Raw genomic sequence first — 288,358 nt, 5'->3', positions numbered from 1 at the left:
GCAGTGGAGACTATCTCCTGAATCAGACCCACCTGGGTTTCCGTCTCCATCCCACCACTCAGAAGCTGTGTGATCTTGGAGCAGTAATGCCACTGCACTGAACCCGAGTTTTTGTATCTGGAGAGTGGAAACGATAACGATGCCGCTTTGACAGCAGCCATGAAGCTTAAAAGGGCTTTATCTGGAAAGTTCTGGAACACAGAAGTGTTCAGTTACCTATCACTCCTGGGGACTTTGTCATCTTGTCTTCTGGGTGGGACGAACACTCAGTAGGAGCTTAGCAGACAGTTAAGAATTGCAAATGACTTGGGCATGGTGGCACAGGCCTGTAATCCCAGTGGCTTGGGAGGCTGAGGCAGGAGGATCACCAGTTCAAAGCCAGCCTCAGCAATTTAGCAAAGCCCTGAGCAACTTGGTGAGACCCTGTCTCTAAATAAAATACAAAAAAAGGAAAAAAGGGGCTGGGGATGTGGCTCAAGCGGTAGCGCACTCGCCTGGCATGCGTGCGGCCGGGGTTCGATCCTCAGCACCACATACCAACAAGGATGTTGTGTCCGCTGAGAACTAAAAATAAATACTAAAAATTCTCTCTCTCTCTCTCTCTCTCTCTCTCTCTCTCTCTCCTCTCTCACTCTCTCTTTAAAAAAAAAAAAAAAAAAAAGGAAAAAAGGATGTGGCTCAGTGGTCAAGTGCCCCTGGGTTCAATCCCCAGTACCAGAAAAAAAAAAAAAAAGCAAATGGAAGTTGTTCGCCTGCTGAATACTTGCAGGCAGACAGTGCAGGTGCTATAGCATCTGAGGAGCTGTGCCCTCCCCTGAAAGATTTCCCTAAGTGACCCAGAGCAGGATATGGCGAGGTGGGGGTGCGGGCTAGTGCCTTGAGCTGGGCAGGGCCTGGCATGTCTTTGGGATACATGGTCTCTGATGGGTGCCCCCACCCACAGATCTCCGCTCTAGCCTTTCCCCAGCGACTCTGAGGAGGAGAGAGGCAGGGCCGGTGTGTGCTCCCATTTCACAGAAGGGGAAGCAGAGGCAATGGGACTTGCTAAAGTTTCCCCTGGAGGTGGGATGGAGGCCTGGGTTCCTTTGTGGGGATGATAGAGGACCTTGAAGTCAGCTTGTGGTCCGCTGGTGGCACACAAACGGTGGCAGGTGGCAACGTGAGCATGTCTGCTGTCTACAGTTATCGATGCACTGCTTGGGTAAGGAGGGCCTTGCTCAAGGTGACTGTGAGCTCCCGAATTCTCAGTATGATGGTGAATGAATCCCATCCATCCTGGGGAGAGAGGGAGTCCAGACCCTCACCCTGCCCAGCCTGTCTGGTGGGCATGAGCTCTCCAGACACCCAGGGGAGTGTGAGGGCCATTTTACTCAGGACCCCAAAAGCTAAGGACAAGGCCTGGCCTTCAGCTGCCCAATGCCTGTTGGATGACCTTCAGGTTATACTTTCCTTGGTGGGGGTGGGGGGAGTGGGAGAAGAGGGCTTAATCGTAGGAAGGAGACACTGTGTGAGTGTGTGTGAATGTGTGTGTGTGTGTGTATGTGTGTATGACATCTCCCCAGCTTCTTTAGGCAGAGGAGGGCATCCAGCTGAGTCTCCTCCCACATCCTGTCAGCTAGGAGGAGAAACCTGGAAAAGAATGACGTGGGGATAGTTCACCTTGAGAACCTCCCTGAGATCTGAGCTGGGACCTGTTTCTGCCCAACCTATGGGACAGAACCCGTCTACCCATGATTACAATCAATACTAGTTAGCAGGTGTGTCAAGTACTACTTTAAGTGCTTAGATATATCAGCTCAGTTAATCCCCATGTTATAGACTATAAACTAAGATGTGGAAGGCTTAAACAGTGGAAGGTCACAGAGCTACCAAGTGACAGTCAGGATTCAGAATCTGCTCCTAACCCTCTGTCACTCCCTCCCACTGATTGCCACAGAGGGCCACGTGCATCAGGAAACACTTTCCTGAAGCAGCTCAGCATCTGTTAGGGGGTCAAGATAGACACAGGCCAGGTGCTCTGGGCTAATGAGAAGGAAACAAGACCACAGTGATATGTGTGGTGCAGGGTGTGTGTGCCAGCTGTGGGATGTGTCATGTGTGGGAGGGGTATCTGGTGTGGAGGGTGTGGAAGGTGTATTTCTGTGGTGTGTGCATCAGGGAAGAGTTAAGGAGAGTTAGCACAATGAGTGGGGAGGGAGCTCCAGACAAGGGGGCAGCATGAACAGAGGGACAGAGGCGGTAAAATGCTGTGAATATGCAGCTTGGTTGGCAAGTTGGAAGTGCAAAATATTGTCATGAAAAATGAGACGGGAGATGACTGGCTAGAGCAAGATTGTAGAGGGCACTGGTGACCAAGCTACAGATTGTGGGATTCACTCTGAGAGGTAGTGACTGCAGGTCTTTAAGAAGCCAAGTGACATGCTCTGAAGCATGTTTCTGAAAGTCAAATCTAGCAGTCATGGGTAAAGATGAATTAGAAGGGGAGAAAAGATGAGACGACAGGAAGAGAGGAATGAGATGAGCAAATAAAGACTTGAATGGAGCCAGAGATGGTGGTACATGCCTATAATCCCAGCTTCCAGGAGGCTGAGGTAGGAGGATTGCAAATTTGAAGTTAGCCTCAGAAACTTAGTGATACATTGTCTCAGATTATAAAGGAAAAAAATAATAATAAAAGGGAGTGGGGTGTTGCTCAGTTGTAGAGCTCTTGCCTAGTGTACACAAGGCCCTGGGTTCAATCCCCAACGCTGCAAAAACAAAACAAACAAAAACCTGAAATCTGAATGAGAGCAAAAGGAAGAGACTAGTGTTAAGAGGACATGGGGAGAGGGTGAACAGCTGAATGGGGACTAGATGGGGTCTCTGGACTTTCCAGTCAAGAAAAGAGGGGGGGAAGGGGGAGATGTCACTGATGGAGAGAGATGGAATGAGATGGGGGAGGTGATTCTTTCACCCAACTGGTCTACTCCAAAATCACCTCCTCAGAGGGGCTCAGCTTCCTTCCTTCACAATAGTCATGCCTATAAGGAAAATGATCATGTTCATAGGTTCGCTTTTTGTCTTTGCCTAACAAGCCTAGAAAAGAGCAGGGATTCACACCACTACCCCCCCCCCCCGTTCCTGCAGTAGTGTCTGGCATTATAGTAGGTGATCACTAAATATTTTTTAAATAAATAAATGAATGAATCATGTGCTGGAGGGGAACTGTGGGGCAAACATAGAGTTGGAGTGGAGATCAAGAATCTCTCACACTTGGAAATCAGTAGTACTAAGCCTAGAGTGTCTGAGATGGTCCAGAGAATGAACAGAAGGAACACTGGTTCATATTTTATGTCCCCGGACACCTCCTACAAAACCTGACACATAGCAGGTGTTGTGTGTTTGTTGACCAAATTAACAGATGAGCTTACTCTTCTGCTTGCAGTTAATCTTCCTCCTGTGCATAAGGGGCTAGTGCAAGAAGAGAACAGGAAGCAGGTTTGTGTGTGAACTGGGGTCCAGAAGGCTGCTCCAGCTCGTGTTTGATGAGCTGCGATTCCCATGGATTTCAGGCAAAGGAAGGAGCACAAAGAGGGATCATACAGTTATCTCTTCTACAGAGCTGGGAAGGTGGGACTTCCTTGGGCAGGTAGTGACCATGAGGAGGTTCACTGTGCAAAAGCCTGCCCTCCAGAACAGGACCAGGGGGCTGCCCTCAGCTGACTGGTCTGCACCACTTCCTGGCCCCATGCCCACCCAGGGGTGGGTTCTCAGGTTCCTGGGCTTCCTTCTCAGACTTCAGCTTTCCCTGGGCATTCATCAGATGGCTTCTTGTGCCACTGTGCCAGACCATGTCCTTCAGAGGGTCTCCATTGCCCTGTGTTGCTTTCCCTCCCTTCTTTCCTTCCTTCCTTCCTTCCTTCCTTCCTTCCTTCCTTCCTTCCTTCCTTCCTTCCTTCCTTCCTTCCTCTCTTTCTTCTTTTTTTTTTTTGGTTTGTTTTGTCTTTTTGGTACTGGGAATTGAACCCTGGGGCTTTTAACTACTGAGACACATCTCCAGCCCTTTTTTATATTTTATTTAGAGACAGGGGTCTTGCTGAGTTACTTAGGGCCTCGCTAAGTTCCTGAGGGTGGCTTTGACTTGCGATCCTCCTGCCTCAGCCTCCCCGAGCCGCTGGGATTACAGACTTGTGCCACTGCGCCTGGCCTTGTGTCCCCTTTTATTCAGGCTCAAGCCTTCAGGATTAGCTTAGTGAGTCTGGTTTAACAAATGTATTCAGCACTTCTTGTACTGGGAGGACACAGCTTCAGATCGGGTCCTCCTGAGCCTCACTGCCCCTGGGTGGAAGCAGAAAGCAAGCTCACCCCCCAGTCTACTGTGAAACTGCACATCATCGTGAGTGGGCCAGGAAACAAAATAATAGTGGCATCATTTAGGTAGATCTATTTGGGAAAGGGACATTGCAACTTGGCTTTAGGTAAGGACTCCATTCACCACAAGGGCAGTTGGAGGTGGTGGGATTTCTCCAAGAAGTCCCCAGGCAGAGGGAACAGAAAGGGTGAAGGTCCTGAAGCTGAAATGAGCTTGCTACATGCTGGGCTGAGCAGCCAGCCTGAAAGAAAGGCCAGAGATGAGAGAAGGGCAGGCAACGTGGTCCTCTGACTGCTTTCTGGAGTTGAGATTTATCCCCTTTAGGACATCAGGGAGCCACTGAAGATTTTTGCAGGGAAGCACCATGTGCTTTTAAAGCAATTACTCTGACTTTGTGTGGAGAACAGATTGGAGAAGAACATTTTTGTCTGGTGACCTAATTTTCCTCTTCATGGTAGCTAAAGTGAGTCTAAGATGAGCGACATCTAGAACGTTGAGTTGAAAGGTGATGCGACAGAGAAGGCACAGACTAGCAGTATCCTCTCTCGAAATGTATGAGTTTGCCATGTGGCCGCTGGCAAGTGACTGTCAGGACTCCTATCATAAGTGGAGGGAGGGAGAAAGGCATGGGGTGTCTCAGAAGCCACATATATCTACCCAGGTCCACCTACCACTGGTGTCCCAGTGCATTCCATATATTTTCCCAGGCTGGACTCTTCTCCTGTCCTGGGCAGCTGTAAGGCCAAACTTATATTTCCAGACTCTTCCATTTCCTTGTCAAAGTCTCCTTGCTTTGATGTTCTGGTTTCTAAGAGACATTGACCTGTAAAAATATGACCACCACGACCCATAGTTGAAAGAGGGTCCAAATAGCCCACAGCAAGTGAAAAATGATCTGTCCAGACAGTCCACAGTGGTTGGAGAGGAGGCTGATTGGGTGATCTTCCAGAATGTAGAGACCACGGGAGCAGGGATGGGTAAGATTATATTCCTTGTTGCACTCCCAGCCCTTGCCCCCATAGCAGGTCCTCCATAGATATTTCTTCTATGGATGGTGCTTTTATCATGTTTTCTCAAGCATGCCGTCAACTGTAAGAAACAGTGTCAAGCCATTTATAACTTTTCGGGAAACACAAAAGCCAGACATGACATTAAATATGCATAGCAATTAAAAGATGCATCTGGACACTAAAATGTGAAAAAGCAATATATGCATTTGAGAATTGAAAACATGGTGTGATAACAATCATCCCTCTGAGAACCAGTTTGGAAAGGACTCATGTGGCCAGTTTGGCTGTGAAGGACCCATCACTTTTTCTTTTTCCCACCAGTGCTGGCTTTATGCAGACACAGCCCTAGGCCTGTGGATTTCCTGAGCCCAGTTTTCCTCTTCTCCAGAAAGTAGTCAGAGCCCCCGCCATCAGCAGTTGTGCATGGATGAGCTCCCTGGGCCATCTTGCCACTGACTTTGTAAATGACCAGCTCCACAACATATTTTCTTTGGAGTTTATAGGAATAATGAAAGTGACATAGAACTGTGCAGCCAGATTCAAATGAAAGGACAAATGTAGTTGGCCAAAATGAACAATTATAGGAAACAAAGGGAAAATAACGATTAAAGATCTTTCATTACAGCCGGCTAATTATCATGAGTTCTGGACTTAACTGTTCAGGCATAGAATTAAAAACCTTAATTATATTGTCACCTTTGTCTCTCAGCTCCCATTGCCACAAATGAATCCATTTACTGTAAGTGCCGCTGATGAGCAGAAATTGATGGCAGTCCCAGCGAGGTGGGAGAGGGGGGCCCAGGAGTGTGAAGGGGAGGGGCACGCCAGGCAGCACTACCAGGCCCACACAGCTGGGCGGCATCTGCATTCCAGGACATTATAAATTAGAACCACTTTTAATGAGACAAATACAGGTTTGATGGATTTTATGATTTCTTCTCCCCTTCAAACCACTAACAATGCTCCTCCTCTTTCTTTCTATTAGAGCTGAGCTCTTGTTAAGCGATTGCATTAATGGTCTTTGGAGACAGGCTGAATGTGGGAGGACAAGGGGGACTTCCCTTGTGAGGGCACGGGAAGGCTCTTCTCTCTGAAGGAAGACAATTCCCAGCTGCTGTTCCAAATGGGAGCCTTTTAAAGCCCGGCTCAGTGAGTGGAAACGCAAGATCACTTTGAGAGTAGGGAAATTGCAAAAGAAGGCAGCTGGTGGTTAGGGAACTAACTCCCTTCTAGCTAGCCAGGACAGTGAGAGGTAGGCATGGCTATGGCAAAAGTGGTCAATTTCTTGACTTCAGAGCTGTGTGGGCTGTGGTGCAGTTAGAAGTGAGGAGCCCTAGAATTAGAATTGTAGTTCTGGTCAAAAACTCAGGAGCCAGATTGCCTGGCTGGAGTCCAGGCTCCATCTCTTGCTTGTAGCCCTGGGCAATTTACCTAACTTTCTTGTTTTAGTTAGGTTTTGCCTTGCTGTGACCAAAATACCTAATAAAAACCAACTTGGAAGAGGAAAAGTTTATTTGGGGCTCACAGTTTCAAAGGTCTGAATGTATAGGCTTCCTTACTCTGGGCTCAAGGTGAGGCAGGATATCATGGGGGTCTAGTGTGGAAAGTTGCTCAGCTCACGGTGGGATATCAGGAAGTGGGGTACAGGGAAGATGCACCCTTCCAGGGCAGACCCCAAGTGACCCACCTCCTCCAACTACCCAATCTGCCTAGAGTTACCACCCAGTCATTCAAACCAGGATGAGCTGATAAGGTTACAGCTCTCACAATTCAATTACTTTTTCTTTAAACATTCCTGCATTAACACTGGAGCTTTTGGGGGGACACTTCACATCCAAATCATCCAAACTGTGCCTCAGTTTCTTCGTCTCTGTAAGATGGGGCTATTGATAGTATCTACTTCAGGATTGTTAAAATGATTAAAAAAATGAATATGCATAAAGCACAAGCCAGTGCCTGGCATATTGTAAGAACTACATAAGTGTTAAATATACCAAGTTAAATACATTTCTAAATTCAAAAGTTAAGTCTCCTACTTAATGGCAATGTAAACTGGAGTGTATTGCCTAACATCTCTGTGTTTCAATTTCTTTTTTTTTTTTTTTTTGGTACTCGGATTGAGCCCAGGGCCACTTAACCACTGAGCCACATTCTCAGCCCTTTTAAAAATATTTTATTTAGAAGCAGCGTCTCTCTGAGTTGCTTAGGCCCTCGCTAAGTGGCTGAGGCTGGCTTTGAACTCATGATCCTCCTGCCTCACCCTCAGGCTCCTGGGATTTCAGGCATGCACCACTGTGCCTGGCTCTGGGCTTCAATTTCTTCTGAAAGATGGGGGGAGTCAATGTATATACTTTAGAGGTTTACAGTGCAGAGTCAATTAGAAAATGAGTGTTTAGCTACTTTGCACCATTACTATATAAGCTCCAGGTCTGTTGTGCACCAGTTTAGGTTTCGGTGCTTTGGAGAAAAAAGGGCAGGTGAGTAATCCTGGAGGAAGTTAGCCTGAAATAAGCTTCAAGCCTTGTCTATATGGCTGTTTGGGATGAGGGGCTGTTTCCAGAGGCACTCACTCTGGGAGCACTTTGTGTGGCTACCCCGACTGGAAATGAGCAGAGGTCTCTGCCCCTCCTTGCACATCTGGGGATGGAGTGCAGGCCACCCTGGGGTCGGTGGAACTCCTATCTCCTGTCTTTGGGAGAGTCAGGAGGCTGTGTTGCCATGGTGACATGGAGGAGTTAATGGGATGGAACTCCTCACAGGGTTGACGGTGGGGTGGCAGTGGCTGCATGGTGTTAAGACATGGAAAACAAAAGGGGAGTACCTGGGCCACTCAGGGTCACCACCAAACTTAGCTCACGGGGGTTTTGGGCTCTGCTGCCAGAGAGCAGGAAGGAGTCTGTGGCTGAGGATATTTCTTCCTGGCATCTGGCTGTCCCCCTCTGCCTCCCTCTTCCCCCATCAAATAAGGGTCCTGAGGAAGGACAAAGACGAGGACAGGAAGGAGATGTCAGGGAGATGCCAAACAGACTGGGCAGAGAGAGGGGCCCCAATCAGAGACAAGGGACAAGATAGAAAAATGCCCCACCTTGGGGTGTGTGGAAGAATTCCCCTATGCTGTCACTCATGCCACAGCCAAAGATCCTGGGCAGCTGTGAATGATGGGTAACCAGGCACTTTTATGTTCTTAAGCACCTTTGCTTCTTTAGAAACCTCAGGAGTAAGTAAAGCGCGGTTGATTATGTCCACTGTGCTGAAAAGCGAGCTGAGACTCAGTGAGGTGCTGAACCTTCCCCGGGGCTAGGTTCTTAAAACCAGGACACTGGCAGGACTTCAGGGGTACGGATGGGCAGAGCCCCATGCTACTCTCACTCTAGGTCTCTTGGCCTTTGTGGCCCTGCCTATCTGTGCAGAAGTCCAGGTCCCTTCCTCAACCCTGAAATCAGATCTCTGTGTAACTAAAGCCAATCTGGTGGAAGCAGCTTCTTGACTCGACCCCTCCCCCTGCACAGGGCCCTGTAGAGTTGACAGGGGGCCTGGGGAGAAGAGCTAGACTGGACACCAGGAGCCTGCATCCTTCTCCCCCATGGACTCTGTGTGTGACCTTGGGGCAGCTTCCTACCTCTGAGCTTCAGCTTTCTTTTCTATAAAATGGGGACACACGCGACTTGCCTTCCCATTTCAGGGTTGGCTGTGGATGTTGAACCACTTGGTAAATTGTACTTAGCACTAAGGTTGGGAAGAGGCTTGAGTTGGGGTGCTGGCAGGTGTGTCTGTTGACCCAGTGTCACTGTGGCTCCCCATATTCTCAGAATAAAGCCTGAGCTCCTCAGCCTGGCCCAGAGTATCTGCCCTGCCCTGGGGAGGACCCTGCCCCTGAGCCAACTCTCAAGATTCTTTGCTTTTGTTGGTTCTTCCATCTATGAATCCCCTCCTGATGCCCGGGAACTGTGTCCCTCTGTGCCCCACTGTACTGTAGGGTCATCTGTCACGACAATGTCTCTAAGTGTAACTCCCTCTTTGGCTAGACTAAGCACTGGAGGACCTGACCCATTGAGCCCAGTTTGCTGAAAGCCTGATGGACATGGGTGAGCTGTCCTCACTGCACAGATGTGGAGACTGAGGCTCACCTCAGGGAAGTGGCTTACCCAAGTTCCCTCTGTGGCTGGAGCAGAGGTCTCAGGTTCTGAATCCAGGTTCAGTGCAATGCTGTCTCCTCATTCTTTATTCAGGTCCCATTCTTGAAGCCGGGTAAGTCTGTGGGAGTATATACCTCTATGAAACAAGGTTCATTTTGTTGCAGATGATAGAAGTAACTTTAGTTATTTAAGAAAAAAAAGGGACTTAAGATGGAGAACTAGGTGCTTACAGAATCTCAGGTGGGCTACAGAAGCAGGGCCATGATGTGGTCAGGTCTCCAGACATGTCTCCTGGAACCACACTTCAGAATTGACCTGCCAGGGGAGTTCTCACCTCTGCCACAACCAGGGAAGAGGGGTATCAGGGAGCAGCCATCAGCTAGATCCACAGCAGTAAAATGGCATGGCCAAGGCTCTGCTTCTTGATGTGCTGAGACTCCTGCAAATACTTTGGCACAAACAAAAAGGGCATAAGCAGCAGAAACACAGCCCCTGCCACTCTTTAACCTGTCAAAGGCACTTTCTCAAGGACATGTGATTTGCTGAACTTAAATCATGTCTTAGCTGCAAGGGCATGTGGGAAATTTGAGTTTTGGTCTTTTTTTTTGGGGGGGGGGGTACCAGGGATTAAACTCGGGGGCACTTGACCACTGAGCCACATACTTAGCCCTATTTTGTATTTTATTTAGAGACAGGGTCTCACTGAGTTGCTCAGCACCTAGCTTTTGCTAAGGCTGGCTTTGAACTCTTGATCCTCCTGCCTCAGCTTCCTTAGCGGCTGGGATTACAGGCATGTGCCACTGCACGCCTTAACTCTATAGTACGGGAGAGCTGATTGGAAAGAGGGCAGAAAAGATATTGAGCACTGAGCCGCCAGAGTGGTATTGAGCAAAGGCCAAGAGACTAGGGAACAACTTGGACCAGAAGTGCGGTTTGCCCAGGGGAGGACCTGTCTTTGGCCAAGGCTTTTGCAGTACCCCATTTTAAGCAAAGGTGCATTGTATTTAGAATCCAGCATCCAGAGGTCCTGCTAACTAACTGGCAACCTTGGACAGCCCTTCACGAGTACACGGAGACAATTGCAAGCTACTGGAGGGACTGATGGGGAAGAACCTCCACGGCTCAATTTCTCCAGAGTCTGGGGGTGACAGTCTTTAAGATTTTGGTTTCTGGGGTCAGGCCACTTGCCATATAGGATTCCGTTCTGAGATCTTGCTTCATTCTGCCACCCTCTGCTGAAAGCCAATGCCCAGGAGTGATTAAGAGCAGAGGTGTGGATTCACAACTGTCAGCCAAGCACTCTCCCCGGCTGGGGATGGCTAACACCTTCTGAACTCTGACTTCCCCATGTCCCCTCCTTAATAAAGATGAGTCACTGACACTCAAAGAGGTGAGGTCAGGACTGTGTCCCAGCCAGGAGGCCAGAACTGAAATCCTGCCGGGTAGGATCCATGTGACCCTGGGTGACTATTGACCTTTTTAAGCCTGAGTGCTTTCATCAGTAAAATTGTCTTCCTCCCAGTGCCATCTCCAGGGTTAAGTTAGGATGAAAAGAGACATTGCTCACACCAAGTGCTCACCACAGTGTCCAGCACCCAGTGTGGGCTCAACGAACTTTTGCTTCGCTGTCATCATTGTTTTTGCTTCAAGTCAGGGTCCCTACTGCTGCGTCATAAGCAGGGTGTCATCATTCCTTTTCCTGTCCTTGGGAGTGTCATGGTAGGGCTGCCCCCAAGCCCACTGAACACAACCACATGTTAACCACTTAGTGCGTGACCAGAGCTGATCCTGGGCCCTGAGGAAAGGGAAGGGTAAGTGAGCAAACCAGGCAACAGCTTTTTAGCCCTGGCTGCACATTGAAAAATACTGAGGCCAGCTCCACTGGCAGAGATCAGGTGTGATTGGTCCAGGCTGGGCCCAGGGCATCATGTTTTATTCATTTATTTATTTTTACAGCTCCCTGGTGATGCTAACATGTAGCTCAGGCTGAGACACACTGAACTAGGTGTGCTGCTCTGGTCTGATTGGGTAGATCTTATTGGTCCGTATGTCTTACCAGTGTATAAACTTGGTTTTGCTGAATTCTTGAAGGTTAGAAATTAAGATTCTCTTTTTATGGATGAGAAAACTGGGGCATATAGGCTTTGGTGACCTGGTTCCATCCAACTGGAAGGGCAGGGAGGAAACGCAAGAGGGTAACTCTTTTCACAAAGCAAAACCCTCTGGAAAGAATTACAGGCAATGGAAAATCTTTCTCTAGGTCCATTTGGCTCTTGCAAGAGCTGAATGCTCAGACTGGTGAGGACCAGGCTGCCTGTCTTGCCTTCCTCTGATCCCATCCAGCCCTTATCCCCTGATGCAGGGGGATGGGGAAGGGGGTCCTGCAGTTCTTTGAAGCAGGCTTCAGCTTGTCCCAGGTAAAGAGGCCTGATGTGAAGAGGAGGGAATTCTTGTTTGGAATGAAATGTGGGGGAGTCAGGGGACTGTCAGTGTGGTGGATTCTTAAACCCTGGAGTCCAAGAGCCGGTTGTCACACTAGCTGGGCCCTGAGATTGGCAGCCTGATCCTCCCCATGAGGATTTCACCTCTTGCCTGGTGAACGGGGCACATTCATCACCCTGAATGTCACAAACATTGAAAGAGATGGGATTATGGATGGCACCAGGAGAAAAATGGAGTCCCAGCTCCTGCGTAAATGAATTTATCTATTCCCAGACCTGGGTCGAACCACACTGGCCAGAGGAACTCATTTATCTCTTTGAGAGATGATTTTAGAAATACAGTCAAAGATGTATCATTTCTGTGCTTCCAACTTAAGTGTGAGAGAGGAAGAACTGGTGTCCTCTGCCATTGGAAGACAGCAGGAGGCCCCACTGTGACCAACTGATCTGCCTGACAGCGGGGTCCAGGCACCGGGTGCTAATTACTACATCCTTTTCTGAATTGGAGTCTGGGTTGTTTCTCTTCACTTCCTTTTGATTATCTCAGGGCAATTTTGAGAGAGCTGGGGACGAATTAAGCAGAGCTGGTGTGCACATTATTATGGCCTCTCTCTGGGCTTAAATGACTCTCTTGAAAATAGGCCTTTTTATTTATCTTCTCTTCTCCTCTCTTTAAATTGTAGCCCAACCCTAAAGGCGTGGATTGATTGTGCATATCCTTTGCCTTGTAATGAGCCTGTTTATCACTTCTGTGGTTCTGGAAATAGGAGTGGATATGGGGCTGCTGGGGCCTCGGATCCTCCCACCAACCTCTCTTGTCCACTCAGACCAAAGGCAGCTCTGTTTCTAACCCTTCAATTTTTAAAGAAGCCACTTCAACTTTGCATCAGGGAGTAGCAGATGCAAAGGTGGATGTGGCAGGTGACTGGAGTTTTTGTTTATTTCCTTGTGATTGGATGAATCATGGCCCCAGGATGGGTGCTGTTAAAGGTCTGTTTAGACAAGGGAAACCACACCCGTTAACTTCCTGGCTACAGCCTGGTGGTAGATTCACAAAAAAAAAAAAAAAAAAAAAAAATGGGCCCCAGGCCCATGGGGAGGAGACCGTGCCCAAGTGCACTTCATCCGTCAGGGTCGGGAAAATCTGTCCCGGGACACTGATCTTCACCCTGACTCGGATTCCAGGAGTTAATGCAGAAGCTGGGTCACTGACTGTTTCTACAACCTTCTTCCAGTATTTTCTTCATCTTGGCTTTGTCAACATTTTAACTCTTTGACAACTTTTTTGTGGGAGGGTCAGAAAGACAGAGCCCATGCTGAATGCTTTGGATACAGGTGTTCTGCAGGTGAGATGTCCCTTGGGGCACCACAAATGGACTTCAGGTTGGAGGGGATAATGCTAGTTAACCCACACGGCTGCTCTGTACCAGGCCCTATGCCAAGGGCTGACACATATTAATCACGGGATCCTCTCACAATAGCTTTGGGACACAGTGTCATTATCTGCGCTACACAGATGAAATCACTGCAGCAGAGAGACTATACAACTTGCGAGTGGAGAAGTCAGGATTAAATCCAAACAGTCTGGCACCTCAGTTTGAGCTCCTAATCTCTGTCCCACAGAGCCTGTGCCCGGTCATGGGAGATGGACAGGATGGTTCACTGATGTTTCCCGGGTGATCCCATGCTGCTGCCCTCTTACCTGACCACATTTTAGCTCCTCTGCCTGTGCCATGCCTGTAGAGTGGCCTTCTAACCACTCTCTACTCCAACCTGCAAGGACCACCCTAATCCAGAGAGCTTCCTGACACACACCTTCCCTGGGTTCCTCCCTACCCCGCTCTTAAGGCTCCCAAAGGTCTGATTTCTGGGTGCTCCCAACCCTTCTGTTCTCATCATCTCCAAACACACCTTTCAGGGATCCTAACCAACCAAACAGAAGGACTGCCCACATTTTCATACCTGTTTTCCCATGTCCAAGCCTTATCCAAGCTGTTCCTCTGGCTAGGAATGCCTGTCGTTCCCCCAACCCAGCTCTGTGACAAGTGCCTACCAGCTAGATCTTGTGTATTCTTGGTGCCTTGTTTGCAAAGGAAAATTTATTGTTCCTTTTTTTAGACTCCCCCAAAGAATAGATGCTCATTTTTAGAGACTTTGGAAGAACTAGACAATCACTCTGAAGAAGAGATAACTTGAAATTCCACATCTACTGTCAATATTCTGGCATATATCATTTCAATCTATATTTGTTCATTACTTTTTATTGTGAAACATTTCAAGCACAGAGTCGAGAAGAGCCTAATATTCCTCTGTACACCCACCCTCTCTTTAATCAACTCCGTAGTTTTTCTACACATAATTGCAAATTTAGTTTAAACACTTTAGGGTGATGATGTGCAAATTGTCTATACTGTTTTGAAAGCCGTTTCCCTCCCCATCCTCCCTCCCCACTTGATTAATCACAGATACTTTCCATGGTTAAAGAGTATTCTTTAAAAAGCTACATGATACTTATTCAGTTAACCAATCTCCCTTTTTGGCACATTTATAATTATTGTAAGAAATGCTGCATGTCCATGACTATTTACCAAGAACAAATTCAGAGATGTAGAATTACAGGATCAGAGAATATGAGCATTTTGATGTATTCTGCTAAATTAGCTTCTCGTGTGATTATGCTCATTCTCCTTTACATTTCCATAAGCAGCATATGAGAATATCAATTTTGATTCATCTTGGCGAGCGTTGAGTATTATCATGTTCATAAAATATTGTTGGTTATGAATGAATGAAGGAATGAATGATAAGAGCCTTTTATGGGAGTGATAATGACTCTTTGTGATGTCGCTACCATACTGCCATTCTCCTGTGACCCGACTGTGTGAATGTGTGTGTGTCTAGGGGACCAGGGACCATGAGGGCTGGCTTCCAGATTATCTTACTGTGGCTTTTTGATGTTAGCCAAGTGTGGGAAGTGACCATGCAGCCAAAGTAATCACCCTTCCTTGGGCCGGGCTAATGTGCTCCTCCCTGGCTGCTAGGATCAATACCATACTTACTGCAGATTAGCTAAATGAGCCAGCGCAGCTGGGAATGAGCTTCCAGAGACAATTACTAGGGAAAATGCAGCCATATTTTAGTGGACACCACATGCGTGAGCCTCTTTGCAAATATCAATATATATTTGCTTGCTTGACAAAAATAGATCAGACCGAAGTCAGGAGATTAATCCAAATGATTGGACTGTAAATGATCCTTGTTGTGCAAAGTGTGGCGAAACCTTGACCTTTTCCGTGGTTGCTGTTGTTCAGATGATGCTGGAAATAACCCAAAACAGGCTGCTGGTTAGTGCAGGCTGGTGGTTTATTGTGAGTAGAACTTATAATGCTGCTGCTGAAGATAACCAATCATATTTGTGTAGCATTATCTCACTTGATCTTCATCACCACCTTGGAATGCTCAATAAATGCTTAGTTAATAAATAAATGCATTTAACAATTTTCGAATAGCCTTTATGGACTTGGCATTGTTCTAGGTGCTGGGGAAACCGTCTTTTCCAGGGGAACTTGCAGGCTGGCCTGGCAAGAATGAAACAGAACAAGGAAAGATACAAATGAATAAGCAACCACACATTGAGACAGGGGCGGGGGTGGGGGAGTAAAGATGATGCTGGAGGCTGGGAAACAAACCAAGTGGGGGTTGACGTCCTTATTGTCAGTGAGCGGCTGGGGAAGCCTTCTCTGAGGAGGTAGCTCTGAAGTGAGGATGAGCCAGGGCAAGAGAAGGAGAGAGAAGTTGTTCTGAGTCAAGGGACCAGCATGTGAAGAGGGCACAAAGTGGGGACAGACCTGGAACAGACAGCCCAACAGACAGGCTGCTGTGTAGGGCCAAAGTGTGGCGAGAAAGAGAAGAGCCTCCCACGAGGTGGGAGAGGCAGACAGCAGCCCGAGCTCTGTAGGACACAGTAAGGAATTTAGGTTTTATTCTAAGAGGCACAGGGAGCCATCAAAGGACTTTGTTCAGGGGAAGGACATGATCCAATTTGCATTTTAAAAAGATCACTCCAGGTCCTGGGTAGAGAATGAGAAATATTCTATATTCACTTTGATAGCTGGCTCCAGAAGAATAATGAGTCTAAGTAGACAGGCTGGCAAGGTGGGGGTCCTTGGGTAGATCCTTGAAAGGGCTTTCTGGGATGCCAGGGCCTGCCAAGGCTGCAGGCTCTGATTCTGCGTTTTGTCTGATTTCACATCTCATCTCGCAGTTGCGCTTTCCCTGGGGAAGGTTTGTTACTGGCGTGATTCTTGGTTCAGTAAAGTAGAAAGGCAAAGGATGGAGAGGAAAAGAAGGAGCTGAGAGTTTTCATTGTTGATTCCTCTACCCCAGCCCTGGATGTTTTCATCCCAGGGAACAGCCCAGAGCCCCTCCTTGCTGGGCTCAGTGGAGGGGTGCCCTCAAGGGGGGTACTCCAAACTCAGGCACCGGACTGGAGGTGGCTGGGGTTCTGAGGGCAGGGGGCCTCAAGTTCCACTGTCCTAAAGGTCGGGAGGCTGATTGGTAAGGTCTCTGGCTACCTGGGTACTGAGACTGTGCCTGGGTTCTTGAGATTTCTCACTGCTTTAGTTGAATCTTATTTTTTTCCTCCTGGTACCTAGGATTGAACCCCGGGGTGAGGGGTGCTCAATCACTGACCCACATCTCCAGCCCTCTTTTAAAAAAGCTATTTTATTTAGAGACAGGGTTTGCTAAGTTGCTTAGGGCCTCACTAAGTTGCTGAGGCTGGCTTTGAACTTGTGAAACTCCCGAGTCACTGAGATTATAGGCATGCACCACCATACCCAGCTATAGTTGGATCTTGAATGTCCCCCAGAGGCTCATATGCTAAGGGCTTGGTCTTCAAGTTGGTCCTATGGGAAAGTGGTGGAGCTTTTAGGAGATGGAGCTTAGTGAGAGGTCTTTATTGAGGTTATTGAGGCTGTGTCCTTGAAAGGGATTGTGGGAACTGAGCCCCTTCCTTTTCCTCTCTGCTGATGAGGTGAGTCTTTGCTTCAACATGCACTCTTTTCATGATGTGCTACCTTGCCACAGACCCGAAGCAAAGGGTCCAACCAGTCTGGACTGGAATCTACAAAACTATGAGCCCAAATAAACATTTTCTCTTTATAAGTTGATTATCTCAGGTATTTTTTTCTAGTAAGGAATGGAAAGCTGACTAATGTGTTTACCTTGAGCTACCCAGGCAAAAATCCACTGTTGGGTGGTATTCTGCAATGGGTCACAGTCTTCTGTCCTTGTTCTTTCCTCCACAATCTTCTAGTTCTCACCCATACCATCCTTGTCCCTTCACACAAGTATAAACTGAAGGAACAACCACAATGTCTTTTCTGCATGTAGCTTTTATGTAGACTTGTAGCTTATAAGTCTAGATAAAAAGGTTTGGTGTGAGTGAACTATGAAAGGAAGGGGATAAAACTGATCATTCCTTTTAGACCTAAGTCTAAAGTAAAGTATGTGTTAAATGTTTAATGGTTCAACACTAAACAATGAGGAATAAAATGTAGAACTTCCTGACTAGTTGAGGGAAAGGAATTAGAGGAAAAAATAACCCAATGAATGCTTTGATGGCTTCTAATATAGCAAAAGACAGAGAAAGAGGGAGAGAGAGAAGGAGAGAAAGAGCAGTTGAATTTTTTCATAAACAGGCTGAATATTCTCATTTGGCCCCAGAAAACCTGGGCTTGGTCTTTCAGGAGCTTGGGGAGTGGGGAGGCCAGAACAGGCAACCCTAGTACCTGGGTGTGCAGTCAGGGATTCACCTATCAACTTCAAGCCCCTAGGTGGCAGAACCAGACCCAGCCCCTTTCTATGTCTGCAGAACAGGGAGGTTCCTTTCCTGAAGAAGAACGGGGGAAACACTGTTATTGCTCCCCACGAGCTTTGCCCTTACTTTTGGCTACTGCTAACTTCTGAAAGGAGTAAATTCTTTTTGTAAAATATTTATTTAACATTAGAATGCATTTTGACATATTGTACACAAAGGGAGCACATCTTCTCATTCCTCTGGCTGTACGTGGCTCGGAGCCACTACAGTAGTGTAATCATACATGTATATAGGGTAATAATGTCTGTCTATTTCTGTCCCACAACCCCACCCCTCTGTCCTTCCCATTCCCACAACCCCACCCCTCCCCTCTACATAAACTAAAGTTCCTTCATTCTTCCTTATCCTCCCATCCCACTATGGATCAGCATCTGCTTATCAGAGAAAACATTTGGCTTTTTTTTTGGCGGGGGGATTGGCTTATGTCACTTAGCATCTATTTACATGCAAATGCCATAATTTCATTCTTCTCTAAGGCTGAGTAATATTCCATGTGTATATGTACCACATTTTCTTTATCCATTCATCTGTTGAAGGGCTTCTAGGTTGGTTCCATAGTTTAGCTATTGTGAATCAAGCTGCTATAAACATTGATGTGGCTGCGTCACTGTGGTATGCTGATTTTAAGTTCTTTGGTATAAACCAAGGAGTGGGATAGCTGGGTCAAATGGTGGATCCATTCCAAGTTTTCTGAGGAATCTCATGCTGCTTTCCATAGTGGTTGCACCAATTTGCAGTCCCACCAGCAATGTATGTGTGTACCTTTCCCCCACATCCTCACTAACATCTATTATTTCTTGTATTCTTGATAATTGCCATTCTGACTGGAGTGGGATGAAATCTAGGAGAGGTTTTGATTTGTATGAAAGAAGTAAATTCTGATCCTGCTCTGAGGATAAAAAAAATACCTCAAAGAAGACCCAGAGGCTAAGAGACCTACATGAATGTGAATCTCACCATTCACCAACAGAAAGAAAGCTCTCCGTACTGAAAGATATGAAGCTATCATACCACAATGACTTCCCTTGCCACTGTCCCTCCTCCTCATCTCCATCCTCTTCCTCCCTTTTTGACTTTAGCTGGAGGTTGGCTTAGAATAAAGCTGTCCTCTGAAAGGTACTGAATTTCTCCCGAGGAGTAAATGAAACTTGAGAACGTCTGGACTTTGGTTCAATTATCTCTGGCCCCCAGAGCACTGGGGAACCAGGTGAGAACCAAGCCATCCAGAACTGTAATGACAATGGTAGTTAACATCCATCTTATCTCAGAATGAGGTGTCTTCAGAGAGGACTCATGCCCACACCACCCACACTGGGAACCTCTGTCGGAATCACACCAGAGAAGGCAGGAATAGGGCCGTGCTGGAGGATCTTGCTCTGTCTAGAAAAGTGCATCTGTTCATTCCCCGACCTTTGCTAAGTACACCAACTAATGGAGCGAGAGACATGAAAGATCTTCACAGGCCATGTGGAAATGTAATTCAAACCCAGCCTGAGGAGGTCACAGTGAGTTAGATTAATTTTCATCCTGCTCTTCCTTGCGATGCTAACCTTTGCCTTACGAAAGAGTCCTTTAAAAAGAGATAAGTCCATGTTTATTTGGCATTTGAAGGAGTTTTAATCCTAGCAACCCTGTTGAAAGTGTCCCCGTTGCCTTGGGATTCAGCTCAGGAAACCCTGTATTGATCCTTTACATCAGAAATAATTGTTCTGGTTCAAAATCTTTCAGGTATTGGAAATTCAAATTAAGCCATTTGTGAAATTCAGTCTAATGAGGTTTATCAACTGGGAAAGTCATTTGTCAATAGCGTCTGTTGGCTTCCTCATCCCCTCTGCCATTTCTATAGGGGCCAACATCTCTGTGTGTCCCACGGTGCAGTTGAAGGGGCACCTTCTTTAGTCTGGGCATCTACACCCTGCAAATGGTGTTCTTCGGTCACTCTGTCAGCCTCCCTGCCCCCAGGTCTCTTTCCTTCCCAACCCTTCCACATCTTGTCTTCTTCCATTTCTGTTCTGGCTACAGTCTCCTTTCCAGTGCCCCGTCTCCTCTGTTTCCTCTTTCCTTCTAGCTTCCTGCCTCTGGCCTGCTTTGGTCCTGCATTCAACAAGTCTGTCACAAGACCAGTGAGTATCACCAGCCAACTCCATCAGAGGCCTCTGAAACTCCCCAGATCCTCTTCAATGTGTGGTAGTTTGACTGCTTGGGATCCTGAATAATGAAAATATATCACCAGGTTTTTATTCATAGCATTTTTCTTTTTTTTTTTTTTTTTTTTTTGCCTGAAACTCCATCTTTCACCTGCCGAGGGCTGCCTCCTAAGCACTGGGGTTGAGAATTGACAACACGTTCCCAGGGTCTCTTCTCTAGCCCTCTGGGTTCCACAGAATGTGATCTGGTGTCCTCTCAGCCTGGGGCACCCAGAATAAAAAGCTCTGACCTCAGAAGCCTCCCTCCTTTTTAGCATTTTAACTGTCTTTTGTAGGACTTTGTCAGTGCTGGGGTTTCTTAGGAGATAAAGGGCCAGACTGGAGAGATACTTGGAGAGAAATGATTGACAGGGCAGAGAGCCATGTGGGAAAGGGGGGTATGAAGATGTTTCTCCTTTTTTTTTTTTGCCTCCTCTTTTCCCTCTCCCTCCTCCTTCTTTCCCAAAATGTCTTCAAGGCCATGCCCAGGCCTTTGCTGATGTCCTGAAATCCCACATGAACTTCCTGTGTGTTTGTCCTTATTCCCCTTTCCTCTGATTCTCTCTGCTTCAAACACAGGAGAGAGAATTTCCTGTTGAATTCTTTAGAAACTCTCTCCCGTTACTTTATGAGGATGTTCTTAATTTCTTGCCTTATAACAAGCTGAGTGTCTTTAAAATGACACACTTTTTGGTGGTTTACCAGCAATCTGTGACATTCTTGGTATTACTTTAATCCTCTTCATGTGTCACTTTCCCTGTGGGTCTCCACACTATATTCTCTTTCTATATTTGTCTCTGTGTCCAGATTTCTCCTTTTTATAACAATGCTAGTCATCGTGGATTAAGGTCCCCTCTGATGACCTCATCTTAACTTGATTACCTCTGTGAAACACTATTTCTATGGGCTGGGGATGTAACTCAGTGGTACAGCGCATATCTAGCACATATGAAGCCCTAGGTTCAATACTCAGTTCTGCAAAACAAACAAACAAACAAAAAAAAACCCAGTCAAACAAAAACCTGTTTCCAGGTACTGAGAGTTGGGACTTCAATATATCTTTTTAAAAAAAATTTTATTGGGGGGGTGCACAATTTTGCCTATAACAACAGCTATTATTCTCTCTCCTTTCTCTTTTCTCTCCATCCCCCCCCCCTTTATTTTTACTTTGTGTTAACTTTGGCAAAGGTGACCACTGCAGTTCTGGGCTTACAGTCTTCCATCTTAGCCTCTGATCATCTTTTCTTTTCTCTCTCTTTTTTTTTTTAGATGTAAATGGACACAACACAATGCCTTTATTTTTATGTGGTGCTGAGGATCGAACCCCGGTCCGCCCGTGCTAGGCGAGCGCTCTACCGCTGAGCCACAATCCCAGCCCTCTGACCATCTTTCTAATAGTCTTAACAAAAGTCCCTGATTGCCTCTGATTGGCTGTGCTTGTCTCAGGTGTCCATCTGGAGCCAGTCCCTGTGGTGTTCAAGCTGGCCATCCCCGGAGCTGGGTCTAGGACTAGTCCCACTCAAACCACAGAGTGTGTGAGTTGGGCAGAGGTGGTGGTCCAGAAGGATGACTCTGGTCTTGCTTCTTGGCGGGGGTGGGGGTGGGGGTGGTGCCCAACAGGCAAGAGAAAACATGAACCTCAAAAGAACGTGGTGAAGAGGCCTGGAGTGCTGCCTTCAGCTCCCTTAAGTTTGTTGTCTGGGGTGAGGTTGGGCTTATTTGGAGACGATGGTCAAAGAGTGAGAGGAGACCAATGGGAAGGAGAGCAAGAGGCCACTTGGAGCTGCCTGTGAGGAAGCACTTCCTAGGCACACAGCAGTTGCAGGTGGAAAGGGCTTTAGCCATCCAACTCCCGTCCAGGAGGTGAGCAAGGGATGTTGTGCATCTTATTGAGGATGTTGTAAAGGCAGTTCACAACAAGGAAGGAAAGGGTTAAATCAGTGGCTTTCAAAATTCTTTACTGTGACCCACAGAGTCAGATTGATATTGTGAATCAGCGAGCTTGCGCCCTCTCTCTCTCTCTCTCTCTCTCACACACACACACCCACACACACACACACACACACACACACACACACACGAACTGAAACAAAAGTTTCACAAAGCAATTTTCCTTTACTATAAGTGATGCACTCTGACATTGTCCCTTCTCTTTTATTTTATTTGAAAAACACTCTGAGCTCAGTAAATTGATTTCCCAGCCTGGAGCTTGAAACCCGGACTAGATGACCCCCGAGGTCCCTGCAGCTCAGTGATTCTGGAATTCTGACAGGTACCATTGGGCCAGGAGGGAGGAAAGGTGGTTTGGTAGCACCAAACATCACCTGCATAACTAGAGGTGACACTTGACTGAGCGCAGCTCTCTGGACCCTAAATTGCTGCACCCTGATTTCTGATGTTCCTCTGGGCTCTCTCCTCCGTCTTTGATGACTGCCCTGTTGGCCAGGGAGTATTTGTGACCACCCAATATTTTGCCCAGAGGCCTTCAGAGGCTCTCCATTGTCTATTTTTTTCCTCTTCTGCCTTGACCAATTTTCTATGAATCTCACTCAGTATTCTCCAAAACTCTACCCACTTCAAGCTGCCCCTCCTCCACTCTACAATCCTCATGTTGGATCCTACCCTTCCCTCAGCTTGGACGTCCTCCCTCCATTTCCCCTTCTCTTAAATTCTCTCATCCTCCTGGGTAGCAACAACGCCCCTCTTCTAGCCTGCCCATGTCCACCCCACCCCCACCCCGTAGTCATGTATTGTCCTCTCAGCCTGGTATTGTTGAATGCATGTAATGAAAGCTAAGGAGAAAAATAAAACAGAGAAGAGATAAGGAACGCCGGGCAATTGCAGCTGTAGATGGCAGGGCCAGGAAAAGCCTCTCTAAGAAGGTAACATTTGAGTAAAGACATGAAAGATATGAGGGGTAGGCCATGTGGACGCCTGGGGAAGTGCCTCCCAGGCAGAGGGGAGAGTAGGGCAAAGGCCCTAAGCCAGGAGCACACCTACCACAAGGAGAGGAGAGGGTGGAGCTGAGAGGGAAAGGAGAGGCAGGACTCCCTGGAGTCTTTGTTGGAAGCAGACCCTGGGAGGACGGTGGGCAGAAGATTAGTAGGAAGTGCTCTTGGGATCAACACCTAGGAAAGGGAAAGAAAGGGAAGGGAAGGGGAGGAGAAGTGTAGGGGAGGGCAGGAAGTTGGACAAGGCAGAGGAAGGTGCGGAGCAGTGACTCAGTCTCAATGGAGGCTTGTGCTGGCTCCATGGGGGGCTCTGGAGATGGGCTGAGCTCTCACAGGTGTCCTGAGTCCGGGTGAGACAACCAAGCCTTACACTCATAATCAGGCATTGGGTGCAGGAGGGCCCCAAGAGGGGGGTGTGACCTTAGTAAGGGGACTTTCTTTGGTTGATGCAGTCCCTGATGAGACGATGGCTGTGGGCTGGTTCTCCCAAAGGGGAGCCTCCCGGGGTAATGTCTGGTATCCACTATAGACTTAGAGACCAATGTGAGGAGCCTGTTGTTACTCAGGGAGACACTGGAGTGTTCTGAGAGGAAAAGAGAGACAGCTGGCCTTCTACAGGATCCCCAGGCTGCTGCGTGGAGAAGAAACTGCAGGTCTAAGCGAGGAAGCAGGGACACGTGTAGGGAACCGTCGGCTCACAATCCAGGTGAGAGGGTGGCAGCCGTGGAGGTGTGAGAAGGGGTTGGATTTTGGATGTATCTTGAAAGCAGAGCTGGTAGAATTTGCTGATAAATTTGATGTGAGGTTTGAGAGAAATGGAGGAAGCAAGGATGTTTCTCAGAATTTTAGCAAGAGCACCTCAAAGGCGGTTGTGACTACCCCAGATGAGGAAGCCTAGGTTTAGAGGAGGCTGGGGAGGAGTGGGCAGTGTTACGCATGCTCAGTTTGGGGTGCCCATTAGCCATCCAAGGAGGCATGGCCTGTAGTCTGGAGTGCAGGTCACAAGTACAGGTGGGGTGTATCATTTGGGGGGGGGGGTTATGAACATCTGGAGTCTTTGGTGGATTGTATGTGTGAATGATATGGGGAAATGGTGGCGATAACCTCTGGACAGACACTGGGATGCTTCTTCATGAGCTCTTCTAGGTTTGGACTGAGTGCTGGTGGCAGAGGTCTCTCTAGGGAGTGTCTTAGGCCAGACTCTGAGGAACATTCTAGGGCTTCCCCCACCTCCAGATGGTCTGAGCTCTGACAGATCTCTGTGCCTGAACTGGGGATGTTGAGAGTGAAGTCTTGATATTGGGGCAAGGGTTGAATGAGTGGTCCCTAAGGTCCCTTCCCACGGTGAGTCTGGGATTTTGTGTGGCTCCGGAGCCTCCTCTCCCTTCACTCCTGGCCTTGTCCCTTCTTGTGCCCAGTTTGTTCCACTCTGGAGTCACTTCCTCTGAAGATGTTCCTGGTGTTTCCTTTACCTTATTCTCAGTCTACTCAAACTTCCCAAAGATCTCAGTAGCAGGCAACCTGAAGAGCAGAGGGGCGTTGACAAAATGAATTCTGACAAAGATAATTGCGTGGATCCTTTATAGCTCAGCCCTAAACATGGCTCCACACTGTCAGTTTTTATTTGATTCAAGTCATGGAGGTGAATGTTCCCCTGTAGATGGGAGTGGTGGGAGGCAGGTGGGAATGGTGCTGTGGGTCAGAGGTGAGATGTAACCCCCTGCTAGGGAGCCTTCTGGGGCTTGGGCCTCAGTGCCACATCCCTGAGCTTCCTTTGGTCTGGGGACCTAGATGGATGCGTGAAGGGCTTCCGGGACCACCATGTTGGCACCGCCTGCCAGGCTGGGGATTGTAGCCTTAATGAACATTGAGTTTCTTGATGAAGCAGACACAGGGTTGTTCCCCTGGGTAAGAAGAGGGAGCCACTGGCAGGAGGGGTCACAGTGACCTTGCAGAACTGAACTGCAGCTGGCTCTCCTCAGGGGTCCCTGCCATCATTGCTGACAGGGGCCTCTGGGCCACCATAGCTCTCCAAGCGTGCTCTCACGTCCAAATGCTCTCACTCCAAACTTCCCGGCTGTTGTTCATTGGACTGCATACCAACACCCAGGCTCCAGGGCTTTTTTGGATCAGGATCCAGGAGCTTTCGGGATGCTTGGTGTGGATGCTCCCATGAATAGACTGTGTGGCCAAGCTTTGCCTATCCTGGCCCCTTTGACTGGAGTGACCTAACTCAATGTCCTGATCTTGTGAAATCCAAGTCATCCTTTGGCAGGTTACTTTGGTCCTTGAAATCCTTCTGAACATAGGCTGTAGCAGCTGCCATTGGAAAGTGAGATGAAACCTATTTACCATCCCGGATCTGGAAGAGGCAACCAAAATTTAACCAGCATTGTTGTCTAGTGATGTCGGAGATTAGTTTATGTGCCATAGGATTAAGAAGTTAGTCCTCTGCTGGGGCTGGGCTCAGCGGTAGAGTGCTTACCTAGCACCTGCGAGGCCCTGGGTTCGATCCTCAGTACCACATTAAAAAATAAATAAATAAAATAAAGGTATTATCTCTGACTACAACCAAAAATAAATATTAAAAAAAAGAGAAGTTAGTCCGGCTCCTGTCATAATGTTCCCTGGTGAACATTTGATCATTGTGTACAACGTTTAATTAGTATGGCATGAACTTAAAGAGCTGGCCAATGACCTACCCTCCTGGAGGTTATGTTGAATGGTCCCTTGGCTTTTTAATGCCATGAGAAAAATGTAAATAGACATATGTTTGAATTCTCCACATTAAAGACCTGAATGTTGGGTAATTTTATTTCATCAATCATGTCAGTGTGTAAAGCAGTCAAATCAGTGAACTTGGCCCAAACCCACGCTCAGGCATTGTCCAAAGAGACCAGCAAGGCAGAGCTATTTGGGACTTCTCCTTGCTTCTTTATTTGGGGTATTCCCCTTAACCATCACTGAACAGAATAACACCTTAAAAACTAGGTGTGGGATGGGATGGGAGATGTTATTTCAATCAAGAGTATCTGAGATAGTTGCCTAAAGAACTGAAAGTAGTTACACTAGGAAGGCAGAGAGTTCACATACCTCTACCAGTTACTTATCTCAGCCTAGTGTCCTTATTTGTAAAATGAGGGCGTTGAGCCCAATTAAACTCTGGAACATTCCAGAGACCTGGTTTTTGAGGCCATGGTTTTGAATGAGCAACCATGAGCAGGCTGGGCATATTGAAGACCAAATGTATGTATTTACCAGACAAACCAAACAAAACTAGCTGGCACTGCTCAGTGCAAGCGAGGTAGGTGCATGTTTTTGTCTCCAAAGGGCATCATCATTAGCAAGAGTTGGGGCCAGGATGCCTATTACAAGGCATAAAGTAGGAATGACCAAAGAGAGGTGCAGACACTGTCCTCAGGAGTGGGGACAGAGCAAGTCTCCCTCTTACTAAGGAGTATGTGTGGATCCAGGAAGTCTTTAAGGAAGCAGTGACTTTGAGCATAGCCCTGCAGTTGGCTAGGATTTGGAAAAGAAAGGGGAAAGACCCTTTTCTGTCCTTTACTGGGGGCCTGGCACATCAGAGGTACATGGGACATGCTGCCTAACTAGCTGCTAAGCCCCTGCCTGCACATGTAATTCCTCCTTAGGGGTTCTTCGGGCCTCATGGGGTGTTGCAGAATGGGAGCAGAATGGCAAAGATGAGCACAGTCTGTCACTTGTCATAGCTGTTCTGAGACGCTGACGGTATGGTCAGGAATCATTTTGAGGAAAGGCATAGAAACCCACGGAGAGCTCCAGTTAAAGAAAACAGGAGTTACAAAGGTACTGGGAACTCTCAGGCACCCAGTTACAAAAATCACAGATGGGCCTCACGGGACCTGGGAAGACCTCAGGCACCTTCTCTGAGTTTCTACTTCTCTCTTTGTGTTCTCAGACTGACTTTTCTGCTTGTTCACACATGGCCCCTCAAGGCCTCTACAGAAGGGTAATTTCTGCCTTCATCTTGACAGGTCTCCCTGCTCCATTCCCTTTGGCCAATTGACCAGCATCCCAATGTCCACATTCCACATTCTCAGGAGAGAATCTGGTGGGGTGAGCCTGGGTAAGATGTCTGCCTTGGGTCCAATCAGCTGAGAGTGGCAGAGGGCTCAGGCCCTCACACGCTGTAGATTGTTTCTTTCCATGATATTTTTTTTTCAAGAAAAGATAGAGAAGAAAAGATGGGCTTCCCCCAGGAAGAGCTTCCATTTCCTGGACTGTGACATGTAGTATGGGTCTCCACACCTGCCGTTTAAGAACTTGAGCTCCCCTGGGGAAGGGTATATCAGCCTAGGCCTGTTTCCACCATTGTTGGCGTGATAAATATCAACAGACCACAGACAGCGTAACCAGTGCAGGAGCAATTGTCTTTGTCTACCTGGTATCTTTTCTCTAGAGCAAACCAGGCACTTTTAAAGGAATGTTTTCTATGTTGAAAGTAGGAATGATGAGGGGCATTGCTTCGCTCCCTTCCAGGCTAAGCGTTTCAGTGGCCTTATTGGTACTCCCAAGTTCCTGGGGTCATCATAGGGGTCTCTAAATACTGATAACCCCAACTGAGACATAGTCAATGCTTGGACCTCAGAGGGTATCTTCCTGTAGAAATAGATATTAAATGGTCATTTGGTTCCCAGACCAGCACATAAAGGTTAGGTAATAAATCCTTTGTGATCCCTCATGGCCATTTAATGCAGGCTTCTCTACATTCATGTGATGAAAAAATAAACTTAGAAGCAAAATTTTTCTTAGGGCTAAAAGAGAACTCTGCAATCATCTTCTTACTGAGATCTGGGAGAGTATGGACTATATTCAAAATTGCATGCTATTCAGGGGTTGAATTACAACGGAACTCACAGAAGCAGTAAGCATGCAAAATACCCAGTCTATACAGCTGCATAAGAGTTAGATTGTTGAAACTGGGCATGGGGGTGCATGCCTGTAATCCCAGCTACTCTGGAGGCTGAGGCAGGAAGATCACAAATTCAAGGCCAGCCTCAATAACATAGCAAGAACTTGTCTCAAAATAAAGAATAAAAAGGGCTGTGGATGGGCTGTAACTCAGTGGTAGGGTGTACCTAGGTTCAATCTCCAGTATCACAAAAACAAAAGAAAACAACTATAAGACATTGTTATGTTGTTGTTTATTTTGAATACTGATTGCAGGTTGAATTACGTGAGAAATGATAGTGAGATACATTTAGGGAGTTTGAAAGGGCTTCCAAATATCTTTAAAGAGACTCAAGGTTATAATATGTAAAAAATCTCTCTTTTATATAACATATATATATTGTATGTCTGTATCATACTATACTATACACACACACAAATACAGGTAAGGAAAGAATCTTTTTTTTTTTTTTTTTGCTTTTAGAAATTGAAATCTGCATTCCTCTGTGTTTCTCTGTTGTTAGAGGACTGTAGAGCAGTATTGTCAAGTAGAGCCTTTCGCAGAGAGAGAAATATTCCCTACTGCACTGTCCAATTCGATAACCACATGTGGCTCTTGAGCCCTCAAAATATGGATAGTACAACAGAGGAAACTGAATTTTTAACTGTCTTTGATTTTAAAGAATTTATCAAAACATTATTGAATTTAAATTTAAGTGTAAATAGCTACTGTGGCAAGTGACTACCATGGTGGGCAGTGCACCCACTACTCAAGGTTCTCAGCCACAGACTTGGGGTCAGTTAGGGGGAGATAGAGTCAGACAGAAGTAGTTTTAGGGAAGATGCCTGTTTAGAGAGGATGCTGTGAGAGGCAAAGGGAAAGAGTGCTTGATACTCTCAGTATCCTATGGGGTTAAATAAGGAGGGTGAACAGTGGTCTGACACATTCGTGGTTTGGCCACCGGGGGACGCCACTGACCTAGTGCAGCTTTGTTTCTGAGGAAGGAGTGGCCAGTGTTTGTGACGGGGAGGCAGAGGATGTGACACAGAGAAGCAGCAGCCAGTGAGTCAGAAAAAAGGGTCAAAGAAGAGGAGGATAGTGGCTGTTTCAAAATAACCCTATGGTTATTTTTTAATCACTCCCATTTTTTAATCACTCCCATTTTATAGATGGGGCAACTAAGGTGTGGATATTGGATAGATAACTTGGACAAAGACATGGATCTGCTAAGTTTAGATTTGGACTCCTGAGTCTGGGATGAATACTCTGCTCTGCTCCTCTCATGGGGATCCTATCCCTACCTGGTGCCAGAGTCCTGCCTAGAATGTGTCAGTATGTCACTGCCCAACTGGGTTGTCAGCACTCAAGTCCCCCTTAATGTGAAGATGTTGGGGAATTTTATGTGAAATATTTAATATTTAATCTTTTAATATTTTCCCCCTCTAGTCACTCTTTTCATTCATTTATTCATTCAGGTGTTCAACAAGCAAACATGGAAGATGTTCTGTGCTGAGGCTGGGAATACCAAGCCCCCAAAGAGCCTGGCCTTGGGAACAGATAGCTCAGCAGGGAGCTGTGAAATGGATGGAAATACCCTCCATATAGTGTAAAAGGCATAGGACTTTGGGACAGGGACAGAAACAGAAGACTGGAGGGATCTTGGCCAGCTGGGGTGTCCTGGAGCTTCCTGGAGGAGAGGGCACCCTGGAGCTGGAGTTTGAAGTAACCACAGGTCTCCCTGTTGGCTTTCAGTACCCTCCTGCCTTGGGCTGACAATCTGTGTCACTAGTAGGAGGATGACCTTTGACAGGAAATAGGGAACTCAGAGTCATCCAGTGTTCAGCAGCCCTGTGCGCTGGTGAGAAGCAGCCCGTTCAGGCTCCTCCTGCCTCCTCCACACACTGACCTCCTTCACACATGCAAGATCAGCCAGAGGGGCCCTCTGAGGCCTGGCCTTCCACACAGGTCTTGCACATACTCTGGGTGCCTGGATTCCTCAGAAGCTGGCTCCTGAGGCTTGTCCAGCAAGGCTTGGAAGCCCAGGTCCCTGAAGACCTGCTAGTTAATGAGTTCTGCAAAAACTAGGTCTGTCTGTAATCGAAATGGGAGTACAAGGCTCACATGGTCCCTGAATTAATTCAGTCCTGTTAGGAAAGAGCATGGCAGAGTTTCCGCTGTTGCTGGCAGCATCCACGGAGAGGCTCTGTCTGCATTACTTCCATACTGGGACCCATTGTTTTTCATCACTTCAGCACAATCTGGAAAACATTCTCCAAGTCTATTATTCCTGTCTCCTGCTGCCACACTGAGGCAGTTGTTAACAATGCCCTTTGCCCACCTTGGACCCCTCTTCCATTTAAGTACCAGTCTGATGGGCAAAGACAGCATTTAATGATTGCTCCCGACTAAAAATTCTTATTATTTTATTCCCTTCTTACTCCTGCCCACTTTCTCTCCAGATGGGGATAAAATAAATGAAGCTGGAATTATACCTGCCAGAAGGTCTGGATGCAGTGGGGAAATGGAATGTAGTTGGGAAATTTTTCCAGGTATGTTCCTGAGATCTCACAGGTCACCACCATCCCCACCCGCAGCCTGGCCATCCTCCACATGCTCTGGGAATAGGAAATCAGAGTGTCTAAAACTTCCCTTAGCATGGGACTGTTCTGAATATCCAGAGTGAAGGAAAGATGAAATTCAGCAAAAGGGTTTTTCAAAATGGCAACCTTTAAGAGACATAATGCCCACTTGATCCCCCAAAGTTGGGCCCCAGGGCGATAGCACATAGCCTTTGTACCTTCTGGGATTCTCTCTTCTCCTCTCTACTCAAATGCCATCTTCACTGGAAAACCTTCCTTGAATACCCCAGAATTAGTTACTCACTCCTGTATGCTCCCCAAAGACTGTTTGTCTAGTAAGTGTTACTGGCTTATGATGCTTTTCTGCATTACAAGACTGTCTCCACTTGTGATGGTTGGTGAATTCCTATAGAGGAGGCTTTAACAACATGCACATTCAAGAATGGCTCCTTTTCCTCCTCTTACTTGCTGTATGATTTTGTGCCAATTCCTCCATCTGCAGCATGAGAATAATAACAAGCCTATTGTAAGGAATAAATTAGAGGCCAGCTTCCTTCTCTCCACCTTGCAACTCTTTAGGTCTACTACTGTGAGAAGGCTGGAGTTCTGGAGTCAGACCAATCTGGGTTTGAATTCTGACTCCACCATTTTCTGACCATACTTGGCTCTGTTACAACCTCTCTGTGCCTCTCTTTCTTCATCTACAAAATGATGATAATAATGACTGATCTGTATCTCCTACACTTATTGGGAGGATGAAATAAGGTAATACCTGTAGAATGCTTAGCATAAGTCTGGCACAGACTAAACTTTCAAAAGGTTAGCCATTATTACTCCTTTGGTTGTCACTAAAGCTGTAAGTTTGTGGGGGCAGAAATCTCAGCCTAGTACAGTGCCCAGTGCGAGTGGAGCATATGAAGAAAAGGAAAATGATTCATTGTAAACTTGGGAGCATGATCCAACTATAATGCTCCATCATGTCACCCTTTTCCAGTCAAGGTTAATGTACATGATCAGAGTCTGCACTAGAGAATATGGGCCTGGAAAGTTGACCGGGACCACCTGAATCTGGGGCTGTCACTGTCCCCCTTTGCCTCCCAGCTCCTAAAGCCTCTGCCAGGTGAGTTGGAGGTAATAGACACCCACTGATAGCCAGAAACTTAACCCAAAAGGAAAGAAAATCCATGGCTGCCAGCTCACATGTAGCCGGGAGCAATTGCTAGTGAGTCAAGGTCGATGGCCAGACAGATGGGAAGAACCAAACAAGGGGCTGGCATTTGCTAAAGTTTGCTGATTCTCCAGCAGGAAATGTGCAAAACTGAACCACTGCGGTCTGTGGAACACTTGGCTCTCCTTTTAGGCAGTGAGGGCCTGGGGCTGCCCTGAGCATGACTTTCTGGCCCAGATTCATATCCAGGTATCTATGCCTACATCTGTAGCTCTCTAGGATATGGGTATCTGCATAGCCAACATTTATCAAGGGCTAATCATGTTCTGGTTTATGTGGACCAACCTGTATAACATTCAGTCACATTTATGCAATGGACACTACAGTTTCCTCACTATGAAAGAGGGATGGTAACAGGCCCTGCAGGCATTAGTCAGGGTCAGCTATGTTGTGCTGTGATAATGAGCACCTCCCAGGTCTCAGTGGCCTGAAGTGGCCTCAACCACATTGCATGTTTCTTCTGAGTTAGCCAAGGGCATTTGTCCCTGTTATTGTCAATAACAATGAGGCCCAGGCTGACAGGATAACCACTATGTGGAACAATGTTGGTTACTATGATAAAGTGAGCAAGAAAGAGTGGCAGCTTATGCATGGACTCCGAAGGCTTCCTCCTGGAAGTGACAGCACTAATGCTCACATGTCATCGGCCAGGGAAAGTTACATGACCACACTTAGCTCCAAAGGGAGTAGCAAATGTAGCCCAGGTTCCAGAAAAAACTGGAAATGTTAGTTGGATGGGAAGGTAACCGTGTCACCTGGATCGATGAGTTCACACTCCATGCACTTAAGCAGTTGGCACCAGAGAGCCCTGCGTGGGCATTAGCTAGAACCATGACTGTTCCTATTGTTTGCTTTGAAGATGAGGAAACAGCACAAGAAGCCAAGTAACTTGCCCAAGGTGATACAGGTGGAGCAGGAACTGGCAAAGATTGTGGCCTATGCCACCCCAGCTCCTGGGAGCCAAGCATGGCCAGGATGGACAAGGGGAGCCCTCCGTGCCATGTACAGGATGTCACCACAGCAGCCTCAGGTAGGGGTTAGTATTCCTATGGGTAAGTTGGGGAAGCAGCTCAGAAAAGATGGAGCGGCTTGTCAAACCCAAAGGCTGACTGGGATTGGGGCCAGGGCTCATATTCTACAGTCAGTGGGGCTCCTCCATTGCCCCCCACTTGCCCACACCTGTAGAGGAGGCATAGACAGGGACACAGGATGGCAAACAGCTTCCTGGGCTCTTTCCTTAGGGACTGAGTCTTGGCTGTTTGCGGGGACTCAAGGGTGAATTCAGTAAAGAACAAGTACCGGTTTCTATTCCCAAGAGGGGTGTGTGTGTGTGTGTGTGTGTGTGTGTGTGTGTGTGTGTGAATGTCAGAGAGAGAGAGAGGGAGAGAGAGTCAGAGAGAGAGAGAGAGAGAGAGAGAGAGAGAGAGAGAGAGAGAGTCAGAGACAGAGACAGAAAGAGCAGAGAGGGCCCTCAAGGGGAGGTCTGGGGTGACCCCCAAGGAGGCAGACATGGCTTCTAGTCAGTGGAATCCAGTGGGCTTCAAGGAAGATGTGGCATTGGTCCTGGAATGAATGTTCTAAATTGTCTATACATGGAGATGTGGGAGGAAACTGTGGAACTCTGTTTAGAGTGTTTGAAGGAGTCAGAGTGTGGCCTGTGTGGCTGGGGTCAGTTCTGTGTGGCAGTGTTGCAATCTGCAGTTGTAGGATCAACACTGACCTGCCATCCCTACCAGAAATGGCACAGAATGGAATGTTTATCATGACACTCCGGCAGATGGCAGCAAATGTCTGGAGGAAGGGGTGCTGGCTGGCCATCCCTGTCTGCCCCCAGATCTGCTCTCCACCCTTCTCCCCACTACTTGGTGCCTGGGAAAGACTGACCTCTATGCCCAGCATTGATGAGTTTCCTGCCTCTGGCTTCCTGTTCAGCCAATGGGAGGCACCAGCTGGAAGCCGGAGGGTGGTTAGAGAAGCCAGGGTACTTACTCCCCAGGCTAATAGTGGCTGTGCCCTCTGTCACCCTCCAGATGTGGCTGTGGTGGGACTTCATAACCGCTTTTCTCCTGATTTCCCCTCAGACCTAAGTGTGGTGATAACTCCCTGTTTCGAGGGCGTTCCACTGTCTTGTGCTGGTTTTCCTTAAACATGCTTACCGTTTCATAAATAATGTCTCCATTAAACTCCCTCCAGTCACCCCTTTTGGGTGAGCCATCTGTCCTTGCCCAAGTCCTGACAATACGGGGCTCTTTCATAATCCATGCAAAGATGCTATTTGGACTTGCAGCACTTTTGAAAGCCTGCTGGCCTTATTCTGTGGGTCTTGGGGGAGTTATTCTAAACAGAGGGAGTCAGGGAACAACTCAGACTCTACCACACATGGGATGAAGGAAAAAAGAGGCTGAAGACGGGTAGGGGCAGCAAGATGAGATCTTGTGCTTTATTTAGATATTCCAGGCACCGACTAAGGGTCTCTGTGAATGTTTGGTGTGCTGAGATGAGTTGAATTCTGAAAGCCAGGACAAGTCAGGCAGGGGCTCAGGGTGCAAGTGATAGTGACTAGCAGGTGCTTGCCTCTCTTGCTCTCACCTTCAAGATGTAGGTGCTGTCTCAGTTTCCCCATTAGATTGTGAGCTTTCTAGGGCAAGCTCGACCTCTCACATCTCTGTCTCTGCCAGCACCACTCAGTGGGAGGACACAAGAAGTCGTCCCTGGTGAGGTTACCTGAGCTGGGCTCAGCTGGTTTGAAATGACCTGGAAATCTCTTATTGGGTGGACCCTGGTTTCCCCTGGAAGATATACCTGTCCATATCAAAGAAAAGTCTGACTTGCAAGGATTTTAGAAAACACCATTTTATTCTTTTTCCAAACGTACAGCAAGCAATCAAGAACATTCCTCCTGAGTCCGGTGCTATTTCCTCTCCAGTTCACTGCCCCTCAAGCCAAATCCCAAGTCTGCTTTAATGAATATAGAAAACTCACTTGTCATTAGTTGGACAAAAGCTAATGGACTGGAGTCCTTGAGGACAGTGGGTCTCTTGAGCAAATTAAACACTCCCCTTGCAATCTTGAAGTCAATGTTAAATTGTTTATCAAACCCTTCCTTCTCAGGTAGCATTAAGGTGAAATTCCCCACCTTCTGGCCGTTAGGTCAGAAAATTTTATTGAGCTGGAGACAGGAAGGAGGTGGTAATTTCAAAACTGTTTTGTTTTGAAGAGGAAAAAAAAAGCATATTGCTTAGGGTTTGGAGAAGGGTCCATAAATATACTTCACCTCTGGTGTCACTCTGGCCTTCGCTCATGGCAGACATTACTAATCAATCATATAATCCTTCCTGTTAACTCAGAACAAAAGTCATGTGCAATCCAGGGCCTAGGGTAAGTGGATTTCTGCAGTTTTGGTACTCAGAAAAGAAGATGCCTCATGGGGTAGACACATGCGCACTGGGCTGGATATCAGAAAGCCAGGTCCCAGCTCTGTGGCCTGACCTTCCTTTTAGAGGCCAGTTGCCCCATTTGCCCACATGGGAAACCTTTCCTAGCTGCTGCCTGTAGCTGTTGTGAAGGACTGTCAGGGTTTGGCTGGAGGAGTTTGCTAGGGCTGCTGAGTGCTGCCATACCAGCTGCAATATATATATATATATATATATATATATATATATAAATATAAAATAACAACCAAGACTTGCTATTTATAAATGAAAGAAGTTTATTTAGGATCATGGTGCTGAAGGGTGGGAAGTCCAAGAGCCTGATGTCACATCTAGTGAGATGCCCTAGCATGGTGGCCTACGCAAGGGCTAGTAGCAGCCTGTGCATAAGGCAAAGCAGGAGGGGCAGTCCCACTTTGTGACAGCCTGCTCTTGCAATAACTAATCCAGATCTGTGAGGGCAAGAATGGATTCCCTTGAGAAAGATATCAATTCTTTCCTCTTGAAGGCTCTACCTCCCAACATGGCCACAATGGCAATTGGATTTCATCATGAGTTTAAAGGGACGAACCATATTCAGATCGTGGTACCTGGACCTGGCATTCAGCCAGCAGCAACAAGCTCTCCAGGAATGAAGATAGCTCTTCATAGCTTTCTGCTCACAGAGTTGTTGGCACTTGGGTCCTGTGTGCTGCATAACTACATGGTGGCCTGTGGGGTGAGGAGTGTGACCTGGGAGGATGTCTTGGGTCGACAGCTCTCAGTGCAGTATTTAAGAATCAGAATGCTGGAATATGGAGGGAAGGAGATAGAGGCCTTGTCCTTTGTGGCAGAGATTCATTCACTTATTTACTCATTCATTTACTTACTCATTGATTCATTCACAAATGTTTTCTGCAGGGCCAGATCCAGGCTCTGATGATTCACTATTGACTTCACTTCCTTCTATGGACCTTCACAGTCTCATGGGTAAGGGGCCCTATAAGTGGCTATGACTTTGGAGATAAGCTTCCATTGACTGGCTGTGTGTTCTTGGGCAAGTCATTTTGTCTCTCCAAATCAGTTCCCTCATTGTGAAACAGAAGCAATGTCCTCCCAGGGGAATTAAATGAGATCACACATATAAGAATGCCTGGTATCTGGAACTCAAGCAATGCCAATCAACTGTTGGATATATGGACCAATAATACCTCAGCAACTGCTTACAGAAATGGAATTCAGGGAAATTACTCAAAAGAGGGGCTTTCAAATGCCGGAAATATTTTGATATTTGTGCAGGGTCAAAACAAATATTATTTGCCTTAAGACTGTGAGGAGCATGTGAAAGGCTCAGAATGAGGCCGTTGAAAATTGAATAACTTCACTTGCAGACACTGCATCAATTTCATTCAATTTGTAAGCGTTTGTCTCTGTATTCAGGAGGAAAAATGAATTCAGCTCCATCAATCAGCCTGTTCCTGGGTGATTTAGGGAAAGCCACCCTCTTTCAAAGGCCCGGGCTCAGCATTGTCTGGAGCAGGGCCACTGGTACTTGACTATTTCTGTGGTAAGTTGGGGACAGTACATGCGTCCTCAATTGCCTTGTTCTTTCTCTGTTTTCCCATGTCAGGCTCCTGGAAAAAAGCGGCTTTAAGAAGAGGTCTCAGCCTCATGTTTGGGGGCATTTAGAGAGGATTGGGGAGGGTATGTTATGGCTACCTCTGTGTCCACTGCTCAATGCCATGGGAGTGACACATGAATGGGGCACTGCTACCAGGAAAGGCCAAGAGCAGGTGGACGGGAATCCCGGAAGGCTATTTACTGTCTCTCATCACCTTTCCTCCTTATCTCTACTTCATGATACTTAACCTGAGTTTCTCCTGAGCATTCTCCTGGCCATGGTCAAGTATGGAAAAAATATTTTTCTGGACATGAATATTGCTGAGGAGGAACTGTGTCTCCAGCACCCAACTGGCCATTCTTCCTGGACCTGCAAGTATAGGTGTTGACATCAGAAACCAGAGATTGAAGAGAGTGGATTCTAAACACATACACCATTTACAAGGCCTTTATCCATCCCATTTTGCTCCCCTGTCTCCTTTCTCTCACCTGCTGGCCCATCTGAAGTTCTACTGGATTCTTTAGGCTAGGACTTTGCACTAGGAGCAGCATTTCTATGAACGGAGGGTCCAGGTACAACAGTTGCGACTGAAGGCATGAAGAAGTGTGGATGACTATACTCCCCACCCCTGGCCATGAACTGCCAGGCCGAGGTGGGTAGGTGAATGGGGCCGAGACATGTCAGAATCAGGAGGTACCGCCTTAGTGGGACAGGGGAGCACTGGAAAACAGCCAGTTTTGCATTTGTTCTGCTAAACCTCTCCAATAAAAGGAAAATAGAAAAGGAGGAAGGAGGAAGATGGTCTCATGAGAGAATCCAGCTGTAGGCATTTGCGCTCCTCTGAGAAGACAAGCCGCGCTCAGCTCCCCCCAGCCCCGTCACCCCCCATGATAGAACAAGCTTTGATTGTGTTAAATGTTGACTATTCTCATGCCACAGCCCCTCAGGGACAGATTCTGGTGAAGATGATAGATAGACCTTCGAGTGGGAGAGCAGATGATGTTTGAAAGCACAGCGCTGGGGGAGAACCAGTCTGGGGCTCAGAGAAAAAAACACATTTTGTTTGTTTTTGTTTGTTTCAGCCGGATCTTGTTCAAGGGAGTCAGAGGGGAGGTTGCAAATTGTCCTTTTTGTCTGCTGTGGAAGCTCAGGTTTGGGGCAGCTGGTGTTCAGCATCCTATGCTCAACGTCAGAAGCCCCCACTCTGGATCAGGCCTTGTGAGGTCTCTGGGAACACAGAAAGAAATCATATGTGCTCCCTGGCCTGAAGGGTTGCCTCAATCTGGGGGGAGATGGATTGTGTACAGACAAGGATGATGTGGAGTGACTCATGCTGTGATAGAGCTGGCACTGGGTGTGTGGGGGGGCATGTAGATGGAGGGAGCAACTGATGAGCTTGTGTGTGTGTGTGTGTGTGTGTGTGTGTGTGTGTGTGTGTGTGTGGTATATGTGCTAGGGAGCGGCAATTTCTACACTTGTGCCTGGCAAGTCTAGGTAATGTGAGTTTTGCTATGTGTGATGGCCATTGCAAGGGGCTCACGCAGAGGTAAGTCAGAAGTAATAATTGGAGAGAAAGCAGAAACCTGCTTTTGATGGGCCTTGAGGGTACTGGGAGACCAGGAATAGTTTAATAGAGTAAGGGACCCAGTAAGATGGGAGTTTTAGGGGGAAGGGTACCTCAGGATAGGAGGGAGAGGAACAGGCATAAGAAATAGAAACAGTGTAAGAGGTGATTCTATTTCCTTCCTCCCCTGCCCTGGGGTTCTGGGTTGCATTTTGTAAAAATCACAGTTGCTCAGGAGCATTTCCAGGGGGCTGGGAAGTACTTGCTACTAGGCAGAGTAGGGTGCAATCATTTTACCCTTGGAGTATAATTACCCATGGCAGGCTCTAGGGGAGAGGGTTGTGGGGTAGTGAACTGGGGAATCAGGAAGAAGGGAGGCAGTGTGGTAAGTAGTGGTTGGAACACAAGCTTTGAAACCAGACAAACCTGCTTGAAATTCCAACTCCACAACCTTACACCTACCATTGAACACTTCTGTACCAATCAGGGTAGTCTAGGTTATGTACCAGTAACCAAAAGCTCCTGCATTCTAAGTAACTTTAAATGACAGGTGTTGATCTCTTGGCTCATTTTTAAAAATTTGCTGTTTTTAGTTATACATGACAATAGAGTGTATTTTGACATATTTACAAACATGGAGTATATAACTTCCCATTCTTGTGGTTGTACATGATGTGGAGTTACACTTGTTGTGTATTCATATATGAACATGGAGAAGATATGTCTGATTCATTCTCTCTACCTGCTCTTTAAGGGTTTGCTGGAGGTTCCTTTCATGAGTAACTCCATAACCCAAGTTTGTGGAAGCTTTTTTGTTGTTGTTGTTGTTGTTACTGCTTCTGCAATGACCAAAGCAATGTGGATTGAGTAGGTGACTCACTCTTTCTACTCAAATCTTATTGGCCCAAACTAGCCTGTGCCTGTTTTCTCAGGGTATAGGAAAGTGAGAATTGAAATAGCTGTGAACAATCCAAATGAGATTCAAGTCTCAATTGCTTTATCTGTAAAATGGAAATAAACCTACCCTCCCCAACTGGGCACTGTGAGTCTAATGAGATAAGGCATGTAACAGTTTAGATGAAATATGGTCACACTTGAACAATGACAGCCCCAAATAAGAAAGGTATGGGCAGCCAGGGGAACAGGAAAAGGCAGGCACTGGTTGCATTCGGGGGTTTCCTAGACAGCATGGTTGATTGGTCCAGAAAAACCCGCCGTGCCTGCAACAGCTGTAGTGGGAGCTGTTGCTTTGTGTATGACCCAGGATCAGTCCCCAGTGTCCCTGAAACTCCTGCCAGTGAAAGGCTTTCCTATCCCTCTAAGAGGCTCAGGGCTGAGCTGGGGGTGCTCAGAAGCAGCTCCAGGCCTCCTCTCCAAGGCTGCACATTTCAAATACCAACTAATGCCTTTCCTGCTGCTGCCACAGCCCCATGGAAATAGCATTTCTATTCCAGGAATCAGTTCCCATTCATCACCGTGAAGCACAATACCTGGGGGGACATGGTGACTGAGACTTCGTGAGTCTCCAAAGATGGGACTGTGTCTGCACAGTACAGCTGAGTAATTAGAGCAGTTTTCTGCACACATGCCTAATCTTTATTTAAGACATTTCACTTAGGTACACATCCAAGTTATTCAAAAGTCAGTTTGATTGGAGACATGTATATCATCAAACTGTTTCTCATCTCTATTTTAGAACAGTCAAGTCAGCACCAGTAACCATAATGCCAAGTATTTACTGAGGCTCACTATGGATCAAGTAACTGTGCTCAGCACTTCGCTTGAAATAGCTTATTTAATTTTCATAACAACACTTCGTTTCTTGTACCTGAGAAGCTTGCAGGACTCCCAGATTGTTTCTGTATGAAGGAGTCTATTAATTTTTAAGGGTAAATACATGAAGAATGTCTAGTGTGAGAGACTGAGAAAATAATGGTAGCTAACATGCATAGAGCTATAATGTTCTAGGCACTTGGGTGTACTGGATCATTAATCCCCTTGAGAACCCTGAATGATTTTACAGTTAAGGTAACCATTTTACAGTTAAGGTAACTAAAGCATAGAGAGATGATATACTTCTTTCAACATCACAATAGCTAATATGTGGTAGAACCTGGATTTGAACCAAAGTAGTTGGAATTTCTTTTTTTTTTTTTGTACCAGGGATTGAACCCAGGGGTCCTAACCACTGAGCCACATTCCTATCCTGTTTTATTTTTTATTTTGAGACAGGATCTCTCTAAGTTGCTCAGGGCCTCACTAAGTTGTTGAGGCTGGCTTTGAACTCCTAATCCTCCTGCCTCAGCCTGGTGAGATGCGGGGGTTACAGGCATGCACCACCATGCTCAGCTAGTTGGGTTCTTATCACTCTACCACCCTGCATCTTGCAGTCAGCAATCTCAGTGTCTTAAAATACTGGAGGGATCATTATGGGAAGGCAATAAATAGGGAGACTTTTTACTAACTTCTATATCAACAGAACGAGGCTCCATGTGTAAGCAAAGAGGCAATTTTGACTCCACCTAAAACGAACTACCCTTCAATTGGTATTGGGGCTGCTGTAAGATCAAACATATGAGCTCCCTGTCACCAGAAATCCTCAAGGATGGTCTGGGTTGGCTAGAATGAATGACGCCCTGGGTTCAATCCCAGCACCAGAAAAAATAATAAATACATAAAGGGTTGGGTAGCCACTCCCAGGGAGGTGAGAGTATGATTCTTTCTTTGGGCTTGAGTTGACTTAAGTGGCCTTTGCTATCTTTTTTTAAATATATGTTTTAAATGTTGATGGACCTTTATTTTATTCATTTATTTATACGTGGTGCTGAGAATTGAACTCAGTTCCTCACACATGCTAGGCAAGTGCTCTACCTCTGAGCCACAACTCCAGCCTCTGCTATCTTTTAACGTAACAATTCTATGAACACAACTGCCATGACATCTGATTGTGCAGAATGGTTTTACACTAATATATCCTCTTCCTATTGAAAATAGTGAGCAGACGATGAAACCACATGGCAACATCTGAAGGCCCAGGGTACTTCACCAGAGCTCAGTGGCATCATCAAATTAAACTCATAGCAAAGCTATTCTGACACATGATAATGATGCAAATAATTGCTGTTACCTGGACGATCAATTAACCTTAGTTCACTTCATTGATTCTAAGTAGTATCATTTTCATTAGTCAAACTCACAACTTTGTTTTTCTTTTCTAGCTTTATTAATTTACCTGACTTTTAAAGCAGTGCTCACTGGGTCGTTTTTCTTGATGCTATGTGGAGTTTTATGCTTCTCTGTGTAACCTCAGGAGGGTGGAAGCCGGGGCATCACTTGCAGGGCTAGTACAGCCAGGCAAGAGCTAAGGACCTGCAGGATGGGGAGGAACCCTGGGTAAGGGAGACCCAGCAGGAGCACAAGTCAGATAAGCCTGGGTCTGGAGGGAGCAGCCATGGCAGTGGGTCAAAACAGAAACATAGCACTCCTGCCAAGTGTCCCAGACCCTTAGGGGCTAAAGCCCATGGCAGGGAGTGAGGAATTGGTGACAGGTGACTGGAAGAGACTTGGTCTCTGCCTCAGCTTCTGGGCTATTGTATGGCTTCCCTGGGGCAGAAGACAGTTCTTGGTGGGTGGGTTTTGGTTCTGGATGCTGGAACAAGAAATCAATAGTAACACAGAAGAGAAAAAGGCCCAGAACAGGGGTCCCAGAACTCCTGATAGCAAGTCCAGACGAGCGTTCACAGGCAAATGTCCCGCCTCCCCAGCTCTTTCCCACAGGGCCAGGATTCCAGTTCTAGGACTGCTCTTGGCTCCTGATATAAAGCCTCAGTAGCATCCCTCCCTCCTCTGGCTCATCTTTCCAGTGGGGGAATTGGGATTGATATTTCCTAAGGAACTCCTGGTTCTAAAACACAGTGGAGGCAGTTCTCAAATAGCTCCTTTCCCTTACAAAGAAAGGACTGGCAGGAAAGTTAAACCAACTTGGAGTCTCTCTCGCCTCTGCTCAAGAATGGAGGATTTCTATGAACTGGATTTTTTGATTTACAGTCCCAGGAGCAATGTGGTACAAGAGGGAATAATAAGCTCTTTAGACTTGGAAGCTCCTGCAAGAAATGATAGATGTCCCCAAGGGAAGGTCTATCCAGGCAGGTATCCCCAGGCCCCCAGCAGGAATCGATCTCCTGAATGCCCGATGTCTCCCTCATTGCATTTTCTACCTTGTCTTTTAAGCAGCTGCTTCTGTGTCTTATATCCCCCAACAGTTCACAACCCCCCTGAGGTCAGCCACTGTGCACCTGGTAGGCTCTTGGGCAAGATTCGTGGTGTGGCTGCTGACTGGCCAGCTGCCTGGGACTTCTCTGATTTTTAACCAAGTCTTCTTGCTGAAGATGAAAGTGTCCCACGTCATCTGGTTGGGATGATGTACCAGAATTTGTGCTGCACACAAATGTACAAAAGTTCTGGTACTTTGGGGTTCTTGGCAAATAGGAAAAAAAAATCATGGGTGGGGTGGGTAATGGAAGTGGCTGAGCCATCCCCTGGAATGATTCACTGGAAGCTTCATTGCTCCTGATGAGGGCCCTGACTCCATGAGCACCACAGTGCAGACCCCTGGTGGCCTGGGCCTCAGGCTGTTATGGGGTGTCCTCAAAAGCTTTCTTGCCACTGTCTTAGTATTGGGGACTTAAGACAGGGGACATAGTGGTATTATGCTTTAAATGATCAGAATAATTATTAATGGAGAGCTTGCCTTTTAGCAAAATATAATTATGTCATTTATTTATTTGCTTAATTGATTATTGCCACTTCCACTAGACTATGAGTTTCAGGAGGAAAAGGACAAATCTGTTTTGTTCAGATCTCAATCACCAACTCCCAACCCAGTTCCAGGCACATAATAGGTGTTCAATAGTATTTCTTGAATGAACAAGGAAGGTAGTAGAACTGAGACTAAACCTCAGCCTGCCCGACTTTGGAATCTGTGTTCTAAATATTACTCGGCACAATGTCCCTCTGATTTTATGCCCTTCAGCTTGGCTGGCCCATTGTTGCTAGGGAAAGAGACAGCCAATCTCCAATTGTGTTCCAAGTAGTTGTCCCCTCAGTCCAGGCGTGTATATCCTGGGAGTTACTCAGAACCTAGAGAGACCAGGCAAGCAGTGTGTGAGGTACCGTAAGGGTACGGCTTCTAACTTCTGACCATGCTCAGGTGTGGCAGGCCAGCCAGGAGCCAGGATGAGCTGACCTACCAAGTGTAGGCCCATCTGGTTTTGCTGGAGCTGTGGAGACTTGACCCAGGTGGCCCCAATTACCCAGGTCTGGCTGTGGAGGGCAGCTGATGGCCTCAGGGTTTTGGGCTGCATATTGGGGACACAGTCTTAAAGCTATTTCCGTCTGAAGAGGAAGAAGAAAAAGGAGAAGGACAAAAAGAAGATAATAAAAGCAAATTGCTCATGGTACCTCTTTTTGGCAAACTAAATGCTTATTGAAATTAAGATAAGCTTGACAGACTTTTGTGAGCAGTTTTTGGGACCTATCTGAGAATAACTTGCCTTGGGAGACTTCTATTAGAACTGACTCCACAACTAATAATGTGGTCTCTGTCACTTAACTCAGAAGTCCCTCCTGGACCCGCACAGTGAAGCGTTAAGGAAATGAAATCTTTTTTTTTTTTTAAACATATACAGCAAAGTTTGATTTGTTGGAACATTTCTTCAACTGACAAGTTACAAGCCATGTCTGAGAGGCCCACTGGGAACTTTCAAAATTTGAGCAGCAGTTTCTAATCACTGACGATCATTAGCATTTCAGTGAATAGATTTTTGATAAGAAAAATCTTTGCTCTGTGGGAAGAAAAAAAAATCCTGACATTTGATAATGCAAACAGAGTAGCAATATTAATTAGACCTCTAGCCCTCCTTGGCATGGCAAACATTGCACAAGATCCAGATATCTTCCATCTTGTAGAAGGTGAATGTTAGGCTGTGTCAAGGTCATTGGTACTGGTACCATGCCACCCAACTGGATCTCTAGAGCAAACAACAACAAGTATTTCCTGAGCACTTATTACGTGCCAAATGCTGTTGTTTAACATACATTATTTCAATTAGTCCTCATATCAATCTTGAAAGAGAGCTACCATTATTATTATCATTCCCATTTTTTGGATGGGAAAACTAAATCTCAAGAAGGACGTTATCCCAAACTCCCCCAGCTTGTTAGTGGTGGAGACAAAACCCAGGTCTGTGTGACTCCAGTCTCCATACTTACCTACTGAGCCATACAACCTCCCACATGACATTCAAATGGGGACAAGTTGAGTGAGCAGGAAGGAGCAATAGGCTCTCATCCTGGCTCCATCATGAGCGTGTGGCAAGTCATGTGACCTCCGCTGGCTTCAGTCTCCTTGTCTGTGAAATGGGGATCCGATCTGTCCTATCTTCTTCACTGGGATCTTGGGGCCTCTGAGAAGGGGGTGGAACTAGACCCTGAAACCACATATCTTCTTTCCATTGACCTTAGCTCCACCATTTCCACCCAGAGGAAATTTGATGTGAGTTTCAGGAATTTTTAATCAACTCTTGTGTCTTCTCATGTTTATCGTCTTTGGACTAAATACCTCTTGTCACTTCAACCAGTCTGCCACAGCACTGCATTTAATACTCTGTATAGCATCCATTATCTACAAAATGGAGTAATATTGGTCACTATGGAGATTAAATGAGCTAATGTATGATGCTCCAAGAACAAGATCTGGCATTACTGAGTATGTGTGTAGCTGCCTGCCCATTATCCATTCTTCCCTTTTACTTAGTGATTTTTATTTGGTGCATCTGGAGGACATTATTGCCCAGTATTCCTTGCAGATTCGGGTTGACCCATGGGGTATAACTGCACACAGAGAAGTGTCAGATCTTAAGTGTAAATTCTAACAACTTTATGAATACAGATTAAGATAGAACTTTTACAGGCAGTTTTCCTCTGACCTCAAAGCAATCACTAATCTGTATTCTTTTACTGTAGGTCAGTTTTGCCCACTCTAGAATAAGTGCAATCATTCACTATACACTTTGTGCCTGGCTTCTTGCATTTGTCATAATATTTTTGGGATTCATCCATGGTGTCACATATCTGTAGTCTGTTCCTTGGTGTTTCTGAGCCATGTTCTATTGGATGACTATATCCAGCCTGCTCATTCATTCTTCTGTTGATAGAAGAATGAATTATTTTCAGGTTTTTTAAACAATTGTGGATAAAATTTCTGTGACAATTGTTATACCAGCCTTTTTATGGACACATGCTTTAATTTTTCTTGGATGAATACCTACAGGTGAAGATGCTGGCTCATGGTAGATATATGTTTAGCTTTTCAAGAAATTGTTATACAATTTTCAAAAGTGGTTGTACTGTATTACATTGCAAACTGCAACGCATGTGAGTTACATCATTTTCAACAGCTGGTATTGTCAGCTTTTATCATTTTAGCCATTCCAGTTTCTATGTAGTGATCTCATTGTGGTTTTGATTTCCATTTTCCACTCTGATAAATGTTCATTTTCTTAATTTTTTCCTTCTATGATTTATGCTTTCTATGTCTTTTCTAAGAGATGTTAAGCTTACTTCAAGATCACAAAGGTATTCTACATTTTCTTTTATTAACATTATTGTTTTCACTTTTACTTTAAGATCTGCAATGCATCCTGAATTGGACTTTGTGTATGGTGTGAGTCGAGGTCCAGGTTCTGTTTTTCATATGAATATTCACCATGCCAACCCCTTGGTCGGACATTTTCCTTTCTTCATTTAAGAGCTTAGACTTCCTTGTCAAAAATGAAGTGAGAATGTATATGTGAGCCTATGGCTAGATTCTTTATTCTGTTCCATTGATTTATTCATCCATCCTATCACTGAAATCACATTGTTTTGATTGTTATAGCTTTATTGTGAGTTTTTAAATTGGTTGGGGTAAGTCTCCTCATTTTTATAATTCCTTTTTCAAGATTCTTTTATCTAATATTAGTCTTCAACCTTTCCAACTAAGTTTCCAAAACTTTTTGATTGGAATTGCATTTTTTTTTTTTTTTGGTACCAGAAGTTTAACCCAGGGGTGCTTAACCACTGAGCCACATCCCAAGCTCTTTTAATATTTTATTATGAGACAGGATTTACTAAATCACTTAGGGCCTCCCTAAGTTGCTGAGGCTGGCTATGAACTTGCCATCCTCCTGCCTTAGCCTCCTGAGCCACTGGGATTACAGTGCACCACTGTACCTGGCTACATTGGATCTTTTGGTAATTCAAGGGAAATTGACATTATAATAGTATTTGGTCTTCTAACCACATGACCTTTTAATTCAGTTTTTTTAAATTTACTTAATTTAGTTAGGTCTTTTAAATTCCTTTCAACATTAGTTTATGATTTCAGTGTAGAAGACTTATACATCTTTTATTAAGTTTATACTTAAGCATTTGATATTTTTAAGTACTATTATAAATGGTGTTTACTTTTAATATCAATTTTCTAATTATTTGCTCTGAATTATAAAAATTCAATTGATTTTTATATTTTTTGTATATTGTGATATTCTAAATTCATTTATTAGTTCTGGTAGGTTTGTTTTATTACATTTTTGTAGATTCTTTATGTTCTCCTTTGTGCATAGCCATCTTAATTACAAATAGAGATAATTCTACTTGTTCCTTTGCAATCTGTATGCTTTTTATTTATTTTTCTTGTCATATTGCATTAGCTTGTCTTTTCCCCTTTAATGTATCACAATTTTTGTAAAAGTCAGTCTTTACAAAGGCCTCATGTCATCTTTCTTTTCTTTTCTCCTTTTGTCTTCCTAAAAAATTACAACTAATAGGTTGCCAAAATCCCTCTACTCACAGAATTGGTGTCTTCAAGACTTAAAGAAAAGCTAAAAACATTTGGATTTAAGTTTTCTTGGATAGAATGAGATTTAACTTATGTAGTAGTTATTAGTGCTATTTGTCAAGTATATCCAGGTTTCTCTGATTTCTGGGCAGAAGCATTGTATTTATTCTGTCTGGGTGAGGCTTTGAGATTGGCTTTGGATAAGAAGTGAGCTCTGAAATAATATGTGTTGCTTCTATTCCAGGGCATTGAACTACTAAAAAGTTTCCAGAATTTTATTTTCCTATAGTACATTGATCAACAATACTTGAAGTGAAAGCAACTCCATCTATTTGGATCTCTGAGTATCTACAATTAGCAAAGCCTGCATTGCCAACCCAAAATGGATGCATGCTTGAGGTAGAAATAAAATTTTATTGTTTAAAGGCACTGAAACTTGGAGATTATTTGTTATATCAGCATCACCTCACCTGTCCTGAAAACTTGCATGAAGTTTCAAAGGAGAGGTGTCCAAGCAAAATGATAATGTAAAAGAATATACTGTTTTCTTCTCTGAGTGAGGCAAAAGAAATATACCCTTAGAGAAACCAACAGTGAGCCAAAGCTTATAATATTATGCATGTCTTGTGTATAAACAGCTCCCCAGTGCCCAACACAGAGTAGACATTTAAAAAAAATGTCTGGCATTCAATTAAGCCAGAGTTCTCCTTTCAGCTTATACTCTTCATAATTAAAAGCACAGCACTTCCCTTTTCCCTACTACCTTCTTCTTGCCTGCAAATGGAAATGACAAAAACAACTTGCCCTCAAGAATTGTTGGGAGAAATTCTACTGATTGCAAAATGCTTTGCAAAATGTAAAATCCTATCTAAGTGGCAATTTTCTCCATTGCTCTGCCAATTGTAATAAATAAATATTGTTTTTTAAAGCTGGTTCCTGGCTTGCTTTCCTGCGGTCATTCCATCAAACACTCCAACATGCCTGGGGTTATTGTCCACCCTGGATTTGCATGTGTGTGCATGGTGCTTGTGTAATGCTGTTTGTTTACCGAGGACTTGAGTAAGCCCATCTTGTAGCAATACAACTGGAGAACGATGTCATAGCCCATTGGAGAGGTGATGGGTCAGAACAACTCACTCAGGAAAAGAACACTATGTGCTCCCCAAGGGCAGGGGGCTTGTTGCATTCATTTCTGCAGTCCTAGTGTGCCTGGGTTAGGAAATATTTTGATCCTTGGCTTAGCTTGGATTGAAGCTGTAAATTCCTGGCTCCTGTTTCAGCCGTGGGTGGAGGCCAGGAACTCCCAGAAACTATGCACCTTCTGATGGTTAAACTCATGTTCACCAGCCACTTACTGTGACTATATTCTAGGTACAATGAGGAGTATAAAAATCACTTACATAGCCCTTTGCCCCAGCAAGCTCCCAGTTAGTAAGGAGCTGGGGGAGACATTTAATCATTCACTCACTCATTCTCATTCATATACCTATTTGGTAATTGATTCTCCCAATACCAATTCCACTAATATTGACTGATATTCCAGGTACTATTCTAGCTACAAAAAGTCTCAGCCCTCAGGGAGCCTGTGTTCTGTTAGAAGGAAACAAGCATTAATCAAATATTTATGGTAATAAATATTTTATCATAAAATGTGATAAGCACTGTTGAAGAGGAATTTAGAGTGCAGTGAGCATAAGAAATTGAGGGAAACAAACTGTGTTACAGCAGGGAAGTCAAGGAAGGCTTCTTGAAGTTGAGTTGAGACCTAAAGAATGGATTCAGAACTGGCCATGTTGGGTGGGAAGGGGTTCGGAGAGAATAAAGTCAGAGAGAAGAAACTGTATATTAATACAAGACAGACTATATGAAGGGGCAATCAAAGAGGGGCAGATAACATGCAGGGGGTAGTCCTAGCAAACTGCATTATTACTAGAGGGACGGGGAGGGCTGCCTATGAGAGGTGGTGTTGGGCTGGGCCTAGAAGGACAGGAAGGACTTTCACAGGTGGGTATTCTACGGGGGAGAGAAGGAATAGCACAAATGAGGACTCAGAGGCAGGAGAGGAAGGCTGGGGATCTAGCTCAGGCAGACTGTGGAGGGGCTTGAATACCAGGCTAAGGACAGTGCACTTTGTCCCATTGGCTGCAGGGAGTCACTGAGGGTTATGAAACAGGAGCAAGGTGTGATCAGAGTGCTTGGGTGAGAGACTCTCCTTATCCCCTCTGAGACAGCCTGGCACATAACCCAAAAGATCTCAGAGTCTCTGGCCACCCTTGAGCTCAGAGAGAGGTTCTAGTGGTCAGCTTTCTTCTGTCCCAAAGCCTCAAGGAAATAGTGAAAAAGAAGCAGGAGGGGACACGGGGTCCTAAATTTGGGGACTTCTTCCCTATTGATGAGAGAATATATGCATGAACACTGTACCCCAAAAGGCTCAGAGCAGAGGGCTATGTGAATACCAACAATTGGATGAAACAAGCTGACCCAAGAAAGGACTTTGTATTGGTTTTGGTACTCTTTCAGGTGCAAGGGAAAGAATGCCAATGCAATCTATAGTAAAAACAAAGAGAATTAATTGACCTATGGGATCAGGTACATCCAGGGTAAGGCACTGGCTTTAGGCATGACTGAATCCAGGGCTTAAATCTATCCTCAGGATCCTCCCTTTATCTATTTCTTGGGTTTGCTTCTGTTTGTGTATTGGCCTCATTATTTCCCACTGCTATGGAGCATCCTAGATTCACGTAAAGAAAAGAGATGTTAAAAGCTGTATTACAGAAAAAGGACTTTCTGTATATTCAAGTCCCAAGGAAGTGCTCTAATTGGTCCTAGTGGGTCACATGTCCACTTCTTGGACCAATCACTATTGCCAGAGAGAAGAGGTACTATTGTTGGCCAGGCTCATCCTGAGACTGACTGGCAGCCTCAGCAGATCACACACAGTGAAGGAGAACAGAGCCCCAGTGGAAGCTGACAAAAATAATCCAAGGGCTAATATGGTCCTTTGCTCAGGATGTCCACTGTAGAGGAAATGATCCATGGGACAGTGCTTACAAATTGTTCATCCTAGAAGCCTGGGAGACCAGGTTATTTAAGGAGAGACTAACAATATAAACAAACATAACATTATATATATATGAATGGGTTATATATATATATTATATGTATAATTTATATGTATTATATATATATATATATGTATATATATATATATATGTGTGTATACTTTATATGCTTTTGAAGATAGGCATGATCAAGAATTTCAGAATGGCAAGATGATTTCTGCACTCAGTAGGGATCTAGTTGCTCTTCTGTGGGGTTTTGATGCCACAAAGGAAGCAATTCTCTTCTGTTGGAGGAGGAGCCCTGTAGGCAGGAGACCTGCCTCACCCTGTGACCTTGGGTAAGTCCTTTCCTCTTTGTAGCCTTCAGTTTGTCCACTTTACAGTGAGGGGGTGTTTTAAGTCTGCTGTAGATCTCACAAACTATGGCCCATTTCCACAGAACCAGCTCTTTGAGTTAAATCACTTTACAGGAGAGACCTATGGTCCCCTCAAGCACTGGCTGTCCTTACAGGAAACAGTTGCGTTCTATCCCACCAGCTCCCCTCCAGGACTGAAGAGTGATGAGGTTAGGAATGAACTACTATTTTGTGTTCTCCAAGCTCCTGGCCCCTGGTTCCACTGACCACAAAGAGGGAACCAACAAAGAGGGCCTTTACTGGCTATGATTTCTAAGAAGCAGATGTACAGGATCACAGAGATGCTGGGCTAGAGGTCCTGAGAGTTCCTGAGGAAGATGACCATCCTATGCTGGAGGCTCTTCCCTATCCCCAAAAGAGTGCTGCTGGTCAACACAACCCATCCATTCTTGGACTCCTCAGGCATCCAATTTGCTATGACATCACCCCACAGGTCAGAGAAGAATATCCTACCAAGAGGGATATCCTGTGAAAAGGCCCTTAGGTAGGAGGGAAGGAAGGTGGGGGTGAGGAGAGGGGGAAAGGGAGGGAGAAAGAAAGAGGGGTGGGGTGGTCAGAGATACTCCTCTCTTTTAGGGAACTGAAAGCTCAGTGAGACTGGAGTATTGACCAAATGACAGGAGCCGGAAAAAATAGGGAGGACCTTAAAGACTAAAGAGTCTGAATTCTGTCTTTCTGAAGAAAGCCAGGCAAGGGAGAAACTTTGCCCTTTGCAAGGACCCTTGGCTGCGTTGTGGAGGAAGACTGTGGCACTGAGCTGGTGCCTGGGAGCCTGCTAGGAGAGCAACGTGCAAACCTGAGAGAGATGACAGATGTCTACACTGGGGAGTCAATGGGGTTAGATAGATGAGAGGACTGAAAGTTTGCTGGCAGCCTGTGGTGACCCACTAAATGTAGGATACGACCCAAGTCTGAGCCAGGTGCCGTTGACTGGGATGGGGAATCTAGGGAGGCTTTGGAGAAGAAGTAGTTCACCTGGGCACGTGGGCATGTGCAATGCATGTGGAGCCATCTGGAGATTTGGGGGATGGCAGTAGAGGTGGGAGGTTCAGACCCTCCCCCAGATTCATGTCTACCCCACAGAGGCCTCAGAACATCTTACCTCCCTTGGGCCTCTAGGAGCATCAGCTCAACTCACCTGATGCCCGGTGTTTCTGAGTGGCATTTTGTTTATTGTTTTTATTCTTGTGGTGTTGGGGATGGAACCTGGGGTCTCGAGCATGCTAGGCAAGAGCTCTACCACTGAACTACATCTCCAGCCCAGACATCTGTTTAAAACAGGGATTTCACTTCCTTTCTGGGACTTTCTCTGGGAGAGCTCTTACTTACAAGGTCTTGAAGATCCAGAAGGGCCTGTGGAGGGGGTCAACTGGGGTCCAGGATAATCACTCTCTGGGGACAGAGAGATGCCCTTGCAGTTTTCCTTCATCAGTGACAGCTCCAGGACAACTGGAAAGTAAGTGGAGATTGAGAGGGAAAGAGGTGGCCATGTAGGTGCCATTTCCTTCCTGTGGACTGCCCAGTGGGTGGGGCTCATCATAGCCACATCTGTGAGCATGTGTTCTTGTTTTATTAAACATTCCATTGAAGTATTTCTCATGGGCACCTGAGATGGTATTAATCTTATTTCTGCTTAAAAATGGAGACTAGCTCTCTGAATCTAAAAGAAAAGAAATTAGAGTCCAGGCCCTTTTAAAGGCTTGGGAACTACTGAGGTGGTGGCAGGGATGGATCAGAACCTTGTAGAATTGAGTTTACATAAGAGCAAAAGGCACAAAATTGTTTCACAAGCATTACATGATTATATTCTGGATTTAGAAAGTGTGAGGTGTATTGAAGAAAAGGAGAGAGGGTTGCCCAAACCTTCTCCTTCCCTTAGTCTTGGGTGGAGGAGGGACTGGGATCCCCACCCCTTGTCCTGGAGGTCCATTGTCAGCCAGGGTAGGGCAGGGAGGGAGGCTGGCTCACTGGCAGGTGAATGATCAGGCAGGGGTCTGCCCCTCTCTCGCTGTGGCCTTGGGCCACCTTCTCCGGAAAATGGGACGAGGTCCCTGATGGTGGGGGGCCTCCAGCCAGGGGCTGAGCTGATGATGAGCATGAGGCCAGAAGGAGGGAGCTGGCTGGAAGCTGGTAATTAATAAATGAAATGCCCTGGGACTGCTGCAGAGCTGCCTCTCATGACATATCTGTCGCAGGCTCGGCAAACCATTAAATGACCATTTTCTGACAGAACGACTTCCCCGCCGCTGCCGAGCTGCCACGACTTGCCAGGGGACGCATTTTCTCTTCTCACCCCCACTTCTCCATCCTCCACCCCACTCCCACCCGCTTCTACTCCCTCCCTTCATCTGATCTGCCCTCCCTGCTGGGCTGTAGTTCCCTGGTGTCTCTCTTTTGCTGTCTCTCTGCACTCTCTGTGTGCTCTGTCTCTTTGTCTCTGAGAGTGTCTCTGATTGTCTTTCCATCTCTCTGTGTGTCTGCACAGCTATGTGGCTGCCTGTTTCTGTCCCCTTGTACTCCCAGTCTCTCTGTCTCAGTCTCTCTCTGTGCGAGTCTCTCTCCTCCCCTTCTTGCCCTGACATCTCTTCTCTCAGATCTCTTCTCCCTGGCTGCTCTGGCTCTCCCACCCCTTAGTGCCTGGCCCACTCCACCCCTCTCTCCCTGCTTTTCCTGTCTGTATCTGGTTTGACTCCCCCTTCCCCCCACCAGCCTTTCTCTGTGTCTGGCTCAGCCTCCCCCCACTGCTGCTTCCCCCCTCCCTGGCTGCCTGACGGCTCCAGTTCATTTCTGCCTGTTTAATTGGGCCCCGGATGAGTTTGGTCGACAGGGCCATTCATCATGTGGCCGCGGCTGGCGGCGGAGCCCGGGGGAGCCTGGCTGACAGCTCCGCCAGGCTGGGATGCGGCCTGCGTCGGGAAGTTCACATATTTGGGCATTAGTGCAGCTATTAGTTTAACAAGCTTCGTTTATCCTTGTCACTACCACTTCAGCTTCCCATGTAATCATTTGAAATGTAGATTACAGCCAGACAAATGGGACAGCACAAGACGCGTGGGGTGGAGGGAGTGACACGCAGCTCGTTAGGGCCGCCTTCCCAGCCCCATCCCTTCCCAAGCAAGGCTTTGATTAGCTTAATATTCACATGATTTCAGTGGGAAGCGCCAGTCACCTGTGCTGAGCCCAGGCGATAGGCGGAGGTGCCCAGGGTGCACCCAGGTGAGGATCCAGGCTCTGCCAGGGTGCATCCCTCCATCAGAGATCACCCAGCCCTGCAAAGACACATACCAGTAGCCAAGGCCTCAGAGTCTGCCCCTGAAGCACCTTTCAAAGAGTCCTCATCTGCAGATGAGGTAGCTTCTAGATAGACCCTGGCTGTTCCCTCCCACCCTGATTCTGGTAGCCTGGACCCTAGGCTACTCATCTCCCTGTGTGACCTGAGTGAGCCTCTCTGGGTTTTGTATCCCCATCTGGAATATGAAGTTTAGATTAGATCAGTGAGCCCACTTGTCCCCATTCCCCTGCCAGAACCATCTCACCCTGTTCCCTGACGGAGCCATCCGCTTCCCGCTTCTTTCTATTCTGTACGCTGAAGACCAAGGGCTCTCCTACAAATGTAAACCTGGCTGTGTCCAGTGATCCTCCTGGCCCTTGATAAAAGCAGAACCCTTAGCAGGGCTTGGGGCAGGGGTAGAGGAGGGCTGGAGGCCTGGCACTGCCCCCCTCCCAGTATTCTCTCTGGCCGCCCCTCATTGTTTCCACACTTCAGTTCCCTGCACCCTTGGCAGCTGTCAAACGCCCAGTTCTCTGGGGTTTTGTACATGCTGTTTCCTCTTCAGGAACATCGCTGTCCCTGTGCCCCTCCCCCAACTCCTCTTATCAGACGTCTCTTTCTCATCCTTCAGTTCTCAGTTTGGATGTTTCTTCCCCAGGAAAACTGTTCCTCTCCTACCCCATACCCAGTGCCTCTTCTCCTACATGCTCCTCAGAGCCCCAGCCTCCAGACCATAGCTCGAACACACAGGATCTAACTTGCTATTGGTTTCCATCCCTTACTAGACTGTGAACTCTATGAGGGCAGGGGCTGCATAAGTGGAACTTGGCCCCAGGATGCTCCCCTATAAAAGTCTGTTCAAAGAATTGAGTACAACCAGTGATGTGCCTGAGAAATCTCAATGGGGAGGCAGCCATGCACCAGGGTTCTCCAGGTAACAAAAGCATTGTGTCAAGACCCCTTCCTCCTGGTTCCCCTCTTTCTCATCCTGCTGGCTGTGCCTGACTTCCACTTATACATGCAGCTCCAGAAGGATTAGGGTCTGGTTTCCACTGGAAAGGCTCCATTGAGTCAGTGAGAGTTCCTAGAGAAAATGCCAGCCCCCTCACAGAGTGTAGCTGAGAAGAGTTTAATGTTGAGTCTATGTGCAGAGGTACAAGAATGGGTCAGGAGACAATGTGGGATGGGGTGGCATCTGTAGGGATGAGAGCAAAGGGCAGGGAATGTTGTAGACAGAATCTGGAAATCTTGGAGCCTTGGAAGGGAGACTGAAGGAAGATGTGACTCTAGAAAGCAGCCACTACCAGAATTGGGGGTGAGGGAAGAGGGAGTAGGGGACAAGCCATCTGACCTCTACTCTTCTCTCCCTTCAGTCTCCTGCCAGTCAGTGTCAACCCTTGGCTAGATCCATCCTATAAGAAGCTAGAGGATAGGCATTCTGTATGATGTAGTCCCTGGGGATCAACCTGGAATACAGGGCAAGGCACAGCAAGGAGATAGAGCTGGGATGGGGGGTGGTAGGGAGCAAGTGGAGAGTACTTAGCATACTGTGGCCCCACAAGACACCTCTTTTCTTCAGGGAAGCCTTGCTCACCCCAGAAGAGCCACAGAAAAACAAATTTCAGGACCAAATGAAGATGCCCGATGGAGGGTTCCACATGGAGTGGACACCATCATCCACCGCCTTCTACATTCATCCCTCTACTGTTACACCTCCCTGCTCAACCCAGCCGCCCAGAGTGGTCCTCAACTGAGTTTCTTTTTTCCCCTCTCTCCCTGCTGAAAGCTTGTTTCTATTTCTTCCTGACACCTTCTGAATAATGACACCAGACCTTGAAACCAACGAGTCGTGAATCAAAGTGGCTTCTTGCTATCATAAAAGAGATGTTCTAAACCCCAAACATAAAGATCGTTTTATCTTTATTAATAGTTTAATGCATCTGAGAAAGCTATTTGACATTTTTTACACCTCCAACTCTTTCCTTCATGCATTGCTGGTCAGATTACACCAGGGTTCAGCCACTTAAATCCACTTAATAACTGACTAAATTCTACACTGAATTTACATTGAGCTACAAGCTGATTCTGGGATACAGAATGAATTTTCTAGTGGGAAAAAAAAAGTCAACACCCTGACTCCAAAGTTGTAAATCTGCTCTTATAATGAAAAAGGAATTATTCAAACTATTGGGATTGATGTCATGTTTAATGGCACTTCCTGATGGAGACTTTGCAGCAGAGAGTGAAGGAATGTACCTCAATTAATAATTGGGAGTGAGACATTTTCTTCACCTATATAATTAAAGCATCACACTTGCAAACACAGATGTGAAATTAATTGAAAACACATGGAGTTTGCATGGAGAACAATTTGACCCTTCCCAACTGCTGGCAGACCCAACACATATCAGTTCACGACATTGTGAGGAGAAAGATTTGGTTATTAATGACATCTGAATTGGAAAATCATCTAATTGGCTCATTTTTATTATAGGTACACACACACACACACGCACGCATGCACACACGCACATATATATACCACTACCACGATTGCATCACAAACACATATCCAAGTACAAAGGACTGCATTTAAAATAGACAGGAACACAGAGCATACCACACACAAACACACGACACTACATGTAGACACATATGCAAATGTTCTCTTGACAAGAGATCCACATACATGGTCACATATTGTACATGAATACTCCCAAGAAAGACTTAGTGAAGAAAAGGAAAAAACATGTTCTCTGCCTCTTCCCAACTTCCCAGAAAGGAAAAAAAAAATTATAACTGTCAGAAATGCGATAGGACTGTCAAAGACATATGGAAAAACCCCAAACCAACCATGTAAGTTGTGAAACATAAATCCCAATTCTATTTGTTCTCTGACAGTGTATAAACCACACATTTTTCATCAAGATAGAAAATTAAAATCCTTACCAGGTTCAGAATTGTCGGAGAAGTTGGATAGAAACCCTAGTTGTCCTGGCAAAAGGAGAAATATCAGTTGGGACCAAGGTCTCTTTCAGGACCACGGATAGCGGCAGGCCTCGACCTTGTCCAATACTCAGGTCTGTGATTGGCCAATCATTACACAAGCATATTCCTCATTTAAAAAATACTTTGGTTAAACATAGGTTCAGCTTCTGGGCAGTCTTGAGCAGCCTTAATTTCCACATGGCTTGTGAGCTGTGTCTTCCATGCCTCCAAATCCATGGCTATTTTTTTTCCCCTCCACTGAAGCTCATGTCATTTCAAACCTCCAAGTAGCCTGCTTTAACTGCAATTGGCTTAACTTGTTCCTCACAAGGAACTGTCCCCCAATAACTGTCAAATATCCACTAAAATCAGTTAATCCCAGCCCCAAGAGAATTAGATAATGCTACTATGTTCCATTCAGAGAAATGTCTATTTAACTCTGCATCTGGTTTTCCTTTCCTTAAGTCAGTTAGTCATAAGGAAATGTTCCAGTAACTTCTAGCAAACCTTAGTGTTTTCATGTATTTCCTGACAAATGTTCTCAAAGCTGAACAAGAATATTCTTTGGTTTTGCTAGACATTATTCTTCCTCAAAAGAGCCTCATGGACTGGACAGGCATCTCTTTGTGGAAGCCACACTCCCCTGTCCCCAAAGATTGCTCCTCGTGAACTCTCAAGTATCATTTTTATTTAATAATTGCCCTTAAAAACTACTGTTGATAAGTATTCTGCCTCCACTGGCAGCCTGACACTTCTTTGGCTTGGAGGTTATTTCCAATGACAGATGCCTTATTGTGGTCAGTTCTGCAATTTCATTATCCTACCTCCTAAACTTTTGGTGCTAATGTTCATGTGCTCTAGCTCACTGCCCCAGAAGGATAGTTTCTGAAGCTTCATAGGGCCTTTGAGGGACAAGGGTCACTATAAGGAAGTCCAGACCCAAGAAATGATCAGTTCTCTTTGATCACTCAGATCTGACTCTAAGCCCTCCTGGTGAATGTGTGGTCCCTTGAGTATGATTCATTTATAACCAGGCTCATTGGGCTTTTGAGATGGAAAAACTAGAGATCACATGGGTCAATCTTATTTCCCATACCCCATTGCACAGATGGATAAACTGAGTCCTAGTGTGGACCTTCTCATATGGGTGTGATAAATCTGGCATGAAGATACAGTTCATTGGAGGAAGTATTCTCAGCTGGCCTCTTTTGAATTTCTGAAGCAGGTCTGGGTTCCATGGCACCCCCACATGAGTCTACCCTATCTCCCATGGGAACTTCAATTCAACTCCACAAATATATCTGGTAACAATTGGCTGAATAAATAAAGAAATGTGTCTCTAGTCTGAACCAACTAGGCAGTGTGGATATAGCAGGACTGATAGTCATGTTCCAACATCTCCTTGCTCCTTTTCCCAGAGTAATAGAACTTGTAGCTGGACAAACAAGACCACCCAGGACACAGATCACATTATTAGTATCCCTTACAGTTAGATATCACCATGTGATTCAATTCTGGTCAATGGGACACATGCAAAAGTGTCAGGTATCAGTTTCCTGGAACCTTACTCAAGGAACAGCTGAGTGTGTGTGTGTGTGTGTGTGTGTGTGTGTGTGTGTGTGTCCTCTGCCTGCTTCTAGAATCCTGACATCCTGACATTCCATTTTGGGCTCTGGGGCTGAGGGACACAGTCTCAAGAGGACCAAAGATGCCTGAGTTTGTGTCCTGTAGGCCTCCCCATGCAAGTTGCCATATCAGCCATGGATCACCAATCTCTGGACTCCATATGTGAAAGAAGATAATCTGTCTTGTTTAAGCCACTATTATTCTGAATTTGTCAGTCATTCACAGATATCTGATTCTAACTATTACAGGCAGTAAAATAAATATTTAACAAGGATTTGGGGAAAAGAAAGTCCTATTCTTTCTAGCTTTGCCAAGAACAAAACTGGACTTTTTCAAAAGGAACTTTTACTAAGAAACCAGACTCTATGTTTGAAAATATTTAAACTAAAATGATTTGTGTACATGTGCACTGACCCCTTTATACATATGCTTTACATAAGCATAGATTATCTCTGGGAGAGTTCACAGAGATTATCATCATGGGAAAGAAATGGGAGTCATGAGTGTCTGGGGATTGGGAAGGGAGGCAGTGAGACCCACCTTCCTAAATTTTTATTGTTTGAAATTTTTAGTCACATGTGTATGTGTTACCATTTTTATAAGCACAAATGTAAAAACAAATAAAAGCTCATTTTACATCTTAGAGGCCCCCAGTCCAGGTACTATCCGATGAGCCTTTTCAATGCTGCTAAATGGATATCCAGCTCCTACTTGGACACCTCAGTGACAGGGTACTCACCTTCTCCCTAGACACCTTTATTTGGAAAACAAGAAAAAAAATGAGGCCAACCACTCCTGAACCTCCCTGGGGAAAATATAGGGCCTCCTCATGGAGCAGCAGCAAGTGTGCCTGGCAGGTGTGGTACATCCCAGATGCTCTGTCAAGGCACTGGCTATAGGAGCACACCCTTTTTGCAGGGTTCTCCTCCCTTCCCACAGCACCTGAGGTACTCTGCTTGTGAACCACCATCCTCCTACAACTTGCCTCCCCAATCCCCAGAATAGATGCTCCCTGTAGGCAGAGACCAGGTCCCTGTGCCTAGCTGAGACCCTGGCATGGAGTAGCCACCAAGGAGTATCTGCTGGTCATGCTTTAAAAATGCATATCCTGGCAGCTCTTCCAAGCCACCTCAGTGGATTAATGATTTTTGCTGTAATTTTAGTTTTTCCTAGATTCAAGCTGCATCAGGGACTTCCATTGTGAGGCTGGGTGCTGGAGGAACAGGGCCCTGGGGGCTCTGCCTGGGCCTCCACCTTCTTAAGGAGGGTAAGAGAATCTCCTAGTCATCTCACCAGTCTTCTGCTGCCTGTTGCTTGGCCAACCAGGCTTCTGAGAGCATTTAAGATGACTGCCCAGCCAGCCTGGGATAGTGTCTCTCAGGAACCTCTGTTCTGGGGTCACACTACCTGGCTTCAAGTCTTGGCCATACTCCCTACCAGTTATTTGATGGGGGTACAGTCATTCTCCAGGTTTTATGTCTGCATCTATAAAAGTGAGGATGATAATATTTGTCTTTAGTGTTAGAGTAAGGTTTAAATGAGATGACATGTGAAACCAACATATCAAGGAGACATAACTCTTGGAGTATAAACATGATGAGTTAATCCCTCAGCTCCCCTAGGTGTACTATGTAAAAATATCCCCTCCTTCTTCCTGGAAAGGTTGCAGGAGCTTTGATGTAGCGGTTAGATCCCAGAACTTTCTAGGAATTTCCAGTTACTAGAACTGTTTGATTTTGGTATTTAACATGAAATCCTGTTTTTGTTTTTCTTGGGGTGGTAGGTGTTGGGGATTGAACTCAGGGCCTCAAACATGCTAAGCATGCTCCCTTACCACTGAGTTACAGCATAATTCCACAGTCATGTTCTTTTTGAAACTTCAATCCCAAACATTCAAAGCTGGTATTTTCTCTTCCTCCCTCAGAGAAGACTGGACTTTTCTGTGGCTCCAGTAGCCCACAGAGAAGCTATAGCAATCTTCTACTGCTACGCAAGTCGCCACAAACTCACTGTCTAAAGACAACATGAACTGTCTCATGGCTTCTGTGGGACAGGAGTTTCTGTGGCTATGACTTAGCTGGGTCCTCTCCAGGCTGAAATCAAGGTGCTGGCTGGGGCTGTTACTGTCAATGCCTGGGAGATAGTTAGTGCTCTGGTGCTCTTCCATGTTCCTGGGTTGCCAATAGAATGTTGATTCACTGCTTGAGGACTGTATTTGATTCCTACAGGTATAGACTTGTCCTTGGCTCCTGGAGGCTGCTCACTGTTCCCTGCCACATAGCCCTCTCCACAGTATTACACTCTGCGTCTTCAAAGCCAAAAGGAGGGCAACTATTTCTCTGACCTCTAGAGTCTCTTTGAAAGAAATGGCCTGATTAGATCATTCCACCCACATAATATCCATTTTGATTAACTTGAAGCCAATTGGTTAGGGACTTTAATTAGCTCTGCAAAATCTCCTCACCTTCCCATCACATGGTGATCCCATATGCCTCCCATTCTCACTCCTGCACCCAGTTCTTGGGGGGTGGGCCATTGGGCTCTGTTTCCTTTGCTCCTTTCCCCAACCCTCCACCAGACTGTCCATCCCACTGCCTCCAGCTTGCCAGGGGGTGGTTCTTTGTGGGGGGAAAGTTCCACAAGACAGTGCAAAGGTGGCTATTATCAATGGTGTCCCTACTGCCCACGAGGCACATGCATATCTTTGTCCATTCTCCTTTCTCAGTGGCAAGTCCCCAAATCTGCTGGTGAAGAAGATGTCCATACCAGGAGGGGGTGTGAATTCAAGTCTCCCCTTCTTGAAGATACCTCTAGACTTTCAAGGGATTCTCTTAAAGCCATCATCCCTCAGCTTTAGAGAGAAGCAGTAGCAGTCCTGCTCACAGAAAGGGAGGGTCTAGCCTGTGTCCTGGACCTGCATATTCCCTGGACATGCATGTTCCCAGAGCTGACTGCCTCTCCCCACCCAATCTTGTATTTGTGGTGATAACTGTGGTTGGGTGTGTTATTGGGTCATCAGATCCATTTTCTGAATTGTCACTTCTCAGCACTGTAGGAGATGACTGCACCCAACTTTTGGAGGTTTTATGAACTGTTGGCTTCAATTTTGGATCTTGGTGTTTAATTCTGGGACAACAGGAGACATTCCACTAAAGATCATTGCCTGGGAGACAGTTAGTGCTCAATAAATGCTAATAGGCATTCTTACAACTCATCCAGAGGTATATATTTAGAAGCAGGGCACAAGGTCAGATGGACCAGGAACTGAAGACAAACCACAAAACTCTTTTAACTCTTCCAGGACAGGAATACAATTGCTCTCTGACACTGGCCTGAGTTCAGCCAAAGGATAGGGCAGAGGTGAGGCGCAGCAAGCTGGGCTTTGCATCTTCATGCAGTTCTTTTGCTTCAGTTATTCTGCTTTTCACTGCCCCTAGAGTTGGTAGAAAAGACCTGTGTTCAGCTGAGGTTGGAGGTGTCTAGAATTCGCAAGTGTCTGAAGACATAGCTTTGGCCAGCTGTCTCTAGACCATTTCGCTTCTCTATCACGACACTGCCAGACTGCTTCTCAGTCTCCCTTCCTGTCGGATGTGGCCTGAGGACCAGGTTCTGGGCAACAGAATGTGAGCTAGAATGTGTAGCCCTTCCAGCCTTGCCCACGATAACTTCCCGAGGTACGATCTCCAGGCTTTCTTTTTTTATAGGCCTGATGCAGACAAACAAGGAGAACCCTGAGGCTACATGTAAAATGGATGAGCCAAAAATAGAAAGGAGTGACAGAGGAGCAGTGCATTGTAGGACGCTCTGTGTCCTCTCCAAAAGTCCAGCAAGCCGGCATAGCACTTGCTCCCCAAAGACTGGCACCTCAGCCTGCCAGGAGGGACCACACCTCGACCCACGAGACTGTACTTCAGCCCACAAGATCCCCACTTCCGCCCGCGGGACCGCACCTTGATTCCCGAGTACCCGCGAGACCACACCTCTTCACGCGAGACCTGCACCTCTTCACGCGAGACCCTACTTCAGCCCATGAGACAGGCATTTTCACCCATGAGACTGCCCTTCAGCCTGAAGACCAGCACCAAGGCAAAGAAAGGCGTAACCCTCCTGGAAGGTGAGCAAAGGCCTCACGACCACAGGTGGAACTGTTAACGGGAGGAACATGTCCTATTTGACCAATTGGAAATGACCACCACCCTTTTTTGCTGGTCGTTTGTAGAAGGCCTGTGTACAGAATATGAAAAAGCTGCTCTCAACTTGCCCCCCCCCCCACCAACCTTTTATAATTTTTTACTACATCTGGACATCCCAAATGTAAAGAGTTTGCCGACGTATGATAGAAGATAACGTCTTATAAATGCCCATTTGTTTTAAAAAAAATCAGAAGTATCTTTTGGAAGTGACTTTCAAATGGATGTTAGACCACCTGTAGGAGTAGCACTTGTCCCCGTTTATTAAGCGGGTTAGAATAGAGGACGTGGGGAAGACTTTGACCGTCAGAAGAGGGAGGGCCTGTGCTAGATAGGTTTTATGTAAAAGACATTTTCCTATTATAATCATTATTTTGTGTGTGCATTTTATTCCTCATTACTGTATATACAGTTGAAAATGCTAGTACATTTAAAAAATATCTAGACTTTCTAGATGTTCTAAAGTGCTGGAAACAGGTAAAAAGTAGAAGTGGTAAAATATAACACATTTTGTAAATTTCTTTTAAAATCCTTATGAAATTTTTTTTTTTTGGTGGGGGCAACAGCCAACCCCCTGTTGAGTAGTACATAATGACATGCTCATTATGGCAGTTGGCATCCTTTTAAAAGTTGTGTGCTGGTTTTTGGGAGCCCATGCCAGTGTGCTTACATTGAGGCAAGAGTTGTTCCTTAGGTCTATGGATTTTGTTTTACTTTGCTGTGTATATAGTGTATATAAAGGACAAATGAGTCCTGATTTACATCTAGTCTTTCTAGGTGTTAAAGAGGTTGCCAGTGTATGACAAAAGTAGAATTAGTAAACAAATTTTGTATGTTTTGTGTTAAAATTCCTAGGAAGGATTGTCATCTGAAAATTTGAGCATTTCACTGCCTTGGTGAAGGGCCAGAATGCTTATGTTATTTAGACATTTTCAAATTAGAACTATTGTTACATGTGTGCAGTTTATTCAAAACTGTCATGTACATAGTGGACAAATTGAGTCTTTACTTGAAACATCTAGTCTGTCTAGATGTTTAGAAGTGCCCAGATATATGTTAAATGTAGAGGTAGTAAAATATTACTTTGTAAATATCTTTTTGATAAATTTCATGTGAAATGTTGTCTTTTGGGATTAGAAATGTTAAACCACCTCTGTGAGCAGTGTAGTACTATCTGTACATGTTCAGTGATGTGGAGGAGGTGAGAAAGAAGCAATTTCAAAAGGTAAGATGTTAGTGTGTTCATATTTGTACATTTTCACATATCAGTTTTCTGTATGTTTTGTGCATTTTGTTCTGCTGTGTATATAGTGTCTATAATGGACAAATGAGTCCTAAATTTGCAACATGTAGTCTCTAGAAATTAAAGAGGTTGCCAGTGTATGACCAAGTAGTTAGTAAAATTAGCACATTTTGTATTTAAAAAAAAAAGAAAAGAAAAGAAGAAGAGAAGAAAGGAGCCTGAGTCCCCTTGTGGAAGGCTGTCACCCTCCAGGAATGTATTATATACGGGAAAATCAGATTTCTGCTGTGTCAACTTTGAAGTTACAGGACATGCTCATTACGTCAGTTGGCATCCTTTTAAACTAACACACAAGTTCACACAGTGGGGGAGGAAATGATTGCACAGACACATAGGGCATGCTTTAAGAATTTCTGAGAGTTTTAAAAGTTTATCTTCCATGCTCTGTAAAGTATGCACAATGTTTTAATTCCTCTTTGCAGAAAGGTTTTCATTCTAAACCCTCTTCAGGGGCCTTCCCTATTAAAAAAAAATGCCCATTTATAGAAACTACCACTTAGCATTTTTGGAACTTGTTATCCTGTTCAGCAGAGTCTAAGTCAGGAGGCTTTGAACTCGTACAATTACCGCTCTTGATTAACAACAAGAACTGATGAGTTGGCCTTTCCAGTGTGCTAAGCAAACTCAGCCAAGCAGAAAATATCATTGAAGGGGAAACATCAGGAAGTGATTTTCTTGGTTACATTACAGCCATCGTGATATTTACACATGTTTGTGGATAATGTGGGCACCTCTGCTGCTTGCATGGCCTATCAGTTGACACCGTTGGGTTTGACGTGTCATGTTTCCCACTTGACCTGGGCTGTAAACGTCATCTTGTAACTGCAGGCAGACAGCCTTGTGGAAAAACCACAGACCAGCAATGGTCAGACCTGAATGTGAGATCCTCACCCTGCCCCTTTCGAATCCCACTCCTCCAAGTGGGGCTCATGCCAGGCCCAGAGGTTAACAGGCAGCTTTGGTCTCATTGTCAGACAACTCAGTGGCAGCAGGAAGAAGTACCCATTCTCTGCACACTTACCAGCAATGGGTGTTTTTTTTTTTTTTTTAATGAAGTCAAACCATGTTTTAAATTCTGTAGTAAACATGCTGTGATATTAGTATGTGTTCCTTTATGAATAATCTTCACGTCTTTTATCCATTTCTCTATTGAGGATGGTAGTACTTTTTCAAATAATTGCATACAAAATTTTCACATTTGAAGGACATTGCCTCTTTTCACATTTCTTAGGTTTATTTTCCCAAGTTATTTACCTTTGAATTTTGTTAATTTTTCTTAGAGAAATAAAAGTTCAAAAAAATAAGTAGTCATTCACTCTTTTCCGTTGAGACTTTACATCTTTTTTAAAATTATGAAATCATTTTTATATGGAGTTTTGAAATATGTATCTATAATTCTTATCAGTTTTGTAAAAATTTTCTTTTTCTGAACAGTACTGGAGATTCAGCCCAGGGTCTTGCACATACTAGGCAAGTGCTCTACCACTGAGCTAAATCCCTAGACCATTTTATTTTATTTTTAAAAAATTTTGTGATAGGGTGTTGCTGAAGCAGGCCTTGAACTTTCAATCCTTCTGAATGATCCTCTTGAGTAACTGGGATTATTAATTTTTTTAAATTTTAAAGCAACTTCTCAATCTACAAGGAATTTATTTGAATTTAAGGAAGGAGAATCTTTCTGGGGCTACACTGAAGAGTTGAACTGAGGGGGCAGAGTCTCTGGTGTGGACAGAGAGGGACAGATGTTCCTGGGTAGAGACAGTGTTAGACTGGCCAAGGCAGGGTTGGCTTATCCAAGAGAGTCTCTTTATTTTCACGTGTGTTGTGGACTGAATGGTGTCATACCCAATCCATAAACTGAAGTCCTGACCTTCAGTACTTCAGAAAATGACCATGTTTGAAGATATGGTCTATAACAGGTCTATAAGGTAAAATGTGAGTTCATTAGGGTGGGCCCTAATTCAAAACAACTGGTGTCCTCTTAAAAAGAGACCAGGACACAGACATGTAGATGGGAAGACTATTTGAAGACATAGAGCTAAGACATCCATTGGCAAGTTAAAGAGGGAGGCCTGCTAACACCTTGCTCTTGGATTCTTCGCCCCTACAACTGTGAGAAAACAAGGCTCTGTTTAAATCACCCAGTTGTGGTACTGTATTGTGCAGTACTCAAAACGAATACAGGATAAATACTCTCAGGGCTGATCTCAAATGGGGTCACCAAGACTCTTGTCACCATCTGCCAATAAAATCAAGCCAAGATAGCTATGCTAATTTTTAAAAATGATTTAAAAGTTGTGTAAAAATCATATTCATTGAAAAATCAGGACATATGAATAAGCAAAAAGTCAAGATCACCTGGGAGTTAATGCTCCCAGTTGTCCAAGATCACAGTGGCTGGGTCTCCTGTAGACAAAACCTCTTGCTGATGGCCACCACCTTCCCCCTGGGCTTTGAAGACTATGTGTCTCTCCTAGAGACAGCTCAGGAGGCAGTGTTCAAGGGGACCCCAGCAGCACTAAGTCAGTCAGAAGAGTCCCCTCCCCATATCACCACACAGCTGACTAGAGATTCCAAAGCGGTTAAGTCTATGGAGCTAGAAATGCATCCTCAGCAGCCTCCTAAGGAGGTCTTAAGTATCTGCCTGCACCTACCACTTCCCTACCCTCCTTGAACAACTCTACCTGCTAGGAAATGACATGACCCAGGATGGCCCTTCCCTTCCATCTAGGACCCAGGTTAGCCCTCATTTGACACAGGGCCACCACAGGACCTCACAGGGTGGGCTTGAGGAAAGGGCCATAATATCTGGTAAGCTCAGAGGTCAAGAGTCTAGTGTATCCTCACAACACACGCATATCCCTATCCTTGGGGCTTTGTGCCTGCTGTTACCTCCCTCCTACTTTCTCTGAAATTTCCTGGTGACATCCTGCTCACCCTTAACAGCTCAGTTCAAAACCATCTCTTCCAGGAAGCTTTCTCTGACTACCTCTTGTCCAGCTGAATGGAATCCTTCCTCAGCCCACACTTCCCTGCCTGCCCCATGAGTAGGTGGCACTAGTCACATGATGCCTAGGATTAAAATATGCCCATCTCCATCCCCAGACAGCAAACTTCTGGTTGGTTCATTTTTGCATTCCACTTTCCTCCTGCACTTAGCACTGAGGAAGTTCTGATAGACTTTTGCCTTTGGGTATAAGGTTTTTATTTCTTTTCACTATAGAAGACATTTTGATGAAACTCACATTTGTCATTTGGAAAAACTTTCCCACAGTACATAGCACTTTTCCTCATAATACTGAGGGAGATGTTATGAAGTTTGTGCCCATTATATAGGTGAAGAAATCAAGGCTTCTAGAAGTCAAGCCATTGCTTATATCAGCAAACTGACCATTAAAAGCTGGATCTGAGGCTCCCAGTCAAGGCCCTTAGGAGGCTCTGCCCTCTGCCATATGGGGATATCCTGGTGCTGGATATCCCTGTATTCAGCATCTGAGGGCTTGGTTCCAGAGGGAGTATGAAGAATGAATGGGTCTGAGGCCTCCCACTCAGGCCTCAGGCCTGGCCTTCTTGCCCTTTGTGACTGTCCCTGGAGGCTGCCTGAGCATGCTCAGGGTTGGCATTTCCATCCTTCTTCCCTGGAGGTCTCATCTGTTACTTCTATGCAGCTATCATGTGGGGGCTGCACTTGCACTGATTACTAGGGATACTGGTGCCCCATTTCTGAGGGCAGGTATGAGGTTTCTGCCCTCAGAAAACTAGGAACCAGAGCCATGGAACCAGGGCCTGAAGTGCCTGCCCCACTTCACCAGTTCCCACAGGTTTGGGGTCCAATTTCAGCTTCCAAACACAGCTGCTTCTGTTTGAAGTTTGTGCTGTAAATGCCTTGGGAAGTAGGAAGGGGCAGAGCTCTGCCAGCGCTCTCTCACTGTCTCTCCCCCAGGAATCATCTTCGTCACCATCCATTGCAGAAATGAATGGAGGCTGTGCAGCCTGCTTTATTAAATATGAATGAGTCGCAGTCCACGGCCCCCACGTGGTCACTCGCCCACTCCATCTCTGGCAATTACTGAGTTGCACACACTGTGCCAAGGGGCACAGCGGTCCCTGCCTGCCCTTGCAGACTGACATCGCCTGGCAGGGGCAGGGCTGAGGTCTGCAGCTGCCCTACCCTCTGATGAAAAACCACTTCTGGGCTCCCATGTGGCCAAAATGCTCACTTCTGAAGGCTGCTGGAACAGGCACCTCCCTCAGAAGGAATGTGGATCTTGGGCTCTGAGTTCTGGCCAGGTACAGCTTGTGCTTTAGCGCCTAAAAACCAGGTCGCCTGGCACAGGTGATTTCTGAGCTTTGTCTGTTCCCAGACATTTTAGGTTCCTGGAGATTCAGGCTGGATCAAGGTTAAAAGCACGGATGCACGCAATTTACCTGTTAACTTATTCTCACAATAACCCACTGGATTATATGTCTGATATAAGCAGAGTTTCTCTTTTGCTTCATTCGCTGCTCTTATCCCCAGTGCCTGGGACAGAGTAGATGTTGAATGAATGAATGAAGTATGTATCACTGACCATTCTAGAGCTAAAGACGTTGAGTTTAAAGACTTTGGCTAAGGTTCTACAGCTAGTGAACAGCAAAGACAAGTCTGGGAGGGCAGGGGACAGTGCTCATCCATTGCAGCGCCCTGCCAAACTGGCTGGCACTTGCCAAGGGCAGGCCCTACCTCTCTGCCCACTGCACATAGAAGAGTTGAGTGATATGGCACATCATTCTGGACCCATGAATTTGTTTTGACTGGGATTTAATCAGGAGCCATCAAATTCCTCACAATCCCACGTGCTTTGGTTGAAGTTGTCAAAGAGCATCTGCAAATTTTCTAAAAATGAATGAGATAAAATTCTTTTTCTGAACTTAAAAAATTACTTTTATTTTAGGAACCAATAAAATTATGGCAAATATTTACAAATAATTATTTCACATAAAGGTTACATAAAATCAATTCTTCACAAGTAACAGTCACTCATGAAAAGACACACAGATATTGAAACTACGCCAATCTTATTGCATGTTTTTCCAACTAATCTAAAATAAAGGTGTTGCAGTCAACCATTTAACTTAAAATAAAAGCACAAATTCCAGGTTTGACAAGAAAAAAAAAGTTAAAAAATTAAAACAATACCCACCCCAGTTGCCTCCCAAGTCCCACCCCAACCCCTGCCCTCCTCCCAACGAAAGAAAAATATGTCCAACATCTTTGGCAAATTGGCACTGCTGTAATTACATTCAAATATCATTACACACAAAAGCAACACACGTCACTAAGAAAGAAAAAACCACCAATATTTCAAGTCAGTTATTTTCTACTAGAAAAAAAGAATACAAAACATAACACATTTTAGGAAGCATTTTTTTTTTCAATCTGTTGGAGAAAGATCATCTCCGACTTTCAAAGGCAATTCAATTTTTTTGTTGGGTTTTTTTTTGTACTTTTTTTTTTTTTTTAATAAGTAAGCGTCTATGCAGGCATCACATACTTTGGCGGATACAGTAGATATGTATTTCTTTGATGCTGGAAGGTTGGTCCCTAAGACAAAGTCATCTGTCTCAAAGAATGAAAAGCAAAATCCATGTGTCTTCCTGGCAGAGAGTTCCATTTGCAATGTAATCTGCATTTCTACAAATACTCAAATGTCCAAAGGCCACTAGAGGGTGGAATAACCAGGGCAGCATCTTCCAGCAGGAATCGGGGCCAAACCAGAGTCGGAATTCCATCCTTACCCTATGTGGGAGGCCCAGCAGTTAGGAATGAGAAGTGTGGCCCTGGCAATGCCAGGCCTTCACTGCCTGCTCCCCCATACTGTGCTGGTAACTTGGGGCCAGGGAAAAGGTTTGTCTCTTCCTGAGCCCCAGGACTGGCTGCTGCCAGGTCTGCTCACCTTCTGTGACCAAAGGCAAGGAGAGCAGGCAAGAATTGGCACGAGGAGACTCAGCGCTTTTTCTGAGTTTCAAGTACATGTGAGGTCTCGGGGTATGTGCATGTTTGTGTCCGTGTATGTGCTCTGGTGTGCACACCATGGATGGAAGGCCAGATTCCGAGGCTCTGAACTTGGCAGGGTGTTTAAAATAGACTTGGGATTTATTTATTTTCTTTTTAGCTTGATAGCAATTAATTGGCTATTGATTGGTTGGAATTTTCAACTCTCCATTTCCTCAAATACAATAAAATAGTTTCATTAAAATGTATTCATGCTTGAAAATAAGGGAGCCATTAAATGGTTTCCTTTCTGTTCCACTCCAAGGAAAATGCACCGTTTATAAATCAAAAATCCATCATCCAAAATCACTTGTTCTTAATGGTGCTATTGGAGATGAGAAATGTGGCCATAAGCATGGTAATTTGGGGGACAAGAGTGGCCCAACAGCCATAGCCACAGGGTTGGTGGACCTCAGCAGGGAGTCTCCAAAATGGCTGAGTCACAGAGGGGGACATAGAACTGCCAATTCCCCCCCCCCCATTCTGCTGTTTTATCTGCTTCCCTCCCTGGGTTCTGCTCAGAGCTGCAAAAAGCTAAAGGGCAGTGCTGGCCCTCTGTCTCTCCTGCCATAGACCAAGTGCCCATCCCGAGCCAACTGCATTTGAGAAACCATTGAGATACTCCTGGTAAAGAGTATAGCTATGTTTTCTTCTTGTGCTGTTCAGGTGTCTATAAGATGTGGGCAAAAGAATATATAGACATACACCCAACTTGGGGATGAATTAAACTGGATCCCCCGGACTGAATGTCTCAAATGGCAGTGACATGATCCTGAGATCCCCTTCAGTACTCAGGGAGTCCAGTAATGGGCCCTCCCTTGGTGCTGAGGAGCTACCAAAGAATGAAAGGAAAACCAGAATCTGCTGCTTCCAGTGAGCAGCAGTTTCATGGCCTCATCAGGTGCATGCACATAAGGGACTCACTGCCCTCCTCTGCAGCCAACCTCTAGGGACCTGGCTGCCTGAGCTGACAGTGGGGAAGGGCATATCAACACTGTGGCTCCCCCCATGAATATGCAAGAGGAAATCCTGAGGCCCGGGGACAACAGGGAACAAGGGGCTGAAGGGGCCCCAGAGGTGGGGCAGACTGCAGGCTAGGAGTCACGGCCTGACTGTCTAACTTTCCAATCATGTATTTTGTTACCTTTTAAGAAATACACTTGCCTCAGACCTCTCCAAGGCCAAGAGAACTAAATATATTCACCAGAAACACCAGTGTGCGTGCCTGGAAATCATCAGAGGAAGGCTCCAGATGGGTGACAAGGCCAGGGCTGCAGAGTCAGCCTCTCCACAGGGCTGCTGTGGAGCTGGTCTAGCCCAGGGTCCGCAGGATCAGCCCTCTCTACCTGGGCCTGGCCTGTCCAAGGGCCTGGATTTTTCTCTACATTCTTGGGATGATATATCTGAAACATAGCTCATTTCTAGCTATCTGTAGGGAGTGCTTGCTTTGTTTTTCAGATTTGCTCCCCATGGCTTAGAGCTATCCTCCAGCAGAAATGTCGTCCACAAGGGGGTGGCTAGAGCCAAGGCTGCCAGAGGCAGGGCAGTATTCTGGGGTATGACTCCTCATGAAGGTATTTCATCCATCAGTGCTCTGTGGCCACAGCTGGGGTTCTTTGTTGTATTGTGAAAGGCTTCAGCAGCATTTAGCTCTCTTTAAGAGCTAAACCACCACCACTCCCATTCACCTCACCCTGCCTTCAAAGCCAGAGCCAAGGATGTGACCAGAAGGGTGAGTTTGCCTATTTCTGCCACCAACTTGCTAGATGACCTGAAGCACATTTCTCACTTCTCTGGGCTCCCACCTTCTCCAAATGTACGATGAAGGTCAGGGAGGTGAGGAAGAAAGGGGGCATTTGACAAAGATTGGGAGGCAAGTTGAGGGCCAATGGATCAGATTTGGACCACAGATATATTTTTCTCTTGGTTGACGGTGATTTACAAGTTTCCACACTCCTGGGCATCATGGCCCCACCATGCCATGCTGCCTCTTGCCTTGCCTGGGGAATGGGATGACATTGCCTGCCTGGCTGGGAAAGCAGTTGAGGACCCTTGAGATTGCCATCTGTGTTTTGGGAGCCTGTGGGAACCCTAAATCCTAGCTCAGGCACTCCTGCATATCGTCACAGTCTGCTCCAAATCAGAAAGAGCAGAGAAAAGTGAAGTAAGGGGACAGCTTATAATACTGGTACCCTGCACCTTGAGAATGGGATCTGGGCCTGCCAGGCATCACGGTGTATCCTTGGCTCAAGGTGCAGTAGGGAAGGAGCCTGGATGAAATCTCAGAAGCATTGGTGTGAATTTGAGGAAAGACTACAAGTTTCAGTGTTAATGGGAATCAGTGAGACTGACAAGTCCACTAACCCCAGGGCCCTTCTGGAGGCCAGCCTCCAGGTTCTGCTCTTCCCTCATTGTGGGTCTGGGGGTGTTTCTGGAGGATTGAGAGACAGATGTTTTGGAATCCTATAGTCCCACAACAGAAGCACAACTCTGTAGGGAGAGAATGGGGCCCAGATATCAAAGTTCATTTCATCTCTGTCTTACCTGATGAGCCCCAAATGTCAATATCCCCATCTGTGAAATGGGCATTAGTCAAGGATTGCAAAGCACCATACAACATCAGATATGAAAGCACTAACCCTAACCAGCACACTTTGGGAAAGAGATGATGAATTTGATATGTTTTCAGATTTCTCTAGGTTGGAATTAAATGAATGGTATGAAAATGTCCTTTTTCAAAAAGTCAGAGCTGGAACACACAGCTGAAGGCCCATGGAGGAATGCCCCAGGCCTCCTACCGGGATGCTGGTGAAGCCCCAGTCTCAGGATTTCCATTCAGAATTCTCTGGCATCTACTCAACAACTTGTGTCCTTTGAAACTATCCTCTCCAAGCCCCCAGGCAGTTCTGCTGGGCAGCCTGGGAGCTCTGAATCCATGAGAGCAGGTGTGTATGTGAACTTCCGTGTGCATCTGTGTGCTCTTGTGCTTCTGCCTGGCAGCCCAGGAATCATGTGGTTGTCTAATTAATACAAATCCATCTGAGGACTATCAAGGCCTCAGGTGAGAGAGGAAAAGCTTGGAGGGAGCCCCTTACAAGGGCAAGATCAGGAATGGGACAGGGGCAGGGGCTGCTGTGGTGCCACATGGGCTCTGCAGAGGAATGATGGTACGTGTCTTTAGCAGCTAGTTCAGTGGGGGCTGACTTCTTCCTAAAGACTGAAACCACAAGAAAGGACCAGGACCCAAAGATATGGGTGCATATCATTCCAAGAGAGGAGTGGCTAGGGGCAGAGGCCCAAAAGGCCTATGCCAAGGACCCCAACACCACTTCCTGTGAGGGAGTAGGAGGGAGAAAGGGAGGAGCCAAGTAACATCCTGCTCCACCCTTACCTGGCAGGTGGAGGTTGGGGCCAGTTTGCCTCAGCTCCTGGAGGGGGCTGTGGCCCCAGCCACCTTCCTTCTCTGCCAAACACTTTCCACAGGGGTGGGTACACCTGCTGTGACTCTCTGGTCTCCACCTCTGGCCAGGTACTGGGTTTCCTTGGTAGTTCTAACAGCCCCAGACACCAGTCTAGAGCAGAAACCTCTCATGCCATCCTCACTGTCAACTCCTCTCCCAGGAATATGAGATGACAGAAGGTGGTAACAGATCACCACGTGTTAGGGGTCCAGGGTCCAAGTCCCAGCCCTACTTCCACCAGTCACTGCTAGGGAATCCACTTTACTGAATCTGGGTCTCTTGTATTCTACAAGCCTGTTGGAGTATGGGGGAACAAAACACTTGGGGATGGCCAGAGGAAGTCTTCTCTAACTCTCTGCATGGTCCTGGGTTTCCCCAAGCTGGGCTTCAGTTTCCCCTAGGGTAGCCAGACTAGGTCTTTTTTAGGGCCCTTATAATTCCCACCCCTCAGAATGTTCTTGTTTCCCATTGGATCCAAACATTAGCAGGACTCAGGTATCCATCCCCATATGCTTGCTCAAAAATGGAGGTTGTGCCCCCAGATGACCCTGTCACAGCCCCAGCTCCCCAGGAGGGAGGATGAGAAGAAGAAAGCAATCAGGCGACCCTCTTGTAACAAGTTAGCCAAGGCTCGGGAAGGAAAAGGCAGCTGGGGCCAGAGGACTCATGGTAAAGCAGAGGTGTAGCCAGGATAAGACCTTCTAGGCCTGATGATCCCAAGTCCAGGCTCTTTCTACCCCAGCTCTCTGCTAACCTGGTGACATACAGACATGAGAGACTGTCATATAAGATGACTAAGCCTGCCATCATGGCTATAATTCAGCCTGGTTTTAGATGGAGGCTCTACCTGGCCATTCTGAGTTGGCAAGAGAGACTGTACAAGGAATTGAGGTTCCAGGTGAAGAGATGGTGGCACCTGGCACCCTCATCTCAAAACCACTCCCAAGTCACACACAAGTTCATCACTGCTTGTTCTGTCCCTCACCCAGGAGGCCTTTCTCTGTCTCCCAAGTTTTCCCAGCTGACTTCCTCTTACCAGCCTGGCCCACAGTAAGTTCTTCAAGCTCCCTCTCTGAGCTCTCATGGCCTTGGCCACAGCTCTGACCATCCCAGCCCTTATATCAACAGGTAGGCCTATAACTTTATGAAGTTAGGCATCTGTTGCCAACCCCATGCCTTTGGGCCCAGCTATATGCTCAGCTCCATGAGGATGGGGAGGTGCTACCCAGAGAGGTGGATCAGAAGTTCTGGCTGACTGCTGTAGATTCTGTGGTCCATGGTTCTGGGAAAGTCCTTGTTGCTAACTATTGTCTGTCACTGGCAGGCTTGCCCAGAATCCACTTGCTAGGTTCCTGGAGGATGGGTGGGTGAAGTCGCCACAGCAGGTGTCCCAAGTGATTCAAGCCTGGGTATGCCTCAGAAAACATTCCAATTCCATTCAGCAGTTCCAGTGTCTGAGGGGTCAGGAAAGCCTCAGGCCCCTCCCTGGGGGTCTCCAGACCCACCCAGCCCTGACATTCAAAGTCCATGACATGATCAATACTCAGATGAACTCTTACTTTAGAACAACAGCTGAAGGCTCTCCCAGTCAGTTTCTCTTGGAGTCCTTAGATCTGGAAAAGAGTTGCTCATGGCCCCAGGGAAATGGAGGCGGGAAACCAGGGCATCTCCCCAAAGTGTATTCCTCTCGGGAGACTTCAGGTAGGAGCTTGCAGCCCAACCAGCCCAGTAAGACTCCTAGTCAAGACACCAGAGAAGTAGGAATGAGCAGGGGACTGGGGCCCTGTGGTGGACATCCTCAGTCCTAAGGACAGCTTCAAGCCCATCTGATGGGAGCACTCAAGGCAGAGGGGATACTCTGTGCAGAGTCAGACTGAAGATATCCTATGACACTGTGAGCTCATCATGGGATGGGAAGTCTGCTCATGTGGACCTTTAGGTCCACAGAAAAGCAAAAAGGTGTATATACACGGGTGCTGTTGAAGCAACAAGCTATCTTCCCTTCCCAGACCTATGGTGGATAAGATTCACAGAGGTCAGACAGCTGGGGGACTGGCAGGTTGGGCTGGGCTGCAGTTGTCTGGCAAACAGTCTATTGGTTGTCAGAGATCTGGTCACCACTGGGAGAAGCTCACTGATTGACACTTGAAACAGACAAAGGTTCAGAAGTCCAACAGGCCTACCATAGAACTTGGCAGGAAAAGGGGAGGGAGGGAGTTTCAGATGAGTAGGGGCTGGTTGGGGGATGGTCTTGTTGGGGCCCCTCTGGTTGTCTTGGTAGGGAGGCTGGGAGGCTCTCTCTCTCAATGATATGTGTCATAAGTGCTTGGCGCCTGCCTGGCTCCGAGGGTCAGTGACGGTCATAGGCAGTGGCAGCGGCAGGCGGAGCAGCTCCTCGGGCAGCAGCGCTGTAATAGTAGGGGGAGCCTGGAAGAGATGAGAGAGAGCACTGAAGTTGGACCTGGGGTCCCCTGTTTATAGTCTGCCCATCTCTCTCCCTTCTATCCCATCACCCAGCTGAAGTCACTGTCCCCTCCCACAAGGACTGCCCCTGCCACTCACATTCACATACCACACTCCAGCAGAAAAGAACTGTCTGCAGTGGTCTCAAGTATACCATAATGTGAATGGCAACTGTAGCTGGCTGAGCATTTCCTCTGTTCTTTGCATGTATTATCTCATTTAAATTCAGGGGTAGGTAGTTAACCCACTGATCAGACTCTTAAGCCTCTGTTCCTTTTCCCATGGTGGCCTCCTGCTTGGAATACCCAGCCTGTGCCCTTTCCTCCTTTCCTATCTGTTAAACTTCTATGCCTCCTTCAAATCCCAGTATCCCACTCTCTCTTCTGGGAAGCCCCCTGCCTTGCACTAACACTCCCCAAAAGCTTGGGCCACACACTACAACCACTTTTTTCTGTACTTCCCCCATCCCAGGGCGGAGAGTTCCATAAAGGCAGGAGCTGGGTTCTGATCTTTCGGGCGTCTGTCCCCAGTTCCCAGCCTGGAGCCTGGCCAGTTTAGCTGGGGTTTTGGTATAATTGAACAATAGCACTGAGTGAGCAAACAGTAGTGAAGAACCCCCTCAGCTTCCTTGCCATCCATTCATCCATTCAGGAACTCACCAACTTATTTACTGCTCCTTTCCTGACCTTGTTGGGTGCAGGGCTGGGAAAAAAAATGTTAATCATCAGCCTGACCCAGTCTGATGTTGAGTCAGGAAGACGATTTGAGCTCTAAGAAAAAAGCTCTAGGGAAACACAACCTGTTCTGGCAAGTCAGCCTCCTGGAGGAAGTGGAGTTGGGCTGGGCTTGGAAGACAGAGGTGACTGGGAATGTGTGTATGTAAAAGGGCAGGTGCAGGCCCTTCCTGTGACATCAGGACAGAGCCATGGGGGCCTTCACATCATGCTAGGTTCTTCCCACTGCCTCTGGTCTGCTTTCTTCAGTTCTGCAGTCTGTGTATGGCTTCCAGAAGATCTGCTCTGGTCTAAAACTCCTCCCCAGGGGTGAGAGGAGCTGGGGGAAATAGGGCATCAGCTGGTCTCATAACCACAAAGTTAGAGCAACTAGGCCAATCTCCTCTTTTTATAGGTGAGGAAATTGACAGTCACTAAACAAAATCACATGCCCAAAGCCACAGAGCGTCATAAGTGCCAGTTCATGGCCTGGGATTCAGGCTGTCTTCCCCTATCCCAGGATTCTTTACATAATTCAATAACCCTAATCCTAACCCTACCTTTATTTTAAATATTTTTATGTGGTGCAGAGGACCAAACCCAGTGCCTCACATGTGCTAGGCAAGCACTTTACCACTGAGCCACAACCCCAGCCCTAGCAAGCCTCTTAATTCCCCAGATGAGACAACTCTTATTTATTCTGAAACTCACCCACTCCAATCCAAACCAATCTGGTGATTCTCCTAGATACCATAACTGGGGGCTGAGACCTGGGGTTTGCCAGTGAGGCTCTACCGTATCTTGGCTATAAAACCTTGAGCATGTGACTTTGTTCTTCATCTGTAATAGGGGGTCACAGTGGAGCTATTGTGACCATAAAATAAGGATATAAGAGTACTATGGATTGTCACTTTTCTAAGCCCTTCATGTCTATTACCTTTTTTGTGTGTGTGTGTACCAGGGATTGAACTCGGGTACTTAACCACTGAGCTACATCCCCAGCCCTTTTTATATTTTATTTAGAGACAGGGTCACACTAAATTGTTTAGGGCCTACTAAATTGCTGAGGCTGGCTTTGAACTCATGATGCTCCTGCCTCAGCCTTCTGAGCTCCTGGGATTACAGGTGTGCCACTGTGCCCGGCCATGTCTGTTAACTCTTAATTTCCACAGCAATCCTATCAAGTAAGAATTATTATCATACTCATTTTATAGATGAGAAAAAGAAGGTTCGGAGAGATTTTAAGAAAGTCATAGAGCTAGTGTGTAACCAAAGGAGATGGCTTGAGAGGGCACTTTAGCATGCATCCCCTCCACTTTAAACTCAGCTCCCCCTAGCAGATACACTTTTCTCTCCTCCTGCCATTCAAGGAGGCAGTATGGCCTTTAGGGGCAGGACAACAGTGGAAGCAGCCTGGGAGGCATGCACACCAGTCCCATGCCTAAGAATTCCCAGAGACATATTTCTCTTGCCTGCCCAGCCACCTGGAGACCTGACTCAGATATCTATCTGCCTTCCTCTGCTACTCCTTCTGTGGGATAGAGACAGTATCAGGACAGCCTCTTACAGAGTAGCTGCAGTGCCAGCCCTGCATCTCTGCTTGAGGACAAGCCTAGGGGACAGGGGTATGTGTGTGAACAGAGTCTCCCCTGTAGGCCTGGCATGGTACAAGGGCAGAAAAACCACAGAGGGGCTAGGGTTGTGGCTCAGTGGTGGAGCGCTTGCCTAGCATGTGTGAGGTTCAATTCTCAGCACCACATATAAATAAATAAATGCACATCAACAACTAATAATGTATCAAAAGGAACAACAACAGCAACACAGAGGCTGCCTCACGAAGGGGGTGGCAAGGGATAGGAAGTGGGTGGTAAGGTTCCCAGCAGCTTCCTGGCCTGTATTCCAGCTCCCCAGCCAGCTACCTCTGGCCCCCTGCACTGGCTTACCCCCTCCCAGAGCCCAGTATTGGCCAGACCAACCGTCTAGAGCACCTTGTGTGAGAGTTTGCATTTATGGTGAAAAATGAAAACATCACCTCACAAAGCGCTCTGTCTTCCTGGTGCCCATTAGACCTCCATCTAGAATAAACTTGTCCTTTCTTCTGTCATTTTTCCTCTCTAATTCACATTATCATCAATTTACTTCCTGACACAGTCATTCCGGGCTGGCTCCCTCTCTAATCCCTTTACAGCAGCCAAGGCGCTCCTATTCTAATCCTAATTGACCGCAGCCGCCCTTTCTCTCTGCCAGCCCTGGCTGCCCCCTGGCCCTCATCAGCCTGGGGGGACCCACAGGATGGGATGCTGAGTCACAGCTTCCCCCACTGGGCATGCACACAGGGAGGAAAGTTCTCCCAAGAAGGTGGTGCAATGTGTCTTCTGCCTTCATTTGATGATGTTGAGGGTCCTCACTCGGTGAAGAGGCCTCACTCAACCAGGCTAGCCAAAGTGTAGGCAGCATGTGCCAGGTCGTGTGCAATCTGAGAGCAAGTGATGGATGGTTGTGAGCATACTTGTATGTGCCCGCACACGCATGCATGCAGGGGCTCACCTATGCCCACAACTCCTGCTGATTCTGCAGGAGCACCATGGACCACAGGACAGGTTTCCATACCCTTGGCCCCTGGCACATCCCCCACCCTCCTGTCAAAGAAACCATCAGTCTAGATTCAGGGCACATGCCAGAAGAGCATCATGTTCAGTGCCTTCCTGAAAAGGTCACCACGATGACTCTCCTCATTTTACACCTGAGCCAACCAACTCCCAGACAGGTTGATGGCCTGACTTAGGCCAATCCTGGGGCCATTGCTTATGCCTGGAGCTTCCCCACAAGCTTTGAACTCCTCCTATGCTTGCAGTTTCCTTTGCAGAAGACCTGCCTCATTGAGTGCATCCTCCCAGCTTCCCTTGCTGCCTGGGCACAGCATTGCAAACTGGAAAGAGGCCTTTCCAGGCTGTGCGTTATGTGGGCTCTGCCCATGAGCTTCTTGAATGTGACTTTTAATGGAAAGGGAGCAACTTGAGGAAGTGGACTAGGGAACTCCATTGGTTGGGAGTGGATGGCAAAGAGCCCCAGCTTTGGGTGTGAGCAGGGCAGGGCTTGTGATGCTTAAGATGGGGCACCCTGGGAAAGCTACAGCAGAGAGCAAGTGGCTGTGGGGGTACCAACCAGCAGCATGGGAATGTTTGCAATAGAAAAGCCCTGGTAGGGTGGCTGGGTGTGTTCCTGGTTGTGAGTCCCATGCCTACCCCCCATGATTCTTGGAGCCCCTAATGTTCCTTAATCTGTTTTTTCCCCTTAAACCAGAATTTGTAACACAAGTATGACAGATACAGATACTAAAATAGACCAGTTCCCCTCATCACACACAATCCTTGAGTGCTGAAAACTCTCAGGCCTGTTTCTACATAGGAATGAGGTCTATTTCCAAGCTGTAATATTCTGACTGATTAGGGACAATCAGAAAACTGCATCATATATTGCCTCTGAATACAGTCTCTGGAGTCAGTGGAGTCCTCATTCTGCCACTTGCATGCTGTGACCTCATGTGAATTAACTCTTCTGAGCCTCACTCTCTTCATCTGATGATAATATGTTTTCCATAGCATTGTTGAAAGAACCAAATGAGATAACCCAAATAACGGGTTTTGCCCAGTGCTAGATACAATTAGCAAGTTCTCATTTAGATGAATGGAGGGTTTTTAAAAAATATTTTTGTAGTTGTAGATGGATACAATACCTTCATTTTATTTATTTTTATGTGGTACTGAGGATTGAACCCAGTGCCTCATACATGATAGGCAAATGCTCTGCCACTGAGCTACAAGCCCAGCGCAATAAATGGAGTTTTGATTCCTCTTCCTCACGCTATCTCCAGCCCACCGAATGGCCCTGAGCACCTCCCAGCACAGACATGCCTGCCAAAGGCTCCCTCATTCCTCCAGTGAACTCTCTGGGACAGAGCCTTCATCTTCCCCAAATCAGGGACTAACAACTAGGGCTGTGACCTCGATTTCTCCCCAGTTGGAAGAGCAAAAGCCTCAGAAGTGGTGCAGCCACCTGCTTTGGTTCCTTGGACATCTAGCCAGCAGCCCATGTAGTCAGTTGCCAGCTTCTCAGCCTGGCATTCAAGGTCCCCCATTTGTGCACACTCCACAGACCACCCCACCTGTAACCCCATCCTTTTGTCACACCTGCCTCAGCAGTTTTGTCCTCACTTCTCTACCTCTTGAATTTCCAGGCAAAAAAAATAAAGTCCACTGCTTAACCTACAGGATGCAAAATCAGAAAAAGGTGCCCCTTCTGGGCAGGACTTTGTGCCCTATGTGGGTTGGATCTCAGCCTCCATGTGTCCCCCTTGGCAGTCATAAATGGAAGCCCTGGGTCAATGTGACCTCCTTGGAGTCAAAGCCTCATCAGAAGGAGCCACTGCCCCATACTGTTGCCCAGGCCTCCTTTGAGCCATTCCCTGTGGTCTCTTAGAGCTGGGACCAGGGCTCTGTCTGAGGGAGATTTCTAGGGAGGGACTTCTTGGCACAGGACTCACCCACTTGCCTCCACCCTTGCTAGAAAACACTGGGTCAGGGAGACCAGAGCTGGCCCATACCTTCCGGTCCTTGAGATGGACAACTGGTCAGCTCAGAGAAAACCATCAGGTAAGTGAGACCCTTTTTCAATACTTAGAAATGATTTTGACCAAATCAAAAAAAGAAGTCTGAGATCAATCTGCAGATTCAGGTCCTCAGGGAAACTATAGTTAGTAAGAAGCTCACAGGCTTCTCTGAGATTGGGATTCTCCCCTGCACAGAGACCCACAGCACTAATTGGCAATGTGCCTCATTTCATCCACAGTTATGCATGACATGCCAAAATGCTTTGGGCAGCCCAAGGCCCCAAGGACATGGAATGCTGGTAGCAAGAGTGAGGTAGTGTCTGTGCTGTGTGTCTGTCCTAATCACTAAACCAGGTTTGGGAGGGGGTCAAGGCTAAGACTTCAGGACTTCCTTCACATACCTATGCTTTGTCAACTTGAGTTTGAAGACCTTAGGTTATTGCTTTTCTGATGAAGTCTATGTTTCTCAGTCCTGAAATAATTAAGGATCCAGGGAATTAACAGGCTCTCACTTAAAAAGGCCTTGTTAAGCTGGACAGACAGACCAGAGTGGTCTCAGAGGCCCATGTCTGACCTTTTGCTCCTCCAAGTGGAAAATTCTCAGCTGACCTTGGGGAGGGATCAGTGTTGCTGCCTGCAGGCTCCACCCACAGGTGGAAAGTTGCTGAGGGCCATTGCCAAGTAGGAATGACGCATCGAAATTTCCTTGCCAGCGTACCCCATGTTAAATGGACTTGCCTTGGAATTTCGCTGTTGACATTGCATGTGTGTTTGAGAAAGGTGACCCTGCTCAAGGATGAGGGTGGATCCAGGATTAGGGTGTATCCTGCAGGTTTGAGGAAGTATCCCGCTCCTTGGGTTTAGGGCGTTCCCGGTTTAAGACAAGTTTAAGGCGTTCCCGGTTTAAGACAATATGGGTTTTAGGGAAGTCCCAGGTTGAAGATTATTGCTGCTGGGAATAGGGCGTTCCTGCTGCCTGAGTTCCCGTTGAGTTCTCTGGAGATTCAGAAAGTATTTTGGGAAAAAAGCCTTGTGGAGTAGGTGAATTGGGCGGCAGCAGAACTGGGATTTCCCCAGAACGTGTGTAGAGGCCGGTGTGAGTTCGGGAATAAAGAATTGCTGTTTGAATCTACAAGGTGTGTGGTGGCTCGTGATCTTGTGCCCAGCCAAGACTGCGGCAGAAAGCGACATCTATAACCCAGGGTCTCCGCTTTAGAGTTCCTCAAGTTCCAGTTGGCACTCACCAGCTGGTTTTATGTAAGTTTATGTCAGCAAAACAAAAGACTCTTAGACTTTTAAGGGCTGAGTTAGTCCTGCTTGATCTTAGGGGAACCCTAAAACGTTGGTGATGTTCACAATCAGACTGGCACCAGTCTTGGACAATCTGCCAATTTGAAGTTTGGGCAGGAGTTGAGTACCAGCTGAGCTCTGCCTGGCAGGCCTTCAGCCATAAAGCAGCAAGCTTCCAAAGGAACTGGCACTGTTGCCATCCATGGCAGACATCACTGTTCCATCAGTGGGCCTTAGCAAGACAGTTCTCCAGGAAGCCACCACTGATCTATTCAAGTTTATGTCTTTACTACCTCTTATTTAGAGAGTTCTCACCATATTTTAATGGCTCTTAAGAAATACAAGTTCCTCATAGGCAGGGAATTTTCCTACCTTCTTTCTCCCTCAGTGTCTTTTTATTCTCTTCACCTTATGACATTTTCCCTCAACCCCCCAAGAATCCTGGGGAGGAATGGGAGCATGAGAAGAGTGATGTTACTGCCCTAAGGGCCCCATGCAACCCCTGTATTCCATTGTGTGGGGCAAGCTACCCACCCTACCTTGGTGACTAAAGCTCAAGATGTCAAGGGACCCTGGCCCAATGAGAAGGTTCAGATGCAGCAGCCCAGGGCCCAGGGCCCTGGCAGACCTCTGCCAGTACTCACCAAGCAGCCCCGGGTTGGGGAACCTCCAGGAGTCGTTGTACGAGGAATACTGAGGATGGCTATAGGGACTCCCGGAAAACTCACTCCCTGTAGGTGGAGGAGGAGAGAGAAACAGGAACTAAATATCAAATCTAGTTTGGAAAAAGCCCTGAGTCCCAGCCAGCCTGAGTGCTGGTGCCATTTGCCTTCGATATAAGCTTCAGGTACTTTTCATAACCAATGAAGGCAGGTTAGGGCCACATCCTTATTAAGTGAGCAGCCAACCTTGTCAGTGTTTATTTCCCCCTAAAGCCCTTTGTATCCTGGGAGTGAAAAGCATTCTCATGTTGGCACCATGGAGCCACCAAGTTCCAGGTGTTCTGGGGGGTCACTGGCCCATTTTATAAGTCTGAGGGACTCACAAAATGACCTTGATACACCTGCCCAAGCACAAAGCCCTAGATCACCATGTTCTCAGTCCTGGCTGAGGCCACTCCAGAACCTGGAGTGCTTCAGCTTCACGGCCCATAACCTCAGCTCCAGTCTGGCCTGTGAGTGCTGGGGTGGCTGCCTATAGAGCCTCCTGTAGTCAGGGATGAGACATAAACCCAGACCCTCTGATTGTAGATGCAGATGGAGTCTTCTAGGCACTCTGGGGCAGCTGTCGGTGGCTCTTGGTGTGCTCAGGTAGGTACTATGAGGTGTGCCAGAATGGGAGGTCGCATGGGATACCCCAAGGATTGGCCCACCAGCTTAAAGAACAGTGTACTGCATCTGGCTCTTTCCTGGGTGCACAACAGCCCCAGGAAGGTATCCTACCAGCAGCCAGGTCAGAGGCAGGAGCCTGAATCCTGTCCTCCACACTCTTGCTGTCGCAGCCACCATGGCCTGCCTGTCTCACTCTGTGGCCAGGGTCCCCAGGGGTCAGGCTTGGGTCCTGACCCTTCATTGGGTGCCCCTGTGCCTGGCAGAGGGTGTGTCCAGTAAAGGCCCTGGGGCAGGGCATGGAAAGTCAGTTGTTGAGTGGTTTTCTTCAGCTACTGGGTGCAGAGCACAGGGTTCTCCTCTGTTGGAGATGACAGGCTTTACACAGCTCCATGAGCATGACTCCACAACACCCCCACAGAGATCTATAGAGGCCAAAGGGCAAGAGTCTCCAGAAGGGGCCAACCAGAACTCAGAACCAAGAGCAATTTTTTGCTCTCTCCTGTGGCCTAAGCCCAAATGTGTGGCCCATGGGGCTTGGTCAGGTAGGGGCCCAACAGTGAGGCTAAGTCGAGGGGCTAGCCCTCCCTGCTACTGGGACCAGTCAGCCTCTTCCCACCTCCAAGGCACACAGGCAGAGTGTGTGCATACACATACACACACACACACACACACACACACACACACACACACACACACACGTGCGCTCCTCCTCAGGCCTCTCTGGGGGCCACTCCCAGCCTGACAGGCTGAGCCTTCCAATTCTCTGTTTTTTATGCCTCAGTGGTCAGGGTGTCAGGTTCTGGCATACGGAGGGAGAGCATGGTGACAGTGCTGGGCCACAGCAGCCCAGCCTCAGCATATCCATCACACCACAGAGCCGCCTCCTCCTCCTCCTCAGGGGCAGGGTGGGGGAGCAGAGACACAGAGAAGGGACACCGCTCTCCCCTCTGGCTCTGGGTGCCTGTGGAGCTGCTCTTTCAGAGGCACTTCCTGACAGCACCATGCCTGGACCTGGGGCATCAGGCTACCGTGGCAAAGGCCATCTATATTTAGCAACATCTTTCCTACTGCCAGGCCCAGTCCACTGCTGCTTCTTCCAGGAAGCCTCCTTGATCTCCAGCCTCCAAAAGTGCAAGTCTCAGGTCCACTGGGGTGAGCGGGGACTGTGTTTGTTTTGTACATGTTGTCCATCCCCAAATTGGCACTGGCTCCTTGAGGCCTACAGGGGGCCACAAACAGCTCCCAACTCCTCTAGAGGATGTACCTAACTCAGGATCACTACCCTCCAGCCCATTCCCACTTGCCTGGCCTTATAGTATTAGTGACAAGGCTCTAGGATACCTCTTCCCATGGAAGTCCCTCTCCTGCCTCTCCCTAGGCAGACCCAGTTTGCTGTATCAGCCCCAGGCACCAGATTTTCCCTGCCCTGGATGAACAATCTGGGGCATGGGTATCTGGCCTCTGTGACTCCTCTATCTGTGTGCCAGCCCCCACAGACAGAGGGTACTCAATGGACCTCTCATAGCTTCCTGGCTTCTTCTGTTATAGATGTCACCGTGGTTCCCTCCTCTACTCCTTCTAGTTTTCTTTCAGGCAAGACCCTACTATAAGGCCTTCCCTGACCACCCCATTCCTCTCTCTTGCTCTATTTTTCTCTATAGAGAGCATCCCACTCCAATCTTTCCTGTTTATCATGCTTACCTTGTTAATTACCTGCCCCTTCCACTAGGCTGTAGGCTCCTTGGGGAGCAGAGAGACTTGTCCATGTCTCTATCCCACCCGTCAGCACAAGGCCTGGCATCAAGCAGGCATGGAAAACTATTTGTTGAATGAATGCATGGATAAAAATTGGAAGCTTCTAGGTCAACCAGAGATATACTACCAGAGCAGACTTCTCTAACTCAGGTGATGGCTAGTATTACTTCCATTATTTGCCCCCATAGTCAGGGGTATATCCTGCTGTGTGCCAGGATTCAAACCAATTTCTCTGACTTCATTGCCTACCATACCATCCTGCCCCTCAGTGAAGCAAATGAACCTACTGCCCCCACCATGGTGTGCTAAGAGTTGTGATGTGATAGGCAACCTCAGCCTGGGGCCCCTGCTCTATGAGATGGCCTAGAAGACTGGTGCACTCTAGATAAGGGGAGCTTGACCATCTCCAGGGCATGAGGCTGACCCAGGGGCTGGTCCAACCTCCTGTTGAGGACCTGATATGTATGGTGCCTGAGTATCTGAAGCGCTAGATAGGAAGCTGGCTAAGTATAGGGAGCCCTCACCCCATGAGATATGGGGAGGCCAGGTCTTCAATCACCAAGGAAGCTATCTACATTTCTATTCTATCCAAGCCACAAAGCTTACTGGGAAGCAGTAGATCACAGGAGGTTCAAGCCCACAAGCTACCACTGGATCCCATGGGCCTCAGTCAGTTTGGCACAGAAGCTGGAAACAAGGGTCCTGGAGCCAGTGTGGATTCAAATCCTGGGTCTGTCTCTTCCCAGCTTTGTGACCCCCAACAGGCCACTCAATCTTCCTGTGCTACAGTTTCCTCCTCTGTTAAGTAGGGCAATTGAAAGCTTGTTGTAAAGACCATGTGGTTTTTGTAGAGGCCACATGAACAGAGTACCTGGCACACAGTGAAGGCTCAGCAAATGCCACCCCACGATGACAATGACCCTGTATCAGTCCCCAAGACCTCCTTGCATCCAGAATCTCGTGTAATGCTCCTGACTATTCTGAGAAGCTCACAAGATGGGTTCAACTGACTGCACTTCATATGTGAGAAAATGGAGCCTGCAGAGGGTGGGGAGACTTGCCCAGGTTGGGGGATCCAGGCTCCTGTCTCCCAGCACAGGGCTCTCTTGCCTCAGTGACACTACTTTCCCACCTGGGCCTCTGTTTCCCCATTTGTGAAAGGACAGAATAGTCTAAGTCCTGTCTAAAGGTCCTTCTTGTCTGCTGAGCCTGATTCTACTCTGCTGCCACAGGGTTGTTCCTCCTGGGCCCTCACAGCTGCTCTGGGACCCACCTGATCCTGGGTCCCTGAGCTCTAGGGGGGTCTAGTCCTTTGCTTCATTTTCCCTGTCTGAACTCACTGCCATCCTCTGAGGGGCACTCACCTTCTTTGCTGAAACCTCATAAAAGCTGTTTGGAAAAGTGAGGTTTGTCTAGCCAGAGGCCTGGGAATACCTCTGGGGAGAGGAGGAGCTATGAGCCTAGCCTTAAAGGATGGGTAGGACTTTGAGAGCACAGGGAGCTAGGCACCCCAGGCCAAACAGAGGTCTGGGGCTAGGTGGTCAGGGTGTGACCCGAGTAGCCAGACCTCCTGTGTGGCTGCTGTAGAGCAGAGCCAGGATGGGACAGGATGTTAGCATTTCCTCCTGTTGTGGCTGGGCCAGCCAACGCTACAGGCCAGGGAGTGATAGCAGCTGGTGGACAGGCTGGAAGAGTAAGCTTGGGGTCCCGGAGATCCACCTGTGGTCCTGCTGCCACAGCACAGGTGAGAGGGGACACGGCTTGGGAGGTGACATAGCCATACAATCAATAGGCACAAAATCTTCCTCAAGAGCAGGAATGATATTCACAGGGCAAAAAAATGCAAATCCCTGGTTCTGGCTTTTGCTGGGGCCTCCAGAGGTGCAGCCAGAAGGCCCAAGACAAAGATCATACAATAAATGCCTTTTCTAAAGATTTTTCCCAGCTCAAAGGACAAAGATATTGCCCAGCATTCGTCACCTCTTTCCACCAACTGATCCATGCTTTGGACATTTCTCAAAAATGCCTACCTCGTAAATTGGAAACATATTCTGATTTCATTTATAGAAAAGCTTCTATGAGGCCTGCTTGGGGTGCCAGCTTGTGCCTAGGTGGCCGTCATTCAGTGGGCAGTGGGAGGTACACAGCACATGGGCCCTCCTCAGAAAGAAAGTGGGTACACACAGGACAGACACTGACTGACACAGAAGTCCCTCTACTCACTGGCTGTGTGGGCCTGTGCAAATGATTGAACCTCTCTGGGCTGAGTGTCCTCATCTTGAACACGAGCCTCTGATCTGAATGTCCCCACTAAACTCAAGTTGAAACTTGAGTCTTCATTATGAGGTATTAAGAGGGTACAAATTTAATAAAAATATGGTATTTGTAGGTATTTCAGAATTTTTGGGATATAAGGAAGATTAAAGGAGGTCATGAGGATGGGACCATAAGGGTGAAACCCTAATTCAATGGGTCTATATCTTTATAAGAACTGAGGTTCTATCTTGTTATATGATATTCTTTGTCATCTTGGGACTTGGTAGAGTCCCCATTTGTAAGAAGGACTTCACCAGATGCCACCACCCAACCTCAAAATTCCTAACCTTGAGAAATATGAGCTAAATCAGACTTTATTGTTTATAAGTATTCAGTCATAACAGCAGGAAATGAACTAAGACAAGCACCTACATCACAGGATGGTGAGAGACAAATGATATAATGTTCCTGGAAGAACAAACCTATCTTCTCCCCATGCCAAAGAGACTGGAGAAGGTGGGAAAAAGAAATACCCTCCTCTAACAACTGGATCAAGCTCTAAAAGGAATTTTTGAGCTTTCGCTGCATTCTTGGATATGCAAAGGGAAGTCAAGCTCTGGGTACAGGAGTAAAGTTGGAAAGAGTTAAGTGCTGTACTAAGAAAATGGAAGGAACTGAACTGTGGGAACTAAAGATGCACACAACCCATGGTGGGCAGGGGGGATGTTTAAGAAGAGAAAGTTCCCATCTTAAATTGTCTGTTGGGAGTTTAACCTAGCCCCTGCCCACCTCACATAGATTCACAAAGCCTGCTACACACTTGCTATGGTTTGAATAGTTTGTCCCCTCCAAAACTCATGTCAAAATGTGATTTCCATTGTAGCTCTGTGAAAGACGGAGGTCTTTAAGAGGTGATCAGGTCATTAAGAGGGGTTAACACCTTTCTTAGGAGAATGGGCTATTATAAAGTGCCCATTCGCCTTCTGCCACATTATGATGTCCTAGCTAAACATCACTGCTATGGCCTAGGACTTTCCAACCTCCAGACTGTGGGCCAAAATACACTTATCTTCTTCACAAACTATTCATTCTTAGGTATTTTGTTATGGCAACAGAAAACAGACTAACACAACACTCCAAGGCTGGCATTGCTGTTTTCTCCCCACATGAAAATCAGAGGAAGTGGTTGGGTGAGATGAAAGAATTTAATTAGAGAACAGTATAGATCATGGAGCCCAAGAAGCCTGAGCCAGAAGTGAGCATGGGAAAATGAGTCTCCACCTGGAGATGTTGCAAAATTCTCGGGGAAGACATCAGACTTTTCCATGAGATGGCAAACGAGGGTTTGAATCAATCTTATCTTGAGTTCAAGACACAGGGGGTGGCACCAGCTCTTGGTATTGTTTGAAGAAGGGAAAGGTGTGGTGAGGCCAGAAGAGGCCACTGCATGTGCAAAGGCAGGGAGGAGGGACCAGCAAATGGTTCATAATGGGAGTCCTTGGCTACTGTCATCAGGACTGAGAATAAAGGGCTGTTCAGGGTCACATTCAGGATGTGCTCCAGCCCCCACTCTTGTTCAGAGCTGCTCATCCTGGAGGAGAAGACAGAAAATGGCCTTTGGAGTCACACAGACTCAGGCTATAGACCAGGCTCTGCTGCTTATAGGTTGTGTGGCTTTGGGATTGTGGATTTACCTCTTAAGCCTCAGTTTCCTCATCTGTAAAATGGAGGAAAGGGAAGTCCCTATTTTTTAAGCTTGTGGAGAAGACCAAGTGACTTTGTGGTTACAGATGATCTTTGCAAACCTGTGTGAGGAGCAATATGAACCTTCTCTTCACTGATGGTGGAGATATCAAGCTCAGCAGAGGGAGTGCTCCCCATACTCCTTCTCATGACAGAAAAGCTGAAGGAATGTTAGAGGGACATCTGTAAGGCTACCACCTGGTTCTGCCATAAAGTTTTGTTTGTGCTTGTCATATGTCTCCATTTTTTTGCATTTCCAAGTAAATTGCAAGTATCAGTACATTTTCCCTTAAGTACTTCAGGATGCATATTATTATCTGAAGTTCATTATTTGTTTAATGAACAAATTTTTCTCTTTGGATGTAAAATTTACACATAATGAAATGCACAAATCTTCAGGGTACTATGGTGTTTTGAAAAATGCATGATACCCAGGTAAAGCAAACCCCTACCAAGTTACAGAACATTAGCATCACTCCCAAGAGAGAAAGTTGTCTTGTGATGAAGAAGAGGGACATCTGACCAAATGAGAACCCGACTCTGGGGATCTGAGTCATCTTCCCATGCATGCAGAGCTCTGAGGTCAGCACTTCTGCGCAGACCCTGACTTGCTGAGACTCCTGACCGGCCAACTGAGTCCCACCTCAGACCCCTGCCACAGAGCCACTAAACAAAGAAGTTGGAGGAATGTATGTTCTTTTCTCAAAGACTAAGAAGGAAAGCAGAGGCTTAAGAGACCAAGAATAAACATGGGGTTCTCCCAAAAAGCACTGTCTTCCCAATACAGAAGAGCTGACTATAAAAACCAATGTGATAACAAGAAAATACTGATGAAAATAAAAAGTTTCGGGGGGCTGTGATAAGCTGTGCTGAATGCAACTGCCCTGAGATTCCAGGAACAGGAGCTTCACCGGAATCAGAGGTGTTTTCAGCTTCCCCTTCGCTCAAAGCTCTGAGATGGCAAGAAAGTCAAAGTTTTCTAAAATTCTCAGAAGTGACAGGTAAACGGGCTCAGTGTAGCTCTTAATTAACCCAAAACGACACCTGCCAGATGATGGGGATTTGCAGAGCGCGCTGGGGGCCGACCCCATCTGCAGATGGTGGGCTCCCACCTCTGCTCGAGACCTTGGCTGGCTGTAATTAACATACAGAAAGTCTTTCAAAGTGACTTCGCAGCCAAGTTCTATTTCTGAAGGAGTCAAACTGGGCTTGGAGAGAAAATCTTTGTGGAGGAGGAGGAGGAGGATGTAAAGAGTTCAACAGGGCCATGAAATTTCTTCAGCTTCTCTCTGAGGCTTTGTAGAAGTGTCACCTGCAGCAGATTGGAGGTCAGTGGGTACCGGGCATTGCTGCACAAAACTGTCTATGACTTGGGTGATCAAAACCATGGCCTTTCACAACATGTATATTTAACAAATAGATCTATACATTCACACAGCACTATATTTAATAGTTTAAACTATTATCTATAATGTACATATAGGCAGGATACCTGCATATATGGGTATACATAATATGCATAATGTATATATACATACACTCTGGATTCTGGGGCCCTCTGAATGAGCTTGAGCAAGCCAATTCTCACCAAGCCTCAGTTTTCTCATCTGTGAAAATGGTGTGCATGGAAAAGATTCACATAAACGACCTGCAGGAGGCTTCCCCTCCTGTCTTCACTACAGACAGGAAGGCCCACAGCCTGGGCCCATGAAGGCCGAGGCTGTTCGCCCTCCCTCTCTACACAGCAAGACCTTCCTGAGCTCCCAACAGGGAGACGAAAACCTGAGCTCAGTAAAGGTCAGCCCTGTCAACCCCGACAGCCCAGCACACCGCACATCGATCCATCGCTGGGAAAAACCTCTTCTCCCACCAGCTCAGGCCAGCCATGAAGGCCTTCAGAAAAACAGGGAAGAGAAAAACCAAGAGAGAGGGCGAGCGTGAGGAGGAGAATACACAATGCTTCTCGTTTCTGTTTCTCGGGGAGAGCCACAGACTTTGTGGCTGAAGAGTAGCACTGGGTAGGTCACAGGGACACTGGGTGGAGACCAGGGCCAACCCACCTGAGACTCTGTCACTGGCCAGCTGTGAGGCAGCTTAGTGACCTTGCTGGGCCTCAGTTTTGTCCTCTGTAAAGAAGAAGCTGCTATGCCCATTTCCTTTTGTCTCCACCTGTGAAAACTCCAACGTAGGGAACCTCTGGTGATTCCCTGCTGCCTGACAGTGCTCCTGCCCTAGGCCACAGGCACCCCCACATCTACCAGCTGACAGTCCATCAGAGGCAAGAACTGGAGCTTTGGGCCACATGATGCCCATCGACACAGATTGATGGCCGTCCAGTGTTTTGAAGGAACAGTGTGTCGTTAGTCACAGACCAGGCAATTTCTATCTTGTCCTGGTCACAAGGCTGACTTCTTTTATCCTGTGGCCTGCCTGGCCATTGTAGGCATCTCCACTGGAGACTGTGGCTATCTGGGGCATATTTTAGTTAGCTCTGGTCCACTGTTCATACACTGTTTTGCTGTGGTCTTATTCCAAAATTTTGTCCCTTCCTGTCAGCATCTAAGCAAACAGTGGGCAGGACAATAGGCAAATGATCCCTGCAGACTCACAGGGTGCAGGGTAACACCTGATTTTTGTGTGGGGGGCAGATAAGAGAGACCTCAGCATCTGGCATGCCAGCTCCTAGAGCATTGGTACACCTAGGCTGGAGTGCCCATAGGTGGCACACTCATTAGGACCAACACCCAAGAAGGCTCACGAGTGAAGGCCCTTCAGGTCTGCTACCATGGACCTTCCCAGTCACTATCTCCTGCCTTGTGCCAGGTCCCAGGGCTCCACACCACCTGTGTTCCCCATGCCTGTGCCACATGGTCCTCTTCACCTGTTGTTCCTTTCATCTGAAATGCCACCTTCTTTCCCTCCTCATGTTCAGTTTCCAATTTGTCAATACTACCTCCTCCAGGAAGCCTTTCTGGATCAACTGTCCTGCTGAGGGCATTCCTCATTTTCCCCTGATTGCCCAACCCTGGGCTAGCACTACATTCTCTAGCCAGGCTCTGGGTCATTTGTGACCCCATCTAGCCTCCCCTGCTGTTGAGTCTGTGTCCTCCTCAAGGGCAGGAAGCAAGGCTGACCGTCTGTGACAGATGGACCTTGATAGCCCCTTCCAGCCCCAACATAGGGCCCTGCCTCCAATACACATGCTGACCGAGTAAGCACTAGGAGTGCCCAATAGTCCCTTGAGCCAGCCCCAGTCAGAATCAGAATAGAAACAGGTCATGAATTTCATGCTGGAAGAATTGTGCTGGAATCTGTGCGAGGAGTCCTTGATCCCTGCAGAGGAAGCCAGTACCATACAGAGAGGCAAGGGGGCTAGGTCTGCTGCAGGAACCACAGTGTAGGTGCCATTTGTGAAGAGGGGCTCAGGATGGATGGTCTCCAGAGGGCTCGGTACACCACCTACCCCAGACCTTGACAGACCTCCCCTGACACATAATAAAGCACTAATTTTGGATCACTTCAAAAGAGCACAGGAGTAAAAACTTTAAAAAGGAAGGAGCAAAAACATTACTGGTAGTTATAGCCCAGACCAGGCTAAAGCCGGCTTGGAAAGATAAGAAAGTTCTAGGTTTTTCTTAGAGCCTTTTCTCTGCACCCATTTTACCACTGGAAGATGCTCATCCTGGAAACCTGAAGAGTTTCTTTGAGGTACCAGAAGCCCCCGTCTCATAGCCTCACCCTCTAGACTCCAGGTTCCACATTCAGGTGGAATAACATTGAATTGTATTCCCAAGAAAATCCAGCTCACGTATCTGTGATGGATGCTTAATAAACTCACGAGGTTCTTGTGCATCCGGCCTAAGCTGGATTCATTCCAACCAACTGTCAGAACACACTTTTCTTGGAGCTACTCAGAGCAGCCTTGGAGTTGGAATGCATGATTAAAAAGTTGGTTGTGGTAGAAAGTAACACTGTCCCCCCACTCTGCAGAGTTCTAAGATTCCTCATGGACCACACACATTGCACTTGAGAAAACTTATATTACATTTCTGATTGGGGATCTTTTTACTTTTATTGGTGATGGGCTTTTTTTTAATGCCTTTTTTTTTTTTTAGTTGTTGATGGATCTTTATTTCACTTATTTATATGTGGTGCTGAGGATCAAACCCAGTGCCTCACACATGCTAGGCAAGCGCTCTACCACGGAGCCACAACCCCAGCCCCAATGGGCTTGATTTTGATCAGTCCATTCCATTTGGCATTCAGGGTGGCTTGATTCCATTCAGAGCTCTGTGCTGGACTCCAGGGGGATACACAGTAGACAAACCCAGGCCTCCATGCTCTGGGGACTCCCTGTATTGAAAGTGATTCTTAGATGCAGACAAGACATAGGGGTGGCAGTAAAGGGCAAGTGGATTCAGAAACAGAGTGAAAGTTGTGATACATTCATTCATTCAGCTAAGGTATCCAGGAAGGCTTCCTGTAGGAAGTGATTGCAATCTGGGCCTCAAAGGATATTCAAACTTCAACATTTAGAGGGTCACTAGAAACATTTAGAGGGTCACTACACACCAGCCCAGGCTATTTTCTGAAGTGTTGAAGTGCATGGAAGGGAGTCCCCAGCTCATCCCAAGCAAAAAGCCAGTCCAGCAGGCTGCAGTGTGTCCTGGTGCTAGAGCTGGATATCAAAGGCTCCTCTGAAGGCCCCTGTTCAAGGCTTGGTCCCTGAAATGGAGCTGCTGGAGTTGCTCTGGACTTTCAGGAGGTGGGGTTTACGGGGAGGTCCTCAAGTCATTGAGGATTGTGGGACCCCCCCTCCTGTCCTCTGTGCTCCCTGGCTTCCCATGTGAGGGCCTGGTACCTAAAAGGCAGTGGAAGACTCCTGGACACGGAGCCAGTCGGTCCTGGTCAAAGCCCACCAGCACTTCGTGGTAGGGTGAAGTCACTTTAACTCTCTGAACATAAGCTCCTCATCTGCAGTGGCTATTAGGACACTCACAGGGATAAGAAAGATTGATGCATTTCAAAGCCCTTTGTGAATTAAAAAGTGTCATACAAATGTGAAGGGGATATTCCATATTTACCTCCATCCTTTGTGTGACTGTTGGAAAAAATGGGTAACACTGGAGCTTTTCTTTTTAAACAAAAATTATAGTTCTAGATGTATTTCTTATATTTCAACAAGTATCTAATGTTTTTTTTTCTGGTACCAGGGATTGAACCCAGGGGTGCTTAACCACTGAGCCACATCTCCAGCCCTTTAATTTTTTTTTTTTTAATTTTGATACAGGGTCTCACTAAGTTGCTTAGGGCCTCACTGAATTGCTGATGCTGTCCTGGAACTTGCAATCCTCCTGCCTCAGCCTCCCAAGCTGGGAAGTGTCTAAAATTCTTGACTGAGGAAAGAAAGCCTCACACTAGGAGGGAGTCAGGGCCCTTGATCTCACTGTGTCTCAATCACAGTGTGGCTTTGGGCACGTCCCTTCCAGGTTCACTTAGCTTCAGTTTCCCCAAGTGGACAATGGTGACATGGGAGGAAGACAAGATTGGTTGGTGTCTGGTCTTTCTGTGCTGAGGAACACTGTCCTCTGCAGCCCCTGCCACTCCTATGCAGATGACCCTCTGTTTAAATCATGAGTCCAACCACCCACCTTTTCAAACTGTTCTGTGAGGTCTTTTGTGTGGGCAAATAGACAATTTCCACCAGGTTGACTACAAAAATGAAACAAGTCCCCAGCCCTGTCACCAGACCAGGACTCTCCAGTACAGAGACCCAGTAATGTCCCCACATAGCCCCAAAGCCTATAGGGACTCCTTCCCCCAGCTCAATGCTGGCCTGGAGCTGACTTACTTTTCTGCGGCCTTGACCTTGGCCTGTTCCTCAGAGCAGCCAGGGGTCCTCTTCTGAAGAAACTGCCTCCCCCAGCTCTGCTGGCCTGAATGCCCGTGGCTGACTAATGAGACGGAGGTGAAGGTGTCATACCTTGCTGGGAAGTCACAGTGCTAGTCCCGACCTGCACCGCCTGCCATCAAATTTTAATGCTGCTGCTGACATATTTATGGAATGCTTCACCAAGTGTTTGCGAGGAGACCAGACAAGATTTACCTCCACAATTACTCCCACATTGTGCCGGCTTCATGGTGCGCTGGCAACTTGGCCGCACCGAGGCTCCAAGCCCCACTGTGCCCCAGGAACGCACTTCATTCTGTACACCTTTCCTGTCCCCAGCAAGCAGGGCCCGGGACTCGGGAGGGGGAGATGAATCAGACACGGTCCCTGCCCACGGAGAACCCTCGGTCTGCAGGAGGGAGCCACACACACATAAATTACCTGCGCCCTGGGTGGCTGGGGACCGGCACTGAGACAAGTACTAGAGGCAGGACGGAGGGGAGTTATTTCTCCCATCAGAGTCCAGATCAAGAGGGAGGTCAAAGATCGGGGACTCTCAGGGTGGCCACTTGCTTTGGTTTTCTTGGTCACTCCTGTCTTAGGCTCCTGGGGCTCTCCATCCCTCCCTGATGCTGGCCTCGGCTTCAGCAGCCTCTTTCAGTGTCTTTACACCTGTGCCGTCCTTTGGGGCTCTCCTTCCCAAAGCTGACTGGGAGTGCCATCCCTCCTTACCCTTCCTCCCCTGCCAACACATCTCTTCCTCTTTAAGTTTTACTGTCCCCCACTGCAGAGCTGCCCAGGGGCAGGAGCCATGTGCAGTGTTCCCAGCCAGTGGTTCTCAAACCTTGGAACCATCTGGGGGCCAGGAAAACTCCAGAATACCAGGCCACACCCCAGATGGTTCACGGGGACTGGAGTTCACAGGTATTATTGGTCTAGACTTGGAGGTGATTCCAGTGCACAGTGAGTTTGAGAGCCAGTGGACAGGGACTGGTCCTCAGGCTGTGTGGCATCACCCTCACCTGAGGATGCTTAAAAACACAGCATCCTGGGCTGGTCTAGACTTATTGAGCCACAATCTGCTCTGTGAGATGATCCCCAGTGACATGAGTGACAAAGTTTGAGGAGCACTGATCCATGTTGAAGAGTTTCCCAGCATCCTCAGGGGCACACTGGTGTCAATCCCCTGAAATAGAGCCCCTAGGAAAGCAAAGCTCCAAGAGTGCTGGCCACTGCAGGCTAACCACCAAGAAAGGCTGGCTCATGTGGGTGGACTCCAGTCAGGACACTGGGGCAGGTGCCACCATTGCCAGAGAGCTTGACCAGGCATGGTTCTGTGGAGGGAGCTGAACTAGGACCACCCCTCAGCACGGTCCACACAACTCCCAAGGCTGGAGTCCTGATGCAGTCCTCTCTCTACCACCAACTTACTGGAGCAAGGCCTTCCCTGACCAAGCCTCAGTTTCCCCAGGAGCACAGGGAGGAGGTTACCCTCAAGTTGGCTGTGCTGAAGGAAATCTGTTCAACCGACACTTTCCTCTGGGTCAGCCAGTCCACAGACCTGGGAAAGGGAGATGTCTCTGGGAGGACAAGGAAAGAGGAGTGGAGACACCACCCACGGGAACATGTGCAGAGCAGTGGGAGAGCCCCACAGGTGTGCTGGGGAGACCCACCATGTGTCCACTTTACCTGTCCATTCCCCAGATACTGTCTGAGTGCCTACCACTCAACACTGAGGACACAGTCCCCAATAAAAACGGACAACAGGCCCACCCTCTGTCAGCTTATGTTCTAGTGCTACAGACAATGAACAAGACAATTAAGTTAAAACAAAGCATACAGTATGCTAGATGGTTTGTTAAGGAGAAGACATAAAGCAGGAGACAGAATAAGAAACATTGGGGAGGAGGTAAAATTTTAGAGTGGGTACGGATGACTTTTCTGAGAAGGTGACTTTTGAATAAAAAGCAAAAGGAAGTGAGAGTTAGCAATGTGAATATCTGTGGGAAGAGCACTCCAAGCAGAGAGAACAGCAAGTGCAAAGGCCCTGAGGCAAGTGTGTGGGTGGTATGTTGGTAGAACAGCAAGGAGGCCTGTGTGGCTGGAGAAGAGAAGTGGGAGAGAGGTGAGGTTAGGGAGGGAAGTGGTCAGGTGATCATGGAAGGATAGTGGCTTCTACTCTAAGTGAGCAAAGGACATGGCCGGACTCAGCCTACCTAGGCTGTCATGTTGGGAAGGATTGAAGGGGGCAGGGGTGGGAGAAAGGCCACTGTGTAAATAGAGATTCAAAGATCAACCTGTCCACAGAGTGAAGGGGATGTGGCCATGCAAGCAGAGATCAACTGACCAAAGTCAAGGATGCTCACAGGGCGGGGCTGTTGAGTAGAAGGAAAAGTACCTTGGATTCTATTCCTGGCTCTGCATGACCTTGGGCCAGCCCCTTCCTCTCACTGAGCCTATCACAAAAGCCGTACCAGGGTCGCCTTGATGTGGTAGGACTCTGAGAGCCCGGATGGGGAAGCCGGGTAACCGGGCACCTGTCCTGCCGCACTCAGGAAGGCAGGGCGAGCCATCCTGCTTGTCCACTAGGGGGAGCTGTGGCGATGCTTCCTCCAGCAGAAATGGAGTCTGCCGGCTTGGTGGGGCCTCATCAGGGGAATTTCAGAAGTCCCCAGCAGGGCGCCCTGGGGTGGGAACAGATGTGCCTCTGAGAAGTTCCCATAGTGCCAGGGATCCTGGGATTGGCAGAACTTTTCCTCTTCAAAAGACATTCTGGACAGCCCAACAGCAGCTATTTAAGAAGTTGGTTCCCTGGAACCCTGAGGTTCTGTCTGTCTCTTCCCATGACCCTAAAGACACAAACCAAAGGGTAGCTGGGGGAAAGGTCGAGTGGGAAAGAAAAGCCAGCCTGGCTCAAGGTGTCTGGTGTCCAGCAGGCTGAATGGCTGCGGGTTCACACCTGCACATTCGTGGGCCGCAGGTTACGCAGAGTAGCTCCTCATACAGTCCCAGCATCTGCCCCGAGCCAGGCTCCATGCTGCATGGTGAGGGATTCTGCCACACAGCAGAAACTCAGGCTGTGAGGCCTCCCCTTTTCCCCTAGGGAGCCAGAAGCAGCTGAGGTTCTGAATTTCTCAGGGTTTCTCTTACCTCTCCATTTAGCTGAAAGTTTAAAAGACCCAATAAGATGCCCTAAAAACAGATGGGGGTCGGGCAGGACAGCCATGTAGGGATGGCTGGGTAGTTCACTGCACAATTGCAGCAAGCCAATTGGGCAAATGAAGATTGAGATCTAGCCCGCTCTTTACTCACCAAACTCTGAATCTTAGCAGGAGGCTGTATCCTCTTATGAGAAGGAAGGAACAAGGTCCTGAGAAGTGGCCTGGGAACAGCCTCAGGCAAGGTTCAAGATAAGCTCTACTGTATCAACTCTCACTCCCACAGTAGCTGCTGCTTTCTGCTGGCCCAGAGGAGGAGAGCACACAGACAGACACAGCAGACCTTCAAAGACAGCCACACCTGCTCCCACCTGAGTTCTGTCCTTTCAACCTGCATGTATTTGGTACCAAGGATGTGTCAGGCACAGCAGGAGGCATAAATCAACACAAGGTGGGACAGTCACGCCCTTTGCAGGAACTGAGGGAGGCCTGCTCAGTTCAGGAGTGAGGCCTGGGTTGCGCTCCAGGCAGAGGCCTGATCTGGCTCTCCAGCCCTGCACTGCCTCCTGTTCGCAGGGCTCTGAGGCCTGGGGTGTGGCTCAGTGGCAGAGCACTTGCCTAGAATATGCGGGGGTGAGGGTGTGTGCTTGGGTCCCATCCCCAGCACCGCCTCCCCCACCCCCAAACACACACACACACACACACTCACGGGAGTTCAGGGTCAGCCTGAGCAACATAGAGACTCCAACTCAACAAACAAAAGGCTCATCAAGAATAGGGGCCTTTATCCTGATGCTGCCGCTCAGGTAAGTTACAAAGAGGAAGCCAGCACTCCTCAGCTCCCTCCTCGGTGGCTTGGGACAACACCAACCCAACCTGACTTGGTGGGGCAGCAGTGGAAGTCACAGGTGGGAGAATGGAGAGTTAGCAGGGAAGTTCCAAGTAAATGTCATCACAGTTGCGAAGCAGAGCCCCCTCACTGCCCCTCTCCACATCCCTGGAAGAAGTCACAATGCACCCTCCCCCACAAAGGTACAGACCGAGGGCCAGGGATGTTTAGGAAATCGCCTTCCCTCATAGCCTGGCAAACCCAGGGACAGTTCCACTGCCCAAGAGTACTGAGTGCTGGGCTGCGGTGTCCTGCACATGCCACCCCGCCACCCAGTCTCCCACCCTCCACCCTGAGGAATTCCGTGCACAGAGGTTCTGGGTGCAGGGCAGGGTATGCTAAGTCAAGCCTGGGAGACAAAGAAGGGGGAGAGCTTAGCAGGACTTGAACCTGGTTCTTGCGGATGTGCAGGTGGGAGAAGGTGCCCCCAAGTCCCCCGGGCCACCCAGAACCCACCAGCTGGGAGGGTCCCTGAGCCAGGGGGCTACCACGCCATCCTCACGCTGGCCCCCTGCCCCAGGCCAGCCAAGGCTGGTGGCCCCAAGCGTGGGCCAGCCTCCCCCACAGCCCACTGCCTGCCCACCTCCTCCACCGGCATGGTGGCAGGCCCTGCCTGCTCCCCTGGGAGCCCGCCGCCAGGCCTGATGGCGCTGACGGAGGGAGGGAGGCCGCCAAGCTGTCAGTCTGGAGGTGCCCCTCGGAGCCCCTCCTGGCTGGAGCAAGGAGGGTGGGCCGGCGCCGGAGCCGGGCTGTCAGGGCCTTCACAGAGACGAGGCCAGAGAGGCGCTGCCTGACAGCTCGCCCACCGAATTAGGACCATTTGCATGCTAATTTCTAGCGCTCTAACGGGCTGGCAGGCTGGCTGGGGTGTGTGGAGTGTGCAGAGAGAGGCGCTAGGCCTCCCCGCCCGCCCGAGATGGAACAATGCTTGACTGATCTAGCTGCGTTAACGAGCAAATTATGGTAATTTTGTTATTACAAATGCATAGAAATTTCCAAAGCAGGCAGCCATTCAGGGCAGCTCCCTGCTCCTCCCCGCTCCTAAATACCGAGCCCCCTGTTTGTACACAAGAGTCTGGCCCCAGCTTCTGGGATAGAGATTCTCAGGGGCCAGGCTTCCCTCAGAGGCCTCCCAGGGAGGCCCTGGGTGAGCTGGTGGAGCTGGCTCTGGGTTAGGCCACAGATCCCTGCCCGCAGCTGCGGCTGCCCCAAAACCTCTCCCTGTTTATGTCCTCAGAAGTCTCTGTCAGTCCCTGGGCCTGGGGTCTAGCAAAACTGCCACAATCAAGCTGTTCTCTCTCCATTCGGAGCAGGTAACACAGATGGTTCTCCTCATCGCTGTGCCTGGGTTTTGAGAAATCCATTCCATCATGTCTGTGCCTGGACTATGGACTGGGCTGGGCACTGAGGAGAAGCTGAGGGATGGTCTGGTGAATGAATGAATGAATGACAGAATGAGTGGAGGAAGAGAAGAGAGGAGGGAAGAAGAAAGGGAAGAGGGAGGGAGAAGGAGACCAGAAGGGATCCACAAATGAGGACAATCGAGAGAGATCTGGGCCAGTCGGCTCACTGGTGGTGCGATTAGTCCAAGACTCCACCAGAGGAGTTTATTTGCCAATTGGCAACCCATCCCGGTATTTATAATTATCCACTGTAGAAATCACAATTTGCCCCAGTTTTCCTGGTGATCTTCCTTTTGATTGAAGGTAATTTGGGAAGCATGCTCTTGGAGTGCATCCAGAGGGAAACTGCTTCCAAGTCACTCCCAGTTCCCAGCAGGGACGAGTGGCCGCTCCAGGGCAGGGCTGGGCAGGACAGCTCCGTGGTGCCACGCCGTCAAAGGCCAGTCAGTCCACCTGTGGAGCTGGGGGTGGGCAAGTGTCCACTCCTGGGCCTCCGCATGGAACACCGGCAGCCCTCCTATTTTATGATGGGGATTTCAGGTCGGGCCCATGTTATGGAAAGGTCAAGAAGCTGCCTCAAATCCATTTTGGAAGTCAGTGGGGAATAAATCATCAATTACAGAGTGAAGAAGGTCCGCTCCTGGTGTCTGAGGGAGCCGGGACTCACCCAGGGGCTGTGAGGCAAAGGCCTAGATAGAAGCCGAAGCTCCGTGACCTTAGCTGGGGTCCTGGTCAGATTTTTCTATTTGTTTGATTTTCTGATTGGGTCACAACTTCCAGAGGGAAGCTGAACCCAGGAAAAGAAAACAATCATTCCTTTTTGTCCAACTACCTGACTCCGGGGGAAGAGCGGGGAGGGAGCTAGCACCTGGGCATGATGTGGGGCTCAGGCTGACCCTCTGCCAGGCCTGGGCCCGGGAGGCCATGTCTGCATCCCCTGGAGCAGGGTAGCTGAAGTCCCTGAGGAGGCCAGGTCCCAGGCCTGGGGAAGGGATCTGGACTCAGGGACACAGAGCAGGGTGGGATGAGGAGTCCTGACTTGCTGAGACCATCCCATTATTACCAAGTCTGTAGGGGGAAGAAAGACAAAAATGCTTCTTTTCCTTGCTTCAGGAAGGAACTGGGGGTGAGCGGGGACAAGAGAGCAGGCTACTGCCCAGAAAGAGAGCCAGCCTGGCTCCTGCTTTGACTTGTCCCGTGACGCTGCACTAGCCTTTGCCATGTCCTCAGTGGCAAAGTCCCTGCCCATCCACCGTGGAGGGCGAGGTAGCTGTGGCATGTACAGGGGCCATCTCCAGACCTCTGTGAGGTGTGGCCCTGCCTCACCCTGCACAATCACCCCCAATCTTGGCCTCTGCTGACTGCCTGCCATGTGTCTCCTACAGGGTGGACTCACCCAAAGCCAAGGGCAGGGCCACGAAAGGCAAATGCCAATTTCTTTGCATCCATTTTTCCACTGGTTCATTCCCGGGAGTCCCCCCTGCAGGAATCTCCCACCCAAAGCACTTTTGCAAAGGCTGCCTACTCACAGAGCCCAGTGCCTAATTCTAGGTGACATGGTGTTTGCTTCAACCCAAGAACCCTCTCCTTTTCTCAGATCTGCTCAAACCACACCCTTCTCTAGTGCCCCACGGAGAAAGCAATTTCTAAACTTTAACCCGTGTCCAACTCCAAATTGGCAAAGTCATCCAGCCTCAACTACTCACTAGTTGTGTGACCTGGAGCAAGCCCCTCTTCCTAACCCCTGTCCTGCCTCAGGCTACAGCAAGGATCCGCTGAGGTGACGCATGCAGCAACACAGCGATGGCACAGCTCTGGCCACGTGGTGCTCATATTCTCACTATTATCGTGAACGAGACCTCAGAATGGCCACTGTCATCCTGTATCCTGCTCTGGCAGGATAATGCCTGAGGAATTTTTGACCTGGGATTGCTCTTGAGACAAAAGGATATAATAAGCTGGGCGCGGTGGCACACGCCTGTAATCCCAGCAGCTCAGGAGGCTGAGACAGGAAGATCGTGAGTTCAAAGCCAGCCTCAGCAATGGTGAGGCACTAAGCAACTCAGTGAGACTCTGCCTCTACTAAAACACAAAATAGGGCTGGGGATGTGGCTCAGGGGTTGAGTGCCCCTGAGTTCAATCTCTCACAACCCCCCCAAAAGGACATAATAACACAGTTGTCCATTTAAAAATTTTTCTTCCCATCCTCTTTTCTCTCTCTTGCTCTTTTCCACTCCTTCCCTCTTTCTTCCTCTCTTTCTTTCAACCCTCTATTTAAGCCTCTGCGTTTCGGGTCCTTTATTCGGAGCCTCTGCACATAGACTCCTTATAAAGAAAATTCATTTGTTCAGGGTCACCGCGTGGTTTTTCATTAAAAACAAATTACCCGCATTCAGGGAGGACATCTGGGCTTCGCGGGTCCCATTAATGACTATATTTCCAGCCTCCCTGGCCCGGTTGGGCTCCCCTTGCCTGTCACCCCGCGTTCCCGGCCCCAGGAGGACAATGAGAGTGACAGTCAAGTGAAAGGGAAAACATGAGGGATGAGGGCGAGAGGCGAGTCCCCTGAGAGGGGAAGGAGGGAAAAGTGAAAAAAAAAAAAAAATAACTCAAACAGAGGGTAACAAGGGCCATTGTCTCAGCATCTTCCAGCAAGAAACCAGAGCAAATATGGGGGGGGGGGTGCATTTAAATGGAGCTCAAGCCCTGTTTAATTACAGACTGGACCCTAAACTCTTGACTCTGGACCAGACAAGAGGAGGGGGTGAGCGCTGTATTCAAATAAGTCCACCCACATCCATTGAACACCTACTGTATGCAGGGACTGGTCAATGGAAGATTCTGAGAGGAGTTCCAGGTAGACTCAGAAGCAACCAGGAGACAGGCACACTTGGCCACCACAGCCCTGCCATTGCAGAGCATGGGGGTGCCATGGGGGTGCACTTGAGGGGAGGTGAGGACCCTGGTGGGGGAGCAGGTTCCCTGCAATAGTGTTTAATTTGGGCCTAGGAGGATGAGGCGGAGGGAGAAAGGAATAGACTGGAACCCAAAGTGTGAGTTCCCTGGTGCCCCTGCAGGAAGGGCTTCTCCTGAGCCATGAGGGACTCTGGGTCAGGACAGCCATCCTTAGCCCTGAAGGAGCCTAGGGAAGCCAAGCGATTTCCCTGAGCCCAGAGTCCTTCCAGTCAGATCCAATCCCAGGCACCAGGGCTAGGTGAACTTGAGACATAAGTTCCAGGGTCCTGGCCCAGCTGCTGCAGGCAGGCCATGTGTCCTGAAAAGGCACAGCGCCTCTCCAGAAAACATAAAGAAGACTGAAAAGCCCTTCACAAACTAAAGACGACAAAAAGCAGAAGACCCAGTCAACAAAATTAGAGATAAAACAGAAGCCATTGCTACTGAAATCAAGAAGATTAGAAACTGTTTTTAAAAATATCCTCCAGTCAACTAGGAAAACGTAAAGAGACTGAGCTCTCTGGGCTCAGTTAGCCTCTGAAGGAGACAGAAATGCTCCAGCCTGACAAGGGACTGTCAGATGGCAGCGGGGATAACAGGCCTGTGCTCCCTCTTCAGATAGGACAGCTCCATGCAGGTGGGGGCTGTGGGGGCTGCTTGTTGTAGAATTAGGTCATAAGCACGGGCGGCCAGGCCTCATTTCAGGACACTCCCTTGGCTCTCACTGCCCCTGAGGGCTTTAGGCACTGGAGAGAAGTATTCCAGATGGGGTGACCTTCAGGGTAGAGGTGGTGGCTGGTCCAGCTGAGGGCCTGCAGCTCATGAAGTCTTAGACACGGGGGCTACAGATCCCACCAAGCCAAAGGGAGTGAAGCAGCCCCAGCAGACTGCAGCTGGGGTCTGGAAGGAGCAATAGTCTTAGCGACCCTGGCCCTCCTCACCCAACCTCCCACCTCCCTCCCCTCACTCCACCTCCCAGTGGACAACAAACCTCCCAGGCTGACAACAAACCTGAGGATTATCTCCTCCCAGATCTCTCCCCTGCTCAGGAAGCATCACAGATGACTCAGAAGCTTTGAGGGGCTGCAGGCCTCCCCATTCTCTGATGTGGACAATGGCACTTTCTCACTTTCACTATTAGCAAACCTCTCTGAAAAAGCTCCTCAAACATGCCAGAACCCAGCCCTCTACAGAAATTCTGACATCCCCTTTCTAGGCCCAATTCTCCTCTCTGTGTTCCCAGAGTCCCTGGGCTTACTTATTACTACACCGTTCCCCTGTAGGCCCTCACCCACGAGCCTGTCAAGGTATCCTTAGGCTATGCCTGGCACATGTAAATGCTCAGTTAAAAGGGAGGGAGGGAGGGGAGGGAAGGGGAGGGAGGGGAGGGGAGGGGAGGAAAGGGGAGGGAGGGGAGGGGAGGGGAGGGAGGGAGGAAGGGAGGGGAGATAGCTACCAACCTCATCAGCTCAAGGCCCTGGCTTTAATTATTATGGTCAACAGGTGTCTCCCAAGCCCCTCCTTCCCAGCCACCCAGGAACCATTTTATAGGAGGTGCCACCCCAACTTACAGCACATTAAATGTGCCACAATAATAATTTCTGTTCTAAAAATGAAAAAAAATATATTTTTTATAATCTTGCTTTTGAAATTATTTGGCCATAAGTCATTTAATCAATGACTAATTATGATTTCTCTGCAATCAAGGCACAGACTTAGAACTCTTGCAGAGGGAGAAAAATCTAACCTAAAAGTTGTTTTAAAACATAATGAAAGTTTGATGAGCCTTAAATTTAGTAGTTAATGAAGTTAATGTTACAATGTGTAGACATTTCATATAACATTAATTAATGCCAGCGTTCCAGATTCCTTTTTGAATTGTACAGGCAAAAGGCAAAAAATAAAATTTCAGGCTTCAAAGTGTAAATTCCCGAAAAGCTCCTAGACCTTTAGCTGGGGACTTCTCTGGGCCCCTGCGTCCTGGTTCCAGGCTCCATGTGGAACACCAACCTCATCCTCTGAGAGCTCCAGTCTGCCAGGGACTAAGACACACTCACAAATAATGTGAGAAAAAGTAGAAGGAAAGAAGAGCAGGACAAGGGAGCTGGGCAGGACGCCTTAAGCGGGCAGACCGCCTGCTGCTGTCCAAGGTCAAAGGGCTTTTCGGAGCCCTGGACACTCCTGCCCCGAGAGCACGAGAGCACGGCCAGGCCTGGCTCCTCCCAGAGAGGGTAGCCATGAGGCCCTCTTGGCAGGTCTTTCAGCAAGAAGTGGCACTGGAAGCATTTACAGCAGAGTGGTTTAACTCTTAACTCTCAGCACTTAACTCTCAGTCATGTGTCTCTTCCACTTGTGGTGGGGGGTGGCCAGGAGCTGAGGACCGAGCTGCAGTCCCTGTCCAAGCCTTTGGATTTATCTCTTGGGTTCATGTCCACTCCACCTCTGGTCAGAATCTGACTTGACCATCAGGACTCAGGACTAAGTCCAAGGACCAGCAAGGCCATCCACTCCCCATGGGACACCATGTACCTCCCGTGCTCCGCCTACACTAACCGGGTACACCAACATTTTGGGGGGCCCCGAAAGAACAACAAGCCCAACCTGTCCCCACTTCATCTGCCCAAAGCTCAGACCTTCCACAAATATTCCAGTTTCTTCTAAAGCCAATCCTTTAAAATCTCCTAAAAGCCATCACAAGCCAGTTGTTTTATTTTGTATTTTTAAGTAAAGCAGCTGTAGAGGAACAGCAGGAGGAGGCTGCAGTCGGAACCCCACGACCTCACATTCAGCCTTGGGCTTGAGTCCTCCCAAGCACCATCAGATGGAGCTGGACGCTACTATAATGTGACCCCCACCTGGAGTAGCACTGAAGGTGAAGGTGTCCTCTGCCAGTTCTGACGTCCCACTTCCTGGTCAGGCCAGGGAGCCCGTGACTTTGGGCAGGGCCCTCTTTCCCAGGTAGGACCCTGCTTCTGTGTGACATGTATGAAAAAACAACATTTCCCAGCACCTGCCTGGGCCCACAATGTCCCCTTCCCTACCTCTACACTCCCCCAGGGGACACACTGCTTACCAGGATGGAATGGATTTTGGTCATCTCTGCTACCTCGATTGCTCCAAGGCTCCAGATTCCTAAGTCTCTGAATCCCCATGCCAGGTGCGAAGGCCCTGAAGGTCTGTCCTGGTCTGCACAGCAGTGGTTGGGGCTTCCAGATGGGGACATGGGATCAGCACATTCTCAGGCTCCTTCCTTCAGTTCCTTGTCCACACAGGACAGCCCAGGGCTGTGGCCTCATCACTTCAGAGACCAAATCTGAAGGGAACTGCCCACTTAGAACAGAGGTGACCGGGCTCAGGCCCTTCAGTCCAGCCAGGAGGTAACATCAGCAGGATGGACACCACTGCCTTAGCAGCCCTGGAGTGGCAGGACCAAGAAGACCCCTCGGGAGCATTCAGTCTAGCATCCCTACCCCTGCCTCCTATTTTAAGAGACAGTAGAAGTCCTAAGGCCACGTCCCAAAGTCGCACTGTATGGCAGCTGGGATCAAAACCAGATCTCAATTTGAGCAGGACCTTCAGGCCTTCCATGTCCTTTCCATCCCAGAATCTTTGATTTTGCCTTTTTTTTTTTTCCTTCACAAGTGTAGTCAAGAGCTCAGAAAGCCTGCATGGGTGTGTTGGTTTCTCCCCAACTCCAGGGTCACTTTGGGGTTCCTTGGAGCTTCAGTTTAAATACAGTGTCCAGATCAGGTTACTCCAGACCCTTGTTCCCTACCTGTGAGGGCACAGGTGGTCTCACCTCTCAGTCTCATGTCCAGATCTGCCTTGGCAGAGCCTGCCCTCTGTCAAGGCTACCAGATGTGCTGCTTGGTGCCCAGAGTTTTGCAGGGGGTGAGGCCTGGTGCGGGCACAGGCCCTTTTCCATCAGGCCCAGCCTGCCCTCCCAGCTCTTCTCCTCCACCACCCCTAAGGCTTTGGTCACACAGCTCCTGCTGGATGCCTGTGCTCTCTGGCCTCTCTGGGGCTTCTCATGCATGGGTCCCTTACCCGCAGTGTCTTCTTGAACTGGCTAATCCACACTTCAAGTTCCAGCTCCAATGACTCTCTCCCTCAGGAAGCCTTCCCGATTCCTCCCATCCACCCCAATTTTCTCCAGCAGACTCAGCGGCCCCCTCTCCTGATCTCCTGGGCACTTTGTACGTTCTTGGGTTTTAGCTCTTAGCATAGCATGTCTCTACATGTTTTTCTTACTTTTCAAGTAGACTGTGAGATACCTGAGGGCAGCAGTTAGCTGTGTCTGAGGCACCACACCTAGTCCAGAACTGGCGCTCAGTGTCTGAGGAAATGTTTGGAGAATGAACAAATGAACGAATGTGAAGTTTCATCCTTGCTGTGTCTGGGGTCAATTCCACATTCCTGGTGTGGCAGAGTGACTAGAGGCCACTAGAGGGCAGCAAAGAGTCAGGAACGAGCAACAGGTGTGAGCCCTGGAGACCCGGACAGGGTGGGCAAAGGCGTGGAAGGAGCCTGGGAGCCACCAGGAGCCCCAGGGAGACCTTAGGAAGAAATTTAGAGGTGGGAGGAAGCAGAACTAAGAACGAAGGCCTTTCACCCCTTGAACAAACCCAATGCTTGGGCTAGAGAGGCCCTCGGAGGGCACTGGTCCAGTCTCCCATCTGATGCCTGAGTCCCCCAACAAGCTGTCTTTGGCTGCAGCTGGCCCCTCCCAAGCCTGCCCATTCCACTGGTTTCCCTTCTAGTTGCTGGGAAGGTTCTTTATAAAAAAGGCCAAAAAAGTGTCTCCCTGACTCCCATTGGCTTGTTCCAGCATCACCTACGGACTTGTGCGGAATATTTTCACCCCTGGTTCACATACCAAATGAGACCCACAGAGTGGAAATGACATGTCAACTCACACAGGTGTCCCTGACTGAGCCAAGCCACCATCCTGCCTGGTGCTGGACCCTATCCCCCTCTGGCCTGCATGTCTTCCACTGAGAAGCCTGTGGGACAGGTGAGACTCAGAACCTAGGGTGATCTTGCCAAGGGCACAGAAAAAGCCCTTCCTCCTTTCCCTCCAAAAACTCTTCCCCCCTCACTCAGTTGGTGCCTAGGGAACTGCACAACCCTCATTTCCAAGGACCCTCACAAATAGCAGCCGAGGCAGGGTCAGAGAGGTCTCAGAACTGTGCATGTCACGCAGCTGCACACACTTTCCACAGTACCCCTCACCTCTCTTGGGGCACACCTCCATGTCTTGCTAGGCTCCACCCCAGTGCTCTTGGCCTGCTTCCCCACCTGTCCACAGAGGGATTTGCCTGGAAGTCTGCTGGTCTCCCAAAGTTGCCAAGTCCAAAATCTAACCTTGTTCAAGTCCAAAAACAAATACAAACCCTATTCATCAGCCTCCTCCCCAACCACATCCCCTTCTGGTCAACCCCCTTTCCCTGCCTGGGCTGGCTAGGCTGTGCTCCCTCCCACAGGAACTCATGCCAGCAGCTGGGCTCAGTCCCCACGCTCCTATTCAGAGACCCAGGACCCAGAGGCCCAGCTTTTGGCGTTCCCTTTGCCAAATGCCTTTCTCAATTGCACCAACTGTAGGTACCTTTCTGTTTCCTCCAGGCCAAGGCATTCAGGGTCTGTACCCCCCACTCTGCTGGGCCATGCTCTCCTGTGACTATGCTCTTCTCTAATCGGCTCTCCCATAGGTCCACACACTCCACTGGTCTGGGCTCCACTGGAGAGCTCTTGGTTTTATGCCTTCCAGGCAAGGCCCACATAGGTGTGCCTGCTAGGCTGCTGCCTCCATACCACACCAGGCTCAGACTCCGAAATAAGCAATACTACTACTATTAATTGACACATATGAAGCTTAATGTATGCCAGGAAAAGTTCTAAGAATTTTTACCTGTATGATATCATTTAGTTCACGTTTATTATCATCATTCCCATTATAGATGAGGAGGAAACTAGGGCCTCATCTAGTAGAGAAGTTATATAACTTGCCACAGGTCACACAGCTACTGAGAAGCAGCATATTGATTCAGAACCAGGCAGTTAAGCTCCAGAGTACATGTTCTTAATCACTCACCCTCCCATACTTCACCACATGCCTGCCAAGCAACCTGCCGCTTCTAGCCCCTGGTCAGCCCTGGCATCCTTAGCTACATTGCTCTACCCCCAAACGCATTATGGACACAGCAGATTGAGCCAAGCTCTCATTGGAAAATTCCCCATTTTTACTTCAACCACTGAGTCCTGAGTGCTCCTAGGTGCTAGGCACTCTGCCAGGAAGCAAGGATACAGCCGTCAACACACACAGCCTTGCTTAGTGTCCAACCCTTACACACCCACACAGGCCTGAAGGGAAGCCACGCCCTAAAGTACTCCAATAGTGCTTAGTACTGTGAATGCAAAACACCAAAATGCTCTGGGAGAGGGACGGTTGGGTGTCCTGATTTAGGTGGCACATGGTGGGCAGAACAATGCCCCCTGGCCAAAAATGCCTAATATCCCAATTCCTGGAAGTTGTGAATGTTATGCTACATGGCAAAGTGGAATTAAGGTTGTAGGTAGAAAGAATTAAGGCTGCTAATTGGCTGCCATGAAGATAAGGGGTTAGGTTTGGTTATCCAAGTGCATCCAGTGCCATTACAAAAGTCCTTCTGAGTGAAGAGGGAGGCAGGCTCCTCTCTCCGTGTTGCCAGCTTTGAAGAAGAAGGACTGGGCCACAAACCAAGGAAGGTAGGCAGCATCTATGAGCTGGAGAAAGAAAGAAAATGATTCTCCCCGAGAGCCTCCAGAAGGCACTCAGTCTGTGGACACTGGACTATAGCCAAGGGAGGCCCATTATGGACTTTTGGCCATGAGAATTGGAAGATAACACTTTTTTATTGTTTTAAGTCACAAATTTGTGGCAATTCTTTATGGCAGCAACAGAAAATTGACTCATTTAGGTAATGGGGGAGGCCTCTCTGAATAGACGAAACCCAAAAGGGTACAAGGGACCAGCCTTTTGTTTTTTGCACTGGGGATTAAATTCAGGGGCACTTAACCACTGAGTGCATCCCCAGCCCTTTTTATATTTTGAGACAGGGTCTCACTAAATTCCTTAGAGTCCAGCTAAGTTTCTGAGGCTGGCTTTGAACTTGCAATCTTCCTCCCTCAGCCTCCTGAGTTGCCAGGATTACAGGCATGCACCACCACTACACCTTGAGTCCTTTTTTTTTGGGGGGGGGTGCGGTGGAGGTACTGGGGATTGAACTCAGGGACACTCAATCACCCTCCATGCATGTTGCTCCACCAGCTTCTGCATCTGCTGCAACCCAGGGAAGATAGACCATGATACTGTCTGGCCTTCCTGGCACTGTGGCCTAACACCCCAAAACAAGAGTCAAGTAAGGGGGTCATGGGACAGGGCACATGACTGTTTTTAAAGACGCTTACCTTGTTTCTTAGACTCACTGAAGCCAAAGGCAGTGAACTCCCTTTCTATTTCCTCTCCAGCCCAGAATTTTTAAGAGTTTCAAATGCCATGTCAATATCTGTTATGTTACACAAATACCTTCAGGCAGGAATCAAGCAAGCAGTTACACCCATCAAGACACTATGGAATCTTTGGTGCAAAACTTTTGGCATTTGCTGAGACTTGATGAAAATAAAATCTGAAAACTGTCTCCATTCTAAGCTGATACAACATATCGGATATGCTTTCTTCAACATACCTGATCAGCAAAGGGCTATCTACAGAGTTTGCAGAGCTGCAGAAACAGAATTTACAAACATTAAGGAACAATTAGAAGCCATGTTTTGCAGACGTGGGGATGCCCTGGAGCCACAGGACAGACAACACCCTGATGACCAAATCCAATTCAAAGAAAGCATGAACCCAAGCCAACAAGCCAACATTAAATACAGAACAATGTTGTGTCTATTTTTTCAGGTCCCAAAGTTCAACTGCCCAAATGCACCCTGGAGACAGCCCCTCCTTTGTGTGTCCTAAAAGGAAACAGGATAAATGGAAGCCTTCATTTATAATCCTTTTTTGGGGGGTGGGTGGGTACTAGGGATTGAACTCAGGGGCATTCAACCACAGAGACACAACCCCAGCCTTTTTTATATTCTTTAATTTAGAGACAGGGTCTCACTGAGTTGCTTAGCACCTCACTTTTTTTGCTGAGGCTGGCTTTGAACTCGTGATCCTCCCGCCTCAGCCTCCTGAGCCGCTGGGATTATAGGCATGAGCCACTGCGCCTGGCTGCCTTTGTTTATAAAGGGAAGCAGTGTCAGCTGATGTTTTTCAGAGCCTACATGGGAAAGCCAACCCGGAAGGTTTCCAGTTTCTCTGTAGATTGCACTGCCGAGCCTGCTGGAGGTGAGGAGGGAAGGTCATTCCATACCTGAAACTGACCGCTGCAGCTGAGCAATCTCAGAGAAAGGGAAGCCGGAGAAACAGCTCCCCAGAAAGCTCAAAAGCTTTCTCCAAAGTGCCAACAGTCCTGTTGGGTCTGCAAAATGGGATCATCACCTTCAGCACAGTCACTATGAAGTGAGTGCCTCCTGGGCTCAGAAGCCAGAGAGGTAAAGAATCAGAAATCTGAACAAATACAAAGTTGAAATTCCTGATCCCTGGAACCTAATATGTGAATGTCATCTTATATGATGGGGCACAAAGGGGGATGAGGGTCTTTGCAAATGTGATTAAGTTAGGATCTTGTGATGGGGAGATTATCCTAGATTATTCAAGGGGGTCCTAAATGCACAAATACCCTTATAAGAGAGGAGATGGGGGAGACTGGCACACAAAGAAGGTGATGTAAAGATGGAGCAGGGGGGGCCACCCTGTAATGCCTGTAATCCCAGCGGCTCAGGAGGCTGAGCCAGGAGGATCACAAGTTCAAAACCAGACTCAGAAACTTAGCAAAGCTAAGCTAAACTCAGTGAGACTCTGTCCCTAAATAAAATACAAAAAAGGGCTGGGGATGTGGCTCAGTGGTTAAGTGCCCCTGAGTTCAATCCCTGGTACTTAAAAAAAAATTATGGAGTAAGGAGAGGTCAAGACCCTAGACTTGGAGTCAAGTACCAGACAAGGGCTGCCAGGAGGCAGGGACAGCCACAGAAGAAAGACCTAGGTCTTTTCCTAGAATGTCCCCGCAGCCCTGCCAACACCTTGATTTTGGGACAAGTCATACCAATTGCAAAATTCTGGGCTCTATAACTGTCAGAGAATAAGTTTCTAAGTTGTGAGCACCACATTTGTGGAGATTTGTTACAGCTGCCACAGGAAACTGATACACAGGCCCATATAATTTTCCCTGCATCTCCTCCTTAGCCTGCACTCACAAAAGGACCTAGAAGGAGCTAGGGACTGTGAAGGGTGCAGAAGGTAAGAAGGTCCCTATGAGAGCGGTGGACATGGGCAGAGCTGATGGGGAATAAACTTTAGCCCCCAGTGGAGGCCACACCAGGAAGTTTCCTGAAGCCAGTGATGTTTGCACTTGGCTCTGAAGAATGAAGCTGGATCCTGACAGGTCAAGCAGGAAGTAATCCAATCCAAGTCACAAAATGAGGAAAGCCAGTGACCAGTAAGAGTCCAAGGCATGCTGGGAATCAGCAAATGGTCCGGTGGAGAGCTGAGAGAAGAGGCCAGGAAAGCCAGCTGGGGCCATATCCTGCTATGCTCAAAGGGCAGAACCTCGGCTCTGCCAAAAGAGGGGCCTTCTCTGAGCTGGGGACAGTGCTCACAAAGACAATATGCTCAGGCTGCCCAAAAAACAGGTGCAGAAACTATCGTGGAAACCAGAGACCCAAATACATGACTGAGGAACAGGAGCTAAGGGTTGTGCCCACTGAGCTCAGCGTCCCAGCCCTGGTGCTGAACTGGGAGGTGCCAAAGAGAAAGCAAGGAAGCCAGGCAGGGAGAGGAAGAGGAGAAGGGAAGGGAATAGAAATACAGAAGAGGGAGGAGTCGGGATACTGGGGCAGCAGCTCCCTGGCCAAAATTCTTATTTTCCTCCCTCCATACTGTACAGCCTCCCTCTGTGCCAGAGGACAGAGCGCCAGGGGGCCCTGTGGTCACCCCATCCTGCTCCTGCCAGCAGAGTAGGTCGGGCTGTGCCCTTGCTTGGTCCTGTGAGTCTGGCTGCCACCACGAATGGATGAGGAGCCTTCACCCATTCCTGCAGGGGCTCTGCCAGGCCCACAGCCATTTGTGTATGGAACCTGGTAATTAGGGCTGGAGGAATCAAGGGCCAGAGGGCAGGCTCTGTTTGGATAAACTCGAGAAAGTTCAGATGCTTCTCTGAACTAGGCCTCTTAGGGGTCTGCAGCTGGAGCTGGGAGGCCCAGCTGGGTGGCCTCGGTTTCACCTACTAACATGCCCTTAGGATGGGGCATGGTGCTGCTGCTGCCTCCCCTTCTGCCTTCACTGAGAATCAGAGTTGATAGAGAGCACAGAGGCAGCACTGGGCACACGAGAGGGGGAGGCTGCAGGGGATCAATTTCTCACCTGCAAGCTGTGTGGCCGGGGCAGCTCCCGGACTTCTCTGGGTCTCACACCCTCGAGTCTGCCCACCTCGCAGGGTTGTTACGTCAAAGGGTTCTAGAGAAAGGACTTCCCGTTCTATAAAATGCTGCATGAATATGAAGGGCCATTCCCGGGTATTTCTTGGGATCTGTCCTACTTGCTGAAGATTGGGCCATGAGAAGCTGGATGGGAAAGGATGTCGTGGGCCCCACCACCTCTGATTGCAACATTTCCCTGGGATCTGCCACGGGCCCATCCTTGTAGCAGAAAAGGCGAAGGTTTTGCAGGTGGAACCTGGCAGATCTTCCTGGCATTGGCAAGGCCCAGGGCAAGAGCACACACGGAGGCCATTTCCCATATGTCTCATATTTAAAAGTCATAAATCAAGCTAACAAACCGTTAAATGAAATATGCTCCATCCTCCTACCTTGTTAAATACATCTTCAGCACAACCTGGAAGTCCAGGGTGGAATTTAGATTCCTGGAACGACTTGGTATTCTGTGCCAGGATGCGCCGCCTGGGGGAAGCCCACCCTGCTGTGATCTCACCTGCTGCTGGCCCCACCCCATCACCACACAGGGCTTCCTACACACCTGTGGGATAGTGGTCCTTACATTCAAGCCCTGTCCACATTCCCATTATGAGCCAGTCCTCAAGCTTAGGGGCTCACACATGGGTGACATGGGCGATCTTTAGGGGACAGCCCTGGGGAAGAGGCATGAAGACACTCGGTCCTACTTGAGGCAGTCTCTAGTGTGTGCTGGAAGGTGGGGTGCAGACGCCTCTCCTGGTCCTGCAGACTCCCCTGGTCTGTGGGATGCAGTGGGGGCTCTGTCCTGGCAGGGCTGCAGCAGTTCTCAGAGCAGGCGTCCTTTTTGCCTGGGTCTAGGGTGGGTCTACCCAGCTTCTAGTGGTGGCCCTGCTTCCTCGTTTCTGAGTGACCCAGGCACTCCCAGTCCCTTTCTGGACTCAAGTTTTTAAAATAATAATAATAATTATTATTAATTATTAGCAAACAATTAATAATCACTAATAAATAACCACTAATAAATCAGGAGGAAGAGTGCCCTGCCAGCTTCTCAGGGCTATTGTGAAACTCCAAAGAGAAAGTGGTGTGGGGGGTGGGGATAAGTCCTCTGGCTTTTCTAGTTTCCCAGAGAGTCAGTGGTGTATTAGGTCCAGGCACTGAAAACAGGTGTGACCCCTGCGAATGGCCAAATGAGAAAATGCTGCCCCATAAAGGAAGTACAGTGACATCTAACAGAGACCTGATTTCTCCCCAATTTTTGACATCTTTCATAAAAGGGTACTTGGGTATCCCTGCTATGCTAATGCCCTGAACACCCGGCCACCCCACACCTATGTGTGCCCCAGCTCCACGATGCAAGGGGGTGTGATGTAGTGGTCTCCTTTACAAATTTCTTGAAACCAACACATCGCTGGTCAGAGGAGATTAGGTTTCAGTGGTGTTTAGCTTATAATCTGGTGACCCAAACCCAGCAGCCAACATGCCAATCTTGAATACACCATCCTCCACCCAAGGAATAAGATGGCCAAGAGCAGCTCAGGGGTTTCTGCCACAGGAATTGGGTGGGAGAGAGAGGGAGGAGGGAGAGGAGGCTGGGGAGAAGCCCCCCACTGCTGGCCCCGCACCCCTTTGTGTTCAGACTCCCCAATGTAGCCAACAAGGGGCTGTTTGAGTGACAGTCGAGGACTGCCTCTCTCTGATGGCCTCCCCTTGCTGCCGCTGCCTCAGTCCCAGACCCAGCCGCAGGGAAGAGGCTGAGCCAGACCTCCGCCTGATTTATTCAGGTCTGCTTCTCAGAAGCGCCGAGGTCACCCGGGCTGTTTGGGGGGATGCCCCCCCTCGAAACCCCGTCCGCGTCCTGCTGTGGAGATGTGGACAGTGCAAACTCACCAGGCACCATCCCTGTCAGCGTCGGCGCCGAGTAGCTGCCCTGTCCGGCGGGGGGGACGTGCGGAGGGTACCCGGGGAGGGTCGTGCTTGCCAAGTCGCGGCCTGAGGAATCAAAGCAACAAATCACAGGGTGAGCATCTCCGCGGCCAGCTGCTCGTGTCCAAAGCTCCCCGGACACGTCTGCACATTTGTCACGTCCGTACGCTGAATGCCGACGTGCCCCCGGTTTCCCCCTCCACTCATGCGTGCTCGTGTTCACACACACACACACACACACCCCTCCAGCCACCCTGGCTTCACTCAGCAAGAACCCAGTCAGGGCTCTGGCCTGTCCCTGGGAAACCAGGACCCCTCGGGGAGGTGGACCGGCAAAGGTGCCAGCCTACTGGGGCTGCCTCCTCCCCAAGTGACTTGGACAGTCCCAACTTCTCGCTGTTGCTTCTGAGGGGCCTTCTGCACAGTCTCCTTCCTCCAGCTGTACCGTCTGACACCACCACCTTCAAAGACTCTCCAAATGCCTCCCTCCTCCTCTTCTTTGATGGCCCCGCAGTGGGCAGTGGCATTTCCGCCTCAGTCCCTCCAGCCCCACGTCTAGCCCTTGGCCCTGAGCCGCTCCTTCACTCAGTGCTGATTCAGGAAGCACCTCCCGACTCCAAACACCGCTCTGGGACTTCGACTCGGAGTGAAGGCCTCTGTCTTCAAGGGGTGGCCACTCCAGCCATGAGAGTCCAGCTCTTTACAGGCAGCCACCCCTTGCGGTAGTGATGACCCATATTCCACACTAGGAAGCCTGCCTTGTCATAAGACACGGCACCAAGAGAATAAGCCTGTGCTTCAGCCAAGGATCCAAGAGCATTTGCTTCCAGATGAGGCTGGAGAAACCCTGAGGCAGCTGAGCACTGTGAGGGAGGCACTGCCGGGTCCGTCGTCTCTTAGGGTGAGAGTAGGGCCTGCAGCCCTTCAAACTCCTACAGCCAGTTATATGTCCCAAGGTGACCACGGGTAAGAACAATAACCTAGATGCGGGGGTCACACTGTTCTGTGATTACCATTGGCCTTGAGGGCAAGACACCATCTTTGAAGAGGGAATTAGCAGTTTTTCCTAAAAATAAGGGATACACTCAATGCCATCCATCCTGTTTAGTGGGCAGGAAATGAGGTGGCCTGGGGACTAGGCCAGCCTCTTCTGGGTGTGGACACTGAGGTCGGGGATGGGGGTGGGGGTGGGGAGAGTGGAAGAGGCCCTGAGATTGTGCCTGAGCAACCGCTGGCCACACCCAGCCGGACTAGGCCCTGGAGTGCCTCTACAGCCTCCCCTAGGGTCCAGCCACACACAGGTTGATGACGCTGAACCGAGCCCCACAAGTAGATAGATGGGCATAGGAGAAGGGCCACCTCTGACAAATGCCCCCCAAAGAACAGCCAGCGTGTGGGGTAAGCCCTGAATAAACCAAGAGTCCTTCAGTGCCATCATTCAAAACCATCCAGCAGCTGAGATGGATGCTGCCGCCTGCCACAGGATTCTGCCTACTGTCCAGAACTTTCTAGAATACTAGGCAGCAGCAGACAGGAGGCTCCCCCTCCCTCTGCTCACTGCCTGCCTGGCTTTGGACTAGGCATCCTGGCTGAGTCTCTTCACATGAGGCATTGTTAGTGGGGAACAAACACCTAGGGCTTACCTCTGGGAGACCTCCGTCCCCCACAAGAATGCATCCATCACAGCTATCGTGACTCCCCGGGAGAGGCCATGTTAAACAGAAAGGGAAGCTGGCAGAACCGGTCATGCTGACAATGTGGAGGAAGAAGGTTTGCCCTGACAAGTTCTGCTGTGCCTCTCCTCCAATCCAACCCCCACAGCACTGGGTGGCAGCTCCCATTTCTACAGGAATGGCAATGGGCCCAAAATATTTTCTAAGTGAAAGAAAGAAACGGCTCTGCTAGAGGAGCAGGAGCTTTCGGGAGTCCATAAGAGTCCCCTCACCATGCTCAGGAATAAATGCAAGAAGGGATCTGGGAGTCATCTTGACCAACCCCTGTGACCATTTTGCAGATGGAAAAATTGAGTCCTCGTGTCGGGGGAGGGGAGCAACTGACTCCGGTCTCACAGGAACAGGTGGCAGAGTAGGTACCTCAGCTCAAGTTTCCTAACAGCCCAGACCTCTTCTACTCAAGCTGTGCCACGGTGGGGTGGGGAGCACTCATGCACAGTCTTCCCCACCCACAGCTGTCAGAAATTCAGAGGTCTGAAGGCTGCTGGAAAGGCACCCAAGGAAGCGGAGTGATCGCAAGTCACACTCCTCAGCCAAAGATTGAGATGTCAGTGGCCAGAATGGGAGACAGGTAGAGAGGACAGCCAAGGGCAGGGGCTGGCCTGATGAGCAGGCTCCCCCACCAATCAGAGGAGCATCTCCCATCCTGGCCCCGTCCCCAGGCTCACACCCCTGATGATGAAAACTACCAACACTTACATAGAAATTATAAAACAAATATGTCAAGAGCTTTGTAATGTTTTGAACAACTGATAATAAAAAAAAAAAAGAAATTATAAAACAAGAGCCTGTGTCCTAAGTATTTTAAATGGTTAACTCCTTTAACCCTCAACAACCCCATGAGGAAAGGTATTAATACCATCCCCATATATAGGAAAAAGAGACTTGTCCAAGGCGGTGCACTACTGCCCTGTGCGTGGGCCTGTCTGCTCCAGTGCAGAAGCTCCATTGCCTCCCAGCTGGGACACTGACACCATTACTTACTGGCTCCAGTTTGCAGAAGGAAACTCAACTGCACAGTTTTTATGGGTAAACGGTTGGGGGTGGAGGCTGGGACATAAGAGGGGGACTCCACATCTGCCTGCTAAAGGGTGGAGGGCCTTGTCCTGATAGGAGCCTGCCTGGTACAGAAGCCCACACTTCCCAAAGCTGCTTAGGATGGATGACAGGATGCTGGGAGGGAAGCACAGTGGATCCGAGGCAAGCTGGGCCTGGAGTCCAGCTCTCCTGCCTCCTGGGACTGGGTTCTCCCTTCAATAGCTGGCTGCCCTTTTGGTCATGTTTGGTCAACGGTTTCTGAAACTGTTACATACGCTCTAAAACCTTGATCCCTCTAGCAAAGGTTCAGAAAATCAGAGCCTCACTGAAGCACTCAACTCAGAAAGCCAGATAAAAAAGCAATAAAAAGAATCAAGGGAAAAGAGGAAGAAGGAATCGATAAAGAAAAAGCAGAAAATAATGAATTAGGAAACAGAAAAGCAGACCTAACAATAAGCACAACCAAGAATGGCTATTTGAAAAGACCAATAAAATAGAACAACTAGGCCAAGATTTTTTTTTAAAAGACACAAACATCAAGATAAGGAATGAGAAGAAGATATGACCAGAGACATAGAGATGACAAGAAGAAGAAGAAGAAGAAGAAGAAGAGGAGGAGGAGGAAGAGGAAGAGGAAGAGGAAGAGGAAGAGGAAGAGGAAGAGGAAGAAGAAGAAGAAGAAGAAGAAGAAGAAGAAGAAGAAGAAGAAGAAGACGACGACGAGGAGGAGGAGGAGGAGGAGGAGGAGGGGGAAGAGGAAGAAGAAACACTTCACACTAATAAATGTGGAACTCTCAATCAAATGTGTAACTTTTTGGAAAACATAAATTACCCAAGTAACCCAATAATAGGTAGAAAATGTTAGTAGCCCAATAACCTTGGAAGAAATAGAAAAAAAAAAGTCCTTTTAAAAAGTAAAAACCTTAATCCAGGTGTGGTGGTGCACTCCTATAATTTCAGCAGCTGGGGAGGCTGAGGCAGGAGGATTGCAAGTTCAAAGCCTTAACCACTTATTGAGGCCTTAAGTAACTCAGTGAGACCCTGTCTCTAAATAAAATTTTTAAAAGGGTTGGGGATGTGACTCAGTGGTTGAGTGTCCCTGGGTTCAATCCCTAGTACAAAAAATAAAAATAAAATAAAATGCTAGGGCTTCATCCATTTTGCTTCTTCTTTAAATTTTTTTGTACTTGTAGATAGACAGAATGCCTTTATTTTATTTGTTTATTTTTATGTGGTGCTGAGGATCAAACCCAGTGCTTCATGCATGCTAGGCAAATGCTCTCCACTGAGCTACAGCCCCAGACCCCGTTTTGCTTCTTACGGGGCAAATTTTAGTTAGTTTTTATTTTGGAAAGTTCTTTTAAATCTTCAAGGTACATATCCTTCTGTTATTAAACTTTCCCCAGATATAAAAAGCCAACACCTCTGAATCCATTTCACTAAGCTAACATCATGCTGATATAAAAACTTAAAAAAGGTGGCACAAACAATAAAAAGTGAAGGTCAGTTTCACTATGTACTAATACAGTCACAAGTTACTTGAGCTTCATTCTTGCTACTATTAACTTATTACACTGATTGAGTGTAATCACTGATAGAGTGATATTAGAAACACAATAGAAAGCCACAACCAAATGAGGTTTATTCCAGGTATGCAAGGATGGTTCAATATTAAAATATTGGTCAGGCTCTCAGGTTAATATATCAGTCTCCAAATCCCACCCTTGAGCGTCTGATCCTCTGTGGAGCCTTTCTAAGCCCTTCAAGTCTTTGAAGTAACTGCCTCTTCCAAAGATGCCCCTGCTCCCCACCCTGTCCCCAGTGCATGAGGCATGGAGCCGGGGAACCCACAAGCTGGAGGTGAAGATATTGATGATTACCAAACAGCTCTTACTGTGTACACTCTTCCTCTTTTACATGCATTAATTTCTAGTGACTCTATGAGGTGTCAACAGTTATCATATGCACCTTACAAAAGAGAAAAACTGAAGAATGAAGAGTTTGACATGTATGAAGACACGAATTGGGTGTCAACATACTTTATATATAAACAGAGATATGAACAATTGAGGTATATATGTGTAATAAGAATTGTAATGCATTCCACTGTCATTTTTTTAAATCAATAATAATAAAAAAAAAGAATGAAGAGTTTAAGGAACCTGTCTATAGGGACATCATTAATAGGAAACAGCAAGGCTTTGAACTGATGCTGGACACTGGGATCTTTTGACCTGATGACAATAGAAACAAAATAGAACTGGGTGAGAAAACACACAGGAGAGGCTTTTACTGGGGCTTCCATTTAGGAAGGAAGACATAACTCCAGCAAGAAGACATCAGGCTGGCCCCCTAGAAGAATGACGGGAGCTCGTCTTATTGGTTACAGCAGGCATGGGATGGTGGCTGACGAGGTGTGCTCAGCTCAGGCATTGGCCCTGTACTAAAGGAAGTTACTGCAGCTGTTCAAGAGAAGGCATGTGGGGAGGGTGCCTCTGCAACGCAAGCTCACACTGTTGAGGGTGGCACATGCCAAGCCTCCTGGGTCTGCTATCCGGCCATGAGCCACAGCCCATGAGTGCATTTTCCCTTTGTCCCTAGGGTGGTCCCTGACTCAGAACCAAGGTGGCCTGGCCCCAGCCTGAGCCTCTGTTAATGGGGAGAGGGGCTGGCAGGTAGGAGAAAATGGACAGAGAAGGAAGGCTGAGGAGGGGGATGGATTAGTCAGGTGAGGAACGGGAAGGGAAGAGCAGGGGAGAGCAGGAAGGGGAGAGTGGAGTCAACCACGGGCTGTGGGAAGCCAGACCCAGGCTGGGTGTCCGTGCTCATTTGGGAAGAAACTCGTCAGCATTGTCTGCCACACTGAGCTCACAAGGGCAGGGTTGCCAGATGCCTGGCACACAGCAAGCGCCCAATAACAACTGTCTGCAGGAGGCAGGACAAGGCCACCCAGAGCCCTTTAGCTGACTCCAGTCCCATGCTGGCTTCTGAACTTTTGTGGGACTCTGGACAAGTCACGCTCCCCTCCCCCGCCAGCCTCAGTCTCCCCAATTTTAAAAAGAGGTCTGAGGCCAACGTATCCCAGGGCCCGATAGTCCTAGTGTCCTGAGTGAGCACACACACGCAAAGGGCAAGGGAGCCCCGCATGCAGATTCCTGTCGTCGTGGTCCCTCTGCAGCTCTGGACTCTCTACGCATCCCTTTGGTGCCTGTGCCTGTGCCTGCCGCCCGGAGGGTTGGAGACCTCCCGCGCTGGCAGCCAGCTCTCCAGCTTCAGCCCCACAGGGGCTTTGTGCCAGCTCCAGCCTTGCCCAGGATTTGCCACCATGCCAGGGGCTCATTCCTGTCCAATCCCTCCTCCCAGCCACTGGGATGACACTGTACTGTGAAGAGCTGACAAATGGCCACACATATTCCCCAAATAACTCTGTCCCCGAGCCCCCCATTACCAAGGGGCTTCTTTGTGTTGGCTGCATTTTTATCCAGAGAATGTCCCTAGAACCAGAGGCTTCATCCTGTGGCTGCATTTACTTTCCATGGTCTAGTCAGGGGCGCCAAGGGCCCAGGTTGTCACCATGGTGAGCAAGGAAGTGAGGGACTGACAGCTGTCTGTGTCATCTGAGTTCCTGAATCGCTCCTGCTGTCAGTCATGGTGGGGGGAGGCTGTTGATGGACATTATCCATTTCATCCCCAGCTTGCAAAATTCCACATGGGAAGTGACAGGGGACTGACTGCAGGTCCACATACAAAGCAAGGCAGCAGAGCACAGTGACTAGGAGTGTCAGGACCACCAGGCGCAGATTCTTCCTACCACTTTCCAGCTGTGTGACCTTGAGGGAGTTTCTTAGTCATTTTGAGCCTCAGTTTTCTAATCTATGAAATGGGGATAGTAATAGCCAATACTCAGACTGTGAGCCAGGTGCATATGTACTTCTTTATTCCTCACCATGACCCTATTAGAGGACTACAATTAACCAGTTTTGTTGAGAGGGGAAATTGAGGCATGGAGAGCGTAAGCATATGGTCTCATGGCTGGTAAGTGAAAGGTGAGGTCTCAAACCCAGTCAGCCTTACTTGTAAGCCTGCGCTCTCCACCTCCATCCCTCTCACTGGGCTGCTGCGAGGATTATGGGAAGATGTGAGCAAGACTCGTGTGGCACAGTGTAGAAGATGGGGTGCTGGGCCCCAAGAACCCCACTGGCACACCATCAACTTGGGAAAGATGGTAATTAGACTTCAAAAATTCGGAATCTCTCTCTCTCTCTCTCTCTCTCTCTCTCTCTCTCACACACACACACACACACACACACACACACACACACACACACAAATAGATACCAGGAATTAAACTCAGAGGCACTTAACCACTTAGCCACATCCCCAGCCCTTTTAAAATTCTTTCTTATTTTGAGACAGGGTCTCATTAAGTCCTTAGGGCCTCACTAAGTTGCTGAGTTTGGCTTTAAACTTGTGATCCTCTTGCCTCAGCCTCCTGAGCTGCAGAATGACATAGTCTTAAACCACTTTTTAAGCCAAGTAAACCTTTATAAAAACCCAGAAGGAACACTTTGCAGCTCCTCCCACCAGAGCACAGGAGTCTGCTCTGCTCCAGGAGTTTTTTTGGGCTCAGCCACGTGCCTCACTCTGGCCAAGCAGAAGCTTGAAACCCAGTGTGTGGTGGGGGTGCCCCTCTGTGCTTCCCCATCAGCCACCATGAATGAGAATATGCTCTGGTCCAAAGAGAAGGGCCTACATGTGAAGCAGAGATGGACCCAACCTATCCCTGGAGCCAAGCCCAGCCTAGATCAGTCAGTCCCCAGCCGCCCTCTGGAGGCATGAGCAAGAATAAGTGATTGCTGTTGTAGCCCTGAGTTTCAGTGTGGTTTGCTAAGCAGCACTATTGTGGCCACTGCTGGGCTTCTTCTTTACTTCCAAACACACTTTCTGGGGCCTTCTAAGGACATCTATCTGAATCTAAGCAGAAGCTGGACACCTCCTGGTGGGACACTCACAGAGAGAATTTAAGCCTGAAATCTGCTTTGATATCCTCTAAGGACTCTCCTGGCACTGAGCTGTGTATTCTGTGACCTCAGAGAGTCTAGGTATTTTCAGCATCTCAGGTATGTCCCCAGGCTACAGAGATACTACGGCTCATTCTTAGGTCAGATTCAGACCTCTGGACCAGGATGCTAAACCAAATTGATGCTTCCAAACCTGATACGACACCAGAGCATGTAAATACATCTTGCCCAACTTGCATGTAACCTTGTCTTTTTAGAGAAAATCATCAAGACTTGGCCTTGCTTACTATTAGCAAGTAGTCCTTATGGAACTTTGGAACTCAAGACAAAAATGCGTGATTTAAAATAACTCACTCTTAATTCTGGGAGAGAGGGAAAGAATTGGCACCTATCCCTGTTGTACAATTGGGGAAACTGAGGCCCAGAGATGAGTTTGGCCAGGCTCAAAATCACAGAGTATGTGACTTCATCTCAGATGTCATGACTTCTAGCTACAGGCTATTCTTACAGGATTATTCAGTTCCCTCAAGAGAACTGGCTCTCCCAGATGTTAAAACATTCTACAGAGCTATAAATTTTGTAATTAAAAGTGTAAATCTGTTTGATTGGGAGACAAATGGAATAGAATAGAATAGAAAGTTGAGAAACAGATTCAATTATACAGGAAATTTAGCAGATGCTGAAGCCATCTCAAACTACAGAGGCAAATAGGGACTTTTTAAAGATGAGGTTAGGAAACCTGGAGAGTCATTTGGAAAAAAAGATTAAGTAGATTGATTCTCCGCACCATACACAAGAATAAACTCAAAACATATCTGAAAGACAAATGTAAAAAAAAATGAAACTATACAAGTATTAGAAGAAAACAGGTGCATTCTTCTTTAAGCTAGCTGCAGGAAAAGGCTTCCTAACAATCACTCAAAACCAGATGCACACACTACATGCAAAAATTAACTCCAAATGGAGCAAATACCTAAATGTAAGCATTAAAACTATAAAACTCTTCAAAGAAAACAGGCATAAATATTCATGACCTTGGATTAGGCAATGGTTTCTTAGACATGACACAAACAACCAAAGAAAAAATAGAAAAACTGAACTTCATCAAAATTAAAAATATTTGTGCTTCAAAAGACACCATTAAGGAAGCCCACAGAATGGGAGAAAATATTTGCAAATCATGTATCTGATAAAGGACTTGTATCCAGGCTATACAAAGAACTCCTGCAGCTTAATAATAAAAAGACAAATAAACCAATTAAAAAATGAGCAAAGCATCTGAATAGGCATTTGTCTAAAGAAGAATAAATAAAATGGCCAACAAGCCCATGAAAAGATGTTCGACATCATTAGTCATTCTGGAAATACAAATCAAAAGCACAAAGAAACACCACTTCAGGCCCACTAGAGTGGTCAGATCAAAAAGACAAATTACAACAATCTTTGGCAAAAGATGAGGAAAACCGAACCTCAATACACTGCTGGAGGAAATAGAAAATGCTGCAGCCACTTTGGAAGAAAGCCTGGCAGTCCCTGGAAAGGTGAAGAGTAGAATCACCACAGGACCCAGCATGGCCACTCCTATGTGTACCCCCAAGAGAAACGGGAATGAATGTCTCCACGAAAACTTGTACCTGCGCATTCTTAGCGGCATTGTTCATAACAACCAAAAAGTGGAGACAACTCAAACGTTGGTCAACGGGTGAGTGGATAAAGAAAATGTGGTGCATCCTTACCATAGAATATTTGTCAATAAAAAAGAATGAAATACCAACACATGCAGCCACACAGATGAACTTGAAATCATTGTTAAGTTAAAGAAGCCAGTCACCAAAGACAACATATTATACGAGTCTATTCGTACAAAATGTCCAAAATAGGCAGATCTACAGAAGCAAACAGGTAGTGATTGCCAGGGGCTGGCCATGGGGAAGGGGGGATGCTGACGGTGATGGGATCTCCTGGGGGGCTCTGATGATGTGGTCTCAAGTCTCAAGTTGATTGTGGTGATGGTTATACACTCTGTGGTTATACCAAAGCTGTTGAATTGTACATGTGACATGCATGGATTGTTCGGTGTGTGAATTATATCTCAGTAATGCTACCATTTTTTTATTATTTTACTAGTTCTTTTCAGTTATACATAATATTAGGATTCATTTTGACATAATTATAAAAGCATGGAGTATGTTTGCTCTAATTCAGTCCCAGTATTTCCCTTTCCCCTCCCCTCCTCCCTCCTGTTCCCTTTCCTCTATTACTGATCTTTCTGCTATTATAGTGGTTTTTTTTAAATAATTACTGTCTTGTGGATATATGTAATGGTGAGATTCACTGTGGTATGTTAATGTATGTACATAAGAAAGTTAGGTCAGATTGATTCCACTCTCTTCCCTTATTCCATCCCTCCTCCCTCCCCCTTTAGCCCCTTTCTCTGCTCCACTGATTTTTCTTCTATTTTGAATGAATTTTCTTTTCTCTTTTTTTTTATTATTTTGGACTTATTATTACTGTTCTTGAAATTATCATTTAAATGGTTATTTGGCACCAAAAATTTTGGAAGGACATAATATTAAATAAGCTGTTTTTAAACCAAATAAATTTATTACATGGGAGAAAAAGAAGCAATAAATGAAAAGACTGAAAACAATCGAATTATGCAAAACAAACAAAAACTCTTGGCTGACAAAAACAATATGAAGTCCAACGATAAATGACAAGTTGAGAGAAATCATTTGGAGCATATACTGCAGACAAAGAGCTGCTATCCCTATGCATCAAAACATGTAAAAATTGAAAAGATCAAAAATTCCATAACATCCTGTAATCCTAGCAGCTCAGGAGGCTAAGGCAGGAGGATGGTGAGTTCAAAGTCAGCCTCAGCAAAAGTGAGGAGCTAAGCAACTGAGACCCCGTCTCTAAATAAAATACAAAATAGGGCTGGGGATGTGGCTCAGTGGTCGAGTGCCCCTGAGTTCAGTCCCTGGTACCAAAAAAAAAAAAAAATCCATAACAAAAAACTCAGCAAAAATATTTATCTATAAAATGACCCTTAAGACAAATTGAAAGATATTCAATTTCATTCATATACTAGAAAAGCAAATTAAATTCAAAATGGTACAACCCCACGTGGAGGAGAATTTAGCAACATCTGATAAAACTATACATGCATTTACCTTTTGAATAGGCAATGATTCTTGTAGGAATTTACTCTAAAGATAAGTGCAACTTCAGCAATACAAAAATGTACATGAGGTTATTCATTGCAGTATTATATGTAACTATAAAATGATCAGAAACTATCTAAATGCCCAAACATCTGAAACCCATTGAACGGACTGTGATATGCACTTGCCACAGAGTACCACGCAGCTGTATAAGAGGATGAGTAGTCCTGGGCCTCTGAGTGGAGTGCATAAAATCCAGGAGCTAACCGCTGGCTTCTCCAATCCCTTTACAGAAGGTTGTCATTCCCCACATAATGCCAGGTCAGAACCCTTGGGAAAGTCCAAGGTCAGGTTCCAAATGACTAATAGGAAGCCTTGAAGGGACAGTGTAGAGAAGGGGCAAAAGTAGCCTTCTGTCCCCTGGATGTGTGTGAGTTTGGAATGCTCAACAGAGGGAAGGTGTAAGCTCTCTGGATGCATCTGGGAGAGAGGGCAGGGCTGGGCAAAGGCAAGCCATAGCTGATGGTGGTAGAGGACCTGGCCTCCAGAGGGCAGACGCATCCCCAGGAGACGCTCCAGCCAGCTCTGAGAGCATCAGGTGTCAGACATGAAGCCCCCCCACCCCCCGCCCCGCCTCGCTCATCCTTTCATACAGGCTCCCCAGTTGCCTCCAGAGCACATCTGGACCCTGGAACCTGGCAGGGTCAGGTGGAGCTAGGAGTCAGAACTGAGTTGAAACCTTATGGAGGGGTGGGTCTGTGTCCTCTCACCTGAACTCTGGGCCCACCTCTGGGACTGGTCAACAGAGCTACAGCCTTCAGGAGGGTCCTTGGAGTCTAGGCCAGGCTCTTTAGATGACTTACCTCCTTCTATACTCACAGCAACCCCATCATGAGGTTTTTATTATGCCCATTTTACAGATTTTATTCTCAAAATATCTGTAAGGCAAACTATTATGCCCATTTCACAAAAGTGGAAACTCAAACACAGAGAGATATGGCACCTGTCCAAGTCCCCGCAGGTAGTAAGAGATGCAGCCATATTCAAACCCAGGCCTTCTGGCACCTGATTCCTCCATGTTCCCCCAGAACACTCAGCACTTTTCCTCTTCCTGCTTTTGGACTAGAGGTCCCCAGACATCAAGAGCTGCTCTTGTCCCTCCCTCCACTGTCCTGGCCTGGCACACCAAGATGACATGAACCGACTGCCATCTCGCCAACATCTCAGAAAGCCTTTCGTCATGAACTCCACAAAACAACAGGGCCTAACTTATCAGTTTCTGCTTAGATGCAACTTTATTTTCCGGTACATCCCATTTCTAGGTAGCTCTTTCTGTGTACACTAATGCAGGGGTGTGTGTGGGGGGGGTGATATGAATCCAATTAACTTCAAATTTAGCTCATAATGAACTTATCTCATTTTTCTACCAGCTCGGTTCTCATTGTGTGGCAGTAATTAACCACTGGGGGTTGTCACTCCCAGACACATGACACAGAGATGCTCTAGCCCCTCGCTTCAAACCCTTGCAGAATTCATTACCCTGACAGTGCGCAAACCCTTCACTTTGAATACCACAGGGCACCAATCCAGCTCCCCCTCTGCCCACCTGACTGTGAGTGTGAGTGAGAGGATAGAGCAGGCCACTCAGGGAGTCCTTAATTATTGTGAATGAGGTAGGTGGGGGCAGGAAGCTGGGGATGGCCTGGTGGCTGCCAGCTTGACAACCCTGGGGTGGGATGTTCTTCCCAGCAGAGGGAGGTCTCTGCACACAAGGACCACACTATAAAGGAATATGGTGGAGCTGGTTGGCAAGGTCCTTTGTGATCATATCTGCTGGGGACACTTCTTTCCCAGGAAGCCTGCATACCCCGGGCAGTAGTGACCTCCAGTAAACCCACTGCTCTCTGGGTGTTGGTTTTCCCATCCGAACATTCAAGCAGTGGGAACAGATGGCCCGAGCTTCTTCCTGCTCCAACATTCCATAAGTGAGTGGCATCATCGTCCCTCTGTGTGGGTGGCAAGGAGGCCAGAGCCGGTGGCTACAGAGACAGCAGTGCCCACCTGTCTTGGCGTCTGCCCTCCTGCCCACAGCACTGGACTTCCTGGAGACCTTGGATCATACTCTAGTAAAAGGAGGCTAAGCATCAGGCTGGCTTTCATGTCTCTAGGAAAGAAACTTCTAGAAGGAGATGGGGCTGTTGACCTGTACAACACTGCCATGGGTCTTCTCACCAAAAGTTGGTATGAGTGAGCAAATACCTGGCCCTGGAGAGCAGTCTCTTCTTGGTGCAGGCTAGTTTTTAAAAGAAGCTGGATTTCTGGTTTTCATTTAGAGTCACTTCACTGGGACTCTCTTGATTATGTAGATGCTAATAACTAACCCAGTTTTTTTTTTTAATATGTAGACTGAGGAACAAAGAAAATGTGTCCAAGGCCATGTTTAGCCCTCAAACAGTCAATTTTCCACCTTTACTCATATTCAAAATTGAACCCTGGTCCCCAGTGGAACCACCTCACCACCAGCAGTTTTACCCACTGTCAGGTCTGGCTAAGGACAAGAGCCCTGCCTGGGTCTCCAGGTGTCTGCTAAAGCGGGACCCACCCTGCAGGGTGCAACAGGCCACAGCCTGGAGTCAAAACATGGAGGAAAGTGGGTTCTAGGAAATGGGGGCCTGAGCACAGCTAGCCCCACACGTCCTGCCATCTTTCTCATTTCTATGGGTGACAGCCTCAGCCTCCTGATCACACTGGCTTCAAAGACACTTATCCCTCATCGTGTTCAATCATGCCCCAGCCCCCTGGCTCCTCTCCTGCATGGGCTGGCTGACCTGCTCTGTGTCAGCCTGTTCTCTTCCCCTGTCCTCTGGCAATTCCTCCCAGACCTGCACTGCTCAAGGCCCATCTGGACTTAGTGAGGGCTCCAAAGCCAGTGTGTGGAGTCTTGGCCCCATGAGTTCACCAGACACGCAGACCCTTCTACTGCTAGGATTTGTTACAACATCTTCTCAGAAGACCTCTCTCACAGTCATAGAAACAGGAGAAACCTTCCTGCAAGTTAAGAAACATTATTTACAACTTTAAAAATGAGGTCTTAAAGGTGGGCAATGTGCACAGCTTCTTTATGCTATAGGGCAACCCAGGGCTCACGTCTGAGAGAATGTCCCAGTGTTTAATGAACTCTTTGCAGTATGATTAGGGCTCAGATGCTGTGAAGTTACAGGCAAATATTAGGTATGAAAAATAACCCTGAAGATTTGGGCTATAATGCTTTGTAGGACCTTAACTGATCTTGTTTCTAATCTAGTAATCTTATTCCAACTTCCTTTTTTTGCAGACCTGGGATTGAACCCAGGGACTCACACGTGCTACACCACTATGCTCCCACTGAGCTACAGTCCCAGTCTCTTATTCTAACATTTTTTAAAAATGCTTTTCCTGATGCATGATATAAACCCTGTTCCTTAAATGCTCTTGAAACCGGTTTTACCTCTGTATAGGTTCCCTCATTAACAAATGGAATTAAATCTTCATTTTACATATTGGCCATTTTGCATTTGTACAAAAATTGTTATTGTTTGAATAAATGCCCCCCAAAGGTCCCTGTATTAAAGGCTTGGTCCCCAGGGTGGCATTATTGGGAGGTGGTAGGACTTTTAGGAAGGAGGGCCTAGGAGGAGGTCCCTAGGTCATTGGGGAGTGTGCCCTTAAGGAGGACTGTGGGACCCTGGCCTATTTATTTATTCTGCTTCCTGGCTCATGAAGTAAGTGTTTTGCATCTCATGCATTACCTGCCAGTTCCACCAGTGCCCCCACCAGAGGCCTAAAGAAATGGCTCTATCTAATCTTGGACTGGAACCTTCAGAACTAAATAAGCTGTTTCTCTTTATAAGTTAATTATCTCAGGTATCTTATTACAGTTATGGAAATCTGACAAACACACACTATATTTTTAACTTCTTAAAAGTACATTTTGACATCTATTGTGGGAGCCATGCCTGAGACGGTGACCTGGGCTGAAAATTTTCAATAAATACTAGAGCAGATGGCAGTGGACAACTGTCACCTAGAGGGTAAGAGAAATGGCCAATGCTGGGGACTTGGGGAGGGACCTGATCCTTCTCCGCAAGCCTGGCTGGATGTGGACACCTAGGGCGCATCACCAGGCTCACTGCTCTGGCTGGTGCTAAGGATGTGTGACGGTTCAAACAGGCTGCTCTGAAGTCCCCTAGGTTGGACCTGCCCTGGTAAATGGTGTGCAGATCGAGGGATTGGGTGAGGGGATACTTCATTAGAGGGGAAAGGTGGATCCCATAACAGCCCACCTCAGCTTGTGGACTTCAGAGCGCTAATGCAGACAAGCTGCCAGTCAGGACAGCAGATCTGGTGGGCTCCTAACAACAGGCTTATTAGCCATCAGCTTAGGTGATGTTATTTACTTAGAAACAATAACCCTAAATTTCTTTTCCCCAAATTACTTAACCCTCATGTTTAGCTAATTTCAACTGACCTCCTTGTCCTGGCTAAACATCTAATCTGGATTTGTAGAGCCAGGAAGACAAATCTGAGAACCCAGGAATCGAGGTGCAGTGTACATTGCTATTATCAGCCCCTCCCATTCCTTCATTCCAGCAGACGTAGTCCACTGCCCAGCAATCACAGGAAGTTATCAGACTCAAGTCCTGTGTTTCAGATTTGAAAGCATGTTTGAATTTCGACTGCCTGGCTTTTCAGAGCCGACCTTGGGGCTCAGTCAGTATTTCCATGTACATTTGTGGCACGATCTTCCTTGAACTAGTTACTGTTGACCCAACATAGTAGAACAACAAAGGCAGGGTTCTAATCAGTGAGGATGAAGGGCAACCCCACCATGCTGATGGCTTGCAGCCTCCTCCAGGCACAGGAAGAAGGCAGTATTTACAGCAGAAGGATCCAGGGCAGCTGTGGCTAGTTCAAGAGTTCACTCATTCATCATTCACTCATTCAGATATCATCTGACTCCGACTAGGTTTTAAGTACCAGGCTGAGTGTTTCAGAGGACCCAGAGATGATGATAATAGTGATAACAACTACAACAATAACTATAGCTTACATAGCTCTCAACCATGTTCTAAATACACTGTATGTACACCTCGTTTATCTATCACAGCCACCCTGGGAGATACGATTCTTTACAATCCTCAATTTGCAGATAAGGCACCCAGTAAGAAAGATGCCAACTGAGGTTCTGACTTCAGAACCTATGCTCCCCCCACATGTCCCATGGATTCTGTTTCAATAAGAAAGTCACAAAATACAAATGAAGTCCCCTTTGACCAGCAATTCTGCTTCTAGTACTTTACCTGTGGAAATATACAGAAAAATACATCAAGGTTTACAATGAAAGGGAAGGAAGGAAGGAAGGAAGGGAAGGGGAAGAGGGGAGGGAGGAAGAAATCCAACTGTCTATCATAAGAGCTAGAATAAATCAATCAGGATACTTCCTGATGATGGAATATTACAGTTTTGAAAAAAACATGAGGACGATTTGAATGTGCGGATTATGGAAAGATCTCCAAGGTATATTATTAAATGAATCAAGCAAAGTGCAAGAGAACCTTGTGTAAGATATGATTCTACCTGTGCTAGTAAAAAACGGAAAAGATCTATATTCCAATTGATTAACATACTGATAGCATTCACAAAACATGGTTAACTTGGGGGACAAGGATTATGGTTGGGAGGGCTGAGGCTGGGGGAAGGAGACTTATTTTTCATTTTATTTTTTTCTGTATGGTTTGAATATTTAACCACATGCATGTATTACTCTCTATTCAAAATTAACATTTGATTTAAAATTAACTTTAAGAACCAGACACAGTCTGTGCCCCAAGGGGTTCTCACTGTCTAGAAGGGGAGATAATAATGAATCTAAGATGCATGAAGTGTGGGCTCCTCCCTGCCCCTGCTCTGGGACCAGAGGTGTCAGGGAAGGAACTTCTTGCTTTCCAGGACAACATCATGATGCCAGGTGCACCTTAGCCAAGTCTCAAGGTCCCACCAGGCCTGTCCCAGGCCACCAGCTCAGGACACACATAAGTCATGTGAAGATGGAAATAGGAGCACTGACAAGTACAGAAGGAAGTGACTCTTTGCCCACAGTGGAAGCTTCTGGAGCTGGCCACTGCCCCCACCCCATCCCCACCCCCCCACCCCGCCTACTGTGCCGCAGTATCTCTGAGCGCACACTGGATGGATGGAGTGCAGGAGAGGCACGATCAAGCTTTTCCTATTTGCCAGGCTCCCTTCAGGTATTGTATCACTTAGTCACTAAAACAACCCTAGGAAATAGAAATTGTTCATGTCGTGATGGGAGGCTGAGCCTAGGGGTTAAGAGGGCAAGTACTGGCAGCAGCTGCCCGGATGGCTTATCAACTGTTTTGCATGCTTGGGGCAAACCTTGGTTTCATCATCTATAGAATAGGGAAGCAGTGCCACCTCCTTAGACTGTTTAAAAGGATTGAAGACTTAGTACGTGTAAAGCACTAAGAAAGGTGCCTGGCCCACACAAATGCTCCCAAATGTTAGTCATGCCTGTTTTGACCTCTAATATACAGAGGAGGCAACCGAGGCTGAGAGACATTAAGTGAGTTGCCCAAGCTTGCACAGGCACAAAGAAGCCAGACCTGGGGCAGGACTGGAAACGCCAGCAGCTGTGCCCTACCACCAGGTTCCTCTGACCAGCTTGGTGGGAAGGGCCTACTGGGCCTTTCAAGGTAAGAGTTTAAGTCAGGGCAGGGAATCTGGTGTAAGCCCCTTAAGGCACAGGCAGCCCCAGACCAAAAGTTAGAAAACCCTCCACTTCCTCACTATGCCTCAGGCACATCCCTCCCCTCCCTGAACATCTTGCCTGTGATCTGGGAGCCCAATCCCTCCACCTGGGGGAAGATCGCACAACATTACAAAGACCTGAGGACAAACCACCCATCTAGTTCAAGAAAAAGTCAATAGGTGAATGTCTAAGCCTCTGATAGGCTTATGATCTCTCTTAAAGGGACTCAGGCCTGTCACAATCCTAAAGCAGGGCCACAGCCAGTCAAATTCTGGTCCGGAGGCCAGGTGTAGATGTCACAAGCAAGGCTCAGAACTGAGAAAGCCCAGCCAGAAAACACGGATGTTTTGTGACTTGGGCTCCCACTCCTCAGCGGCGTCCCCAGATCTAACAGTGAGGCTGATGCTGGGAACCCACTGCTGAGGAGGCCCCTGTGAGGGAGCAGGGCTGGGCAGGTGTGCGGCTGGCCAGGGAAAACCAAGCCCACCCCGCAGAGGCACCTCCCAGGGAGCACACCAAATTAATGTGCTGTAGAGAACACGCATTAAATCGCACTGCTGGGCTGGCGCCGCGGGCTGCCAGAGCGCCAGCCAGCCCTCCCCGGCCCTCCCCTCCCAGAGATGCTGGCTCAGGTACCAGGGCTGGACTGGCTCTCAGAGTTCCTGGCTGCTTCTGCGAGCTCTGGTGCAGCTTAGGCTCCTGCTTGCAAGACACCGCCAGTTCTGGGTCTCCGTCAGCCCTGCCCTGCATCCCCTGTGGGCCACCAGGAGCCCCACAGGGGATCATAGAAGTAAAAGTGCTCGTACAATGCAGGGGCAGGGGCCCTACTGAATAGGGAGCTTCGTGTCGTCATGTGGGGGCAAAACTACCATACTTCTGGTCCAAATGTCCCTTCCCTTGTTTTCTCCTTTTCTGCCTCTCCCTTCTCTCTGCACAGAACATCCCATAAGTTAAAACAAACAAACAAACAAACAAACAAACTGACTCTAAGTTCTTTTCTTCCAGTGACTGACGATCTTCTAATGTCCCTGAAGTGAACCAGGGATGCTTTTGCGAGCAGATCCAGGAATGCCAATATCTTTTGGGGCCCCTCAGACCTGACCCACGTCAGCAAGGCCTCTGAATCCGTGAGGCAGGGCCAGGAAGGGGGACACACGTAGAATCCTGATGTCACTGATTTTGCCACTGACCTCTCCCTCTGCTACCAGCAAATGACTGCACCTCCCTGAGCTCTGCTTTACACAAGAAACGGGGATAATCATCCTTGCTCTGCCTCCTGAGGTTCCTGGGCTTTGGAAACAAGAAAAAGAAAGAGGCAGGGGAAGAGAGGGAGAAGGAGAAAGAAGGCAGAGCCTCTGACAAAAATAAAATAAAATAAAATAGAAATATTCAAACCTGCAACCCAGTGTGACATCGGCTTAAGTTTTGAGGCCTTACAGGCCAGGGCTTGCCATCTCAGCCACTTGTATTCTACTTATGCCACCTCAGGCAGGTTGCTTAATTTTCACACCTCAATTTTCTTGTCTCCAAAATGGGGCAAATAGTACCCACTTCACTGGGTCATTGAGGTCCAAGCCACATCTCCCTGGAGACAAGACACGTGAAGTCCGGATTCACACATGCGAAAGGCCTCTTTCCCTCTCTGGTCTCTGCGTCCCAGGTCCCCAGAAGTGCCCTCCCATCCCAAGCCCCTTCTGCTTCAGCCATCCCCACCAAAATGAACCTCGCCGGGCAGGAGGACTCAGAGAATTAAAACATGCAATCGAGCAGCTTCTTGACGGGAAACGCTTTGGAAATTTTCGGCTCCATTTACTCCTCAATCTAATTTTGTCCTCGGATGCACATTATGTGCGAGATGGGATCTCATGTGGTTTGCCCAGCGCTCCACACACCAGCAGGAGGCACCCGGCGTCTCGATGGCTGCTCCTGTCTCTCCCTGCCACGTGAGAGGCATAATGAGGGCACCCAGCAGGCTCTGGGGCACCCCAGGGCAAGAAGGCCCAGTCCCGACACCCTGGCACCCAATGGCTCCACTTCTCCCACCTTTGAATCAGCTTTTAATTAGGGAGCGCTGCCCTTAGCCAACTTCAGACACTGGAGCCCCACTGCCACCCACCCTGAACTGTCCCCTTGCCTGGCTCCAGCCATCTCCAATTGGACCCTGCACTCCTTGCCTCCCCTCTGCTGTAGTTCAAGTGCAAAACCCCTCTTTGCCCTTTTCTGATCATTTTGCCTGGAATTGTATAGGCTCCAGCCCCCACCCCAACCCAACACTAAACAGCAAGTCATTCTCCTCCAGCTTGGCTCTGTGCTTTAGCAAACGCTGCTGCTGCTGCGCCCTGACAGGCACTTGGCCCTCTCCAATGTTGTCACCCCCTGTAACAGAACCCGCCATACCCTTGCCCCACATACTCACAGTCCCACTTTCCCTCCTTAGTGTTCTCAGGGGCCCTGGATGCTATTCTGTGTCCTAGCACTCTTCAAACTGTCTGGGACAGCTGTCCAGAATAGAAGACATGAACTCGACCCTTCCAGCACGGAGACTAGTTCCTGTGCACCCCCATCTCCCCATGGTGCTCAGCATGATGCTTGGCACAGAGCTAAAAGCAAATGCTCATCAACTCAGAGGACATTTTCTGAGACACTGTTCAGGGCTCTGCTTCTGTTAAGTGCTGAGGTTTTGTGCCCACAAGGACAGGAAGCTTTTTCCCAATGGGAGTTACTTTCTATGCCTCCACGCCATGGAAGAAAAGCAACCAACCAAAGCTCAGAAGCCACTCAAGTTCTAGCTAAAGAGAAATGCCTCTCAGCTACCCTCCTGACCCACGGGGTTGGGACCAGGCCACGGGTTCTTGCTTCTTCCCTCTCCCTTTCTCTTCCCGCCAGTCCAGGAGCTTACTCTAACTCAGATCCTCAAAGACAGCCTGGTCCACGGCTGTCCTTGGGCTTCAGGGTTCAACTGTCACAACCTCCATCCCAGAATCCAGGTAATCACCCCATTTTCTTTGGGTGGTTTCTGGCAGATGTGTAGATGTCCTTGGGTTTTAATTTAATGCTGTCTCAAACCCTGTAGCAAGAGGTGGACTAGAGTAGCTAACTGACTTAAAGAACAAGGTCCTCCTAACAGCCAAAGCCAAGGGAGGGTTCCCAGTCCTCATTTTCTCAGATCTCTCTGCCCACTCTCTAATTCTTCCAAATGTTTTTAGCTACCTGATATCATTTGCTTTGGGAAATTTTGTTCTTAAAGAGCTCAGGCTTGTCGAGACAGAAATCAGAAATGTGATTTCCCAGCATAGCACATTTCTGGGCCCACCAAGCAGATACACGTGTCAGAAGCCAGTGACACAAAGAAGCAGGCACCACATGGAGTCCATCTGCTGAGGCAGAGGTCCTGTGGCGACATCCAGCGTCCAGTGATGGTCGTGTGAATTGAAGGGTGTGAGTCCTCGGGTGATGGTGTGACATCTCCTACAGTATGGCTTGGGTCATTCCTGGCTGTGTGGCTTCCAATTCCTCTTAGGGAACCTGAATGTTCTCATATCCATAGAAAACTCCCTTTTCTGCTTAACCAGCCAAAGAGACAATTCCTAGTTGTTGATAACTAAGAATTGGGACTGCTCCAGCCTCCGAGATGGGAAGGCTTCGTGATCTGCTTTGTCCTTCACCTATCACCTCTTCCCAGATTTCCCTATTTTTGCTTTTTCTTCAGCCACACTTGTTTCTCAGAGTCCCTTCCCAGGCTTCTCTGCTCTTGACCTCTGTCGCCTGAATATCTTCACTGAGCGCCCCGGCCCTGCTCCTCCCACCATCTCTAACCCACAACTTCCAAGTCCACACCCCCAGCCCGACTCCTCCCCCACGGCCTTCTGGATGTTTCTACCAGTAAGCCAACGTATCTGGCCCGCTCCTCTTCCTGTGGTACTTGTCTCAGCCAGTGGCTCCATTATTCACCCAGTTTCCCAACTCCAACCAGGCCCCCCCGGATGGCAGCTTCCCACCACCCCCCACATGGGACTACTGCCAGTTCTGCACGTTTCCTCCAGTCACATCTCCACATCTGCGTCCAGGCCCCACCTTTTCCCTGGGTTTTCACCCCCAGCCAGGGGCCCAGGCTCCTCACTGGGTCTCTTCCTCCTCACATCCTTGGCCAAGACCCTGAAAAGGGTTCCTTCAAAGTTGCTACCCCGCTTCTGACCCCAGGCACTTGAGAGCCTTGTGGGCCTGCCCTCCCTCACCTCAGCTGCTTACCATGCTCTCTCTGGCTGGACACTCTTCTTTGCCTCTCTCCTCGGCCTGTCTAATTCCTGCCCATTTCAGTACTCGAGTATCACCTCCTACAGGAAGCCTTCCCTGGCTGCCCACCATGCAACCTCAGGAAGGTGTAAGTGGCCCTCCTCTCACTTCCGCCTCATCTGCCCCATGTCTCTCTCATGGCAGTTCTGCCTTTAAAAACGGAGAGAGTTATTCTCCTTTCCAGGTGAGGAATTCAGGGTCAGTCACTAACAGGAGGTCAAGGACTGGAGCCCAAGCCTGCCTGGCAGATGTCCTCTGCTCCCCATGGTCATGCTCTGCCACACCCTCCCAGGGAGCTCCCTCTGCATCCATCTGGCGTGGCCCTGGCCAAGCCACTTCATCTTGATGAGCCTCAGTTTCCCCTTTGGTAAAGTGAGGATCAAGTCTCTCCCTGCTGCCCTCCCAAGGAAGGAAGGAGGATCTCAAAAGTAACAGATGCTAAGTCACTCGGTAAACTGTAAAGGATGGTGCACACACAAGAAGATATGAGCAGACTTTTAGGATTTGTTCCCCTGAGCAATTTCCCCTGAAGCATCTCGGGACCTTCACCTAAGAACCAAAGGCCTTCCACTTGCTCCTTCTTTGAGGGTGAGGGTGAGGGGAGGGTTCCCATTTCTTCCTTAGACCGGGATGTCCCTGGGATATTTAAAGTCTCCACCTAGCTGTTCCCATCCACCCCTCCCGAAACACAATTGTGACAGCTGAGCAATGAAAGGCAAGAGAGGGAAAAAAAATCCATAAAGGCTCAGCAAAGCAGAGGCCAGTGGAATTCTCCAGCTCCTGACCACCAGTTAGTGACGTCAGGATTTATAACTGTATTAAATGGTGTGACAGGCAGCCTTGATATATCAGTTCCCCCCTCTTCCCAAATCACAGACAATAAAAGCTTTGGCAGTGAAAGTCATTCATCATCATAAAGACCTGAGACATCCCAGTCATCAATTTCACTCACATCCTTAATACACTGGAGAGGGTGCAGGAGTGAGCACCTCCAGAGGGGGAGGGAGAAAACATGGAGGGAGATTGAGCAGGAATAATTACAAAGGTCAAAGAAGGGATTCATCTGAGAGGGTGCCAGGGGCAGTGCTGGTCCCTGCTGGAGGTGTGCTCAGGACACAGAGAAGCTGAGCAGATGACGGGCCTGCTTGGGACAGGCCCCTGGGAGCCAGGAATAGAACCAAAATGGTGCTGGGGAACCAGAGGAGGGAGTGACGGAGGGATGGAGCCACCTCGGGTCCTGGGGCCTTGGGTTGGGAACCATGGGAGCCTCTTACTCCATCAGCCACATTAGCACAAAGGAGATTTTAAAATAACCCCACTCTATATTAGCACAGAGGACCATGCAGGCCAACTGTGGTCCTCTTCTGGACAATACTTTTTGAGCAGCTTTGCAGGGCTGACATACTGGTTGGAAGGATGCAGACCCTAACGTTGCTGGTCCATCCAGCTGGTGAAGACTCACTGCCCAGAGCTCTAAGTGCACCGTCAGTCATCCCTAAGTCTTCCCTGGGCTCTCCACCCTCCTCTCCCCAAATCCAGCTATCTTGATCATGCATAGAAGGCAGGGATCCTGGGGAGGAGGAGGCAAACCCCAAGACAAGCTCCAGTTGACACGGCCAGTCCTCCCACCGCAGCCCTACTTTCAGCTTGAGGATGTGACAGTCTGTCACATCCTCCCCTTCCCTGTGCCTGGCCAAGATCCCCTTCCCTGTGCCTGGCCAAGGTCCCCCACCCTGTACCTCCTGCTAGTGTGTGGCATCTGATTTCCTCTTGAGTAAGTAAGGCAATATTGACCAGAGAGCTGAGAGCCCATGGCATGGGGACAAAGAGCTGGGGACTTTAATGGGCTTGTTCCTGAAGACGACCAGGTGCAGAGGGCACAGCCATCTCCAGGTCTTTGGCCTTCCCTCTCAAAGACCAGAGAAGGAGGAAGAAAACCTACTGAAGAAAAGCAGTGACAATCATTTTTCTCTTGTTTTTTTCCCCACTGAAAACAAAAGAAGAAAGCTTGGGGGTAGGTGGGGAGCCACTGGCCATGCTGGTCTCCCCACACTGGGCCACACAGCCTGGGCAGTGGGTGTGCACTGCAGGGGCTGAGAGTCCCAGAGGCTGGGATACCTTCGGGTGTTCTGAATGGGCACTGCCTGAGTTTCCCAAGGAAGAAGGAACTTCTTCCAGCTGCTGTATACCCACACACTGTGCCAAACTTCTCTGAGGGCCTGCTCCACACAGAGAGGAAGGTGGGTTTATGGAGGTGCCAACTTTTGGAGGGTGAGTTGTCACAACGCCCTTGAGCCAAGATAAGGACCATCAAAAATTAAGGCCCCCACAGGCATCCCCGGATCAACGCATTGGCTTAGTTTGTACTCTGTTCCCAAGATCAGGGCCTGCCCCACTCAGACCTCCTCTGTCAGACTTCTTTCCTGGCACTGGCAAGCCAGGCTTGGTGAGAGCAGTGTGGTTCCGTGGCCAAGCGTGTGGCCTCTGCAGTCTGCCAGTATTTGATCCTGGCTCCATCACTCATAAGCTGTGTGAGCTTCCGCCAGTTTCTATGTTTCTCTGTTCCTCAGTTATTGCACCAGGACAATGGAGACAAGAATAACTCCCTCCGAGGGTTGTTATGTAGATTAGACAAATTAACAGAAAGTCAAGTGCTGAGACCAATGCCTGGCACAGAGCCAGCTGTATGCAATAGCTTCTACTCTTGTTGGTGACTCTTACTGTATCCTAGCTTAGGCTGCTCAGGATGGAGACTGGGGAGAGGCCTTACTCTGAAACCCACCCTATATGCCAACTCCTCCTTGAGGTGGACAGGTGACACCATCCTAGACCTGGGGCAACAGAGGGGTACAAAAGGATTAACAGGTCTGGAAAGACAAACGCTTCTCTGGACAGGCTCATCCAGATAGGCAGCAAGCGTCCCTAAGGATCCAGGCTGAACGCAGCCTCACCAAACATTTATAGACCATCTCAGAGTGGGAGTAGAAGTTCTATGGCCTCTCTGATAATGAAAATAAAAGCTAATAGAGATAAATTAGAGAGAGGGTTTTTTTTTTCCTGGAGCTGTGAACATTGTGGGGGGAAAGGACGGGAGGCACTAGAAGCTAATGCATTGGGGGAGAAATAATTAGGATAATATCTTAAAATCAAATGTGCCTTTTTTGCTCACCAAAGATATGTGTGTGCGAGTGTGTGAATCATGTCAATAACCTTGACAGTGACCTAGAAGGGTGGGGTGCAGGGTGATTAGTAACAGCCAATCATGACAGCTCATCCAGCCAGCCAGCACTTCCTGAGTTCCGCTATATTCTCAGCCCTACACTCGGCTGGGCTGGAGGAGGCAGAGATAATTCAGAATCTCATAGTATACGCAGAAAGAATCATAAATCAAGGCACAAGGGGGTACTGGGCATAATGGAGGGCTGATCGAGGACCCATGTAGGGAGTCTGCATGGGGTATGAGGAGGGTTTCCTGGAGGAGGGGGGAGCACCTGGCGACTGCTCCCAGGAGACAGGCACTGAAGGCACATGGGCAGAAACTGGGAGGTCCGCTGGTTGCTCAGTCCCTCAGAAGGACATGAGAGCCTTTTACAAGCCAAGCTTGGACCAGCTCCTGTGCACATTCCTGGTGAGGTGGGACCCTAGCACAATCAAGATGGGGGGCTCTCCATGAACTCACAGAAAGGGCACAGGTCCTTACACTGAGGGGTCAATTTCACCTACTTTCTGTCCAGTTTGTGCCCCCACAGTCCTGCAAGGAGAGGATGATCTGGGATTACAATTCCCACTGGGCAGATGTGAACACTGAGGGTCACGGAGGGCAAGGGGATCCTCAGAGGAGTTGGGATGAAGGAGTTGGGATGATGCCTAGTCAGTCAGTCCAGTGCTCTTCCTGTCACAACAGATGCCACCACCTCTAGGCAAATGACAGCAGCATCCTGAGTAGAGACACCAGCAGGAGCAAAGGCTTGGAGTCAGGAGGGGGCGTGGCTGAGTCAGAAGGTGGTAAGAAGACAGGACTGGATGGAGGGTTCCAGGGGAGGGCTTCCTGGAAGAGGTAGACAGATGGCAGTGGGGGGTCAGACTGGGGAGGAGGAGAGGGAAGGGAGGTGTTCCATTCTGTAAGGAGGAAGGCGGAGTCTGGCATAGAGGAAAAAGCCCTGGAATAGAAGGCAAGCGATGGGGGTTCCAGGGCTATCTCACTTTGGGGGAACTTGAGTTCTCACTTCTCAGGGTCCCCATCTGTTCAGTGACAGAGCTGCAGGAGGTGATTGCTAAGGGCATCAAAATTCCAAACCCTCTTAACCTTAGGTACCTTGGAGGCTCCAACTTGTCACACAGTTGGAGACAGGGTGAGGACCAGCCACTGCTGCAGAGACAGCAGGAAACAGAGCCCAAGAGATACAGAGGTGCCCGTCCCCTCACAGATGATGGGTCCCCCAGGGTAAGGAGGCAGGAGACTTTTCTAGGCCCTTGGGGGTGTGGTAGAAAGAAAAGTGGTTCCTCAAAGAATCTACATCTTAATTCCCCAAACCTGTGCCTATGTTACCCCACGTGGAAAATGGCATTTTGTAGGCTGGTTGAATTAAAGCTTTAGAGAGGCAGAGATCACTGGAATATCTGGTAGGACAATGTGATCATAAAGGTCCTTGTAAGAAGGTGGCAGGAGCCGGGCATGGTGGTGCGGACCTGTAATCCCGGCACCTCAGGGGACTGAGGCAGGAAGATCAAAGTCAGCCTCAGCAACTTGTGAAGTCCTATTTCAAAATAAAAAATTTAAAAAAAAGGTGGGGGTGTGGCTCAGTGGTTAAGTGCCCTTGAGTTCAATCCCTGGTACTAAAAAAACAAAAAAGGAGGAGGAGGAAGAGGTGGCATTGGTGTCAGTGATGGGAGGGCCAGAGTCAGAGAAAGGTGCCAACAGAAGCAGAGGTCAAAGCCGAGGGAAGATGCTCTCTACTGACACTGAAGACAGAGAAAAGGTGCCATGAGCCAAGGACTGTGGAAGCCTCTAGAAGCTGGCAAAGGCACACAGCAGGGTCTCCCTTGAGCCTCTGGAAGGAACGCAGTCCTATGGACATCCTGATTTGAGGACTTCTGACCTCCCACGCTGTCAGATAATCAATTTGTGTAGTTTTACAGTGGTCATCTGTTACAGCAGCAGCTAAAAACTACCACAGGAGGCTAGCGGAGAATCCAGAACAGTGGAAAAGCCCCGGCCCCTGCCAACTGTCCCTCATCCTGAGCTGTGAGGACCCAAGCCTGGCTCTGCCTCAGGCTGTTTTCCTGAGCTCCAGATTTTTAAGTAGCCCAGGAAGATACTTAGTGCCCTTAGTATCAACTCATTTAATCCATATAACAAAGTTCTATCCCCATTTTATGGATAAGGAACTGGAGGCTCAGACACCAACAGTTGAGAAACAGAGGTCACCCATTCCTAAGTGGCAGAGCAGGGGTTCAAAGTCAGACAGTCTGATCCGGAGTCCGTACAGAGATCAGGCAGTCCAATCAGCTTCCACAGGACCCCCTCCCCACCCAGACCAGCCTAGCTGTGCTTCAAGGGAATGTGAGAGAGCTGTGCTTGGGTTCCTGCCATGATGCAGAGCTCACTACTAACAGGTCGGTTATGGAATTTGGAGAAAACCATACCTTCCCCTTACTGTCTGGTGAACTCAGGCATTTTCCTTTACCTGTTAGTTGGACAAAAATAGTACCTGTGTTTCCAAGAGTAAAGAATTAAATGACCCAAAGCACGTAACAAATGCTCAATAAACATTAGCTATCATCATTATTATCTCTGGAAGCAGCCCATTTAGCTCTCAGGAAGCTCCCACTGTTTAGAATTTCTCCTTTGCACTAAACTAAAGCTGGCCTCCCCGTGGCTTCTCCTTATCTCTCCCCACACAGCCCTGAGCACCAAGGAGGCAGCAGCCAGACCCCAAGTGGCTCTAGGTCAGCAGCCTTAGACCTCCCTTGGACCTGCCCTCTTTCCTTCCTGGGCCTGTCCTCCTCTGTCTGCAGCTCTGTGGATCAAATACTAAGAGGGACTCACCCTGTAGCTCTGAGGATATGGGTCAAGCCCAATGCATTACTAAAGAAAAGTCCCTGGTGGTTCATCCACATCTTTAGAGAGAACAAAGTTCCTGACTGACAGCTTAGAATGTCTGTAAACTATGAAGCACATGTTTTAAAAATTTAAAAATATCAGAGTTTGAACCCACGTGTGGGAAATAAATTATCTGTGTCTAACCGGGTGCATGAAAGCTTCTGCATAGGAAAGGCTCTGGGGGACATTCACCAAACTGTCAACTCTGACGACATCTGCAGCATGGGTAGGAATTGAATTAGGGGTATAGTCACAGGTCATTAATGCTCTTCTGTAAAACTGGAACTTATTTTATAATGACCATGTGTTTTTTGTTGTTGTTGTTGTTGTTGTTAAAAAAACAATTATTTTAAATAAAGAGGAATGATGAGAGATCAAACCAAACTTCAAAGCAAAGAAGCCAAGAATGCATAGCTTTCCCTGGAGCAGCTTAGATATCACCTCCTCCCAAACCTCCCCAAACCTCCCCAAACCTCAGAGCCAAGGTAGAGCCATGGAGGGAGCCATGGTTCCCTCCACTGTGAGAAGCACTTGGCCTCTTCCAGGGCATATCTGGTTTTCTTTTTGGCTTTGTTTTGTTCTGGATTGTACATGTATCCACATCACAGCCCCTTCAGACTGATTTTGTTGAGGGCAGACACTCCACCCCCCCCAAGACCTGGTCTCAACTAATAGGAAGGAGAAGTTCAGTTTGGGTGGTGAGTTGAGTGGAAGAAGGAATGAAGGCTGGACATGGTGGCCCACAACTGTAATCCCAGCAGCTCAGGAAGCTGAGGCAGGAGGATTGCTAGTTCAAAGCCAGCCTCAGCAACTTATCGAGGCCCTCAGCAATTTAGTGAAACCCTGTCTCAGAATAAAACATAAAAAGGGCTAGGGATGTGGCTCAGTAGTTAAGTGCCTCTGGGTTCAATTCCTGGTATAAAAAAACAAAAACAAAAAAAAAAAGATGAATGGCAACAGCTCTGCAAACTACCCAGGCGCTATTGTTTGGCGCTTCTTCCTCCAGACAATGACAAGGCATTGGAGATCTCTGACCAGGAGAACAAGCTAATGAAATCGCTATTTTAGGAAGATGGATCACAGCAGGGGGGCTGGGAAAGCTGGAGGCCCAGAGATCTGCTTGAAGGCTATTTGGAAAGGTCGGCTCCAAGCTGCCTGCAAGTGTAAAAAAATCTATGAGTGCATTAGGAGGAGCTCCATCCAGTTTTGTTTCTTTTTATCCTACAAAATACAAGGTCAGAAATGAGTAGAGTACTTTCTGCTGAAATTATATTTTTTTAATTGACACTGCACTTCACACAAATATTAATTCATTTATTCAACAAATAGTTCTTGGGAACACTGTGCTAACCTGAAAGCAAATCATCATTTTCTTTGATGTACATTTTAATTATGGAGATGCTTGAGTTCCATTTTGACTTTAGAATGATCAGACTTCTGGCACTTCTGAACCCCTGAGTATCCTCCCAAACACTAACATTCCCAAATCCAGGTTCCTAGGAATCTAAGACTCTATCATTATGAATCTATTTAACATTTGAAAAACAAATGCCAGTAGAATTCACCCTGGATTGTTCTGGAATGCAAGTAGCCCTGTGTCTCAGGGGAGAGTTCCAATCTTGGATATCACGTTTTTCTAGCGGCAGCCCAGTGCATGCCCTGAAGCAGACCACTGCTGCAGCAAAGGGCCCATGACATTTACTTTGGAGAGAGTTGATACCTCACTGGGAGGAGAGGCTGTGCTGTTGTACATCCCGAGAACTCGGCTCGTGGTGTCCCAGGCGTTCCGCTCTGACAGTTTATGCACTGAGCTGATCCAAGGGAGACCCACTCCAAGCAGGCGGAACAGCCTGACACAGGCCTGGAGTCAGGGACTGGCACGGCCAGCTGGGTAGTCCTTCCCGTCTTGACACAGAGGGTTTCTGCCAGGCAGGAGTGAGAGTAAGAGGAGACAAGACAGGATGGGGCGATGGGACTGTGCTGGGTCAAAAACGCAAATGGCCCAGGGTGCTAGCTGGTCAATAAGCAAGAGCCTGGCTGGATGTTGTATGGGGCATCTGAAGGAGGCAGCCACTTCTCAGTCTCCCCCAGGTGGGGTTACATGGGCATGTAAACCCAAGAGGGACAAGTCCTCTGTGTTTTCCAGAGACGCTAGAAATTTCAGTCTTTTGTTAAATCATCTGTTTTTTTAAGGCACATTTAAATATAACTTTTTGGTAGTTGACACATCGACATGGTTCAGAAATTAAAAATGTAACTGATATTCCATGAAAAGTGCTCTTCTCACACCCTCTGCTTAAGCATGGTCTTAAGTTCCTGAGGATTCTTCTAGAGTTTCTTTAACTTGAACAAATACAGATGTTCGTTTGCAATGTCTGAAAGCATATTATATTACACAAAAGGTAGCCTTCTGTAGATACTACTCTGTACTTTGCTTTTTTCATAAATTATGTATATCAAAAAATCCACTCAGGTCATAAAGAGCTTCTTCATTCTTTTCTCTAGTCCAAGGCTACTCCAAGGTATGTATCAGCTACTCTTAATGAGTCCCCTACTGATGGACATTTGGATATTTCTTTGATCTTTAAACTGATAGGTCTAATTTTTTTTTATGTTTAAAAAGTGCTACACAGACCAGACAACCTCTGGACTGGGCCTTAGGTACACATGCCAGGTGGAGGGTCATATTAGGCAGCGCCTGGGTCCATGAATTCATAGTATAGATGTTGAGCTAGACTGAAGAACCTGTTTCTGCTCTCACAGTTGAAAGGAAATCAAACTGAGAACAGCTTCATGTAAACACTGCTTGCAGATTCTTTGCCTTTGAGGCAGTGAGATTCCTATCACTAGAGGTAACGAAGCCCTGATATGAAATGAACTCCAGACAGGGTGAAGAGGCTACCCAACCTCTATGGTGTCTCCTGACTCCAAGAGCCCCCACAGCCTGATTTACAGACTGGGCCCAACTGGCAGCAGCTTTAGGCACTGCATTCATTGATTCCTTTATACATTTAAAAGGCATTTTCTGAGGTTGTATCTTCTGCCAGGAATCCCTTTCCTCCACATCTTCTCAAAGCCTCTCATTATTCAGATCTCAGATCAATCGCCACTTCATCCCCTGCTGCACCCCACTCACCACCACCCCTCAAACCCAGCCTCTTGCAATTCTTTCCCCCAGTTTATTTTCTTCAGAGCACATGCCAAAATGAAGTCACACTACACGTTTGTTGTGTGTTTACTGTAGGTGGCCTGGCTTTCCCCAACAGTCAAGGCCAGTAAGGACAGGGGATATTCCCTGGGTCACCATCGTAGTCCCAGCCAAGCACAGAGTGAAAGCCCAATAACAGTCACCAGTGATATTACCTTCCCTTTCCAATGCATGTAGCAGCTCTGATGCCCCAGCATCTTCCAGCGGAAGCTCCAAGGTTAACCACTGGGTTCCAGCCATCAAGCTATATTAGAGCTTTTACTGTAATTTTCGCTGCACCTTGTGGCAGCCTAGATACGTAGACATTTCTCCTACTCTTGCTTTTCATTATTTATTATGACTTCACTCAGAGGGAAAAGATATTTAGTTGCATCTGATGCACCTCAAAAAGGCTCATAAAAATGGGTCAAAGGGGGCGCTCCTCACAGGAAAGATGAACAAACGGCCCTTCAGAGCTGCCTGGCATCCGGCCGAGGAGAGCGGGATGGAGGAGGCCAAGCACACAGGAGTGGGAAGCCTCCTAGGAGAGCCCCAAGGCCACTTAGCCAGATTGAGGGTCTCCCACTGTGCAACCCAACTTGCCTTGCTGGTCCTGAAGACCACCCCAAGGCCTGGAGTTCATGGGTTCCCAGGCCAAAAGCAACACCTGCACAGGTTTGGAGTGTTTCTCAGAAATCCCCAAACACCCAGCTGTGTGTCCTGCCCTTGATGACAGACACTAGGACATGTGGGAAAGAGTCCCTGGACCACACCCAGACCTCCATTCCCCCTCCTCTCAGCCAGGTGGCCTGACAATCTCCAAGACTGAACACTTTCTGTGGACTTGGCAAGGTCAGGCCCTTTAAGACTCCCTAAGAGACTGCATCCCCATACAGAGATTTGTCACTAGGCAAATTTCTCTTTGTCTTATGCCCCAAGACAGTGGAAAAGAACTTTTTGGTACCAGGGCCTGAAATTTACAAATTGCTACTATCTATCGAGTGTTTACCATGCGCCCCCCCCCCCACCACCACCACCACTGTCCTAAGCCTCTCAGGGACCACTCACGTAATCCTCACAGGGTGCTGTGACAACTTGAGTGTGAGTCCTCTTTCCCAGGTGGGGAACTTGGGCTGAAGTTAATAACTCATCCAAGATCACCCAGATAGGATATGGTCATGCTGGGCTTCAAGTTCAGGCAGGGTGGCCTTCCCGCTCCAGAGACATGTTTAAAGAAATGCCTTCTGAAATTTGAATGGGATTTCTTATAAGTCCCTCTGACCCTTTTTTGGCAGCAGGCTGGGAGGTGGGGCAGGGCCCTGGGTGAACTCCAGTTCTAGCTCTAATTCACTGAATGTGGCCTTGAACAGGCCACCTGCCCTCTCTGGGCCTCAGACTTCCCAGCTATGAAGAAGAGTCAGATCCCATGATCATCCCACCCCGGCCCTGGACATTAGCTTGAAGGAAGGGTGGCAAGTGCTTATACTGAGTTCTGAGCCCTCCGTCCTCCCCTACAGCTGACCCCACACACTCAGATACCCACTTGGCAGGTCTCAAACCCTCTCCCACTACGACTTACTTTATCCCCAAATACACCAAGGGAGGCAGGTGGGGCAGACATTGCCATCCCCATTTCATAAATAGGGAAACAATGAGACTTAGAGAGAACAATCAATTTGCCCAAAGATAGGACCTATTAGATGGTAAAGTCCAGACTTAAACCTATTCCTCGGACTCCTAGTCTGGTGCTCTTTCCTCCAGCCCTCAGCTACTGCTCAGATTAAAAAGGCAAAAGAGGCATGCTTTCTTGGATTTCCAAATTTGGGAAACTGAGACTCCAAATATTGAGCCAAGAAAAGGAGCAAATCAGAGCTGGAGGACTCGGGAATTTGGTAACCACTCTTTCTTGGCAGGTGCTCATCCGCTGCTCTATAGCATGGTTTCTGTACTTAAAGTGGCCAGTGTCCATGGGAAGCCTCAGACTCCTGGGCCTGGGTCACCTACTAGGCCAGTGCCTTCTAGTCTTGTGGCACCAGAGGAAGCCTCTCTGCCTCTTCCTGCCATTCCAATCTACTAATGCAAAAATGTGGTTCCCAGGGGAAGAGAACAACAAGGACACAGGCTTGAAACCAGTCCTTTGTTCTTCTGAAGAAAAGATCACATGAGCCCAGCTTGGGGCAAGACTGCCAGCTCCTTGATCATCGGGGAGGTGGGTAGAAGCAGGAAGTCTGGTGCCTCACTTGCTGTCCTCTCTGGCAGGTAGGCACAGTGTCTGCCCCATCAGCAGGCCTATGGCCCAAGGTCACACCTGCAGATAATTAGTCCCAATCAGGATAGGCCCAAACTGCTGACAGGACAGGAACGGGTTCACAAACCGTGGCCCCAGCTGGTAGAGCAGGGGTTGAACTTAATATCGAATGTGTCATGTAAACGGTAGTAAAAAAAGGACCTGCTCTCTAATGACATCTTTCTTGGACAGCGTGGAGTGTGAGGACTGGGATGGAGCAGCTCAGGGAATACCTACCTCCCACCCTGCCACCCCAGACCCCAGGTAGAACTGTGGGCTGGTCTTGTGGTCTTGTGGGGAGAAGTGGCCACTATGCTCTGGGTCTTGTGGGAAGAAGGGCAGAAGTGGGCTGGAATAGTCCCCCTCATAGATTCAGAATCTCGTCAGCAAGAACTTCATCAGTACAGACCAACACAGGTGGTTAAATAAGTGCCCTGTAGCAACATGGAGCCCCCGACAGTTCTTAGGGGATGTCCTTCAAAGTGTCTTAACAGTTCACAATGGGACCTAACTGCTTCCTAGAGGGTGCTTTGAAATTTTGTAGGGGCCTTTATATGATGAAACGGCATTTGCTGGCCTGCAATGGAACTGTCCCATACAATAAAAATTTTTCCTTCACCCTACACTGTTCTCATGTCCCGCCAAATGTTCAGGTGCGTAAAACAACAACAACAACAAAAAAAAAAAAACCTATTTACAAATATTCGAATCTAGAACTGAACTTCATTTACATATAAGTGTGAACTTGCAATTTCCCTGGCCTTCATATACTCTGACTTTTCTAGGAAGGCAACTACCAACTATACCATGTAAATCAAGCAAACCATTGTCTTACAAGAACTTTGCCAAGAGTTCCTCTCCTATTTGTGAAATCCTGCTCAGGATGGGCAGGCACGAACCCCTGATCCTCACCGCTGCCTATGTCTGGTCAGGGGGCTGCATTCACAGTGGTGCTTCCGTGTGTGTGGAAAGCCCTAGGTCCCTCCATGATGTCATGGGGGTTAGACATTCAGAAGGTATGCATATCAAACACATATTACTTAATAATAAATAATGTTGCTTTTATTTCTTCTTTACCTCATTGGGCATTGTTTTGGTTTTATCTGAAATTAGATGTGAAAACAGTCTACATTCTTTATGAATTTAATTTCAGGAGAGTAAAGGGACATTGTAAATATTCACTATCCCAAGGGGATTCTGGGTGGGACTGGGTAGAGAATGCCAACTTGATTTATCCTTAGTATGTGATCAATGCTCCATAAAGCAGAGGAAGGGGCATAGAGATCTTCTACCGAATATCACGTACAAGTGTCTTGATATAGTGTGTGTGTGTGTGTGTGTGTATGTGCATGTATGTGTGTGCGCATATGTGTTGTGGGTTCATACAATGGTTCCATTAACCACAATATAATTTTTGTATTATATTTTGCACTGTCTCTATATTATAATATTGTATTATACTTTTATATAAATGGGAGCATACTTAGCATATGCTCACTTCTACTCAAACATGTATCTCAGACATTTATTCATGTCTGTACAGATAGCTCTACTTATTTTTGATGGTTTCATAGTACTTTATTGTATAAAAAAGTCATAATTTAGTTAGCCAGCTCCTATTGATAGAGGTTATATTGTTTCTATTTATTGTGTTATTATGATAATTTCATGACTACTATACATATGTAGATATCATTGTGCACCTGTGTGAATATATCTGTGAGAAGAATTCCTTAAAATGCATATAAAAGTTCTAGGTCAGAGAATAGGTATGTATATTGAAAAATTTGATAGTTATTACAAGCTCCCCCCCCACATAAGAAACTACATCAATTTATACTCCTATTACAGTATATACAAAAAATATGTTTCTCATACCTTTTCCAACACCAAACCTTAATCTTTAAAAAGCTAATGGTATTGTTTTTAAGTGTCTCATGATTATTTTAATTTGCAGCATTAAAATTATGAATCAGATCCACATCTTTTTTATTTACTATTGGGGCATCTGCATTTTTTCCCATTGAATTATCTATACATACACTTTGCCTGGCTTTTCTACTGACTTTTTTTTTCTTAATCATTCTTAAAAGTTCTTTGCATATTAAGGAAATTCTTTCTTACCTGTGTTTTACTTTTTGCCCCCCAATTTTGTTCGTTGTCTTTTGGATGTTTTGTTTTGTTTTGGTTTGGTTTTTTGCAGTACTGAGGATTGAACCCAGGGCCTCTCTACCACTGAGCTACACAACCCCAGTCCTTTTTATTTTATATTGAGACACGGTCTTGCTAATTTGCCCAGACTGTCTTTGAATTTGCAATTTCAACTCCTGCCTCAGTCTCCCAAGTCACTGAAACTGCAGACGTGCGCCACTTTACTCAACTTCTTTTGGTGTTTTTACCTACATACAAAAGATTCACCATTTTAACAGTTATTTATATTTTATCTTTATTTTTTAAAAATATTTTTTAGTTGTTGACAGACCTTTATTTTATTTATTTGTATGTGGTGCTGAGAATCGAACCCAGTGCGTCACGAATGCTAGGCAAGTGAGTTACCACTGAGCCACAACTCCAGCCTCTATTTATAACATATTTTTAAAAGGCCTTTCCTAAGATTATAAATATTTTCCCTTATGTTTTTCCCTAGTTTATTTTTTCCATTTAAAGTTTTGATCAACTTGAAGTTTTTGTTTTAATTAATATAATTATGCATACTTATGGGATGCACTGTGGTATTTTGATACACATGTACAATGTGTAATGATCCAATCAAGGTAAGTAGGATATCCATCACCTCAACAACCATTTATTTTGATATAAAGAGTGAAGTAGCCAGGTGTCATGGGACATACCTGTAATCCCAGCAGCTTGGGAGGCTAAGGCAATAGATCATGAATTCAAAGCCAGCCTCTGCAAAAGTGAGGTGCTAAGCAACTCAGTGAGACTCAGTCTCTAAATAAAATACAGAACAGAGCTGGTATGTGGTTCAGTGGTTGAGTGCCCCTAAGTTCAATCCCCAGTACTCCTCCAAACAAAAGTGAGGTAGGGGTCCAATAGGCTGCATTTATAAACACCTACATATATTTGGATCTGTTTCTGCACTCTCTACTCAGGTCCATTATTTGTCTGAAACTTTACTTCCAAGAACAATTTCAGTTATTGGAGCTTTATTGTATGTTTTAACTGTTCTAGGGCTTCTACCCATTTTTTTAATTGCAGAATTTTTCTAACTATCCTAGAGTAATTATGTATCCAATATTTAACATCATTTGGACAAAGCCTCCTACCCCAAATCTGTTAATATTTTGTTTGAGATTGCTTTGAACTAAAAGACTACTTAGGGGAAATGGACATCTTCATGATTTTCAGTCTAAGAACAAACAACATCTCTCCATTTATGTCCTTCAGTGGAGTTTAAGTTTATTCCTAAGGATTCTCTATTTTTTGTTGTTGTTGATGAGCTCTTTTTCCCTATTATGCTATTGTTTGTTTATAAGAAACCTAGTGATTATATTGATAATAGATTATTCTTAATTCTTCAAAATTAAGCATATTTATGACTTTGGGATACTTACAGTCTTTTCCTACTCTATTATGTGACTTTAAGATATGAATGCTCTTTGGTCATCGGTTTACCTGAAAATACAATCCACACCCAGACTTGCTGCCTAGGCCTGCTGCACCCTCTGCAGGTGCCAGGACACTTAACCCATCCGTTGCCCTAGCGCCAACCTTCTAGGTCAGGCTGTTCAACTCCAGTGCTTCTCCAGGTTGGGATTGCAGGATAAAGCGGGAGCTGCTGGCTGAGGGCTGTGCAGGCCTGTCCTGAGAGGCCGCTGCTGCTGACACTAATATCCTATGGCCATGTGGGAGGTGGCCCAGTGGAACTGCTCTTCTAATTTTTTAAGGGAAGCCAGAAATTCATATTATTTTTTAAGTGTGGCTCAAATTTTCTTAAAGACCTGTGTGAGGCAATTAGACATATCTATGTGATAGATGATTCTTTTCACTAGCTGGCCACTTCTATAGACAAGCACCTCAGAAAGGAGTCCTCGGCCTTGATTCACTGGATTATTATCCACAGGGATGTGCACAAACAGATGTAAAGTCTTCTTGTGACTTGCCTAAGCCCAAGTTCCCCATGAGCCCCCGTTCTCTTTTTTTGGTTGAACCCCAATTCTAATCACAAGCCCTCTCTCTGCAGTGTGGTCACCTCTGGGATCTCATTTAAGCATCGGAAGGACCCTGAGAGACCAGGACCATTTCACAGATGGAAAATTGAGGCTCAGTTTTCCAAAGGCAGACAGCAAGGAAGTGGCAGCCCTAGGATGGGCCCCCAGATTACCTGTGTGGTAGAGAGGACAGCTGCATAATCCCTATGACCTTAGCCAAAATATTCAATTGTCCTGGTTCTTTAGGCAAGAAACAGACATGCTTATAACAGGACCCACCTCCCAGGGTTCTCCTGAGGGTAAAACAAACTCACTTAGCAGAGTGGCTAGCACTCAGTAAGCACTCAAGGAAGTGACAGTGATGATTATTACAAGCTGGTCTAGTCTTCTTTCCACTCTCCCACCCCCACCTCCCTAATTGTGCTTCCTTGAAAAGAATAAGGATCAGGTTCTAGGGGACTGAGGGCCAGCTCTCACTCTTCTCCTTACCCCTTAAATTGGGCAAAATGGGGAGCTGTGAGAAGTCCTGTCATGGACCCTGCTGACACCAGCAGAGAAACCTCAGTCAACATCTGTGTAAAAGTTCACTCGGACTGAAGCTCCCTGGCTCCTTACCCCGTTGCTCACCTCTCCCAACCCACAGCTCAGCTGCGCTGCAGGCTCCACCCCACCTCGGGTGCACTGGGATCAAGTCACTCTTGCCAGCCCATCTGATCACCTGTATCCAGACCTGCAAACAGGGCCCTAGCTATTTCAGCCTGAGCCCCAGTACTGGCCTTCAGGTTCAGGCCTCAGCTGGCCCTCCCTGCCTTGCTGCTCTGGCCTAAGGCATGCCTGGGACTAAGTTCCTGTCTCGCCCATCCCTACTACTAAAATTCCAACCCAGATCCAGTTCTCAGCATCCCTGATGCACGCACAGCCCACCTGCACATCTGAGAACTCCTCATCTCTGTCACTACTCACTGTGTTCTGCACACCAGCCTGTGGGGAGATCGGGCCAAACCCCCACCCAGTGCTCAAGCCCAAGAGCAGCCCATCAGTCCCCCACTGTCTACTTGTATCTCCTGCCTGCCAGGTTTGGCAACCCCCTGGAGATGGCCACTGAGCCTGTTCCTGGGGTTCCATGGGGCAGAGCGATGGAGCTATGGAGAGGGGTCCTCTGCAGTACCAAGCCCAACGGTGACAGGCCACATAAAAGGGTTCAGAGACGGGTAACACTAGCTCCATTTCTTGGGTACCTACTGTGTGCCAGGCAAGAGTCAAAGCACCTTATACCCAGGAACGTGTTCATCCTTGAAGCAGCCCTGGGCAGCAGGATTTTGCTATTCCCATCATACAGATCAGAAAACCACAGCCCAGAATTCTTACATGACTCACCTGAGATTGCACAGCTAGAAAGAGGCAGGCACAAACCCAGTTATGAGTCGAAGGGCCAAACTCTTTTGCTTTGCCTTCTGGGGATGGAGCCCAAGAACTTGGCTCATGCTAAGCAAGTGCTCAACCACTGAGCTACACCCCAGCCCCAGGGCCCAGACTCAGTCTTCACACGGACAGTGAACATCCTGGCTGCCTTGGGCCTTCCAAGAAGGCAATTGCTTGGCACCTACCCAGCATCTTCCAGCCTAAGCCTCTGGCCTCCTTGACTCATCCCCTGTCTAGAAAATCGAAATGCCACCTGCAAAGGGTGCCACCCCTCCCTGAAGCTGGCACCAAGCAGGGCTGCTTGGCTTAGGAGAGGGATAAATCCCAGACTTCTGAACACTTGACCCCACTCACAGGCACTGCCCCCTCATTTTTTTTTTGTTCTCTTTGAGAACAATGTACAATTATGTCTCATCACAGCCAAAACTGCGGCCCCAGCAGTCTCCCCCTGACCTGTTCCAGGACCTCATAACCTCATTTAAGTAAATGGCCAGTCATGTCCAAAAGCACCAAGAAGCCGTTCTTCCCCTCACCCCAGTTACCCTCACCTGTCACAATGGGGTAGGACTGTGGGCCCGGCACGCTGCTCCCAATGTCCGCGGGGGTGGGGCTGGTCAGGTTGGCCTTCATGTCGTCCAGTCCTCCAGCCAGTGAGGCCATGGCTGAATACTCGGTGGTCTGAAAGAGGAAGCAGAGACACCTTAGCACCCCCGTTCTGAAGCCCCCTAATCAGATGCCACTGCCATGTTCTGGGCTGAGCCACTCAGCTGGGCTAGTCCATGCTTGTGCTGAGGCCCACAGGGGCTCATGATTCCTCTGCTGTTGAAAGGATGGATTCGGCTCGACAGAAGGAGAGTTGTCCAGAAGTAACAACGGTCCCCAGGTGAAGAGGGGAGCAGGGGTCAGGGCAACTTCTCAAGAAGTTAGACCCTGTGGCCTGCAGTTTCCCCTGGCCCAGACCTCCTAAATAGCCAGAGACATCGTCCCCCTCAATGCCAAGAAGGAGATATCAGTAACCAAAGCCAGGTATAAATAGCAGTCAGAACAGTGTGTCTGATTTCTGTGTTCTCTATTCCACAGGATAGAACTGTAAAAACAAGGGTTTACAAGAAACTGGGAGCTCATCTGGGCTAGACCCTCTTTCACAGACAGGTAAACTGAGGCCCAAGGGGAGAAGGGCTTCGTGCATGATAGAACAGGCAGAATCTCAGCTCAGGGGATGAGTTACCATAAACTGTCACCGTAAATCCCATACGTCAAGCTCTCTGAGTCAGTTTGGCAAATGGTTTTAAATTCTAGAAGCAAGTAATCACCTCGATGCTGGAAACCCTGGGGTGCACAGTCCCATTCATCAAGTCCATGCCAACCCCGTGCAGTGGCCATGCTCCTTTCTTTAGGCCATTTCATGAAATCGGAGCTTACCTCGAGTCATTTCTTTGCCATCCAAGTCGTGTCAGAATGGCCTCCAGAGGAAGCAGGGAAGATACCAAACTGCATCTTCCCATTCAAGGAAGATCAAATTACAAACATGAGCCACGCATCCCTTCCTCTCACCAAACCCCATGCCTATTTTTGGTTAAAGAAAGCATTTGCAAACACTTAAGCCAAAGACTTTGGCTATGCCTGCCAAGCTTTGGTGTGGGGAGCTTCCCAGGACCTTGGCATTGCCATGGGGGACACATCCTTGTGTGTCCAAGGTTATGTCCTTGGCACACAGGGACAGAGAAGCAAGCAGTTTTCTGTAAGGGGTTGCAGGTCCCCGGGGTAGGATGTTGAGGACTAAGCCACCAGAGGGAAACCAAAGCAGACACTGGGCAAGGGGCAGGCGGAAGAGATTCAGGTCAGGCATGATCCTGGCACTTTTGTCTGTAAATCAGTTAGAAAGCACTTCCCAGGCGGCTTCAATGCCAACCAGGGTTGATGGCAGCCATGTGTCCAGAAGGTGCTGCAGGCCCCGGGGCCCTGAGATGATGCTTCCTGAGGACAGCTGATCCAGAATGCCCTGGGCTCATCCATCATCTTCCAGCAGACGCTGATGCCAAAACACGTGGAGAAGAGCCCAGGCCCAAAGTGAGCCCAGGGACTTCTAAGGGAGAAGAACAAGGCCGGAGGGCAGGCCTACCTCCATCAGGAATCACTATGAAGCTGCAGTAATTAAGACAGTGCAGTATTGGCACAGAGACAGATAAATAGACCAATGAAACAGAACCGAGGCCAGAAACTGATCTGTGCACATATGGAACCTTGATCTATGAGAGAGGAGATGTACAAATCAGAGGGAAAGGATGGACTCTTTAATAAACAGTGTGGGGTAACTGGTTATCCATTCAGAAACAAGGAGAAAAAAGAAATTGGATCTTTACACCAGACACAAAAATCAATCCCAGGTGGATTAGAGACCTAACTGCAAAAAGTAAAGGCATCTAATGTGGCCAGCTCTATGTCCAGCCAAAAGTCCTTGGGCATAAGCCTGTCCTTCATAGAAGAGGGACTGAGGGCCTTTTTGTCCCCAGCTGCTCATATAGGGCTCCTCCTCCAGCAGCCTTTCCTGACTACAATTACTTGGGAGGCACAAGTCCCACTCTACCTGCTGGCCCTGCCAGTTGGTACCGGGAGACAGCAACCTCACCAGCACATCAGTAGCTTATCAGCCACTTACTCTATCTACACCAGAAGCGTTACCTGTGTCCTCCCATCTCATCCTCACAGTCGCCCATGAAATAGCCTACGTTGTCCCCATTTTACTGATGGAGAAATCGAGACTCTTATTATAAGAAGGAAGTGACTTGCCTGAGGTCACACAGTTTTTAGGTTCCAGAGCCAGGATTCGACCAGGGTCCATCAAACTTCATAGTCTTGACAATGACCCTAATGATTTTACTACTATTGGTCCTGACTCATTAAGAGGTGGTGAGATCAATATGGTGGTCCCAACTATTTTTTTAAGGGAAACGAAAATTAAAGAGAACAGAAAATATCCAAGGCTCTCACACGTAGAAAAGGCAAGACCTAGTTTATGAATCTTTGTTGCACATATCAGTGGCTGTATGTGTGTTAGATGGAGATAAAACTCCATTTCTTGCTCTAAGTTATGGCCAGCGGTGTTGGAAAAACACTACCTTCATTGCATGCAGCAGGGAGCCGTTGGGGAAAGGTCACTGTCTAGACTTGGTTCCTGTAGGATGGAACTTGGTCATAGCATTAGCCTCCTAATTTGCTAACGATGAATTTGGAAGTAAAGCTCACCGGAAGCAGCTCCTTTAGTGCACTGCAAAGATGGAGGTCAAAACGCCTCTGCAAGGCTCTCAGGTGGCATCTTCTAGAGTTTCTGGGTCCCTGGGGACGGGTTCCCAGATACCCTGCTGGAGGCCTGAGCATAGTGGATTTGTGCTCCTTCCAGTATTCAACCCTCTTGTGTTCTACATGGGCTGTGAGACCAGACCTGTTCTTGGACAAATCCCAAGAGAAAAGACACATGGCCCCCAGAAATTCCAGCCAAGAAAAATAAACACACAGAGCAGGGAGTAGTCAGGAAAGGTCTTGGGGCAGGCTGTTTTTACCCTGCTATGAGCAATCCCTGACCAGGCTGAGAACAACTAGAGGAAGGCTCCGAGGTGATGGGACAGGAGTGACCCACAGGCAGGACACATGCACTAGCTGGAGAGGGCAGAAGTATAAAGGGTCAAAATGGAAAGGTAGACAACTGGGATCTGACCACAAGGGGTGCACATGAACACGTGGCTGCGCAGTGAGTGAGTGCTCCCTCAGAGCCGGGTGGCACCCCAGCCTCGAGTCAATGCACCTGCGCCCTCCCCACCGATCCCAGGTCTGCTCCCTTCCGGGCCTCCAGCCTCCCCTCTCTGGTATGATCTTCAAGGGGAAGTCTGCTTCCCCCAAAGATGCGGTACCAATGCCCTGGAGAACCGCAGAAGGGACCGTCAACCCCACCTCAGAGTGTCTTTACTTTCCAGATGGAAATTGCTATTTGATTTTGCTTTAGTCAATAAGTTCAGTATCCAAGTTCATCTAGTCACTCCAGCGGCTGGGTTTGGACCATCTCTTCAAGACAGGACATCTTCAACTGTTCAACACACACCTGGGGAGGTCCCAAAACTCCAGACTCAACCCCCACCGGCTCCCAGCAGGTAAAGCAAACCTCCCTAAGAGCTGCGGCTTGGGGGACTTGGAATGAGGCCTCAGATGCCCCTTGTCATTGTGCCTCCCACTTCACCACCTGGCCAGTCCTGCCTGAAGCCCAGCCCCTCCTCATTGATGGGATTCTACATCTCTGCTCCTGCATGAGCCAGGAGATGCTGTCATTTCATTTTGCCCAATTATTCCCCAAATCCTCATCACTGTCTAACCCTTGGATTAGACAGTGATTTTTTTTAAAGGCAACTGCATCTTTCCAATATCGGGAGCTCCCCAGAGCATTACTGCACCAGAGGCTTCTCAGGCACGCCAGGACCTGTCCTGCCTCGGCCTGGAAACCCACCTCAGTCACTGAGAGAACTCTTATACTGTCTGCAAAACCCAGCACAAATGTCACCTCCTCCAAGACATTCCTGGCCCTATAGCCCTAAAAATAAGTAACTACCCTCTCACTCTGCTTCCACACTTGGTGGTATTTTCCAGAAAGACCTCCTTTATCATACTTCCCATCACACATAATGGCTGTTTGTCTGTCTCCCTCCAGGTTGCCTTGAGAACATGGAACATACTGGTCCCAAAGTGTTTGTTGAATGAATGACCCAGTAGCACAATATAAGTCACAGCTCTCAAGAATTAATTGGAAGGTATTTGGACAATAGTTCCAAGTGATATGCCAACATCTTCTGCCCTCCTCTCACCTCTACCCCTCATCAAGTCAGGTGACTGGAAAACAATGTCCCTGTCCAAAATTAGACTCCGGGGGAAGTGTCTTCTCTGGTATGTGATGGAATATTAGGCATTCAACATTTGTTATGAAAAGAAAAGAAAAGGACCATACAAAGATTATGTTCTTTTTGTTTTGTTTTGTATTTTGGTACCAGGGATTGAACCAAGGGGTACTTAACCACTGAGCCACATTCAGCCCTTTTTCATTTTTCATTTTGAGACAGGGTCTCACTAAGTTGCTGAGGCCAGCTTTGAACTTGTCATCCTCCTGCCTCAGTCTCCCAAGCCACTGGGATTACAGGCATGCGCCACTGCACCTGGCCAAAGGACTGGTCTGCAGACACTGCCCACCAGAATATTCAGATTCTTCATCAATCACTTCTGCATTTCAGTACCAGAAAAAAAAAGGGGTTTTCCCCTTGATGAATTGTTAATTTGCTTCTGACTGAACAACAAGAACTTTAGAAACCACTGCATATCCCTTTTTGCTTTGCTGCCAGGAAACTCTGTCAAATTCAACCACCATGATCACATCATTGCTGACTCCTGGTACAGTGATCTTCCTCTTTACATAATTTCTGAACTTCTTTTCACACTTAACTCATTTAAATACACGTAATAGCTTATTTTGCAGGCCACCTCAAGACCTTTGGGAAAGTGAAAGCTGGGTGAGACCGAATGATAGAAAAAGAAAGATGGGCAAGAAGGAAGAAAGAGAAGAAAATAAAGAGAGTAGAGAAGGCGTTGCGGGTGCCTCTTCTCCTGCTAACAGTAGCAATCTACTTGCATTCCTCATAGCTACTTGGGAAGCCACGGGCTGGCCAATGGGGGCAGAGAAATGCATAAGTCACCCTGCAAAAAGGTGTCAGCATGCCTATATCCTTGGGAGCACTGTCCCATCCCACCCACCACCACCCCAGCAACTAACAGTCACAGGCAGTAGCTGTGTCCCACAGTAGCTGTGTCCTAGAGCTCCGAGTCCTTGGGGCTCTTTCTTAGGATATCATCTTGGGGCTTCTGCTCTCTTCTCATTAGGGACCCCCTGGGGCTTGTCCTTGCCCCGGACTCAGGAAGAGAAATGAACTGAGGTCAGCAATTCACAGACCACCCACTTCAATGCTACCAATTGGGATACAACTTCTTCTGCCTACCACCACAGACTCCAATAAAGCCTCAAGGTCAAGGTCAAGATCACCAGCCCCCTCATAGACACCATGTTCCAGTTAATGGAAAGCTTTATTCTCTCGAACATCAGTCAAGAGGATACTCAGGGTCTCTTTCCCAATGTGAAAACATGGAGATGGGATGGAGATGGACTTCCTTAGTTAATTTTTATTCATGTCATGTATAATCTATACCCAGCAATAGAAAGAACACCGGGATAGGAGTGGTCACAGCCAGGGCTTAGCCCCTTTCTCACCTGTGTGAAGCAAGCAAGGCCAGCTCCAGTGAGAAAGCCACACAGGGAATAAAGAGTAAAGGTATTTTAATCCTAATTCCTAGCTGTCTCCTCCTATGAGTGGGAGCTCTGAGAATCTCAGCGCTGTTTGCAAACTATGCAACGTGAGATGTTCAAGAATCCTCGCAAAGGACTCGGGAGGAAAGAAAGTGCGCACTGGGCATCATTTGGGTCCCTAGGAAATTACCTGGAAAAGGGCTGCCTGGGGCTGCACCAAGTATTGTCCCATCAGCACGGGGCACCACTGCCACAGCATGGAGGAGAGAAGAAACAAACACGTGAGAAGGAGGACCACAGAAGGAGCGCATGGCATCGGGACCGGCATCGGGACCGGCATCGGGACCGGCGTCCGGACAGCGGGGCCAACGACTCAGATGGCCTGGAGGCCTCCCCAGCACCTGCAGGGCTCCTCCAGGCACAATGCCCAGCCTTGGGTGGCCCTTAGGAACCTGTCCAGAGCCAGGCCAACCACTCCCATCCTGAGGACCAGACACCAGCCCCCTGCACACCTACCCAGAGGAGGTGGAGGCTAGAGTAAGGAGGAGGGTCCTCAGGCCTGGGGACTGAGATTGAGGAAGCAGAGGATCTGCCCCCAGGCCCCTCCCCTCACTGCTTCCCACCTGCGTGGGGACTTCCATTCAATGATCTGTGAGTCCCTTCTACTGCTGACCCCCTTTGCCACTATCAATGGCTATATAAGGTGTGGATTCCATCTTCAACAAATGAAATGAAAGGTAAGAAAGTCAGAGGGGAGTCCATAGGTTAAAGGAGACTGGACACATCAATCTGTCACAACATGGACTCCGATTCAGGGAAACAGACTGTAAAAACCATCACGACATAAAATGGAATAATTGGAAATGTGAATACTGATGGGTATTTTTATGACATTAGGGATTTGCTAACTTTTTAGGTGTGATAATGATATTGCAATTGTTTGTTTATTGATTGATTGATTGATTGATTGGTTGATTGTTGGTACTGGGGATTTAATCCAGGGGTGCTTAACCCCTGGGCCACATTGCTGGCCCTTTAAAATTATATATATAATTTTTAAAAAATTTTTTTTTATTTTTTTTTGAGACAGGATCTTGCTAAGTTGCTTAGGGCCTTGCAAAGTTGCTGAGGTTGGCTTTGGACTTGCAGTCCTCCTACCTCAGCCTCCCAAGCCACTGGGATTACAGATGTGCCCCATTGTACCCAGCAACAATTATGTATTTTAAATGGTCTTGTCTTTTAAAAATTCATTCCAAAATATTTACAGATGAAGTGACACAATGTCTGGAGTTTGCTTAAAAATAAAGTTCAGTTAACATAATGTGGTGTAGCTATGCAACGGAATTCTAATCAAAAGTGCAAAGGATACACATCACAGCATCAACGGGCCTCAACATGGATGGGCCTCAGAAGCACTCTGATAAGTGAAAGAAGCCAGGTAGCAATGACATCCACTTATATGGACTGTCCAGACATGGCCAATCTCCAGATATAGAGAGCAGAGCAATGGCGGGTTGGATCTGGGGTGGCAGCAGGGATTAACTTATAAACTAGCACAAAATATCTTTCTAGCGAGAAGGAACTATTCTAACCCTGGACTGTGGTGATAGTTGCACAACGCCTTAAATTTACTAAAAGCCACTGACTTGCACACCAACAATGAGTGAATATTATGGTATAAAATTATACTTCAATAAATTCATTCAAAAGTAAAGTGGAGTACAGAGAGATCTGGGGTATGGGTGAAACAAGACTGGAGTTGGTAACTGTTGCATCCAGGTGAGGGGATTAGACTAGTATTTCATCTCCTTTCAGAGTTTCCATAATTAAAGTAAAAAAAAAAGAAAAAAAAATCCAGCCAGCCCATGTTTGACTCGCAGCCTCTCTTGCTGGCACTCATAGGTGGTCCACAAATACTTGTGGGATAATGAGAGACTCCAAGAGGTCAAGGTCAGCCAGGAGTTTGCTCTTGACCTTCTCTTCTCTTCCTTGTGCCCCTGCCCTGCTCCTCCAGCGCCAGGCCCCCTGCATCTTCAGGGCTCCAAAGTTTCAAACACAGCATGCATCAGATTCTTGTCTGCCTAGCACTTTCCAGTTGGCAACGTCCTTGCAGGTGCCTGACGTCCTTGGGAATCCTGGGGTGCGAGCAGATGCAGAAACAGAGCTCAGAGAGGGGAGCCCAGGTGTGCGGATGCCAAGCTCAGCGCCAGTCCCCAGCCCCAGAGGCAGAACTAGAATCAGAGATGACTACACCACAGGTCCTGAGGGTAAAGCTTACACACTTTCAGTGGGACGTCCTCCTTCAGGGAAGCAGGCAGGCCACAGACCCAACTCTACTGCTCCTGCTAGGCAGAGGCCAGAAGGAGCCATGGTCTACATTTTTAACCCTGGATACACAAAAACTACACCTGGAAAAGTACGTGAGGGAGTAGCCCTGTCTTGATCACAGGATTAGATGGGTTGACAGGGAGCCTGGAGACCTGGCTCTGCCTTGGTCTCCGGGGCAACCTGGATAGACCACTCCCCGCCCAGGCCTCAGTGACTCCACTTGCCATTAACTCATGGCTCAGAACTGCCAGGGCCCTCTTGACTCCGACACCTCACTAAAGTCAGAGTAGGGTCCCCACCCTGAGCACTGGGCTCTCCTTGACGCAGCCTCAGTCCAGGATTAGGCTTCACCCTGTGGGTTGGTGAAGGTTTTGCTCTCTGTCCCAAGCCCCCAAATCCAGAGATATGGCAGCCATCAGGGGAGGCAGGAAGCCCACTAAGGCAAGCAGGACAGAGGTCAAGTCTGACTCTGCCAAGTTCATGGTAGGTGACAGTAGGCAGGCTCCTGTTCTAGGTTCCTTTTCTCATTTGTAACCTGGGGACATACAATCGGTCTCAAAAGGTCAAGAGAAGGCAAATAGGGAGTGATGAGAATGTCAAGTCTGGAGGGCAGGGCTTTTTCTTTCCATTTTTTTGAGTTCCCAGGGCCAGATAGATTAAAAAAAGAAAGAAAGAAAGAAAAAGAAAAGAAGAAAGAAAAGAAAAGCACTTTTAAAAAGTCTACTGCAAAGGATGACAGGAGAGAGCCTTGTGATGGCACTGCTTTGTGTCCTGAGTCTATCACTGTCAACAGTCCAATTGTACTACTGAGTACAGTTTCACCAGATTATGTCATTGGGGGAAGCGGGGTAAAGGGTACATGGGATCTCTTTGTATGATGTCTTACAACTACATGTGAATCTATAATTATCTCAGAATAAAAAGTTACATTTTTTTTAAAGTGACAAAGTACCTAAAATCCAGGCTACTCTGGAGGTTAAGGCAAAAGGATCACCCATTCAAGGCCAGTCTGGGCAATCCAGTGAGATCCTGTCTCAAAATAAAATAAAAATAAAAAGAGCTAGGGATGTAGCCCAGCGGTGGTAGAGAGCCCCTGAGTTCAATCCCCAGTACCAAAAAATAAAAAAGTAACAAAGCAAAAACACGGTTTTAGCATGGAAGGATGATGACTATCTCTTGCAAAAGTACTCCATCATCCTCAAAGCATTACTGTTCACATTAATGAAGGGGAAGAATTGCCAAGGGTTCTGAAAGGCCTCGCTCTTTCAAGAAGTCCTCCATGATTTCTTCTCCTTTGTGTTTCTAAAACAACTGAGTTTGCAGATGTCTGCTAAATACCTGTCACTCTACATTGCATACTGTTTAGGGTCCCCTAAAGAGTGTGAGCTTTATAAGGAGAAGCTGTGTTTCTCTCATCCTTGTGACAGCAATGCCTGCTCCGATCAATGCCTGTGGAACTAAGTGACTGGGACAGGCACTGTGGCCTGGTATCGAGATGCTTCCTGGGATCACCAAGAGGACAGATGCTTTTACTCATCCGCAAGTACCCTGGGCATGGATGAGTCATGCTCTTTATTCTTTTGGTTCTCCAGACCTGTGACCAGGCCTGAATCAAAAGGGTTTGCAGTAGAATCGAGGGGTCTCCAGGAAGAGATGTGCAAAGTTTAAATGACTCATCTCCCCAACAACTGTTCTGGGTACAGCCTGCAGGTCCCCCTTGTAGGATACCCCAGAAGGTTCCCCAACAGAGTGGGAAAGCAGGAGAAGCCCTCAGGGAGGGAAGTGGAGTCAAATACTGTGGTTTCTGTTGAGGAGAAACTTTTCCAGCAATGACTAATCAGGAAGCCATTTTCTTACCCTGCCTCTTATAAAAATTTGGTAAGCCTCAAATCTCAGGGCTCCTAAAGAGTTAAGGGATTATACAGGCTAATCTTTACCTGATGCTTAAAACCCACCAAATGTGTGTCGCTATGATGGGGAGCTCATTGCTTCTCGAAGCAGCTACTCCATGGTGGCCACACAGCGCTGGCTGTGAGAAAGGACTCACCCTGGCCCCCAGTGGCCTTGAGGGTGCTCTCTGAGGATCCAGTTCCAACAAGTGTCCTCTGGGGCTCCCCCGTCACATCTAGTCCACTACTGCTACGTGGACACACACACACACATACATGTGCGCTCTCTCTCTCTCTCTCTCTCTCTCTCTATCTCTATCTCTATCTCTATCTCTATCTCTCCCCTCAGGCCAAAGGCCACCTCTCTGTCACTTCTGCTCCCTGTCAGAACAAACTTTGTAAAGTGGGGGTGCTCTCTGCAAAGACTCCCTGGGGAAGGAGTACCTTCTTTGTCACTGAAGATTCCCAGAAACCTCCAAAAAAGAAGGCTGGGGCCAGGCCCTCTTGGTGAATTCAGACTCTTCCATCTGCAATTCGGAAGACTCCACTAACCCTCAAATAAACCCTCTCACACCTTAATCACAAACAAAAAGCTTGCATTCACTGGATGTGTCCTACACTCTGGGGACAGCCCTAGGTATAAAAATACATAAATTTATTTAATCTTTTTATATATTTTTAGTTGTAGATGAACGCAATACCTTTTTATATTTTTTTAATTTATTTTTATGTGGTGCTGAAGATCAAACGCAGTGTTTCATACGTGTGAGGCAAGCGCTCCACCACTGAGCCACAAGCCCAGCCCACTATTCATTTAATCTTGACAACAACCCTATGGGGTGTTACTAACTCACATTTACAGACAATGAAAATGAGGCACAAAGAACCAAAATAATGTGAATGTGTTCAAATAACTCCCCAGCAGTATGACCCCAAAGTTCAAGGTCATGGATGCCACTCTGAACCACCTCTCTCTGCCAATATGACTTGCCCCATCAAGTTAGAAGGCAAGAACACTGAGGTTTAGAGATAGGTCACTGAGGTTTGGGTAAGTCACAGAGCAGGGTGAAGCTCAAGTTCTGCCAAAGTCTGAGCTCTTTGTCTTGATTCTAAACTGTCTCATAAAAGATAGAGCCCAGAGGGGGACCCCAGTTGCTGTACCAGGTGCATCTTCTCACATCTTAATCTTCAGATAATCTGCCTGTTCCTGACTCTTAACCCCTGCTTGGCCATTCCCCACCCCAACCCTGATGAGTACTCTCTCCCTCCCTTGATCCCAATTTTATCTATCCATTAATTAGATCCTGGCTCAAGAACCAATATTCTAGAAAAAGCTTCCAGATTGGTTCAGCCATGGATGGTGTTGATTTTTATCCTTTATACTTCCCCTTTAGGCAGAGAGCTCCTATATGATAAACTCAGAGGACAGCCATCCCCAGATTGAATGCCAGCATCAACATAAGTGGGAAACAATAAAGAAATAAAGGGTGACATGTGGCATTGTTCGCACCATTGGAAAAATCAAGCTTCTGACTCATGGCTTGGTTCAAGCCCTCTCTGTTCTTTACTGAAGGTGACACTCTGGCTTTTAGAAAGATGAGAAATTAAAAGAAAGTCAATGCTAGTCTCAGGTTTTATCTCTTCTGGGTAAGCCTGGATTTTAGAGAATGTTCATAAAAGAGAGAAAACTAGCAAGTGGAAACAGTTCACTGCTTATATGCCTTTTAATCAAGGTTAACTTTGTTTAAGAACCTCTGCTTTTCATTATGGAAATGTGTTTGCATTTTGCAGTGTTAATTCCATGAAGCTTGCACTTCAGACCAGGAAACAAAGCATGATAATCATTTTTTTGTGCTAATACCTATAATTTACCTAAACAAGCAAGCCATTTGCCTTGAGACTATACATGTAAACAAACACACTTCTCCTGAAGGCTCTATTTGAGTTTGATTTTTAACTATTCACTTTTCTCCCTCCTCTACACACATATATTAATTCAGCCTCCTGATTTTATTTCCTTCACCTCTCTCCCACAAATCAAACCTCAAACAACATAAAACTGATGGCTAGAAAAGGCTTTACACACAAACAAAAGCCATCAAGCCAAAGGCAACCGAGATGCTCACATCTCCCTGTCCAACCATCTCCGTTGGGCAGCCTCCCTCTGCCCAACTGTCCTGGAAAAACCCCAAAATATCTCATTTTCACTTCCAGGAGGGGAAGAGGTTTGAGCCCCCAAATAAAAGACAAATTCAGTGAAACAAGAAGCTGAGAAAATCCAGGCAGGCTTCTCCTTGCCACCCTGTGTCAAGCTCACAAAGAGAAAAATCGTACCATCCGACATGGTTGGGAGAGTTTAATCCAAAGCAGTGCTAATTAATATCCCTGGCTTTCCAGAAGCCAGTGCCACATACAGCTGCGAGGGCAACAAGCCTGTTCTCCCTTCAATTTTATGGGAAGAACATTTTCATTACAGAGCCTCCTCCCAGGCCCTCCTCTCTCAGCCAGACTAGCCTCGAGAAGGAAGCGGGGATGATCCATCTATCAGGGCTCCTTCCCCCCCCCCATTAATTTTATTATTTATATCCCATTTTAAAAGTTTATTGGTGCAACTCCCTGTGCACCTGGCCAGAGTCCTTCTGACAACAAGCAGGGGCACCTTCCTGAATCCCCATGTCAGGGGGAGTTTATGCAATTTGTCACCAGAATATGCCAACTTTTTTGAAATTTGCCTTGGAGGAAAAGCTGACTCCAAAGGCAGATTCCATCACCACCATTTTAAAAAATCATTATCGTTAAATGTGAAAGATTCTAAAGTCACCCTTTTGTGAAGTATATGTGAACTTGATGGTGCAGTGAGCCATGGTGGTCCCCAGGGTCCCCTTAGAGTCCTGGGGGAGTCCTTATATATAGCCCCCCACTCCCAGACAAGCATCCCTGGTTGTTGGGACAGGCTTGATTTATCTTTAACCCAAACTGCCAGACCACAGGCAGCCCTACTGAGGCCACGTGTCTTCCCATTTTGTTCTCAAACCCCACTTGCCAAGGCTGTCTCTTTCCAGCCTCCTGGAGGGACCCCCAAATCCAATCTAAATGTCTCAAATTTACCTGTTTGTCTTTTATACATATAAATAGCTGCATTTCCATTCTCTCTTTGTTTCTCATTTTCATTTGGTTCTAATATCTGCATGTAAATGTCGGAAAACAGCATCTGTAATTGGAGATTATGAAGTATGGCCAGCTCCTGACAGGCTGCTAAGGAAGATGGATTATCCTCATTTTTCTGTAAATTTTGTCAATTTTGGAATTCATAAGCTATCAACACTGATCAAAATGGGACTTCACAGCTGTGTCAAAAAAAAAAGAGAGAGAGAGAGAGAGCTAGAGAGCAAGCAAGAGAGTGTGCGGGCAAGTGCTCGCAGGAGCCCGCATCGTGTGGGTGCAGCAGATTGGATGCCCAGCATCGTTGTGACCACCCTCGTCCTCTGTCCCCTCCTCTCCACGCTGGCAGCTCCCTCAGCATGAGGCCTAGTCCCCAGACTAAATCAAATAGCTAAATCACGAGACTAGAAGGCCGCAAATCCTCCAAGGCACCCACTCAAACCCGGACTTAATTTATTGCCCGGCGCTGCCTTCCTTATTTATCCTGAGGAGTCGGTGGCTCCCTCTGCTCGGGCCTCTGAGATGTTCTACTCCTTCCAGACCATCACAGCCCACTTGAGGCAATTGTGTTGGTCTCTCTCTCTCAATTTTCCCATTACTGGGAGTAAGTACTGTTGGGACTCTGTAATAGCCCGACTGCAGCCCATATCAATAACAGATGAGGTTTAATCGTCCAACACAAAAATTATTTAGGCGCAGTAAGGACATTCAATGTCATTTGCATAATGGCATTTCTATCGCACGCACCTAACCCGTCTTGCATAAACAAGGCCCTGGGACCATAAATAATAATAAATCATGACGTCTGCACGCCTCTTGCGGTAATAGGAGCCACTCTTTGTGGAAATTATTTCAGCAGGAAATGGGCACCGTAATTTTAAAGACATGTGGCGCGGTGAGGCGCGGTGAATCACGTGCATGCACACACAAGCCCCTAGGAGCGGCCCAGGGTCCTGCCCTGAGCCCACAGCAACACCCCTGGGGGCATCTGGAGAAAGAAAGCAGGTCTCCAGGAGACAACATCCAGGAACTCTAGAACAGCCACTAGACTGTACCATTGTCCCAGGGAACAGGGCAGGAGAGGGAAAGACACAGAGCCCAGCAGGAGGGAGAACTGGCCTTGGACCTGGAGAGGTGCCCAGGCCCTGGAATCAGAAACTCTTTGCTCTAGGAGAACAGAAGCTCCCTGAGGGCAGCAGCTTTCGTAGGATTTGTTCCTCGTTGTCTCCCTGGCACCAAGAGCAGTACCTGGCTCCAGTGGTGGCTCTGGAAATATCCTAAAGAAATACGATGAAAGAGGAAGATCCTGGGCCCAGGTGGCGGGAGGATGGCGTGAATAGCAGAAGCACAGACTGGAGGAACAGAAGTGGGACCTGGCACAAAGGTGTCGGTACCACTGATCTGGTGAATAAATGGAGCAAAATGCTCAGAATCTCCCAAACACACTGGAGGCACCTGTGGGGTAAGAGGAAATGCACAGCTGCGCGTGGTGGCACATGCCTGTAATCCCAGCAGCTCTGGAAACTGAGGCAGGAGGGTCACAAGTTCAAAGCCAGCCTCAGCAAAAGCAAGGTGCTAAGCAACTCAGTGATACCCTGTCTCTAAATAAAATACAAAATAGGGCTTAGTGGTCGAGTGGCCCTGAGTTCAACTCCCAGGACACCCCCCTCCCCCCCCCAGAAAAGAGGAAATGCACAGGGGTGGGGTGCTGGTCAGCAAAGCAGGTGGGTCTGCAGGCTTGATGGCAGATGCCCTGGATGAGGATCCCAGCTCCCCAACCTCAGACCCAGCCCTCAGCCCTCCGTGCCTCAACTTCTCCACCTGAGGAACAAGCCTAATAACAGCGCTCACTCACAGAGTTGTTCTGAGCAGCAAAGGAGAAAATGTGCAAAGTGACTCGTTCCTGATCAATTTGTGCTACTGATATCCTTTTCAGGAAGCAGCTAAACCAAGTTCAGGTTCAAGCTCTGCTGATACTAGCTGTGTGATTTAGGACAAGCTACTCCACTCCTCTGGGCCTCAACTTCTTCCATAATAATATGGTCCCCACCTACCTCCCAGAGCTGCTGTGAGACACCTGAGGTGCATGGTGCTGAAGCTCTGTTAGAGTAAAGTGCTGCCTGCCTGAGACGTGGACGCTAACACCCCGCATGAGTGCAAAGAAAGAAAGAAGGGGAGCTTTCCTACGCCTGCCCAATGTCCTCTCCAGCCACTCCCGGGCCCTGGAAGTGCCCTGAAAAGCTTATGCTTTCCAGAAAAGTTGTGGCAGGATACACACAAACCAACTCAAGTGGTACATTTTAGAAAAAAGCAAGTTAAAACCACAATGTACAATTTTTCATCTATCATGTTTTAAAGGTTGATATTCCACTCTGGCAGACTGTGGGGAAGCGGGTTTCCTCACTTAGGGACATGAACCTCTTTGGAGAGCAATTTGACTCCCTCTTTTAAAATTCATAATCTGCATGCATGGAGCCAACCATTCCACTTCTGGGGATTTATCCTGCAGGTGTAGGCCCACTCATACACAAATAAATGTATGCAAGGATGCTCATTGCAGGCTTTTTTTTGACAAAGAAAAAATATTAAAATCAAATTATTGGGAAGAGTTTTTAAAATAAATTATGATACCCCACATAGAGAAATACCATTGTAGTTGTTAAAAAGAATGAAGCAGTATTCTACTGATGTAGAACAATCTGCAAGAAATGCTTGTTTCTAAAAAATAGCGAAACTAGAAGCATGTAAATAGTATGTTGCTATTTGTCTTCAAAGGGGGGGTATTATATTTAAACATATGCCTAGCTCTCACTTGATTTTGCATATAAATGCTCCTCAACTCGAAATGGAGTTAAGTCCTGATAAAACAATTGTAAATTGAAAATATTGAAAGTCAAAAATGTACCTAACTTACCAAATATCATAGCCTAGCCTACCTAGCTTACCATAAATGTATTTAGAACATTCACGTGAGCCTGTCCTTGGACAAAATCAGCAACCCAAGCCCATTTTATAACATAGAGTGGAATAATAGCTCATGTACAATACTGTATATACTATACAGAAAGTAAAAAACAGAATGGCTGTACAGCTATGCTTTTTGGACCCAAAATGGACTCAAAAATTCCTGAGTTAAATCATTCCAAGTTGGGGGGACATCTATATTTATATATACTTATAGGCCAATCTCTAAAAATTACAGAAGCAACTGTCACCTGGAAGGGGAACAGGATGGCTGGGAGAAAAGAGATGGGAGGAGACTGACTTTTCCATGCATATAACAGATATTCTCTGAAACTTTTACCATTTTGCATATACTACCTATTAAAATTTTTTGAATGAGAAAATAAAAGTGTTGCTCAGGCAGGTGCTAATGAGCAGGGTCTGACTTGAACAGGGCCATGCTTGTGTTCATGAGCCCCTCAGGGCCCATCTGTCTTGAGAGGTGCCCTGTATACCCCTGCACCACCCAGCGTGGCTGTTATGAGCCTCTGGGGGTATGTGTCCAGCAGCAGGCAGCTGATGTGTTGATCCACATGCCCAACTGTGTCTAGCAGCCTATCCCAAGGCCCAGCCCAGGACAAGAGCTCAGGCCCTCTTGGTCAGATTCACAGCTCCAGGCAGTGTCTGAGCTGGAAGGTATTTGGGGTATCCCCACTCCTTTCCTACCATTTTCAGATGGGAGCTAAGGAGGAGAAATTTGCTTGAGACACTGTAGAAAGACACGGGGCCCCAAATCAGAACTTGGGTTCCAGGAAAAGCACCACTTGCTGTTAGGAGGAAGATGTTTCAGCATCTCTCTGGTTCTCACTTTGTTTCATCAGCCAAAGGGGAGTAAGAGCTTCTGTCAGCCCTCAAGTCACAAATGGATTAATAGGGATCAAGTAAGATCACAGATACAAAAGGGCACTTCACAGAACTTTTCAGGAACGGAAAGCCAAAGTCCCTCAGGTGTGCCGGGCAGGGCATAAGGAGGATCCAGGGGTGGCTACACATGCAGGGTCCTGCTCCTCTGCAAGAGCTGTGCTCAGCTGCTGCCACAGCTTTTGTTAGGTTTTATTCCACTTGATCAGAAAGGTATGTTCTTCTTCTTATTTCCTAGATGCAGGAACTGAGGCACAGAGAGTTTAAAGTTTAAGTGGGTTTTCCATGAGTACAATCTTACCTAGGTGGTGGCTACAAGGGCCCATGTTGAAGGTGAAGTTTTCAGCAGAAAAGTAGCTGGACACAGTGGAACCTTTTCCCCAAAGTGGGTGAGCACAGGAAGACCAGTTGCCATGAGAGGTCATGGTCAACCAGTAGGCCCAGGCGGCCAGTTGGGTGCCTTCAGCACAGCCAACTCTACTCTAGGGGGCTGCAAGGGCCTCAGCCACTCACCAGGGAGCACAATACCCACCGTCCCCTGGTTCCCAGCTCTCAGCCCCCAGCTCCCAGGGCCTTCTCCAAGTCAGGCTTGCCCCGAGCCCTGCCAATCCCATTTATTCTTCTCCATCTCAGTTCTACCTGCCCCCATCCCAACCTCTTCACATTCTTTTCTCCCCATTCCCTGTCATATGGCCAGGGTCCTCTTGCTGTGTGGGTCTCTGGTCTGTCTATAGAAGGACCAAGTTTACCTTCTCAGAGGCCTTGAGGTGAGTGTAAGCCAACAGGGATTCAGGGGGCACCAGGGTCCCTAGATGATCCCCAGTGCCCACCTGGCTGGCTCCTAGGATCCCACAGGTTCCAAATCCACTTCCCACCCTTTTATTCAAATTGCCACATCTGGCACCTGAGAACATGAGCCTGGCGTTTTACACACCCAAGCTACTTTCCAAAATCAGAGCTTCGTGATACAATGAAGCTGATCTTGCTTGCTTACTTCTGCTCTACTGAAGACATTGCCAGGTTTGTGGATTAGCTCAACATTCTCAAGGTCACAACCCCCAACACACACACACACACACAAGCCACACCTTCACAAACTACTTAATGCTAGAAAAAAGGCCTAAGGATTACTGTATAAGGATTCAGGATAAAATAATATTGCAAGATAATTTTCATAATAAAATCAGAAAAGACTTTGAGAGGAACAAATGTGTTCCCAAACTTGTTTGTGCCAATTAGCCATTGGTAAATTCATAAACTCTCTTTGTCCAGTCACTCATTCTTCCATACCCTAATACTTTCCAGGAAAGACTGAAGGCAGATCACAAGGATGCAAAAAAATAGAGAGAGAAGCACAGAGGGAAGAACAGAAAAAAGGCAAACGTAAAATGGGAACAAGCTGAGTGCAGTGGCACATGCCTGCAATCCCAATGACTCAGAGGCTGAGGCAGGAGGATCACAAGTTTGAGGCCAGCCTCAGCAACTTAGTGAGGCTCTAAGCTGTTTAGCGAGACCCTGTTTCAAAATAAAAAATTAAAAGGACTGGGGATGTAGTTCAGTGGTAAAGCACCCCTGGGATCAATTCCCAGTATAAAATAAATAAATATGACCAAAGATAATCAAGTGCTTCCAACAATGAACATAAAAACTAAGACTCAGTGAGGCCAAGTAGCCTCCCCATGACCATGAGGCTTATATGCAATAGAGTTGGGATGGAACTCAGGCAATCTGGCTTCAGAGCCCACAGTCTCAACGACCATGCTTCCCACAGCCTCCAAAGCCAAGATCAAAGCTAGAGGTTTATAAACTTGCATCAGGAGGGATGGCATTTGGTCCTCCTACCTACCAACTGGAGAAGAGAAACCTGCTAAGTGACTTCATAGAGTTCATGAGAAGCAAACTGTCCATCACTCAGGTTGTCTGACTCTCAGTCCAAGCAGGATGTCTCCCCAGGCCCCTGAAAACTCAAACGAGTGGGGCATAATGGTGCACACCTGTAATCCCAGCTACTCCGGAGGCTGAGGCAGGAGGACTGCAAGCTCCAGGCCAGCCTTAGCAATTTAGTGAGACCCTGTCTCAAAATTGAAAAATAAAGGTCTGGGAATTAGCTCAGTAATAGAGCACTTTCTTCGCACGTGTAAAACCCTGGGTTCAATCCTCAGTACTGGGGGGAAAAAAACACAGAAAGAGACCTCACTGAATACCCTCCAGATACAGGGGTGATTTCCACAGATGCTGTCTTAGGATGTCCCTTATATAGGTTCAGGTATCAGACCCCGAAGTGCAACTTGGTGAAAGTAACACAAAGGAGATCATCCAGGTGGTCCAGTTACCAAAGTGGTTTGATCTAAAATAATTTTAGAATAAATAGAAGACACATAGATTATATTTTCTCCAAGCAATTCTCTCTAACTATTGTATCTCTGAGGCAAACTAATGACCATAGGAGAGAAGCTACTCTGTGTCATCAATCAGATACAGTCCCAGCTGGGAGTGGCAATGACACTCTTATGTCTCTTAAGTCAGTGGCCTGACAGGGTCCCAAGCTGGAGCCTCCCAGAGTGAGCTGAACAATTACATACAGGGACAGGAATCTCTTCAGAAGATTGTTTTGGGTCTTTTCCAACACAGAGAACTATAGATGAGAGACTCAGAAGTTCTCCATTGAGCTCAGTCTTGAGGGTTATGAACTAGAAGATATTTGGGGCAGGTGTCCCATCTCTGTCATAAAAAAACAAAGGAAATAAAACTCACTGGACAACTAGCTTTGACCAATGCTTCTTCCAGTACCTTCTAAGATGAAATCTATGCCAAGAGACCCAAATCAAGTAGACTGTCATGAGGGATTGTTATTTATAAATATTTTTAAAAACAAGAAATAGGTCCTAAAAATATAGAATATTTAAATCACAGCTATTTTTTTCCAGTAAATTTTATCAGCTGGTCCAGTTGTCTGAGCCATTCCTGGAATGAGACAGAGGGGCCAGTCTTGGAATTCCAGCACCACAATCTCCCAGTGCATCGCCTTGGGAAGGTGACTTTGCTATTCTGTTCCTCAGTTTCCTTTTCTGTGAAACTAAGATAATAAAAGTCCCCACTTAACAGGGCTGTTGAAAATATTAAATAAGTTAATCTATGCAAAGTGCTTAGATGCTTAGACCAATGTTTAGCACAAAGCCATATAGTCAGGGACTAGAGAGAGGTTCTGTACCTATACTGCATCCTAAAAGAGGAGCATGCAGGAAACTGCACTGCTCCATCAGGGAGCAGTTCCCTCCACCCCAAGGCTCATAGCTGCCATGGTGTGGCTTCCCGAACCACAGGAACTCCACAATAGCAAGCCGTGCTGCTCTGAGCATGGTTATGTGTGTCTCTCAGGGCACGGATAGACAGCTTGAATTTTAAGCCAGAAAGCTGTTACTGAGAACCAGCTAGAAATCTAAAGAAATCCAAGCAGCTGACCTCAGTTTGTAGCAATGAGAAAAGAAGCTTCCCTAGAACCAGCCAGCACCTGCCCCACACTCACCAGCTTGAAACCTCTAAAGATGGTGACCCCAAACCTGCCCCAGTAGGGATCTAATGGCCAACGTTGGGTCCTCCCAGAATGTTTTCCTGTGGCTGAGCTTGGGCAATGAGGGGATCTCCTTTCAAGGTTACATATGCCCCCAGAGTATAGGCACAGTTTTCTGACTAACCAGGTAATGAAAAAGAAAACCAGGTACTGAAGACAGGTCACAGGGACTCCGGGAACCCCTTGTGGGTTAAATCCATTTTGGGCAACTTTATCAACAGCCTGAACTGCCACAGATTTGAAAACTTGGTGCCCACTTTCTGCTCTTCACCTGCTAACTTCGGTAATCCTTTTGGTATAATGATGTGTCTGCCATGCCCAGAGCCAAAAAAGGAGGGAAATGATTTTTTTTTAATCCCAAATATCCATTTGAAAGAGGGTCAGAAGCCCAGAAATAAAGGACAGTGCTGCCCTGGCACAGTTATTATGGGACTTCTCTAGATTTAATCCATGCGCCATAATTTGGCACCCAGATTCTGTTCGTAAATGAATTTGTTGAGAAAAACTGACATAAATTAATATATCTGTTCCTAAAAGGGTGCTCCATGGGGAAGCTTGTCCCCCTTCCCAGCAGCTTCAGATGTGGCCCCACCAGGCCACCAATCCTCATACTCAAACACAGAATGATGAGTACTGAAGTTTAAAGGTGATAAGATTATAAATATTATTATCAAAATTGATAAGTGATAACCATGTATCCAAACCTACCATATATGTCTGGCCAGGCAAATGTAATGCAAAAACTTTAAACTTTGCTGTGGGTCAAGTATCATCCCCTCAGCTACTTACCTGAAAGGGTGTGTTATGAGGATTAAATGAGATAACAGAAATGTTTCACTGTATGCACTTTCCAGATTTATATACCTAATTTCATTAAATCATGTGTATACATATATATTAAATATATACAATAAATAAAGCATACATATGCATGTTATGTTTGTGTTGGGCTCTCCAGAGTCATCCCCCATATCCCTACCATACTTCACCCTCTGGCCACCTGAACCTATCCCCGTCCCAGGCAGAACACACATACACATATCTTCACACTTCTGCTCATCCTCCTCCCTCTCCACCACTCCACCTAGCAACTTCTCACTCACCCTCTGCCCTCCCATTTCATGTGCAACCCCCAGACGATAAGTTGTGTGTGTGGGAACCTCGTCTCTATCATTCAGTCATTTCTTGAAGACATAAGTTATAATGATCAGTAACATCCACTGAGTGCTTCTCATGAGCAGCATCAGATTCCAGGACCAGGCGACACAGTGCAGCCTGAACCGAAGTATCCCTGAGAACATGGCCCCATCCCATCCTCCAGGAAGGAGATGCCAGGTTCTGCAGGGCTGGTCCATTAGGTATACCAGAGTCTGGGATTTCATCCCTCATTTCCCCCTTTGAGGCAGATAGAAGAGGCTGGAAAACTCCTGTCCTCTGTTACACAAAAAAATAAAACATGAATGTGTTTGTTTTCAGGGGAAAATTCTTATAGTACAACTGGAATTAATAATTTATTACAAAGACGTCTTAGCTCCTCAGGCAGAAGTTCTAAAAGTGATACAAATTGTTATTTTGATTGCTTTAATGGGATTTCCCCCTTGAAGCCTGAGCTCATTTGCCTGTGTAATCTGTAGCCAAGCAAACAGTAAAATCAGAGGAAACCTGGGGAGGAGAAAGTTCCCAGCCACTCTACAGCACAAAGGTTCTGCCGCTGCGGGCAAACAGAGCCTCTAATCTCTCGCCTCCCTGACCCCACCAGACAATTCCTGGCTACCAGGCCTCCCTGATGAAAACCCCCTCCAGCCCCTCTCCAACTTCCTACCTGCCCCACCCAAGCCTACCTACACGGGCTTTCCTGTCTTTTCCCCCATGACCTTGTCTCTGTGCCCTGGGAACCTCCCTTGTGCCAAAATGCTCCTTAATAATAATAACAATAACAACAATAAAAATAACATTATGGAGTGCCTCTGATGTGCTGAACCCTCTGCTAAGCTCTCTATGCCCATCATTTAATCAGTATGGCCTCATGTAATACAGGCACTGTTATAATCCCTATTTCACCTGCAAGAAAATCAAAGTTCAAGCATTGGTAACACTGTGGGCTTAATATAAAAACTTCATACACAAAGGAAGCTAATGCCTGTTGGGGAGGCGATGGTAACCAGCGAGCTCAAACCCAGGACTACAGGGAGAACCACAGGAACCCCGGAGGTATGCCTGCAATCACTGTCATTGCCATCGTCTCCCAAGAGGCTCAGAACCAACACAACAGGTTGCAAAGTCACAAGCAGCTGCTTCCAAAGCCTGTACTGCCTCCAGAAGTCCTCCAGACATGGGTCTCTGACATGGGTATCTCCAATGGGAAGCACACTTCCCCCTATTCTCAGAACACTCTGCAAGCTCACTGTTCCCCAGTGCCATCTCTAGGCCACCCTAGCTCTCTGCCACAGCGTCTCCTCCTCAGATCTCCACACCATCTGCCCAGGTCAACCAGCTGCATATACTGTTAGTGAAATGCCCACTTCCCTCCTGAAAGATCCCCCTTCCTCCAGACCTCCCACTTCACCTGCCCTTGACCTCAATGAGCCCATTGGCCTGGAGATCCATGCCCCAGCTTCAGTCCTATGGATGGCCAAAGATAATGCTTTATCCTCTCATTTAGAGCTGATCGACCTCTGAGATCTCAAATCCCTAAGCTCCCTTCTGAAACTCCCATCTCATCATCTTTTATACTCTTGTCTGAAAGAGCCAGGTCTTTCCAGGAGCCTCGGGACTGCTATAACCAACAGATGGTTAACGCTGTCCAGCCTTCCAGTGAGCCAAAAATGAGCAATGCCAATCCCCTGTCTGACCCTAGAACTACCTGGATCCTCTTAGACGCACAAACATTGAGCTGGTCTCGGTGATGGTCTTCAGTGAATTCATTTCCTCTGTTTCATAGCCAGGACCTCAGGAGAGAATCAACAAATCCATCTTTTCTCCAAAATAGAAGAGAGGAAAGCTACCTCTAATTTCCACCAGGTCCTGGTTCTGCTCTGTGATCAAAAAGGAGCCCACCTCTGCTTAGCGTCCCCTGGTGCTCTTCCAAGATCAGACCACACTCTCGGTGTCCACTGAGTTTTCTGTTCTCCAGACCAGACAGCTCAGCTCATCCACAAGTTCCTTACAAGACGGGTTTGGAGTTGGGGAACTGGAGTGGTATAAATGGCCGGCAAGATAAAAAGGGGACCAAGGTACAGGCCCTGGACTCTGCCTTGCTTCAGGTCTGGCTTCTCTCTGTGTATCTTTGGACAAGTTGCTGTCCTCTCTTCTCTCGGTTTTCTCACCTGTAAATGGGAATATCTTTACACTGCCTATCCCCAGAGCATGGCTGGGGGGAAGGTACAGAAAGAGCTCGGCACAGTTCCCAGCACAGACTAAGTACTTAGAAAATGTTAGCTACTGGTCTAGTCCCTGGTTACCTCCTCTGGTCATGCTCCAATTTGTCAACATCATTCTTAAGGTGAGATGGACACCTGAATCCCTCTAGGGAGTAGGGTGGCCAACCCAAAGGAGAACAGTTCAGAGTTTGCCTTCACTGACAGCCACATGGTTGGGTGCACAGCCAACTAAAACCTAGATCTTTCTTTTTTTTTTTTTTTTTTTTTTTTTTAAAGAGAGAGTGAGAGAGGAGAGAGAGTGAGAGAGAGAGAGAGAGAATTTTTAATTTTTTTTTTTTTTTTTTTTTTTTTAGTTCTCGGCGGACACAACATCTTTGTTGGTATGTGGTGCTGAGGATCGAACCCGGGCCGCACGCATGCGAGGCGAGCGCGCTACCGCTTGAGCCACATCCCCAGCCCCTAGATCTTTCTTATTAATGCTCCTGTTGATCTTCATGTCCCTTTGCTTCAGTTTTCTGAGCTATCACTTTTATAACTATGAAGGTATGATTTATGAAATGACCAATCCATTTTGATTTCTATGTCTGCCCCCAAATGTTCTAGCTGTAAATATTTACCCAGTGCTATTTTAAAGAACACAGTCTAGACATTCTTCTTTCATTAGTTAGCCCTTTACATTAATAGCAGAGACAGACAGACTAGGCAAGATAGTCTTTTGTTTTTATTTAGTATTTATTTATTGTGTGGATTTTTTGCAAATCATTGTACTACTGAAATTTACTCTGAAGCTCTTTTTCTAATTCTTGAGTTGTTGCTTAGCTATTAATCTTTTATTTTTAAAAAAAATGCATTTAAGGTTATGCATCTCTCTTAAGTACCACTTGAACTTCATCAACCGAATTTTGATATGCAGTAGGGTGATTTTTTTGGTTGTTGAGCTCTAGTACTTTATAATTTCCATTAGGATTCCTTATTTTGACTCATTTTATTTTTAGGGTTTAAACACAGATTTTGAAACCATATTTTGCTTTTAATTATCAATTTTTGTGACGTGGATTTTTGGTATTGTCAAGACTTGCTTTCACAGCTAGCACCTAGTATATTTTAAGTGTCCAATGTGTGGTCAAAAAGCATAGGTATTCACCAATTGTTGCCCTTTTTATGTGTATTTTGTTAAGCTTGTTCAGTATGTTATACAAATCTTAACAAATATCCTTGCCAATTTTTGTCAGCTTGAGCTAGTCATTAATAGGAGGGGTGTATTAAAGTTCCTCAAGGGGCTGGGGTTATGGCTCAGCGGTAGAGTGATCGCCTAGCATGTGCAAGACTCTGGGTTCGATCCTCAGCACCACATAAAAATAAATAACTGAAATAAAGTTATTGTGTCCAACTACAACTAAAAAATAAATGTTAAAAAAAATTCCTCAAAATTTCATGGGATTTATTCATTGATTTTCTTTTTCTTTTTTTCTTTTTTTGTACTGCAGATTGACTCCAAGGGCACATTATCACTGAGTTACATCCCCAGTCCTTTTTATTTTTATTTTGAGATAGGGTCTCAATACTTGCTGAGGGTCTTACTAACATGCTAAGGCTGGCCTCAAACTTGCAATCCTCCTGCCTCTACCCCTGAGTCTCAGGGATTACGGGCATGTGTCACCATGCCCGACCACTGATAATTTTTGCTCTAAATATTTTGAGGCTCTGTTGCTAAGTATATACAAGTTAAGGATTGCCACATCTTCCTATGAATTGTTCTTGTTATTATTAAGTAATGATCCCTTTGTCTTTGAGGGTGCTATGGGCCTTTGAGCTTATTTCCACTGATAGTGACATTGCTCAATCATGTTTTTTGGTAATTATCACCTGGTCTATACTTTTCTATTTTGTTGCCTGTAACTTTTCAGCACCATTTTTCCCCCAGTACAAGCGATTGAACTCTACCACTGAGCTACATTCCCAGCCCTTTTTATTTTTATTTTTCTATTCCAAGACAAGGTGTCACTAAGTGGCCAAGGCTAATCTTGAACTTGTGATCCTCCTGCCTCAACGCCCAAGTCACTAGTATTACAGGCATGCACCACCACACCTGGCTCAGTACCATTTTGTTTTTAGGTTATTTTCCTATAAACAGTATATTTATAGGTTTTGGTTATTTTATATCTCTTCTATATTATGTAAAATTTTTAATCTACTTACTGAAACTGCTTAGATGCTCTTATTTATGTCTACCCTCTACTACCTAATTTTTCATTTTTTGTTGCCCATTCTTTTTCCTCATTTTTTTCCTTCTTCTCTGTCTTCCGCTGGAGTACCCTCTTTTGGCTTCTTCTGGTTTGGAAGAAGGTTTGTTTTTAGGGTTTAAACACAGATTTTGAAACCATATTTTGCTTTTAATTATCAATTTTTAATCTTATTTATACATTCTGTTATTATGTATACTAATGAGCATTAGTGGGTACTCTTAATTTGTTCCTTGACCTACCTTATCAAAACTTTATCAATATATCTACTCTCCTCCTTAGAAATATGAGAGTTGTAGAATGTTTTTACTTCCATCAACCCCTTTCTTGTCTCCTTTTCTACTTTGTTTTTATACCCACAACACAAGTCATTATTTTGACAGCCAATTATCCCTAGTGTATAATCCTATTTAGATTATCTTTTATTTATCAATGTATCTGGTTATCATTGCTTCTTAAATCCCATCCTCTCTTTCTGTATTTTATACCCTCCTCCTTTTTTCCAATGCCAGGGAGGGAACTCAGGGCTTGGATGTGCTAAGCAAGCGCTCCACCACTGAGCTCTATCCCAGGCCTCATGTCTTTTTTGAAGCCAACATATAGTTGAGTTCCATGTTTCTTTAATAACTCTGACAATCTGTCTTGTATAAATATGAATTACCATTTACAATCAAAGTGATTATTGATATAATTGGATTAATGTCTACTGTTAAGGTTCTTTGCTCCTTTTTTTCCGCCTCTCTTTCTTCCTCTTCTAGTTTTAAATGAGCATCATATTATTCCATATTGTCTCTCCTGTTAGCATTTCATTTATGCTTCTGGTTTTTTGAACCAGGGATTGAACCCAGGGGTGCCAAAAACTGAGCCACATCCTTTTTCTATTTATGTATTTATTTTATTTTGAGACAGGATCTCACTAAGTTGCTTAGGGCCTCACTAAGTTGCTGAGGGTGGCTTTGAACTTGTGATCCTCCTGCCTCATGTTTTTACTTATATCAACCCCTGAGCTGCTGGAATTACAGTTGTGCAGTGCACCACCATGCCTGGCTATACTTCTTTTTTCAAAAGGATTTTTTATTACTTTCTCTGGAATTCACAACATATATTTATAACTAATCTAAGTTCACCTTCAAATAACATTACTCCTCTTCAATGGTGGTACAGGTACTTTCCAATAGAATATTCCTTTCCCTCCTCTCCACCCCTTATGGCATCATTGTAATTCATTTCATTTATCTATGTATATTAATCACCCCTTACAATATTACTATTAGAACTTTACACAAACAGTGAACCTTTTAAATTAATTAAGAAAAATCAAAGATTTCATTGTACCTTCATTCATTTCTTCTCAGACTCCTGTTTTTGTTTTGGGGGTTTTTGTTTGGTTTGGTTTGGTTTGGTTTGGTTTGGTTTGGTTTGGTTTGGTTTGGTACTGGGGATTGGATTCAGGTGTGCTCTACCACTGAGCTGTATCCCCAGCCCATTTTGTTATTTTTTTGAGACAGAGTCTCACAAAGATGTTTAGAGCCTCACTAAGTTGCTGAGGCTGGCCTCAACCTTGTGATCTTCCTGTCTCAGTCTCCTGAGTCACTGGGATTACAGGTGTGAACAACTGCACCCAGCTCCCTTCTTTTCTTGGTGTAGATCCAAACTTCTGACCCATCTCATTTTCTTCTTCCTGAAGTACTTCTAGCATTTCCTGAAGGTCAGGTTTGCTAGCAATAAATCCTCTCCATTTCTGTTTGACTAAGAAAGTCTTTATTTTATCCTTTACTGTGGAAGAATAATTTTCTAAGATACAGAATTCTAAACTGGTGGTCTTAGCTTTCAACCCTTTGGACATTTTGCTCCACTCTCTTCTTGCTTGCATGGTTTCTGACAAGAAATCACTTTTAAGAATAAGAATGTAAATAAGATGGGTTTTCTCTGTTTTTGTTTTTGCCTCTGACTTTTTCCAAGATTTTCTCTTTGTCTTTGATTTTCTGACATTCGGCTATGATATGCCCCTCTGCATAGATATATAGGTGTTTATCCTCCTTGAAATTCTCGGAGTTTCCTTCATCTGTGGTTCCATCTCTGTCATTAATTTTGGAAAATCCCAGCCATTACTCCTTTTAAAAAATGTCTTCATTTTCTCTTCCCCTTGCATTCTAAGTATTCATATGAAATTCCTTTTAAAATTATCCCATGGTCTTGGCTGTCCTGTGCTTGTTTTTTGTTTGGGGTGAAGGTGGATTATTTCTTCATCTTTTTTTCTCTTTGCAGCTCAGTTTTGGAGCTTTCTCTTGACATAAGCTTATTTATTGTGTCTGTGGCTGTGTCCAGTCTGTCTACTGATGAGCTCAAAGACATTCCTCATTTCTGTTCCTGTGTTATTTCCAGCATTTCCTTTTGATCCTTTCCTAGAATGTTCATCTCTCAGCTCTGTCACCCATCTGTTCTTGTATACTTTCTCCTTTACATCCATTAACATAGTACTCATGCTTTTTTTTTTAATCCCCTAATAATTCTAAAGTCTGTGTCCCATCCAGGTCTGGGTCTTATGCTTACTTTGTCTCTTCTTACTTTGTGTTTTTCTTACCTAACTTCCCATTAAAAACTGTTTGTGATCAGTCAAGTAGCCACTATTTGAAGTAGGCAAGCCTTCAGTGGGAGAGTTATGTTGATCTTGCAGATTTCAGCCATAACTCTGTCTTCTTGTCCCTCTCCAGATTTGGGAGCAGCTGTTTGCCCTGCAACCTCAATTAAATGATGGGTCAAGAAAACATGCTGATTTTCCATTTTTTCCCCAATGATCTTCCAGCTTTATTTCTTATTGTAAAGATGGAAGAGACAACTTCTAAGCTCTTCACTTGTTGGAGCAGAAATGTCATCTCTCATATGTTTCTTACATTACTTAGCAATTCAGCAAGAGTCTGTGAGTGGTAAACTATGGCTTTGTCTGAAAATGTCCTTATTTGCCTTCACTATTAAATGATCAACTATCTAATTATCTCTTAACTCTTGAGGATACTATCTCTTAACTCTGACTCCTAATGATGATGAAGAAAGAGTCTCATCAGTTTAAACATTACACTTTCCCTCTGGTTGCTTTCATCATTTTCTATTTGTCTTTGATGTTCTTTAATTTCACTATGGTTTTGCCTACATGTTTATTTTTTATTTAACTTGCTTGGGATTTAGTATGCCTCTTCAATCTACTGATACATGTCATGCAACTGTTCTGTTTTGTAAAATCCTTACCATTATTTCTTCAAATATTGCCTCTCCTCCCTTTCTTCTATTTTATTTTTCTAGTCCAACTATTACATGCATGTTGAAGTTTCTTGAGTTATTTTGTTTTATCTCTTAACATCTCTTTCATATTGCCAAACTCTTCAGGTTTTTTTCCCATGTTTCCGGCAATTTCCTCAACTCTGACTCTCAAATCACTAATTTTCTATTCAGTAGTTTCTTTTCTAGTACTTAACCTCTTTTTTTTTTTTTAGAGAGAGAGAGAGAGAGAGAGAGAGAGAGAGAGAGAATTTAATTTTTAATATTTATTTTTTAGTTCTCGGTGGACACAACATCTTTGTTGGTATGTGGTGCTGAGGATTGAACCCGGGCTGCATTAACCTCTTGATTGAACTTTTCATTCCAATGGCTATAAAGTTTATTTCAGCTTCTTCTTTTTTCATGATGTTTTCTCTTTTGTAATGGTTTCCAGGCCTCCTTTAATCTCTTTAATCATTTTTTATCTCTTTTAAATTATTTGTTATTTTAGGCTTCTGGAGTACCAATCATCCTCGTTATGTCCTCTGACTTGTCATCATTTCCTCATGCCATCTGCATCTTTTTAATTGTGAGCTCATATTTAGTAGTTATCACTTATTCTGTCTGCATGTTGTGCACAACAAATTGTAGAAGGATCCAGGTGAGAATTTTTCATGGGTATCTAGGGGCATCTCAGGAATATCACTGATGAGTCCAGTTTTTATATTAATTTCTATTCGTGGGCTTATTATACATAATATAAAGTGAGATGCCACACCTGTATGTAGGTGTCAGAGGCTTAAGATTTCAACTTCTCATAGGAAACTTTTATTCTATTCTGAATCCCTTGGGGACTCAAATTTCCTTACTGCTTCCCTGGGCCAGAAGGTAAAAATGACCTTGTGCCCACTTCACAGACAGAGCTGGCTATCCAGGTATCCAGTTGTTCCCAGGGCTTTCACTTCCAACTCTCATATCACATAGGTCTAAGGCCACATCTTCTGCCCCAACTTCAGCATCAAAACCCCAACCCCTATTCACTAGGACTGTATCTAGGACTAGTCCCTGGCCCACCAGGACATTAGTTCATGCAATTAAAGCTCAGACTCTGAACTCCCTCTCCACCTCCCCACCCCCAGTACTGGAGATTGAACCCAGAGATGCTTTACCACTGAGCTACATCCCCAGGCCTTTTTATTTTATATTGAGACAGGGTCTCACTAAGTTGCCAAAGCTGGCCTTGAACTTGTGACTCTCCTATCTCCACCTCCCAAGTAGCTCATATTATAGGAGTGTACCACTACACCCAGTTTGAAAGCCCTCTTAATTTCCATCCCCTATGAATCTCTCTCTTTCTTCCAACCATATACATGTATATGTATATGTATGTGTAATATATTATTGTTATACTTGATTCAATATTTCTACTATTTGAAATGGGAGGGGAACCTGTAGTAGCTCCAACCTTGTGAACAGAATCAGAAATGTGCATTCTTTTTAAAAATAATAATTTGAAAACCAATAAGGTTTTCTTTTTATTGTTGTTATTTTTAGGAGCTTTGTGAATTACCAAACTCCTTGAGCCAAATTTCCAGTGCGCCCTTAAAACCAAACAAGCTGTCAGACTGGAATTATCTATTCTTTTGTCCTTTTTTTAATTGCAAGTGTTGCTTAGTCTTGCTTGAGGGAAGCATCTCTACCCAAAGTCAATTCTCATGCGGTGCCTCTGGCAGCATCAATTGCTATTACTGTATGCCACACAGCACAGCACAGGTGGTCAATGTCACTGACATGGCATATCTGTAAAAATTTCTTGGATGAATGAATGAATAAATGAATGAAAGAACATCCCAGCAAGATGCAGGCAGCTCTTTGACAATTCACTTGTAATCTTTAAACCCCACATACACAGAATTTGCCTGTCATCAGAAAGAGTAAAACAGACAGGAGGAAAAACTGTAAACAAGTCAAAATATAAGTAAGAGATGGATTTCCAACTGGTTTTATCCCTCACAGAATGTTAGAGCCTGAACGGGTCTCAGGGATTACCCAGTCCCATCTGCCACCCCGAGTACAAAAACCACGGCCCAGAGAGACTGACCCAAGAGCCATCATGACAGCCTGGGCGCCCCGTGCTTTTATACCATGTCACATTGCTCAGTGTCCTCCAAAGTCTTATGGAACAGGCACAGTGAGTTTCCTTGGGAAGCCACTCCTGTGCTTGATCCACAAGGAGACAAAGAATACTCAGTGTTTAGCATATATTTTAAGTCACTTAGGAACAAATGGGTATTCCAGAGCAAGTCTGGGCAGCAAAACAAAGAGGGCTGAGGCCACAGAGAGTTCATGTAATCTTCACCTTTGGGTCACTTTCAGATGATGGCGATGGAAGGATAAGGGAGAGCAGGGCTAGTGTAGAGGTTCCTGGTACCTCTAGAGATCTAGGAAGCAAGAATTCCAGATTTATCCATGTCACTGTCTCATTTCAAAGAGAAGATGACACTCGAGTTAAATTGTGCTGTAGCATCTCAGTGTTCAGGAAGCTATGTTTAACCCCCACCCCCCTCTCTTCATGCTGGGAAGAACTGGGACAAGAACTCCTGCCCTCTCCTCCCTGGTTCTGCCCTTCCCTCCACCCTCTGTGGCTCCCTGTCATAGAGGAGCCATCATCCTCCAGGTCGGAGTTTAGGACATTCCCTGAGCCGTGTTCACTGGGAGCCAAGTCGCTGTGCGTTGAAGGTCAGCCGTTTTCCTCTGGAACTTCAGGCTTTCAGGTATCAACTAGGCCAAGCCAGGCCTACTTCATGGCAGGTCCAGCCATGTCCTCTCTCTGTCCGTCTTTTCCACCTATCCCTATGTGGGTAAGCCAGTGCTAGACAGAGCTCTCAGATACAGAGGGAACATACCAGAAGCTTCACTTGGGTCTCTTCTGGTCTATAAAATGCGTCCTGGCTCAGGTTTTCAAAGAATCCCAGAAACAGTTGGGAAGATGTGGGGTGAGTCTTTGGGCACTTGCTCAGATACCCAAAGTAGTCCCTTGTCTATTTTCCTGAGGTTGGCCACCCTAGACAGGAGGAATGAGGGAGAAGAGTCAAAGCCCCACCCATGTCCAACTCCTACTGCTCTCAAAAGCAGGGTCTCTCAAACAGTGTGCTGAGATATTAGAACCTCTTGGCCTTTGAGTGACCAGTGGGACTTGGAAAAGCAAAAGCCTGAAGGACAGCAGTCTCCATCATGAGCATCCTTGGTAAACCGTGTCACATAAATATCAGCATCTTCCATATTGTACCACGGTATGGAGAAAACTGGGAAGTCAGAACAAAAGCACATCCTGCCTACCATCTGCTTCTTTAATCTCCAAAACACAGGACTCTTCCTGCCATCAACATCCCCCTGTCCTCATGCACCAAGCCCTCATCAGACAAGTCAATCAGATTCTCGTCATCAAGGGCTGCGCAATGGAGCTGGGCTGATGGTGGGCGCCTGAGACACTGTCCTATCACTGGAAACTTCTCTAGTTGGGAGAGGAAGTTCCCGGGGTAGCCTTTGAATTATAGAGATAAATCTCAAATCCCCAAGCCCCATAGCCACAAGCCCATCTTCCTGGGGCATACAATGGGAGAATCTAGAAAGAGCTGCCTCTGAGTGTCTGGCGTTTTCTTAGTTTAAGTTTGAGCTACTCCAAAGGCTGCATTCTTGAGCCCCATGGTCACAGCCCCTACAGAAATGCACGGATTGGCATGTGATCATTCTTTTCACCTATAAGACAGAGCCCGGCAAAATCTGCTGCAGGACCTCTAAGTGTGTCATGGAGGACTGTGGTCATTGCCTTGCAGGGCTTCCACTGGAAACCCATGTGAAAATTTCCTTCCATTCTGTCAGAAAAAGATATGGCTTCCCTTTTGACTCAGCTACCCTACTCCTCAGTTTATACCCAAATGACTTAAAATCAGCATACTACAGTGACTCAGTCATTTATCAATGTTTATAGCAGCTCAATTCACAATAGCTAAACTATGGAACCAAACTAGGTGCCCTTCAACCGATGAATGGATAAAGAAAATGTGGTACACATACATAATGAAATACTACTCAGCCTTAAAGAAGAATGAAATTATGGCATTTGCAGGTAAATGGATGGAGCTAAAGAATATCATGCTAAGAGAAATAAGCCAAACCCAAAAAACCAAAGGCCAAATGTGGATGCTGATCTGTAATGGGGGGTGGGGATAGGGAAGAATAAAGGAAATTTGGATTATTCAGAGGGGAGGAGGGGAGGGTGTAGGTGTGGGGGTGGGAAGGACAGTGGAATGAGATGGACATTATATACATGTATAAATATACTACTGGTGTGACTCTGCACCCTGTACAGCCAGAGGAATGAGAAGTTGTGCTCCATTTGTGTACAATGTGTCAAGACACATTCTACTGTCAGTATAACTAATCAGAACAAATTTAAAAATAAAACATTAAAAAATATGGCTTCCTTTGAGGAACTGGCCTATTTCACCCAGTGGACAATAAGCACACAAATAATTATTTCCTATCTTGCTTTGGCCATTGAGAAGCTCAGGATCAAATTTGAGCTCAACTCTCGTAACCCCAGGGGCTTTGTTAGAGTTGGGTGCAGGGATAGGTGGGAGAACTGACAGAAAGGGGAGAAGCAGTGCATCATGGGGCCATGATTCCTGGGCAATACCATGGACCAATGAAACAGGCCAGCCCCAGACAGGCAGGTAACCGACTCCAAGGGTACAGTGACATTGCATGTACCTTAACAACAGTCTCCTAGTCCCCCAACCAGCCAAGTCTCTTTATAGCAATCAAAATAATCTTCCAATCTCTATTGGATTAGATCCTGATATCCCCTAGTTTAAAATCTTGTGCAGCCTTCTTCCTCTCAAGACACCACCCAAGGCCCTGATCCTGACCCTTCACGTTCATGCTCCACCTCGATAACTGTCCCACATACCACTTCCCACCTCTCAAGCCTACCAGCTCCATGGGACATCTTGTGGTTACTAGATCAAGGTCTTTGCAGCCTCAGATCTTTGTGCAGGCTGTTCCCTCGGCCTGGGACACTGTTCCCAACACACTTTACCACCTTTGGCTTAAGGATACCATCCTTAGAAACATGCTCTGGAACCCCCACCTAACCAAGGTCCCACTCTCCATTCTCATCACACTCTGGTCCTCTCCTCAGAGCTCCATCACACTGTAACTATCAGTGATGACCACCTCCTTCCACCTAACTCTTCCTTTCCCCTCTGTTTCCCCACCTCCCCCACCACTGTGACTGGTGGTGTTGTGTTGATATCTGTGTGTTGATATCTGTCTCCATCACTCTCAGGTCAATGCTGGGAACCATGTCTTTTTTCTTTCTTTTTTCTTTTTCTTTTCTTGCTGCCAATTCCCCAAGACTTAGCACAGTACTGGCATAAAGGAGATCCTCAATGAATAGTTGCTAGAATCAATCAGGAGGTGTCCCTACCTGCAGGGACAGGGAGCTGACACCAGAGGCATGTCTACATTCACAGAAGGCAGGGAATGGAGAATGAGGCCATCTTACTGAGCATATCATTTGGGGCATGCTGTTGAATCTCTCCTTGCCTCAGTTTCCACATCTGCTACATGACGGTAACAATTAAGATAAACTCTGCCTTTCAGGGTTATGTGAATCAGGGACTGTGTCAGAGGTCCTTGGAGATCATTAGTGATCTTCCGTTACTCATCACACTCTGCCAGCCCCATACACCCCAAGCTGTGGCCCCTGTCGACAGGACACAGGTCTATTTAATCATCTCCTTCTTCATGCTCCCCAGAGGGACTTGGTACTGAACTCACAGGCAGAGGATGCAGGAAACTGTCTGCAGGCAGTGGGGCTGACAGCAGCCACCAACGTCCAGACCTCTGGCCCTGGCATCTTTGCCTGAAACCGAAGCCCTGCTCTAAACACTGGAGGAGCTGGTGTCACTCACTGGCCCCCAAGACCTGGGAGCCTGCAGCTTTGCTGGTCAGAGCAGTGGCCCCTGCAGCCCAGGCTGATGCTCTCTGCCCACCCTAGTGAAGATTCCCGTGGGGGAAACAGCTTCTCAGTCCCTGAAGCTGCAGAGTCAAAGGCCTTCTCATTTTGTTGCCTCCTCTTCCCGATTCCCTCCTCCCACACTGCATATATGACAAAGGATATATTCTACCTGCAAGCCTGCAATGACAGGAAGTTCACTACTTCACAAAGAAGCCTATTCCGCTGTTTGAAAGCTTGCACTATTAGAGTTCTCATAGTCCATCTCCTTTCCTGCTCCTATCTCCAAGTCTTCCCTTCTTTAGATCAAAAAGCCCCAATTCCTCAATTCAGTTATCTCTCCTAGGAAAGAATTTTCAGTGCTTCTCATTTTATCTGCAAGCAAGGAACTCACTCTGAGCATAACCTGTGACAGGAAGGGCAGGGTGAAAGGAACAGACAGATAGGACTGTCACCACCCTAGACCTCTCCTTATCCCTCCAGAGACCACACTGATTTGAGTGGCAGCCCCGGCCCTTCTAATTCATGCTCAGCACCCAGGATGAGTAGACTGAACCCCAAGATCCCAAGATCGTATCTCCAGGCAACTGCCCCCTCTAGGAATCAGTGGACAGCTTGGTTCTGGAGCCAGGCACCTGGCTTCCAATCTTGGCTCCACTTTACTGTGTGCCCTTAGCTAAGCCACTGCACTAACCTCACCTGACCTCAGATGTTCTGACTGCACAATGAGATGGCAGGAACTGTTGCAACTTGGTAAGGAGCTGGGGCCACTGTGGTTCTCCTAAAAATAGGGCCAGGCACGTGGTAAGCGATGAATACACATTAATCACAGCAATCCCATGCAGGGACTAAAACAATGCAATTATGGCATCTTCTCTGGGAAATACCAAACGGTGGATGAGGCTGGTCCAATGGAAGAACCTAGAAGCCCTGGAGGCCCTGGAATGGGTGGCTTCCGAGGAGAACAAGGTCCCAGTCATTGGTGAGGGTGGGAAGGCATCTGTGGTAGCTGAGGGGTTCATGGAGGCAAGGCTGAAGACAAAAAAAAGATCCCCATCACCAACCAGGACTGCTGGCCAAGGACTTGAGATCAAGGCCCTGGAGGAAATATATCTCTTCTCTCTGCCCATCAATGAGTCTGAGATCATTGGCTTTTTCCAGGAGGAAAAGGTTTTGAAGATCATGCCTGTACAGAAGCAGACCCGTGCTGGCCAGCAGGTGAGGTTCAAGGCATTTGTTGCTATCGGGGGCTACAATGGTCATATTGGCCTGGGAGCTAATTGTTCCAAGGAGTTAGCCACTGTTATCCAAGAGGCCATCATCCTGGCCAAGTTCTTCATTGTTCCTGTGCAAAGAGACTACTGGGGGAACAAGATTGGCAGGCTCCACACTGTCCCTTGCAAGGTGACAGAACACTGTGGTTCTGTGCTGGGGCACCTCATCCCTGCCCCCAGAGACAATGGCACTGTTCCGACCCCTGTGCCCAAGAAGCTGCTGCTGATGGCAGGTATTGATGACTGCTACGCTCCTGCCAAGGACTGCACTGCCATCTTGAGCAATTTGGCCAAGGCCACCTTTGATGCCATCTCTAAGACATATAGCTACTTGACCCCTGATCTCTGGAAAGTGACTGGGTTCACCAAGCCTCCCTATCAGGAATTTGCTGATAATCTTGTGAAAACCCACACTGACTGGTTTGAGTGGCAGCCCCAGCCCTTCTAACTCATGCTCAGCTCCCAGGATGAGTAAACTGAACCCCAAGATCCCAAGATCGTATCTCCAATGCCCCCTCTAGGAATCAGTGGACAGCTTGGCTGTGCTATAGCCCAGTGCTACAAGCCCAGGTTCTCAGGCTCCAGCTGTGGCTTCACCTTAGGGGTTTTATACAAGAAAAATAAAGTACATAAAACATTTTTGTTTTAAATGCATTTATAAGCTTAGACAAGGAGCACATTGGTGCAGGCTAATGAGTCAATACAGACCTTTGAGGGCAGGCAGGTAGGATTTAGAAACAAGCTGAAGGAATGTTCCACCCAGGGAAACAGTGAGCAGGAGCTTAGAGTGTGAACATTAAGAAAGTAATAACAGCTGCAGTTCCTGCCAGAGCACGGCAGAGTCGCCCTGGTGCTCACAGCTCATGTACACGCACACACATGCCAGTCCCAGGAGAAGTGAGGCCATGGTCAGCTGTCCCCTCCAACACGGAGCAGCCCAGCCCATGTAGGGCAGTGAGGGCTCAGGCATGACCAGAGCCAAAGCTTCTGTGGGCAAGCAAAGGGACATGGGGCAGTGAAGGGTCACCAGGGGGAGGGAGGTCTGGAGCTGGGTTTCAAGTGTGGGGGAAACCACCAGGGTCTCCTGTGCGGGGAGAGACTTCAGGAAGAAAGATCCAACTGTAGCATCAGGGACAGGACAAGAGGCAAGAGGCCCCAGGGAAGGATGCTTTCAAGGCAGATGGAACAGTCCAGGCCACAGACAGCCCTCTGGGGTTTGGGTCCCCTCTGCTTCTCCAGCTCATCGTCTCTGACTTCCTTTCACTGGGTGCACACTCTCCCGTACTCTCACCTCCAGACCTTTGCCCCCACCATTCCTCCTTCCCGCCATTCCTCTGGCCTGGAATGCTCTCTCCAGCCAACTCTCTCCGGCTCCAGCAGATCTGGATTCCACCCTCCCCTCAAGACACTAACCTCACTTCCTGCAGGAAGCCTTCCCCTCTTCCATCCTGGCCCCACCTGTCTCCCCACCCTCTGCTCCCTCTTCCATCTCCTCCTGGGAGGACCAGGACCCACCAGAGAGGAAAATGAGCTCCCTGGAGGGAACTGTGTCCAGAGCCTCATCTTTCTCCCCACAACGCCAGCCCCTTTTCTGACTTATGGTCAGTTTGAGGCCATCCCTGATGACCACACTCGGTCACGCTGGGAAAGGTAAATAAGCCCCTCCCAGGAATAGGAAGCCCATGGGAGTGGGCAATGCTAGAACCTGGCTTGGCCCACCAACCTGGAGAAATGCCACCGTTCAGAGGGCAAAGTGGCTCACGAGAGCGGGAGGCACTTCTGGTGGCTTTCTCTGTTAGACAGGGGACAGGCTTCTCCCGGGTTAACCCCCTATGACCTTTGAACTTCCTAAGAGGTCAGCAGCACGTCCCCTTTCCCCAGCTGTCTCTCTGTCTCTGGCCCAATGGGAGGGAGGGCCCACGGCCTGTTCCATTTTGCGCCAGTATTGATCTGTTGGCAGCAATGGGCTGGATAATTAGCCAGGAATTAGGGTTTCTATTACAGCCAGGAGGCTGCTCCAGCTGATTTATCACCTGAATAATTTACTGTGATTGAAAGGAAATTAAAATGAACTCCATTTGACAACTGTGAGCTTTTATGGGCTTTAGTGAAGGCTCAAAAGCCAGATTAATAGCCTGGTGTTGGTTAATAGTCTGCCGAGAGTAAATACGGCAGGCTGCGCTCAGCCGCCTTCCTGTGGTGGCCGGAGGAGGGACCTGCTCCGCCAGAGCCGGCGGGTGACCACGACAGCATCAGTGCAAGTTTTACTGAGACAGATTCCACTGCTAGACACACACACACACACACACACACACACACACACACACAATCTCGTCTCTCCCTCTCTCTCTCCAACAACTGCTTCACTCTCTTTTTTTCCCTCTTCTCCTCCAAGGTGAATTTTACTCACTGCACATGTAGGGAAAACAATTGCTTTTTCAATAACCATTTTAAAAAGGAAGCATTTCATTGCCCCAGGAGTTGGTTTCTGTTAACCCCTCAGCCAGGGCAAAGGGTTTACCAAGTTTCCCTGTGAAAGCCTGAGCCTGGTCCACCCACCTAGGGCAGAATTCGGCAGGAAAAGCAGCAAGATGGCATGGAGGGCCCTGAGCACATGGCAGTGACAGGCAGGACCCCAGCCCAGCCTTGAACAGGAACATTCCTCCCAGCTGGTGGGGTGGTGATTTGGCAGGATGAGACCTCTTCAAGCTAGTGCAAGTCTCTGGGAGTCCTAGAATAGCAAGTAGACTCTGGCTGCAGCAGGTCATTCAGAGAACCATCCCTAGACACCCCCCAGGGGCATGGAGGCCCAAGGAACCATCTTACACAACATAAGGTCAGAAGATTCTGAGGTCAGAGTCCAACCCTGTGGCCTCAACAATCCTGAAAATGAGGTGAACAATCTGGGGGAAAATTCTAATCTATACCATGGGACACACAAATCTTACCCAATCAGTTCAGTAGGGATTTAACTTGAAGATCCGATGAAAGACCTTGGAAGGCTAAAGGCTCTCCTGCCTGAGTGAGGAAGGTCTCTGTAGCAAGGTATTGCTGCTGCTGCTCTATCCCTCACCAAATTGTGATGACCTCAGCACAGATAAGGAAACCGAGGCTCAGAAAAAGAGTGATTTGCTCGACAGAGCAGAGCCAAGACTCGAATCATCTCCCCCAGTTCCACGGCTAGTAGGTACTCTTTCTTCTTTGCCACACTGCTCAATGAAGGTGACAGCAAGCCACCATCTAGGCCCCTAGGCCACAGAGACACAGACTGAGACAGCTAGATCTGCTGGCAAATGGAAGAGGTGACCGGCCTCCAAGGGCAGCAGCTCAGGGCCCCCTTCTGGTGCCACTCCAGGGCCCACAAGGCAAGGCCCATGGAGTGAGCAAGAGGGGGCTCAGGGAACCCGTACCCTTGACGAGCATCCCTTCCCCATCTGCAGCCCTTGCTCAAGCTGTCATTTGTCCAAAGCTACTGAGAATCCGTCGCGAGGGTATGTCATTCATAGTCCAGTGCCTGTGTGTGAGGGCAGCCCCGCGGCCTCACCTTCCATCTCTCCTCATTACAGCACATTACAGGGAGGTGAAGCAGATTAACTAGAAAACACTGAGTCAGTCATTATCCTGCCACCCGGTCTGCCCGCAGGCCCTGCCTCAAAGCCCGCACAGAGACAGGCCCGCAGACGTGCCTGTGCCATTCTGAAGGACACTGCTAGAAGTGAAGTCCTCACAGAGTTTGTGCTTCAGGTCTCCTCCCTGTCATGTCCCCCATCTCAGCATGAGCCCAGCAGGCCTGTCCTCCAGGAACCCCACCAGGAGCCGCCTCCACCACGCCGTTGTCCTGGACGCTCCCAACTGAGGCGGCTTCTCCCTCTCTTTCAACACTTCAGGACCCACAGAACCTTCTTCCTTGTCCTGAAGCTTCTCAGTCCATGACACAGAAGCTGAGTCTATGGCTCAGAAGCTCTGAGACTGGACAGAGCTGATGCCTGACTATCACCTCTGTCCCAACAGCCCTCGTGTAAGAAATGGGTGGTGTCAATGAACCCCTGCGCAAGTAGCTGAATGAGCACTGGGGTGGCTTCTGGGCTCCTCGGATGGCAGAGCCTTGCAGCCTCTGCCCAGTCCGTCTAGACACCCTAAGCTAAATGAAATAGGACACAGATTCTGGGTGTCCACAAGAATCATGGGAGAGGCAGAGGGAGACTCTGACACTCAGTGTCTGCACTTAGTAAATACGGGCCTCACTGAAGGGCCAGCAGCTTCATGCTGGAAAGTCAGGCTGTGCCAAGCTCTGGACCCTTGCCCTTGACCATGAACTTGCTTGGCAACTTCAGGAAGCCCTGTTCTCTCTCTGGATCTCTAAAAAATAAGGGAGTTGAAAGCTTGCCTCCTTTGTCCCTGCTACCCCCAAAATTATGTGATCCTGTCAATGGTTAGAAGATCATTCTCTCCTGGACTCTGAAGGCAAAGGTGGTCTCATCTGGGAAGTTTTCCTGATAAAGTCCTCCCTCCCTCTCCTCCTGTGACAGGTGAAATGTGGTTTCCACCACCTCTCAGAATGGCTTGGAGCAATGGAGCGAGGCTGTCTGTGATGGAAGCAGATTCTTCTCCCTAAAGCCCAGGCTCTAGAGCATGGGGTCAGCTCTGTCCCCACACACGTCCATATCATTCCCAAGGGAGGTGTGGCTCGGCTTGCAGGAGAAAGGCTAACATCCTCACTGTAGTCTACAAGCCCAGCCCCTCTCTCCAATATCACCTGCTACCCCGTCCCCTGAGTCCCAGACACACTGCTCTCTTTCCATCTCCCACCCCTGCCATACTCCCTCTCACCTCAGGGCCTTTGCACTTCCATTCACTCTGCCAGGCAGTTCCCCCCACCCCATATCTCTTCTCTTTGTTCTGCCCAAACCTCTCAAGAGTCAGTGTAAGGGCATTTCCCACAGTGGCCTCCAGGCTGGCTTGGCCTCTGCTTTAGGCTCTTGGAAAACCTCAGATATCTCCTTAGCACCAAGCCCACCCGCGGTCCATGGCCCTTTGAGTAATTCTCATGTTTTGTGATTCTCCTACAAGTCTGTAGGCTCTGAGAGGGCAGGCCCAGGCCTGTTTTGTTCCCTGATGGACCCCTAGTGCCTGAATCTGTGCCTTGCACATAACAGACACTCATCGGTGTTTAAGTGAATTCATAAGGGTGGCCTTGAGCAAGCCGCTTTGCCTCTCGGAGCCTCAGTTTCCCCATCTGAAAACTAGGTGGCTAAATGGGCTATTAAAGCCCTTGTAGGAACTGCCCAGAGGAAGCCAGAGTGTCATAAAATGGTATCTCTGTAGGCCTTGCTCTCTCCTGGGTCCCCAAGATCTCCAGGACCTTGCTTCTCCATGGGAGTTTGCACACATGGCCTGCCATGTTTGAAGGTCTCCTTGGGAAAACTTCAGAAGCCGCATCTAGTTAGCATTTAGAGGAAGCTCAGCAAGACCCATGTCTACCCCCAGAACCAGCTGGGAAAGTTACTGCTCACAGGGTCTCCCTGACTAGATCTACGGGGTCTACTAAAGGGGTCCTCTCAACAGCTGGAAGCAAGTCTGGGTTGCCCAGGCCACAAGGAACCAGTCGAGATCCTGGCACAGACGGGGCATCAGGAAATATTGTCCTGAATTGAACCTGGTCCTGCAGGGACTTTACTTAGGCCCTAAACGCCTCCTCTGCAGCCACAGGCAGTGACTGCCCCTCTGCCCAGGCACATCGGACTGCCGTCCAGTCAGGAAGTCCTCCTGCTTCCTTCCCTCTCCTCCAGTATCCAGGTGGGAGCTTGTCCAGTGAGAGACTCCTTCCCTTCCAGTCTCTTGGATTCCGTCTCTAAAGCATGACAGGTGACCTGACGAGAGGCTGGCAGTGGGGTCCTCTCTAGTACCTGCCCACCTGACTGGTGAGCCCCCAGGCCCTAGGGTGGTTATATATTTTGACCATCACCATGATTGATAGGATAATGACCCAAGATTACCTCGACTGGCCCAGAAGGTCATTATGCACTCCTATCCAAAGAGCCCTGGGAAAGGACACCGATCAGCAACGGCAGAGCAGCCAGACAAGTCATGTGCCCCTGGCTGGCCAGAGACACTGGCACCAGGGCAAGAAGCCTTAGAGCCCCAAACATGCCCCTCTGACCTCGTGGGGTGTTGTGACCTGCCAAGCTTGGCCAAAACAGTGAAAAGTCTACTCGCAGTAGAACCCACCGGGCTCTTCTCCACACCCTGCCAGATGCCTCTGCTTCTGGGAGAGTGACCCAGGCCTGCACTGCGGTGGCAGGGGTGGCCAGCTGAGCGAGGGGCATACCTGCTCAGGCTTGATGGGCTCCGTGGTGGTGAAGATGTCTGAGTAGTGCTGCCGCTCAAACACGCGGTCCAGGACCTCCAGCTGCTGCTGCGTGAACAGGTCTCCCCGCATCTGCTTCCGGAGGAAATCTCTGCCTGGAAGTGAGTGACCATTCGGCACCGGAGAGTCCTGAATACCTTGGATGAGCACGAGAGAGGAAATGTGAGTAGAGGTAACACAAGGTGCTAAAGGAAGACAGGTCAGACCCTGAGACTGGGAAAAGGGCCCGAGAGAGCCTCGAGCCCAGCTCCCTGGCCCTAGGTCACCTGCTGGTGACCACAGAGTCAACCTCCCATGGGCACAAGCCAGGCACCATGCAAACCCCTTTATATATATATATATATGTCACCCAATCTATCCACGCAGTGACCCCCAACGTATTTCTATGGTTAGGCTGTGGCTTGAGTTTGACCCCTAAGGGTTCATGTGTTGGAAGCTTGGTCCTCAGTGTGATGGTACAGAAGAGGTGGGGCCTAATGTGAGGGTTCCTCCCCTCTTTTGCTTCCCATCTGGTGATGTTATGTGATCTCTTCCCCTCAGATGTGTTCTCATCTATGGTACCATCTGCCATGAGGCCTTTACTAGAGCCAAGCCAATTGGCTTGGAACCATGTCCTTGAACTTCAAAAACTATAAGCTAAATAAATTTTTTTTCTTTATAAAGTTACCCATCCTCAGGTATTTCAGTATGGTAACAAAAAATGGACTCATCCACTAAATTATTATATTTTCCCCATTTGGGGGATGGATGCCACTGAAATGACAAGAAAATCAAGACCTAGAGAGATCAAATGAGATTTTGCCTGAGGATTAGAGCTCAGGTTTGCTTAGTGGCTTAGACACCAGATGCTAATGTCTCTCCCACACTGAAGACACTCCTTGGAGTTGATGTCCTCACCCTGTGCTGTGAAGGCTGTAGAGAAATGGGCAATCATACAGTTCTGGTGGGGGTGGTCGCACACCTGTGCTAGACAATTTGACAAAAGCTATCAAAATCACAAGTACATGTTCCCTTGGATGGAGCGGCTGCACTTCTGAAAATTTATTTTATAGCTAGACTTGCATATATAACAAGTGGTACCTGTACAGGGTTCTTGGAACAAAAAATTTGGAGCAATAAACCAAAGTTTATTGACAGGAGATTGGTTAAATAAGCTGTGGCATACCTGCATAAAAAAAAAAAAGGGTACAGAAGCTGAGATGAATAAGAACTCCCTCTAGGAACTGGTACAGAAAGATCTTTAATGTACTTTGCTATGTAACAAATAAGCAAAGCAAAGCACAGCACAGTGTGTAAAATACACAATGTTTACGTAAAAAGGAAAAACATATGACTTCATATCATATTTATATTATTAATATATACTTATGCTATATTGTCTAATTTTCTATTATACAAAATATGATATTTTATGGAAAATATTATTTATAAAATAAAAGATACAGATATGAGTGATGCGTAAGAAACATATATAGTGGTTATCCATTCAGAGGTTGGAACTGAGTGGTCGGAGGAGGTGGAGTACAGAGAGAGTTCACAGCTGCTTTTTTACTTGAATTTGTAAATTTGGATTGCCTAAAATGTAATTTTTAAAAGTACATGATTAAATTCTCTGGGTCCTGTTGTGTTAGCTGTTCACACAGCAAGTCTCTGGTGATTATGCTTACATTTCAAAGAAAATATTATAAGTTATCAATTAAAAAGCAAATGGTTCATTAAAACAATAGAAAGTCACCAAAAAAAAAAAATAACCTAACATTATAATATTTCAAAGCCCTAGAAAAAGAAGAACAAATCAACACCCAAAGAAGTAGAAGACAGGAAATAATTAAAATCAGAGCTGAAATCAATGAAATTGAAACAACTACAAAAAAAAATTTTCAAAAAAATCAATGAAACAAAAAGTTGGTTCTTTGAAAAAATAAATAAAATTGATAAACCCTTAGCCAAGCTAACAAAGAGAGAGAAAACTCAAATTACTAAAATTTGTGATAAAAAAGGAAGTATCACAATGGATGATACTGAAATGACAATAATCAGAAACTATTTTGAATATTTATACTCTAATAGAAAATCTCGAAGACATCGACAGATTTCCAGAAACATATGACCTACTCAAATGGAATCGGGACATAGAAAACTTAAACAGATCAATTTTAAGTAATGAAATTGAAGATGCCATCAAAAGCCTACCAAGAAAGAAAAGTCCAGGGGGCTGGGGTTGTAGCTCAGTGGTAGAGCGCTCGCCTAGCACAAGCGGAACCCGGGTTCGATCTTCAGCATCACATAAAAATAAATAAATAAAATAAAAAGGCATTGTGCCCAATTATACCTAAAAAAACATAAATAAATATTTAAAAAAGAAAGAAAAGTCCAAGACCAAAATAGCCAAGTCATGTCCCGTGGTATTCAGTAAGATCTAGTAACAAAGTTTGAAACTGCTGTGAGCCTAATCTACCTGTTTTAGTCTACAGAAATAATTATTTTACATTTTTAAAAAATGGGATGAAATATCTTTTGTGAGTCTTGGACTTGACCTGTTCACATGAAAGCAAGCAGGGAGGGCAAAGGTGCCCTGCAAGGACGTGGCCTCAGGGGCCACATGTTCCCAGGGCTCTCTGGGACCATGCTGCCCACGCAGAACTGACCAGAGGGCTATGGAAATACAGGCCCAGAGGCAGGCCATCCACCTCCACTGGTGGGAAGCCGCAGGGGCACCAGCATGGCTCAGCTGTTACTGAAAAGTGCCCTTCCACAGGCCTTGTCCAGCCCTCCCCTGCCAGCCGAGTGCTGCCCTCTGCTTCCTCCAGCCTCTCAAATCCCCACCAGGTGGGGATAAGACCAAACCAAGGCAGCGGGATGTCACTTCACTCTGGCCCAGGCTCAGCCAGAACCTGGTGCTTCTTCCCCTGCCCATTTGCAGTGCAGGGTCTGACATTTGAACAAAGACACCAGTTTGGGGTGTTCCTATGCATACTGGCCTTTCTATGCATACTGACCCTCCACAGAAGGGTCTTCAGAGGTGGCTCACAAACCCCCTGAGAACATGGATCCCATATGGATTTTTTTTTCAGTATTGTGAATTGAACCCCGAGCCTCAGGCACACAGATGAGTGCTCTGCCACTGAGCCATTTCCCCAGCCTCCCACATCCATTTGGACCCAAGAGGATGCCATAGGCTGGGCCACAGCCTGAATGACCAAATACCCCAACATGTGGGCCAAGGGAGAAGCTGGTCTCTCTGGTCAAAATCCCCAACATAAACCTAGGCCTCTTCTGGCAGCCTGTGACGCTGGTCTTCTGCAAGACTGGTGCCAGCCACAGGATACCATCTCCAGAGTCCTTCTTCCATCATGGCCCATCCCCATGAGGACCACTCCCCCACAATTTCACCAAGACTAGCAGGATGTGGGAGCTCCAGTCCAGGCTGTCTGGCCAGAAGTGTTCTTCTGTTAGTCAGCACTCAACAAATGGCCCTATTCTCAAAGTCCTATGCACCTATGTGCACACATATGTGCACAAGTACGTATACACACACACACACACACACACACACACACACACACACAGAGGAAGATGGACCAGCCTTCTTTTTCAGCTACTGCTCTACCCAGTCATCCTGGCCCCAGTTACTTCTGCCAAAGTCTGACCTCAATGTCAGTCCCCAGAGCCCTACTGACTCTCTCTCTGCCAGAGCCCACATATGTTTTTAAGAGACTTTTTCCCTATCCACCTACTTCAATTAACCTCCCAGCCTGCACCCTGCCCTCCAGACCCCAAACTCCTAACACAGCCTCCTTCCTGTCAACTTGCTACCCAACTGCCACCAAGGCCTCACTCTGCTCCAGGTGGGCCCCGCCCCACTCCTGCCTCCCACTCGTCCTTCCCCACCAGATCTGCCAGACCTGCCTCTGGAGGGAGGCCTCTCCCAGCAGGCCAGGCTTCATCTCTCTCCAGTGGCTTCATAGGCTGGGCTCTTAGTTTAGAGCCCAGAGGGACAGAGCTTCACCTCCACTGAGGAGGCTCAAGGAAGGTGGCACTCAGGATTCCTGCGGGCAGGGTCACTGTCTGGTCACAGAGTAGGGCCAGCAGAGTAAAGGTTCAGGACACAGGGCAGGCTTAAGTGTATGCACAGGGAATCCTTGGAGACCCTCCCCTGGGAATATTGCATGTACTCCTGTGCTCCTGCCACCCAGGAGGGGTATGGCCTCCCCTGGGCAGAAGCCAAGAAGTCAGGCTCCAACTAGAAGTAGAAGACGAGGGTGGGGTGCAGACTGCTCCACAGGCCCTGAGATAAGGACAGGAAAGGAACCGAGGGAGAATGTGGGGAGGCTGGAGGGTGGAGATGGACAGCTCAGAGGGCACCTAAGATCTGAGCCTTGTTGAAAGAACCATGGGGAGCCCAGGTGAAGAAACAGCCACACTCCATTTCTCAGTCCCAGAACTGAATTGCTTTGCATTTGTGGGTGTTTGGTGCTGGAGTCAGCCCGTCTCCTGCAGGAGAGGTGACATGCTCAGAAGGAACATGAACCACTCTTCACTGACCTGTGTCCTGTTTGCCAGGACAGACATAGCCTGCAGGCAGTCTCTTCTTCCAGTTCACCCTCCTTCCTGCCCCAGCCTGTTTTCCATCTCCCTTTCTTAGGGCTCTGACCAATTTCTTCCTTATTTTAGAAGCCAAATCCCCTGGTCCTTGAAGCCCACATTGGGCTATTAGCTACTTTCAGGGAAAACACCACAGGCAATTCATCTGTGTCTCCTCCAAGAGAAAATCAGTGGAATAAATGAACGACTTGTAATACCTGGGACAACCACTTTCTCTCTGCACGTCTGGTCTGCAAATGTCAGGACTCCTCCACCTGACCGCACTCGTTCTTTCACTCCTCCCTGAACCAAGCTCAATACATGTTGACGTGAGGGACACAGCAATAGGCAAAAGCCGATGCAGCCCTTGTCCTCATGAAGAAGGAAAATGTTAACTGAAAAATAATCAGAGCCAGGTGTAGTGGCGCTCGCCTGTAATTCCAGCCACTCAGGAGGCTGAGGCAGAAGGAACGCAAGTTCGAGGCCAGACTCAGCAACTTAGTGAAGCCCTAAGCAACTCGGCAAAACCCTGTCTCTAAACAAAATGTAAACAAAGGCTGGGGATGTGGCTCGGTGGTTAAGTATCCCTGGGTTCAATCCCTGGTTTTAAAAAAAAAATCATCATCATCATCATCATCATCATCGTCATTGGAAGTCCAGGTGCAAGTATCAACCAAGACAGGCAATCTGACGAAAAGGTCCGTGGGTCTGAGAGTGCAGGGACACATGACCTGCCTCTGGATGCCCACACAGTAGGTGCAGTGAGTCTGAATCACATAGATTATATGCTCAGAGGCAGCTACAGAAATGGACACCAAAAATCATCCCCTGCACCAGGCAGATCTGAACTTCCAGGACCCTGATATAAGCTTCCCTTGCATTCTCCTGCTGCACTGCAAAGATGCTGTCTGATTTAATTGGAGAATGTAGTCTTGGAGGCAGAATTGCTACAGAAATGCTCGGACCCATTTTATTCCAGGGAGAAAAATCTAAACTCACAATGTGAATGGTATGTTTAAATATACGGATAGACCTGGGCAAAAGTACAAAGGTATACAGGGGCAAGGTATCTTTAAATCTTTTTTTTTTTTTTCCTACTCCAAATCAAATAATATGTAATAGACCCAGTGCTGGGCTTAGTCAACCATGGCTCGTAGAATTAACATTCTGGAAGCTAGCTTCAGGGGAGCAAGGGGCAGGAAGCCCCGTCTCGGGGAGCAAAGAAATGCTGGCTTTAAATTTCAGGTTAAACCAATGTTATTCACAGCCCGGCTTTGAAGCTAAAAGCTTTACACAATCGGGTCTGGTCACGCAAAGAGGGAGGAAGCAAAATAGCCTCAGATTCCCATCTGTCAGGAGAAAGCTGTCTCTTGTGTGTCTTAAAAGATCATAAACCCATTGCGTTTTCTTCAGAGCGCAGCAGATTCGGGGGTTTTGCATTTTTCTTGGAGGGTTCTGGTTTGTTTCTTTAAAAATCATCATGCACTTTATGTCTGCAGATGCTCACTGGGAGGAAAAAGATAAAAACAAATAGGAGTCTCCAAAATCCCTTCTGGCATCATGGCCTTTGGGATGCAACCTCACTGGAAGTCCAGGAGCCCCGAGAAAGGAGACTAGAGCCCCTGGGTCAGCCTCCAGCTTTACTCAAAGTCCCATTTCTCCTTAGGGCCCAGGCAAAATCCAGAGTGCTCACAGAGCCTCCTTCATCCTCACAGCTTCTCCTCAGCATGGCAGGGCGGCGGCAGGGCTCAGAGGGAAAAGTGTTGGGAGCCAGCAAGTCTGACTTCTAGCCCCAGCTCTTATTTGCTGTGTGAGCCCTGGCAAGTTACTCTCCCTCTCTGGACCTCAGAGGCCCCATCAGTAAACTAAGGAAGCTGAGTGAGTTATATCTGACCCTTTCTTCCTTCAAAATCAACCTAGATTTTGCCTACTAGATAATTTTTTTTGGTGGGGGATAGATACTGGGGATTAACTCAGGGGCACTCGACCACTGAGCCACAGCCACAGCCCTATTGTGTATTTTATTTAGAGACAGGGTCTCACTGAGTTGCTTAGCACCTCACTAAATTGCTGAGGCTGGCTTTGAACTCATGATCCTTCTGCCTCCGCCTCCCGAGCTACTGGAATTACATTAACTTCTTTTCCCATTTTGATTGTGCAGTCTTTGTAGGTGACCTCACCCCTAAATGATCCATTCCAGCCCCTAAATTATTGCCTTAGTCAACTGAGGCATCCCGTTCTCTTTGCCAATACTTGGTTTAGAAATGGACATGTATTTAAGGAGAGGCTTGTTGTGGGGGCATCTCACAAAAAGTTGGAGACAGGAGGAAATCTCTTTTTCTTCACTGTTACAATTCATCCTGACATTTTTTGAAATTGTGATGATAACTCCCAAATCCCATTACTGTTTTTAGGCAATACTATCCTCCCAGCTTAGCCCAGGGTCCCAAGGCCTCCCCAGGTTAGGCCATTTTGCCACTTCTGACCACAGCTCTGGCACCCACTGGGCTCCCAGGCCTGCTGCCCACAGGGAGAATGATGGAGAGAGCCAGGTCCTGGCGGAGCATCTGCTCTAGCAGCTCAGAGCCATGGTGACCGGGAAGAGTACACAGCTATGACCTGGGGCATCTCCAGCTTGGGTCAAGTAAGCCCAGGGAGCTTGGAGTCAGTCTCCTCCTGTGACTACAGTGGCTAATTCTAAAAGCAAATCCTACCAAGATTGAACCGTGCTAATTTGCAACTTCAAGAAATTATTTTAGATGCAACTTTTAAGAAATTTTCTGAGGGCAAGTAGCTATAGACTATCTGCATGGGAGGGGCTAGGAATGACCGTTGGTGACAAAAGGGGAAAGGGCCAGGGAACTTGTTCAGAGGCCACATTAGCATAAGATTGAGAGTGGGACTAGAGATGTAGCTCCATGGTAGAGCCCTTGCTAGCAGACGCAGGGTACTGGGTTGAATTCCCAGTAAAACACACGCACACACACTCACACACACACACACAATTTTTTTTTCTGTGAGAGCATCACACATTCACACACACACACACACAGGGGGAAAAAAAAGATCGGGAGAGTTTCATCTTTCCCTAGAAATAATGAAGGGGGCTGACAGAGACAATGGGAACACAAGGGTCTCTGGGCCCCTGGATGGAGTACCATTCAGTGCCAGGTATTGAGTCATTGTTATTATTATTATTATTTTTTTTTGGTATCCTTTCATTTCTTAGATCCTCAGAGCATCTGTGTGAGGTGTGCATTCTAACATCATGTTTTTTGTGTGTGTATGGGTGGTACCAGGATTGAGCCCAGGGGTGCTTAACCACTGAGCCACATCCCCAGCCCTTTTTTATATTTTATTTAGAGACAGGGTCTCACTGAGTTCCTTAGGACCTTGCTCAGTTGCTGAGGCTGGCTTTGAGTTTGTGATCCTCCTGCCTCAGCCTCCTGAGTTGCTGAGATTACAGACATGTACCACCATGCCCATCCTCTGATACCCCCTTTACAGATGAGCAAACTGAAGCTCAAAGAGTTTGATTCACTGAGCTCACTCAGCTCGTGGCTGCGGTTTGTACCTTGGCCTCTAGTCTGCAGATCCATTGCTCATTATACTCCTCTTGATTTTCATGCCTCCTACCAGGACCAAAGCCCTCAGTGTCCTCATCTGCATTTTGTAAGGACTTCTGTAAGGACTAAATGAGATCATCTTCTGTAAAAGGCTTATTGTGGTTCCTGGAGCAATGTTAGCTGCTATCATCATCATGCTCATGAGGAAAACCGTTCCAAGACCCCTAGGACAAAGTCCAAATCCCCCAGGCCTCCATGATCTGTCCCACTTAGCCAAAGTCACCCCTCCATTCATCCCACAGTGCCACCCCAGGAAGTGACTTGTCAATCCTCGAGTGTCCCTTCACCATACTCTCCAATGCCACCATTCATTCTGTTCCCTCTTTGGGCATTTCCTTCATCCCTGCCCATCAAGTCTCAGCCTAAAAACCACCTGCATCCAAGTCCTAAGGCTGAATGAATTGCCCTTTCAGTGATCACAGAGGAGGAAAGAGTGGAACGACCAAGGGTTTATGTTGTACCTACTTCTAAGATTTGAAGCAGTTTGTAAAATGTTGTACCAGAGAAGACGATAAATGACCAGAGCTCAGCTGAGCTCCAAGCTTCAGGGAGTTCACACCAAAACCAAACCTCAGCAAGTCGTATGTTGTTCAGACTAATGACGACAACAACAAAAAAAAAACACCATTCATCCTTCTCTTGAAACTGATCAGAGCTTCTGTTCTCTGCATGGTCCTGTTTTGGAGGCTGAGGGTATGCCAGAGAGGACTGATAGCAAGAAGGGGACCTGGAAGAGAGGCCATCTGAGCCAAGCATGGATGACAAGGTGCTGAGTGAGGTAAGGGCATGGATTCCAGGCAAGGGGAACCGCATCCAGTTGGCAGACTTTTATAGGGCAACCACTATAAGCAGTACCCTTTACTGGGGACCAGGGTGGCAAGGCTGGAAATGTCCCATGGCAGCCCCAAATCAGCACTCTTGGTGACTTTGTAAGTCCTGTCCTAAACTAGAGGCAGACTGAGAAAAATCAAAGTGGCATGGAGGAAAATTCTAGTAGAGCTACCATTATTCAGCCATTAGTTTCACTCAATCTTTCTTCTCGGAGAAGGATAACGCGAAATTGCAGAATTGCCAGATAAGTTCAGGTTCAACTCGAGGGAATCTGATTGTGCTGCGTGTTACCCAATGAGTCACAGGCTGTGGGAGAGGGAAGGACCCCCAGGGACTGATGACTCCACACTCAGGGACATCAAAGATGAAGCCAGACAGCCAGACAGTCCAGGACGAGACCGCAGATCCGAGCCCAGCTGGGCCTACGTGGTGAGGTCTCTGAACCCTGTTCCAAGACTCACAGAGTCGTTCATTCCTGGGCCATGTGCCGGGTGTCTGGCCCTGCCCTGGAACTAGAGCTTAGCACGGTTTAAGTCTAAGCTCCTGCCCTGGGGTGGAGGACAGGGAAGAGAAAATAATCACAGCATAGTGTTAGGAGTGAGTGCTGGGAGCTTGAGAAGCACAGACGGCCCTAATCCAAATGGTAGTAGACAAATGGTATTCAGAACTTAGGAGGTGAGGTACTACTACTCTGAGCACCTGACCTACTGAATCCTTACAAAAGCCCTCTGGTGCCCGGTCCACTGTTGCCCCTTCCCATTTTATAGATGAGAAAACTGAGGCACAGAGGGGTTAAATCATTTGCCAGACTACACAGCTAAGAAGCGGAGGAGCTGGGATCCTACCTCAGGCAGACTGATTCCAAAATCTGCTTTTAACTCTTACACTAAACCACTCTGCTTAATACAGACAGGGACAAGGGTGGTCCAGAAAGGATACCCTGGGAAAGATATAATCTGAATCTTAAGAATGAGTAGGAAGAAGTTAGCCCCAGAAAGGGGCAGAGAGAGGAAGTGCATTCTAGCAGAGGGAACAGCATATGCAAAGCCTGGTGGCCCTGGAAAGCATGGTGCTGGGGAATGGCCATTATTTGGCATGATAGGAATGCAGGAGTTGGGGAAAGCCTCGCTGTTTAGCTGCTTGGCACCATTGCTCAGTATCCAGAACCTAACAAACTCCAACGTACAAACAGCACAAAGATTATCAAAACTCTCAGGGTGTTGGTATGAAGCAATGGGATTTCTTCGTGCGTAAAAGAATCAAGAGGAGCCCAGTGCCACCTATAATCCCAGCATCTTTGGAGGCTGAGGCAGGAGGATCTCAAGTTCAAAGCCAGCCTTAGCAATTTAGCAAGGCTCTAAGCAACTTAGAAAGACCCTGTCTCAAAATAAAATATAAAACGGGCTGGGGCTCAGCACCCTGGTACCCCCCAAAATAAAAAAAGAATCAAGACGACCTTAAAGAATAGGCAAAAAGGAAGCAGTACCTTGTGCCTTGACACAGGACAAGTCTGTTCTCTATAATCCATACTGTCCAAGTCCATTACCTCGTCCTATAGCACCTAATTACTCCACCTTACAGAGAGATGTGCACGCTAATTAGGAGGGATGTTAACCACCACAGTGAAAATATTCCAAAGCAAATGAAATATTACTAGGAGCAAAAGGGTGATTTTTTCCCTGAGAATTGTGCTTTTAAATGAGATCAAAGAATGCTAAAGGCTTCGTTTTAATTACACCTGGAAGGACTTTCGCATGCAGCCCTTTCTTGGCTCTCCTGCACACAGCCCTGTGTCTCCCATCCCCCCCTGCACTGAAATAAATAAATAAGGGTTTAAAAATCATATTTACTCTGATATCTTTGCATTACCCCATTTGAGTTTTGAAATGACTGTCTTCATTTCTCCCCCCACTCCCAAGGACGTTATAACTAAGAAGATTCATATTCTGAATTGTATCTATCTGATCACTGCACAAATGTTTTCAGGAGAAATCACTATATTTCTCCAAGATGGGTATGGGTTTTGTCATAGATCAAAGTGAGAGAGAGGAAAAAAAGATAAATCATCAGAGATCCAAAAATACTTTTCATTTGGAGAAGATATCAGGCCATTTCGATGGGGCTGATAGAGTCCCTGCTCCGTCTCCATTACCTGCAGCAGGCAGCCCCAGCCAGGAGCCAACTACCAAGATTATATTCCCCATAAGATGGTCCCCGATATATATATATATATATGATCTTCAACCTCTATTGATTGACCAATTTCACAAGCAAAGACTGGTGAAATGAAGCTGAAATGAACATCATGCTTTAACTCATTGAACCTATCAGGCCTGAGTTAATCTCACTGTCCACTGTCTCTGATAGAATTCAATTGATCAATCATGTTTCGGTGATAGTACCATTTCACTGGCTTATTGCTTCTTCATTTCAGAGCTTGACCTGTTAGATATACTCGGACTGGCTCGACTCCTCTTGGATACACAGAGATCAGCCTCTGCCTGCCAACGTATGTCATCTCCTGTCCCAGCTGAAAAGAACTCAAGAGGCTTTTGTGTATATCCACGGTGATTTTTCCAACAAACATACGCACATGAGGGGTGGATTTATGATGGAGAGGAATCGAGCTAGCACAAATGACAAGAGTGGCTCTTCATTCTGCATGGAAGCACCGTTAGTTCCCATTTCTATAGTCAAGTTGACTTGTTTGGGTATCTGTACGTGGTAGGGGCATATTCTTGTATTCTACTGGCAAGACTGTAAGCCTAGACAGGAAAAGGCACATCAGAAAATGACAACCACAATCATAAGAACAATCTCCATCCCTCCGATATACATATCCACGCTGAACATGAAGCCGTTCACCTGTTCTTCTGATTCCCATGATAACTTCAGGTGATGGGCAAAAGATTAGAGTTTCCATTTTACAGATGAGAAAAAGGGTTCAGAGAGGTGAAAATAGCTTGCCCAAGGTCACACGGCAGTTATCAGGCCTGGAGGGACTGAGAGCCCAGGAGTCTCAACTCAGTACCTCTTACCCCACCTGAAGCCAAACTTTAAAGCAATTTCATATTTGCTGAGCCATTCTAGGTAAACCATTTTGTCCCTGAATACTTGGATGAAAGAAACATCTCTGAAATGCAATTCATATCACTGTAGTTCTTGGGATAGATTCTGAGAGCATCTGTGGCTTCTTGCGTAGCTTGGAAACTGAGGCCCAGAGTGCAACAAGCAGTTGCTCAAAGTCACCTGAACACTAACAAGTCTAACGGGATCTGGGGCCCTCAACTCAGGATGTTTCCCCTTTTTCTTGAAGCCTCCCTAATTTATGACAAACCAATGAGCTCCTGTCAACAGAGAGAACTTCATTCCCCACTGTCAGCAAGGCCCAACACGCTGCTATGGCATTTATTTTAATTTCTCAACTCCGAGCCAAGACTATGCTTTGGGAAATCCAGGGAGAGCCCTGGCCCCGGCTGGCTGCCTGGGGGAGGAGGCTCTTGGCGTTGCAATGCTGAGCCCAGCATGAGGGTCCCTGGAGGAGAACACAGCAATGACAGTTTGCAAATAAGCCTTGCTCTGCTCAGAGCTGGTGGAGTCTGCAAACATGCTAACAGACTGTCCTCTGGCCACAGGGAGCTAGGGAGAAGCCATAAATAACCAAGCCCTCTGGGAGGAGCCGGTGCTGAAGCCAGACGGAGGGCAGGGAGGGGGCTTTGGGCTACCCTACCTACCTTTCCTCACAAAGTGAAAGCCCACCTTCCAGCAGCCTTGCTTCCCACCTCCCAGATTCCCCAGTCTCTATTCCAAACAGCTGGCCCCTTGTCCCATCACAGTTCACTCCATGAACCCCACCCCAGCGCACTCCCCATCTCCTCCCAGCTTTGTTATCTTTAAGAGCATTAAGGGTCTGCTCTTCCTTTTCCTTATATATTTATTCTCTTTTCCCTCCTCTCTTCCCTCTAAGGGATGTCAGTCACTGGAATGTCACTCATGTGGACATTTTTTTCTGTCTTATTCATTGCCTATTCATCCTCAGTATCCAAAACAATGCCTGGCACCCAGCAGGGGCATACTTGTAGATGAATGGAGGGAAAAGTAGAAATTTTATTGAAACAAACAAACAAAAAACAGGAACACAGGTAACAGCTGCTCCTTGGTAACCTCCTAAGAAACAATGACCAATCCTTTCCTAGGGACACCTGATGCTCACCTCCCTGGCCTGGCTTGGGAAGCCCTACTCACCACTGAGATCACAGTGCTAGACACCAAGTTGGGAGCCTGTAGATAGGCAAATGAGGCTCTGCCCTGGAAGCATTTAAGTGACAAAGGTGGTAAAGTCCAGGGTGCAAGCTCTGGCTCTGCCACTTGCCAGCTGTGTGGCCTTGCACTTCCCTCATCTCATCTGTGCAATGGGGTCAATAAATCACACCAGACCTGCAGCACTAGTCAGAGCAAGCAAGCTGGTGGGCTCCAAGCAAGGCAGTACCCAGTGCACAGCAGGCATCTCACATCAGTGGCTGAGGACAAGAGAAAAACATTTGCCTAATTATAAAGGACAAGATGTATGAAGCTGCATGCCCAGCTAACCCGAATCCCTTGGTTCAAGCATGCATTTGTCTTTTGCAGGTGCTGTGACCCAAGCCATAGCCCTGTGAGGCAAGCCAGTCTCGGGCCTCGGAGACCTCAGTCTGTGGCCCAGAGACAAGGCCTAGAGATGGAGGTATAGTCCAAGCTTGGGAAGGTACTTCAGAGAGCCCCCAGCAGCCTGCAGGGAGAACCCAGAGTCTGAGAGGACCTGTCCAGTATGGGAGGGAAGAGGTTAGAGAAGGCTTCCTGGAGGAAGGATACGGTGTGACGAATGGTCAGAATTTGAATTTAGGGGCATGAGGCAGCAGGCAGAAGGGATTCCAGACAGGAATCAGATGTAGGTGGGGCTGCGCTCACTGCCTGAGGTCGCCTGGGAGCCCAGAACCCATGCTGTAGGGTCTTATAGCTTTCAGACCCCACATGTAAATCAGCCATCCTCTGTGTCTCCCCAGCCAAGGGGAGTTAGAACATTTAGAGGGAGGGACAAGAGATGCTACCCAGCACAGTCCAGCATGGTCAAGAACTGCCCTGTATCCCACACATCTTTGTCAATTCAGATTGGCAAAAACTTTATACATATTGGAGCCATGAACCTAATTCTGTTTTACTTATGTCCACAGAAACTTCATGTTTTTATTTACACTGACTTTCCCAGAACACAACCACCACTCCATTTGAGGGAAGATTATGCTTTGCTTTGGCTGGAATTTTATCAGGACGTGTTCACAATTTCAGAAAATCAGTTTGCTGGTGGCAACACCACCAGAGGTATTTATATTGCCAAAAAACACAGCTGTCCACATTTGTAGCTGCTGAACTCATGGTGATTCAACTCATAAGTGCAAGCAACTAACTACTTTATTACGTCTCCTGGTGTAGTCACGCCTGAGCGTTTACATAATGAAATACATCGTTTCATTATGATTTTATTTTTCTTTCCCCTTTTTGTTGCAGTTGGGGCGTTATATTGATTTTTTAAAATTATGTGTGCAGGTAGGTTGTATTTGCTCTAAATTTTATTTTAGGATAGCAAAGGAAGCACTATAAAATATTTGTTTTAAAGAGGGGAGGGACACTGGGTTAACAGGATTTTTTAAAAAGAATCTTTTGGTTTGGGGTGGGGGCTCATTGGGTTTGTTCTTGCTGGTGGTGGTGGTTTTGGTTTTTGGTGGTGCTAGGATCAAACCCAGGACCTCACACGTGAACATCCCCAGTTGTTAGGTTGACAATATTTAAAATCACTATAGTGGTGGATGTAGCTTGGTGGTAGGGCACTCAGCTGGCATGTGAGAGGCCTGGAATTCAAGCCCCAGCACCGAGAAAGGAAGGAGAAAAAGGAAAGCATAAGATCACTGTGTATGATTTCCAAGCCCTCTCCAGTGCTGCCACTAAGAATCATCCCAGATTAGGACCATCTTCCTAATCTGTCTGAAAAAGGGCTATCTCTGGGGAGAGAGTTTTCCAGACTCCCTTTTGAGGACTGTCTCCAAAAGCAACTGTAAAACAAACTTCCTTGACCATGAATGGTAAGAACTTGTTCCTAAAAGACCTGGAGCACCCTCCCCCTACCCTTTTTAGAAAACGATTTCCCAAATACTAGAATTATCTAGAACTAAGCCAAGAAGGGGCCCCAGTTTCCACAGCAACTTCACCTTCCTGCTGGAGCCTTCACTCATCCAAGGCAAAGAGGAAAAGGCAAGGGAAGAAAAGACACCTTTAAAAAATAGCACACCTGCTGCTCTGCACACAGTGAGTTTTGGAGCTCTCAGAGCAAGGGTGGGGCATGGGGGGATAAGACCCAGGTTAAGGTGTGAGAACAGGGGAGGGTGTTGGGGTTCATGTTATTTCAGCCAACTAGCAGAGCAGTTCAGTGCAGAGGTTCTACAAATCGACTGCTTGGGTTTCAATCCCAGCCTTTAACTTACTGGCTCTGTGACCTTGGACTGGATATTAAACCCATTATCTTTCCCATCTGCAAAAGGGAAACAGTAGCAGTACCTACACTTTTTGAAGCTGCTGTGAGCACAGTGCCTGTCACATCATGGACACTTCAATCTCACTGTCAGCCTTGGAAAGCTGAGAAGGGGGACAATTTTTTCCATTGGTCACACTGCAAGACCAGAGAGCAGGGAGCTGGGCACAGAGACCTCAGTCCTGGCTCCATCTTTGCTGTTGACCACTCACACTCAACTGGCCCTTGGAGACTGTCAATTCTAACTCCCTTATCTTACAGACAGGGATGCTGAGGCCCAAGGAGGGGAAGGAAATGGACAAGGTTCACACAGAAAACTTGTGTTGGATTCCCAGTCTAGACCCTTTCCACAATTTCTTGCTGCTTCTCAAACATGCTACTGTACATCAGTTTGTATAACTGTAAATGGGGGTGACTGTCACTGGATGGCACCAGGGATCACTGAGTACAACAACAAAGGTAAAAGATCTCAGCAAACCCGTATTAAAGTCTGCCAACTCAGGGAATTTCGGTCAATGCTCAGCCCATAGTGGAGCCTGACATATTTATCTCATACACCACATTATCATCTCTCATGAGCCAGGAAGTTCAGCAAGGGCAGGGACCTGTTACGCCAAAGTACCTAACATATGGTTGGCTCTCAGTTGAAGTTTGTGGAGTTAGCAGTGAGTTATAATGAACTTGAAAACAAAACTGGAAAAGGATTAAAGAAAAAAAAAAGAGGAAAGGAGTCGGGTGTGGAGGTGCACACCTGTAATCCCAGTAGCTCTGGAGGCTGAGGCAGGAGGCTTATGAGTTCAAAGCCAGCCTCAGGAATTTAGCCAGGCCCTAAGCAACTCAGCAAGACCCTATCTGTAAATAAAATATAAAAAAAGGGCTGGGGATGTGGTTCAGTGGTTAAGTGCCCCTGAGTTCAATCCCCAGCACCAAAAAATAAAACAAAACTATCTGTAACCAGGGGAAAACAAGACCACAAAGAAGAAGTCCACACCCACACTCACTTCTTCCACATCTGCTCCGAGACCCAGGCTGGAATGAATGGGAGGTGGCCCCTGCCCCTGGAACCCCTGGTCTGATAGAGAATGCAATAGGAGCTTGTAGGGGCTCAGAGGCAGCCATTCTGAGGGCAGCCTTCTCTGTGGGGGTATGGAGGGAAGTGCCACGGCACAGAGCATGGCGATTCGAATGGGATAAAGGTGGAAGGAAGGCTATCTCTCCAGGGGCACAGGGGCACATATGGCAGGGCTGAAGTCCAGGCCCAACTCCCCAAGCCACAGCATTCAAAGAAGGGGTGCTTTGTGCTTTTTGCTAATTTTCCATGGTGCAAGATAAAAAGCTAATGTCAGGTCATCGTTCAACAAGACCAGAAATCAACCCTGGCTGGAGAGCAGAGGAAAGAAGGAGTGGCAGGCGCACACTGGCCAGGCCAACAGCAAGCAAGGAATTCAACGAATTCCCATTGCAATTCTGCACGGTGTGCCCATCACTCATCCCGCACCTCGGACCCAGGCGGCCGAACTGGCCCTCTTCTCGCCAGCCAGGCTCGGGTCTGACACTTGCTCTGTCCCAGCCCCCGCCCCCCGCGCCCCTGGCCTCGGTGCGTATCCTCTGCTCGGCTGCCCAGCTCCCGGCTGCTGCCGCGCCCGCGCCCCCCGGGGCCCCGGAAAGCTGGCATCCGTTGTTACCATAACAAACTCAATTGTTCTCAGCAGGGCCCCGGCAAATAAAGTCATTCATTACGGGCCTCTCCCGGCCGCCGTGGGCTGCGCGGCAATCAGCGGGCCGCGGGCTGCCCCCTCGCGGGCCGAGACACGCGCCAGCGCCATTACCTGCCGGGGCCGGCCCGCGGCGCCGCGGCCGCCACGCTGCGCCCCGAGGCCCAGCCGCGGCCGCACTGGCGGGGGGAGCGCCCGGCCGCCGATTAGTTTTATCTCGGAACGTCAATTGACTTATACTGATTGGCTTCCTGCCGCCAAATGTCAATTAAATTGCAAATGCTCGGCGGAGGCCCGGCGCGGGCGGGCGGCCTCCTTCCCGAGGGCGCCGCGCGCTGCCTTCTTTTGCGCCCGGTTCGGCAGCGGTTGAATTGATTTTCCTTCCACATCGCACAGGAAAATCCAGATCCCTCCTAGGAGGCGTTCGCCCTCTTCCCGGGGGAGGCGGCGCCCCAGAGCACCTGGACGGCGGGCCGTGGAGGAGCATCTCATCTCCCCCCCCCCCCCCCGCAGCCGCCGCGTCTCCGTGCAAGGTGGAACCGCGGAATCCCCGACATTCCTCAAAGGTTTTGAGATGTGACTCTTGTGACCTTGAATGATTCCCTTCCCGCTCAGCTCCTGCCCGGCTTTCCTCACCTGCCAAGGAGGGACTTAAAGAAGGTGGTGGCTGGGGCTCCGTCCACCCGAGTCCCAAGTCTGGGTGTACTGGGGGGCAAGGACTGGCAGAATCTACAATTTTCTCCTGGTGCAGAGTCATGTATGGCATGATCTGATCTCCACGACCCTCTGAAGCAGACTAGGACCACCCGCATTTACAGAGACTTGGGGCACAAGTTAGGTGAGTTGCCCAAGGGCTCACAGAGGATGATGGCCAGTTGGGTCTCAGACTGGACAGCCCTTTTTCAGAAGCCTGTGGTTTAATTATGCATACTCAGGAAAACCGCTGTGAGGAAATAAGAATGGGGGAGGGAAAAGTCCCCAACCTAGACTTAGACACCTGCCACCGCATAGAGCTGAGCCAGGTATATTACATCTGATGTGGAAGATCATCATGCTGGCTTCACACACCTGACAGCTGATCCTTGGAAAAGTTAGGGAATTTGTCCAAGGTCACAGGGCAGGTACATGAGATGAACTACAGTGATATTCTCCTGGATACTCAGAGCTTTACAGTTTGAGACAAGACTTTGAGGAAGTCATTCTGCTCTCTTTTGCCAATAAGAATGCTGAGGCCTAAAATGGGTTGCCCAAGATCACCAACAAAGGAGAGGTGGGCCAGGACTAAAGGACTTTGCCCCTCCAAGTCCAGTGCTCCAAGCCCCATCTCAAAGAGGCCTTGAACAGAGTCAGGCACAAACTCTGCTCTTAGGCCTCTCTTTTGCAGGAAGCTAAGAGGAAGACACAGGTTATAAATGGATTCAAGCTGGAAGATGCTCAGAGCCGTGGGGAAGAGCATTTGCTAGAGGACTCCAGAGAGGTTTCCTCCATTGTCTCCCATAAACCTTCCCCTCTGCCTCTTCTGTCTGCCTCCTTAAGGTTGTCTCTGGAGAAAGAGGTACGCAGGTTCTTAACTGATAAAATGTGCCAGCGTTTAAAAGATACAAACCTGACCAATCGTCCTTTTGAGAAAAGAGATGTTCGCTGAACAAAAGTACCATTCAAAAGTGCCGAATGGCGTTTGTGTCTCAGACAGAAAGGAAGCGAAGAGAGAGAAGATGGAGGAAGAGGGCGGGGGAGCAGCGAGGAGGGAGGAGAGAGGACCAGGAGCTGGAAGGGTTGTCCAGGCTCAGTGCATCCAAACCAAGGCTCAGAAAAGGCAGGAACTCAACTGAGATTACACAGCAAAGCAAAACTGAACGGGGAGGAGAAACCCAGACTTCTTACCTACCTCCTTGAGCTTGAATTATTTGAGTTTCTGAGGCATAAGGCTAAAATTCTGTCAGTAGAAAATCTGGTTGTTACTTTTTTTCCCCTTCAATCCTAGCCTATCATTGGGTTTTATATTAATTATTAATTAATTATTACTAATTATATATAATATTGCTATGTTACAAAGCAAAATAAATAGAATAACTTTTTTTTTAGAAAAAGAGAGAGAAAATGAAAAAGCTGAGGATTTAGAAGTTTCTTGACTAGGTCGTCTTGAAGAATCTTTATTCAGTATAAAAACACTTTACTCTGATAATAGAAAAAATACTAGTTGATATTTCCAAAACTTGCTGTGCTGGTCAAAATATCATAGGTAATACTTTTTAGTTATCAGGAAAAAGTAGAAATTATTATCCTTTTTTGACAGATAAGGAAAACAAAGGTCATAGAAGTTAAGGCACTTCACTGCCATCTGTGCCTACCAGGCTATCATCAGCTTGAGGGTGTGGCAGGGGAGTGTACACAGCAGCATTGAGGGAACTTCAGAAATGGGCTACCTGAATAATAAAACAGGCCCGAGCCAAGTCCTCCTGGGTTCAACCGCTCAGCGCAGAACCGAAAAAAGTGGAATTGAAGGCACATGCTAGAGAGAGCTTAGGACACTCCCAGGGACACTCAGCAACACAGCAGCACAATCCTGTGTGACACTCTTGTGAAAGGCAGACCAGAATGGCAGGTAAGGATATTCTGGAGCCAACTATCCAGGTACCAATCCCAACACTGACACTGCTGAGCTGTGTGACCTTGGGCAATTTCCTTGATCTCTGTGAATCTCTACAAAATGGGGATAATAGAGTATCCACTTGGTACAGTGGTTGTATTAACTTTGTTAATAATTTAAATATATACACTCAACACTCAATAAGTGCTAGTCATTATAGTTGTATTGCAGCTCCTTTTCGGGGCCATGATTACACACACATGGAGCATATGCTTAAGTAAGGCAGACCAGAAGAGGACCACAGGTGCCACATTTTTACCTATGCACATTCATATGTCTGTATGTGCATGTACATACATGTGTGTATTAGACCTGATAGAACTCCCTCCCTCTAAAATGAACATCACAAGGTCCTTCTTATGAAATCTGATAGCAATGACTGGAAGATGGAGGATTTGGGGTCAGGCAGGAGAGGGAGCATGTTTGCGGTGTAGGACTCTGGGTACTGCTCTGTAGGCTGCACCCACTAACCAGATGTGCACAAAGTCCCCCCCCCCCCCCCCCCGCCGCCACATTCAGTACATATTTTATGACTTGCCCCAGGCCCTCATTTGGGCACTAAGGTGACAAGGGTTTCATAGACACTTCAGGAGAAATAGAAGAGTGACCAATGTTTTGATTAGCAGGTCCCATGTGACTGGGACAGGGATGGCAGGGGAGCTAACATGCTCTCCCCAGTGAGGGCTAACAGATGGGGGACGGGCACCTACCAATGGTTAGGAAGGCACTTCAGGAAGCCTTTACTTTGGAAATGACATTTAAGCTAGATCCTGAGGTTCTGGAATGTCTTCTGGGTACATGGGGAGCAGGGCATGGGGAGGACAGTTTTCCAGGCTACACAAACAGCATTGTAATAAAAGGCAACCCTTAAAAAAAAAAAAAAAAAGGTAACCTTTTCTGGGCTCTTCTCACACCTCGGGGACTTTCTGAGTACTTTATGTACACGACTTCATTGAATTTCACTAACAATTCAATCACGGGCATAATTGGTGCCTTTTTATATATATGGAGAAACTGAGGATCAGAGGTGAAAATAACTTGCCCAGAGTCACAGGCGTGATGATTGGTGGAATCAACTAGAACTCTGGTTGTCTGACTCTACAACCCACATATGTAACTCATGGGATGGAAGCAGGATGGAGCATGTGGTGCTGAAGGAAAGAAGTTCAGCTTGACAGGAGTGAGCATGAAAAGAAGAGAGTGGAGAAGGTGGGTCTCAGGGGACCGGCAGATGCCTGATCACAGAAGGCCTGTTAAAAAGATGGCTTCTGAGAACACTGGGCAGATATGAAGGGCTAAAATTCTTCAGGCAAGTCATTGATCTGAACCTTATTCCATCTGCTGGTGCACAACTATAATCCAAGCTACTAGGGAGGCTGGGACAAGAGAATTGAAAGTTCAAGGTCATCTTAGGCAACTTAGTGCAATCCTGTCTAGAAAAAAAAATTAAAGGACTGGGGATGTAGCTCAGTAATAGAATGCCCTTGGGTGCAATCCCCAGTACTGGACGCCCTGGACATATTCCAGAAGAGCCACTGAGGCCACTGTACACATGGAGGACAGACTCAAGCAGACACCTGCCAGAAGGCTTTTTTTCTGTGGTCACAGGCAGAGGCACAAACTTTCTAAATGGTGAGGATGGTGGAACCCCTGCCTCTGACTTCCTTAAATTACAGGGGAAATAACTACTCCTTCCCCTCCTATGGCACCAAAAAACACTTCAATTTTGATTTTATATAAAATTCTGAGAAGGAGATACTATTAAAATCCACACAGGTGGGAAATGATCTGCCCAAGGTCACACAGCTAAAAAGAAAGATCCAGACTCTAACTCCAACTCCAGGACCCTCTCTGGTATACCACAGAATGTCAGAGCCCAAGAGACCCTAACAAATCATTTCTTCAAATCTCCATGATTAAGCATGAAGAAAATAAGGCCCAGAGAGAAGTGACTTGCCCAAGGTCACACCTTTTACAAAGTAAAGGCTTACAGTAGAACCAAGGACTCCCAGAAGTTCTTGTTAGGACATGGGGGCCATGGAGGTAAAGAACCAGATTAATCCCCAACAGTGATGGTCCAGCCTCCCCCTCCCCAACTGAATGCTGGCAGAGAAGTGAGACTCAGGCAAATGGTCAGCCTGCCTGGGCATCCTGGCTCCAGCTCTGTTAAAGAATTCAGACCTCCCAAATGGCCAATTCACACTGCCCTCTTACCCCTCTTGTCCCTAACCCTGGGCAGCAACTAAGCTGTCCTGGGTCAATGGTGCCACCCGGTGGCAGGTTCTGGGAAGTACCTTACCCCGCCTTGCTTTTAATCCTTTCTCTTCCCTGCAGGGGCCCGCCTTTCTCTTTGTCTGCTCACAGCTCAGCTGGTTTCACTGCCAGCACTCTTCTAACACACACCATCCCCTTTATCTTTCTTATATCCTTCTCCCTCTTAATTCTTCTCAACTACATCAGGACATTCCCTTTTTCTCCCTCTCCCCCATTTTATTCCTTCCATGATAAAATGACCCAAGAAAGGACTAATGTAAATGAAAACTGGAAATTTCAAAGTGAATTCAGACACATGCTCACGCACACACATAGCCTACACACACATGCATATGAGTCACGAACCACCAGTGTTCCAGAAATACCCAGAAGCCCCGTGCAATCAAACAGAATCTTCCCTTCTTGTCTGCCCTTCAGACCTGCTTGTCCTCAAAGGCCAGGCATGGAGATAAATACCAAATCCACTTCCTTATTTTTGTTTTATCTTATTTTATTCACAATGAATATCATTGCTATCCCTCCGCCACACCTGTGCCACTGAAAATATGCCCGGGTGGGGTCTACAGGTGAATGCAGAGCTGAGAAGGGTAAGGAGATGAGGTTGGGTTCAAAAGCGCCCAGTGCCCAGCTCTGAGGGAGCACTAGATAGCTGCTGTTGACACAGAAGAAAGCATGCTGGGGGGAGATCAGACCTGGCATTCTTCAAGGACCCTCAGCAGTTGTGCCTTCCTGTAGGAGCTCAACCAAGACAGGAGCAAGAAACATCACATATCCCACTCTGCTAGAAGGGGTTTTCCAAAGCCCAATGTGTCTTTCCACTCCCTCCCCAAATCAAAGATCTGCCATGGTTCCCACTGCCTCAGGAGCTCAGAATGGGAGGAGTAGATGGCACCTTTCTTATCATGGAAACCACTTAACTGCTTTCCCTATCTGTACAGTGATGACCAGCAAGTTCAGAGTTTGCAGCACCTTGGAGCAGAAGTCCTCAAAGTGTATCCAGGGACCCTCAGGGGGTTGCCAAGACCCTTCAGGAGGGTTGTGAGGTCAGATCTTTTCATCATAATGCCACAGTGTTATCTGCCTTCATTCTATCTATTTCACAAGTCCAAAGTGGTGTTGTCCTGAGTCTAAGACGTGTAGCATTGTGACAAGAGAAATAAAAGCAGCTTGAGAGGCTGGGGTTATGGCTCAGTGGTAGAGCGCTTGCCTAGCATGTGTGAGGTACTGAGTTTGATTCTCAGTACCACCTAAAAATAAAAGGTCTGTCAACAACTATATATATATATAGCTGTTGACAGACCTTTTATTATATATATATACAGCTTGAGAATCCTGCTACCTTCTGTTAAGCCAGACAGCAAAGAGATCTGCACACTTGTAAACCTTCATGACTCTTACTAAATATTTGGTTGAAAAAGTTCTTATTTCAAGAATACTATTTATGCTACTTGTATTAATAGATACTTGTTTTAATAAATTAATAAGTAAATATTTCAAAATGGTATTCATTTTAATGAACCCACATACACTATAGCTTCTTGGGTTCAGTCCTCAATTTTTAAAAGTTTAAAGATGTCCCAAGACCAAAAGTTTGAGAATTGCTGGTCCCATGCCCCCAGGACTGTCCAGAACACCGATGCCAGTTGGGCTAGGGTGGGGGAGGGGCCAGGGCAAAGCAGGTGTGTAAACAGGGGTGGGGGGCAGGGGGTTCAGTGGCCTTGGCTCTCACGGCAGACTCTCACTCACTGAATCAAAGTGAAACTCAGGGACCCAGGAGCTAGGAGGAACCGAAACCTGTCCCTCACCCATAGGACAGGCTCTAGAGCACTAGGGAAAGGCCCACAGAGCCCCTCAATTAACCCCCTAAACTCTTCCTTCATCCAGGAGGCCTCTGGCACTTGTCTACCTAGATCCCAGCTAAGGTACTCACAGCTCAAGACAAGCAAGGGAGAATGGCTGGCTAGGCTGGGGGTCCTTTGCATCCTTGCCACTAACTGCTACCTACATGCCCTTAGGTGAAGTCCAAGCCCTCTACCGCTGAACTATCCTCTCTAGAGAGTATGAAACTATTAATCTCAGCCCCACTGTTCTTGGCTCTGCCTAAGTGGCTGTTTTCCTTACCCACCTACCTTGAGCCTTGGAGCCCATCTGCCCAATTTGCTGACTGCACAAATGCATGCGAACACCAGGCCAGTTCCAGAACCTGCCTCCCATGGGCTTCAGCTGCCATAGACTGGATGGAAACTTTTTTTTTTTTTTTTTTTTTTTTTTGGTACTAGGGATTGAATCCAGGGGCGCTTAACCACTGAGCCACATCCCTAGCCTTTTTTTTTTTTTTTTTTTTTAATTAATGCTGAGACAGGGTCTCACTAAGTTGCTGAGGCTGGCTTTGAACTTGCCATCCTCCTGCCTCAGCCTCCTGAGCTGCTGGGATTAGAGGCATGTCCCACAGCACCAGGCTTGGAAACCTTTTCTTCAGGGTCTGTGCTAGGATTCCAGAATCCCAACGGCCTTCCAGCACAGAGAAGCAACACAAGTGCTATGAGCAGGTGGCATGGAGCAGTCTGAGCAGCCCCAGAGGGCAGTTGCCACCCAGTGGAGCCAGATTGATCCCTCTACCAACGGTCAACATGCACACATGAAACCTCCTGATTTTGAAATGTAGGTGACAAATTCAAAAGTGTAAATCCAGAGCAAGCCAACTAAAGTCTAACAACCAGCCTGGCCATTGCCACCTGATTCTGAGCAATACCCTCTTAGCAAAGACCTTGGTCCAGGCCCCAGCCTTGACAGAGAACTTGGGAAAAGGTCCCCCCACACGAGGGTACATCCAGGAGACTCTTCATACAGGACTAGAGTGGGGACCTACCTTAGGAAGCCCCAACAGAGACCAAGACAAAACGGTGATAACCTCTTTCCTACCCCCAAAAGCCACTGTGAAAAAGGGGATACCCCTGTGTCTGCGGAACTTGCTGGCTTGATGAATGAGTGGGCCTAGAAGGGTGTGAAGGACTGAAGGCCAGACCCTGACCATCTCCCCAGGGGAGTGGACAGCCAACAGCCCACCCTCAAGGAGGGCATTCCAGATGGAGGGTCCTGCATAGGCAATGCCACCAAGAACATACAGGGACTGCATGCACAGAGGGATGAGAGGAGGATGGGAGGCCACAGTGGCAAGGTCAGGGCTCATGGCCAAGAGCCCTGGGATCAGTGGGCCAGGCCCCCTGCACCCGCCCAAGGTGATACACTCATGGGGATGGGCACGGTGGCTTTCAAAAGTGGGGATGGCAGATGGCAAAAGGAACAGACAAAAGGAAGGAAGAAGAGAGCTGAGGTTTGTCACATTGAAAGGCGGAAAATACCATGGAGTCTCTGAGGAGGCGATTCTCCCTCTGGGTTTTCTTAGCCTTACTGTCTGATCCAGAGACCCTCCTCCTTCCCAGTGTATTTTCCCATCTGAATAATAACTGGAGGAAGATGTCCTACACACTCTCCAAGGTCCAAGCCAGCGATCCCAAGAACTGCCCAGATGCCCAGCCTGCCTAGGCCCAGTGGCCCTCCTTCCCCCTGCACCCTGGAGCCCTCCACCATTTTGTGCTTCCAGTGCCTCTTTTCATGTAAAACAGAGGCTTGGCCCTTTTATTCCTCTGGAAGGGGGCTGGAAGACTAGGAAGCCTGAAGCAAAAGGAAGAAAAGGAAAGTGATGGGGCCCTTGGTTTTGTAGCTGACACCTGGGGGCACTGTTGCTCAGCCTAGATGTCCCCGGGGCTCCCCAGCTTCTCCACACCCAGTTCCTTCAGTGCCCAGGTCCAGACTGTTATAAACAGGAAGTTGGTGGCGGGCAAATCAGTTAGTTTCAGCTGCCAAACAGAATTGTGGCCAGAGCCTGCTATCCTCAGCCAAATATGCCCTCCCATCTTCAAGCCCCCAGTAGCCATTTATTAAGCCCTTATCGCCACCAGGCCCTGAATTAAACCCTCTGTGGCAGCCACTTGCTTTTATCCTCAATATAATCCCCAAGGCTTCTGTCACCTCTCTCTTCCAGATGCCAAAATGGAACTCTGAGAGATGACCTAACCTACCACAGGAAGTCCTCAGGCCATTCCATCCCTGAGCCTGTGTCCTCATCTCAACATCTTTTGGGTGACTCTCTGAAGAGGACAGAGGTGTGGAATCTTGGGGACACAAAAGCTGTTTGTAACTCCTGTCTCCAGAATCTGGAGCTTTGCCGCACACCCGTTCCCTCTGGGAAATCTGAGAAGGGTTTGGCCACTAACAACTCTAGTCTTCCGCCCCTCCCCCACTCTCACCCCCAGTACAGAGGTAGCCAACAAGGTCTGTATGTCCAGGAGAGGGAAAGGGTCTTAGGAAGGAGAAAAGACAAGTGCCTGCCCATGGTCAGACTGAGCACCCCAAACACTGTCCCTCCACACGATGGCTCCCTTGGAGGTCTGCTGGGCAGGGCTAAGCTGGGGTCCCCCAGCCTGAAAGACAGACAGAGAGAAGGGAGTGGGTAAGAAAGAGACAAAACAAGAGGAAATATGAAGAGAGAGAAAAAGAGAGAAGAGGAGGAATGTGCACATGGCGGGGGTGAGGGTGTGGGTGGTGGGGTTCAATAAACAGAATACAGTCAGATAACAGAATGAGATGTACCCCAACAAAAGACATGGGAGAAACACAAGAACAGAGGAGACAGGTAGCCCTAGAAAGAGGGACGCAGAAAGGACTGACGGGAGCCCCCAGCCAAATGCCCCCAAACTTCCCCCATGGTGATCTCATTGGACTTGGCTTCTTTCTAGAGAATTGGTTACTTCTGAGTTCTGGCTGCCCTTCTGTGCCCTCCTGAGACAGAGGGCAGTCTCTGTCCAGAAGGCTGGAAATCCCACTTGCAACATACCCCTACTGCCCCACAGAAGCTTCTGGCCCCCACAATCCACGCTGGTGCTGGATGGGTCAGCTCTCTGAACTGGTGAAAGGGATTCTCACTCCACTGACCTTGGTGTGTTCAGAGCCTTTCAAGTTCTGGGGGAGGAGGAGAAAGGAGGCCCAGAGGACCTGAATGGGGGCCCTGAGACAGGCGGGAGGAGGCCTCATCAGAGATCAAAGGCCCAGGAAGCAGCAGAGGGTCTGAGGCTGCCCTTTCACCCATGGCCGCTATTCACAGGCCTGCCTGCTCTGCCAAGCCCAGCCCCACTACCACTTCTCTGGCCTTCCGGAGAGGGAGGGACCTCCTCCTCCAGCCTAAGCCCCAGCCAGGCAGGATTCCTGAGGCCAGTGCCCCCACTGCCTCCGTGAAAGCTCTCAGCTCAGACCAACCAAGAGATGAGGACACCCCCCTCCCCTGGGTGGAACACCAGCCTGACCCTCAGCACTTCCTGCAAGCCTCCTGAGCATCTCTGTGAGCCAGGCCTATCCTGGGGACTGGGGTGGGCACAGAAATGCGTGACATGGGCCCCTGCTGAGTCACAGCCACAGGCACAGAAGACTCAAAGCCAGAGACAGAAGGGAAACAAATGGGAAAAACCACTCAGACACAAGCACAGTTGACAGAAGCAGGCTGTCGCAGGCCCCAAAAGTCACAGCGTCCAAACCAGGAGGCCTTCTTTGACTCTTTTGCCTCTCATGTGGTCAGCCCCTGCTCATACATCCAGTGACAGGGAACTCACCACCTTTTCACGATAACACTCCCTTCCTTGGCTCAGCCTGGCTGTGGTCCAAAAGCTCTAAGTGGCTCTCAGCCATCTTCTACCTCCCTTAGTTTCCTCTAACCATCCCGCTCTGCCTTCAGAGGTCACAGGGACCTAATAATATGTTTCCTCGGTCACTGAACAATTTGTGTGAGACAGATACTGGGCCACATCCCCAACTCTGGTCTTGGACGCATCCTGGGAAAAAAACCTAGAACTTCTAGTCTGAACTGACCCCTGTCAATCTGCTAACCTAATGATGTTCTAACTTGTTTTCACTACAGAACTCTTCACTCAAGCAGGGCTCTCTGTGGATTCCCCATGATTGAGGAGGCTGAAGCTCTCATTCACCCTCCTCGCTAATTCTGAGCCCTCTAAAGGCATGTGACTACTCCATTCCACCAAGGAGCATTTACTGAGTACCTATTATGTGTTCAATGTTGTCCAGTACAGTAGCCATTAGCCATTTGAGCACTTGAAATGTGTCCAGTACAACTGAGGGACTAAATTCTTTCATATTATTTAATTTTAATTACTTTTCATTTTAAAACAGAAGCCATGTAAAATATTTTCCCCACTAAACACAACTTTAGTGTTTTGATAGGACTTACTATATTTAACTTTCACTGTCAAGTGTTTAGCATCTAAATCGTGATGTGTTTTAAGTGTAAAATACATACCCTATTTCAAAGACCTAGCACAAAATAAAAGGGAAACCCTGTCGTATTATTTTTAATCTCATTACAAGTTAAAATGATAATATTTGGGATATATTGGACTAGATAAAATATATTATTAAAATTAATTCCACTCATTTGTTTTTACTGTTTTTATGTGGTCCCTAGATATTTTTAAATTACATGTATGACTTGCTCTCTATTTCTAGTAGTTGATGCTGAGCTAATCACTTTCATATCTACCCTGATATCCAAAACATCCAGCACAGCGCATGTTCCTTGAGTCTCTAAACCATCAAAACAATCTCTCCACTGCTTCCAGACTAAATGTTCAGGGACTGAGGTCATACCTGAGCCCCAAGCTCTCTTGCCCCCTCTCTCCCTTTCCAAGTCCTGCCCCACTGGTCCTTTTACTGGAGTCCCCATCTTGGCACAGATTGGAATACTCTCTCCTCCCTCTACCCAGCCCTCTGATGACACCTCCTAAGAGGAGTCTTTCTAGATCCTTGTGATCAAAATCAGCCCCTCTATGCCTTGCTCTGCCTCTCTGGTGTCACCTCACACACATTAGAGAGAATTTGGATTTTCAGTCATGACTGCCAGCTCACCTTCTGTGGTTGAACCCTATTCCCTCCCACCCCAACCCTGAGATCTGGGCAGGATCACAGCCCCAGGATATGACCACAGAGTAAAACCCAAATCTGGTTGGAGGTGACTATACACCATGGGCTGAGTGACTCCACCTTGCAAAGCCTCAGTCATCTCAGTCTGAGAAATGGGGAAGCACTCTGCTATCTTCCTCCTGGCTCTCTACTGCCTCTCTGTCTCCCCTAACACTCTTCTCTCAAGCTGCTGAGGGCTCCTGAGAAAACATGGACCCATCCTGGAAGCCAGTACTCACAAAGCCATGGCCTGTACCCTACCTAGGACAGCACCTAGGGTGCCTGGCTACTTCCCTGTTTCCCCAGTGGCTGGTTCTTACTTTCTCTGCTCTCTTCAAACTCCTCACCTCTGGGTCTCACCTTGCTACACTCTTGGTGGCATCCAACCTGCCAATGGTATCCTTTTGTCTTTGGTTTTTTTTTTTTTTTTTTTGGTACTGGGGATTAAATCCAAGGGTGCTCTACCATCAACATCCCCAGCATTTTTTTTTTCTTTTTTTTGAGACAGAGTCTCTAAGTTGCCCAGGCTGGCCTAACACTTGCAATCCTCTGCCTCAGCCTCCTGAGGAGCTAGGATTACAGGCTGCACCACTGCACCTAGCCACCCGCTTCTGCTTTAACTCTTCCCCCTTACACCATTCCTAGGCTCTGCCTGGCCCAGGCCAAGGAACAACGTTTTGCCAGATAATTCCAGAGGATGTCTACAGCTCCCAGGCTCCACCCAACTCCCCAGTCCACACCAGCTATGTGGCTTTGACACTGTGAGGGAGCTCCCTGGGGCCCTAGTTACCTCTTATAATAAAATGGGGGATTTCTGCCTTTTCATCCTCCCCTGGAACCAATGCAGGGATCCCGGGAGGTACAAGGGAAAGATGGGAAAGGACAGGGGGAGATCCCTGCAGCATTCCCCCCAGACACTTTCCTGATGTGAAGCAGAGCATTTCTGCCCACCTCTCTGCTCAACCATCTACCTTCTCAATGAGGCACAGCAAGAGTGAGGGGAAGGTTTTGGTTACTGCTTGGGTTCCTCACTTTTCCCAATTCTCTAAGCTTCCAGGACCCTCAAGTTATTCTCTCTTAGTTCATAGACCACAGGCTGGCCTTCCTCCAAAATCTTCCTGGGGATCAGGACTCTATGATAAATTTCAGAATTTAAGGACTGCAAAGACCATCCTATCTTGAATCTGATTCTTGATATTCTTGAACAGCAGCCAGCAAGGACCACTAAGTCTGCTTGCATACGGAGTACTCACTAGCTCTCTGTTATTCCCTGTAATCCCTAGACCGCTTTCATATGTACAAAGTTCTTTCTTACACTGAGCTGGAATTGCCTCTGCATCTGCCACACACTGGCCTGTGAGGCCACAAAACAAAGTCTCTTTCCTCTCTCTTTCCACATCAGCCCTTTAAATGTTTCAAGGCAATAATCCAGTCCTGCTTGTTCTGTTCTTTTTTTTGTGCCAAACATCTCTAGGGCCTTGAGGTATTCCTTGGGTGCCATACCCAGATCCCTCTCCACCCAGGCTATGCTCATCTGTCATTGTCCCTCTAAAGATCAATGTCGCAAATGGGCCACAGTCCTCAGAGAATGATCTGACCAGTACAGAGTAGTCAAGACTAATACTACCCACTTTCTGACCACTCTACACTATTTTAAGCAGCTTGAGAGACCAAACAGAGACCTGATTAGAGACCATTAGCCAACATAATTCTCAAACTTGGTAAAGCAATCTCCCCAAATCAGGAGCTGTCTGTTAGTAAACTGGAATTTTTTCCTTCTCCTAAACTCTCTGCCTGGACCCCCAACTTCAAGGAAGACTCCTACCCTCCAACCCTTCACCATGATCAAACACAGCCAGGCCCCAGCTGCTGCGAGTCTGGGTGACAGTGGAAGAAAAGATGATACCATCAACCCCATAAACCAACAGAGATGGCAGCCCCACTGCCTCCCACAGCAGCCAGCACAGCAACCCGCCGAGTTAAAGACTTCTGACATCTGCTTGGGAGTGTCTGGAGCAGGAGAAAGAGGTGAGGCAGGTGCCACAGGCCATGAATCATCCCCACATGCCCCACAGCTGCAGACAGAGGCCACAGGCCCGGCTCTACACTGCCTGGGGCACACAGACCACAAGCCAATCCACCGCTGGGCTGACTCAATTTTCTAGTTACAGATCTTAAGTACTTAGGCATGTGCTCCCCGAGAACATACATCCCTTACATGGCACCGAGAAAGGGAATTGTGTGGAGGAACAGAATAATTGAATCAAGATTTCTGTCACGCTGCTCTCAGGCCCTAGACCACAGCCTTTTTTTTTTTTTTTTTCTTTCCTGACTAAGGTTTTACAAATTCCCAGGGGGTCGTTTCAAACCAATTAATGTCAGCCAGTGCTGGCAGCCCATCCAGTGGAAGGAGATGAGGGTTAAGGTGGGCCCATGTCCAGCACGGAGACGGTCGGTTCCAGAGACCCAAGAACACTGAGGGTTTGAGGAAAAACCAACCGGGAAGATTGTCATCTTTGTAATCCCTATGAGGCCCCTGCACTCCTTCCTTCCAGGCCCAAGGGCATAGACGACATAGTTATTTGTTCCCTCCACACCCCACCTTCACCAGGCTGAAGGCCTTCTCCTCTGAAAAGTGTGCCCAGTCCCTCAGAGGACCTACCCATGCCCCTTCCACCCCTAGTCCCCTTCTCACTGTAAGACAGAGTGGTGGCTGCTTTGCCCAGCTCCCTGCTCTCTCCAAGGCTCCCACACACAGGGGTCATTGGTATTAAGCTCAGACCCTCCACACACAGGGTCCCTCAGGTATCATGTCTGCACATGCAGGGTCTTCCTAAAGGCCACAAATCTCAGGCCACCAGGGCTCTATCAGGCCAAGGCGTGAAGATGGGAAGAGATCAGCAAGGAACCCACAGTTCTAGCAGGGTGCCTGTCTGCCCCTCCTTGTCCCTGCATTAAGGACAAGGCCCTAGGAACTACAGCCCTCTGCAGTTAAGGGGATACTGAGCAGGCACCTTTGGTCCCACCCTCTCTGAGCACACCAAGCAGACCCCTCCGTCCCTCCCCGACAGGGCTGTGCTGCTGCCTCTTACCTTCATCTCTCTTGCGCTTGTTGGTGTCAGCGCTGGGGGACGTGATGCCCAGGATGCCACTGATGGAGTACGACGAGCCGGCTGAGTCCGTGCTCACCGAGGACACTTGTGTCACAGAGCCCGTGGACACTGCACAGAGGAAGAGGAGTAATCAGGGCCAGCAGAAGGCTGAGGGGCAGAGGGCACCAGTGCTGGCCTGTCACAAAGGCACTCACCATACATTAGGCTGGGTGCAACGGCAGGGGAGCAAGAGTTTTAGGCAGAGGACACTCGCCCCGTGGTACCACCATACAGGCTTTGGCTGTTTTGCCCAGGTTCTCTGCTGCTGGGGAGCTGAGGGGGTATATGGGCAGCAAAGAGGACTGTCCACACAAAAAAGAACAAAGGGACAGAGTAGAAAGGGAAGTTTAAGGATGGAGAAGAGAAAGAGGGCAGGTGGGGCCCACCATAGGCAGTGCTAAAAAAAGACCTCAAGCTAGTCCTCTTGGGTGTATTAACTCCCCGCTCACATAGCCACCCATGCACGGTGACATAAACACACACACATACACAGCCAACTGAACAGCAGGCCTCTAGGTCTTTTTATAGTTCCCTGCAGCATTTCCTTCTTCCAGTTTACCTAGATCTTATTTTTAACATTAATTATGACAATAACAGTCACTTATGTCTTCTGAGAACTGAAGGCATTATCACATTTAATTTGGAGAACAATCTTATAAGCTAAGTGATGTTATTTACCCCATTGGAAAGGTAAGGCAACCAAGACTCAGAGAAGACAAGTGACACATGCAAGGTCACAACAGAAAACAAGAGCCAGAGTGTCGACGGGAACCTGGAGACTAAAGTCTTAACTCCTGTAACTAATCTGCTCCTCAGTCATTGTTTTTTTAAAGAGAGAGAAAGAGAGAATTTTAATATTTATTTTTTAGTTTTTTGGCGGACACAACATCTTTGTTTGTATGTGGTGCTGAGGATCGAACCCGGGCCGCATGCATGCCAGGCGAGCACGCTACCGCTTGAGCCACATCCCCAGCCCTGCTCCTCAGTCATTAATAATGAAGAACCAACAATATGCCTCTCATTGATGCAACGCTTTCCATTTGATGACTGTGACAGCCCTGTTTATCCCAATTTATCCAATGAGGACACCAAGGCTCCACAAAGTGAAGGGATTCAAAGTCCTCTAGCTAATAAGCTGCAGCCCCTGGCCCCATCATAGCCTCAGGTCTATTCATTTAGAGTCTAGATTTCTCCTGCCCAGAAGTGGGAGGCAGAGGTCTGTCATTTGTGGCTGAGACCAGGTCTCAAAGACCCAAAGGATAAGAATGAGGGGAGAGGAGACTTCTGTGCAAATTTCTCATGGACTCCAGGCCCTCCCAGAGCCCAGGGAGAGACCTGTCCTCCCGTGGGCCCTCTCCAACTCCACAGCTGAGTTTCCATTTCCGCCTGGCTCCCTACAACCTACAGACCAATCTTAGGCATTTCGTTAGGCTATAACCAGCTGGAGGAAGGAGGAGCTGCTGCCTCTGGCTCTGAAGTGTAGAAAATGACCAGAAGTAGTGGTGACCCCACAAAGAGCCGTCCCTTTCTTTGGAGGGGCTCCAGCTCCTTGCTCCTACAAACCCAGAGGGACAGTGCCTTTCTTCCCATGTTTGCGTTTGATTTTAGATCTTCCTTAAGAGACTCAGAAGTAGAAATTGTTAACTTCTCTTTTCCTTCACCAAAAAAACTCCTCAAAACAGGTTTATGCAAATCTCACAACCTTTTCTGTATTAAGGTGCAAAGAACAGAGAAGGAAAGAGGATCCCAGGTCACTTGATACTTATAAGCCACTCTCACTAGGTGACAGAGTAGATGACATTTGATTCAGGATTTTGTGACTGCAGGAGGTGTAAAAGATCCAGATTCCAAACAATTACAAACTGTTATGAAATTATTAAAGAGGTGACTATGAAAAAAAAAAAAAAAGATCCAGATTCCAGTTCTGCCTCCACCCCTTCCTGGCAACAAGATCTCTGGCTAATTATTCAATCTCTCTAAGCTGCAGTTTCCTCCCTGCTCAGTAACTTTCTAAACCATAAAGGGCTGTATGCACAGGAGTTGCAGTTTTATAAAAATGTCTGGGACAAACCATTCTGCTGACCTATAGCAAAATTATTCCTCTAAACCTATTGAAAGAATATTATCAGTTACAACTTGTTTGATTTGCATTGCTTTGCAACCTGAAACGGTTAAAGCCACAAGTGAAATCTTTTCTTGTTTTTTGATTTTTGTGGTACTGAGGATTGAACCCAGGGATGCTTAATCACTGAGCCACATCCCCAGCCTTTTTAAAAATATTTTATCTAGAGACAAGGTCTCTCTGAGTTGCTTCGGGACTCTCTAAGTTGCTGAGGCTGACTTTGAACTCATGATCCTCCTGCCTCAGCCTCCCGAGCCAGTGGGATTATAGGCATGTGCCATCACCCCCAGCCACAAGTGAAATCTCATCCACCAACATCCCTCTACCCCAGAAGCTGCCCTCAACCCTCTCAGAACAGCCCAGCAGAGTTGGCAGTTCCCTGCTCTCCTGACACCCATACCTTTTTATTGGGCTTCATCTCTGTTTTGCAAACTTCTCTCCATTACATTCTCCCATTGAGAAGCCCTCAAAAATAGGGGGTTTTATCCTGCCTCAAGTGTAGCATTAATGGTGACAAACACTTTCTGGAGGTATTACTAAGAGAAGAATTATCTCAAGGCAGGGAGGAATTCTTTCTTACCTTTATCCAAAGAGACAACCTAGGAGGATCGGAGACCTTGGAGAACACCTGGTTTATGTCCTCCAGTGAGGAAACAGGTTCAGCGAGGTGAAGGGACTTTCACAGCTCACTGGGTGAGTTATTGACAGAATTGGAACTATAAGCCAGGACTCTGTGGTTCCCCATCGCCACAGGGAAGTCCAGGTTTTCAGGTAAAGAAGGACTGACAGTGATGAGGGCATAGAAAGGTAGCTCAGTTTAGATGTGACTTTGCAGAACTCACAGGGACTGTGAACTCTCAGGGCTTGCTGGATGGTCACCCACTTTCTTACAGTAAAGCAACTTTCCTCCAGCTAGAGAGAGGTGTTTCTTTTGTCCAGAGTGGAGAAATAATACCTTAAAGGGACAAGTCATTTTCAACTTGTCCGTGAATCAAAAGCCAGGGAATGTGTGAACTCTTGAGTAGTAGGAATAGAACTCTGCCCTCAGAAGGTCATGGTCACTCTCAGACTTCACCCGTGAGCACCCGAAGCCCCACCCACAGGCCTGGAGAGTTCATAGAGTACATGAGATCGAAGCAAGAGCAAGAGCGAGAGAAAGAAAGTTTGGGAAGTTTTGCTACATCTTCACTCAAGACTGCAAGTGCACAAAGAATTGTAGAAGGGCTGGTTGATAGAAGAAAAAAACACATTCAAAACTACTTACTGACTAATGATGCAGAAAATGTTATGAATAAGTATCCCTTTCTTGATTTATTACTTTAATTATCTGACATTCTATAGACCCCCATTAGTGGATTTTTTTTTTTTGGCTTAGATTTCAATTTTCTGTCTCATGGTGAAAGCTATTTATCATAATAATCAGTAAAATTCAAAACCTTTTAGCAGTATTTATAAAATTCATTTACCAGGTTCAGCCCTTGGAGAATGACAAAGAAAGCGCATTAGTACGAGTGCCGAAGTGTTTTATGCAGAATTATCTGTCCATAAGAATGATTAAAAGTTCTTTAGAATATTTGGAGCCCATTAGATTTTCAAAAAAAAAATTTTTTTTTTTTTAAAGTTCTTACCTATGCTGTGACTGGAAGCCGGGACAGGCTGGTTGGGGGGCTGCTGAACTTTTGTCCGGATGATCCTGTGGCAGTTGGGAAAAAACAAATGGCTATTTACCATCAGGAAGGGAAAAGGCTTCAACCATCTATGCACAGACAAACAGAAAACCCAGACTCAAACTGGGACACAGGGACAGAGGTGGGGGGAGATTAAGAACCCAGGTTGGGAGTTAGGAGTTGGAAGAATTATGGACTATGCCTAACTCAGCTCCTATATTACTGGTTGTCTTTAGATAACCTGCACCCACTCTCTGAGCCCTGAGTACTTCTTCTGAAGAATGGGGACACTGTGTTCACATTACAGGTAGGCATTCCTCTCTCCTGCTCCAGCCCCATAAGGGACTCCCTGAATGACTTTAGGGAGTTTTTTTCATCCCCTGGACCTCAGCCTTCTATCCAGGGAATGAAGGAACCAAACCACGCAGCCTCACTGTCCTCAAGGAACTCTCTTAGCTGGTTTCTCTGCCCTAGAGAGCCCATAAGCAAGATTAATACCCCTACCAACTGGAAACTTCCAAGGGAGGAGACATATGTGTTGCTCAGAAATGAAAGAAGGTTAAAGTGCTACCAAGAGACAGCACTTGGGTTTAGTTTTGCTACAAGGAAAGCAGCCTGGTACAAAGCCTCATTGAAAGGATCCACAGGGCTGGGAGTCAGGGGCGTCCTGCCCTGTCTTTCCAGAGAGCTTGCTTTAGTTCTCATATGAACTTGATGGTGACCTTGATCAAGTCCATTCCATCTTGAGTCTCAATATGATGAAGGAATTGGAACAGACCATTCTTTGCTTATTTTAAGTAGTCAAATCCTTTTTGGAAAGAAACATAAAATAAAATTTACCCAAAACCCAGTGTATAAAAGCAATACTGACTGCCCTTTGCCCCCTGGAAGTTCTGATGTTCTTCTACAGAACCTTGGGCTCCAGGAAGCCTAGATGACAAGCCTCCAACTGGGACAACACATAGGACCCCCAGAAGATAAACAAGCCCAAAACATCTTTGAGCACAGAACAGAGCCAAACAAGAAGTCCCTTTGGGATCTATAAGAAACTTTCTTCCTGGCATTTGGCAGAAAGGTGCACCATAATAAAATGTTCAACTTCTTGGGAAAAGTTCTATTTCCACCTCAAGCTATTCCTGTCTTTTTTTTTTTTTTTCAATGTGATCCTCCTGCCTCAGCCTCCTGAGTAGCTGGGATTCCAGACATGTACTATCACACCCTGTAAACTATTCCCTTTAAAAAGGACATTTATTAGAGGTTTGCCTTATTATAAAAGAAATCATATGTGTTCATTGTAGACTATTTGATCAGCTTAGAAAAGTGTAAAGAAGACATCCCAAATCACATTTCGGTGTATTTCCTTTATTACGACTTTTCTGTGCATATTTAAAAATAACCATTTTATCTTTATCAGGTTTAAACCACATACATACACAGTTTTATATCCTGTTCTTTTTAAGCTACATTCTATGAGAAGTTCTCCCACATGCCTGACCATTATATCTGGATTCATTTCAATGCTGCGCTGGGTCCCCAACTTATGTAAGTGAAGGACTGAAGAACAGCAGGTGCCTCCCCTGTCTCTCCTTAGCCACCACCCCCACACACACACACAGTAGGCTCTGCCTTCCGGGGTCACCAGGGTATGCATGTCTTCAGGTGGTAACCTAGAATGGACTTTTCCATTCACCCTACAGCCTACAGCCTAGCCTCAGGTCCTCTGCCACCCTGGCCACGGGAGTGCAACAAAGAGCCTTCTGGGATTTTTTTTTTCTTAATTCTTTTTTGTAGGCACCAGGGATGGATGGAACCAAAGGCCTTGCATATGGTAGGCAAGCACTCTATCACTAAGCTACCCACCCATTCACTTTTATTTTATTTGGAGATAGAGTCTCACTAAGTTATCCAGGCTATCCCTTGAACTTGTGGTCCTCCTACCTCAGCCTCCTGAGCAGCTGGCATCTCAGGCATGCACCACAGCTCCCTCTGCCCTTTTTGATGGGTCAGCTTAAGCTCTGCCTCAAATATATTCAGAGTGTGTGCTTATTTATTTTTTTTCTACAATATTCAAATCACTTACTCTAAGCAAACAGAGTGACTGGTACAAAGACCGGGGAGAAAGGCAGTCTTTTTGACCACCTGGAATTATGCTGGCATCTGATCTAATTTTTACATTTTGTGTATGTCACCTTCTCTGTGTGTGTGTTTCTACAGAGATACAGCTATACTGGTGAATATGTGGATACACCAGATATGAATATAATCATCTACATAGTAAATATGTGGTAAAATACTTCATAACTAATTGCACATAAGTAAAACAAAGAAAAATCACATTTTCCTCCTTTTTCTTTTCAAATAGTTCTAGATCACGGGTAACGCCTCATCAATTTTCATAAATTGTTGATAGGCAGCTGCAGCATAGTGATCAAGTATCCAGCTCCAGAACCAAATTACTAGAGTTTGAATCCCAGCCTTGCAATTTACCAGCCCACATGACTTTGGGTAAATTACTTCACTTCTATGCCTCAGTTTCTTCATCTGCAAAATGGGACTAAGAATCATTCCTACCTCCTAGGGTTAGGGTTAGGATTGAATTAATTAACTACTTAGAAGTGGCTGCTCCATAGCAAATGCTCAATAAACATTAGGGGTTATTATTCTCAGTGGTGTCTTCATGAAGATTAAAGAGAAGGCTTAACCTTAAAAATGTTCATGTTTCACACTTGCCTTAAAAAGCACATGGGATCCCCTTGAGAAGGAGCAGGGAGAAGAGCCTTTCTATACTATTTTTAAGGCTGTAATGGTGCTTTATAAGGAATTCTACAATTACAGGACACTCTCCAAAGCTGCTCCCAGGGATGAGAGATTTTGCCCATCTGCTTGTAGCAGCCACCAAGTAAAAGTGAAGATCGTCCTCTTCCCTTGGAAAGAAATGATAGTGGGAAGAAAAATACCAAATGTATCCAAGCTATTCTAAAAATCATTAAAATTTTTAAAATTATATGCTGTCATCAAGACCTGTCCCAATGGGAGTTCACTAGGACTTTTTCTGAACCCAAGACATTTGGGACTAATTGGCAGCCAACACTAAAAGGAATATCCTTGGACCGGGGTGTGACTCAGTGGCAGAGAACTTGCCTAGCATCCACAAGGCCCTTGGTTAAAAAGGAGAGCATATCCTTATGTTGCTGCAGAGCATTTGACTGTGTGACTGTGACCCTGGATTCATAGGAATGTCCTTTGGTCCAACAGAGAAGACAGCTCAGCAATCAATCTCTTCCTAGATGAAGAAACTAAAGTCCAGAGTGCTCAAGTGACTTGCCCAGTGTCACACAGTAAGTCAGCTCAGGCTTCCATCCCTCAGGACACAGTTGACGGAAGTAGTCCTACTGTCAAATACCTCCCATACGAGGCATAAAGCCTATTTGAATTCAAAATCGATTTAGAATTTGAAGACTAAAACTTCAAGAGAGCTTACATCTTATAGGCACTTTAGGATCCCCTTTCTACATCGGTCCCCTTACTTTGAAAAGCTTACAAAATTACACTGAAAAAAAATCAAGGTGCCTTGAAAAGGAGATGGGGCTGCAGAAACACCCCCATCCATGGCCCTAATGGAACTGTCATCAGTGCAGAAAGAAGCATGGGCCATCAGCTGTGTAGAGCAACCAGAAACCTCAGTCCAGCTGGCCAAGCGGGAAGGGGCCCATTGGTGGCACCTTTGCCTGCAGCTGATGTGAAGAAGAAAGGGACACTGGGAGAGCAATCTCAGAAGACTTGTTGCCACAGGTAGGATGAAAAGTGGAATGAACCAAGTGTCACCCCGGGCTGCCTCCGCCCCTTACATGGTATTTTTGTTTTTATTTTAATTAGTTGCTGATACGACTGAGTTGTGAGCTTTGCCATAAATCCCTGATTTCAAGTTTCTCTTGAAAAATTAGAACACCCGGCAATGGGAACCTCCCCCATTCTCACATTGGTTATCCCTCTTAACTGGGAATGTCACTAGTTGTCCCCACTACTTGGCCTCTGATTTAGAGCCACAGGATTGAAACAGAAGAAGGAAGACCCCATTCCACCCACTATTTGGGTCAGCTCTGGGACAGCCACCTTCAGATGAACTCAGGCTGGATTCCAAGAAACCCCAGGCAGGCACAATGATCCCAGCACACAATGATCCATAAGAAGTCAAATGAACAAGGTGATTTGTGTCCCTGGAAATTTCCCAGAAGCCTAGCAGAATTTGTTCAGTGTTGCCGAACCCCATGTCAGTCACGTTTCCTGGAGTTGGTCCCGAGACAGCAGAAAGGCACACACTTCAATGGGTGAACAGTGGAGAGGACCCTCTAGCCATCAAAGTAGCTATAAATGAAGCCACCACTGTCTCCACAGACACTTGAAAGAGACAATGGTGAGAAGTTGCCCCCAGGGAGGCAGGGGCAGTGAGAGAACTGGGGACCCTCTTATAGGGTGACATGTGACATTTGTGAAGCAGATATTTAGAAGTTGCACCCATTTGAATGTAAAGGGAGTTTTCCTTCATATGGAAAATAAAACCGATGCTGCCGCCAGGTTTTCCTGTGAGGGAAGAGTGGGGTAGTCAGCATGAGATTGTCCCACACTTAATGAGTTCCCGCTAAAGAGTGCAGTGAGGACCCAGAATGCTCCCCGAAGGGAGTATCAGAAAAGGTTATGAATAGAGGGATCTGGAAGACAGTCAGCCAAACAGCTGGCTGCAAGGCTAGAAATGGAGTAGGAGTGACTGTTACCCCTCCTTGCCTCTTTTCTTATGGATCCTCAGTTCTGTCACTTGCAGAATCCTACAGGACAGTAACAGAAAGAGACCTGCCCTCCTTTTACTATCCATCTCTATCTCAGGGTCAACTTTCCCTGCCACCCACACCTAGGACTCAGTTTCTCTACCTGCTGCAGATGTAACAGCAGCGTAGAGGCACCACCAGCTGGCCAAAAAGCTATGGACCAGAATTCCAGGAGGCCCCTAAGGTTTGGCATGGCTTCAGCAACCAGCATTAGACCTCTTCTAGCCCAGCTCCAGACACAAAGCATCAGCTGATAGGTCCCCCTTTCCTCTGCCACATCTGAAACCATTGCTCTCTTTGCTCTATAAGTTTCTTTCAAATAACTTATTTTTTAACTTAACTTTAATACATCCATTGGTGGGAAAAAGTTCAAAGTTCACAAGATCACTGGTTTGGTAGGCCAGTTTATTTTTCTAAAATACATGAAGATAAATTAATCACAAGTCAGGTTTTTTTTTTTTTTTTTTTTTTCCTGGTACTGGGGATTGAACTCAGGGGCACTCAACCACTGAGCCACATCCCCAGCCCTATTTTGTATTTCATTTAGACAGGGTCTCACTGAGTTGCTAAGCACCTCACCATGGCTGAGGCTGGCTTTGAACTTGCCATCCTCCTGTCTCAGCCTCTCGAGCTACTGGGATTACAGGCATGCGCCACTGCGCCAGGCACAAGTCAGTTTTTATCCTTGCATTACAGAGGATCTAAACCAGAGCCTTGTAAGTGGGTTATGCTTGAAATGAGTTGCTACTGTTTAAAAACATAGATTTCACACACAGGAATACATACATGGACACAAATACACACAGGTCCTAGTTTCTGACTTTTCTTGAAGAATGGAAAAAATCTGGCAAACATTTCCGGCAGAATTTATCTGGAGCTGAGAAGCAACTGCCCCTCTAATAAGGCTTGAGCTATCTTGATTGACACAGGTCCTACCACTCCCTACAGCCTGCTGCCTGACCTGCTTTCCTCGATACACTATCTGCCTGACCCCACATAAAGCATTAGAGTTTGTGACCCCCATGGTCCACCTAAAGTCATCTCATGAACCACCTAATTATATGTATACCCTGCGCTGAGAAACCTGTGGCCTCCGGAACCTGATCACGGATGTGGCTCATGTCCCTCTCCAGAGCAGGCCACCTGCTCCAACATTGCTTTAGGTGCATGTGCCACCACATCTGTGCTTTTGGAGGCCCAGAATAAAAGTCATGATGCTTTCTGTGTCATGGAAATCCTGCAACCAGCCAGAAGTAAGGAACTCACAAAACACACTGGAGTCCCTCATAATACAGGAGAAGAACAGGCGTTCTCCCCACCCACCACCCGCCCAGTCACTGCTACTTCCACAGTGACTTTGTCTAGGCCATCCAGACTTGTAAGAGGACATCAGAACTCTGGCCTGGATGAGGTGGCCTTCTAGAACAGAGACGAAGAAGCTAAGTGCCCCACTCCCCCCTCTCTCCGCACCATACAGGATGTCAGGGTCTTGGCAAAGGTTTGCAGAGAGAAGGAAAAGAGGCTAAGAGTTTATGAACCAGTGGGACTTGAAATGTCAACACAGTGATTCTGTGCATTTGAGTCATCACAGAGGAATGGCTGTCAGGAGCAGAGGGGACCTCAAGAGACATTCCAGTCCACCTCTTTCTGCCAGGGGTGAGGGGGTCCTCTATGTCCAGACAGTCTGATCTTGGAGAAATGAAAACTGTTCAAGTTTGGTCTGCTGGTTTCCTCTTTCTTGATGGAGCTTAGAGAACAATCATTTATGTTTATCTCACAACTTCATCCCTAATGCTATTGGTTCATATGGAGTTGAGACTGCACCCTCTATGATAGAAGACTTTCTTCCAGAAATTAATTTTTAGGGCTGGGGATATAGCTCAAGAGTGGAGCACTTTCCTAGTATGCATGAGGCCTCAGGTTGGATTCCCAGAAATGCAAAATAAATAAGCAATTTTATTCTTAATTGGTGTTCCGACAGCATCATTCAACATTGTTTGGATCAGTCTAGGGAAGTGAGGGAGCCATTGTGGTTCCCAGGACAATGTTGGGCCTGGCACCTTGGTGTGTGGTTCCCTGTCTCCACGAGCGAGAGATGGGGGAGTTTAGGAGAGGGCAGTCCTCTCACACCAGAGCATCCTAGCACCCTGGACCTCATCCTTGCAGATGAAAGACACACCTCAGAGCCACGAGGGCCCTGGGCTCCAGAGAAAGCAAGAGTCTGTTGAGATCCCACTTGAGTTGCTGGCAGAGAAGCAATGACAAACCAAGTCTCCCAACTCCAAGTGAGAGCCCTGCTTCCCATACTCACTTGCCCAACCTCTGCCTTTACCGAAGGCAGGATTTTCTTTCTGGGAACCTCCAAGATGGACAAGTGCAAAGACCTTGGGCCTTCGCTGGCAAGGACAGGGACACTTGTGGAGCCCTCATCAGGACAATTCACCGCAAAGTACTCCACACAGATAAATGATAAAGAGAATGATAAAAGTTACTCTGGACTCAGAAAATTCTCAAGCAGTCAAGCTATTGGCCAAGCATTCCTGTCGACTTTGAAGAGAAGGAACAAAGACCAGCAGCCCCCAACTTGGACCTCTTGTCCACTAACCCCTAAGGGTCCTTGATAAAAAGAGAGACAAGATCTTCAGAGAAGATATACATCGAAACTCCAGGACCCATGCATCCAGATCCCAGCCCCCAGCAGCAGCAGCCCCCTCACCTGTTGATGGAACTGACACTGGGCACCGTGTCATTGTCACACACTCGCTCCGCCAGCAGCCGGTCCCTGATCTCCCAGGCAAACATGGTGGGATTTTGGCGTTTGTACTCAGCGATTTTTTCTACCACTTTGGGCGTGGCAACCTTTGGTTTGGATCCTCCAATCACCCCAGGCTTGATGCTTCCTGTCTCATAATACCTAGGACCCAAGGAGAAAGGAGCTTAGTCATGAGGAACCAGTAAACTGGATGAACATTGGAAATGTTCTGAACCCAGAGGTGCTGTGAATGTAAACTACAAATCAGATTTTTTAAAATTTAGTGCCAAAAAAATATAAACTATCTTACTAGTAACGTTTATATTGGTTATATGTTGAAGTGATAGTTTTAATGTTAGGATAAATAAAATATGTAATTAAAATTAGTTATACTCATTTCTTTTTACTTCTCTTAATGTGCTATTAGAAAATTTTTAAATTGCAATTTAAAACTTTTAACTTTCTCACATGATATTCTATTAGACAGCGCTAGCAGGATGCTAAATATTAACAAAATGATTTGGCATTCATGTTTCAATTTACAGTTTTCAAAAATTCTTTCAAGTCAGTTTTCCCAATTGATTCTCCACAGTTCTAAGCACATCATTCATTTTGAATGAATGAATGAGTAAATGAATAAATGAATGAAAAGGTGCCCTCTATGGTATAAAATGGAAATTCAAAGAATTTAAATGGCTTCCTTGGGGCCACTGAAGATCAAGTGGCCAAGCCTCTTGAGCTAAAAATTTTCCCAGAAAAGTGGTTTATACCTTTGATTTTCCATTTCTCCCATCCACCAGCAGAATCTCCAGCATGCTGTAAAACTGTCCCCTAAAATGCAACTTATTTTTCCATAAGAGAAAAACACTAGCCCTGGTGTAAAATTAAAAGGAGTGTTGGATTCCAGAATTAACTGGAAATGTGTGTTGGAAATCAAAACCCAAGCAATCAGAAAAACCAACCACGAGTCTCGGCAGCTCTTCTAGGGGCCTCCGCTGAGGTAAATGGCTGTTTCTAAGGACATTTCCATGCTATCAGCTTTTCCTCGTTAACGCAAATAGGATGTCAGGGTTTTACAGTAAAACCGAGACCAGGGAGAAGAGTGCCATGAAAGATCATTTCAGGGAAAAAAATGACTTGATTCTTTTTCTGAATCTGAGCCGTCACTGGATGTCTCTCTCAATATTTACAGAGGAATTTTTGACTTCCTCTTCTGAAGGAGATTATCTTGCAGTTGAATTTTTTTTTTTAACCAAAAGACATTTTAGAAACAACTACTAATTTTTAAACCTAACCAGAGTTTATAAGAGGTAAGGGAACCAGATGATTCTGGGATAGGTAAAAGTGTTATCCAGGAACAAAGGCAACGTTTATAGAGATGCTGACATTCTCAGCCTGGGTAAGTCTGTTTAGGGCTAAGTTAGTGAATAATTCTAGATTAGAAGAAATAATTTGAGAGCAATAATGTAGAAGTGCAAAGTCAATTTTTCACTGAGAAGAGTTATTTACAAATTTTGACCATAAGAAAAACTCAACCTACCCTCCCTCTTTCTGAGAAATTGCTGAAAGCAATTTTCTACATAATTTGCTAAAATATTTTTATTATTCACGACAGCGTTTTTAAAAATCTTAGGTTTTTTTTTTCCACAAGCCTAAATCTAAGCACATAACAACCCTATAATGTCCAAGTGTCCCCTCAATTTTACCATAAAAAGTGAATTTTTACTTATGACACTTGTTATTTAGGCACAACACTCTAAAGTTTACAGGGCTCTTCTTCAAATTATCACGCCAATCTTTGAAGCCAGTGGGGTTTAAAGAAGGGAAAATAAATGATCAGAAGACTAAGCAACGAGCCCAAATCCATCTGGAAGTTGGAGGCAGCTGCAGCCTTCAAACCTTACTTTGAATCCAGTGCTCTTCTGCTAGAGCAAACTGCTGCTTTGGTTAAAAATTTGTAAAATAATAATAACAATGATTCTTTGCAATTGTAGACAGCTTTACTATATACCAAGCATTTTCACCCACATCTTTCATTCACTCGCTGCTTGTCTAGCGCCTGTTAGGACAGGGATGGTCTCAGGGCAAGGGTTACCAACCCTGTGCTGCATCTTCAAAATATGTTAGTTGAATGGGTCTACACCATTCACATAGCAACTCAGAAGGCAGCAGGATAAAGTTCCCCACTTACTTGGCTGGTGGGTGGCAGCACTCAGGACTCCGCTGCCATCCCACCTGAGCGGTGCCAACTGTGGGAGGCTGTGGTCTTGACACAAGAGGTCTCTGTCTTCCTTTTGACTGACACATGGGCCAGGCACTTAGAAGGCAACACTGACATTGTTGAAACCCCAACTCGCAACTGTGTCAAGTGAGGATTCAGACTTAATAACCATCCTTTCATCTCAGCAAAACAGCCGTGCAGCCCTTTGGCTTACAGACAAAAGATGAACGGCAGTCACCAACACACAGTGTCCTTCCGTGCAGAGAGTGTTAGTCTGGGAGTCAAGAGGTGTAGGTGCCTGTCAGCTGCTCTGACACTAACTCGCTGTGTGATCTTGGCCAACTCACTTAGCCTCTCTAGGCTTCAGTTATCCCTTTTTTTGTTAGAGGGTGGTTTTCTTATAAAATAGACGGAGGATGTTTATCCTACTTGCAGGGTTGTTGTGAAAACAGAAATACAGAATGGTTACAAGACATCTTTGCAAAATAAAATAAAAAGCGTCGGCTGAGGATTAAAGTCCTGTATAAAATGTTTATTTTTTGCTGTATAACAACACATCACCCGATTCCAAATAGCCTGAACCTCCCAACCAAGATCCAGTGGGAAAGGACAACAGCTGAGCTCAGGGTAGATTTAAACTTGGCCTCACATGCCACTGGGCTGTGCCTCTCCAGCCTTTAGCAATCTTGAGATCTAGACTGACTGCCCACACTTCTAGAAGACTGCCCGCCTTCCTGGGGGGAAAGGGGTCTCTGCCTGCCCCAGTTACTTTGCCTACTTTTCCATGCAACCTCTGAAGAGCACAGCTACCACACACCACACGCTCTCTACAACCTTCACCTCGTAGTGCCTGTCCAGCTTTTCAGTGACCACCCCCCCAAAAAAAAAGGAAAGAAAAAAAACCTGTCAATTGAACAACTCCAGTTCAGAAATTCCCAGTCACACTGTTTTAGGGCTGAACTTGTTTCTTAAAAGGCAGTTCTAATTACAGTGACATTTTGTCCACTGTGGTTCTTAGTTATGAAAATAATGAGCTATGAAATTCCAATTTATTGTTGACAACTTAAACGGCCAGGCACCAGAGCGACGCGTAACTTCCTACTGCCACTCTACCTAGTGACAAATCTATTCCGGACCGAGGGAGGCTGCCGGCTGGGTTTGAAAGGATCCCTGTCTGCCTTAGTCTCCATGGGAGATTTGGAGGGCTCTAGGGCAGCACAACATGAGGACCCAGCATTGCATTTGGACGTCTGCTCTGAGAAAAGGCTCAGTATCTTAAAGATTTCAAACAGCAAGCAAAATGTCGGCTCAGCAAGGATGTCTCAGCAAAAACAAAGGAAGGGCCTTCTTTCTCTCTCCCTCTCCCTCGGTACAAAGAAGCTTCACAAGAAGATATCTGAGACTCATTCAACTCTAAAAGTCCAATTCTGAGATGGTCTAAACTATTTCTCCTCTCTTTCTTTTTCTCTCTCCTTCTGTCTTGTTGTTTCTTTCTATTTCTCTTTTAAAACCCATTCTCTTTCCTCTTTGTTCCCTTTTTCTCTTTCTCTTTTCCTTCCCTCGGTGGTACTTTCTTCTGCTACTCTCACTCTCACCTTCCTGTCTAAAACCACCCTCTAACAAGAATACAAGACTGATTTCCTGAAATCTTCTCTGAACTCTGGCAGAGACTCATTTGCTTGCAGATCACTAAATGGGAGTGGAGGAGCCCCCAGCCTCCATAGCTGAGGTACCTGCTCTGGGCAGGTAGATGAGACATAAATACAGGAATCCAGGACTCTAAAGGAGCTGCCAGGCCCTTGGCCCTGAAATATCCTCCTCTGGCCTCAAGCAAAACTGCAAGGCTATTTGATACAGTTGCTTCCTCCAGCTGAGAAATTTCTTGAATTCCAGCAGACGGAAGAAAAAGAGCAAGCAGAAAGTCATGATGTCACTGACATATTTCAGAATATTTATTTTTTATTCAGGCATCTGTTCTCAAACCATAATGTAGGCTACAAGACAAAGGTTGTTTTCTAACAACGGGAAAGAAATGGAAAGCAGTGAACGGCTAAACCCAAGAACGTTCCTGCCTGCCAGGAAAGACCTATAACACCACCACATGCCCAGAAACAAGCCTACAGCTTTGTTTGCGGGTGTGGGGAGACACAGGTGGCCCAGGAGTCCTTTAGACTCCATCCCAAGTGCTAACTGGATGTATAAACCTTGGTTAGTCACTTTGCCTCACTGAGTTTGTTTTCTGGTCTTAAAATATGCTTCACTGGATCATGCTGAGGCTACTGAGAAAATAAACGGGAGCACTAAAAGGCTATACAGCCCTCTGGGAGAATCGTCATTGTTAGTATTTTGCTTGCAGCAAATCGCCGGGTCAAGTGGCAACTTTCAAATGTCAGATTTGAGAGTCAGCTTTTGCTGTCTATCCCCCACCCCCATTTAATATATACTTAGGATGCCTGTCACTACGAAGGAAACACAACACATAGAAGGAAAATACAGCAGACCAACATAATGCAGTTGATGATAACCCAAACTGAAAATGATGGCTAACTTTTAAAAGTGGAATATGCTTTTTGAAAATATTAAAATAAAACATTAAGGGCTAGGCATATAGCTCAGTGGTAGAACACCTGCTTAGCATTTGCAAGGCCTTGGGTTCAACACACACATACACACAAAAAAAAAAAAAAAGGAAGGAAGGAAGGAAGGTAAGTTGATTAAACTCTGGTGTATTATATTATACCTTACAGAGTCTCTACCCAGCTCTGCCCAGGGCCGTGAGCTCACCTAAGTGGATAGGGGAATTTCCTAAGAACCTCTTACTCCTGGGTTCTTTAGGATAATTCATCAGGCTTTCTAGAAACATGTCCCTCCTAAATCTTCCTATTCCACTTATCACTTGAGATGGAGTTACCCAGGGTCACTCTGAGTTGGATGGCCTCAGAAGAGCTTTGCAAACTCTAAAGTGCTGTGCATGTAAAGTGAAATGCCACTATGGTCCTCACTATGACACTGGTACATTAGACAGCTGCTGGGTCATCTTTAAGATCTTTATTTGAAAGTTCATGGAAGCCTGGAGCTCCTGCCTTTACCTGCCAAGAATTTTGCTGACACAACCATGGCTGACCCGAAGCTGCCTGGAGATGTCGCAGGGCCTGACACCTTGATGAGCAAGTTCCACTATCCTTTGGCGGACTACATCTGGAAGTGGCCGTCCGTTCACAAAAACCCCCCCAAGCTGATTCACTCCTCCATGTCCTGAAACAGATCAGAAACAAAAGGCAAGGGGAAGGGTGGTTAGAACCAGTCACATAGTAGAAGCACCATTGTGAGCACCCAGAGACTGGATGTCTTGCTCCTGGAGTCCAATCCCACAGACCACACTGGGTTGTTTTTTAAAATTAAGCTTAGCCTTTGTCCATCTTCAAGCAGTCATTTGGGCCAATGACAGTCAGGATTGCCATACTGTTTCCTTTAGTTATTAGCATTTCCCTTGCAATTTTAAAACAATGGACTTTGAAAAATATTTAATCTATACTAACAATAGGGGCACGACTTATTACATGATACTTAGGTCTAAGGAAGATCCTGGGGAGAAAATTATGCTTTAAAATACATAAATTTTAAAGAGGAAAGAAAAAACAACAGAACTCTTTTCCTTCTAACAAATGTCTTTAAAAGTGAAAAAGGACTACTCCATCAAACCTACATCTCAGGGAAAAAATGTTTTTAAATCAGCCATCTAATTTAAGGGCTAAGGACATTATATATATATATATATATATATATATATATATATATATACACACACACACACACACACACACACACATATACACATATACATATACATTTGCAGAGTACTGAGACAAAACCCAACCACTGCCTTCATAAAAATTTTTTTTTTTAATTTTAAATCCTTCTGTAAAGGTAAGCCTGCCATGTGGAATTGACCACTACACCCTCTCAGAGCACACAAAAGAAATGGGTCATAGGATCTTCTATACACAGCACATTCCACTTCACTGTATCATGATTTGTTATAAAAGCATTTCCCTGGAATTTTTGGAATATGTTTGCAATTGACAAGCAGCTTTAAGTTGGTTAGGGGGAAATAAAGAAGCCAAAGAAAGCTTCTGAGTCCCAGGATTTATAAGAGGTCTGAGGTGGATTTGAAGTAAAAGGAGTTGGGGAGTGCTATCCATATGCTCCCTTCTCTTACATCAAGGTCCTTCTGGAGTACCTAAGTAAATTGAAGAGCTAACCCAGTAAACACAGAGCAATCCAATGTAGCAACATCATTGACCTTGTAGCTGTTAATCAGCCACTAACTGACATTGCTGAGGTTTGGGGCGAAGAGCCAAGCCCAGAAGTATACTGTTGCTTGGCAGCTCAGAGGCAAAGGCAGGGGAACCTCCTTAACTGGTACTGGCTGGGCTGGGACTGGACTGTACAAGGGAAGCCAAGGCACCTCTAAGGTCACATACATTCTCTAAATCTAAAACTCTATAAAATAGCTACCTCATCTCAGTTATTTTCCCTAATTTTCATCTACTACCTAGGTTCATGAATAATATTTGCAATGGAGGGGACAAAAACACTCTTAATATAGCCTATATCCTTAAAACTATCCAAGCAATCCACTGAAGTTTCCCATCAATATTTCCTAAAATGACCAAGTCCAGGCTTATTTCAAAGAAAAAGATGATCTTATAGATAATTGCAGTACTTAGTTCCAGTTTTATGCTGAATTTTTCTGAATTTTCAAAATGAGCTTTAATCAATGTTAATTGTTCTGAAACATTCCAGATATAAGATAAAAGGGAAAACATCTCTAACAGGATTTTGAAGGTAGGAACACAATTGTACAGTTTACCTAAACAGAAAGACTGAAGTCACCCTGGCCAACAGCCTTAGGAACGCTTGGTTCTGGGGCTGGGAGCATCTAAGAAAAATGGATTATATATATCTTTCAAGACAGGATGAATTTAAGTAAAAGAAAGTAAATTCAAAATTGGTATGAGCTCTGAGAGGTCAATGGACTACGGGGGGAGGGGGGGCGAGGAAGCTAAAAACACCAGCACACTTTTGGAAGGACCTGGAAGTCCAGGCCTCGTGGCCCATCTGCAAAAGCCTGTTTGCTACAGTACTAACCAGTTGAGACTTTTTGCTCCAAACACAGCAGCCACCTTCAAAGGACTTTAATGCCAAGAGTAGTCATTTGTGAGTTTGGAGGGTTGTATTATATTATGGAAAAAACAATACAAAGACAAAAGCACCAATGAGTGTATAATCTGGTTTTAGACAGAGCAAATACCCATACTCTTTACCCTTGACCACAAAGGCAAAGCTGCTACGGATCTTGCAGAATCTGATGCACATCTCCACAGCTGGCACTAGACCCAGAGAGACCTAGAGACTTTGACATCCCTCAGCAACCTGAAAATGCCCCAAACCCACTTGGACCTCTTGCCTCAGTTTTACCCAACAGAGTTCTTCAAGGATGGCAGTGAAAAAAAATTCATAGCTGTGGCCTGAGGAAAGCCATTTATCCTGAGACTGGAAAAAAAGGGAAGTCTGAGAGAAGAAATGGGGGACAAGGAAAGAAAAGAGAAAAAAAAAGAAAGTGTTTGGGAAAGGAGCAGAGTGATAACTAAATGAGAGAGATAGCAAGCAGAGAGAGAATCTGAAAAGGAAGCAGCAGATCAGGCAGGCAGAAAAGGAGGAAAGAAAGGAATGGAAAAGTCAGAACAGACCAAGAAAGGAAAGAGAAGAGAAAATGGAGAAGTGCAAGGAGAGAGCATCTGGAAAACAGGAGACTTCTATAGAGTCAGACTTTTGTTTTCTGCCCCCCCCCCCCCGCATAAGCACAGCATCTCCTTGAAGAACCCAAGTCCCCGCTTCTAATTCTGTGGACTCTAGGTAGTTGAGGGCTTATCCCCTGGAAGGGTGTTGGGCCAAGAAAATCTTCACTTTCCAGGGGAAGTAGAATTTACAGAGGGACTGCAACAGAGACAGGTGCGAGCAGATCAGGTGAAGACTGGGAAACAGACACAGATACAAGGGAAACAGACCAGCCTCCACAGGGCAGAGTAAGCAGGGTTTAGAGGTTGGTGGGTAAAGAAAAGTTGAATTACAGATGCCCCTGGGGCCTTTGTGGCTCTGGTCTGGAAGGCACTGGCTTCCATAGATGCTCCTCAGGTTCTGATAAGGACATACAACCCACTGGAGGCCCTGACCACACCCCAAAGGGTCTTGGGAAGGTCTTTGCTGATTCAGCTGTGGATTGAACTACAGGACACACAGGGTCACTGAAATTTCTCCTAGATACCAGAGAGGAAAAATGAAGGGGCACACAGACATGTGAACAAGAGCACATGGAAAGATTAGGCATGAAATCCCCCCAATAGACTCTCCAACAGGTAGATAGGCAGTGACACACATGAACAGTCGGGCTGTGGACACAGATATGGTTGAACAACACAAAGTGAGAGTCTTGCACATGTGAATTCACCCACACAGTCTGCTGCCTCTATCTGGAATCTGAGTCCCTCCCTGTCCCCTTCAAAGCTTTATGCTTCTGTCAAAGATACCCAAGAAGCTACTTCAGCTTTGCTCATGTGAACTTCTGTTAGTCTTTCCGTCTTTCTGACCTTAGTGTCATATTCTATAACATGGATCTAACTGAAGTTTTGGGTGATACTCAGGAAGGACACTGGCTATAAAAGTGCCTTATAACTGGTAAAGATGCTTGGGGAAGAAAATGTCTTAGAGGGGAGTCCATTGTGTTGATGTGAATGATGAGCCTGAAATGGGGAGTGGGACACTTTTGAACTATGAAGCCTATTTCCTAGCAGTGCCTGCCCCTCCTTTTAGAAGCTGTTTGCTTAAAAGTGGTGGTTGAAGAATTGGGGCAGGAAAAAATCAACCAGGGCCAGCAAGGAAGATGAGGAAGTGGGATTTTGCGCCCCTATTTATTACAACCACCACCTAGAATCAATTTTTCTCCCCCATCCCCACCGCCTGCAAATTGGGCTCCAGAGCTGGCCTATATTGTTCAAGCAAACAGCTTTGGATGCCAGAACCAAAGGTTCTTCCAAAAAAAGCCAAGGGCTTGCACCAGCTCTGGAAGCTAGGCTGGCTGGGGCCCAACCCCCACAGTGCTGCCAGGGAGATTGAAAATGGGAGGAGGGGGCAGACTATAGGCCAGGGCAAGGAGGCACAGGCAGACATTAGCCGTTGGCTAATCTGCACCTGGAAGAAGCTGCTTTCTCCATGCTGATCCACAGCCAGGAGACCACCTAGTCTGATACTATCTCCCCAAGGGCTGGGAACGACCTCAGCCTCAGAGCAGCCGAGCTCTGGGCAGAAGAAGGCAGCAGGGGCCTGTGGATTCCAGCCAGCAAAGAGAGAAGCACTGGGGGCAGCTCTCCCTATCTTGTCCCCCATTTACTTCTTGGCTGAGCCAAGGGCTTGCTCACCTCTCAGAGTATTGCTCCCAACTCATTTGTTTTCAGGCTCCTTCTGTAAGATCACAGCTTTTCCAGAGCCAGGCTCAAGTATGTGCAGGAAAAAGACTGCAGAGAGCACTAGGGTCACTACAGACTGGAAACCGTTTGAGCACAGGCCCCAAATGGTGAGGAATCGTTTGGGCTGGTACCAGAACAAGAGGCTTCTGTGCCCAAACCCACCGCTTTGGAGGATTACCTTCGACTCTGAATTTTCACACAAAGAGAAACTGACCTGCCTGCAGCCAGCCCAGCTGCCTAGACAAGCCTTCCCCTGCTTGCCAGGCCACTCGGCACTCCCTGGCAGCCGCGGACATTCTCGCCCCGGAAGCGTGCCTTCTCTCCAGCCGGGTCTCTGCTGCCTTTGTTAAATGGGGGACCCACGGCTAGGGAAACCGAATCCTGGGCTAACAGAGGTTGGAGAGGGCTCCTGGCCACTGAGTAACTCCTTGACCTGCAACCTGCAGAGACGGAGCTGGGCACCAGACTGGTTGTTGCCAAAGCCTCCTCCGCCGGCTCCACAGCCAACAGAAAGGAAACGCGATTCGTTCCACTTCGAATTTCCTTGAAATCTCCGAATCTAATCCAGCGTTAACTCACCGTGAGAGGAGCGCTCATCTCACAGGAGGCTGTGCTAATGGGTGAACTGGCAGGATCCCGGATCAATCAGGCGGACCTTACCTGCGCCCAAAATGACCCTTCCCGTCTCCTACACACGAAGCGACTTTCAGAAGGTGGGGGCGCCTGTATGATGACTAATTGGCTTCTTTATTTCTTTTTTCTTTCTTTCTTTCTTTTTAGGGGAGAAGCCACCACGAGGCAGGCGTCCTGCAGGGAAGGACCCAATGGGGTCTTTAAGGGTCTCTGTATGAACTGGCCGTCTCCTAAGCAGAAGCTTAGCCCAGGGAGCACGACTTCGTTGATTTTTCAAATCCCCCTCCTCAACTCCAGGACGCCCTTGGAGCCCTGGACCCGGTGTCCTTTCTTAGCTCTCAACCTCTTCCTCTACAAATACAGAGATTGGTCAAGGCCCCGCTTTCCCTCCAAACGGCAGTCTTGATCACCCACCAAGGCTGAAAAAGGCGCCATCAGGGTTGGGGCACCGTCTGAGACTCAGACTGACCTTTCGCAACAACTTCGTGCCCTCCAACTGGCCCAGCCCGGAGCCCTCTATGAGTCCCAGCCAGGGTTCTCCGGATGCTCTGAAATGTCCCTGCTGGAGCCCCAGAAAGGCTGCAGCTCGCTGCCTACACTACGCGTTGCTGGAGGCGGGATTCCAGGACCAGGTACTCTGGCCTGGGCGGCCGAGTGTGTTGTTCCACGTCCCCTGCCTGGAAGCCCTGGCACTTTGTAAAGTTGGCTACACAGCTACAGAGGTCCAGGGTCCTCCCAGCTTTAGGACCTGCCCCGCGGTCCGGCACCCCCAACCCGGTCCCGGCCGGAGAGTGAGAGAAGCGAGTTCGCCGCCTACTTACTATGCATGGATGCAAACGGGTCGTGCTTACAGTGTATTTCCATCGGGGCGCTCCAGACTGCAGGCCGGCCCACGCCGCCGCCTCCCGGCGCCAAGGGGCTGCCCAGGGCGGCTAGGGAACCGTGCCACCAGGCCGGGCACCGTGCGAGCCAGGCTCAGAAAACACTGCTGGAGTCTTAGGGTCTCTCCCAGAGCCTCCCTGCTGAAGATTGTCAAAAGCTCCGCGGAGAGGCGGGAAACGGCGCTAGCGCAGTCGGTCTGGGAGCGGGCGCCCAACTCTGACTGGCTTCGTTCCCCGGCTGGTTCAGGCGGCGGTTCCCGGCCCAGCCCGGGGTAGCTGCGGCCAAGGCGCCCGCGGCTTCGGGGACATAGCGTAGGGGCCCACCTCCAGCACCGCTAGGAGCCCCCGGTCCCCTGCAGGAGCAGTTTTCAGGAGGCCACCGGAACACACGGCCCTTAGGTTCACTCAGGAAGCAGCGAGGCCCGCCGGCTGCCAGGCTGGTTCCGCGGCCTCGCTGCCTCTAGGGTCCCACCTCGACCCCTTGGTCTCCGCCAGATCCTTTTTCTCTGTTTCTCTGAGTCTCTGGGGCTCGGACTTGCACCCTCCGCCTCTCTACAACTGCCTCTCCGACGTCTCAGACGAAGTTGCGGAGAACTTCCTCTCTGGCTGCGCAGGGGCCCGGGTGGGTTCGGAGATGCTTCCGCCACTGATGTTGGGGCGGAGAGACTTCGGAGTCCCCAGGAGCTTGCAACCCTCAAACCCAGGGACCCGCTGCCTTCAAAGTTCCCGCGGCCTCAGCTGCTTCCCCATCGCTGGGAACAGGAAAGGGGACAACAGCGACCGGCTCCTTCTCGCCCGGCTATCTGCCTCACGCCTACCAACTCTTCGAACCCCGCTGCCCTCTTTTGGGGGCTCTGTTTGGACTGTCTTCCAGATGCCTCTTCCGGGACAGCCGCCGCGCCTGCCCCAAGCGTGGAGCGAGGGACCGAAGAGAGAGCAGAGGGTTCCCGCCACCAAGGCCGCCAAGACTGTCGGTGCTAAGATGAAGCCACTGCCGGCTTTGACTGCCGGTGCTTTTGCTGCCGCCGCGGGCGCTAGCCTTTCGCCTGCTCGGCGCGCACAGTGCGCCACCGCGCCGCCCCGGAGCCGCTTTCAGGACCCGCTGCGTGTGGACAGCGCCGCCCGGGGCTCAGCCTCCCTCCGGGCGGGGGCGGGGCGGGGGCTAACCTGCCAATCATGTTCCATCAAGCCAATCAGAATGAAGGCATCCAGCCCTGGTCCGAAACACCGCCCTATTGGCTAAGCAACCCACGAGCTCCGCCTGATTAGCCGATACCTGGGCAATGGGAGAGAATGGGGGGCGGGGCCCGAGCGGCGGCGCCACGTTCATTGACAAACGCGCGGGGCCAAGGCCTAGTGGATTGTGGATGGGGGAGGGGAAAGGGAGAAGAGGGCCCACGCAGTGCCTAGAGTGTCTAGTTGCTGCTCCTACCCGGGTCCGCACTTCCCCGCTGCGGTTAGGATCCTGGAACGCCCTGAGGCATTAGCGGCCGGCTGAAGCGGAGTGAGGGGGGAAAATGAGGGAATAGTCTCCAGAAGGGAAAAACAAACAAAACAAAAAGCCCACCCGAGAGTGTTAGAGGAAGCCACGAAGTGCAGTAAGGTCCTGCTTTCAATCTAGATGATGGACACCTAGTATGCACATAACTGCCAGTTCTGACCTCCTTTTCTTCATCTGTAAAATGGGCAGAGTTGTGTAAACTCATTTGTGATGAAAGCTCCTTCCAGGAAAAACACTTCAGAATTTTATCAAACACTTGCAAAGCCACAACAACCTCCTCTTTGTCTTACCCTCTCCCTTCCTCTAGCTGCAGAACTTACAGTTCTGCATTAACCAAAGACAGAGACATTGGGGAGAAAGATATGTAATAATCCTTTAAAATTAATATCCAGAGCATTTCTGGGGAAAGAGGCCATCTGAGGCTGTGGGCCAAATTGCCCAAGCACAGAGCAGTAGGCCCTCCTTCCAACTTCAGACTAGATGCTGCTAGCGGCTGTGGGGGCTGGTGATGCTTCAGCTGAATACTTCTGTCAGCAGGAGCAATTCCCTCACCACCACCACCACAAGGTATCTTGGAACTGAGTGAGCCCTCTCTTCTCCAGTGCTAGTGATAGTCTCTGAAGCAAGTGGCTAAGCACCCATTATATCTGCAAGGGTCCAGCAAACAATATTGTACCTTCCAGCTGTCAGAAAAACCTCACCTCACCTAGCCAAAAGTTCCTGTAGTGTTTGTGGGGAAGAAAAAAAAAAGGATTGATTTCTAGCTGAACTTTCCTGATACAGAAGTGGTCTTTGACCAGACAGTCTCAGTTTCTCAGGGTTTTAAGACTCTAGGAACACAATCAAAATAACTGGACCTTTAAAAGGAAGCATTTGTCAGCCCTTCTTCACCTAGAAGGCTATAGTTTTGTGAGCCCTACAGTGTGCCAGCCCTCACCCCCCACAGAGACACTGAGCATTCTTCTGCCCCTGGCAGCTTCTAGGAATGGTCTGAAGATTCACCATTTCAAATTCATAAGTGATGATCTTTTAATATTAAGCATAAGCCGGGCCTGTTCCAGAGAACAGAGCACAGGCTGATCCTGGGAGGATCCCTGGCTTCATTGTCAGCCTGTTTTCTCTCCTTTCCCCTCTCTCTACCCCTGCTTCACTTTTCATACCTCTAAGCTGGGTTTGCCCTTGGATCCACTTTCTGTGTCTGTCTCAGACCCAGCTGTCCCTGACCGGTAGACAAGTTTCCGGTGCTGACACCCAACCCCACCCCAGCCGGGGCACAGCTGTGGAAAACAGCCCCCACGCAGGCCTCTAGGGACCCAGGAGGCCATGGTGTGCAGAGGAAGTGATGTATCTCTCCATTGCCTGGGACTCTGCAGATCTACATCTTAGTTACCAATCCCAACCCCCACCTTGGAGCAGGAAGGTCACCACAGGAGAGAAACTAGGATGGAATAGAATTGGCTTCATCCCATGGTGCCCAGTGGGTTGAAAATCCTCTGAGGGAGTATGGAGACCTAAGAGTCGCAGCCAGTGACAACCCTACATGTGGCTCTGCTCCTTGAGATTGGGCCTACAAATCCAGATCTAGAGTCTTAGAACTTAAAGTGCTCTGAGGCTATGCTTCCCCCATTTTACAGATGTGGAACCTGAGGCAAGGAGGTGGATGTGACTTGTCCAAAGTCACACACACAACAAGCTGGGGCAGAAAAAAAGGCTGTAAACTTTTCTTCAAACTTCTCCTCCAGACTCCTCTGGCTAGGCATAGCTGGGTGTCAATGGAGGAGGAGGGATGCTGCCAAATCAAAGAACCGGTTTTCTTTGTAAAGCTTGAACAGAATCCCTGGGGCATTAGGGAATGGGATGAAACCAGAGATATTATTCCAACAGGAGTAGCACAGATTCCCTTTCACTCAGTAGGTGTTCCACTTCTTTGGGGCGTTTGGATGTGTGCTCACACAGGACCAGTCTAACCTGTGCGCAGAAAGTAGCCACGTTGTGATGCGCCTCGGAAAGGAAGTTCCCATGTGAGAGGGGATTATTCATCGCCACCTGAGCTGGACAGCCTACAAGAACTTCCGAACTCAAGGCGCGACCAGAACTGGTGTGGCCACCTACCCCAGCCTTACAGGCCACCAAATGGCGGCCCAGAGAAGTTACATTCCTAGCCCGAGATTACACAGCGATTCCAATGCTGAACCCAACTTTTGCGCCTCAGTCCTGTCTCCCTACGCCCAGAAGCCGCAGGCTATGTCCAAAAGAAAGAGACTAGCAACGAGCTGATCTCGCCGGCGCGCTGATCGTGGTTGTGCTTTAAAGTCTCTCATGGCTTCTTTCAGCAGCGGGGCTTTGGGATCAACCCTATGAGAAGCGCAGGGGACAGAGACCGGGAAAGGAAATCATCCAGGTAGAAACTTAATTTATGTAAATCGAATCGCCTTTGAAAAGTTTTGCTATTGGAAGAAAGCCCATTGAGAATAATGTTTGAAGAGCTAAAACATCTTTGGAGAGAGCGTCCACCTCGGTATGCAGCCAGAGACCTCACTTCACTCGGTCACACACCCCTCCGGGTTCCCCTTTTTCGCCTCTGCATGACTCCCTCTAGCGCACAGCAAAACTGTAGGTCAGAAAGCTGGGGCTGTTCAGAGCCCTGTGAAGCTGAGATCTACTCCCGCAGGGGACTCCAACCCATTTCCCAGCTCTTGCTTGGGAAAGCGAGGACTTAGGGGACTCAGACCAGTTCTCAGTTCGGGAAGATCAGAGATGCTATGGGCATCTGTGTCTTAACCTGGTAGGTTCTCTCTAACCTTCCTTTAAAAAAAAAAAAAAATCAAAAGAAAGCAAGTGGCTTGAAATTACAAAGCAATCTCTGATACAAAAAATCCTGCATCGTTTTCTACACCTGAACCAGAAGTCTGTCTTACTTGGCCCAAGTCTGTTTGCGGAATCTTGAAGGATATGTGAGAGAAGGGAGAATTGAGCCAGGTTTTTCAAGAACCAAGTACACCACCTGTATTGGAGTTAGTTATCTTTATCAGCCTGGATTCCGCCCCCCCCCCGCCCCCCAGACACCAGGATCACTAAAACAAACTCTTTCTCAAAGACTTGAGACTGGGGGCAGCCCTTTCTTCTAGAGCCTCAGCTTCCTCTGCACCTAATGCAGAGAGCAACCTCTGAAATGCCACTTCTGGAGGCTCTATGAGATAAAGTTCCATAGATGAAGAGTATTATTATCATTCCATTCTGGGATCATTCCAGAGCTCTGAGACTGAATGCCAGTGCCCAGTGGAAGTGTTCAATCTATACAGGTCTCCCTGGCCTAGGGACTCAGGGTCTCCCACTGCAGGTGGCTTACCCAATAGTAGTTTTCCAAGGGTGTGGGGGGAGGTGGGAGGGTAGAAATCTATCTCTTCTCTTAGTGGGAATATCTTATTGTCTAAGGGCAAGGAGTTTTTGCTTCCTATTCTCATCATAACTCCTGTTTTGAGATCTCCAGAAGTCCCTGCTCTCTCTGTATCTCTTCTTTTCTTTTTCCACACTACAATGAAAAGGCCAGAAAAGAAGATCCTTAAGGGAATTTCTGCTAAGCTATGACCTTGCCAAACCTTGAGCTTAGAACAAGGATATACTTCCTCACCACTGTACAGATAGGGATACTGAGGTTGGAGAAGGAATAAAATATGAATAGGTTCTGAAGGAAGGAAAGGGAAGTCTAGTGGTCTATGAAAGTTGTAGAGGTTGGGAAAGAGGAGAAACCTTTCCAGAAACCAAACCTGGATGTCCTGAGTACCAGCCTGGACCCCTGCTAGCCCGGCCCCCCATATTTCCAGCTAGGAGGAAGGTCTATACAGACAGGCAGAAGTGCAGTATCATCTAGCTGTCACCCTTTCCAGGGAAAGCAGCCCTTACCCCAACCCAACAGGTGAGGAAAGGGTGTGGTTCTCAGGATTTTAAGGTCCAATCCTACTAGGATTCCCTCTTACACAAACCCCACCCAGTCCAGCGCCACAGAGGAATAAAATGCTTTATTGATTAAACGATTATTCAGGCGATTGAACTAATCAAAGAGCCCATCGACCGCCATGAATTACATTCTTTGTAGACAGCTTGTTGGAAGAGGCAGCCCAGCTGGTGGGCCACAGAGACCCTCTCCCTGACCCTGGTGTACCTCCAACCCATTTCCAATGCATGCACAACCTCTAGTACCAGGAGCAGGCACCTCTAGGTGTCCCATCTAGAGAAGGCCTCACCACCTGGGGAAAGAAAGGCTGGGGATTGAACGTGAGGAAAAGGAGGTTTCCAGTTTCCCTTTTCTGCACCCTCATCTCAGGAAGGCTCTTCTGGTTCCCCTGCCTCTTAGATTTTCGCCTTCACTTCTTTTCAGTTGCTGTTTCAGAAACACATCTATGCCCAAGAAGTTGTCCTGGGTTTGGGGTCTAAGTTTACCCCTTTCTGTTCTTTGACCTTTGGTTGGAGCTGGAGTAGAGGTAAGGGTTCACAGATGCCCTAGGATGGGGGAAGGGAGTTTCTTGCCAGGGCTGAGAGTGTGTTTGTGTGGGATTTGGCATGATAGCCCCCACCTAAAAAAAAAAAAAAAAAAAAAAAAAAGAGGCCTGCATCAGCATATGCCTCAGAACAGACAGAGGCCTACTGCCACCTCCTCTCAGACATAAACACACACTGCTACCCAGTGCCTGGCCCTGTAGGAGACTTATGAGCCTGTGCCAAGAAAGCGTGTGTGAGTATAGTCACCAGAGCTAAATGCCTTGGCTAGGCACACACATCCACCCACTTGTGCTCTCCTCCATTGGAGCGGCACCCACAGGATAGAACCTGAGCATACAGTGCATGTGTGCACGTGCATGCACACATGCAACCAGAGCCTGAGGCTAGTCTAGGTGAAAGCAAAGACAGGCAAAAAGTAGCCCACTCTCACCTGCCAAGTATGTACCTGCCACAAGAGACCCTCGTGTACAAATGGTGGTCTTAACACAGTGCCCAAAGAGTACAGTTGTACACACTGCACACCAAGGGCCCAGACCCTGAATTTTCACCTCCAATCCAGGTTCCATCCCCTAACAATATGGGACTTGGGCCTGACTATACATGCTTAGAACAGTAGACCCCACATAGGCCCCAGACCCATGTCTGTGCCTACAGGCAGGCATTCTACAGGATTGATGTACACATTGGACAGTTGTTGGACATCCAAAAATGGAAGAGTCAAAGTAGTTACCCCTTCCTCACTTTCAAAATAATATGGAATATACAACTGAACACAGAGTCTCCTCAAAGCAACAGAAGTTCACTCAGACACTTATCTAAACTATATATAAAACACTCACAGACACACATTTTGAATACTTAAAAGAACATATATACAAACACCAACTCATAAACACACACTAATCCATACAAAGGTATAAAGATGCACAGACACGAAAACTCTTGGACACATACTCAGGCATTTAAAAAATACATGTACAGGGACACACTGAACGCATTGTCACTCATGCACACGCTGAGCTCCTTATGTAAACACACAGACCCAAACTTACTCACCTCCAAATAGACACCAATACAAACATTCAGAAACAGAGAAACAGGCAAACTCAAAGACACTCGGACTGATGCAGAAATGTGTGAACAGACTGGTTAAAAGATATACAAACACGCTGCAGATAGATATACAATCCCTGAGAAAATACGGCGCACCGCCCCCCACCCTCCTCCAGGGTCACCAGGCATGAGGACCAGTGCCCGGTGGTGTCCCAGAGCTAGCATGTCTGGAGCCCATATCGCGGTCCTACCTGTCCTGCCGGTCCGAGGAGTCGGGTAATTTTTCTCTAAATCCATTTTGATATTTCAGGACTTGATGGAATGGACAGGGAAAAAAGTTTCCACTTTTTTTTGTGACTTTTTTTTTTTTTTTTTTTTTTTTGATGCCGGGCCGCTCACAGGTTGGAATAATTCAAGCCTTCCGCTCCCCCGCCGAGCTGGGGTAGCTGATCACTGAGCTGAAACTAAACGTTTTAGGTGGAAAAAAAGCGTCCGAAGGCACCGTGAAATGATTAAGGAACTAAAGAGCTTCTCGCCATGTGAGATCATGTCCTGTTCTCGCCAACATCACAAGATGTCCCCAGACACGCCGCGCCCCCATCGCGCCGCCCCGCACTGCGGGCCCGGAGCCGGGAAAGGGCGACCGCGCTGTGCAGCCGGGCCTGCTCAGCGTGCCAGACGGGGCGGACCGGGCCGGGCCAGAGCAGCGAGAAACCCGGAGAGCAGCAGTACTGCCGCCGCGCCGCCCCGGACTTTTATAGGGGATGGGGGGGAGGGAAGGAAGGCTTCAGACTGCGCGGGGCTCTGGTCCGCGCGCCTTCGGGAACCGGCAGAATGAAGCCGAACCCCGAACTCTCTATGAAACCTGCGTCTGGGGGTCGTGGCTCTCTGTGCTATGGTCGGAGCTGGTGATCCCACCATGTGCAAAACCCACTGTATTTGTTAGCCCAGACCGTGTTTTTGTTTTTAAAAGAAATTAGCCACTCTGCCAAGCAGGTGCTTTTTAAGGGGGTGCAAAGGCTAGCAGTGCTGTCAGGTATTAATGGGAAGTTTCAGCATCCTCAGATTCACCCCTAGGGCGGCGCCCGCCCCCAGGGTTCCCAATCACCCCACCCCACCCCCGTTTGCAGAACCAATACTATGGCTGGGCCTGTAACTCTAGGACAGTGCCAGATTCCTAAAGCCTGCAGGTCCCACTCAGTCTTCAGGTCCCAGATCTCCTTCCCACAGCACGTCCCGTTCTGGCCCAGAGTACAGAGGTTAATCTGTGAAATGCTGGAGATAAATTCCGAGTCCCCTCTTTGGAGCACCCGGACTGAGCAGAACATCTCTGGAGACTGGCGGAGTTCTGGACACCTTACCCCGGCTTATAAATGGAATCCCATTGCCCTCAGGCCGGGAGACGTTGCGGCATTCCTGAGGCCCCGGGACTTGATTCCAGGGGGGAAATCAGATGGGCAGAGGTGTGGCATGTCCAGCCCGCTGTCTTCCGCCCAGGCTCCAGGATCCCCTCCCCATTCCCCCTCCCCAGTCCAGCTGCTCAACTTGGTCACAGGAAGCCTGTGGGGCCCTGATGCGGGGTGGTCGCTGAGGAAAGGTTCTCCAGGGCGGGGGAGTGCTCCGCAGGAGAACTCTTGGCCCGCCGGACAATGGCAGTTTCGGAGAGTGAATCGTCCTCTGCGAGTGTTTGTTTTTTGGAGGGGGTGGTCACGAGGCTGGGCCGCAACCTAGGGGGAAGAGCCTAGAGTTCAAGGAGAGGGGGGCGGGCAGCGGGAACCGGACAACGCGTATCCACTAAACAGATTTCTCCACAATCGGAAACGTGGCTGTGGATTCCCGAACGACCCCCCCACCAAGTGGTCTGCGCAGTCCCCCTGCGCCTCCTCCTCCCTGCAGCCTGCGGGTCCGGGGTCCCTACTCAGCGGTTTGATTTTTGACCATCTTGGAGCGTTGGACTCTCCCTCCGCAGCCCGGCCCCAGCTCCGGCTTCCCGCTCTCCCGCCTCGCCCGCACCGGGAGGCAGCGTCAGGGAGGAGCGGCCTGTCCGCGCCTGGAGATCAAAAGCCCTCCCGGAATTGACATTTCACCCCGGGATGGGGGCGGGAGTTGTTGGGGTTTCCCCCCCTCCCCATTTAGAGGGTTTTGTTTTGTTTTTATTTTCTGTTGAGTTTTCTTTTCATGACCTATGAGAATCTTTTGATTCGGGTGTTTTGTGTGTTGTTTTTTCGTGGAATTGATTTTAGTGGTTTTAGTTTTGTCTATGTCTTTTTGTTAGGCTTTATTTTCTGTCTTGTATATTTTGATTTTGTGTGTTTTTTGTACTTTCTCCTTGCAGATTGTCCTTTTGTTTGTCCTTTGCAAGGCTTTTTCTTCGCGGTGTTTTGGTGTGTTCTAATTTGGGGTTAGTGGGTGTCGTTAGTGGGTGTTACACGGGTAAATTGTGTGTTTATTTTGTTTTCTTCGATTTTGATTTTGTTTTTATGAGCTGCGCTTTTGGATGGATGCTTCGGGTTGGTTTTTTGTGTGTGTGAGAGAGTTGATTTTAGTTTTCGTATTTGTGGGATGCTTCGGTGAATCTCGCGTGTGTGTTTTGGCTTTGGGGGTGTGGATTAAGGGAGGGGACACCGGCCGCTCCTTCGTTCCTGCCAGCACCCGTGAAGTGCAGAGGATTAGGCCAAACATCATGAACCGTGGGTTTGCCATGCTCCGGAATACCTGACCCCAGAACTGCCGCTTTGCTCTCTGCGCTCTAAACGAGCGCAAAACAAACGTGCGTTCCCGAGGGGGCGCCCACTGCTAGCTGGGGACCCGCGGGTCCTGCAGTGCGGGTGCTCGGTTCAGACTTCACAGAGCCCCCTTCGCGCGGTACCCAGGCCTAGCCGCCACCCTTTTGCTCATCCAGTCAGCTGTGGGTCGGTGCCTCCTTAAGCTTGATCAGCGTGCTTCTAACTTCTCCGATTCCCACTATGTAGGGCTGAGAGGCGACTCCCTGCCGCAGAGCAGGTGATAAACCAAGCCACTTCGGGGGACACGGAATTGATGTTGCGGCCCTACAGTTACAGGGCAAGGGGGGCAGACGCGTGGAGTCTAGGAACAGATGGGCATCTGGATCCCTGAAAATTTCCCATCTCCCTTGCCCGCAGCCCAGAAATCCAACCGTGCTCAGCTTTCGGTTTGGATAGCCCGCCTGGTTTACAATCATAGATAATGGTATCCTCACCGAACACAGGCATACACAGCTAGAAAACGAGAGAGAGAGAGAGAGAGAGAGAGAGAGAGAGAGAGAGAGAGAGAACACGCCAGCCGGAGCCTTGGTAGCAGCGGCCTGCATGGCGGAACCAGTGATGGCACTGCCTCAAGGGAAACCAAACTGTAGTGACCGGAAATGTTCCAGGGACGCAATAAGGCATTCTTTCTGTCTGCGTTGCCGGGACAACATACCAACCTCAACACACCTCGGATTGTTTAATGCTACAGCAGAGAGAAAAAAAAAAAAAGAAAGAGAGAGAGAGAGAGAGAGAGAAAGATAATTTAGAGGCAGAGAGACATGTTAACTAAGCCGGCAAGGAAAACGAGGACAATCTAAAGAGAAATAAGAAATGACAGAGACAAAACTGTGGGGAAAGGCAAATTTGGGACCTAGGAAAGGGACTAGTGTGGAGGCTCCTCCAGGCCCCTCCGCGCTCGGGCATTCTGTAAGAGAAAGCAGAAATCCCGGACAGAGAGTGACAGGAAAAGAAAAAAGACGCAGAAGGGTTTGGCCTAGGCACGCTGCGAGCTTTCCTCCAGCTAAGATGCTGCATTCAAGGGAGGGGGAGGCCGACGTCGGGAAGCAAGGGACCAACACTGGCCTCTTCAACTCGGCCAGGAAACACCAGTGGGTTCCAAAGCTCGAGGAGCGGGGTTGGGGGTCAGTTCCGCCCAGCGATTCCCCTTCCCGAACCCCCAGCCCGAATTCTAGAAAGGATTGGGCCATCAATGTCCGCCGATGGGCCTTCGTCTGTGCTAGCCTCGGGAGGAGCCGAAGGGAACAAGTCTGGCCCTGGGGCTTCCCGCAGGAGTCCGCGCAGGGGATGGGTGGGAGCAGGCTTCCTGGCGCGAGGCAAGAAAAAGGCCCCGCCCTAGAGCCGGGGTACCAGTTCTGCAGTAGCCTAGCCGGAGATGGACTCGCAGGATTCCGGGTCCGCGCAGAGCGCACGTGGTACCGCACCTTCAGCAGGCGGCGCCCCTAATTCTCAGCCCCGCCCTGCCTGGTTTGCCCGGCCTGGACCTCAGTGTGAGAGTGGACGCTGAGTCGGGGCGAGTAGGTCCCTTGGCGATATGAGTTTAGGGTTTACCCAGGGGCGGTACCGGTATGGACGGGGGCGCCTCTCCGCCCTCAACTCCCCGAGCGCAGGGCGCAAAAACAGCGCAGAGCTCTGGTCTGTTGCTGCCGCGAGGTTTGAGGCGGTGCCCTCGGCAGAAATGGGCTGTGGATTGGTTTGGGTGAAAAGATACTTTGCTGTCCGTGAGGTCTCCTACACCTAACAGGGCTTCGAGCTCTGGCTGCTGGCTCGCTGGGGCACCATGTGCCAGCGACTCGCCGCCCGGAAATACTCGGGTAGTTCTGGGATACACAATGGGGATGGGTGTTGGGGGAACCTGATGTTCATGTTGGATTTTTGCTATTGTTTTTTTTTTAAACTTTATTGCTTTTCTTGCTTTAATTAAAAGTGTTATTGAGAGAATCCTCAAAGAGCGCAGACCTGGGTCGTTTAGATGGGTTCATTTCAACTCAAATCCAGTAATTCAATTCAGTTCCACGACTGGTTTCCAGTGCTCAGATACACATGGCAGACGTCAAGTGTATGCGGTATACATATGCACAGAGACGTGATTTAAAGGCAACTCTTAGAAAATGTTGAGACAAAATTTACTCTCCTGGAGTTACACATTCGAAATACATGAATATGGAAACCACACAGTCGGTTGTATTTAAAATCTGCCAAACATGTTCGAGCAATTCACTATTACCTAAGAATCCAAAATGAGGCATTGAAGAGTTACTGGCATTCTGAATGAAAACAAGTGTAAATTAGTTTCTTTTCAAATATTTTCTTTTACATTTAATAATACCAGAATATTTAAGTAATAAAATCACATTTTGCTAAAGAAAGTTGATATGTAGGATTTTTTTCCTATCAGTATTTATACAATGAACTCTCCCCATTTCTTTTTCTTCTGGTTCTCCATGTGATTTGAGCTTTAAATATTCATGCAAGCCCGGACTTACATTTATTTAATATGTTTTAAACTAATAACACTTTAATGTGAGCTAATGTGATTCCGCTAAGTATTGGAACCTAAAGAAACCTAGTTCATATATGATTTTGAGTGAGGGTGAATGCACAGCCTAAACAATTCTTTTAGTTTTTGATGCAGATCAGAATACTGAACGGAAGTGAAGCAAGCCTCTAAGTAGGCCCTTAATGTTCTCAATTACTGTATTCTCCATTTTTCTGTAATAACTTCAGAGCTGTGGCAGAGGTTCACAGCAGGATTGGGACACTTTTCTAGGAGCATACAGTGTGAACCTGTAAATCGACAAGTGAATACCACAGTCTCAGGGCAGATTGTGGGCTGATTGCTATTTTTTCTTTGGGGGAGGAAGTCTTACAGGGTGGTCAGGAGATTGCAATATGTTAAGTCTTGATTTAAGGACATGCCTGAAATAAAACTGCTCTAAAAGTCTTTCAGATTTGTTGTTGGCTACCTATTTTTAGGAACTTCTTCCAGAACTCAGCCCAGAGTAAGAAAAGAGGAGCTAAGCTGGTGTCCAGAGGACCTTTGAGATGAGCCCTGAACCCAACCCCAGTGTCTAGCAATCACCAGAGATACTTCTCAAAGTGCTTAACTTCTTTATTTGATACTGAAGGCATGGGCTAGACCTTCCAGCATGGAATGCAAATCTAAAAAGTGCCTACAAAGAGAAAAACTAATATATATATATATATATATATATATATATATATACACACACACACACACACACACACACACACACACACACACACATATACTTTCAGTGAGATGAAAGTCTTTGGGGATATCAGTTTAGTATGAGGAGCTTACAAACACAGGACAAGAAAGTTGTTTTCCCCCAATTCACGAAAATATGTTTAATGGGAAATGGTGGCATTCTATCTTGTTTAAAAACACATAATATCTACATATCACAGAAGGAAGCAACCCACTGTTAAAGAAGAATCCAAAAGGGGGAAATGAAGAGATTTAAAGTCCAAGGATAAAATTTTCAAACTAAATTCATACTAAAATAACCATATCAAAGTCTCATACTAAAATGCTGTACAATTTTCAATTAAAACAATTTTTACAACAAGTATTAAGAATTTCCTGGAGAGATCTTTATAAATTTGTCCAGAAAAACAAAGAATGTGTATTCAGGTTTTATATTTACTGTATATGTTTGTTTTATTATATATTTATGTCTGTATACATACATACACTCACACATCAACCCCTGGCAGGCTGAGAGGTCACAGATGGGTTTTCCTTGTTAGGCACAAATTCTTATAAACAAGATATAAGATGGAAACAGTTTGGTGAACTGAAAGGGGAACAATTTTTTTCTACTTTGGTACAGCAGTTGGTGTCTCATTTATCATACAATTTGAACATAGACTTATGTACCCCATGAAGTGACAAAAGAGAATTAGGCAGGGATGAAAACCTGCCGGTATCTGCAGGCGGTGCCTCAAAGCACTCCCTTGGACACACGTTCCTGGTGGTGGGGAGGTTGCTGCCTCTAAACCGGGACTGACCTTTTGTCTTTTGACTTCTGATGCATGAAATTAGGTAGCAAAAGAAAATTCGAAGAAAAGGATACAAAAACATGGAAAAACAGCCCTCCCTGACAATAGTCATTGTATCAGATCATAGTGGAGCTGCCCCGCACAGCCCGAAGTGCTTGTTTTTAAGGCTGTGGGTCTTCCTGGCCACTGGGGTTCCTGTTCTCCTTTGTGGGCAATCTGCATTTGTTGGGGGAGGGATTAAGCACTCTTTTTAATTAAGCTCAGAGCTATGTTTTTTACTGGCTCTTTACACCAAAGCCTGGGTTAGCAAAAGTGTCTGGTTCCTTCATTTCTTCTGAGTTCCTCTGTGTAGGCTTGATGCCTGGTTCAGATCAGACAGCACAGCTTCCAAGACCCAGAGGTAAACTCTGCCCCTAAAGTCCTTTTAGCCACCCAGGCCAAGGTGATTTGTTTCTCAGTCCTAAAAGACCATACCCCAGTGGCTAGCTCTCCACTCTTTCTCCAGATCCAGAAGGAGAGGGTGGCTTACTAGGGTTCTCTGTCCCCTTGGCCTAATAGGCCAGCCTGGCACACTCCACTGTCAGGAGAGCCAGGACAAAGGAACATTGGTGAGAAGCCCTCAGCTTCCAAATAGCATCCTTTGAACCTCACAGTCATCCTGGGAAGGAATGCACAGCCTGGAGTCAGAAGCCAGGATGCAATGTCCCTTGAGCTGCAGGTTCTGTCAGAAAAGTATGAGGATGCATGTAGGAGAGTATGAAAATGGGAGAACCGAGCAAGAAGGACAAGTCAGACTTGGGAAAAGTGGCGTAGAGGAGACCTTCCTGGGAGAGTGACCTATGATGAGTAGGACTTTGTAAATAAGGACACAGAAGGCATAGTTAATATCCCATTTTTGCAGACGAGGCTACTGGGTATCAATGTACAGATAAAATTCAATGAACAGATAAAATTCAAGGGCTTGTAGGGTGGTAAGAATGGCAAGTGCTTCTGAGGGAAGGAATTGACAGTGGTCTGGGGGGATCCGGAAAAGGAGCTAAAGGAGGATGGATCGGATGGGCAAGCCCCTGCCACATCTCTGCCCAGCTCACCAGAGCAGCAGCTACCTGCTCCTCTCACCAGGTGGAGTAAAACAAGATAAGGAAAGATACTAGAACCAAAGGAGAGACTCTTAGTAAGCTTAATTTCAATGATTTTCTACCTTCTCCCTTGGGAAGTTTACAAAGTTCCTCAAAAACTTCAGCCTGGGAAAACAAACAGACCTTGGCCTGAAAAGTTCCTCCTTACTAAATACACCTTACTAAATCCTAGGCTATGGGGGAACACTACTATTCCCCACTCAGGCCCTGCAGTCCTGAGCTTGCCCTTTGGGTTACCCTGGGAGTTTGGGATGAAGTATTTGTGTCTCTGTCCTCATCACTTCCAGTCTGTGAACTCCCTTAGCAGGAATTCTCCCTGGGGTCTTTCTGATCCCTTATACTAGAGCTTCTAAACTTCAGCGTGAGAGGACTCCCATATAGACCCGTGGGCTGGCCCTGGAGAGCTTGATTTAGTGCTATGAGACACTTGGAACCTGAATGTTTAACTTCCCCATGTCAGTCCACTGCAGGAAATATCTGATCATATGTGAGAAACAGTGACTTAGAAACTTTTCCAGGACTAAACCACTGTGAATCACCAATCCCTGCCCTCCTCATCAGGTCTGCAACTGTCCAGATGTTGAGAACTTGGAATTTATCAGGGTAGCAGCATCCAGATTGAAAAAGTTCCAGCAGCCAGATTTGCAAACTATTCCCAATTTGCCTTAGAAGTACCAAAGACTTCTGAATTCAATCCCATTCATCAAAGAGAACTTGATATAGTGCTTAGTCCTGAAGGGAGATGAACGCTTTCTGTCCTCAAGTTGCTTGCAGTCAGGTTGGAGAAATAAACCTATGACACAAGGTAGAACTTGATCAGGATTTTAATCAAATATAATTAGGGAAAGTCCTTCCTTCCTTCTAGGGGGCATCTATGAAGATTTCTTCATCTTCATCATTTCATCTGGGTTTGAAAAACCGAGCTGGAAAAGATGGGGACAAGGATGATATAGACCAAGGGTTCAGCATGAACAATAACTTGGAGGTAGAAAATCATGGCCTGTTTAAGAATTGGCAAGACAGAAGGAGAGAAAAACTTTATAGTGTTGAAACTGGGACCAGCTGAGGAAATAAGTACCCCAGAAGATACAGGAAGAACTGCTTTAGAGCACTCTTGCCCACAACTCCCGGGTGGCATTCATGGGATCATCTGGATTCTTTAGGAGCTTTACAAGACCTCCTTGCCAAGCCTCTCTGACTGAGCCCTCTGCTGAGTAGGAGTCACTGCTGACTGCTTTTTTATATTTTTGTGCCTGGGGCCACTCCATTAATGAGTTTATCAGCTCCCTCTAGGGCCTACACTTCTGTTGGTGCCTTTGTCACTTTGTCATAGCTCTTTGTCCTCTTGTCTTCACAATGTGTGACCCATTTCATCAACTCCAGAAACAGCACAGAACTTGCACATAAAAGATGTTCATGTGAGAGTCAGAAGAACAAATGTACTGAAGGGAAAAATCTTCCCTGGACTGGGCTTCTTGAGCCCTCTTTTGGCCTCTAGCTCCTGCTTCCAAACCCTATAAGTATGACTTCACCTCTCTGCTCCTCAGTTTGCTCACCTGTATAATGGGGAGTGTGTTTGCAGCCCCCTCAACTTTCTTTCCTATGGTGGTGTGAGAACCAAATGATATAACAGCTGGCTACTTGCTCCACAAAGTATTGTTAGGATGGATTTGGATTCCTCAAGGCTGTTTAAAGAAAATCATTTTTGGTTGACTAAATATATTTATCTTTTGGTAGAAGAGCCGAGGGCCCCACATTTCTGACAGGAGTGAAGGTTTGTATAGAAAGAGGCTGGCAGAACTCATGTGTTGAAAAATTGTGTGTTTCTTTTTACAGCATCCTTTTCTAGCACTGAAAGAGAGAAAGCAAAGAAATTCAACTCAAGCACATCTGAGGGCTGTAAGGTTAACAGCTGTCATGATACTGCTGCTAAAATTCTGAAAAGACAGTGTTGGATGTTGAGTTGCTGGGTTAAAACACAGTTGGGCAGAGTTAAAGGGGGAATAAAATCTTAGATCCTGGAGAGAAAACAGCAAGAAATAATGGCAGTCAATAGTGCATTAATGAGAGGTCCTCTACCGTGTATACACAAATCTATACACACACTCACATCTCTTCTCTTATTTAACAGATGGAGACACTAAGAAACCCAGAGAGAGAAATAGAATTGCCAGAGTTTCCATAGCAATTTAGAGGAAGGGGCAGAACTAATGAGAGCAACTGACATTTTCGTTTGTTATATTTTTTTCTTTCTTTTTTAAATCTTATTATTTTCAAACTTTTTTTTTCTGGTAATGGGGATTGAACCCAGGGATGCCATACCACTGAGCTGCATCCCCAGCCTTTATATTTTTTTTTCTTTTGAGACTGTGTCTCACTAAGTTGTTTAGGGTCTCCCTAAGTTGCTGAGGCTGGCTTTGAACTTGGAATCCTCCTGCCTCAGCCTCCCAAGTTGCTGGGATTACAGGTATGCATGACCAGTTCTGACTGCTTTTTGGAGGGGAGACAAGACTGAGGTCTCACTATGTCACCCAGACTGGTCTGGTCTTGAATTCCTAGATTCAGATCATCCTCCCACCTCAGCCTTCTGAGTAGCTGGGATTACCTACCACGTTTTTTTTTTTTAGCTCACATTTCTTGAACATTCACCGGGCACTGTACTTCACATACGTTATTAAATTTCATCCTCAAAACAAATGTGTGCAGCAGGTTTTACTAAAGTTCTTGTTTCACAGATAAAATTTCAACTGAGGCTCAGAGATACCAAAAGTTGCTCAAGATCACATAGGAGATGGCAGAGCCAAATTTGAAAGGCAGTTCTGATTTCACAGACAAATGTTTGAACCATTAACATTATATTGCTTCCTTAAAGCTCAATAACCCCCTCTTCCCATCCACCCTGTTTCTACCTCTGTGTGTCCTTCATTATATCACACTAATTCTTCTTTTTGGCAGTCCTGGAGATCAAACCCTTGGCCTTGAGAATGATAGGCAGACAACTCTACTACTAGACAACTCTACCAGTCCCCAGCCCACTCAGCCTACATGTTTTTTTTTTTTTTTTTTTGTACTGGTTATTGAACCCAGGGGCACTTTACCACAGCCTTTTTATTTTCTATTTTGAGACAGATTCTCAATAAATAGCTGAAAGGTTTGCTAAGTTGCTGAAGTCAACCTTGGACTCCTGATCCTCAGCTTCTCAAGTGGCTGGGATGAGAGGTGTGTGCCACTACATCCATCCACAATAGTTTCATTGTCCTAAAAATGCCCTGTGCTCCACTTATTTACCCCTTCTTTTTTTAGCCATAAACTCTGCCAATTACTGATCCTCTTACTATCTCTATATAGCTTTGCCTTTTCTAGAATGCCATATTATTGAAATCATGCACTATGGACAGTCTTTTCAGACTGACTTCTTTCACTTAGCAATATTCATTTGTTTCTTCCATGTCTTTTTGTGGCTCGATCCACACTGATTCTCATAGAAAATAAGATCCAATTGGACACAGTCTTAGAGGATTCGCAAAGCAGTTTTGTGTCTTCCTGCACATTATCTCAGAGAATCCTGACACCAGACTCAGGTTGCAGTTGGGCAGAAGTTAGCACACTCATTTCATAAAGCAAGACTATTGAGGTCCCTTTGGTCTTGACTGGACCTTCTCCAGCATAGTCTACAAATCTGAGTGGAAGTTAACAGGTTGAGAAATGTGTGTGGTCAAAATGGTGAGCCAGGCCCTGCCAACAGGGAAGAACAGACATATGGAACTAGCCTGGGGTCTAGGAATGTGGCTCAATGGTAGAGTGCTTGCCTGGCATGCATGAAGGCGGGCTTTGGTCCCTAGCACTACCATCACCACCACAACAAAAGAATTGGGACTTGGCTGAGATAACTTTTAATTAAAGAGAGAGAAGGGTGGGGGGAAGGAATTATTTTTTCTTTATATGTTTGGAATACAATGAGATAACCCTGGAATTTTTTCAGTACTAGGGACTGAACCCAAGACACTGTATCATTGAGCTATATCCCCAGCCCTTTTTTATTTTTTGAGACAGAGTTTCACTAAGTTGCTGAGGCTGGCCTCAAAGTTTTTCTTATTTGTTGGTGGATTTTTTTTCTTTTTGGAATTGGGAATCAAACCCAGGGCTTTGCATATTTGAGGCAAGTGCTTTGCCAATGAGCTACGTCCCAACTCTGGCCTCAAACTTTTGATCCTCCTGCCTCGGCCTCCCCTGTAGCTGGGATTACAGGCATGCACCACCACGCCCGGCTGCTAATCCTGGATTTTAAAAACTCAGCTCTGGTGTTTGTATTTTAATTTATTCTCAGAAGGGTAGGAGGGTCTGGAGCAAGTGCAGTATGTGGGTTTTATTTCATGATTTGCTATGGTAAGCCACATTTAATCCCTTTTTCAGTGAAAGGATTTAGGAAGGATACAACAGAATGTATCTATCTGTTGCTTTCATGGTATTTTCCCCCAGATTTTTATTTAGTTTATAATGTTATAACAATAAAGTAAATTAAAAGGAATGAATATTATCCCTAATCCTACCATCCTAACAAATGAACTGTACAGTGTTCCTTTTCTGTCCTTTCTTATAGGCAGGCAAAATTTACATAGGTGATTTATTAGTGTAGTTACAGATTTGTATTCAGCTTTCTTGTGTAACAGTTTATCATTACAATGCCACATGGTCTTCATAATTACCATTTAAAAATAAGTGTTTTAATAATTATTTTAATGGCTGCTTAATACCCTTTTAAGTGGATATATCATTCCCTGGTATTGCATATTTAGAAGGACTCCAATTTTTCACTATCACAGATAATCCCAAAGTGCATGTCTTCATACATATCACTTTCTCCTATTTTTGTCATTTCCTTAAAATCCCCAGATCTAGATTGGCTGGGTCAAAGGGCCTGAATCCCTGCCTGATTCTTAATATATATGGGCAGATCGTCTTGCAAAAGCTTTTATAAATTTATTTAGCTTCCAGTGATGAATGAGTATCATAACTTCACACCATGTTCTTGCCACTACCCAGGACATCTATCAACAAATGAAATGTAACTTGATAAGCAGTGTTTTTAACTAACCAAACAACGGTTTGTCAAACTTATTGTAGGCTCTCTTTCCTTAGCTCTATTTCTGTCATAAATTAGATGCCTATACCCAGAATTTGTGGAAGCAGCAAAGCAATTATCATACCCACTTTATAGCTGAGTAAACTGAATCTTGACTCAGGGTTTTGCCCAAGGTTATCCAGTAAGAAAGTTGAAGTACCAAGACTTGGGCAAAATTACAAGTGACAGTTGTGAATCAAAGATGATTGTATTAGTTTCTTATAACCTCCCAGAATATCTTCTGAGTGGTTTGTGTGTGTGTGTGTGTGTGTGTGTGTGTGTGTGTGTGTGTGTGTGCTGGGGATTGAACTCAGGGACATCTCCTACTCCCTACCCCATACAGTTCTTAAGGAAGGAGGCGGGGGTGGGGGGTGCTGAGGCATGTGTCCACAGGTACATGTGTAATTTATTTTACAAGTATCATGGACCTCCTTTCCTCCAATTGCTACCCCAAGTGCAGGCTCACGTTGGAGGAGATTTGACATGTTTTTATCAGAGAGTCCTTGATCTTCAGAGCCAGGGGGAACATCGAGAAAATCTCATACAATTGGCTGATTTTGGAGATGAAGACCTTGAGGTCCAGAAGAAAGAAGACTTGCCCAGGTTCATTCACAGGGTTGGCGGTAGTCATCATCCACGCTCTGGTTTGAAATGTTACTTAGAGCCTAAAGCGGGTCACTTGTGTGTGAGATATTAATAAGTGTTTTTGAAAAGAATAGCAGGAGCCAGGTTTAAGAGTGCATATTTGTAATTTCAGCTACCTGAGAGACTGAGGCAGGAGGATAACAAGTTCAAGGCCACCCTCTGCAAATTTAGAAGACCCTCAGCAACTTAGTGAGGCTTTGTCTCAAAATAATATAAGGCTTGGGTTGGGGGGTAGCTCAGTGGTGGTAGAGTGCCCCCTGGGTTCCATTTTCAGTACACCACCAAAAAAAAAAAAAAAAAAAAAAGGTGGGGGTGGTGGGGAGAAAAGAATAGGAAAAAAATATATCAGAGTCAAAAACTATTTGAGAAGCACTGGAATCCAATACCACAAATGATTCTTGGTTTTTTTGATTGAATTTTTACTTGAACAAATATTTCCTTTCTACTAGATTTTATTTTTTGATTTAGAGTTCTATTTTTTTTCCTTTTTTAAAACTAGGAACTGCATACATATTGCTCAAATTCAGAACATACAGAAGGAACCTGAAGGAGTCTCTTCAGTCTACCTCCTGCAACCTGGTAATCAGTGTCACCAGAATACTTATAGAGATAGTGCACATGTACATCCAGCAATCCATCTTGGTGAGTGGTCTACATTAGTACATAAAGAACTTCCTCAATCTTTGTATTGTTTTCCTCCTGCAACATTGGAATATAGCCAACACTTTAAGGTTTGCTGGGTCAAAGAGCCTGAATTCTTGCATGATTCTTAATATATATGGGCAAATCACTTTGCAAGAGGCTTTTATACGTTTATTTTTAAAAAAATTTGTTTAATCCACACAGTCCCCTGGAAATAGGAAGTGTGTTGTTATGGCTATTTAAAGAAGGTAGAAAGTTCTGGGTGGGGTGGCATGTAACATGTGGTAACCAAGCAGAGGAAAGAGATCACTGCCAGCTGGGTCTGAGAATTGGCCGGGAGCTGGCATCTGAGAAGGCATTTGCGACAGGTGAGTTTCCAGCTGGTGAAAAGTGACAAGCAATTGTTCACCATACCACAAATGACCTTTGTTTTAAAACAAAGAAAGCCAGCAAATGTGACTCTGGCCAACACCAACATCTAGATGCTGAGCACAACAATTTGATTTTTATTAGCTATATTTGTTGCCCATATATTGGAACCAATCTTAAAGTGGAAGTCAGACGTGTATATCAGATATCATTTGGAGTAATGAGTGCGTTTTCCTAATTTTCCAACGCCAACCTAACAACTCATCTCCAATAGCATGCATACTAATTAATTTGTTTTCCATATAGTAATAAGATTAACAACCTCACATTTACACGGGGTACTGAGTCATGTTCAAATAAAACAAGTTCTAATGAGAAAAATTGAATGCAGCAGTAAATCACATCCCACCCGGCAATCCAGGTTTATGTGTGTTTGTCTGTCTTTGCTACACGTATTTTTGTCAGGATCTCATTGTAAACAAGATGATTTCTTTCATGTTGGGTTAGTCTGGGTAAATTTGTTTAATGAACAACAAAGTCATTGTAAACACTGCACAAATCTGAGAGCCTTGCAGCGTGGCTGGGAATCTTTTAAGCTGCTTCAAAAAATGAAACGTGTTAACCACAAAAACAATATTGGGGGAAAACACTATTAATAGATCAAGACTCTTAGATATGCAGCTTGGTTCAGTTCTATCCTGGGCTACTGAAGAGTTTGGAGTGAAATGAGATGTGGCTTTCCACAGACCCTCTACCTCCCCTAATCTGGCCTCAGTCTCTCCCTTTGTCAACCGGAGCTGTCTGGGACTGTGAATGCCCTGCCTGTCAATCATCAGAATCAGCTAGGGGTAGAAAGCAGGAAGTGAGTGCTTTAAGAAATACTCATGGGGGCTGGGGCTGGAGCTCAGTGGTAGAGCGCTTGTCTAGCACATGCAAGGCCCTGGGTTCGATCCTCAGCACTACATAAAAATAAATAAACAAATAAAATAAAGATATTGTGACCAACTACAAATAAAAAATAAAATATTAAAAAAAAGAAATATTCATGACCAGGTGTGGTGGAGTATAGCTATAATCCCAGCCACTTGGGAGACTGAGACAGGAGTATCACAAGTTAGAGGACAATCTCTGCAACTTTGCAACACCTTGTCTCAAAAATAATTTTCAAAAAAATTTAAAGGGCTGGCAGGGGGCTGTAGTTTTGTGGTAGAGCATCTCTGAGTTCAGTCCCCATTCCTGAAAAAGAAATACACATGGATAAGTTGACCTATTAAATCCCAGTCTTACTAGACTCCAAAACCCCATTTCTAGAGCATGGGGTTCCAGAATCTGTACTTTTGAAAACAAGTTCATCAGGTAATTTGCTTCTAGCCAGGACTAGATTACCACTAAGATAATTTCCTGCTCTTATGTAATCTTTTTAAATCTCATATTTTTTATTGGTGCATTATAGTTATACATAGTGGTATGGTTTGTTGTTATATATTCTTCACAATATAGCAATATAATTTAGCTAATATCATGCCCCAGTATTTCTCTTTTTCTTCCCCTCTTCTGCTTGTCAGTTTTCCTAACTTCTGAAGAATGGGATCATACTGGAAGTATTTTGTGTCTTGCTTCTTTCACTCAACATTGTATTCTATTTCCTGATTAGATGGGGGGTGGTCACCGGTATTCCCTTTAAATATGCATTTTTTAGCACCTGCACAATACCTCACAATAAAAGAAGAAAAACTAAGGGACTCCAAGATGGTGACTGTTCAATTTTGTCTTCAGGAGACAACCTACAAAGAGGGCTCTTCTTTAGTCTTAAAAATGTGACTTGGGATCCTTGTTTCTGAAAGGACCCACTCCCTTCCTTGAGAATGTCCCCCTTTCCTCTTCTGTATCCCTTCTAATAAGCTCATGCCTGTAACTCTGAAAAATGAAAAGGAAAAAAAGTGACTTGGGAAGCTGCAAGAATTTTTACCAAAGTTAAGATCCTTGGGGAAGTTTTTCACCTGGGGACATTACCCAAGAGCTTCCCAAATACCTTCCCTTTTCCCCTCCTCTTAGTAAGCATTGCCCAGTCATGTCCACACTTCATACAGCACACAAGGCTGTGCCTCCCCTACCAAGTGATCTAACCTCTCTGGGCTCAATTTCCTCCCATATAAAATGATGACTTCACCTGCAGCACAATGCAGGTGGGAGGGGCACACTTATAAATAAGGTATCAGGACCCAAATTACTATACTTCTGTTTGGATCTGAATCTGCACCTGTGGAAAGGTGACAGCATGGCAAATGGAGGTTATAGGGTTTGGGTTGATAAAGCTGAGAAAAAATGGGGAAAAATCATTTTCCATTAGGAGACCCAGTTCAGCAACACTTGAGCACTACCTGCCCAGGCTGCCTTCCGCCTTGCTCTGTGGGGAGTCAGGGTCTAATGAAGTAGGATAAACCACACTCGCACATTAGTTAGCCTTGGCACAGGCAGGATTAACTTTACACTCCATTTGCAAGAGCAAAGCTCCTCTCCTAGAGTTTGTTATAAAGGGATTTAGAATCACAGAATGATAGAGCTGGAAGAGAGCCCTAAGACATCATCATAATCCTCCCCCGTCATTTTACACAGGGTTAAACTGAAGTCTGGAGAGTAGAAGGGACGTGCCCAAGGTCACCTACTGACAGTGGCAGAGCTCAGATTGGAGCCCTCCGGATCTCCAGGCCTGTGTCCTTGCCACTCTGTCACGAATTACATTATTTTGCCTCAGAACAAAGGTGAGGTAACAGTTACATTATTAGTAGTAGTATTAATTAATTATCATTTTATTTTGGTTTTGCCCTGCATCCCTTTATAGTGATATCCCTTTATGTAGGTTTTGCCCTACATCCCTCCATATTTAGGTTTTGTGGGCACATGAGCAAGTTTTGCCCTTAGCCAACTGAGCTAGGCTCCCTTGAATCAGTGTAGCTTTGAAATTGCTGTTTCCTGTCCAAATTGCTCTTCCCTCATTACTCCTTCTAGAAGGACTTTGCTCAGTGTCACCTCCCCCAGGAATTCTTCTCTGATTCATGGTCACTCCAACCCCACTAGACTGCAAGCTAGTGTAGGGACTACTTCTTACTTATAAACTTTTTGTTTGTTGATTTGTTTGTTTTAATTTATTTTTTATTGTTTGGGCATTAGGGATTGAACTCAGGGGTGCTTTACCACTGAGCTACATCATCAGATTCCCCACCAACTTTTTGAGATAGGGTCTCACTAATTGCTTAGAGGCTCATTCAGTTTTGGAGGTTGGCCTCAAACTTGCAATCCTCCTGCTTTAGCCTCCTGAGTCACTGGGATTATAGGCATGTGCCATCATACCTGGCCAGAGTAAATGAATAAATAACCAGATGAAAAAAATCAACCAGCAATTAAATGCACAAATAAATGAATGAAGAAGTCAAAGGTGGGTAGGAGGCAGCATTGGTTTTAAGCAACTGAGTTCTTGACAACTTGTCCATGTTAGGTCCTATCCCTCCTTGTGGAGGACTATGGTCTGCCTTTTCTAGACAGTTTCTGTTGCTACCATGCCCCTCCACTTTGCAAGAGTGTGTTTCTGAGCACATATCACTGAGATGAATCTACCATAGCCTTGGACTCTCTGCTCAGACCCTAAATAGACCTGCAGTGAGCTCTCACTTCCTTTCCTGCCATCATCTGCCACCAATTCCCCTGAGCTGTCTGCACTAGGAGGCACATCTAGGAAACTGCCACATGAGACCTGAAGCCAGACTCCTAGACTAGGTGACAGAGCCCCTTACTGTAAGGTATCAACACCAATTCACTATGGGTACCTCATTTCTAGCAACTCCTGATTGAAGAAGGCATCTTTGGACATCCCTTATTTGTATACAGATCCCTGAAAGGGAAATTCGGGAGTAATTTTGTGTAAGTACCTATCTATGTGTATATGCTCAAGGAGGAAGGATTGAAATAAAAGTGAGGCACCTTGGTGTAGGTACCAACTTTGTCAGCATAGGAGAATGGTCAAGCATATGGGCTCCGGCATCATGCAACTTGGTTTGAATCCTGCATCACCTCCATCGCTTACTACCTGTTCAGCTTTATGCATTTATTTTCCTAACTGTAAAATGGAGATAATAATATTGCCTGCCTCCTAGGGCTTTTGTGAAGGATGAATAATATATGTAATGTGCTTAGAATAGTGCCAGGCACATAGTAAGTGTTAAGTGTTAAGAATTATTTTTATCTCAGAACCTTAGTTCATGTCAGTCTTTCTACCTGGAACAGTCTTCACTCTGGCTTTTTTTTTTTTAAGTTGTTGATGAATACAATACCTTTATTTTATTTATTTTTATGTGGTGCTGAGGTTTGAACCCAGTGCCTCACACGTTAGACAAGTGCTCTACCACTGAGCCCCAACCTCAGCCCTTCACTCTGGCTTTTTGATCTCCATACCTAACACCTTCTTATCCTGCAAATCTCCAGTTAAATGTCATCTTCTCAGACAACGCTTCCTTGACTTGACCTAGAATAGGCTCTCCCCCACCCCAGTTATACTGAACAAGGGCTTGTGGTTTTATTCATAGCCCTCAACGTAATTTGGAATTGATTAGTTGACTCGTTTAATTATTGCCTCTCTCTTCCCTCCAGACTAACAGCTCCCTGCAGGCAGATGGGTTTCAGCCAGCGTAGGAGATTGTAGGTGCCTATTGATCAAAAAAATGAACTGTTCACCAACTGACTATGTGATGTCTCCATCCTCCCTCTGGCCTTGTGGTCTCCCTCAGTAGATTGAAGAGTCCAAGCTCTGGGCTTCTAGGATTTTTAGACTCCAGGATCAGCATGTTTGGAGACAAGGTTCTTGAGGGAGCCTGGCTATGTGAGTAAGAGTGGGGTGGAGTGGAAACTGGAAATGTCACATCAATATCTGAAACTGACCTTAGATGAAGTGGTTGGCATGCCCAGGACAGGACTCAGTCCCTCTCCTCCCTGCCCCAACATCCCTAAGTATTAGGGATAGAACCCAGGGCCTCATGCATGCTAGGCAACCACTCTCCCACTGAGCTATAAGCCCAGTCCTTTTTAAACATTTTTTATTTTCTTTTGAGTAGCTGGGATTCAAGGTGTGGGCCAACATGCCTGGCTTCAGCCCTTCTCCTTTCAGCTCAGTGGATATACCATTGTTTGTCCTGTGCCTTGTTGTGTGGACTTGGGCAAACACTTTATCCTCTGGGCCTCACTTATGGATTGAGAGGATTTCTCAAAATGCCCTGAGCTAGGTACACTGTGTAAGTCAAAGTTAAAATCAAGTGGACCATGGATTTGGGTTTTACACTTTTTAAATGAAAGTCTTCTTGCTCCATTTTTTAAAACCCTGCTTTTTGCAGAAATCAAATATGAACACCTCAGTCACCCTACATCTCCATCCAGAAGGACACCAGAGCTCTGTAGCAGGGAAGGAAACTCCCTCTCTTTGAACTATTGGTTTTTAAAAACATAGGCAGTAGGAGAAAATGGGAAAGGATCAGGGATGGTCCTTCAAGACTTGTTCAAGTCTTAGCTTCACCCTTTACTGGTTATGCGTCTAAAGCAAGTTGCTAAACTTCCTCAAGTCTCTGTTTCTTTACCTGAAAAATGAAAATTAAAATATCAACTTTTTTTTCTTTGTATTGGGGATTGAGCCCAAGGGTATGTAATCACTGAACCACATCCCCAGTACTTTTTTTGTTTTGGTGGGGGTTACCGGGGAATGAACTTGGGCACTCAACCACTGAGCCACAGCCCCTGCCCTATTTTGTACTTTATTTAGAGATAGGGTCTTGCTAAATTGCTTAGGGCCTCCCTAAGTTGCTGAGGCTGGCTTTAAACTTGCAATCCTCCTGCCTTAGACTTCCAAGTCACTGGAATTGTTACTGTCTAGGGGTGTTAGGTTCATTATCTCCATTCAGTAAAGAGTTGAAGAACAGGATACAGAGAGAGCAAGCAGCAGTTTATTGCAAAATTCACAATAACGGACTTCTCTGAAGAGAAGAGGCCCTGGAGCCAGGGTCTGGTGGGAAAATTTGGCTTGTTCTTTTTATGGTCTCTGGAATTTCCTTCTTTCCTTATCTCTCCCCTGTCCATGCTCTACTATTATTCTTTGGTGCCCCCGTGTCCATGTCTATTTTAGTTTTTCTATTGGATACCCACTTGGGGCACAAGTATGGAAGTGTCTGTCTGGGTATCCTGCTTGTGTCCATGAGCACTTTCATCAACCAGGAAGCTGACTTCATTGGAAGACCTGCTCCATCTCCTTTGATCTGATCCTGCCTCTGACCTCCTCACTCGCCATCTTGCCCTACACCCTTCTACAGAGCCCTAAGAAATACAGGCATATGCCACCATGCCCCACCAATATTCACTTTGTCAGGTATGTTATGAAAATTAAAAATAAAAATGCCCATATTTTAGTGAATTTTTGATCTCCTGGGCTTCCATCCTTGAGGAACATCTCTATATCCTCTGCCCTGGATCCCAAATGGTAAGAACCCAACACTTGAAGACAAGAGAATCTCTGGAGATCATTCATTGAACAGCACCAGGCTGACGTCTGGCACCAGATTCCTCAAAATGTGAGGAAAAAAATATTCCCTTGTTATTCATAAATTAAACATCACCAAGTTTCTTGGAAGGGATTTCTGTATTAGGCAAGGTTCAGATTTAGAGTAGCATGTTTGTAACTTGTTACTCTTTGGAGGGAGAAGCATTTGCCTGCCAAATTGAAGGCTACCTTTCAAGTAACAACAACAACAACAAAAAAAAAAAAAATAGAGAAAAGGCTGACATGTGGGCTAATACTTTATGTGGTTCTGATTTTACTGTAACTGTCACTTTCCCAGTAAAAATGATTTCACCTATGTAGGGTATCTTAGAAGTCTGGGTAAAGTTCATAAATTGTAGCAAAATGATATCCAATTTTATTTTATCCTTCTGTATTGTGAAACTGGAAAATTTACGACATTATAAATTATCAGTTGGTTTTCTGAATATAAAGTGTGAAAACACAGAACAGTATTTTGATCTATTTGATAATTTTGTAGTTTTTTAAAAAAATGAATGAGCATATACATAGAAATAGTGACTACTTGAATACTGTATTTACTTGCACTTTTTCAGTACCTCAAGATTCCTGTATATTTTAGAATATAACAAAATATAGATGTGAGTTGTAAAAAAAAAAATGTGAGGAAAGGTTGAAGGCCATAGGGTTCTAAGGTCGTAAAAAGAACAGGAAAGTGAGGAGAACACAAGGACTGGCTTCAGCATATTAAGGACCACAGAAAGAGTGCCATCCAAATCTCTATGACAGGGAGGGTCGGGAATGCCTCTGGCCAGTTCCTGGGACCACTGTTGCCAACATCACATCTGGGAGGGGAGAGTTACAGAGGAGTCAGGTCTGAAGAGACCCTGAAAGGAGCAAGAGAGCCAGTGGACACAAGGGACAGTAGGGGAGGGGAGAAGGAGGGCAAAGAGCATGTCCTGGTTCCCTACTAAAAATGAGATGGGCTGCAGGGTGGGGAGCAGCTGCTACTGCTGTGGACCCCAGGATTGACTGGGGGAGATTACAGAGAAGCAGATTTGGGCTTCCTCCCGAGGATAGTTTTCTACTGTCTCTATTAGTCAGCCTTATTTTGGGGTTGGAACTGACAAAAACCCAAATCAAGGTAGTTTAAGGGGGAAAAAAGATTAAATTGGTTCATGTATGTGGGTACTTCAGGGTAGAGTTTCAGAAACTGAGAACTTGAAGACTGTCACTGGCTATCTCCCCATCCCCTTGTGGGGTCTCTCTCTCTCTCTCTCTCTCTCTCTCTCTGTGTTAGCTTCATTCTCTCATTTTGCAGATGAACACTATAATCATGGCCATAGACTCTCAGGCTCAGTGACCCCCATCAGCAAGAGAGTAGATAGTTCCTGAGCACTTTGATACATCCAGCTTGGGACATATGTTCATCCCTGAGCCAATTACTGAGGCCAGAAATAGGCCCTATGATTGTCAGACCTGGGTCACATGTTGAAATATATCCATGTGACCTGGGAAATAGAAGCCACTTTGAGTACAATATTTAGCAGAGGGAATTTACTGATTAAAAACAAGTGACAGGGGGCTGAGGCTAGCATGCATGAGGCCCTGGGTTCTATCCTCAGCACCACATAAAAATAAACAAATAAAATAAAGGCATTCTGTCCATATACAGCTACAATTTTTTTTAAACAAGTGATGGAAGAGCTTCAGAAGCCTATGGGGAAATAGTGAAAAAACCCAATTATCACCAACAGCTAGATGCCACTGCTGACCATAGGTTGGATAAATAGTGGGAGAAAGTGGTGTTTCTGGGGTTACCTAGCAGAAGTTGGAACCATAGTGGGTCTGTCCAGCAGGAGCTGGAGCCAAGGCATGGAAGAAACACAGCTGCAGTAAGAAAGAAGGGGAAGAAAGCTTCTCCCTTTCTCACCCTCCAGTCTGCTGATGCCTTCCATATGTCACACCCACCTAAACCCAGCTACCAGGGAGCCTGAGACTTAGAGGTTGAGTGGGTCAGTCTCCATGCCTTGCAGTACAGAGAAGACAAGAGGAAAGACAAATAATGGATAGGAGGGCAAACAGGCTGGGAAGCAGCCTGGTACCTCTGTGAGAGGTACCAGGGAGAGGCAATACCCCTGTGACTGGCTGTCCTGTCATGAAACGAACAATCACAAGCAACGAAGAAATAGCAGTTCCTCCAAGGAAGTTGGTGCTGTTATTACAAGGGGTAAGGATCTTGGGCAGTATATGCCAACTGTCCTAATGTGAAATAGGTCACTTCATAAGGTAGAGAGATGTCCATTACTGGAGGAGCTCAACAAAGACTGAATACTCACCTGTCAGGGATCCAACAGGGACATTGCTGAGTACAGAGAGGAAGGACCAATATCTTTAAATCCCTTCTTGCTTTTACCTAGTAGATTTTCTATAGTGTTTCTATTTTTCAGACATGCTGTTTTTCCTGTAAGCCTAAGCTATTCATTTATCTGATTAGCACAGAATAACAAATGTGTAAACTGCAAGCATGTTTGATTTGGAACCCACTGAGGAATCTGGCGCTATCAAGTGGGCTACTGATTGTATTTCTAGCTTGCATCTGGTCCTTCTTGTTACATCTTTGCTCCTGCGCCAAGCGATATCATTGCCAAAAATGGTCAGAGACTTAAAAGTTTACTTTTGTCTTTTGGCAGAATCAGCAAACTGGATCATTAAAGTTTTGTCTTCCCTCTTTGAAACTCCCAAAAGAAAAGAAATCACAAGAACAGATCTTGGCAAAGAAAGAAAATGAGACAAAGAATGTAATCATAACACTAGTGAATGGTTTTCAGACTGACATCTGTACATTAAGAATATGTAAAAATACCAATTTCATGCTCTGACAGCTTATTCTGCATCAGGGGTGGGGTAATGCCTTGGGAACGCCAAATGTCAAAGCATTACATAATGTCAGCTATTCATGTGCTCCTTTGATGAGATATCTTTGGGAATGGGAATTCCTTAAGGGAGAGATGTCTTAAAAAGGAGTGAAGAGGGAAGGCATAAGAAAAGAAAGGAAGGAAAGAAAGAAGGGATAGGAAAGAAGCTATCAAATCAGAACAGGAGAGGACTGTGTATAGAAGTTAATGTATATATTTTTAAACAATACATAAAATCCCAAGTCTAAGCCACCATATGTGGGGGTTATTTACCTGTTTCATTTCCCACATTGGAAGCTCCATGTTTGATTTCTTTTCTTTCATACTTCTAGCAGTGCTATTTTGTCTGAATTTTACAACATCAACAGAAATCTAAGTAGCTTAATTTTTCTGTTCCATGTTATTTTTTTGTCTAAATGTATAATATCACACAGTGATTATCATACTGTAAGTAAAAATTGACATCCTTTCTAAAAAAAATATTTTTTGGTATTAGGGATTAAATCCAGGGGCACTTTACCACCGAGCTACATCCCCAGCCCTTTATATTTTTATTTTGAGACAGGGTCTTGCTAAGTTACTTAGGATCTTGCTAGCTTGCCAAGGCTGGCCTCAAACTTGTGATCCTTCTCTCTCAGCCTCTTGAGTTGCTGGAATTACAGGTATGAGCCACTGCACCCAGCCCTTTCTAAAATTTTATCCTAGGAATTTTCCTATAGCATCAAATGGACCATTAAAGACCATTCTAATTACTTAAGAATATTCCCAGGTATATTTGTACTAGAATTTACTTACCCATTCTTGTGTTATGGTACTTTTAGAGTTCCTCCCTACTTGTCCATAGTTCTAGATAAAACATGATAAGTATCTTCATGTACTCAATGCATTTAAAAATTTTTTATATGGCAGGTAATGTTGCAGACAATAGGGATTATCAAGAAGGATTTTGCTTCAGGGTCCAAGGAGATAGACAGACAAATGAACACACAATTGCAAATCATAGGTCTGTTGCCTTGCTCCCCAAAGTACTGCATCAGTACCACTCAGGCACTTGTTAGAATCAGGAATCGTGGGCCCCACTTTAGACCTATTGAATCAATGTTGGTGTGTGTGTGTGTGTGTGTGTGTGTGTGTGTGTGTTGCTAGGGATTGAACCCAGGGCCTTGTTCATATGAGGCAAGCACTCTACCAACTGAGCTATATCCCCAGCTAGACCTATTGAATCAGAATCTGAGTTTGACCAAGACCCCTAGGTGATTTGTATGTACATTATAAGTTTGAATCATGCACAGTAGTACATGCCTGCAGTCCTGGCAGTTTGGGAGGCTGAGGCAGAAGGATCACAAGTCCAGAGACAGGCTTAGCAATTTAGGCCCTAAGCAACTTAACAAGATCCTACCTCAAAATAAAAGACAAAAAAGGCTGGGATGTGGTTCAGTGGTAAAGTGTAAAGTGGTAAATGTCCAATCCTTAGTCTCTCTCTCTCTCTCTCTCTCTCTCTCTCTCTCTCTCTCTCTCTCTCTCACACACACACACACACACACACACATGCACAAAAAAAGTTTGAGAAACTGCCAATTCCAATCCCCTCCTGTATACCTTGGTAGGTCACTTGATTGATAAATCCCAATCTTTCCTGTTTTTCCAACTTCTCTACATTTCCACAGCCACAAACTTGCATAAGTCTCACCCATCTTAAACACACCACTAAAAAACTCCCACAAACCTTCCTTGGCGCATGTTTTTCTATTGTATGATGTTTTGTGAAACTTTCTAAATGTTCCTCTATAATCTCATCTCTAACTTACTCCTTATTTCTCACCACTTCTCTCAGACTGCTCTGATGACAGGCTCTGGGGGGCCCCTGGATGCCCAGGCAGTCAGTCAGTGGACCAGTGGACTCTCTAGTTTTCATTTGACTTTACTTCTTGGTATTATTTGACACTACAATAGATTCTCTCTTCTAATACTCCCTTCCGGTTTTCTTTTATGTCACTTTTGTCTCTTATCCTTTGCTGCTAGCTCCTTGGTCTGCCTCTTAAACCTTGGGATTAATCCTAAGGATTCTGTCCTTGATTTTCTTCTTACTTTATACATTTTCGTCAATACATTCTTTTATTTTTACCACAGAGAACACTTACTTTTTTATTAAATTCAGAGATTTACTTCTTATGGGGACTTTCTTCATTCTCTTGGTTATACATGAACTACTCACTCTTGTGTTCCTGGGAGCTCCATAATACTGTGAGCATCTTATTTCACATTTGTTTATAAATCTGTTTTTTTTTCTATAAGATTATGAACACACAGTATAGGATTAGGACACAGCAGGACAAATAGTTAAATGAGTAAGGACCAAGAAAGCTCTACAGCTGAGGTCCCTAGGATCCTGTGGAAAAGACAGTGTGGTGAGGACCAGGAGGCTAGAATAGTTCTGTTCTTGCTCTTGATTAACAAAAGAAGAGATGTCTTCCTATAGAGGCAGAGGATCTCAGTGTTAGAAGGGAACTGAAAAGTTCTGCAGTCTCAAGAAGAGTCTGTTTCTAATTCTGACATATTCTACAACAAGGATGAATCTTGAGACATATGCCAATTGAAACAGGACAGATACAAAAGGCTGTATATATATTAGTCAGATTTCTGTCACTGTGACAAAATACATGAGATAATTAACTTGTTAGGGGAAA

The 288,358-nt window shown here is 47.0% G+C and overlaps 1 protein-coding gene and 1 pseudogene across 9 annotated transcripts; one reads left to right on the top strand and one right to left on the bottom strand.

Annotated features, from left to right (window-relative positions):
• Positions 1 to 75,842: 75,842 nt before the first annotated feature.
• On the bottom strand, positions 75,843 to 261,768 carry PAX5 (paired box 5; the record flags this gene model as incomplete). Of its 8 annotated transcripts, none has more annotated exons than XM_081280521.1 (10): positions 75,843 to 75,944; positions 83,237 to 83,323; positions 116,417 to 116,518; positions 156,232 to 156,361; positions 199,334 to 199,509; positions 231,733 to 231,861; positions 235,543 to 235,607; positions 243,121 to 243,318; positions 248,467 to 248,632; positions 261,723 to 261,768. In XM_081280521.1, 10 exons carry the CDS (start codon positions 261,766 to 261,768, stop codon positions 75,868 to 75,870), a joined length of 1,176 nt encoding a protein of 391 aa, XP_081136647.1. The 8 variants fall into 8 exon arrangements, with proteins under 8 accessions (XP_081136647.1, XP_081136648.1, XP_081136650.1 ...); XM_081280522.1 differs by lacking the exon at positions 261,723 to 261,768 and adding an exon at positions 254,358 to 254,400; XM_081280524.1 differs by lacking the exon at positions 116,417 to 116,518.
• On the top strand, positions 192,629 to 193,453 carry LOC308634469 (small ribosomal subunit protein uS5-like; annotated as a pseudogene). Its single transcript has 2 exons — positions 192,629 to 192,713; positions 192,758 to 193,453. The product of its transcript is annotated as a small ribosomal subunit protein uS5-like (transcript).
• Positions 261,769 to 288,358: the final 26,590 nt, after the last annotated feature.

The sequence above is a fragment of the Spermophilus citellus genome, assembly GCF_964194105.1.
Source record: "Spermophilus citellus genome assembly, chromosome: 2".
In the NCBI taxonomy this organism is placed as follows: Eukaryota; Metazoa; Chordata; class Mammalia; order Rodentia; family Sciuridae; genus Spermophilus; species Spermophilus citellus.
Note: the sequence above shows the minus strand (reverse complement) of the source record. Positions and strands in the feature narration are given on the sequence as shown.